The sequence below is a fragment of the Thunnus maccoyii genome, chromosome 4 (genome assembly GCF_910596095.1).
Source record: "Thunnus maccoyii chromosome 4, fThuMac1.1, whole genome shotgun sequence".
NCBI lineage: Eukaryota > Metazoa > Chordata > Actinopteri > Scombriformes > Scombridae > Thunnus > Thunnus maccoyii.
Window position 1 is genome coordinate 28,977,250 of NC_056536.1, and position 263,387 is coordinate 29,240,636.

At 39.8% G+C, this 263,387-nt stretch overlaps 17 protein-coding genes, 1 long non-coding RNA gene and 1 other non-coding gene across 27 annotated transcripts; 10 read left to right on the top strand and 9 right to left on the bottom strand.

The window, feature by feature from the left end:
* Positions 1-6,976: 6,976 nt before the first annotated feature.
* On the bottom strand, positions 6,977-9,907 carry LOC121895360 (tubulin alpha-1A chain). The gene is made up of 4 exons (XM_042408419.1): positions 9,824-9,907; positions 8,451-8,673; positions 8,193-8,341; positions 6,977-8,084 (listed from the first exon to the last, which is right to left on the bottom strand). The coding sequence occupies exons 1-4, from the start codon at positions 9,824-9,826 to the stop codon at positions 7,104-7,106; spliced, it is 1,356 nt and encodes a 451-aa protein (XP_042264353.1). The 5' UTR covers positions 9,827-9,907; the 3' UTR covers positions 6,977-7,103.
* A 4,504-nt stretch (positions 9,908-14,411) lies between these two features.
* On the top strand, positions 14,412-17,465 carry LOC121895359 (tubulin alpha-1B chain-like). Its single transcript, XM_042408418.1, has 4 exons — positions 14,412-14,539; positions 15,748-15,970; positions 16,062-16,210; positions 16,319-17,465. Exons 1-4 carry the CDS (start codon positions 14,537-14,539, stop codon positions 17,297-17,299), a joined length of 1,356 nt encoding a protein of 451 aa, XP_042264352.1. The 5' UTR covers positions 14,412-14,536; the 3' UTR covers positions 17,300-17,465.
* A 661-nt stretch (positions 17,466-18,126) lies between these two features.
* On the bottom strand, positions 18,127-31,092 carry pmelb (premelanosome protein b). Its single transcript, XM_042408424.1, has 12 exons — positions 31,035-31,092; positions 28,810-28,905; positions 28,349-28,495; positions 26,801-26,929; positions 24,687-24,848; positions 24,263-24,595; positions 23,584-23,871; positions 21,731-21,868; positions 21,516-21,618; positions 21,211-21,416; positions 21,020-21,110; positions 18,127-18,558 (listed from the first exon to the last, which is right to left on the bottom strand). The coding sequence occupies exons 1-12, from the start codon at positions 31,090-31,092 to the stop codon at positions 18,396-18,398; spliced, it is 1,914 nt and encodes a 637-aa protein (XP_042264358.1). The 3' UTR covers positions 18,127-18,395.
* A 6,198-nt stretch (positions 31,093-37,290) lies between these two features.
* LOC121895362 (SAP domain containing ribonucleoprotein) lies at positions 37,291-42,323 on the top strand. The gene is made up of 11 exons (XM_042408423.1): positions 37,291-37,398; positions 38,749-38,848; positions 39,133-39,176; positions 39,308-39,378; positions 39,823-39,874; positions 40,021-40,094; positions 40,671-40,708; positions 40,916-40,941; positions 41,025-41,093; positions 41,198-41,284; positions 41,397-42,323. Exons 1-11 carry the CDS (start codon positions 37,366-37,368, stop codon positions 41,436-41,438), a joined length of 636 nt encoding a protein of 211 aa, XP_042264357.1. The 5' UTR covers positions 37,291-37,365; the 3' UTR covers positions 41,439-42,323.
* Positions 42,324-46,014: 3,691 nt separating this feature from the next.
* On the top strand, positions 46,015-49,455 carry LOC121895595 (cyclin-T1-like). Of its 2 annotated transcripts, none has more exons than XM_042408914.1 (6): positions 46,015-46,246; positions 47,329-47,410; positions 47,519-47,647; positions 48,377-48,437; positions 49,173-49,235; positions 49,356-49,433. In XM_042408914.1, exons 1-6 carry the CDS (start codon positions 46,074-46,076, stop codon positions 49,430-49,432), a joined length of 585 nt encoding a protein of 194 aa, XP_042264848.1. In that variant the 5' UTR covers positions 46,015-46,073; the 3' UTR covers position 49,433. The 2 variants fall into 2 exon arrangements, with proteins under 2 accessions (XP_042264848.1, XP_042264849.1); XM_042408915.1 differs by having other exon boundaries at positions 46,016-46,246; positions 49,365-49,455.
* Positions 49,456-49,512: 57 nt separating this feature from the next.
* On the top strand, positions 49,513-54,063 carry LOC121895593 (cyclin-T1-like). Its single transcript, XM_042408911.1, has 3 exons — positions 49,513-49,753; positions 49,931-50,001; positions 50,216-54,063. Exons 1-3 carry the CDS (start codon positions 49,513-49,515, stop codon positions 51,536-51,538), a joined length of 1,635 nt encoding a protein of 544 aa, XP_042264845.1. The 3' UTR covers positions 51,539-54,063.
* A 166-nt stretch (positions 54,064-54,229) lies between these two features.
* Positions 54,230-64,024, top strand: kansl2 (KAT8 regulatory NSL complex subunit 2). Its single transcript, XM_042408913.1, has 10 exons — positions 54,230-54,332; positions 56,823-57,080; positions 57,271-57,443; positions 57,615-57,729; positions 58,307-58,470; positions 58,598-58,761; positions 60,615-60,711; positions 61,526-61,779; positions 61,904-62,110; positions 63,705-64,024. Exons 2-10 carry the CDS (start codon positions 56,830-56,832, stop codon positions 63,792-63,794), a joined length of 1,515 nt encoding a protein of 504 aa, XP_042264847.1. The 5' UTR covers positions 54,230-54,332; positions 56,823-56,829; the 3' UTR covers positions 63,795-64,024.
* LOC121896542 lies at positions 60,902-61,035 on the top strand. Its single transcript, XR_006096038.1, has one exon. It is a non-coding gene; the product is annotated as a small nucleolar RNA SNORA2/SNORA34 family (small nucleolar RNA).
* A 1,134-nt stretch (positions 64,025-65,158) lies between the features above and the next one.
* nckap5l (NCK-associated protein 5-like) lies at positions 65,159-103,314 on the top strand. 2 transcript variants are annotated; one of them, XM_042409321.1, is made up of 13 exons: positions 65,159-65,389; positions 83,480-83,566; positions 90,436-90,576; positions 91,401-91,469; positions 91,567-91,605; positions 91,704-91,823; positions 92,871-92,963; positions 93,251-96,156; positions 96,977-97,106; positions 97,276-97,348; positions 99,853-100,134; positions 101,481-101,632; positions 103,036-103,314. In XM_042409321.1, the coding sequence occupies exons 3-13, from the start codon at positions 90,436-90,438 to the stop codon at positions 103,294-103,296; spliced, it is 4,266 nt and encodes a 1,421-aa protein (XP_042265255.1). In that variant the 5' UTR covers positions 65,159-65,389; positions 83,480-83,566; the 3' UTR covers positions 103,297-103,314. The 2 variants fall into 2 exon arrangements, with proteins under 2 accessions (XP_042265255.1, XP_042265256.1); XM_042409322.1 differs by lacking the exon at positions 65,159-65,389 and adding an exon at positions 80,946-81,041.
* Positions 103,315-107,049: 3,735 nt separating this feature from the next.
* On the bottom strand, positions 107,050-115,297 carry tegt (testis enhanced gene transcript (BAX inhibitor 1)). 2 transcript variants are annotated; one of them, XM_042410306.1, is made up of 10 exons: positions 115,049-115,297; positions 112,979-113,090; positions 112,750-112,858; positions 110,952-111,072; positions 110,788-110,836; positions 110,207-110,304; positions 110,028-110,107; positions 109,821-109,921; positions 109,530-109,605; positions 107,050-107,140 (listed from the first exon to the last, which is right to left on the bottom strand). In XM_042410306.1, exons 2-10 carry the CDS (start codon positions 113,032-113,034, stop codon positions 107,117-107,119), a joined length of 714 nt encoding a protein of 237 aa, XP_042266240.1. In that variant the 5' UTR covers positions 113,035-113,090; positions 115,049-115,297; the 3' UTR covers positions 107,050-107,116. The 2 variants fall into 2 exon arrangements, with proteins under 2 accessions (XP_042266240.1, XP_042266239.1); XM_042410305.1 differs by having other exon boundaries at positions 115,042-115,297.
* A 1,269-nt stretch (positions 115,298-116,566) lies between these two features.
* Positions 116,567-126,821, bottom strand: ctdsp2 (CTD (carboxy-terminal domain, RNA polymerase II, polypeptide A) small phosphatase 2). The gene is made up of 7 exons (XM_042409995.1): positions 126,122-126,821; positions 123,195-123,358; positions 121,535-121,636; positions 120,938-120,994; positions 119,519-119,611; positions 119,055-119,240; positions 116,567-118,460 (listed from the first exon to the last, which is right to left on the bottom strand). The coding sequence occupies exons 1-7, from the start codon at positions 126,180-126,182 to the stop codon at positions 118,335-118,337; spliced, it is 789 nt and encodes a 262-aa protein (XP_042265929.1). The 5' UTR covers positions 126,183-126,821; the 3' UTR covers positions 116,567-118,334.
* A 4,167-nt stretch (positions 126,822-130,988) lies between these two features.
* LOC121895675 (natural resistance-associated macrophage protein 2-like) lies at positions 130,989-153,113 on the bottom strand. 6 transcript variants are annotated; one of them, XM_042409078.1, is made up of 17 exons: positions 152,753-153,113; positions 151,294-151,431; positions 148,066-148,155; positions 147,326-147,465; positions 147,086-147,208; positions 144,110-144,229; positions 141,874-141,980; positions 141,703-141,773; positions 141,547-141,614; positions 138,406-138,561; positions 137,197-137,355; positions 136,980-137,066; positions 135,776-135,895; positions 135,326-135,475; positions 134,161-134,234; positions 133,914-134,067; positions 130,989-132,417 (listed from the first exon to the last, which is right to left on the bottom strand). In XM_042409078.1, exons 2-17 carry the CDS (start codon positions 151,313-151,315, stop codon positions 132,310-132,312), a joined length of 1,749 nt encoding a protein of 582 aa, XP_042265012.1. In that variant the 5' UTR covers positions 151,316-151,431; positions 152,753-153,113; the 3' UTR covers positions 130,989-132,309. The 6 variants fall into 6 exon arrangements, with proteins under 6 accessions (XP_042265012.1, XP_042265011.1, XP_042265013.1 ...); XM_042409077.1 differs by having other exon boundaries at positions 152,709-153,113; XM_042409079.1 differs by lacking the exon at positions 152,753-153,113 and having other exon boundaries at positions 147,326-147,462; positions 151,294-151,526.
* A 4,854-nt stretch (positions 153,114-157,967) lies between these two features.
* Positions 157,968-172,597, bottom strand: march9 (membrane-associated ring finger (C3HC4) 9). Its single transcript, XM_042409512.1, has 4 exons — positions 172,188-172,597; positions 162,419-162,574; positions 159,255-159,447; positions 157,968-158,578 (listed from the first exon to the last, which is right to left on the bottom strand). The coding sequence occupies exons 1-4, from the start codon at positions 172,518-172,520 to the stop codon at positions 158,247-158,249; spliced, it is 1,014 nt and encodes a 337-aa protein (XP_042265446.1). The 5' UTR covers positions 172,521-172,597; the 3' UTR covers positions 157,968-158,246.
* A 2,579-nt stretch (positions 172,598-175,176) lies between these two features.
* On the top strand, positions 175,177-176,239 carry LOC121895011. The gene is made up of 3 exons (XR_006095654.1): positions 175,177-175,264; positions 175,367-175,453; positions 175,780-176,239. It is a non-coding gene; the product is annotated as an uncharacterized LOC121895011 (long non-coding RNA).
* A 7,017-nt stretch (positions 176,240-183,256) lies between these two features.
* Positions 183,257-192,909, bottom strand: tspan31 (tetraspanin 31). Its single transcript, XM_042408562.1, has 6 exons — positions 192,708-192,909; positions 188,594-188,761; positions 188,378-188,458; positions 188,136-188,276; positions 187,495-187,605; positions 183,257-185,231 (listed from the first exon to the last, which is right to left on the bottom strand). Exons 1-6 carry the CDS (start codon positions 192,768-192,770, stop codon positions 185,157-185,159), a joined length of 639 nt encoding a protein of 212 aa, XP_042264496.1. The 5' UTR covers positions 192,771-192,909; the 3' UTR covers positions 183,257-185,156.
* A 9,982-nt stretch (positions 192,910-202,891) lies between these two features.
* Positions 202,892-226,726, top strand: agap2 (ArfGAP with GTPase domain, ankyrin repeat and PH domain 2). Its single transcript, XM_042408561.1, has 18 exons — positions 202,892-204,648; positions 208,280-208,338; positions 209,528-209,615; positions 209,829-209,914; positions 210,065-210,200; positions 211,656-211,790; positions 211,930-212,048; positions 212,865-213,017; positions 213,163-213,237; positions 213,632-213,736; positions 215,724-215,904; positions 216,752-216,877; positions 216,978-217,112; positions 218,002-218,153; positions 219,780-219,870; positions 220,064-220,286; positions 222,371-222,650; positions 225,324-226,726. Exons 1-18 carry the CDS (start codon positions 203,460-203,462, stop codon positions 225,528-225,530), a joined length of 3,540 nt encoding a protein of 1,179 aa, XP_042264495.1. The 5' UTR covers positions 202,892-203,459; the 3' UTR covers positions 225,531-226,726.
* A 775-nt stretch (positions 226,727-227,501) lies between these two features.
* LOC121895671 (zinc finger and BTB domain-containing protein 39) lies at positions 227,502-233,504 on the top strand. The gene is made up of 4 exons (XM_042409066.1): positions 227,502-227,595; positions 228,633-229,937; positions 230,021-230,380; positions 231,691-233,504. The coding sequence occupies exons 2-4, from the start codon at positions 228,672-228,674 to the stop codon at positions 232,699-232,701; spliced, it is 2,637 nt and encodes an 878-aa protein (XP_042265000.1). The 5' UTR covers positions 227,502-227,595; positions 228,633-228,671; the 3' UTR covers positions 232,702-233,504.
* A 491-nt stretch (positions 233,505-233,995) lies between these two features.
* Positions 233,996-236,542, bottom strand: gpr182 (G protein-coupled receptor 182). Its single transcript, XM_042409508.1, has 2 exons — positions 236,000-236,542; positions 233,996-235,648 (listed from the first exon to the last, which is right to left on the bottom strand). Exon 2 carries the CDS (start codon positions 235,643-235,645, stop codon positions 234,557-234,559), a length of 1,089 nt encoding a protein of 362 aa, XP_042265442.1. The 5' UTR covers positions 235,646-235,648; positions 236,000-236,542; the 3' UTR covers positions 233,996-234,556.
* A 4,393-nt stretch (positions 236,543-240,935) lies between these two features.
* On the bottom strand, positions 240,936-255,051 carry pip4k2ca (phosphatidylinositol-5-phosphate 4-kinase, type II, gamma a). Its single transcript, XM_042409851.1, has 10 exons — positions 254,556-255,051; positions 251,718-251,815; positions 251,013-251,109; positions 250,044-250,193; positions 245,036-245,182; positions 244,896-244,934; positions 244,695-244,808; positions 243,016-243,280; positions 241,624-241,727; positions 240,936-241,406 (listed from the first exon to the last, which is right to left on the bottom strand). The coding sequence occupies exons 1-10, from the start codon at positions 254,712-254,714 to the stop codon at positions 241,326-241,328; spliced, it is 1,254 nt and encodes a 417-aa protein (XP_042265785.1). The 5' UTR covers positions 254,715-255,051; the 3' UTR covers positions 240,936-241,325.
* Between the last annotated feature and the right edge of the window lie 8,336 nt (positions 255,052-263,387).

Here is a 263,387-nt window from a genome sequence, read left to right on the forward strand (position 1 = left end):
TCATTCCTCATACCTAAACCTAACAAACCCATCCGGATGTGAACAAAGGGAACGAGTACTAGCCAATCAGAAACAGAGTACGGCGGGCAATGATTTCGCCATCCTAGGAAAATCAATTTGAAAGTGGGGCAATCATTCTGGGGGCGTAAACATTGCAATAGGTTTAACTGACAGCAGTGTGCCGGCAAGTTAATACCATTTAAATAGAAATTACATTTTTGTTTTGTTTTATGTTGAATATATATACTAATCTCGTAAAAAAAAATTAGATATAGCAATATAAGATGTTTCTTGTGTGTTTATTAATACCAGCCTTTTTTCTTCTTTTTGACTAACAAATAGTGGTGGAAGAAGTATTCAGGATGATTACTTGGGTAGAAATACTAATACAACAGTGTGAAAAACATCTCAATTACAGGTACAAGTCCTTCATTTGAAACCCTTCTTACAGGTACAGTAGTGAAGTGCATTTACTCTAGTGCTGTACTTTACACACACACACACACACACACACACACACACGTGATTGTTACTTACAATCCATGAAAAATGAGATTATACAATTTTTTAAAAAAAAACAACTATCTGTATTTTGATACAAATACAGTCAAACTGAGTCCAGATCTTGCAGAAAATGACCTTTTAAGTTTTTAAAAATGCAGTTTCTCCATGTGGATAACCAAAACAAGTCCATACAAACAGTTTCTGAAGCACGGTGGAGTTGGTGTCTTCTAGTCTTTGAGAATAAATTGTTTATCTGGCGCCATGACACCACAATTTTTATAGATTAAACCAGTGGTCCCCAGTCTCTCAGGGTTTGGATGACAGGTGTTTGTAAAAAATACACCTGTCGTTCCAAATCAGAGTACAATGTGGAATAAAAAAGTTTTCAAATAAGCTTCTAATATTGCAGGACCTGTAGATGAAAATAAGAAAGTTTGACTAGATGAGTGAGAATCATAGTGCCTTTTAAAATAATCCAGGAATATGAAACCAAAAACTTTGTTCAATAAGTATGATTTTTTTTTAACCATATAAGTTTCAGTACTGCATTCATCAATTGAAAATCAAGTCATCCTCTTCAGTAGACTTAACAATATCTTGTTTTCTTATCTAATGGCATCAGTGATACCAGGACCCTGAAACTGAAGCAGCTAAATGAAATTCCAACATATTTAATTGTATTATTTACATCTTGGATGTCAAAATATCTTGAAAGAAGCCCATTAAGAGGGAGCTGATATACTTTCATACAGTACTGTGCAAAAGTTTAAGGCACTTTAGATGTTTAGATTATTATCCATTATGCAACACCATCAGGGAGACCCCAAACATACAGCCAGAGCCATAAAGAACTATCTTCAATGACAAAAAGAACAAAGAGTCCTGCAACAGATGGTCTGGCCCCCACAGAGCCCTGATCTCATCATCATTGAGTCTCGGATAACGCAAAGTGACAGAAGCAACTGAGACGCCGACATCCACAGAAGAACTGTGGCAACTTATCCAAGATGCAGGAACAACAGACCTGCCAAGCACCTGAAAAACTGAGCGCAGGTGCACTGGTGAGACCTGCTGCTGTTTTAAAGGCAAAGCTGCTCACAGCAAATACTGATTTCATTTGGGTTTCTTCTGTTCATTGAACTTTGTATTAAATTAATTGAAAGCATCCTCACTCAACATTTTCACAGCACTGTATACTGTATGTGCCTTAGAAATGAATACTGTTTGAAGGAATTATGACCGCTCTAAATCAGTATATTTGACTAGATGTACCGCCTCTTTTGTGTTAACAAGAACCAGCCTCTCATCTTGTGCACAGACGCTCACAAATCAACAGTATTCAAGTTGTCATCACTACTGCTGTTGGCCATATGAATCCAGCTGTGGTCACAACCACAGTTTTGACCTGGTTTCGACCCTTTTTTTGTCACCCATCACTACCACCAGAGGTCTCCAAAACTCAGAAATGGTTCCGTTTTTCCATTTTGTTTGTATTTCAATGACTTCAGATTAACACAAACTGTGTCACTGGTTGGTTCACGCATCCTAAATTGCAGACCGTCGACCTGCAACACGTCATGGAACACAAACACCATAATGTTTCTTACTAAATGGGGTCTCTATATGCATTTGGGTGAACATTAGAGTGCCTTTGTTGCTACGATAGCTACTTTCATCAGTTTGTCCATATTCATAGCTCACATTTAATCACTTTCCTCAGGAAATTTTAAATTAATTCAGCCGTTATTGCCTCATTATCATGTTTTCTCATATGTAATTAAGATTCACGGATGATAAGCTTCTTCACAGATGTTAGTACAGGATGAAAAACAACACAAGTAGACCCACAATCTTTCCCAGATTTACAGATTTACAGCCCATAAACATTCAAACGACTTTTTACAACTACATACTAAGTGAAACAATGAGAACACAATTATAATATTACACATCTATGTACAGATGTAAGATATTATGCTTGCATAGATTGTTTAGGAATGAGACTTTCAAGTCAATTTACTTATATTTGTAATCAGAATTAGGAATGAAGCCTTTAAATGAAGTTATCCTTTAAATAAACTGTGAAATCACAAAGCATCATTAAATTAGAAGCATTATTATAATTACGTTGTTTGTCACCTTTTCACAAACTGTTTATATTCATCGTCTCCACCATGCATGGAAAGTATTTTTCTATCATACAGTCTATTTTTGTTGACAGCATGTCTGACTGGAGGTTCAGGCTATTGTTTATTCTAAAGCAAAAAAAAAAAGGAGGGGGGACTGGGATTATTTAAATTGTTTACTGGGATTTTGATATTTATGTCTGCTGATGATTTTGTTTGTTTGCTTTGCTTTGCTTATATATTTTATTTTGTTGCTACTTTTATTTTGTTTTGTTTTGTTTTTTTCTTTGAACATGTTCAAATTTTTACAGGAACCTGTGCATTTTCTGCTGGTCTCTGCTGCAACGTAAACACACATCTGTTGGACCCGGGATTACTGTAGAGGAGGATTATGTAGGTCAGACATGTTGCAGTGGGTCTCTTAAAAACACCACATTCACATTCTCCACTGGGACTGGTATTCTCCCATGAATTTTTGTTTACATTAAATAGTAAAAAGACATATTTTAGGTGGCTTAGTTTAATGTAACATATACAGACAGACAGACAGACAGTAGGATGTGTAATTTTCACATAATGATCTTTAGAACAAGGATCACAGGATTGATGTAATGTACATTTATATAAAAGCTACAAAATTGACAATAAAACAATTTAAAGCCCTAATTAACATTTAAAATCCTGCTTACCATGATGGCTTGTCGATATTATGCAATGCAATGAGACAAATCTGAGGAGTGTGTTTCTTTTTCTTCCGCAGCAGTAACTGTTTCAACCAGAACAACAAAGATACTGGAGCTGAGATAGGACTTTGCCTTTGACCCCAAAATATCTTGTCCTTCTTGCACAACTTCTGATCATTTAAGAGGTTTAATTTTCCTTGAAATGGCTCCACAAAACCCTGAAATATTCTGGTGTACAGATGATCAAAAAATAGGAACGGTTATGTGTTTAATTGCTGACTTTGTCTCAAAATCCAGGAAAACAAGACAAGATGGATTATTTAAACAGAGTTTATTTTTATTTCTTCAGTACTATATAGCAGGGGTTCCCAGCCTGGGGGTCGGGACCTCTATATTGGGTTGCAAGATGAATGTAGTGGGCTGCAAGATGATTACCCAAGTAGGAAATAAGAGAAAACGAAATTCTGATACACAAAAACTGTCTATTTTCCTGTCTATATATATTCTTTATATTCATGACACAATAATAACAATTTCATTCATTCATTCATTTATTCATTCATTCCTCATGTGGAAGATATGTAGATTATTTGTTCCAGGGAAAAACATGCAGCACAGTGGGAGAATGATGATGAAAACAGTGTCTGTCATAATAATGAATTCTGATGTCTAAATTACAGGAAGTTCTTCTTACCAAATATCTCCAGGGATCCTCGACCAGGAGGTGTCCGCTTTTTGCTGAACGTTTTAAACAGCTTTTAAAGGTCATCTTGTTGGTTGAGTCGAGGTAACCTTGATTTATACTTAAAAAGTCTTGGATGTGGAGTCACAGAGACATATATGTGTATCCCTAATGTACAGACAGAGAGAGAGTTTCTGCAAAAGGAGATTAAGTTGGTAATTTTTGTCAGAATTAAAGATCTTTGTAAATGATAAATTATTCTATTCTTCATTGTGTTTTCTCCTAACCTATTTATCCTATTTTCATCCATTTTTGTATTGTTTTATCTGTTGTCTGATTTTGTTTTGTGTTGTTTACTACTTTTTGTGCTGCCATCTTGGCCCTAACTTTAATGGTACTTACCTGGTTAAATAATGGTTAAATAAAATGAAAAATATCAAATTTCCTGTGTAGGACATGGACTCTATCTATAATTATACCTAAAGAGGTTTCAAAGCATCATTACAGGGCTGCAACTAACAATTATTTTCATTATTGATTAATCTGTTGATTAATCCGTTTCCCAAAGCCCAAGATGTAACCTTAACTGTCTTGTTTTGTCCAAACCAACGGTCCACAACCCAAAGATATCCAGTTCACTACCATGGAGGACTAAATGAACGAGGAAAAAAACTTTTTCTTGAAAAATGACTCAAAACAATTAAATCAATTATTAACATAGTTGCCAATTAATTTTCTGTCAATCAACAAACGGATTAATTGACTAATCATTGCAGCTCTACATCATTATTGTACTTTTTTACTTTTAGTTTGTTGCTGTTATACCATATTTCTGTGAGGGAAGAAATCACATTGTTGGTTCACCTGAAACTGAGAGTTGAGTTAACTGATGCAACTGTGAAAAACAAAACATTTACCAACCAATGCTCGTGGTCCTATGTGCTTTTATTGGTGCTGTTTTCGCTGGTCTTAGCAGGGCGGAGATGGTCTGATGATGGTTAAGGTGGTAAATGAGACCACAGCTGGTCGGCCCATTGACTGAAAACAACTCATAATCCAACCTGCTACACCGGAACCAAAACCAGCTGACCCTCAAGTCCATACTCGCCTATACTGCTGGTTTATGAAAGAGGAGCTATTCTGAGTCCTATTTACATTTTCATGATATTTTGACCAAATTGCCATCTCTGAAATCCAAGCTTGATTCAATTCAATTCAATTTTATTTATATAGCGCCAAATCACAACAAAAGTCATCTCAGGGCACTTTTCACATGGAGCACGTCTAGACCATAGTCTTTAATTTACACAGAGAGAGACCCAACAATTCCCCCATGAGCAAGCACTTGGCGACAGCAGTAAGGAAAAACTACCCTTTAGCGGGAAGAAACCTCAAGCAGAACCCGGCTCAAGGTAGGCGGCCATCTGCCCTGACAGGTTGGGTTGAGAGAGAGGGAAGAGGTTGGGAGTTAGTCATATCAAGTGGATATCTGCCACATTTACAGTCTTTTTAGCATCAAATTCCCTCTTTGTGTTTTCTCAGACAGTGTTTCCTTGTTGAGCTGTAGTAGAGGTATAGTAACAAAAAGAGGAACTTTGTCTCATTTGGACGGCTGACACTTCATATTAGCTTCAGAAAAACACTTAAATACATTTTTGCACAGAGGGAGAACTGTGGATTTTGGCGCCCATCACTTACATTGTCAGAGATCTTCTAACAGTCAGTAGGAGTCACAAGAGGAAACTGCATTATCCCACTTAGAAAACCTGCTTTCAGTCAATCTGCCTTTTCAGTTAAAGAAGCACATGAATGGAAAACCATTCCAGCCCACATCAGGAAACTCACCACTTACAGGTCCTTTTCTAGACAGTTAAGAATGTCGCTTATAAGCCACCATATCTGTCAGCACCAACTCGGATGCCTTCATCATTTGGCAAATGTCACAACTTGTATGTTGCTAAACTTCCCTGTTGCTTGACTTACCTTATTTCTACTGTTGTCCTGTTGCTTATATCTGCCTTTGCTTATATCTATCTCTGCTTATTGTTTGTTTTTCCTTTGTGGAACCGTAACTTTCTCTGCTTGTACTGCTGCCCATATCTGTGCTCTGCTTTTGCTGTACTTGACATGCCTTACATTATGATTATTGTTTTAAACTTGTGTCTTGATTCCTTGACTCCTGGATAGTTCTGGCATATTTACAGTAATGTTTATTGATATGCACTGTCCCTGAGAAATAAACTGAAAAAAAAACATGGGGGATGATTATGGCAAGAAAAACCTATCTGGGGTGACTGTAGCTCAGGAGGTAGAGCTGAGCCACAGCCGCCACTTATCAGAAGATTGGCGGTTTGATTCCCTCCACTCCACATGTCAAAGTGTCCTCAGGCAAGATACTGAACCCCAAATTGCTCCTGATGGCTGCAACAGTACCCTGAATGGGTGAATGTGGCTTGTGGTTTTAAAGCACTTTGAGTGGTTGGAAGACCAAAAAGGCACTATATAAGTGTAGTCTATTCACCATTTTACCATTTATTTCAATGTTCATTTGGGCATTTGACTTGTTTTAAGACAGACTTGAAAAATTGTGAACCCGTCCTTTAACATACTTTCAGATTCCTCTCAAGCAATAGTTATTTCTGTCACCAGAGCTGTTTGTCTTTCAAATAATGTTTGAAAATTCTGCATTTACAAAGCAAACTGTGTATTCATGTGCATGTCTGGGCAGATTACAAGTGTTTCCTTTCTGAGGGAAACAAAAGGCACGTGGATGATGGATCAGTGACCAAATCACTCTGGTAATAACCAAACACTCGGGTCTCCCCTTTCTGTAATTGTCAAACTGGTTTGTAATTTTATATGAATTTCAAATTTGCACTAAAGCTGCAGTAAAAATACACAAAATATTTTACTTTTATTGGCAACAGCAATCTCATCTCATTCGCAACATCCATTCAAGTTAAATAAATAACACAGACAACTTCACACGTCACAGGAAATTTATTGAGAACAGCCAAAGTGGTAATTAACAAACATTTCTGTTTGGAATGTATTTAAGAGCAAAGGGAATCATCTGTTTCCTGTTTAGCTAGTGCCTTTGTGTCCCTTTTAATATTCCTCTCCTTCCTCCTCTCCCTCACCCTCAATTGAGTCGACTCCGACCTCCTCATAATCCTTCTCAAGAGCTGCCATGTCTTCTCTGGCCTCAGAGAACTCTCCCTCCTCCATACCCTCACCCACATACCAGTGAACAAAGGCACGCTTAGCGTACATCAGATCAAACTTGTGGTCAAGCCGAGCCCAGGCCTCTGCGATAGCAGTGGTGTTGCTCAGCATGCACACAGCCCTCTGGACCTTGGCAAGGTCTCCACCAGGAACCACGGTGGGAGGCTGGTAGTTGATGCCAACCTTGAAACCAGTGGGACACCAGTCCACAAACTGAATGGTGCGCTTGGTTTTGATGGTGGCAATGGCAGCGTTCACATCTTTGGGCACCACATCACCACGGTACAAAAGGCAGCAAGCCATGTACTTGCCGTGGCGAGGGTCACATTTCACCATCTGATTGGCTGGCTCGAAGCAAGCATTTGTGATCTCGGCCACTGAGAGCTGCTCATGGTAAGCCTTCTCAGCAGAGATGACAGGGGCATATGTGGCCAGAGGGAAGTGGATACGGGGATATGGCACCAAGTTGGTCTGGAACTCTGTCAGATCAACATTGAGGGCACCATCGAAACGAAGGGAAGCAGTGATGGAGGACACAATCTGACCGATAAGCCTGTTTAGGTTGGTGTAGGTAGGACGCTCGATATCGAGGTTCCTACGGCAGATATCGTAGATGGCCTCGTTATCTACCATGAAGGCACAGTCAGAGTGCTCTAGGGTGGTGTGGGTGGTCAGGATGGAGTTGTAGGGCTCCACCACAGCGGTGGACACCTGGGGAGCTGGGTAGATGGAGAACTCCAGCTTGGACTTCTTGCCGTAGTCGACAGACAGACGCTCCATCAGCAGGGAGGTGAAACCAGAGCCGGTGCCACCTCCGAAGCTGTGGAACACCAGGAAGCCCTGAAGGCCAGTGCACTGGTCGGCCTGAGGACAAAGAGGGAGAGACATGATCAGATATGAGATACAATAATATAATCTAGTTTTATTTTTAATCACAATTAGGAATCATTTCTTCCTGATCAAGTTACCTACCAGTTTGCGGATCCTGTCCAGCACCAGGTCGATGATCTCTTTGCCGATGGTGTAGTGTCCACGGGCGTAGTTGTTGGCAGCATCTTCCTTGCCAGTGATCAGCTGCTCAGGGTGGAAGAGCTGGCGGTAGGTCCCAGTGCGAACCTCATCTAAGACAAAACCACACATTTAATCAGTTGTGGTTTACAAAACCTCAGATATTTCACTTCAATTTGCTTAAATTAACATTCAGCCAGAAGTGACAGAAATGACACTTACCGATGACAGTGGGCTCCAGGTCGACAAAAACAGCTCTGGGGACGTGTTTTCCGGCTCCAGTCTCACTGAAGAAGGTGTTGAAGGAATCGTCTCCTCCTCCAATGGTTTTGTCACTAGGCATCTGTCCGTCCGGCTGGATCCCATGTTCCAGGCAGTAAAGCTCCCAGCAGGCATTGCCAATCTGGACACCAGCCTGACCAACGTGGATGGAGATACACTCACGCTGTGGGAAGAAAAGAAAACAATAGAGGTTATTCTGTATGCATGCACCTGTATGCATTCATTTGTACTTGTAAACTCATTTAGACCTGTCAGAGTAGAAAAGAGAAAATTTAATACTGAAAAAATGTATTTTAGTTTTTTGTTTTGTTTTGCAAATCATCTTTTTATTTATTTAAAGTCACCAACAAGCTTATTATTGAATGGGTGAAGAAGTGGGGTTTAATGTCAACTCTACATTTACAATAATAATAATAATCTTAATTGATTGGCGACAACCAATCAGAGACAATCTGGGGTTGATTGAACTTTTTTTTCTGGCGCACTGCGTTGTGTCTGGAACTGGGTTGCTATGCGACAAGCCCCTCACTCTAGCAACGGATGACGTTTATTGAAATTGATGTGAAACTGTATCCCTACTGTTATTAGAAAAAAAGAAAACTTGAGTCTAGTCTCAGAAAAGCTGAAATAGCAGCCAGATCTAACAGTAACAGATACGTCTCATCAGCAGCAGCCATCTGCTGACAGCTCGCCAGTGTCCATTACTAGCAATGCATATTTAATGCCTTGCGCCATGCTGACAGCGCACTCCATCCTTCCTCCGTGCGGATAGGGTTTCTCTAGGGGTGTGGGACATTTGCGGACGGGTGCAGCCTCTGCGCATCCTCCTCTGCGGCTGCACATTGACTTGACGTTACCGGCCGGCGCTGTCACGAGGAGAGTGATGACCGGGGGTGGGGTGGGGTGGGGTGGGGGTTGTTGCTGGACTGAAAAATGCCGCAGACTAGTCTACGTCTGGACTGAAGCCTTCATTATTCATTCTGTCCACACTGCAATCTGTTGAAAACGTCTTTTGTTTCAGCCTGCCCGCCACGTATCCATCCACAGTGCGCCAGGACATCTCCTCACACCAAACCTCTGACTGCAGCCTCTGTTTGCATGCATTTACTTATTCAAGACATATTTCTATTATAAAGTAACGTTTTAGGATAAATCAACCTCTTATTCCCACTTTTTCCCGTTCATATTAACGCCCCCCTCCTTTCATCCTCACACCCACAATCACATCTATATTAAAAAAAAAAGTGGAAGCAGCCTGTGTATCTCAAATATTTATGAAAGTTTAAAAAAAAAAAAAAAAAAAAACTTCTTACCATTATGTCCTGTTATAGCGCTTGAGGGTTGCAGAAGCTCCTTGATGGGGAGTCTTACAATTCGACAGTTATGGGGTCGATGTAAGAGATAATGGCGCACATGAGGATGGACAGAGCTATATATGCAAGAGCAGCCCCGGCGCCGGGTGGCTGCTGCGCTCCTATTGGTCAGTTCCCTGTCAGTCTGCAATCTGAGGCTTCCTATTAGATGAAGGGCTCTTTGGCTGCAACAGACCGCCCCTCAGACCCCACCCGACATCCCGACATCCTCCGGGTATTGTGCTGCAAGCATGGCGCCTCTAATTGTGAGGAAAATGCTGCGTAATTTTCAGCATGCTGATACTAAATAGGCCAAGTTTATCAAACATGAGCTCCCACATGTAAAAACTAATGAATACAAACAGGGGAATAGCTTGTGTAACAGAATAGAATAGAATACAATATGCTTTGACATAGAGAATAATATTGATTATTTATTTGATCTAAGTTGGCCTTATACATGATGCATGTAATTGATCTCTGTGCTTGTGCAAAATCAATCAGGCAATCTGTTCGCTCATCTTCCTCTAAATATCTTTTATTATCAACGATTTGCCTGCATTTCAACCTCATGCACGCCTTCCACACTGCAGAATTAGAGGCTGCATGTCTTCCGAAAAGGTTGGGATGCTGCATGGTGAAATATTTTATTCTATGCAATGACAGTATCAATAAATATGCTTCATATGTGATATGTTTTACCTAATTTCAAGTGGATTTTGTTACAAAAAGGCCAATCAAGCTTTACAATTAGTTATATTTTGGTGCATTTGTCCTTTAACCAGAGCTAGCTGTCCTGTGATGTTATATCATTCAACTTGTCAAGAATTTCTCATATATTTTTTTAAAAATCACTGTATTCATAGTGCTGTGGACTTTATTGAGTAATAGTTTTATTTCCAATCTTTATTTTTCAGTCTTTATGAATAAAGGAGGTCAAACAGTCCAGTCATAGATGAGGGGCATGTAGGCCACAGAGAGCAACAGACGCCCAACCCCCCAGTCCTACTCCCAAGATTTAACCGTTGCTAGGAAATGAATAACGGAGTTGCCTGGATACAGCCTAGTATCCACATAGACCGCCTTTATCTGGTAGTCACGTGACCCAGCTTAAATAGCAGCATTAATGTGCTGCAGTGCAGCTGCCCCTCTATGTGGGGGGATGTGAGACACCCAGACACCTCTTTTCCAAAATCTTTTGGCATGATGTGCCTGTGTCTGTAACGAAATGCACTTGCTCACCTACAAGGTTATGTGTCCTCTGCTTTTAAAATAAAAAAATAAATAAATGAATTGTCATGAGGATGATAGGGTGTGGCCACTGCGGCATAAGATGCATGGCATCAGCATGGCTCAGCCCTTTTGTTCACACAATTCATCAAGGCTTCTGTCCATATAAAAGGTCAGTCTTTAAAGAGACAATATGTCTGTCTTAAACATTCAGCTTTCAGTGAGAAAGACAATAAATGTGTTGTTTGGTGGGCCTATAGAGTGGCCCCAGCAAACTAACAGACAGTTAAGCACCTTGGTTGCTAACAACAAAGGAAACCCTGTGGCAACAGTTACCCCGGGGGCAGAAATAATACCTCTTTGAATGTGGGGCTTCCTAAAATAAACCACATTTTGAGACACAAAGTCAAGAGCAGCAGTAAGTCACCTGCAGCCACAGCCAGGAGGGAAATCGGATAATTATGCCAAACCGTTAAATCACTATGAGCCATCTACTGTATTTGTAAAGTGAGAGTCATAGTGGGCTTTTTCAATATTTATAGATTAAAGAGTGTGACATCTGATGCCTTACAGTTGATATTTTCAGGCCATGATCAGGTGGACCGGCTAATCAGGACACCAGATTGATCTACTACAAAACATTTGATATTTTTAAAACAAAAGGTACGTTCTATATTTTAATGCTTTTGAAAGATGATCGATTTACACTCATTTCATTTATTTGATGCTGACTTAAATATGCTGACTCACGCATGCTTTCACTTTCTCTTTCCAGACCATTTCTTCAGTATCTCTCAATGATTTAAAGATTATTTGTTACAGGTCACATATATGTGGTGAAATTTGTAGATTTTGCTAAGAATAGTGTGAAAATTAAGGATTAGAGAAAAATATATATAAAATCAGTATATCATTGTATGTATGTGTATGTATGTTTGTATCCATGTTCATCTATTTTAACTTGTGTGTGTGAGTGTCTGCACGCTTTTTACATGAGATTTACCACCATTTTTAAATATTATATATCATAAAAATATACATTGAAAATCATCACAGTGGTTCCTGAGAGCAAAAAACTCATTAGCTAGAATTATTTGTCATTATATCTGCATGTCATCTAGTAGAGTCCATAAGGATATAAATCATGAATTACCATTTGTATTAATGGCTTATATGTTTCAGAAAGCAAAACACATATTACAGTATGACAGTCTTCTAATCATGTGGACCTCCAGGCCAGTATTCCTGCCAGGCTCTGCCCCACCCGCGAAATCTCACACCAAAATATGTCAAGACCTGCTGAAGCTAAAGCTCAAAATCCTTCAGTGTCTGGTGTATTCATACAAGAGAAAAAAGATACCCAACTTTGATATTTTGTCTGATGACCCAGTTCAGCTAAATCACCTGCATTAAAACATTCAAAAGTGACAGATGGAAAATATGTCACTTTGCAGGGTATCATATTCTCTCTGAAGGATGCAGTAAAGCCATTTTCATGGCATGAAGGACCACTCCCATCTCTCTAGCATTCCCATCCTCCCTCTCTCCTCTTGGTGTGCAGCTGCTCAGACCCTCCCAGTCTCGCAGCTGCTGGGGAGGAGAAGGAGGAGGAGGAGGAGGAGGAGGGGGAGGAGGAGGAGGGGGAGGAGGAGGAGGGGGAGGAGTGTAGAATGTTCTCTGATGAAGTCTCGGCTGGGAGCCACGGCCGCTTCCTGTTCTTCTCTTTCATCCCCTGCAGTTCATACTGAGTACAGCAACCGCAAAAAGCCGGTTGTAAATCATGCATCCTCACTTCCCTGCTGAATAAATGATGATTTCTCCCACAGTACGGCGGATGTTCTGATGGAAAAGAAAACAACATGTTTGGTTCATACTGCAATGAGGAAGTTTTGCAGGCCAACAGTAAACTCAGGAGACACTGATTATGTCAGAAATACCATGCAAGCCTCTTTTCAAATGACTCAGCTAGAAGGGAAGGCTTTCCAAACATATTTTATTATATCTGCAGAAGAACTGCGCAGGAGGACCTTGGTCAATGCGGCTATCGAGTGCCTTAGAGCAACCGTCATGCCACATTGACGACACATCACTCTTAAAAAAAGACCATTCAGGCATTTTCAGTTCCTCAAACAAGACGGACAAACAGAGGAGGAGGCACACCCCAACCTCAGCCCAGCTGAACAGCAGAGGCACACAGACATGCAGCCACGTGATCGGCCCACTGAATGACATCATTGCAGAGAATCTAGGACAAAGAGGGAGGAGAGCTGGAGAGCTGGCATGCCAGGCAGATACCATGGCAGGCCCCAGCAACATGGATGATATCAGCTCGAGTGGGATGGAAGCATCTTGTGCAGCAGAAGCATTCAGCCATTTTGCATTATTTATACTGCGTCAGGTGCATCGAGCGCTCGTCACAGATTTCTGATGCAGACTTTGCTTATATACACTAGAAATGTGCAGGTTTCTATTGATTCTATTGCAGTCTGTCACACTAAAATAAAAGATGTATTCAATCTTTGTCTGCTCATTCCTCTGCATGCATAATAAATTAGCTTTGTCTGAACTTGTCCTTTATTCAGCGAGAATAACCTCAAATTTCTGCCCACAAAATATAAATATGGAAAATTACATACAATATATAGCTTAATTTGCATCAAAGGATCAAAGCTGAAGCAAATTCTCATCATATTCATCATATAATAATCAAACATCACCTTCATCCACCTTCATCTGAGATAATAATAAGATGAAATGATGAGTCAATTAGTCGATTATATCAATTAATCTGCATGGTTCCAGCTAGTCCAGTATGTAGATTTGCTGCTTTTCTCTGTTTTATATCATTGTAAACTGAATATCTCTGGGTTTTAGACTGTTGGTTGGACAAATAGATATATATATATCTTTATCATATGAAAAATATAATTAGCTTTATGGCAGCTTGCTGTCTTCTGTCTTCTATATGTTATACGTATATTTCTTTTAACCATCACTTCATCGGTTTCAGAACATCTCGCCAAAGGACTGCAGTTGAAAATTTGCCAGCTGGCTAAGACTCACAGAAATCTTATCGTCCTTATAAATAGATAAAAATGACAATCACAGCCTCCCAGTAACCTTCAGCATGATATTCATCCTACTGTGATGCGTTTGACAGGTTTTACAGTACATCATTTTGCTCAGAAAAAAAAAATGAATGCAATATACAGAATAAGCTGGCCTTAACCAGCTCACCAAATGGTGGTAGTAAAACCTCTTTTTTTTTCTTGCACAGTGCACAGGAGCCCTGCATGTATAAATCTGGTAGCGCCGCCCTCCCATTCAGCAGTTGTTGCATCGACCCCGCCGGGTACACCACGCGACGCAAACACACCTTTTTAAAACGCTTCTTTCTTCACATTTTCTCGTTCTTTTCTTCTTCTTTGACCCTCAAACGAAAACATGGTAAGTTATTCTATCTCATCTATCTATCTGAGACACTTACTGCGAGGTTTTTAGGAGGTAGATATTGAGGTAAAAGCAGCAGCAGCCGGCGTCTCTGCTGTTAACACGACGTCGTTTTCCATCTCTATCTAATCCTCTTTAATTAAGCAAACCTGCGCATTTGGATGTTTTATGCAGCTGTTATTTAGTTCCCACGTTTCTTGTTGATTTATATTAAACACAATTTGGCTGTTGACACACAGATTGGTCTGCAGCAGTGGCGCGATGTGATAAGTCATTGTGTAGAGATGGGAACAATGCACTGGCTGGCTGCGTTCAGGCTCCAATAACAGACAGTGAGGAGGCGAAATAAATCTGTTTTTGTCAATAAAACAATAGCATTTTTTATCTGGATTTTTTTTTAAATGTCAAATTTAGTGAGAGAATACGTAAAAATACGACATCTTATAAATGCCCTACCTTGTCTTAATGCAGGGAGGGGCAGGTTGGGTGGGGATGGATGGAAACATTAGATTGCAGCAATCATATTTAATTAATAGCAAACAGAAGCGAATATTTTATTAATCTTATCCATGATTGAAAAATGGATGCGACACAGTGTTTCTGCTTTTAATCACGGCCTGAAATATATAATAAATGCGTCTCCTAATTGATTTCATCCTTACTGATAAATTCATTTAATTTGTGTGCAGATTTGTGGAATATAAAATGCCACAGGGTTGATTATGCAGGATGAGCAATACGCTGTGATTGTGCATCCTCAAGGCTTCAGGAGCAAGTGGAATATTCCAGGCTGGTGATGTGCACGCGCCTGTGCACATGCAAATGAATTTGCATTCGTGCTTATGCTCGCAAAAGAGAGGGGAGAGAGTGTGGGATAAAAGACAGAGGACAAAAAAAAAAAAAAAAAAAGATTGGAGGAAAGACGAGAGGAACGTCCTTCCTCTGAGAGGAGGGCTGCTGTCAGGCATTTCTGTCCCCTGCGGATTGTGGTGCAGGGAGGTGCCTCCTGCTGCATTGCCTGCCAGCATCAGATAGGGGGAGCAATTAAATGTTTCTAATTTCAAAGATGCATTTATGTTGCAGTTTGCCACCTGCTAATTATTGTAGATGTGTTAAAGAAGTCAGCAGTGACAGGATGGAAATGAAATTAAAAAATGAATGCATACAGGTAAATAACCTCTCCTTCTTTTTTTTTCTTTCCACAGCGTGAGTGTATCTCTATCCACGTTGGTCAGGCTGGTGTCCAGATTGGCAATGCCTGCTGGGAGCTTTACTGCCTGGAACATGGGATCCAGCCGGACGGACAGATGCCCAGTGACAAGACTCTTGGAGGAGGAGACGATTCCTTCAACACCTTCTTCAGTGAGACTGGAGCCGGAAAGCACGTCCCCAGAGCTGTTTTTGTCGACCTGGAGCCCACTGTCATCGGTAAATGCTCAGAAATACAGATACCATGGTTACATCTTGATTTAATTTTGTCAAACCCTCCAGTCACTTCTGATTGCACCTGTCTCCTTAGATGAGGTTCGCACTGGGACCTACCGCCAGCTCTTCCACCCTGAGCAGCTGATCACTGGCAAGGAAGATGCTGCCAACAACTACGCCCGTGGACACTACACCATCGGCAAAGAGATCATCGACCTGGTGCTGGACAGGATCCGCAAACTGGTGGGTAACTTGATCAGGAAGAAATGATTCCTAATTGTGATTAAAAATAAAACTAGATCATATTATTGTATCTCATATTTGATTATATCTCTCCCTCTTTGTCCTCAGGCCGACCAGTGCACTGGCCTTCAGGGCTTCCTGGTGTTCCACAGCTTCGGAGGTGGCACCGGCTCTGGTTTCACCTCCCTGCTGATGGAGCGTCTGTCTGTCGACTACGGCAAGAAGTCCAAGCTGGAGTTCTCCATCTACCCAGCTCCCCAGGTGTCCACCGCTGTGGTGGAGCCCTACAACTCCATCCTGACCACCCACACCACCCTAGAGCACTCTGACTGTGCCTTCATGGTAGATAACGAGGCCATCTACGATATCTGCCGTAGGAACCTCGATATCGAGCGTCCTACCTACACCAACCTGAACAGGTTGATCAGTCAGATTGTGTCCTCCATCACTGCTTCCCTTCGTTTCGATGGTGCCCTCAATGTTGATCTGACAGAGTTCCAGACCAACTTGGTGCCATATCCCCGTATCCACTTCCCTCTGGCCACATATGCCCCCGTCATCTCCGCCGAGAAGGCTTACCATGAGCAGCTCTCAGTGGCTGAGATCACAAATGCTTGCTTCGAGCCAGCCAATCAGATGGTGAAATGCGACCCTCGCCACGGCAAGTACATGGCTTGCTGCCTGCTGTTCCGTGGTGATGTGGTGCCCAAAGATGTGAACGCTGCCATTGCCACCATCAAAACCAAGCGCACCATCCAGTTTGTGGACTGGTGTCCCACTGGTTTCAAGGTTGGCATCAACTACCAGCCTCCCACCGTGGTTCCTGGTGGAGACCTGGCCAAGGTCCAGAGGGCTGTGTGCATGCTGAGCAACACCACTGCTATCGCAGAGGCCTGGGCTCGGCTTGACCACAAGTTCGATCTGATGTACGCTAAGCGTGCCTTTGTTCACTGGTATGTGGGTGAGGGTATGGAGGAGGGAGAGTTCTCTGAGGCCAGAGAGGACATGGCAGCTCTGGAGAAGGATTATGAGGAGGTCGGAGTCGACTCTATTGAGGGTGAAGGAGAGGAGGAAGGAGAGGAATATTAAAAGGGATATAAAGGCACTAGCTAAACAGGAAACAGATGATTGCAATGTGTTCTTGAATACATTCCAAACAGAAATGTTTGTCCATTACCAGTTTGGCTGTTCAGAATTGAAGTCCTGAAAATGTCAAGTTTGGCTTTGTCCTCAATAAAATTCCTGTGACATGTGACATGACATGGTTTTTTTGTTTTTATTAATGTTTCCTAAATATAAATATACCAATGGTACTGTATATCAGTAGTCATGATTGATCAGTCATAAATGTTAAATTCTGAATTTCTAACTATGCTATAACATGTAATAAAGTTGCAGTTTTATACCAGCAAACACTTAAATTGTGAATCCTCAATAGGTTTTGTAGCACCTATACAAGATGTATATCTTACTATAAACATTAAAAACAATGAATCTCAGCAGGTTGTGTTTAAGAAGCTGAGATAAATTGAAGCTCTGGGTCCACAACACTATTCCAGTGCTATTTTTCAATGACGCTCTCTGATTTATGCAGGAAACCTGGTTTAATCAATGAAAAATAACATGTTAATGTCTCCACTGAATTCTGAAGTTGTATGTTAGCTTTCAATGCATGTTTCACAAATCATGATTCAGCATGATTACTGAGGATTATCTTGATCAAAATGAAATCTGTGACTTCCATAAGCTCTAACTAATAGAGAGAAGAAAGAGAGCTGTGTTTTTGTGGGGTCGGCGGTTCTGTCTGAAATCTTAGATAATCCCACAAGGAGCTCAGCCGCAGCACGAGTGTAGCTGCTTTACAATGCGTTATGAATTAAGTAAAACAAAAACTGCAATAACTGTTTGGAGCAAAGTTTATTTGAAAAATATTAAAAGTCAGTTTTGTCCAAATGAAAGCATACACTTCAACTACCAAACTTCAAATACATACAAAAATCAGAGCATGTCTTAAGGTGTAATTTTAAGAATTTTTTTGATTTAATTGTAATTAATTGTTACACACTCATTAAGTTTATTGTTTAGAAAACATGTTTTTTAAAAAAAAGTATAAAAAGACATCCCAGGTGCCTGTAACTTGCAATCAGATGATGCTTGGTTTGGTATTTGGTTGTGTAAGGCTGGTTCAGACCGGCCTCTCCTGCAGCAGAGGGCAGTTGTCCACGGCTCCTCGTCTGTTCAGGAGGTTCCAGAACATCGATGCTGCGGAGCAAGTGTGCGCCTGGCCGAGCTGCGGGCCTGCAGATATGATGACGTCTTCCTTCAGAGGACGGTAGGACTTCAGGCGCCTGTCGAGTGAAGCACAACATCAAGATAAGTTGTTTAAATTGTATGTGCATAAAGGGTAAGGTGGGGGATTGTCTATATTGTTCTTATTGCCAACAAATCCCATAAAAAATACCAAAATCTACAAAGTGTTAGTTATCTCTCTATCTCTCTGTGACTTCTCTAACCTGTTTTCAGCTCTCAGCCCCAAGTCTACTGGTTCCTACTGAAGACATAAATCTTTAAAAGCATGTCACAAAAAGATTTATTTTTATCCATGTTAGTGGTATGAGTCTAGGGATGAAATAAACAGAATAGATGACACACTGCAGGGCTCCAATTTCCACTTTTTTTTTGCACCAAGGTGACTTTTCAAGCACCACTGCTCTTCATCAGACTGAGGTGACAAAGCACAACGCCATCTTAAATATACACGATGCTAGTCACATGATACAGTCACGTGAACCGAGTTTCTAATGTGAAAATAGCATACAATGTATACACAAAACACCTATACATATCCATAAATGCATATATACACCCACATCTGTAACTAAGATGCATGTATATGTATACATACACACATACAGTAGATAGTGTACATAACTCTGCAGTCAAAAAAGTTCAGAGTTGAATAGTGTCAGGAAACACTCAATTAAAAAAACAATTAATATGTGTAAAAAGTATATTGTATGTACAAAACTATATTAAGAGGAAGACACTCCATAGGGTGTTCCTAACCACCATCACGCTTGTAAGCCGTCATCAAGTACAGGAAAATACTAAAGAGGCACCTCTATTTGTCCTATAAAGAGTGAAATATTATCAGCCAAAGACCAACAGCACACAGACCAAAAAAAGACTGAGAAGAAAAAGAGAATACAGATTACTAGTTATACACAGAGGATATGACTAATAGGAAGTGGGTCCAGGGAGTCACATAAATGTCCATTTCCTCATTTAGGCCCTTGGGTGACATACAGTAGTATCTAGAGCGCGAATCCAGACAAGTTCTCGTTTCAAAAGATGAGTATTTATGTCTCCCCCACCCTCCGTGGGAGTTGGACATGTTCATTTCCACTGTAACTGAGAGAGGCAGACAGTGTGGTTCATTAAACTTGAAATGGTTGGACACAGGGCTCTTATAGTCACGGTTTCTGATAGCACTTCTATGTTCTGGGACTCTGGTTTTGAGGGGTCTGGAAGTTTTGCCAATATATGCAAATCCGCAAGGGAATTTGAGCATATATATCACACTGTTGGTTGTGGTTTTGCTGGTGTTCCCACATTTGTAACTGCCTGGTTCCACAGGACTCAGAAACGTGGATGGTGTTGATGGGGGATTAGGTGGCCAATCCACCCTCACCAATGGTGGCAATGGTTCTGGGGATGGCAATGTTAAAGGATTTGGGTGGCGATTTTCCATATTTTTCTTATTATCAAAAAATCTCATCTCCAGAACCAAACTACTCTCCAGAGACTGAAAACGTGAACGCTGTTGTTAGTCTTTGGAGCTGTTTCTAAACAAACTAAGGTGACCGTAATCTTCTCGGTGGAGGAACATGTCACCCAGTGCAGCGGTGTGACTCATTGATGTGTTGTCAATAGTTTTTGGACAACAACGGAGGTCTACAGCACAGAGGAATAAGGTATATCAGGATTTGGATGCACACACAATACTTGTAAGTAGATTAATTCATTGTTGGTTTGGTTCGGCACATGAGAATTGTTGACAATAAGAAAAATATAGAAAATCTGTAACCTTTAATCTCAATAACAATTCAATAGATGACCATGTAATGGTACAGGTATCCATGGTGCCCAGAAAATGAATCCTTGTGACTTTCTATCAAGCACCACCATCAGGTCAAAATTTTAATGTGTTCAATACTTCGGTTTATGACCAAAAACCTGCAAATGACATTCTCACCAACTTAAGCTCAACTTTTTGCTTACTGCTAATTAGCAAATGTTACTATGCTAACACGCTACACTAACATGGTCAGCAACATACCTACCAAACATCAGAAATGTTAGCATTGCCATTGTGAGCATGTTAGCATGCTGATGTTAGCATTTAGCTCAAAGCACTAATGTGCTTATAAATAAGCTTCTTCCTCATAGAACTGCTAGCAAGGCCGTAGACTCTTTGTCTTGTTAAAAAAGGCTCAGATGGGCACTGTTTTCAGACACGGATTAATACACGTTTTGTGCTCCAGTGAGTATTTACAGCAGCAAAATTGTGTCTGTTGATGTTGTTGTTGAAAACAATAGAGCCCTATTTCACGGAAAAAAGAAGCTATGTCAGACTTTGGATAAACAGGGAGTACTTGTCAGTGGAATCAATCTGTTGTTGGTTTTGGTCTTTTCATGGGATTTGTTGACAATGAGACAAATATAGAATATAATCAAGTAATTGAATGAGATTGTGTATAATTTGTAGAAAAATGAATATCACAAGACATGTCAAGTTACAGTTCTTACTTGTAAGAAAACGCCACTATTCCTACTGCCAGGACGAGTGCCAGGACACCCAACATCATAGCGATTGTGCCAGAAGAGGACAGATCCGAGCCTGAAACAAAGAAAAGGACAAGGATCACACTGTCAAGCAGCATAAAGCAGATTGTCAAACCAAACAATTTGTGGACTGTTGCATGGTAGTGGCTGCGTACCCATGTCGACATTGACTTTGGCACTGGTGGCGGCTAGACTGACATCATTGGCCATGGACACATTGATGCAGTAGACACCAGAGTCATTGAAGAAGTGACGCAACACCAGCTGGCACTCTTTGGAAGGCTCCACCATGTTGCATATCGTGTGAATCGGCCTCAAGCACTGCTCATCCAGAATCACACTGCACACCTCTTTTGGGAGGCTTTGGGAGAAAGAAGATGCTCCAGTAAGTAAAAGTAAATAAAATAAGGTGTTTTTAAAGGACACTGTGTAACTTTATTTGTTTTAGAGTAGCATTCACCTTCCCTGGCAGGTAACAGTGAGATCCAAAGCATGTTTGTCCGTTCCAGGTGATGCCATCACAGCATTGTCCATTTGTACAATCTCTACTTTTTCAATTCCCTCTGAAAACCAAGACAAGGGCCACAGAATGAAGGACTAGTCACTTCAAAGTTTTTTATTGTTTCCATTTTACATGTTGATAAACATAGAAAGCATTAACGAAAGGTCACCTACCAACCACTTCGATGCCGGTGCAGAAGGAGCCGTATCGATAAATCACGCAGTCATCATCAGAGGGTTTATCATCGGCTTCCCTTTTAGCAACCACTACCACTGTAGCTTGGCCCGTCAGTGTCACTGTTCGCTTTACACCTGATGAGGACAAACAGCAGCAGAGAGTTAACATCACATCATCTAATTCACAATCATTTTAATTATTTATTGGTAATCCAGAGTGCACCAAAAATATCTCAAGTCCAAAAATGAGAGCAGTCGACATTGATTTCTTTTATCCGTAACCGTGGTCATTCCCAAACTGTAACCAAGTTGTTATCGTTTCTTTTAACCATGACGACTGACGAAGAAGGTCCCCTAACTTTAACGAAGTTGATTTGTGGTATGCGTCTTAACCAGTAGGCTACCTTGGCTACCCAGGGTCTACATAATTTGATTGATCACAAAATTGTTAGAGATTTGCACCAATATCAGGATCTCTATCCTCCATCTTGTGGTCCTGGTCTTGAAGAGGGTCAGAATCTAGTTTTAAGACAGTTTATATTGAGATAATTTATTGTAAAGTTGTGTTTTATCGAATTGCACACTCAGAACTGAGGGCAGCATAGTATTATGCCAGCGTAGGAGTACTGCAAGGCAGCAACAAACAATTATTTTCATTACCAATAGGTCTGAAAATGACTGTCTCTAATAATCGATTCATTGTTTAGTCTGAAAAATGTCAGAAAATAGTGGAAAATACAGATCATTATTCCCTGAAGCCCAAGTTAACATATTCAGATTACTTCTTTTGTCTGACCAACATTCAAAAACCCAAAGGTGTTGAGTTTATTATCATGGAAAACTGGGAAAAATAATAAATATTTACATTTTAGAATGTGAAAAAAAGGTTTGAGAAGCTTATACCAGCAAATGAATTGTTGTCAATTCATTTTCTGTCAGTCCATTAATTGATTAATCATCTAATCACTTCAGCTCTACCATAGTGGTATAATGGGGTTCAATAGGGGCCCAACGGCAAACTTTTTCCCTGGGGCTCCATAAGAGGTTAATCCAGCCATTCTCGCATTAGTATTTTAAACCCAAACCTTGATGTTTTCCTGCCCTCAATCTAACCAAACATTAACTATAGCATTGTCAGATCATAAAACAGTTTAGAAACAGTGATGTTATTAGGAGCATCAAATCAGGAAACACTTATACATATCGTTCTGGAGTGTATGGATGTTTTTTTGTTGTTTAATTTGGAGGATATGTTGGCCACAGAGCTGCTGCATGTGTCCCAGTTCACTCATTTGGTGGCTGCAATAAATGTTTATTTAACAGCTCTTTATTCAAAATTAGAGAGTGGGTGTATTTTTGCCATTTTGTCATATTTTCTTTAAAAATATTGCTTTGATATATTGGGGGTAGTTCACTCCTTAGTCAAGGGGAAAGTCCAAAGAAAAAATCAATAAATGAAAGATAAGATTCAGCACCCCTCCCCACCCCAATAATTTTCTTATAGTCCCGCAGTACACTAGTAAAGATGATTGATCTGACCACGCTCAGTGAGCATGCAAATCAGAATTCAAATATTAAACCTCAAAGTACAATAGAACAATTCATTTTGAAGTCAGCTTGTCCTGTTGATTTGTACAATGGCAGCGCCTTTTGAAAGATTTACATCACATTTACATTTTAGGAAATCAGTTGATGCTTTTATCGGGTTCATCTGACAGTTGGTCCACTTGTATGAGCTTAGTGACACTTTGCTATTGTTGCACAAGCTACCTCTGGTGAGTATTGAACAAATGATCTTCTGGTGAAATTCTACCCTAATTCTGTACAAGCAACTACTCAAATCAGCTTACCTGCTTCAAGCCCAGTCCCTGCCTCACTGTTCGCCTGCTCATTCACAGCTGGGAGCATCATGGAAGACTCGGCCGAGGCTGAGTCAGCTGGCTTATTGCGGTTGATGGGGGAGGGAGTCTTGGCCACTGTGGGTGTTTCCTGACCAGGCTGCTGAGTTGTGGAGGCAGTGGAAGCCTCGTCCTCGCTGTTGTCCTCCTCTGTGTCCGAAGGAACCGTGTTGACAACCAGACCACTTGCTTTGGTGGAAATCAGTATTGGAACAGCAGACACCATTGCAGGAGCTTTGACTGTACACAGAGAGGGATGCTGAGCTACTACAGGTCCATACTTCAATAAGATGTACATACACAGTAAACATTGTAAGCATCATTAAAGATTTTACTGAAACAACCACTACTAGAAATTTGCTAGAAATTCGATACCAGTCTCATATCTGTCCTTTCAATACGTAGCCAGCAGCCCGTTAGCTGCTTAGCTTAGCATAAAGACTGGAAACAAGGTGAAACAGCTAACCTGACTCTGTCCAAAATTTAAAAATCCACCTGCCAACACCTCTAAAGCTCAATAATTAATTCTTTATTTGTTGTTTGTCTAATCTGTGCACAAACAGAGATGTTGAAATGTTAATTTGTGGTTTCACAAGGAGTTCCTGTATGTGTTGTAACTACTTTCAGTTACCTGTGGTTTCATGATCAGTAGGTGGACCGGGGGCCTTGGTTGGGGTATCAACTGGTGGGTCGCAGGCCTTATCCGGGATCACCGCCTGGATCACCACCTGGGGCTTGAAGGAGCCAGAGTTAATGTAGGTGTGAGTGACAGTCAGCTCTCTGGATATGAGGGCTCCACTTTCATCCCCAAAGTCCCAGTTGAAGGTGATGTCTGCGTTGCTGAGGTACTTGCTGGGGTCGTGGAGGGTGATGGTGAAGGCGATCGCTCTGTTCTGGATGAAGCGCATGTCTCCAGCCACGATGTCGTTCACTTGGTCCAGGGAGACGGCGAATGGGATTTGATCTGAGGCAAAAATCAAATAACAACAACAAAATGAACACTGATTGAAGGTTAGCACTTCTAGTCCTGCAATAAATACTTCTGAACTGATTACCGGTGATGGAGAACTGAGTGGAGGCATATCCCAGAGGAATGAACTTCTCCTTGCTGCGGTAGTGGTAGATAACGATGTCCATGGTGTAGGAGCCCAGTGGGATGTCATCTGTCCCAATGGTCAGAGAGGAGGAGGAATCGTCTGCCACCTGCCAGTACTGACCTGCCGGGTGAGTATCCAGAGCCTGGTGAGTACACTTCACTTCCTCTTCACTACAAATATTTACACATGATTGTAATCCAGTTAATTTAACAAAACTGTATCAGGAAGCTTTCTGTAAGATGTGTTCAGGGTCGGAGCTTGTCTGCTTGAGAAGGATTTATAAATGCTAACATATCCTTTTTTTCTGTTTTCACAAAGCTTTCTCAAATCTGAAACTGTGTTTTAAACAGTCTCTGGAGTCTACTTGGTAATCAAGTCCATGTTTTTCCAAGTGTAAATATAATGTTTTTTTAAGATAGACCTGGTTTAATGTTGTCTGATTGGAGAAAATGCAGTAAAATCACTTTTTTTGTTTTGATAAATAGAATAAAGGTTTCACACATCTGACAGTGGGATTTAAACAGTGTTAAGGTTTTTACTATGACCATGTTCAACACTTTCTACAACTGTAAGTGGTGCAAACACTGAGAACTAGTTGCTTAATATAGTTGTTTAAGTTTTCATAATACATAATAATCATGTGAAGTTCTTCACTTGTTTTTTTTTTTTTTACTTTCCGAATATGTTTATTGAATTTTTAAGTTTTCCATTTTACAAGAAAAGTGAGCAAGAGAAAAGTAATTTAGAGCATAATACTGTTTATCTCAGCATAAATAAGTAAGTAATGAAGAGAAGAAGAACATTCATTCATCATCGTTTTGAGTCAATTATCACAATATCACAGCAACAACCATATTTGGGCCTTAGTATCTCATGTAATTCATGTGAAACTTCTGATTAAAATAGCAAACACATTGACATTAAAGGATGGGTTCACAGTTTTTCAAGTCTGTCTTAAAACAACAGTCAGGCTGTAATTATTCCTCCTGTTTATATTGGCTATTAAAAGATCCCCTTTAGATGTGATGGGGGCCAAAATCCACAGTGTGTCCACACAGTCATTTGGTGCAAAAATGCATTTAAAAGTTTATCTGGAGCTCATTCAGCAATCTGAGTTAATCATATGAAGTGGAGGAGAGACACTGGCTCTAATTCAAGCTCAGTTTGCAATGTGTTCTGCATTTTGTACAAGACAGTTTCCCGGTGTTTTTGTAATTTAAGACAAGACCATAGCAGTATTTATGTGTCTGTCACTTGTTAACATGACATTTTTTGGAGTAAATCCTTGAGGCCTCATGCCATGTGACATGCAATGTCTGAAGTCTGAAAAGTGACAATCATGTATTGTTTTTTTACATGTCTTGCAGAGCAAATGAAGTGACATAATCATGATCATATGAAAAGGCTCATTCTTAATCCATACTGGGTCATGTTTCAGGTCACAGCCTGTGACATAAGAAACTCTGTGACCCTCAGAATCAACATCATTTCAAAGCATTTGGGTTTATAATAATAATAATAATAATGGACTACATTTATATAGAGATTTTCCATGATACCCAAAGCACTTCACAGTGAAGGGGGAGACTCATGTCAACCACCACCAATATGTCGCACCCACCTGGGTTATGCACGGCAGCCATTTTGCACCAGATTGCTCATCACAAATCATCTTGAGGTGAAGAGGGAGGGGATGGCTGAGCCAATTACTCTGGGAGATGATTAGGTGGCCAGATGGAGACAGCCAGATTGGGAATTTTGCCAGGACACCAGGGAACCCCCTACTCTTTGTGATTAATGCCATGGGATCTTTAATGACCACTGTGAGTCAGGACCTCGGTTTAACATCTCCTACAGCACAGCGTCTCCATCACTGCACTGGAGCTTTGGGATTTATTAGGACCAGAGGGAAGACTGCCTCCTACTGGCCCACCAACACGACTTCCAGCAAGGAATTCATTTTTCCCAGTAGGTCTCCCATCCAAGTACTGACCAAGCCCACTCCTGCTTAGCTTCAGTCATTAAGCTGAAACAGGGTACATGTTATTAACACTGCTGACAGCTAGACTCACCCCAGGTCTTCCAGACAAACACATAGCCCGGCTTCTTGTCCTTCTTAATTGGTGTCCCATCAGGGAAAACAGCTTCCCAGTCTGTGTTCTGTGTTGGGTATACTGGCTCAGATTCAAGGTACTTTGTTCCTGTGGGAGGAGCAAGAACATTGTAACTGTTAGAAACTGTGACATGCTAAACAGATTTAAATAGCAGTAAGATGTACAGAACCATGGCCAGGTGTGACTCGTTGCCAGGGCACATTGTTCAAGAAAATACCAAAGATCGGCTCAAAAGTTTGTTAAAACAGTATCTCCAAATACTGCAGGAACCTGAATTGAATTGTGTGTGTTAACTAGAGACAACTGGTGTAAGAAATAAAATGTAAACCAGAAACAGAAATTACTCATGCAAGGAATGAGAAATGTAATCTTAGACCCTTTTTCTTAGATTTAAATGTGTTAAAACGCAGGATGGAGTAATAAATGAATAAAAATTAACATATAATTTAATTATGAAAATGAAATTATGGAAATAATTTATGTTATTATTAAGACTGACTATTCATTTGTATGAAGAAATTGTAAGTTGGTGATGTATATTTTGTGTTTGGCTTTATTTTCTTGTTGAAAGTTTTGTGACAGTTTTGTTTCTCCTCTGTGTGTACTCGACTGTTAAACCAATAAGATGAACTGGTTTTGATGTTATCTTTACGTGGTTATAGTGCGTATATAAAAGTGTGTGTATAAATGTATGTGTGGTGGAAGAATAGTCAAATGCTTCTGCTGGTGCTAGTGGGGGCCCTATTGTAAAGAGAAAGATAGGCCATGCTAGCAGCTGTGTGAAGTTAGCTAACTACTACATGCTAACATGCGGATGATTAGTAAGTTTAATGTCACCATGTTCACCATCGTAGTTTTAGCATGCTAGTATTCTCTAATTAGCACTAAACAGAAAGTACTGAGGTTGATGTGATGTCGTGCATTTTGCTGGTATTTGGTCATGAAGCAGCAAAGTTGGTGATGTTGCCACATGAAAGCTCAGAGGATCACCAAAGTTATGACAATTCATCTTGAGGGGAACATGAACATCTGCACCAAATTTCATAGCAACCCATCCAGCGGTTTTAGAGACATTTCACTCAAAACCACAAATGTGAACCTCATGGTGGTGCTCCAGAAATAGTCATAATATCACCAAAGTAGAATTTACTGTCTAGGAACCATGAATGTCTGTACAACATTTTGTACCAATCCATCAAACAGATGTTAAGGTATTTGACTGGATGCAACCTTTGACCTGCTGGTGACGCTAAAGGAAAGTTGAAGGAGGGGTATTATACACACATCATGTAGTCGCAACAATAAAAAGGTGACGCCTGCACACTTAATCCAAGCCACAAAGTTTAATCTGGACAAACGTTAACGTTAAAGGCAAAGTTAGGATACATACTCTGGGCACCATGGATATCTGAACCAAATTATATGACAACCCATCCAATATTTGTTTATATTTCAGTCAAGTGTGTATTGTGCATGGTGTGTGTATGTGTGTTAATGTTGTGTTACCATTGACAACGCAGTCTTCAGCCCAAACAACGTCTCCATCCGGCTGCACCCTCTGGTTGTGTGGGAACTCCAAGTCGATGGTGAAGGTGACTTTGGCTCCAGTCAGAGTTGGTGAATCATTGCCTACATTGAACGTCACTCTGCCGCCTGCAATGAAGAGGACAGAAAAACACTGAGTCACGGACACAGAATTATATGCCTGTGAGTCCAAATAAGTGTAATGATCCTTGAATTAAAAACATAATTTAGACATAATTTTCTTTCCAAAAGCATAAAGTAACGGGACGTCCTGGTGTCCTAGAGGTTTAAGATGCACCTTTGTTGCATGTCAGTCCAATATCTCTCTCCTTTCATTTCCCGTCAGCTCAAAAAATCCCAAAAATACTTTAAAAAACGTGTATAAAGTAGGTAAATATGACATATGGATTTGTATTATGCCACCAATATTTCAACACACAAACCTTTCCAGGAGTCTTTGTACCGAGGGTCTCCATCCTTCCAGATTGGGTACATCTTAGTGTTCCAGGACGGATAACGAGTGAAGCGGTTTTTGGGCTCTGAAAATAAATTGAGAATAAATATATTATACTGAAAGCAGAAGCCACTAGTTCCATGCACATATGTTATAAGTTCAGAAGAGTTTCCTAATAACCTTGAAAATGTTTCCTAGAAAGAAACATGTAATTTGGTTCTTATAATAAAGAAAATAGAGACAATATATAATTGGAAGTTTAAATTAATTCATTCCAATTAATTCAAAATCTAGTCTTTAAGTCAGTGTGCAGTCATTTCAATTCAATTCAATTTAATATGTGATACCATCAATCAGTTGAACATGGAAAAATGTGAAATTTCTCTACAAGCAAACATAAAATACAACATATCAGGAGAATAAAGATTCCAGTAAAAAACTTTAAAATTAATAAATATTTATTTGGGTTTAATTGAAGTTTTACCTTCCAAAAACTTTACAGTTTCCCTATAATCTTTCCCTAATTAGTTCTACATTCTAAGAAACTTCCTAGAAAATTATTAGGAGATTACAAACCTGTAAAATAAAGTGTTTTTTCCTCGTCTCCTCCTCTACTGGGCTCTTAAAAAGCATTTCAGTGACATGTAGTTTATTTAAATCCTCTTTAGAGTTGCCCAAAGTCCTCATTATTGGACTTAATATATTTAATTTTACAACAATCTTGATGTATCTATCTCTGTTTGCCACTGATGATGTGACATAAGGTGAAGGTGACTGAAGGTGCCCACAAATATAATTCTCTACTTCCTCCAATCCCTTTCATGTGATGCTCAGCTGAGTGCGTGTGCACGATTTTATCAACAGATTAACAATGTCACAGGGGTCGAATTTGGATTAAATACAGTTCAAATAAAAGCTTAAACTTATGGCAAAAAAACAGCTATTATCTGAATCAGACTTTTGAATGTGATTATGAATTCAGTCTGGATTATTTCAGATTAATGACATTTCTTTTTCACTCCTCTCGTGGTTCGGCTCAGAACCTGAAGCCAACTATTGAGGTATGAATTGTCAAATGCAAAATAATACAGTTCTCGAGGCAGCCAGCAAAATATTCATTCCTTCCTTAGAAGTCATGACATTAATTTCTCAGAATATTAGACCGACTGAATGAGTGCATTTCCAGAAACGTTGAGTCTGTTAAGTATTGTTTTTATGTGTTTATGTTCCCCATAATATCACCTTAAGGTGAAAGTTGAATAAGGATTAAGATAAATAGTCTGCGCTTTGCATTAGAAAGGTCAAATTCTGTGTCATTTAAATTCATGCATGACTGCATAGAGAGGTCATGGGAAACTCTTGAAACTGGAGCTTCAACTAGAAACAGATTTTATGAACCAAAAACACAATGTTTCTCTACTGGAGGAGCAGAAATGATTCATCTTATTGGAAGGAGGAGATTAAATTAGAATAGATTTGATCTATTTTGTCTGTCAGAGCATCTTTGGAGGCTTAGAATTTGATTGAAACCTAAAAGCAACCTCACAAAAACCATAGTAGGATCGCCCCAGTAACCACATGGTTGCTGCACATGCAACATATCTGCCAACGTCCCTGGTTTGAGTCCAGCAAAGGACTTTTGATGCATGTCAAACCCATCTCTCCACTAGTTTCTTGTTGTCATCTTCACCAATAATTGTCAAATAAAGGCAAAAACTGCCAAAAAAAGTAAATAAATAATAAAAAAAGAACTAAATCACTGCTGATTGACAGATAAAAATAGTGACAGAGTGCCAATTTTGTAAATATTGTCTTAAAATGAAGTAATTCATGATGGTTTGAGAAAGTTCCTCTTACAATGGCAACAAAGAAACATAATTTACATATAAAACTTGCATAATGACTGTTGTTCATGACACTGACTGTAATATTAGAGAGCTGATTGTCATCTCTCTGTCTACTGGAAGGACAGATTATTGAGATTATTGAAGTTGTCCATCTTAAAGGACATAAAGTTCTCATTCTGAAGTACTTTGCATTCATTTGAAGATAGAAAATGTCCTGAATAACTTGTATAATATCTGAAACTGCAGCCTCATCACTCCTGAGATCTGAGACAGATTAAATGTGACATTTTTATGCTGCTGTTTCAAATTATTTCTGTCACACTTTCTACCTAAAATTCAGTTTAAAAAATGCATTTTCTTTACTTACTCGCAGCAGTGTGTGAAGCCACCGCCAGCAACACCAACAGCACTACAGACGTCCTCATGGTCAGTGCCCCTCCTCTTAATGAAATATCCCTTTTGTGAACAGCAGGCAACAGAAAACTGGCTTTATAAACCCTCTGATGTTTGACCTCACATTGTGTATTAGCAGGAGGAACGCCTCCTTCCTCTCGAAGCCCTCCAATGAGATTCAGGGGCTCCTGGACTGATTTGTGATTTGTGTATTTACAGTAGCAGCACGTCTGGGCGATTACAGTCGTACGTACAGTGGAGAACGCGCCACATAATCACATAAGAAATGCAGAATTCCACATGGACTTTTTTTGCATGGCAACAGATTTGATCACGAGACGAGCTCGAGTGCGTATAAAGAATTTTTATTTCTCTGCGATGGTGACAGCTGTGGCCGGAGGCAGTTTTCGGGTTGTTTTCAGGCGTACATACTTCCCATTCTCGTGAACGGGATATCTCAGGATTTCATTACATCTAGCGTTTGGGCTCAAGGATGAGCTAATTAGATTTTGGTGGTCAAAGGTCAAAGGTCACCGTAACCTCACAAAACACGTCTTTGACCATAACTCAAGAATTCATATGAAAATTATGAGAAAGTTTCGCACAACAACAGGATGAAACGATGAAGTGATGACATTTTATATCCAGAAGGTCAAAGGGCAACTTCACTGTGACATTGTGATGTTCTATAAAAACACTTTTCTGGCCGTTATTCAACGCCATAACTCAGGAGCAGAAGGGGAGATTGTGATCATGTTTCATATTTGGTCATATACTGAACGAGTGACACTAATCTTGGGTTCCCGCCATGAAACTCTGGTGATTGTTTAGATCTTCTCTGCTGCCGGGTTGCAGATGTGTGCGAAGCATCCACGTTTTAGAAGTTGTAGCTTCTTTGCAGCAACATCCATATCTGAGGCTTTGTCCACTGTCATGGCTACAACTTTGTGTTTCCACCAGAATCAGCTTTATTGGCCAAACATGTGAACACATACAGGGAAAATACACCTAATACCAAAGTCTTTACTACGAATACTATATGAGTCTGGATGGACATGGATATAAACTGCAGCTTGACTGGTTGGTGGATGTATACAACTGTGAGGCAATATTTCTAGTTAAATAAGGAATTAATATTGATAATAATAATATGAATTAAAAGGATGCATCTGCTCACCTTATTGAGCTGTGCTCAGTGATTTACATAAATATAATACATTGTATTAGAGCTGCAAAGATTAGTCAATTAATTGATTAGTCGATCAACAGAAAATTAATCTGCAACTATTTTGATGGTCAAATAATCATTTTAGTCATTTTTTAAAGCAAAAATGTATAAAAAAAGAAAAAAAAAAGTTGCTGCTTTCAACTCACATGTGAAGGTTTAATCATTTTCTTTGTCACCTTTGAGTGTCATTTTTCACTAATTTTCAACATTTACAGTCCAAACAATTAATCAAGAAAATAATCGGCAGATTAATCGATAATGAAAATAATTATTAGTTGCAGCCCTTGTTATCGTTGTCCTTCAACATCCATTATAAAGAAATCATTTGACATTTTGGGAAATATGCTCATTTTCTTTCTTGCAGAGAGTAAGATGAGAAGATTGAATAGCTTAGCATAAATGCTGCAAGTTAATAGTTACAATTTAAGGTGAATGTAGTTTAAACCTTTAACATCCACCGGGTCACCGGCGACCCACTTAAGCCAGTTGTAAGCGGTAGCATCACACAGTAATGAGTCAAAACAATTGGCACAATTTGGCCAATTGGAGATGATTGGAGAGGTTCAGGGACACCAGTGACACCACAGACTAAAAACTCCCGACCTCCCATAAGGTTCGGCCTAGAGGTCTGGAATATTATACAGGTTGAAAAGATGTAGAGGGTTTATGGTGTTCTGCATAATTCTGGCATAAAGCATGTCCTAATTATTGTTATTCAAATATGACTCATTATAGACGAGGACCAGAAACACTTTTTTGAGCCTTATTTGAACTGACGTAGTTTTGTTTGTGTTTAGCCACATGCTAAACAAGCACATTTTCAGAAACTAGAAGATGTCACTTGTCAAATGAAGCCTAATACCTGCATCATGGCCTTACAGTTCGTCTTTTATAAGCTTTTCCATTCGGGTACGCCAAATAGGCGAAAATTCTATAAAAAGGGTGGATGTTAAGGGGTTAATATGTAGGCTGTAAACTTCCTTTAATCCACAGACTTCCAACTCATTTGTATCATGCCTCATTTGTTTTTGTATTTTAATTCAATAGCCAGATGAGGGCTTTCAGCCGAAACACGTTGGTGTCAGCTGTGTAATATTAAAGGCTTTTTATTACACTGCAGACTCAGAATGACGTGGATTTTTTCCTCTTGTTTGCAATTGTTGTGATCCTTGACCTTTGTCCAGTTAGTGTGATTTAAATAAAAAACAAAAACAAATTTACTTTTTTTTTTTTACATAAAGCAATAGCATTTAGTATATTTTAATTTAGTTTTTTCATGCTCATTATGTATATAATAGTTTTTTAAACACTACTTATGCATCTGTTCTTGTACTTTTTGCTGCTGTGAAACTTAAGTTTAGATTAAGGGATCAATTAAGCTCATAAGTGTTTTTATCTGCATTAGAGTGAATTTTTTACATTAATACCAACCTTGTGTAGTTACTCTGCTCTCGTGCTGGTTTGGCCACATTGCAAAGCCTCTGTCAGTATAACAAAAACCAATAAAAATGCATAAATTTGGGGAAAATAAGTCATTTATCAAACTTTTAAAAGCTCAGTAACCATATCTGGATCGTGAGGGTTACAGTATCTTGAATGCTGGGTCTTGCGTGGCTGCCAGCTCCACAAAGCATGTGCTCTCAAATACAATATGAACGCTCACCTAAATCTCTGCTACCACCACCTGACCCATTTGGCTGCCCCTCTAATTATTCCTAATTAGGTGCAGATTTACACAAAAGTTCAAGTTGCTGCTGCTGATTATCAGCCATCAAAACAACATCATGGAAAACATTAAAAAAGTATATTTGTGTTAGTTTTATTAACTGAAAATGCACCATATTTTAATATTTGTTTAATGTCTGAAATATTAATCTGTGGAGTCGAGCTCTGTTCGTTTCTGTGTCACCCAACAATAGGTCACACATGCCGCTGAAGTAGAGGAATGCAATGTTAATGAGGATTATTGAAGCACTTGTGACTCCCTAAATTCATCCGGCTTTGTCCTCCCAACCCCCCGAGAACTATAAAGTGACTTTGTTGAAAGATTTTTTGTCTCCATATCATATGCCAAACTGTGACACTGTTTAAACCTCTTTTAAAACAATGTCAGCATTCACAGCAAATCCTATTCATCTGTCATTATATCAACTGTGAACCCTGTAACTCCCCTCACGCCTCATCTCTGACATGTGCAGCCCCAAAATGTGTCAGACGTAGAAATTCGAGCAAACTCTAAAACAACACAGTAAAAAAAAAAGACTGTTGACTGCTCTGCATCAGACGAAGAGATAAAAAGTTAAAACAGGTGCTCCATGTTATACAGAGTTTATACTAAAACAAAAGAAACACCTGAAAACATCACAGAATAGCTCCTCTTAATACCTGCAGCAAAGGTTAATCATCATTTGTGATTTTGTTGAGACTTTCAGAGGTGTTGACCCAACTTTAGGGTCAGTTTTTAAGCTTATATTTATATTTTTTGCCATTTCTGTCATGAATTTAAGAAGTTAAACAGGCATTAAAAGAAGCAACACCTCTGGGTCCACAATTATTTGCTTGCTGAAGAAAATAAATTGTAGTATAATTCAGTCTAGGGCTGCAACTAGAGGTTATTTTCATTTTATCCCGACTAACAGTCCACAACTCAGATATTCAGTTTACTGCCATAGAAGACTAAAGATTCAAGATCCAAGATTCAAGATGTTTTTATTGTCATTCAGCAAAAAAGCAGAACGAAATTACGAGCATAGGTCCCATTAAATACACAGATAAATAAAAAGAAAACAGTATATAAAAAGATCTATATAAGAACAGAAAAAAACTGAATAATAAATAATAATAAAGACTAAAGAAACCAGAAAATATTCAACATGTAAGATGCCAGAATTAAAGAATTTGGACATTTATTTCCTAAAAAATCACTCAAAATGATTAACCGATTATCAAAATAGTTGGTAATTAATGTAATAGTTGGCAACTAATCAATTAATCAACTAATTATTGCAGCTCTAATTAAGTCTATTATAATTCTTTTTGTTGGTGTTGTTGAGATCTGCAGGGATCACAGTTGTGTCACGTTTTGACCGACACCTGACCTGAAAGGTTTGGTACCTGGAGGTGAAGGTTTTTTATGTCAGAGAATTGATGGAAACATTAATTAAGCTTTGAATTCATCAATCATCTTGTCATTCTTCTTCATTTTCTGAGGACAGAGAGTGGAACATTTTTTAGAGCAACTTTGCTTTTGTTCCACTTACTGTTTGATTTCTCTAAAAACTGTCAAAACGACATTAGTGAAGAACATACTGAAACAGAAAGGATATGTACATTTAATATACATACCTTTACATACATTACATACATTTTATTAGGGCTGCAACTAATGATTATTTACATCATTGATTAATCTGTCTTAATCTGTTGATTAATCTGTTATTTTCTTGATTAATGGATCAGTTGTATGGTCTAAAAGATGACAGAAAATGGTGAAAAATATCCAAGATGCAACCTAAAATATTTTGTTTTGTCCCGACCAACAGTCCACAAGCCAAGGATACTTGCCGTCATCGAAGACTAAAGCAACTAGAAAATATTTACATTTAAGAAGCTGGAACCAGATCATTTTTGCATATTTTCTTTAAAAAATGACTCAAAATGATATATCATTTATCAAAATAGTTGATAAATTAATTTTATGTCAATCATCTAATCAACTCATCAATTAATCGACTAATCGTTGCAGCTCCACATCTTGTACTTGCATGTAAATTTTAATTTCTAGGTAAGCCCTCATCTATTACACATTATTGCAGCATGATGCCCAATGATCTATGTTTAGCACCTTGTTGCCTAGCAACAAGAACGTGGACCATCTTGCTGCCTTCATCTTTTGTCCTCTGAAGAGTCACAAACCAGAGAAACAAAACAATGTAATATAAACATAAATATACATGTCGGATACAATATGTCCCCACAAACACTGAGCATTAATAATGTAACATTAGCTGTCATCATCACACACGTCACATCAATGGAAAATATTTTTTAACTCAATAATATTATGTTATTAATCCACTCATACCTTTGTTTATACCTTAATGTTATTTTCAGTTTGTTTTGTCTTTTCATTTTAAAAACATATGAGACAGCAGAATGTGAAACTGTGTGTGCTAGTGATACTTTTACTTAAATAAAAGGCTCAATATGTATCAGTATATAGCGGAGTGGAAGTATAAAGTACCTCAAAACTGTACTTAAGTAAAGCACTTGAGTAAATGTACTTAGTTACTTTCCACCACTGTCTACCAAATGGTTTAAAACAGTGGTTCCCAACATGGGGGTTGGGACACCCATAAGTGGTCACTGGATTAATCAAAGGGGTCGTGAGATAACAGGGCAGGATAGGATACAGAAAAAAAACACATTTTGGATCAAAATTATGATTTTTTTCCAAGCTTTCCTCTAATTTTTGCTTTATTTCTTGTGGATGTTTATATTTTACCTCCTCAAGCCTCTAAAAGTTATTCAAGTAAAACAAAATAAGTCCTCTTTCTAGAGATGCAAGGTTGATACGTCAATCGACAGAAGATTAATCAGCAACTTTTTTGATAATTAAATAATCGTTTTAGTCATTTTATAAGCAGAAATTTAAAAAATAAGCTGATTTCAGCTTCTCAGACGTGATGATTTGTTGCTTTTCTTTGTCGAACATGATGATAAACTGAATATCTTCAGGGGTTTTTTGGACTGTTAGTAAGTAGAAGATGTAACTTTGGACTGTGGGGAACTTTAACAGATATTTTTCACTATTTCCTGACATTTTAAGAACAAAAAAAATATCTGATTAATCAAAGACAATAATCAGTAAATGCAACATGTGACGAAGTAGACTTTGCTTTATTTTAAGGGGGTCACAGATCAAAAAGTTTGAGCGCCGCTGGTTTAAAAGACGCACGGCTGCAGTTCGTCCGTCTGTCCTGCAGGCGGCGCTGTGAGAAACAGAGTTTACAGTGCAGCGTCCAGAAGTAGAGCAGCTCCTGTGTGATTGGAGGAAGTTATACATCAACAAAGAAAGATGGCTGAAGTCATAGAGCTACAGAAGCTGAAGGTTGGTAGTGTCATAAAATATATATTTTATTACCTGCATTAGCTGGATTTATTAGTGAGGAATGTGTTGTAGTCGTGGTTAGTTGTAATATCAGACAGCTGGGTGACGATGAGCTCAACGGTTTGATGAGTGAAATGTGTCCGCCGGGTGTGAAGGCTAACCGGCGTGTTCATTTAGCTAACCGCGCTAACTGAGATCAGTTAAAAAGCTCACATTAAACCAACAGAGAGCTGAGGAGGGATTACAATTAAGAGCTAATGAAGAGTATATTAAATGATATCTGTGAATGTGGTGCATGTGGTTAGATACAAATTATTCCGCCATCTTTGTCCTCGTCTCATAAATTAACGACATCGGTAAATAAATGTGTCGGTTTTTATAACACCTGTGAAACCAAAAAGACAGTTTCTGTTACTATTTGGTTGCTACACAGCTTTCTGTCTGGAAAACTGAACATCCTCTACTACAAAAATATACTAATGTAAGCAGTAGTGGAAAGTAACTAAGTACATTTACTCAAGTACTGTATTTAAGTACGATTTTGAGGTACTTTACTTGAGTATTTCCATTTTATGCTACTTTATACTTCCACTCCACTATATTTCAGAGGGAAATATTGTACTTTCTCCTCCACTACATTTATTTAACAGCTTTAGTTACTTTTCAGATGAAGATTTGACACAATGGATAATATAACAAGCTTTTAAAATACAACACATTATTAAAGATGAAACCAGTGGTTTCCAACCTCTTTTTGGCGTTTGACGTCTTACAAAAAGCAGTGTGTAGTCGGGGTCACATTTCAGATGTCTATGAGTTGTTAACAGCTTCACCAAATAGTGATTTTTCCCTCTAAACTTCTCACATGCTTTCATTTCAATAAATGTTCAAATGATCCAATATTTCACCTCAAATCGAAGATTAGAGAAAAGGTTCAAAAACTGAAAACAGATTTGTGTATCAGAACTTTGTTTTTTCATCTTTCCTCTCACATTAATCATCTCACAACCCCTCAGATTTATCTGCTGACCCTTTGAAGGGGCCTCGACCCCTAGGTTGGGAACCACTGGACTAAACTAGCTAACTGTATATAAAGTAATTGAAACTAGCTCCACCTCCAGCAGCTACAACAGTAACATGCTGCTCTAACACTGATGCTTCAGTATTAATAATCTAATGATGTCATATATAATAATATATCAGTCAGAGGGCCCAAACTACTACTTTTACTGCAATACTTTAACTACATTTTCTGCTAATGCTTATGTACTTTTACTGAAGTAGGATCCATAAACTGATAAAGTTTGAGGCTGTAAATGTGAAAGTGTTTGTTTATTTTTGCTCTTTCAGCTCGCTGAGCTGAGGCAGGAGTGTGAGGCTCGAGGTCTGGACACCAAGGGAAACAAAGGGGAGCTCATCGCCCGGCTGCAAGCCTATCTGGATGAGCACGGTGAGAATAAATAATCTTTTTTACAATTTATAAACATGAAGGTGGGTGAAATGTAATCACAAATGAAAATATTCCTTTTGTAACTGTTCTCATGACTTTGGGGAAAAAACTAAAAAAAAAACATGGACTTGATCAGGTCAAGATGAATTGTTTCTACATACAATCCAGATATGAGTTGCTGATGTATTTTTTATGCATCCCTTACTGTGATAAAATGACTAATTTCTCCATCTGGCCTCTTTCTCTCTGGTGACGGGATCTTCATCACTTGATCCAAACAACAGAGGAAGATGTGGACGTAGATGACGTGCTCGGAGAGGATACAGAGGTAATGTGATTGTCTGTTAGATTAATGTTAAACTTGGACTCTGGGAAATTATAACGTGCATTTTCACTATATGTGTCTCCTCTCAGACTGTCAGACTATTCGTGTGATTAATGTTTCCGTTTTCATTTTAGGACTACGCTAAAGTCGAGAGCGCCGAAAATGAAAAGGAAGACAAGAATTCTGAATCTACTGAGAGCGAGCTGTAAGTTTACGTCCTTTGTTTTACTTTGTATTTCTTGGCTGTTTGCTTACAGCCAAGAAATACAAACTGCATCCATACAAATTTCTCTTAACATCCTGTCATTCTCTCCTTCTGCATTGTCAGAATTTAGAAAGTAGGCAGCAATTTAAAAAAAAAAAAATGATGCAGTTGATGTGGAGGTCAGCGTCCCTCATGCTCACGATGGCCATTAAGGCTTCAAAAGCAAAATCCATTAGTGATGCTCTCTGTGCCAAATATCACACAAGCATGTGTCTCTTTTCTGTAAATGTCCTGTCACGTCTGAATAAATTCTTAGGAACATTTACATAAAAGACACCTCTGCTCGAGTGACAAAAAGGCCGGTTTAACACAAGTACTCATTTTTCATCTCTGAGGCGTTATCAGTCTTTGATCATTCCTTTTCTTTACACGTTTTTCTTTCAGAAATGCTGAAAAGAAGGTGGTGAAAATAAGTCCTCCAACAACTGCCACTGAAGTATGTATGACATCTCTGCAAAAACAATGATTTTAATACAGATATTATACACCTACACCTACCTACAAATATTCAGTAGCAGAACCAATATGTCTGCATGTTCAGTTTCTGTTATCAAGTTTTAAATGTTGTCTTCTGTCGAGCAGAGACTACAGAAGAGGGCTGAACGTTTCAGCCTGCCCGCATCCGCCGAAAGCAAGAAGGCCATACGTGCAGCGAGGTAAGACTTCACAGGATCCTTATCCGAGTGTCTCTTAAAGGATAATTCCAGTTTGTTACAATTTTGGATGTTATTTTCATAGTTTTGCCCATCTGTTGTCTTGATAATAAGAGTGTATTGACATCTGGGAGTGCTGCATAACTGCTATAAAGAAGTCACAAGAAATCAGATGATCAGACAGATTTGGAAGGAAAGACCCAGCTTGGCCAAATTTGTTGGCTTTTTTTTTTGTTTTTACCCGCGAGTGTTTTGGATAATCTGATCTGATCATCTGAACATGGTCGTATCTTTTCTGCCTGAGACTTTGATGTAGAAATGTCGCCACATTCCCAGATCTAAAGGGCTCGACTGTGTTGTGTTGTATAGTCGACCAAGATCAGACTAAAAAATCCAAAAGGACGACATGTTTAAGGACTTTAACAAAGAAATTGAGGGTTTTTTGTGGAAAAACCATTTTAGACACAAGTTATTACTGAAAGCAGAGTATTTCTTTATATGTCTTAAAACTGGAGGAGATCTTTAAATAAATGTCAACACTCAAAGCCACGTTGAAACAATTCTGCTCGTTTCCTTTAGGTTCGGTTTACCCAACGATGCTTCAAGTCCCTCTCCAGGTCTGTAGTCATTCTCTGCTTTTAATAAACTGATTATTGTGTTCTGATCGGAGCATATATATATATTAGCTAGAATATAATGTGTCACATGCTTTGATGCGACATACAGTATTTCACATGTTTCTCATAATGTTTAATTAAAATTCTCACTTGTTTAGTAGCTGCTGTTTCTCATCTCACAGTTATTTTCTTCTCTCTCCCGTACAGGTCTCGTTGCAAACAGTAAAGCTCCTGTAAGTGAAGCTGACACATTTCTTTATTCCTTCATTTACTTTAACAAGATGGTTTTTATAAGAACGTTCTGTGTCTCATAAAGGTGTCTACCGATCAGCTGAAGAAGAGAGCAGAAAGATTTGGCATGAATGTTTCATCCATTTCACAAAAGGTAACAAAAACGCGTAACTGCAGCAGCGTTATTATTATTATTATTATTATTACCTTTTCTGCCCTTTTATTTAGCATTAAAGTGACGCTAACAATGTTTTCCAGATCGAAGAGGATGAAAAGCTGAAAAAAAGGAAGGAGAGGTTCGGGATCTTAACAAGCGCAGGACCAGCCGCTGCAGCTGATGTTGAGGTAGCTTTTTTTTTTATTATTGTTTGACTTGGTTGACAATTTGTAATCATACATCTTATCACAGTGCTGTTGACCATATTGATGTTTTCTTTCTTTTTTTTTTTTTTTACAGGCAAAGAAAATGAAGCGCGCTGAAAGATTTGGAAAAGTGTAAATAATGTTTTAGAGCCTGTTTTTTGTTTTTTTTTGTAAAGCATTTTCATGACTTGTACACCAGAGATTCCCGAAGATCACAAATGTCACTGATAGGATTCCTGTCAATCGAACGTATACTTAAATACAACAATAAATGGGTGAGTTAGATCATTTTTGGGGAAACAATTAGAAAAAAGCTTGTAATTATATTGATGTCAATTTGAAACTCACATATTACCCTGTCGATTATTTACTGGATTGCCTTTTTTTCCTCATTCTTGAGATGCCTTCAAGCTGTTATTTTCAATTTTCCTCACACAAAAATTCTCATTGCCTTCACTTTTTACACAGGAAGTAGTTGGTTGTCTATTAAAATGCATGGGCAGCATTAGCTCCTGTATAACATAGAAGCTTGTTCTCTCATCGTTCATCTAACAAACAGGATCCTCAACGGTTTCTGATAAAGTTCATTTCTCCAGCGTTCAGGAAGTATAATTAGTTTTCCCTGTTTTTGGTGTTTAATTACAATAAAACCGCCCAGAATCTTAACAAATCAAACAGAATATGTTGTTATCACGGGGTAAAAATGATTGTTTTTAGCTGCAAGGAAACTTTTACATCAGCCAACGAGCCGACCAGGTGCGTGACTAAAGGTGACATTTTGGTGCTTTTTTCGGGTCTTTGAACAGACTCTTGCAGCTCTGACGAAGCACAGTAAAGAATCAGAAACCAGCAAGGCTCTTATGTGTCGGACGAGGATTAGAATAGAAATAAAACTGAACGTTATGCAGCATCTACAGATGTTCTCGTCATTATTATACACGCAACAAGGAAGATGGTACATTTTGGCCGGGGAGATAGAAAATGTGTAATACATTCGTGCGAGGCCCGAATAAATCGAAAAGGTGAAATTGAACAACAAAGTTTAGTTTATGATAAATGAAAAGAGAAATTGTGTTTTATAAGCTTATTGGAAGTAACGAAAACATATTTTCAATTGAAATGATTTAACTCACATATCTGTATTGACTGTGTGTATTCAAATGTACCTTTGATTAATCAGTCGGCCTGTTCTTGTTTTCTTTCTGGGACTCCATTGGTACACTGCTTCAGTTATCTGTCCATTTTATAACATTTTGTGATTTAAAATAAATTGTTTTCAATTTTTTGATATCTGCTTTGTTGTTTGATTCTTGTTTTTGTCTCTTTTATGTCTTATTGTTCTGACTTGGGGTTTGTTACATGGAGTTTTTAATAATCTAAAGATGTCATATATAACTTGAAATGTATTTCCTGCAGAAAATGTGTGTGAATGCTTGTGACAAAGTGGGTGAGAAGATGCCATTTGTCCCCATTTTCACCATTATTGTCGTATTGTTGACTAATATAACCATGCCTGTTAATTGCTTGTTTTAGCCATAGTTCCATCATTAATCTGTAACTTGCAGATACATACTATCACAGGTTTGTTTGTGATTTGCATTATATTTGGTTAAAGTTTACATACCAGCAACATGTTTGGTTAAAGTAAAACAAAGACAGGCCTTTCCTAAGTTTATCATTTTCTTTCTTCTTCTTTCCACCGTGAGACAAAAGGAGGAGACACTGTCATGGAAATTGTCTGAAAAAGCTAAACACACATGAAATGATACACAAAACACTGCTGGGTTGAAGATTTAAAAAAATATTATTGTACAATAAGGAGACAGAACACACAGAGCTTTGTCTCACTAAACAAAGAGCGAACCTAATGTTCTATAGTTTCTGAAGGAACAGAGAAATGATCTGTGATTGGTCAGTGTATCAGCTTATATGATTATAGCCACAAGATAAACATTTACATGCACATGTATGTTATATAAGAGTCACATTTCCCCAAGACTCAGGAAACCAAGAGCCCCAAGTCATATATGGGCTTTGACCCCTTAACATGTTCTGTATACACCAAGACCCAGAATGTGACTTTATTTAGGCTTAAACCAGGATGAGAGGAAAGGAGTGGACCTTCTTTATGTCTTATTTATTTATTGGGACCATGTACAGTGTTAAACATAAATGTTACCATTTGATGTACTGCACCAGAGTTAGCTTATAACTATTTTTTCTTCTTCTTCTACACCCACAACTAGAAATCAATCGGAAATCAATAATGTAAGCTTGTCAAATTAAAAGCAAGATTATTTGAAACAAAGCAAAGGAGCAATGATCCTCACAATTCTGTTCCTTAAAATGATAAACCAATCATCTGATCGTCTCATCACCTCAACATCACCCGACCGCTTCCTGTATTTATGCACTAGGTGACATCATTGGTGATGTCACTGGGTTAGACCAATATGATTTGTACTTGTTTTGGCTCGTGTTGAGGTTTATGACGTGGGTGTGTTCTGTTTAAACAATGTTGACTGATACAAGTAGCATTGATATTTGCCAGTTGGTATAAAGTGAAGGACGCCTCTGCAGTAAATGTGGGCCTTAGTTTGCTTTATTCTGAGTTAAGCCAGTTAAATTTGATTTGCTTGTATTCATTTCATTTTTTGATACATTGGACTAAATAAATCAGTTTTCACTCAACAGGTCTCAGGGCATGCCAAGACCTGCTGTTGTTGTTGTTGTTGTTATTGTTGTTGTTGCTGCTGCTGCAGTAGTATCCGACCAGCACCAGTATGGTTGGTATGAACCCAGACCAGTCGCAGTAACTTGCTGCCTTCCAGATCCCACCAAAGCACCCATGCATAGAATTGGGAGTATCCATCAGGCACCTGGGACCAGCCGCAGCTAGCTGCTGCCTTCCCAGCGCCCTGGCAACCATTCCCATACTTCCCCTTAAGAAAACCAGGACCAGCTGCAGTGAAGTGCTGCCTTCCAGGACCCCCCAAGTACTACTTGCTGCTTTTATAAATACAGCATGTTATTCTCCACTTTTACAGCAAAATACTGCCAAAAAGGGATTGCATTGTTTATTACTGTTAATTTGCACTTTTCACAAGTGGCATACTTACAGATTTTTACTGTAAAGTGCAAAATGTACGACACACTACCCGACACACTATTGTGTAACTGATTGCTAACAGTGAAGACTACAGTGAGTTTAAATTTTAAATATTTTTTTCCACAAACCTTGTTACTTGACATAATTACTCATTGACAGTGTTTACAGCAGTGAATAAACACTCATTTGAATTGTGACTTAAAACATTGAGACGACTTCAAGGTGTTTCTTTCATACCACGTCTCACTTTATTAACATTTTAAATGAATGATGCTGAACATTTGCACACAATTACAAAGTAATAGAAAAAACAAAGCATAAAGCTCATTCGGGTAATTAAACATTCAAAAGTCATTTAAATAGTAAATACTTATACAAGTAGTGCAGTCTGTCTGAACTTTGTACACAAATAAAGACATAAAACAAAAAATATCAACATGCTCCTCTAATGGGATTCTGTCCAACAATGGGAAATATATCAGAGAGGCAAATTTATTCAATACTAAATACTTCATAGATATTATTACACTCCAACAAGACTCAATAAAATGTGTCTAATTAAAGACTTTGGCTGAGAGACTGATTGTGTGGCTGGGTGAGAGGGTTCACTGACTTACTTAAGTCCCACTCAAAAGTTCATTAGTTTCTTTAATAGACTTAACACACAGAGGCTGACTTATGTCGTCTTTTTCTGTATTTTTCTTCAGTGATCAGACTTAGTCCCATCCTGCCAGGGTGCCTCTCTCTATTTATTCCTGTGTATTCAAAGAGGGTGTGAAAACATGTTTTATTTACTAAATTATTATTATTATTATTATTATTTTATATAGCACATCCATTCTTCAGTGTTGCATCCCTGGATGGATACGACACTGAAGCACTGGGATATTGCTGTAAATTGCTGATGTGTTTCATATAGGCCACTATAGTGCTAAATCCACTAGTAATTGAGCAGAAAAGAAAACAATTTAATCAGTTATCCTTACTTCAAATGTTTTATATGTTTGTCTTAATGTCACATGTTGTAAGTGATGTTTTTATGCTCAGCTGTATCTGGATTTGATCTCATGGTCTTCTCAGATAATCTTGCTTTTGGTTTGACATGCTTGCATTGTTGATTTCTGGTTGACATTGTGGGTGTATGTGATGTGCTGTTTCATGTAGCTTTGTATTTTGTATTTTGTATAATGTCCCCTGTGTGTTTTTTCGTGCTATGTGCTATTTGTTGTTGTGCTGTTATATGTTTTAATTGTAAGGGACTGCAGATGAAAATCATCTTGAAGCTAAATCTGGTGCAGTGCATCATTTATGTTAAAAACTGTACACTGTCCTGATAAATAAATACAATACAAATGCAATAAAAAAAATGGAGAAAAACATGAAGTGCTGGTTTCACAAAAACACAAGACAAAACTATTCTTATTTTCGGGTGATTATGCACTAATTAAAAAATACTTATGATTATTATATGCCATTTCTGCCAATTGATCCCCTTTAAATCCTACACACTGGTCCTTTAAATCATGTCTGAAGAGGGTCTTTAATAAGGATTTTTTCTGACATCTGCCGGTCAGCGACGGGAAGACGCGCTGACGTAGCACCCCCGGTGTGACGTATGTTCCTGTGACGCGCAGAAATTTTAAACTATCCTCCTTCTCAGTGATGGCGGCTTCGTTTCGTTCTCTCCCTGCAAGCTGTAATAACAAATGGTACTACACCCGGCAACAGATCGACAACAGCCCATCTCGGCGAGCTGGACTTGATCCCGACAAGGAACTGTCCTACAGGCAACAGGCGGCCAACCTGCTCCAGGACATGGGACAACGACTCAACGTGTATCTTTTGTCGAGGGTCGTCTTCAGCTAGCCGACGTTAGCATGTTAGCCAGCGAAGTTTAGCTTCAGCGAAGCCGGGTCGGGTTATTGTGTCTCCTTCGCGGGGGGTTCGTTGGTTTTTATGTTTCGAGTCTCTTTCGCCCGGTGGTTTGTGGTTTTTTACTGTGTTTACTGTAGCCGGCTAACGCTATCTGAGAGCGGCGTAGTTGGCTGAGCCGGAGCCGTGAAGGCCTGTGTGGTCGGCGGGCCTTCAGGACGTTAGCATTAGCTTTGGCTCTTAGTGTGATGCTACCGCAGAGAAGGAAACGTGTAGAACAGCCTGCTAACTTACAAAAAACACCGTGTTTTGTTTGCTTTATCCTTTCGGTCATCAGCTCTTTTGTGTGTTTTTTAAAAGATAAATGCTTCCTTCAAACTGTTTGTTGTTCTGAGTCAGAATCGTATTTATTAGCTAAGTATGTTTACGCATAGAAGGGATTTGACTCTGGTTTGTTGGCTCTAAATGTACTTAAATAAAATAACAACAACAAACATCTTGAGGAATATACACCAGGAAGGACTACAGGTGAAACCGTTTTTTGTGAGCCGTAAACAGGATACAAATACTGATAAGGTGTGCAAGGAGCGCTGAGATAAATGTTGAATGGAGTGCTGGAGCAAATATTGTATAGGTAAACAAGTAATACGTTACTTTATATATATTCGTAAGGTTAGGTTTGACCGCTTTAGTTGCGTTTCAGATTGAATTGATACATTAAATATAATAATTATAAATTATACTGCATTGTTAAAGAGTAAACCAGTGATTCACAAACATTTTGGGATGTGGGCCCTTCACAAAACTGCAGTGTGTATGTGTGTCTCTTTGTTATGTTTCAGATGTCTATGAGTTGTTTGCAGGTCCACCAAAGAGACATTTGAAGAAAAAGAAAAAACATAAATACATAAACTAACAAAAGGGTTTTGTATATTTCACATGTATATCAGTGACCCCAGTCATATTAACAATATGAAACCAGTGTAGATGTTTTGATCTGTAAGTACTCTTGTTTGCAATGTTTTCCTTAACTACCACGTATCAGGTCCCAGCTCACAATAAACACAGCCATTGTCTACATGCATCGATTCTACATGGTCCAGTCATTCACCAGATTTCACAGAAATGTAAGTATTTTTTTTACATACCTGGTCGTTTTCAACAAAGTCCCAGATAGAACTGTTAGGTTTTAAATCTTAACTATTTGTGAATTTGTTTTCTTTTACCCTCACCAGGTCATTTCTCCTGCCGCTCTCTTCCTTGCTGCGAAGGTTGAGGAGCAACCCCGAAAGCTGGAACATGTTATCAAGGTGGCTCATGCTTGCCTCAATCCTCAGGAGCCTTCACCAGATGTACGCAGTGATGTAAGTCCTGGGCTGTTGTGAAAATCAGTCACTTTTTTTCTCCTTCTGTTCATATGTTTACCTAATAGGGTAGTGATTTCATCTGTACAATAATATGACCTGATGGGAATGTATTGCTTGATTAGATGAGTTATTGCTTATTCATAAGCAACAGTTTAGAAGTGAACATTCCTTTGTAGCAGCACTTTGACATTAGATAACGAGCGGGCCACCTTTGAAGCTTCATTTATATTGTTCCAATTTGTGACTTTCCATCAGTTTTCTTCTCCTACAATGGGTCATTTTCTAATAACAGCTTCAATGTTGATGCTTTTAACTGCATTTTTATCTTGGTATAAATTTAACAGCTATTTGAACTGGGGACAATTATTTGATGAGGTGTTTTATTTTGAGCTCTTGCTACCTCATACGTGGAGGCTGCTCGATGCTCGGGGCGAGAGCAAAAGAGGAAGTGCATCACAGTGTCTGTGTAGGATTTTTTTTGGTCGTCCGGGTAATTTGATGTCTAGTGGTTGTAAAACAAGAGCATCTGTGCTTATCTGCGAGGCTTCGTCAGTGAAAGGTCGATTTTTAACATGCGCAACTCTACCGCAAACTGTAACCCGACCTTTCAGTTCAACCCCAGAAAGCCTTTCAGATAAACGATCAAAGAATTTTCGTTCAGTTGCTCTTGTTCGACAACGGATAGAGGCCTCCAAGTGAGTAACGTGCCTGTCCTCTCAACCTCAGGCTTACCTGCAACAAGCCCAAGACCTGGTCATTCTTGAGAGCATAATACTCCAGACCTTGGGTAAGTTGGGAAGGAAGAACTGGGTCCCTTGATTTTTTTGCCCCTGAAACACATGTGATTATAAAAAAAAAAAAAAAAGTAGTGCTAACCTGTTTTACTTTTGTCCTACAGAAACCCCACATGCAGTTAGCAGCACTGCAAAGTGACACACATGCTTCATACTTGGCAACATCTACCCACTGTTACATTACTATTCCCACACTTTTGTTTTATGTCATGTCCTTAACTTTTCCCTCTTTTTTTTGTCTTCATATTTTGAAGCCATCTGTTTGAGGACTACGAGATGAATCCCTGCGTTATCATGAACAATGGTTTTTAGTTTGTCTGCTACAACGTGCAAAATCTTGTCTCCATGTTTCCAAGCTTGGAAGAAGGCAGCAGAAGAAAATAACTTTTAACTGAAAACAACCCATTTGTGTTGTCACCTGTAAACGAGATTCACTGTCAACACAAGTGGAAAAATGTAGCTTGCATGCCATTAATTTTTAAACTGTTGATGTTTTCGCATCGTCTCGGATGTTATCGGAAGACCTCAAGCAAAGTGACATCTAATCTAACTCTGCAACGTTTGGTTTAACACGGCGTTTGTTTTTCTGGTTTTCAGGGACTTTTCTTAATGTTTACTGCTGAATGGAAAATAATCTTTGACATGGAAATTGGATTTAAAGAAATCTGTCTAGTTATTTTTGACATGTGCGTTTAATTTATTCTTTTTTTGTCCCCTTTTTATTACAGCTTTTGAAATCACCATCGACCATCCACACACTCATGTCGTCAAGTGCACTCAGCTTGTCAGAGGTGAGCATCAAAAGACAGCTTTGAGTTTCGCTTGTAAAATTTTGTGAGGATATTTTGGTATTATTATAAGTTTGCACATAAAAACGTTGCAGATTTTAAGTATGTTTTTCTGTTCTATTGTTGTTCCAGCGAGTAAGGATCTGGCTCAGACATCATACTTCATGGCAACCAACAGGTATATTCACAGTTCACAATAAAACACAGACTTTTATGTTTTTAAACGATGCAACGTGTTGGCATATCTTTGCGTGTAATCCTCAAAAACTCAATATACTGAATGTCTGTCTGTTCTCTCTCTCCCTCTCTTCCTGTTTCCTGTTTTTGTGGTCATCTGGGACGTATGCTGCCACATAGTCTGCACCTGACCACGTTCTGCCTGCAGTACAGTCCTCCCGTCGTGGCCTGTGTGTGCATCCACCTCGCCTGCAAATGGTCCAACTGGGAGATCCCCGTGTCTACAGATGGCAAACACTGGTGGGAATATGTTGATCCCACGGTTACCCTTGAGCTGCTGGACGGTATGTGCTCTGAATGACCTTGTAGCTCAGACCATTCCACACGCGAGCAGGAAAAGCGTTTGAGAAGGGCCAAGAAGTCGTATGTCAGTTACAGAGTAATCTGATAAATGTTGAGGATTCAAGAGTTTTTTTTTTTAAAACTTTCTCCTGTCTTCACTGTTTCATAAATTCATTCAGAGCTCACACATGAGTTCCTGCAGATTCTGGAGAAAACACCCAGTCGGTTGAAACGGATTCGCAACTGGAAGGTACAACTTCTTTTTTTTCTGTTGCTCTTTTGTGACAGAGCTCAGCCAAGTCATTCTCCATTGTTTTTGTTGAATTACCTAACAGGAATTTGTTGTTTACCTGATGTATACATTTTTATTAAAAAGATGTATACACATACATTCACATATTATAGAAACACACTTTCATATATTCAGATATACAACAGGAATTGTCTGTTTTCTTGGCCTCTAGGCTGGAGGTCAGACACCAAAAGTCAAGCCAAAGGTCCAGGAGGAGGGCGACCAGAGGGACACCATGATGAGCATGATCTCCATGGCCTCATCAGAGAGCACTGTGGCAGGCCTGATGAGCCTCTCAGCTCCACCTTCAGCCTCTTCTTCCTCATCTGCGGGCGACAAGGACAGAAGTACGCCTGGCAGCGCTGCGACTTGGAGTGGTAAAAGTCAGGGTGGAGCTGAGCAGCAGCAGCAGCAACAACCGCAGCAGCAGCAGCAGACCAATCACGAGGTCCACGCCCCGGCTAAGGTGTCGCTGAGCGAGTACCGTGCCAAGAACGCAGACGTCTTGGCCGCCCAGAAGCGGAAGCTGGAGAACATGGAAGCCAGCGTGAAGAGGGACTACGCCAACGCCGCCCAGGCTCTCATCGGTCAGCAGCAGAGGAAGGAGAAGCAGCAGCAGCATCATCACCAGCAGTCCAGCTCCTCCTCCTCTGACATGTCCAACCCGTCACCCATTATTCTGAAAATCCCTCTGGAGAAGGAGAGGCACGACAGGAGCTCTTTGAAAATGCGCTTCCCCCTAGCCGGCGGAGGAGGAGGAAGCAGCGGGCACAGCGGCAGCGCCCGAGGTCAGGACCAGGATATCAAAGTCAGAATACGAGTGCCTGAGAAGCAAAGAGGGAGCTCAGGAGAGGAGGGCAAGAGCAGGGACAAGCACAGGGAACGGTCTAACCACCACCATCACCATCATCACCACCACCACCATTCATCCTCTAGCGGCACCTCAATGTCTTCTTCACATAAACACTCATCTAGTTCCAGCGGGGCGTTAGGAAGCAGCAAAAAAGTCCCCAGTGACTCCTCTAGAACGAGCTCTTCATCCTCTTCCGCCTCACGCAAGAGGACACACTCCCAAGATCCCTCAGCAGGATCTCACCAAGCCTCTAAAGTCAGCAAGTCCTCTAGGAATCCCTACCAGCTACCGTCCCTGTCTTCCTCCTCCGGGCAAACACTGGGGACACACGGTCCCGACATCCTCCCCGCCCTGGGCCTTCCCCACCACCAAGGGAGCTTTTCGCACTCCAAAAGTGACAAGACAGACACTAACGGACACAGCGCGACAGGCGGAGCCCAGTCGAACGAGTACCAGGACACTTTTGAAATGCTAAACTCACTTCTGAGCGCGCAGGGGGTGCAGCCGTCCCAGCCGTCCATGTTTGACTACAGATCCCAATACGGGGACTACCGGTACAGCAGCGGCTCCAGAGGGAGCAACTCCAGGCCCCCGCCCCTGCCTTCAGACCCGCCTCCCCCACTGCCGCCGCTACCCAAATGAGTTCCTGGTCAGGAGATGTATTATGTACATTGTACTTGACGTCACAAACATCCATCATGTTACTTAAAGTATTGTAAAATGATTTTTTTTTTTTAAACTCACTAAACATTTTTATAGGCTTCAGAGTGACAGCAGAGAAATGTACCAGTGAGATGAGTTTTTCTTTTTTTTTCTTTTTCTTTTTACGGTTCACTTGTGGGGCAATAATGAGAGGCTTGAAAAGCTTACAAAAATGTGAGAAAAATATTTACAGGAAAGTGTAGATACTATTTTTTTGCTTTTCTGCTTTACTCAAATGAAATGTGATGATGGGACCTGGTAGTTTTTTTTTACCATCACAGTTTTGGAGGAAGTCATTGTCTTGAAATCATGAGGAAAAGATTTCCATCACGTACCTGTCAGGTCTTCTTACCGATTGTCTTTTTTATAATGTTTTTTATAGTATGTTATTTATTAATTGAATGCTTTTAAAAAAAAAAACAAACAAACATAATCCCCCCCTCCCTTTTTTTTTTAACCTTGTTAAGGCCCCCCCCCCCCCTCCCATGTTCTTTTTGGGCAGAGGGATATTTCTTCATCAAGACTGTACAGGCGAATTTGAGTGTGCATGTCTCCAAAGCCATCTTTTCAATATTTTTGTCTTTTTTAAAAAAACAAACAAAAAAAAAAAACACCCATAACCTCAAAAAATTAGGTGATTGCCCCACCCCTGGTGTTATCTTGCATTATTTAGTAAACTTGTACAAAGATTGTAAAATGTTTAAAACAAACATGAAATATTTTTTACATTTTGTTATGAAAAATTGCAAAAAAGATGTAAATTAACGGAGCTTGTACTTCTTTTTTTTTTTTTTTTTGGTTTTGATTTTTAAGTGTTGCAGTCATTGTTTTAAATGGTTGTAAAATATTATGTCAGTTCTCTTAACAATTACACTAATGGACACAGTTCATACAAAGGTTTATACTGTACATCTATGGGTCATGAGGTTCAAATAATTCAAACATATCTACCCAGTATGGTCACAGTGAAGGAATTGCCAACAAAAAAAAAAAAATCCCTCTAGAAATAAATGTGAGTTTTTTTCCTGTCATGTAACTGTCACTTGTCCATCAGTTTCCTCAGGATCTGATCACAGCTACGTGCAAAGATAGAAGTAGATAGAAATAGGCTGCCTACACAGATACACATAATTTACAGTGGTGTTTGCATAAGCAGCACCCACTTTAACCCTGAAACTATGCCAGAAAAATAAAGTTTATCTGCCGGTGCTAACTTTGTGGTGACCATATTGAGTTCAGTATACAACAAAGTATTCACAATACACATTATCAAAGACGAATCATAGGTCATCTGTATGTCTTTATGGTTGTCTTTCATTTATAGATCTTCCCTTTTGGGGATGTTTTTAAAAAAAAAAAAAAAGTGTAAAATCCCAGTGTATACCTGTGTTTTCATGCTGATCTGATTTAATCATGTTGAAGTTGTCTTGTTACTCCATATGCATTGAACCTTCAAAACTGACTTGATGGTTGTTCAGCTTCAGATTGTTTATATAATCCATCCACAAGCCATGATTTAATCAAAAAAAAAGAAAACAACAAAAAAACGTTTGCATGTGTTTCTTCAGTTGTGTAAATCATAACACGACAAGCAGCAGGTTATACCTCCACTACAGGGTCATGAGCATGAAGTATAATACTGTTTAATTAATCTGAATTAATGTTTAAATTTGTGTTTGAGCAAAAATAATGGAAGACTGCTATATGTTAGGAAGAGAATCGGGTATCATCTGTACATTTGATTCATATTAAGCTTTATATGGTTTTGATTGTATAGTATTACTGCTCTTAACCTGCTTTTTTTTTCTTCTTTTTTTTTGAACTTGTTATCAAAAATTTGTTTTAGGCAGTTCACAGTAATGCAGTACAACAAATCAGCCATACAACTGTAAAATGTTTTTGTTCCTTTGATATATGGAAGACACACGGAAAAGAGTGCAGCTCTTTGCTCAGGCAGCAGAGGTTTTAAAGTCATTAGTTATTCAACTCTTGGTTGTAACAGGGAAAAAGTAAATGCACTGAATATTTATCTCGGTAGGTTTGCCTACAATGCAAGTGACAAAGTGTTACATGTATAATGGTGAGACTATTAGAATAGATTTCAATATATATCATTGCCATTTTTAAAAAAAAATTGTTTTATTTGATCTGGACAAATCTTCCAATTTTAAGTATTAACTTTATGCTGTGAGAAAGTCATACAAAAGGACACATTTCAAAAATAAAACCCATATGTGAGAAAAATGGAAGACACTCATGCAACCTAACAATGCAAAAATCACATAGCTACAATAAGTTTCATGTTTTTTCATGTCTTGGTGTTTTTAGTGACACTCAGGTCTGGAAATAAAACGTTTTGGGATTTCTTTGTTTTTTTGGTTTAAAGGTTATATGTGAACACTGTTCTTTTTGATATAATGTGGTTGCTTTATTCCCAATTAAAGTCAATAAATATTTTAAGAAAACCTGCTCATTGCACCATTAATGTTTCCATAAACTTTCTTTACTGCTGCAATATTGTGGGTGTAAAATACACTTGCAAGTTTGGTTCCCCTTTGATTGGCATCTAAATGAGCCAATGGCGCGCTTTGAACTCTGGCGTTTCTGCCAATCAGAGCTCTGAGTGGGCGGGCTCTGGTTGTTCCTGCGGTGGCCGTGGCAGTTATCAGGGAATGCAGGCAAACCGACGCAGTGTGCTTCGGGAGCTACGTTAAGTGAGGCAGCCGTGCGGAAGGTAAGCCGTCATTAACGGAAAATTAAGGTATTTGTTCGTCTTCTGACATCGAGGCATTTCGACGATATCGACAAAGACGACTGCTTGTTGTAATCGGTCACTAAATCGCGCTCCCCAGCCGCAAAAATTATGAAAATTAGCCGTTAGCTACTATTAGCAACTGCCGAACAAAGATGGCGACTGCACAACCGAAAAAGAGTGACGCAGTAAAGAGAGGCGGGCTAAAGCTCGGTGTGGCGCCTGGTTAGAGTTGTCCGGGGCGTAGAAATGTACTTTTGCTGCAGTTATAACGGCTGATATAACACAATTTCTTATATATGTTATAAAAGCGTTCGCTGGTTATGTAAATGTATATTTGTGGCCGTTGTCTATACATACAATGCGCATTAAAATATGAAAAAAGTTGATTAGACCCGATTCTGACAAGCCACCTGACCTGCCACCGCCTGTTTAGGCGTTAGTTTCAATGATTATCAACATTTCCTTTCGTCCATATCGCATCAATACGGTGTTTATTAATTTAACTGAACTAAATTCATTGTAAAATGTTCACAAAGTATTAGAGACGTTTCTCGGCAGCGTTCAAAATGTTGTACTTGTATACATATGTTCTAAAATAATGTACATATAACAAAAAATATTGAGATGCAATAGGTATATAATACAAATATTATTCTTATTGATGTATTTTGCATATATGCGTGTCTTTGAGGATGTAAGGAAAAAGAATAGTTTTATTTGGAAGTTAAGTTTGTTTCAAACTGTGGCTAAATTTTAACTGTGGCTAAACTTTGTGGCTAAATAAACCACGTGGATCTTTAAAATGTGAACAGATATTTTCTGTCAGATCCCTCATCTTAATGCATCACCTGCAATGACATTTCTTTGTGGTCTACACAGACTTGTGCCCATGTTTTATATGTAATACGTTATTAGTATAACTGTCTCAATTAATTGTTTTGTCTACATATGTCAGAAAACACAATGTCCATTGTATTTTCTCAGAGTACAAGGTGATGCCTTTTTAAATGTCTTGTTTAATCCCACCAACAGCACAAGGATATTTAGTTTAGTGCCATGTATGATTAAGATAAGACCACAAGGCCTTACAATTTAAAGCTGGAACTAGATAATATTTGGCATTTTTGTTTAAACAATGTCTGAAATGATTAGTTTAAAGGAAAAATGCCAACAATTCGCTGGTTGCAGCTTCTCAAATGTGACAATTTTAAGCTTTTGTGTGTCATACATGATTGTAAACTAAATATCTTTGGATTTCAGATCGTTGCTCGTTTGGTATGATTTCAGTACAGCAGAAAAAAAGAAAGGTGGAAAATAACATTTAGGTCTTTTAATTTTGAAAAATGTAAACATTACTGTCACAGTTAAGTTGTGCTGCAGTGGAAAAGGAAATCAACCTTTCTGTTTCTTGCAGGGAGTCGGGACACCTGACAGCTGATTTATGGTCTAACTGTATATAAAGTAGTTGAAATTAGCTCCACCTGCAGCAGCTACAACAGTAACATGCTGCTCTAACACTGATGCTTCAGTATTAATAATCTGATGATGTCATATATAATACATGGAAACATTTAAAGCCATGTTAAAAGTCTGTGTAACTGAGAATTACAACTGCCTTATTTGAGCTGGATTCAGCCTTGTGTGTTTGATGTTTGTATTCCTTATCTGTTGTGTTTTATTTCTACTTAATCTGTAACTGGTGTGCTGTCTTGGTCAGGTCTCCCTCGGAAAAGAGATTTCAATGTCAAGGAACTTCGTTGTTAAATAATAGATGAATAAAAAAAAAAGTATGTTAGTCAGAGGGACCAAACCACTACTTCTACTTTCATACTTTTTAATTACACTTTTCTCTCTCAGAACTGGTTCTTACAACCTGCTGTCTGAACACGTCAGAAATCAAACGTTTTTATCATTGTTCTGAACAACTTCACTCAAAGGCGACCGTCACATAGAGGGGAGGGGGGACGGGGAGACATGGTGTTGTCTACGGAGATAAAGAAGCATATTTCAATAAAAGGGTTGCAATCAGTCAGTGTAAAAGGTCTCTCGTTTGTTATTCTGATGGCAGCGACACTACAAGGTCGCCGTGTAGCGTACACTCATGAGCACGCTACAGCTAAAGTGGTGCACTGCCAGAACGTTCCAGGTGGAAAAACTCTAGAATTACTGTTCTGCACGTCGGACTTAGTGGATTATTAAACTATTTTGACAGTAATTGTTTGGGTCACAGAGCGTATTCTTTATATGACTATATGCACCAAACTGTAACGTCTGTACCGTGACGGTTCGGGACAAGTACACGTATTGTTACGCCCCTACTGACCAACAATATAAAACCCAAAGATGTTCGTTACTATCGTCAAAGACAGAGAAAAGTGGCCAGAAGTTTTTTTTGATATTCGATTATCTTTCTGTCAGTCGACAAACCAATTAATGGATTAATTGTTTCAAATCTGAATTATTTTGCAGATTTGCAATGAACAGGATACGCATCCACGTCTTGCCGTCAAGTCGGAACCGGGTGACCCAGACTCCCCGTCCTCAAGAGCCTCAGGCCTGCTCCTTCACCCAGCGACCATGCTCTCAGCCCCGCCTGGACGGCCTGGAGTTCTGCATCAAACACATTCTGGAGGACAAGAACGCCCCGTACAAGCAGTGCAGCTACGTCTCCTCCAAGAACGGCAAACGCTGCCCCAACGCTGCACCAAAGGTGGAGAGGAAAGATGGGTGAGTTGAAAACGGGAAGTCGAAATTCAATCAGCTTTTAACAATAGTGAGAAACAAGTTAGACTTTTGTTTACTCTGTGTCTCCTGTCCTCCAGGGATTGAACTTGCATACAGAGACTTGAACACCAGACATCTAATAACAAATCCAAACACATCTCTGACTTGTGTCTATCCTACATCTCTTCTTTAGAGTGACGTTCTGTGCAGAGCATGCTCGCAGGAACGCCATGGCTCTCCGCGCTCAGATGAGAAAAGCATCTTCTGGTCCAACCCCGGAGTCGCTGTTGTCTCAGCTTAGCGGATACAACCGTGGAGAGACGCACAGCATCGAAGGAGGCCGCTCCGAAGCAAGTCGTATTCTAGGTAAATGCTCTTGTTCAGACTGGGAAATGCTTTGTCAACTGTAGACATCTCCAGTGAAGTTAATCATGTGTGCATTAGCTTTTCTTCTGTATTGTGGTATGGGTTAATCATTGTGTTTCTTTGAACATGTGTATCCATGATCATAATGTTTAACTCCACTCCTTGGGGCAGATGAGGACAGTCTGAGTGAGGAAGAGCAGGGACCCTTGGTGTTAGATCAGACATGGAGAGGAGACCCTGACAGCGAGGCCGACAGTGTTGACAGTGATCACGAGGATCCTCTGAAGTAAGCTCAATTATTTTTGACTGTTTCATTGTTTTATTTTAGAGAATGAACAGTTTGAGACAATTTAAAGCCCAATAAAGTCATTTTATTGGATTCATATTGCAGACCTTCTTTTCAGAAAGTGACAGTGAAATAAAGTCATTATGCAAACTACAAAAACAAGTCATTCTAGAGTGTGCTGTTGATGTAATATTATCCCGCAGTGCACAAAGAAACGTTAAGGAGCTACTCACAACTGCAACGAATTAAAATAAATTACGGGGATGGTGAAACCCGCTGCAGAAAGAGCTTTTGACAACAAAATAAGTGAAATCCTCAGGACAACATTTGCTTTCTCTTCGATGTTTAATCATCTGTGACTTATTAAAATCTTACTGTGATTGATGTCCAAAGGCACACATACTGCCTCATTTCCTGTTATTAAAATCTGCAAAGTATGTTTGATTTATTTCATACTAACTGCAAAAACAATATACTATGACAAAAAGCACATACTGCCTATTGTGTGTCGTAACATTATGTGGCTCTTTTTACTAGTAGTTCTTATGGTGAATGTATTTCTTCTGTGTCGTGGCAGACATGCAGGAGTGTACACAGCAGAAGAGGTGGCGCTCATCACTCGAGAGAAACTCATCAGGCTCCAGTCTCTCTACATCGACCAGTTCAAACGCCTGCAGCACCTGCTTAAGGAGAAAAAGCGCCGATACCTGCACAACCGCAAAGTGGAGCACGAAACTCTAGGTTAACACACGACAGATTGTTTACTAACTAAACATGTTTTACTTGTTTACTTGCCTTCAGCAGTCCAGACCCTCCACAAGACATCGCAGGCCTCGGTGATAACCGTGTTTGTTTATGTTGATGACAGGCAGCAGTCTGCTGACGGGGCCTGAAGGACTGTCCATGAAGGAGAGAGAGAACCTGAAGAAGCTCAAAGCTCTGCGTCGATACCGTCGTCGGTACGGCGTGGAAGCCCTGCTGCATCGGCAGCTGAGAGAGAGGAGGCAGGCTGTGACAGAAGGAGCTCCTCAGGTGGGACGCAGTTAAAAGAGTAGAAAGTAGTAAAACTAGTGAGCAAAAACACAAAACTTTCCCATTTTCCTGGCAGTATCTAGCCTCGCAGATGGTTTCAAGTCTAGCTGCCCAGGTTTCAGGATATCCATATGTGTACATGTGGCAGTTTGTGATGCTCAATGCTTTGGAGAAATATATTTGAAACCACAAGAGCAGAAACAATGGACTTCATGCAAGAACTACTTGTACGAGCAGATTTGTTTTTAAATGGGACGTACAAGCAACTTTAAGAATTTATGATATTTACCACTTTTCTCATAAATATGAACAAAATTTATGAGTGGGACAGACCTGTTGGACAAGTCATCGACAGACAGTAGAAGTGTTTTATTGGCATATTTCAGCACAACAACTTAAAGTAGTTGCTAAGAAACTTCTCACTCCGCCAGCTGCCTGAGTGTCTCTCTGCACGTCTCTGTCCAGCATCATCTGACAGCGTTAACATCACCTACTGTAGATTATTATCTTCTCTCATCTAATATCTCCATGACTGTCACATCCTCTGACCACCTCTTATCTTTCTAAAGCAGCAGAGTTCAGCACTACTGTTTTTTTTTTTTTTTTTTTTTTTTTAGCATCTAATCTCATGTCAGACTGTTTCCTCTTAATTTCTGTCACGTTACAGTTCTGCTCTGATGACACGCAGCTGTACTATGAAGATTTTCTAATTATTTCAGATCCCCTACTGCTGACATTGTTTAAATATATTTTTTGTCTGCTGACAAAACAGGACTTTAAGCTCTTTTTTTTTTTTTTTTGTCTTTGGTAACGAATCTTGCCCACAAACTTAGTGTAACAGGTCGTCTTACACGGCAATTTTAGGAGTATCGACTACGCTAATGATCATATCATGAACGCTCGCAAATCTCTAACGGAAAAGTCAGAGGTTTAGGAGAACAATACAAAAATGTTCTTGCTTGAGGTCAAATGTCTACACTGGATGATCTACAGTTATTGCTGTCAACAGTTTTTCTTCGAGCCATATATCACTACTGAAGAAACAGTCCCTACTGTTTATCTGCACTTTATGCATTAACCATATTGACGTGACTCTCTCTCTCTGGAAAGAGATGTTACTGTTGAATACATTATTTAATGTATTTTTTTTCATGTCTGTGAGCAGTTCAGACTAAATTCCATTCACCTTTTTTGTTGTATTTGGGTGGAGGCAGAAATTTCTGAGTCTGATAAATCAAAATCTGGGCAAAAACACACAAACTATTTGCGTGGCTAGATACCACAAGGGGTAAGCGAGGCAGTTTGTGACCCTTAAAATGAAAGGCAGCACTCCAACCTCAGTCAGTTTAGTTTGATAATTCAACAGAGTTAAAACGCCAAGGGTTTTGTTGAAATAAACATGACCTTTTCTTTGATTTCAAAAAGAGAATAACTCACTAAGCTCTACAGAAACGTGGTGGTAAAATACATATGATGCATCATCACATACACGCAGGCTCTTCTACATCAGATGTATTACAGCGGTAGTGCCTTCAAATGTGTTTGTCACGTTGTCCAAAACTACAGTGACTGAGGGGAAACTGCATACTTTTGGTTTTTAGATTATGCTCAACATTTTTGAGTGCAGCAGAATGCAATTGAGATTTGATCAGTCAGACACTGAAAAGAAACCAGAAGAGTTTCACTTTATTTTCATACGCCTTTTCCTCTTGACAATTTTGTGGCTTCCAGGAATGATAATGGTCTTAAAGATGATTATAGTTATAAAGGAAATGCTGTTATGCTGTTATGTTGATGTTTTTCCTCTCGGTTTAGTGTTACGATCTTATCTAACACTTCTCTCTCCTCTGCAGCCGCACACAAGAACGGTGTACGAGAAATGCATCTCCTTTGTGGAAGGAACCCGGTGTACCAATCCCTGCCTGCCCATGACCCGGCACTGTGTCTCACGTATCCTCAATGGTGTTTTCATATTGGTTTGACTGAATAAAACCATAATAGTCCAGAATGTTTCCATAAAAGAAACCTCAGATGGGTTTTCACGAATTGAATGAAAGAATTTATTAACATTTCTTTTGTTGACACGCTGACGTTCTTCTCTCTTCTCATCGAAACGCCTTCACCTCTCGTTCGATCCGCTGCGGCCCCGATCAAGACCAGCAGCTTGCAGTAGCTGCTGGTTTCAAAGGGCGCCTACATAAACTCCTTCCTGTGGTCTGTTGATTTTTCCCAGAGTGACACAGGGGTTAATCAGTTCAGTTGGAAGGAACAAAACCCCTTCCCAACCTGTCTTCATTTTCTGTATTATTTTCATTCAACAGGATTAATGTGTTTACATTGTAGTTTTCTCTCTGGCAGTTTTATTGCAAGTACTGAATTTTGTGTTCCTCTAATCGCCAGTTTAGTTTGTCACTAGTGTTTCATTGTGAACAAACCCTGCAAAGTATTTATGCTCAGACAGAAATCACTAACACACTGTACACAACCACTCAGGCATGAAGCACTCGAGCCTTTTGCAACCTCACAATAAGAAGCTTTATGTTGAGAATTGACTACAGGAAGATTATTTGTAGAAATGAATTTAGTGCTTGCAATAATTACAATTTGGCAGCTAGTGAGGATAAAGTTTCCCATGAGATACAACACAGTTTTACTAATTACTTTTTGAAAATGGGAGCAGTTCTGTTTTATCTGTTCGACCCTCTGGTATCAGTTTTCCTGTTTGGGTACAACATGTCGTTGTCCTTGACGACCAGACGCTCAGACATCTTCCAAGACAGCAATCAGGTTCTTTTCAAAATGTGTCCCGGCTTGAAAGACGTCCCGTGCGACCGCACCGTGCACATGGGTCAGTCTGAGGATCCTCGCTGCCCGCTTCACCTCACCCTGCCTCCCCCCATGTACCAGCCAGAGCAAGAAGCTCCACCGCAGGAGCAGTTCACCCCCGCCAGCAAAGACATGTACCTGAGTGCCGCAGAGCTTCAGCCCACAGAGAGCCTTCCTCTAGAGTTCAGCGATGTACGTATAGATGATGATGATGATGATGATGATGATGATGTTACCTTTTCTTATCTCACCTCACGTCATGTTCCACACTCACTGTCAGATACTCCGTTACAAGTATTCATCTGATGTTACACAGGACCTGGATGTGGAAGGAGACGGTATGCAGGGTCCTCCGTCCCCCCTGCAGTTTGACACGGCCTTGGCTCTGGAGGACCAGACCATTAGAGCCATCGCCGAGGCCCCGATGGACATCCTGACTGGAGAAGACCCAGACCCGGTGGACCTGGACGCCTCAGGACAGGAGCTTTCTGAAAGGGACGTGGACGCCATCATGGATGACCAGGTTAACTTCTAGTTAGGCGCTTTGTCATTCTGAGTGTCTTGAATTCTTTCTGTCGACTGATGGTGCCCGTACACTTCGTGAAATCAACAATCATACACATTTATTGTGCCAGTTGCAATCTGTCAAACTGAATAATATCGATATTTAAGGAGTGATTGAGCAATAAAAGACTGGTGAATTGTAGAGTTATGATGAAAATAGGGTTAAAAAAAACCCTGCAAGCAGAGACTTTAAATCATCATCTATCTGCACTGCTTGTGTTATGAGAATGTAGCAGAATAACGAACAAGCTCTTGCACATAAAGGTGCCACTTTTTTATGCATTGAAAAGTGTCTGAAGCGGAGGAGAGTGCAGGTCTGGATGCCAATTCTGCAAAGTGAGTTTGTGGAAAAATGTTTTTCAGCGGGGTGTCCTGGTTTGAGTCCAGCTGACGTCGTTCACCATCTTTCTACTGTCAACCAATAATAAAGACATAAAATGCCTAATAAATATACTTTTAAAAAAAATGTGTTTAGCATTATGCTTGCATGCGTATGTCAACGTTCAGCTTTTTCATCTATAAGAACATGGAAATTGCAGTTCTCCTTTCCTAATCAACCGACGCTGATTGCCAAAACATAGGATATACTCATAAAATATAAAAACAACATAAAACTATATTCCATAATAAAACTGTTAAAGAACCATCCAAACAACATAAAAACAAAACGGAGCTTCGTAAGTGATTTTTATAGTCACATTTTCCATACGTCCTTCAGTCCTGATCCGCGTCTGTTTCAGCGGTAATTTAACCGACTTTGTTGCGTTTAACACCGGAGCTGAGAGCTTGAAGCGGGAAACATTCGCTCTTCTCTGAGTATCGCGCTGTCTTCTGTTTACCCTCTGTTTCTATCACAGTTCTTAATCTGTAGAGGTTTACAGCCTGTCATGCTGTCACCCTGCGTTACTGTGTGTGTAATGACGCAGCTTTAAAAAAAAAAAAGGTAGTGATTCAGCTGAGGGACTTTTTAGGAGCAGCTCTAAAATTGACGTCATCAAACATCTTGTTTTGTCCCCCCCCCCCAAACCGTCCAAAATCAACTGATTATTGCAGCTGTTATAAAGAGTCCACTGTGCTCTGGGTTGGTTTGTAGACATTAGTCGTAGCAGCAGTCACATTGTGAGATCCTGACGAAGCTCCCAGTCATCAAACAGTGAACTCGACCTCGGTTTTTAAATTAACAATAAAAGATTTCATCACTTTTTTTTTTTTTTTCTTCTCATGACTGTCAACTTTGTTTCAGCCCGTAATCACATTATGTAAACACGGCTTTTGAAGAAACATGTACAGTGTGCTTGCAAAAACAAGTCAATAAAGGAAGCAATTATTTTTGTTGTGTTTCCACATTCTTGCACTGTGCTGCGGACTGTATGTCGGGTGACGTGTCAGACTCTGACAAACATGGAAGGAATTTCAGCCAGGACGAAACAGAAAAAAACGGTCTTCAGTTGAAAATTACAGCCTTTAAACAAAGCAGCAGATCTTTTTTTATTTTTTTTTTAACCAGCAGGTAACTTTACTTCTGTCAGCTCACTTCCTGTTCTTCCTCCTAGGTGGTGTCGGAGGTTGTCGGAGGTGAAGGGGACGCCACAGACGGTTCGCTCCAAGACGTCGACGCTGCTACTGTTGACGCTCCCAGATGAACAAATCTTGAACTCAAAGACTGATGCTTGATCCGGGGCTGCGACTGACGATTATTTTTCCTGATTAATCGATTAGTTGTTTGTTCTATAAAACATCAGAAAATAGTGGGTAAAAAAAACATCAATCACTGTTTCCCGAAGCCCAAAGGTGACGTCCTCAAATGTCTTGTTTTGTCCTGACAACAGTCAACAACCCAAAGATCTTCACTTAACTGTCATAAAATACTAAAGAAACCAGAAAATATTCACATTTAAGAAGCTGGAATCACAGAATTTGGACTTTTTTTTTCTCTCTTTAAAAAAAAAAAAAAGACTTAAAACGATTAATCGGTTATCAAAATAGTCGGCGATTAATCAACTAATCGTTGCAGCTCTTCGATCTACGGTGAACCATTTCCAGTAGACTATTAGACTTTACGTCATTGATTGTACTTCTGTTTGTCATGTGGGTGTATTTATTTGGTTTTCATGTTTAGTCTGGGTTAAATTGCCTTAAAATTGCACCCAGTTTAGTTGGTCAATATTTTTTCTCAGTTTTGCATCATTTTGTCTGTGTAACTAAAACTTAAAGTGCACTCATCTCTCATCCACAAATAAACTATTTTCTGATACATTTTGTTGACCGCTTCTTAAAGGACGAGTTCACAATTTTTAAAGTCTGTCTGAATGAACATCGCTGTAATCGTTCCTCCTGTTCATATGGCTATTAAAAGATCCTCTTCAACACTTTCAATGTAAGTGATCCATTTAAAATCCATTTAAAAAGTTGATTTGAAGCTTATATGAGTCTTCATCAAGTGGATATCTGCAACATTTACAGTCTTTTTAGCATCAAATTCCCTCTTTGTGTTGAGCTGCAGTGGAAGTATAGTGACAAAAAGAGGAACTTTGGCACTAAAAAGACTTAACATTGAAAGATATCTACTATGGTTGAAGCTTCACAAGTACTGTGGATTTTTGTCCCCCATTACTTACACTGTGAATGCATTATAAAGGGAATGATTACAGCAAGAAAAACAGTTTCAGAGTTCATTTGGGCACCTGACTGTTGTTTTAAGACATATTTGGGAAAAAATTCTGAACCTGTCCTTTAATGATATCCTAATCTGGACAGATTTACGATCCTAGCAGTGGTGTTTTTTTTTTTTAAAGTGTGCAGAGCATATTTAGAGCACAGAAAAACCACACATACAGGCAGCTTTATATTTATATAAGTATATGGTGAAGTTATGTTTGGCAGCATGGGGACAACTTCTCTGAAGAAGAGGAGAGAAGGAGGAGGAGGAGGAGGAGGAGAGAAAAAAAATTTGGGGCGGGTAATGCAATTTCATGCAATGACATCACTTTTCCTCCTCAATCCAAACACTAAACGCCGAGCGGAGAAAGAAAGCGGCTGCAGCACAGAGAGGAGCAGGAGGAGGAGGAGGAGCAGCAGCAGCGGCAGCAGCAGCAGCAACAGCGGCAGCAGCAGGAGGAGGAGGCTAGGAAATGAGCACAAGGTTTTAACCAAACATTTAAAAGACACTAGCCTGTTTATATATGTTTATGAAAGATGGCACGACAGCGTCGACTCCGGCGGTTTCCAACCAAATGAGGTGAGTTTAAAGACGAGAGCGAGAGAGAAAAAAAAACAGCCGTTAAAATGCCGTTTCATGCGCTGTAACGTTAGCTTAAAATCGGAATACCGACACTCATCCTTTGCTGGCTTTTTTTCATTGTTTTAACATCACCTGGGAAGTAAAGTAAACGTCTGTGCTGATAGAAAGCTTTAAATACAAGAGGTTTTTTGGTGTGTTTTTAACCGTTAAACGACCCCCCACCCCCCTCCTTCTCCTCCTTGTGTGTTTCCCGGTGTTGGGAGACGCAAGGGCGGTAACAGCGTTGCCCGTGTGTCGGAGGGGACCCGTGTCGGTGCAGGATTTTCGGGTTTGGAGAAGGGAGGAGGAGGAGAAGGTGGGGGCTGTCTCCATGGAAAGAAAAATGACATTTTTCTAGGTTGAAACACCTTTATGTTTAGCTGCTTTACACGGTGGCTAAAAAAAATGCAGCTGTGTCGCAGTTTCGAGGGTTAAAAATCTGTGAAAAAGGGGGACATGGAAAAGGAGCTGTCAGCTGTAAGTGCGTTGAGGGCACTAACGGTTCATTTTTCATCCAAATGAGAGACTGAAAGCTTATGATGGGAATATACTGCTGTTTTCTGTCAAATCCCGGTTGTGACTGGACACATCGACACTCCAAAAGCAGCCTGGTTTACATTAAAACAAACCAGGATCACTGTAATAATGATAATAATAATAATAATGCTAGTGAATGAATTAACATGTCTGCAGCAGGGATGCATGAGGAGGAAACACCACCCTGGAAATGTTAACATAGAGTCATTTTTAAGGAGGATTTAACAACATAACCATACGTTAACTTGGCACTGCATTTGTTTCCTTGAGTTTATGTTTTTATCAGCTGATTTAAAGCCCCCCATCCCTCCCCTCCTCCTCCTCCCCTCCACTCAAAAACTTGAGTTGGATGTTTGAGCTTCATCGTGCAGGAGGATGCAGAGTTTGACTCTAGGAAGCTGTTTTCTTCATCATCTGCTGAAGGAGGAAAAAAAAGTTTCTGTGTGCTCACCATAAATCTCAGCTTTTTTTTTTAAAGGCGTGTACTAACCAGCAAGATTTGTGACATCACAACTAGTGTGAGCCAATGGTGATGCAGTGTGCAGATGGCACAAGTGTGATGTGGAAGGTTGAACTCTCTCTTGGTGTGAAGCAGTTAAACTTTCAGAATGAATAGTTTCTCTAAGGAGTAGATTAGGGCTGTGACTAATGATTACTGTCATTATTGATTCATCTGAAGGTTATTTTCTCATTTAATTGATCAATCATTTACTCGGTGAAATGTTTCAGATGTTTTCAGTTAGCTTGTTTTGTCCGGCTAACAATCCAAAATCTATATCTAAAAGATATTTAACAAAGAAAAACAGCAAATTGTCTCATTTGAGAAGCTTGAACCAAAAAATATTTGCTTGAAAAATAACTGAAACCATGAATCAATTATCAAAACTGTTGCCGATCATTTTTCTTTCCAACGACTAATCGATTAATTGATTAATCATTGCAGCTGTAATTATGTAATTTAACTTTTTTGTGGAAAAAAACCATGTCAGACACAAACTATTCAAAGAACAGTATTTTACATGTGTGGAAGATGTCTTCGAGTGTTTCTGATGGTGCAAAATATTCCTTTAGTGCACAATCTGATGCCTTTAGTTTAAAAAGTATCGGAAAACGACATAAATGGCACAAAGTGAGAGGAACAGGAAGTGAAAACACTCATTAAATGTAGTGGCGGCACACAGTTTATGGTGTGATTTAATGACCAGAATTGTCCCGTGTCGAGGGTGAATTATGTTCACGCATATTGGAATTTGACTCCAGTTTTTTTAGTGTAGTTTTCAGTTTAGGGTTTTGGTTTGGATATTTTTCTAAGCCCAGTTCCTAAATGTCAAGATATGTTTTTGTTTAACTGGATCATGTACCAGCAAGAATACAATCCTGCTGCAGTTTTGAGGGTAGAAATCTGCAAAAGGAACATGGAAAAATTCATGTTAAGGGGCCGATTTTCATCAGAGTCGCACCGAACTAATGCAGGGTTTTGGACTGATATTCCTGAATATTTTTCATTGTTGATTAATCGTTTGACTTTTTGACTATAAAACGCCTCTCACAGTTTATTTTGGTCCAAGCCGACGTCTTCAAATCTCCCAAACTTAAAGATATTCAGTTTAATATCTTAAGACACGTTGGAGAAGCTGGATTCAGGGAATATTTGGAATTTTTGGAGCTCTAATACAGTTACTTACATGGTACTTTTCCATGAAGGTAACCAGTTGGATCGGCGCCCATATTCACCAGTATAAAAACTTATTGGGAGCCGTACTGGCAGTGAATACGTGTTATTGGATCACCGTTTAACAATGCTGCTTTTCAGTAAATGTGATACCTTCCACATTTTCTGAATGGCACTCTAGTCATGAGGAGTGGATTGTTTCTTGTTTGTTTTCACATCGTGAAGGATTTTTTTTATTGGCAATAGAACATGTGCCAGTAATCTTGATAAGTTGTAGGTCTGCTCGGAGATTAAACGAGATTTCAAACATCTATTGGCGTGCAGCGTTTTAGAGTCCTCTCGTAGCGGAGAAAAACATCCATACTTAATGATCTGTGCCTGTTGGTTTAAGGCCAGATATACGCTCATGCTGTTTTCATTGTCTCATCGTTTTTCTGAACAAAGACCAAGTTTGAGGTCAGAAGAAGTAAGGATGGAGGAATAGTTTCAACCCTTTTTGAATTACGGACTTACAGAGATGGCCAGAATTCAGGCTGTAAAATATTTTAAGTTTCACTGAAGATCTCCTGTGAAACGCTCGATGAATCTTTTAATGTTTGCAGGCTGCGTTTTTGGGGGTTTTTTTTTCTTATTTTGCTTTGAAAACAGATGACGTATCCCTCATGCCTTCTCCAAATTGTCTGTTGATGTAATGTTGCTGTTTGTTGTTGTTGGCAATTGCGGACAAATGCTGTGTATCATGTGAGAAAGACCTCATAGACTACATGACACAAAGAGCCATCGAAACTGTGAGAGCGAAAAGATGGAGACTAGTTCCTGAAAGTCGAGAAGTCGTTCAGATCCTCAGTGGTGGAAGAAATATAATAAAAGTACTAATACAGCAAAATAAAAATACGCCATTACGAGTAAAAGTCCTTCACGAAAAAGCCTACTTAAGTAAAAGTACATAAGTATCAGCAGCAAAATGTAGTTAAAGTATTAAAGTAAAAGTAGTGGTTTGGTCCCTAGTCCAGCGGTTCCCAACCAAGGGGTTGGACCCCTCCAAAGGGTCAGCAGATAAATCCGAGGGGTCATGAGATGATTCATGGGAGAGGAAAGAAGAAGAAACAAAAGTTCTGATACACAAATCTGTTTTCAGTTTTTGGACTTTTTCTCTGATCTTTGATTTTTGCTGAAATATTGGATCATTTGAACATTTATTGAAATGAAACCATGTGAGAAGTTTAGAGGAAAAAATCACGATTTGGTGGAGCTGTTAACAACTCATAGACATCTGAAATGTAACCCCGACTACACACTGCTTTCATCTTTAACAATGTGTTGTATTTTAAAAGCTTGTTATATTATCCATTGTGTCAAATCTTCATCTGAAAAGTAACTAAAGCTGTTAAATAAACGTAGTGGAGTGGAAGTACAAAGTAGCATAAAAAGGACACACTCAAGTACAAGTACCTCAAAATTGTACTTAAGTAAATCTACTTTATTACTCTTCCCCCACTGCAGATAAAGCTTTTAACCTCTAAAGTTAAAGTCCACCAAGTGGACAAAACTCAGCAGTGTAAACATATATTCTACTTTGCTGATTGGGTGGAATTATTGACATTTTTTAGCTGATGCATGCAAGTGAAAGAATTTAAACACGAACTGGGAAGGCGGCGAGGGTTTCAGAACGAACACGCATGAACGTGCGACATTCGGAACGACACTCGGTCAAGAACATAAGGACCCACCGGCCGCTTTGAACATCTCATCCTGAGGAATGACCTCAGAGCCGCCGAGGGCTCTGCGGATAAATGTGGTTCCACTCTCCGCTCGCTAGATTACATTTATGGTCTGTGTGCCCGTGTTTGAGCTCCGATTGAAGTTTTGTGAGAGCCCGTGTCCCAGTGCAACTTTTGAGATTGCATATCCAAGCTGTGCCGCATTACATCATGAAAAGCTGAGCCAGTGACTTATTCAAGTGTAATGGGCAGTATAAGTGCTGGCTCGCTCTGTTCGCCTCTAATTGTTCACAGATGTTCTGCACGCCTTTGTGTCCCACATCTTGTTGCAGCCGGCTCACACAGACGCCACATACGGTGTTCAGACTTTATTATAGCGGGGGGAAACGTGGCATGGAGTAAGTGTTTAATTTGGCTGTTGGTTCTGTTAACCTGTTTTGCTTATTAAAGTGTTTATTAGGCATCACGTTGCACCACTAATATAGTAGTGCTGGAACAATTATTGACAGAAAGCCTATCGCAATCTATTTTGTTAATCGATTAAGTCGTTTATTAAGCAAAAATGCAAAATATTCTCTTGATCCTGCGTCTCAAATGTGCAGATTTGATGATTTTCTCTGTTATGAATTGATTAATTTTAAAGAGAAAGGTCAGTAGATTAACAGATAACGCAAAAAATCATTAGTTGCAGCCCTAAAACACAGCAGCTCATTGCAGTATGGCTGCAACCACTGAATAATTTAATTATCTGTTAATTTATTTGTTTGTGCATTGAAAAAACACAAATTTTAATAGAAGATCTAAGGATTTTATATGTAGGCTACATAAAGACATATTCACATATACTCACCTGTACATGAATTTAAAGAAGGATTTAAAACGCTCGTGCAGGAGCAGTAAGAAGCTAAAAGCTGAAATAAAGACCTCTGCTTGAAACTCTGATGAGGGATGGAAAGGTGAAATTATTGAGTAATCTGTCTTGTTTTGTCTGACTAACAACCTCAAACCCAAAAATATTCAATTCACACAGAGAAAAAACAGAAAAGCAGCAAATTCTCTCATTGGAGAAGCTGGAATCAGAGCGCGTTTTGTTTTTTTTTTCACTATTTTTGCTTGAAATATGACTAAAACAATGAATCCAATATCAAAACAGTCGCCTATTATTTCTCTGTTGATCAACTAATCGATTAATCGGCTACTTGTTCCAGCTCTACATCGCTGTCTACAATGCTGTTTTTACAGAGCAAACGACCTTAAAGACACTCAAGGTCAGTCTTTCTGTGAAATATCACTTTATTAGGTCGCAGTTTACCGTTTTTACAGGGAGGAAAGAGCAACGGGACAATAATTTAGTCAGTTTGAAGTCTAGTAGGGGTGCGCAGACAGGTCAGAGCCTCCTGCGGTTGGCCTATCTCTCCGGCGTCGGCCCTCCCCTTCTGCATAAACGCCCATGCTTTGAAGATATGCTACGCCGGGGCTGGGACCTCTCCTTATCAGCTATCAGTTCAGCCCTTTACCGCCCCGCCGTCTGATGCATGCAGGTGCGGTAGTTACCATGGTTATACACCAAAGGCACTTCTGGTGCCTGCATTAGCATCGCAAAATATTCATCAATTACCCCCGCGGAGTCGGCGCGGTACGACTGAGCTCACAGCAGGAGGGAAGGCTGACTGAGAGCTCTGCAAGACTTCATCATCATCATCTTCTTCACCATGACTGTTTACACGCCCACAATGCAGATATTTAGATGAAAGGGATTATCTCTGCCTGCATTGTTTCCCCCACAGCCCCCCTTTTTTTTTTTTTGTTTTCTGCATTTTTCACCTCAGCTCAAGGCTTGTTGTGATTATTTGTACGCACGTCAGCTAGAATATTAGCCCAAGAAGTCACAAAGAGCAACTTAGAGCCTTCATTTCTACATAAACTGCATCAGAGCCTGCTGTGTCAAGCATGGCCTCTGAAATATGCATGATCGAATGCGCTTGAGGAATCCTAATAGTATGCGAGAGAGAGCTCCCACTAAATGCAGCGGAGTCGGTCAAAATCCACCCTACAGAGGAATCTGTGGTCATAAAAAACATTGAAGTTGGCAAAACACTGCTTTTAGCTGCTGCAGCTGTAACAAACATTCAATTCATCAGTCCGTCCAGAGAAAATATGGCTTGGAATGTAGCTTTAATCAATTCAAGCAAACCAGGTCCCCACCACGTCCTGTTTGGCCAAAAAAAAAGGATTAAATTGTCGTAATTTTGTTCAGTTTTACACCGACAGAATCTAAGAATCTACACTTGGATTTATGATTTTGAGTTATGACCCATGATAACTTGGATTAAGACTGTGTAGATAAAGAATAACAGCTACAGCGGGAGGTTTTGTCTCGTATCCTCTGCATCGAATGAACACTGTTCCTTTGTGCACCCTCGCAGTTTATTTTCATTTGTCTTAAAATAAGTTGTTATTGAGGAGCTTTATGCACCCTTCCCTCCCCCACCCCCAACCCCTTCAATCCCTAAACCCTCTCCCACAAGGTGCTTAGTGAACTACTGGTGCTTCAGTGTTTTGAAATTCTCAGGAGCTTCCTGTTTCCAAACGTGTCCCACCAGCATCGGATCTATACGCCTTTTAAAAACATCAGCGTTCTTCCCCGTGGAGATGTTGTGTGTGTGTGTGTGTCGCTGAGATGGAGAGCAGCCTTTTAAAAGGAGGATCTCCATATATAACCCCCTCCATATAATCTTTATTCTGTACCATAAATAGGTCCTTCCTCTTGGACGGACCTTGGGAAGAGGATGTGGGTGATGATGAGCACGCCTGGCTCTGCTGAGATAGCACTACGAGCTCCAGGTCTCCAGGAGTTTGAGCCGCTGTGCCTGGCGGCCAGATGTGGCCAGATGTAGAGAAATTGTCCATCATCAAACCACTCATGCACCTCCTCTGCTTTGTCCAGTCTGGTGTCATTGCTCTCCAGATGTCTGGAGCTTCTATCACAGAGCTCATTTCTCTCTAACATTGATGAATCTGGATAATTGAGAAGCGTTTTTAATTTACTATAAGAGGCGACAGTGGATATACTTTTTATTTCCATTTATCTTATTTTTTACAGTTGAACAAGACTTGGTCAAAACATAGTATATGGCTGGACCGTGTATGGTCAATGTGTGAAATTGGGGCCAATTTGTTACAGGGATAGTCAATGGTAGAGTCTATAATGTGAATTCCTGCATATTAAATGTTCATCTGAAGGGTCCCAGTAGTATTTGTTAAAGTGCACTGAAGTAGCATATCACATGACGTGGTTAAGCTATGTTTGAGTTAAAAAAAGATGTTATAAATGCAGTGATTGTTATTTGGAGTGTTTTAACTGCGCGCTCTCCCTCATGCCTCCGGTGCATAGAGAGCTGTTTTCTCTCCTACTCCGCGAGCTCGTGCTGGTCGTCACGGTCCGGATGCAGCTGAAGCCACGCAAACCGACATTGGAGGTCTCTCACGCGCGGCAGCCCCGGGCGCACCTCCGCATGAGCTGCCGACATCATCCCGAGGAGCGATGTGATGCTCAGCGCCGCCACCGAGGCCGCAACAACGCCTCCACATGCTCGTGCAGTCGTGCAGTCATGGCGTGTGAATCCGGGTGCAGATCGAGGTTGGGGCGTCTGCAGGGCGCTCGAACGTGCAATAAATTTGGGAATGAGCTGCACCCAGTGGAACCGCTGTAAACGCTCCCCTGAGGACGGGATAGGAAACGGCCAATGGAGAAACTCCAACACTTGGGCGGTTGACCAATGGTGTAACTTTATCACTCAGTCAGTCAGAGACGTTTCACAGTGACACGGTTTCTAAATTACCCCAAATCTAGTTTGGCATTTCTGTGCTACAATTTCATGTTACTTATACGCTGCACACAAGTGGAAATGCAGAAAATTTAAAAAAGATTTTGCTAAGAAGTTTTTATGCTCGGCTGAGGTGGAAAAGTTGATGTATCGATAAAAGCAAAATGCAACAAAGTGCAGCGGAAACAGAGCCATAATAAATAAATCATGACTTAACATCCACTGAAGCAGTGGATAAAAAAAAATCAACTCGGTTGTGACTAACACTCCACAGATTAACACATGAAACAAACGTCATATTTCCATCATGTTTTTACATTGTTTTTCACCATTTGAGTTTGATTGCCGCCCTGTTAATTACATCATCTCCTACGAACGCTCTTCTTCTGCAAAGGTTTAACAGCAGCTCCACCAGCTCAATGACCAAACCTCTAATATTTACAAGTGCAGTTGGATGATTTTGCATATTTTCAGGAAATATGGTTGAAATTTGCTCTAAATTATGTGCAACAAGCTAATATTGGCAGATTTCTTGGTTTAGCTCTTGGCAGTAGTCGGGGCCGATGACACATTTTGTTACCATGGTGATCTTCCCCGTTTCTAAAAGTGCGTCAGAAAACCCGGGTTAAGCCCAAAGATAACTGACTAATCTGCTGATATGGCTTTGTAATACAGAGTCCCGCTCTCACCTTCCGTGACACGGTTTGTTCATACTACTCGGCTCTAAAGACCGGACATGAAGGCCGCTCATGACCTGGATTCACTTGTCTGGCCTCAGCAGCTTGTCTTGTTCAGCCTCCACATTTTTTCCAGGCATGTCAGAGTTCAGTCATTTGGTTGCGAATATGACTCACCAAGGGATCAGGTAGTAAAGACGTTTGCTGACACACATGGAAATCCAGTGAGGAGCTGGACTAAACGCAGTTGTTCCTCTGGCAGGCAGTCTGGTTACACGGCTCGTAGTCTGGTTGGCAGGGGACACCACCTCCTCTCTGGAGTATTTACAGTGGTATGAAACCTGCCTTTATAGGGGCCACGACAAATGGTTTTCATTACCGGGCTTTTTTTATGAATGCAGAAATGAACTGAAGAGCAGACTCTGAATCCTTTCACATGTGAGCCATTTATTAAGGTCACCGCTGCTCTGGAATGACATTGTGATAAAAAAAAAAAAAAAAACCTCTAAAGTTGTACATGTGAAGGGGATTTCTGTTGGCCTTGCATGTATCACACAAATAGCTAAGCCAGACTAGAGCCGGGCCACTAATGATGGCTCACCGGCTACAACTCCTGACTTCCTAATGAGGTCCGACTAAGCCGAGGCTTCATGCAAATTAACACAAGAGGCCTCCACCGACCCCACTGGGGGCTTTCATAGCTCCAGCTGTAGACCCCTGCACATCTCCTCTCCGAGGCCCGAGTGTCACATTTCTTGTAGGTGGATTAGCTCTCCGTCCTCACATGGAGCTGTGCACATTACTGCCCATTAAACTGTCTGCCCCCTCAATGGGGGTTTGTTCCCCATGAGTCTGATTTACAGCTCTTAATTCAGAATTTCCCTGACAGTTCCCCCTCTCGCTTTAGCCGCCTTCTGACCAGAAACAGTTAAGATGGACCATCTGCTAACGGATCATCGCTTTCTATATCTTTACTAGAGCTGCAGCTAACAGTTATTGTCGTTATCGATAAACCTGCCAGATATTTTCTTGATGAATTTAGTCCAAAAAAATGTAAGAAAATGGTGAAAAATGTCAAGTCATCATTATCAAATTGCATGTTCTGTCTAACCAACAATCCCAAACCCTGATATTTTTATTTTACAATCATATAAGACAAAGAAAAGCAGCAAATCCTCAAATTTTAGAAGCTGGAACAAGCTCATTTCTGGCATTTTTGCTTAGAAAAATTACAAGGGTCACAACTAAGGATGATTTTCATTATGAATGAATCTGTCAGTTATTTTCTCAATTAATCGATTAGTTGTTTGGTTCATAAAATGTCAATAAAATGTTGATCACTGCTTCCCAGAGCCCAAAGTGACGTCCTCAAATGTCTTGTTTTGTCCCGACCAACAGTCCATAACCTAAAAATGTTCAATTTACTGTCAGAGAAGACTAAAGAAACCAGAAATATTCACATTTTGTTCTTAAAAAATGACTTAATTTAATAGTTGGCAACTAATCGACTCATTGCAGCTCTATAGAAGACAAAGAAAAGATGCAGATCCTCACATTTTAGAAGCTAGAACCAGCTATTTATCAGTCAATCATCAACATTGTTGATCTTTTCAAACTGAAGTGTGTTTTCGCAGGGTTAAGTGTTGATATTATTGTTTGTTCTTAGCGGTAGGAAGATTCCCTGTGTCGTCTTATCTTATCAGGAGTTGCATGTGTGTGTAAATGCTGCTTTGAAGAGAAGGTGTGAGTGTGATGACAGTGTGGCAACGTCCTGCTTTACATGTCGTTTGCATTGAATTTCAGGTCAGTCACATGTCGCCTCCAGTGTTGCCCATAGGAGAGGAAATTTCCAGGCGAGTTTTCTTCCATTAAGACACACGTTTTATCACCTCCTTGACATTCTTGTGTCCAGCTCTCATTTATGTCCACATTACCATTGAGTTTTTCGAGCAGTTAGTGAAGAATCCTCACTTGGGGGGGAAAGTGGTTGGCGGAGTGGGGGGGTGACAATAGGCCTTTTATGTTGAGTTATCCTCATTCCGTTGTGTTAGCTCCAGGGGACCATGTGACCGGCTCTCATTCAGGTCATGTCGGCCTGTTCAGCCTTTGACCCTCTTAGAAGGGAAGCGAGTCCCCTCAATGTCCCATTCATCCCATACAGATGTCCATGAGCGTTAATGTCTGACACAGCAGAGGTATGACAATCCCCTGACAAGCCTTCATTCAGTTTCTTTTCAAGTGATGTGAGTCGTTAACTCACTACCACTAATTTCTGACTTTAATTATAAGATCTATCAGAAATTTTCTCAGAATTTTCTCCAGTTAGTTTATCATGATTGTGGTCCAAAATATACACCTGCTAATCATAAAACAAAACCAGCATCCACCAATGCATAATTAATAATTAATTAATTTAAAAAATAGAGCTTTTTGGCGTTAAACTGAGACTATATTTTGCTCCAGGTGCTCTAAGAAAAGTTACAGCAGATTTGTAGTCACTTTTTGTATATTCATATACCTTATTAGATCAAAAAAATGTTGAAAATAACAACACACACGACTATGACACAGCAGCACTTTGACCTAAATGCTAATGTCAGCATGCTAACATGCTAACAACGACAATACTAACACGTTGAAGTTTAGCAGCTAATGTTAACCACCGTTTGAGTTTAGCTTGTTAACATGCTAACATTTGCTAATTGACATTAATGCTAACATGATGGTTAGCATGTATAATGTTCACCATGTTAACCATATTAGTTCAGCCTGTTAGCATGCAAACAATGGCTGATTATAAACACAAATGACAGCTGAGGCTGATGGGAATGTCATTAGTTTTGTAGGTATAAACCAAAATATTGGACAATTGAAATTTTGACATGGCGCTGGATGAAAAGTCAGGGGGATCACCAAAGTTACTAGAGTTCATCCTGTGGGGAACATTCATGTCTTCACCAAATGTCATGACAATCTATCCAATCGTTGTTGAGATATTTCAGTCTGAATCAAAGTGGTGGACTGGCCAACGGACACGGTCATCCGTAGCAGCATAGATGCTAATTTGGTTGCAGAAAAGACAAAAAACACTGAAAAGAGGAACAGCAGATGGAGAGATGATAGCAAAGGGGGAAAAAATAAGTAAAACAAGGAAGTAGAAACAAAGCATTCAGCATTGTATTGAATAAATTCATACATTTTTATGAATTGTGTAGTCAGGTCAAATCAGTCGGGGATTTTTTGAAAATTTGACTAGTTTTTTTTAGTGTCTAGACTAAAAAGATGTTGCGTCTGTGCACAAATGTCTTTTATCATACTTCTTTTCAGTAAGTAATACAAAGATTTTGTATATTGAAACAAATTAACACTGAACTCTCTGCTTTATTTTTTAACTTTCTGTTATATCTTAAAACCAAAAAGAAATTCTGAGTATTAGAAAGTCATATCTGCAATTCACCTGTTGTAGAAAACACTGTTGAAGAATGTGATAGAATTTAGATATTATATATTTAGAGTTCCTTTAAGGATCCAGTTATTTTGATGAATAATGGAGAACTTTGCTGCATGTCAGTTTTGTTATCTAGGATGTGAAAACTATCTCCAAATCCCTTAAAATTGCAAATACAACCTTATAATCAGTCAGGATTTGGTGATTAAAGAGAGTTTTAGTTGAAGCTGTGACAGTCATACGCTGGTTCTCTCTTTCATCCACTAGGTGGACACACATTAGAGGCCTGCTGATGAGGACAGACTGGGCAGGACCGCCATATGTGTTAGTAATAAGAGGATAAGTCCTGTCTGAACACGAGCTCTTTTGATCTGGGTGATTTTTGATGTGTAGCTCAGCGTCTGGGCTGTGTTTTCTGATGACCTGTGCAGTTTTCCTGGGGCAGTCTGGGGCTCATTTGAGTTGATGTAAAGTATTTTGTCTTTGGGTTTTCCCCTGATTTCCCATAGTGGATTTATCAGTGTCGACATTATCCTGAAAACAAAGCTTGGCTTTTGCTCATCTCAGACATAGAAATTGAAATTCTGTGAATCTGGGGCAATTCTATACTCGCCAAACTGGCTCGACTGTTTTGGTCAAATCTGAATGACAATAGCTTGAAACAACTGACATTCATGTGAGCCCCCTGGGGGCACTTGATTTTGACTATAGGAAGTCTGGTGCGGGGTAAAGTCGATTCAGGTCAGGTCTCGTCTACTCAATTAGGGTCAAATTAAAAAAGGAATCACTCAACTTTAAAATGAGTACATATAGATCTGTTGGTTACAATTTACAAGAGTTGTTTGCAGAGGCGAGGATGTTTTCCCTTGCATATCTACTTTATTGTATTATCCTCCCACATTCTGGTCATGAAACCCGTGTTTTCTTCCTCCTGTTGTTGTTGCCTTGGCGCCCAGTCATTTTGTCATCAGACTTGGTTTAGTGTGTCTGGTATGTCTGGGAGTATGAGGATGATGTGGTTTTATTAACAGGGAGAGCAGATGAGTCACACAGGGTGAAACCCTGAGCTGTTCCCATGAACTCCGGACAATGTCCGGACAATCAGGTCCCAGCATTGTCTGGAGTGGCGGTTTCACACATGTAGTACAAAACAGGAGATTGTCCATGTCCGACGTGTTCTCACCTGCTGGAAATACTCTGTTTGGTTTAGGTGAGGGGCGGCGCCTGGGTAGAGCGCGCAAGAGGCAGGACATGATGCAAAAAGTAGTGTTTTGTTTACAGCATATCAAAGATGGCGGACGAGGCTGCCAGCTCATCCGTAATGATGACTGTTTTTGCATTGATATCAATACTCCATGTATCAATGAAAGAGTGGAAAGCAATATACATAATTAGTTAATATATAAATGACCTTTCTTCCGGTTTCGTGCCAGTCACATGGTAGAAACATCATCAACATGCCCACTCAATCGCTGTGAGTTCTCCGGACAATGACCTGCTGTATTCACATGTGGGCTCAATCAGACTTTACACAGACTTTGTACTAAAGAGCCGGCAGAGTCAAGTCCGTTTAATGTCCGGTCCAACTGATTCAGACATTTTTGTCCTCACATACATCTCCTCTGGGTAACGTCCAGATAACTTCAGTGTTGCAGCGCATGTGTGTGAAAGCAGCTCTGGAGAGACGACCACCCCAAGATGCTGTGTCCAAGTTCAGGTTCAAGTTCCTTTAGTTGTCATGTGACCAATAAGTACAGTGACGCCGTCGTTGGCCATGAAAATCTGGAAACACTATAAATGTTTAGAAAACCTTCGAGCTGCTGACCAGTTCAGACGATTCTCTCCTAATGCAGGCTGCTGCTGAAACACTCATTCATGTGAAAGAGGAACTGTACTAGATCTGAAATAAATAGTTGATTAATTGATTGACAAGATTAATCTTAACTATTGATTAATTGTTTGTTTTTGAGTGAAAATGCCAAATATTCTCTGGTTCCAGCTTCTCAAAAGTGAAGATCTGATGCTTTTCTTTGTCATATATGATAGTAAAACAGCTGTTGACTCTGGGAAATTATAATTATATTTATTTTCTAAAGCTGAAATGATTAGTTGATGAATTGATCAATAAATTGGCAACTATTTTGATCATCAACTAATTGTTTAAATCATTTTTCAAGCAAAAAACCCCAAACACAGTTCCAGTATCTCAACTGTGAGGATTATGTGATAGTAAATTTAATATCTTTGGGTTTTGGAGACAGTTTAAAGTAGAGTGGCATATAATGATTATTGTCATTATCAATTAATCTGTGGATTATTTTCACAGTTAATCACTTTGTCAAGTACAGTGAAAAATGCTATACTTTTTTAGAGCTCATTGTCTTCAAATGCCTGATCAACTGTCCAAAACCCAAAGATATTCAGTTCATGACGCATTAATGAAACATATGTGTCATATATGCATCACATCCTCAAATTCGAGAAGGTTAAACCAGGACGTGTTTCGCATTTTTTCACAGAAAATGACTAAACCGAAAAAAAGTTGCAGATAAATATTCTGTGGCTCAACTAATCCAAATAGTTGACTGATCGTTGCAGCTGTGATGTAGAGATGTTATCTTTAGGAAATCGCTTTTTTCTTTATTTTCTGACATTTTATTGACCAAACAATTAATCAGTTTTTCAAATTTATGGCATTTTTAACATAATGTGGTTTTTAACTGTTGGTCGGACAAAACAAACAATTTGTAGACGTCACCTGAGGCTCTTGTAACTATTTGTGGCCATTTTTTTCTTTATTTTCTAGCATTTATTGGACCAAAGTATCGATGAATCGAGAAAACAATCAACAGATTAATTGATAATAAAAATAAACATTAGTTGGCGCCTTAAACCTCCCCTCCAGCTCTGAATTCATTCAGATATCCTGTGACTTTTTTTTCCCCCCTCCTTTCCTATTCCTCAGCGCAGTCACACAGGACTCAGTCCAACACTTATTACCAATGTGATTGAGAAAGACAATCCTCTTAACACAGAGCCTGCTTTCTTTCTAGGGCACTGAACGGCTCTGTGTAGAACTCCTGTCAGTCCAGCCCGCCTGTCGGATATCCTCTCTCTGTTAACGTTCCTTTGTCCGCTACATGCTAGGGTCTCTTTTTGAAACACAACCCCCCTCTCTCTCGCCTCCTCTTTACGGCCCGAGCCCGGCAGCTGCAGGGTTAATGGTTAGCAGCAGCAGCGGCAGCAGCAGCAGCAGCACAAGCAGAGAGGCAGGAGTTGTAGGAGGAGGAGGAGGAGGAGGAGGGGAGAGGGAGAAGGAGAGGCAGAGAGGAGGTGGGGGCTGGTCCACAGCTGTTGTAGTAGGCAGGGTCTATTGGGGTAGGAAGCCTGCCTCACTCGCCCTGGAACAATGGGAGACATGGCAGCCTCTGCAGACAGCACAGGCACACACACACAATGCACATACCCAAGGACAGGCCTTTTCTAGCCGTAGCGTAGAGGAAACCGGCTTCCTCGCCACACTCAGAGGGTGACGGCACTTTCAACAGGGAGGAAAATAATCTCCTCCGCAGCCGGAAAACAGAAATGTGAGGTTGTGGCCTCTGTGTCGCTCTTTTTTTTTTCCTTCTTCTTCTTCTTCTCCTTCTTCTTCTTCTTCTTCTGGTGCCTTTACATTTCATGCTGCTTTGAGGAGATCTCAGATGACTGGATGACAGAAAAGGAGCAAGGTGAGCTGACCCAAAAATTTGTTTGTGAGGTAGGAGGGGGGTGGGGGGGAATGTGTAAATCTGTAAATACTGGTGCAGTTTTACAGCTGACATGGTGTTTCCTTTGGCCTCCTCTTTCTGCGTGTTGTGAGGGTGTTTCTGTGTCTCAAAGAAGCAGATTTTTACTTGTGTGAGAATGAAGTGATGTGACAGTGCCAGGACATGTGTTTTGTTTGGTTTTACGGTGTTGACTTGACATGAATGGACAGGAGATGACTCTGATTTGCTGTGTGTGTTTATGTTAGCAGTTGTATTCGTGGGCTAGCTTACATTTCAGGACAACAGCAAACTGCTCTGTTAGCACACGGTGTGGGTTTTTTTTTTATTGTAGCTGAACCAACACCGGCTCATGTAGGATTGTTTTGGTTGCGGCTAACAAAGTGTCATAAATCTGCCAAGCAGTAGGGTAGGTTGGTGTCGGGAGGACAGGACAGCCTGTTTGTAGTTGAACGTGTGATAAAACACTGTTATATCAGAGATGCGGGGTCCGTGATGCGTTTCCTCTCTGGGTGTGGAGGTTTGCCTGGCAGAGATTTAAGGATCCCTGCGTTCTGTTCGATCGCTCTCAGACATACATGGCGCACATCCAACCTTTCAGGCCTTTTGGGAAAGGGAGCTCCCATCCTCCAGCCCCCTCCCCCCAAACTCCTCTCTCCCCCCGCCTCCGCTCCTCATCCCAAATATTGCTTGTGTATGATTCGTCTCGGTTCATATAGCCAAACATCAGACAGGAAACGGCACAGAGGGGGGACCCCCGCCAGCCCGATTCCGTCTCACCCACGTCTTTGATATTTATCACAAACTGCGTTAAAGATGCAGACAATGGCGTCGTAATAGTGTGTCTGGTTAAAAAAAAAAAAGAAAAAAAAGAAAAATTGACTTTGGCCCACATTTATTTTCGGAGGGGGTGAAAGATTCAGTCTTTCCCCCCGTCTTGTTTAATTCCTCCATCTGAGGATTTAGGTTTTTGTCACATTGTTTACATCTCCCGCCTACACACTTTGCCTACACAGCAAGAACTTCAATCTGGGCCTTTCCAGATTGGCAGATGGAAAGGGTGGTGTTTGACATATCCTGAGACGGCCTTGCCGATTCCAAATCCCCAAGAGTGCGACTGACATGATTTAAGAAGCTTTTGTGCATTTCTTCTCTCTGCTTCGGCTGAGTCGCCTTTGAAATTTTTTTTTTTTTTTTTCTCCCAGACTTGCCCTCATTCCATGAATCTCATGGACTCATCCTCCAACAGCAGCATCTCACCAAACCTCCTTTGAAAACCTGCATTTGACTCAATATTTCATCATTTTCTCAGCATCCATCCGTCGTCGCTGAGTAAACGCTGGTGACGCGCGGCCGTCAAGGTCTTGTTTGCTTTTTTTTCTGTGTGTGTGTGTGTGTGTGTGTGTGTGTGATCTGCTGCCTTTTGTGATCTCGCTTCATGACACGGATCAGAGATCACGGTTGTTGTTTTTTCCCAGGACCAGGTGTACCGAGGAGGACACGGGCCAGACCAGATGATCTGCCTTTGCTCTATTAAAACCCAGATTGAGAGGGCAGATGCTCAACACCTCTAATCCCATTTCAATTTGACAAGATCTAAACGGATCAGGCCCTTGTTACCCTATAGACTCCTTTTGGAAATGAAGAGTTAATGCTGTAGCTCGCTGTCTACACATATCAGGGAGGTGATGAGACAAAACGCCGGCTGCGGCAGACGTGGCATCCCGTTTAAATGTTTTAAATGAGAAATTGAACATAATTAAGAGGGAACTCTGTTAATGGGGAATCCCACATTAGACTTAAAAAAAAAATCATGGTGTGGCACTCAACGCATGTCCTGTGTTATCAGAAAGACATTAAAAGAGGGAGTTCTTAAACGCTGTGTCTGCTGAATTATTCATCCATCTTTCTTTCATTACACTTTACAATGACTCAGAGATGAAAGGAAAGACGAGAGGAGGGGGGAGGTGGGGGGGGGGAGATCGAGGAAGAGAGCGAGATAGAATAGAGCGGGGGCTTGCGGTCGCGGCATCACTGGCGTCTGCCGAGCGCTGGTATCTCCCGAGGGCAATGGAGCGTCTTCCTCTCCTCCCGGTTTCCTGTTCACTCACTGGCAGAGCGGAGGAAAAAAGCCGCAGCCTTTCGCCTGCCACGGCCGACAGCACAGAGGTGACATTGGTCTCGAAACCACCTGACGCCACCGGCTCTCAAAACTCCTGCCGTCCAACTTTTCAAGATCTACCTCACACGCGGCCAAATCTTGTGGTTTCTGTCTTATGATTCACAGCGAGACACAAATAGGATTGGCAGAAATGTCAGGAGGTTGCTCTCGCCAAAAAACCTCGGTGGAGGAAGAAGAAGAGAGTTTACTGAAATGTGATTTTTTTTTTTTCCTCCTTCAGCTCCTCGGTTGTGTTGTTGGGAGACAGTGGTGCCTGACAGGAGACTGACTCCTCTTCAAGGATCATAACTGAGAGCTGAAACCACAGGTGAGCGTGTTTGCGTGTCAATTTGAAAAAAAACAATGCAAGACTCAAAATGAGGCAATTTCTCAGTTTGTCACTTTACTAGGGATGCTACTAATGATTATCTCCATCATCCAATAATCTGTAAATTGAGTTATTTTGTCGGTAAAACGTCAGAATAGTAAAAAAATGTCCATTACAAGTTCCCAGAGTGCAACAGTGATGATGTCAGACTGCTTTAGGGCTGATTTTTTCATTCTTAGTGTTGTTGTTGTTGTTTTCTCAATTAATCAATTACTTGTTTAGTCTAGAAAACATCAGACAGTAGTTAAAAAAGTCCAAGGTGACGTCTTCAAGTTGCTTGTTTTGTCTGAACATCTGAAGATTTTTATTTTAAAATCATATAAAACAGAGAAAAGCAGCAAATGTTCTCATCTGAGAAGCTGGAACCAGAGATCATTTGGCGTTTTTAACTGAATAATGAAACGATGATTAATTTTCTGATGATCCACTGATTGATTAATTGTCTAATAGTCTCTGCTGTTAGTTATCAGCAGAGGATGTGACAGTTTGTAGTGACAATCAGCTGATCAGAGCGAGGTGAAGATGAATCGATTGATTTGCTTGTGACTCCGTCGCAGCCTCTCCCGTGTGACTCTGCTAGTTTGTTATCAGGCTGATCGGTTGATACTTGCTCGACTGGAAATGAAAAAGTGTCAGCGCCGCACACCCGTGAAAAGTTGAACCAACCTTTGCAGCAGCAGCCGCCGCCGCCGCTGGGTGATTTGTTTAAAGGACACTGAAGCTATTTATTTACAGAACATGAGACAATAGTTTTCCTCTGGTGTCAAGTTACACTTTGTTTTCTGATGAAGTGTCCTCACAGCTCACATTTTTTTCTATGAACAGGTATCCCTTTGAGTCATTTCAGGGTGTACAAAAGCACCACATGCTCAGCCGGCTCAGAGGCCAACACATGATCCCGCATGTTTTGTTGAGCAATTGGATCTTTAAGCTGCGATCGCTGCGCTTCACTGCACTTTGTTTACATTCGGCCAAAGCCATGATTTCATGTCTGTGTTGTGAGAAGGCTTGATTTTCAAAAACAAAACAAAGCTCAGTGCTGACTTTGACCTCCATTCTTATCTGTTTTGCCCTTTTTTTCCTCCATTTTTATTATCAATTACAGCATCCTCGCTCTTTCTGGTACATCTCTTCCTTTTCATCGTCATAGAAACAAAACAAAAACTCTTTAAATGACCTGATAATTGCGAATGTTCTGCAGAAGGAACCACATTGTTGTTGTTAGCTGGCGTGCATAAAGTTTGAGGGCAAATATTACACTTGTGTTTCCACTGATGGTTATCTTATGAGGCCGTTTCATTCGCTGCTAAGTTAATTTACTCTATTTTTCTCATCCAAATCATTTGTTTGTCCGCTTATCTATAAAATTTGTTTTGCTCTTCGCTCCTTTTAAACATGTTTCTCCTTTTCCTTATCGCCGCATTCCATCGAACGTCCTAAAATAACTAAATTGTGTGTCTGAGAACGGCTCCAGCAATCAGACCAGTAAGATGTAAATAAACGCACAAGCCGACGTCGTCCTTATCTCGCTCCAGTGGACGCGAGAGTGAGATTCATTCACATCACAGTCTCCGGTCCTATCACAGCACGCAGACTGAAATAGGATATAAAGACGTTTGTGTGTGTGTTTTTTTATGGTGTTTTCCTCTCTGTAATGAATACAGATGTCCTCCCCGTCGTTCCATAGGAGGAGGATAAAAAAGCACAATCTGCCAGGCGGCGAGGCCACTCAGCAGCGCACTCAGCAGAGCAACAACATTAACTCTCTTTGCATTCCCCTTGTGGCTTTCTCTCTCTCCCTCTCTCTCTCTCCCTCTGTGTTGGGCTCCTGACAGCACCAGCGGCTGTAAGTCTGCCAGCAGAGCTCAGTGGAAGGAGCTCCCTGGCACTGCTGCCCCGCTGGGACACACTGAGCCTCTCCTTTCGCCCTGTCAATGAGCCTCTGTGTGCTTTCAGTTTCAGGCCAGTCACAGTCTCCTAAAGCACCACCGTGACAATACTGCTGGCCCGGACTCCCCTCGCTGTTTCTTTTGCTCTCCGGAGGATGTTAATTCAGACATTAATAACAACCGAACCCTTCATCAGTCGATCGGCCCTTTTGATCGGACGTCAGGAGTCATTTTTTTAGATGTGAAGGCCTGTTGGACGCGACTCGTTTTAAGAGATGCTTCTTTCTAGCGGCGTTTTTTTTTTTTTTTTTTTTTTTTTTTTCTCAACGAAGCTTGTGACGTTAACTCTGCACATCAAAGGAAACCACAGCAGCAGCAGCAGCAGTAGCGGCGGCAGCGGCGGTGGCGGCAGCACCACAGTTTCATGTTATATTTAGCATCACTTTTGTTGTCTTTTTGCTCCACGCTGTAATTTACATGTGAATGTTCGCAAAAAACACACACAGCGACAGAGAGAGAGCGAGAGAGAGAGAGAGAGATGGGTGCATGTTTCTTGACCCTGCTGCCCGGAGCTTTAATGTGCATTAGCGAAGAGAGAGAAAAAAAAGCTGGTATTTATAACCACTCAGTAACGTTCCTGGATCCAAGGTCAAACGGATGGCTAATATCTGCTTCCGTTCTTAGATGGGCCGCATTGATCAGACCTCCATTATACGCGTGGATCCGGCTGCGCTCAGTCAATCGCGGCTCAATAAGCGCCCTATACTTTTGGACGGTGCTGCTCAGATTTGTCAGTCGAGTGTTTGCGATCTGCAGGCCGCCGATGTTCAATAATCTTCCTGTAAACGCTTTGCAGACAGCTCTCGTTACACAAAGCCTGGCAGGTCTTTACTGATTACTTATGAAACTGTTTGAAGCTTTTTCCCAGCAGTGTTTTATACTTTGTGTGTGTGTTATGTAGATATTCAGGGCTCGGTTATGGGGAGTTTTTCTATACTGATGCCAATATGATAACCAAAATGATATATTTTTGACACTTAACACTGAGGACTATTAAAATGTTTTACTACAAAATGCTTTTTTTTTAATTTAAAGGACAAAGCTGGTGTATACGATGACATATACAGCAAATATTTCTCCCTTTTTTTTATTCCCCTATCCCTCACAAGAACAAGAACACATGAGCTAAACAATAAGACCCAACAGCAACATAAATATAAATGAAAATAAAACGATGAGTAAAACAAGAAGACAGAAGAGACAAAACTAAACATTAACTAAAGAGATGAATAAATAAAGATTAAAACTACAAGTCCAATGAGTTGAACCAAACTTTTCTAACTGATTGAATGTAGAGCCTGGTGATATGGCCTATAAATAAGATAATATTTCAATATTTTTAGGCTGTATCGTGATACATAATATGTATATCTATATTTTGAAATCTCCTCTAAACTACTGTAAACTACTAAATAAACTACTGTTACATTAAAGTTAAATAAAATACTGCTGTCTGTCTGTGGCTCTCGGCTCCAAGCACATCAGTTCCTACGAACATCTCGACAACTTCTGGATGGATCGCTGTGAAATTTTATACTTTTTTATATGAATCTTAATGACTTTGACGATTCTCTGACATTTCCTCCAGCGCCACTATGAGGTTCACATTTATGAGTTATTATGAGTGAAATGTCTTGAGAAATATCAGATTGCCATGAAACTTTGTCCAAACATCCATGACGTTCCCATCAGCCTCAGCTCTGCTTTGTGTTAAAGGCTAATTAGCAAATGTTAGCATGCTGACTCACTTAAAGTAAGCCATGGACTCACAAAGTCATACTAGCACCAAGCTGCTATCATAACTGTAGACTCGTAGTCTTCTTAATAGTTTTGGTCAATAAAGTAGGTGTGTGAAGTAGAGGAAGAAGATACTGTATGTCAGGCTTTGGCTACACAGATGAACTAACTTCTGGTTTTAGTCATTGTATTTGTAGACAATAACAAACACCAGACTTACCCTTTAACAAAATATGCCAAACATCTCAAATGCATGTTATTTTTATACTGTTATAAAACTTGAGGTGAACGTATGTCTGTATATGCTTCCTCTACTTTCTCCTTGTGATGACGTCAGATTGTTCTCACATGTCTCCAAACGGCCGTCCGATCTGTAGTCTCTGTAGCTAAGGTTGTTAAATGTGTTGTTTGCGTTGTTCACTCGCATATTTCAGATCAGATTCAGGTCTGAACATGTACGGATGTATTTGAGAAGTTCCCATTTTGAGTAAAGAACTAGAAAAACAAGTGAAACTCTACTAATACTGTTTGTTTACGTAGCATCCGGAGCTGGCGGAAGTCGGTGGGGGTCAGAAACCAGAAACCAATCAGAACAGACTGGGCTCATTGGGAAGGGGGTCTTTAAAGAGACAGGAACTAAAATGTCCTGTTTCAGACAGAGGCTGAACTGAAGGGCTGCATGAAGAGCCAGAATAAGATAAATAAGGAGTTTTACTTAATTGTAAATCATGCAAAGATATTCCAGTAGAGCCCCAAAATATAAATATAGACCTGGAAATGTGCAGGTTATGTCCTCTTCAACATGAAGCAGCTGCACAAGAATTATAATTATTTAAATCAGGAAATAAATCATTACATAAAATAAATAAATCAAAGAATGAGATTATCATTATTATTTGTAATAATCTGACTGAGCACTTGAGATACATTCCTGGAGAGCTAAGGCACATTTCTAGTTTGAAACCCAGCCCTGTAAATATTTGAATGTTTCTGCATGTTTTTATGTGTAAACGGCGGTTTGTTTGTTTGTGTGTGTGTGTGTGTGTGTGTGTGTGTGTGTGTGTGTGTGTGTGTGTGAGTGTGTGTGTGTGTGTGTGTGTGTGTGTGTGTGTCACCTGTCCAAGTCCGGTCTGACACATACATGTAACTGTGCCATTTCCTGATTGGCCTGCAGCCACAGAATCAGGCTCGTCTCATCCGCTCTAATGACTCCTTAAGATGTGACAGTTGGATCTGGGTCCACGTGGACTTACCTACTTCCCCTCACATCCCTACACACACACACACACACACATACACACACACACCTGGAGCCATGCCTACTAGACTGGTGCTCAGCCATATGCCCTGCAGTGTATCATGCTCACTGACTCAGGCAGCCTGTGCACTCAGCGTGGTGCTGCGGCTCGATCTGTGGATTTATTGAAGCTGCAGAGGAATATGGAAAACAAAAGCTTATCTTCCTACACAGGCCGAGTATCTCAAACAATGCAGGATGGACGGATTAATGTGTTTGCCCTGTAATCCTCAGTATATAGAAGGTACGGTGATGTAGATTCAGCAAGGAGCTCTGCAGTGTTAGATGTCTTCGCTGCGTTGACGCGGACAGGCTGCTGTCTGTTTTTAGTTGCTGCGTGCAGAGGACTAAACTCTGAAGTAGTGTTGAAACGAAATGTTGTGGCTGTCAGATAAACAGAGTATAAACAGGGTGTAATGGTGGTAATAACGTTAACGTCACTCTTGGAGATGAGAACAGAGTCTGATGTGAAGCAGACCTCAGTGAACTGGTATCCCCGGTGTTTGTTTTGGTTTGCTTTGAGAACCAGACGGGTGGGGTTTACTGCAGCAGGGACAGATACAGATACAGTCAGCTACGATACCTTAGACACAAATTGATTCGTGAATGCTTTCTTTCAGCCAGTGTCTCAATGTCATGGCACTTTATTAAATCCTTCTGTGAGTGGCAGGAGGAACAAAGAGTGTAATATCCACCGGGGGATTGTGGGAACATCTTAACTTCTCAAAAATCCTGTTTTTGTTCCCCCTGTTTCACCCTCAATGTTGTCATCTGACTGTCCAGCTGCCAAAATCCAGACAAGTCGATAAAAAACGTTGAGTCTTGTTCAGTTATTACCGTGTGGCGTGTGCTGACAGCTACAGGAAAAGCTCGGCGGACGTCTTTTACCCTCCGTCACGCCTCTCAGGCGACACACAGGCCACCCGACCTGATTGCGGGAGGTTGTTGAACCCGGTGAAGCGTGAGAGAGGTTTTGGCTCTACTCAGGGCTAAAAAAAAAAAAAAAAAATCCATCTCCACCGTATGTTGTGGGTTAACTTTTATTGTTAATTCATAGTTTCATAAGTCATTTATTTATAAGCTATAGTTAATTTATAGATGATATAATGGAAGGTATATGTCAGAGCAGCTGTCTTGTTTGTTCGACAGTGAGGTCAGAAACTCTGATGTGTATATTTATATATACACATCAGAGTTTTGATTGAAAAGATCAGTTGTCTCAGGGCTGCAACTAATAATTATTATCAATATCTATTCACCTGCAGATTATATTCTTGATTAGCTGATTAATTGTTTAGTTTATGAGTTGTCAGAAAATGGTGAAAATGCCCTCAGCTCATAGAAAAGTATTAAAATGTCTTGTTTTGTCCTAACAACAGTCCAAAATTCAAAGATATTCAGTTCACTATCAAACATGACGAAGAAAAGCAACAAATATTCACGTTTTAGAAGCTGGAACCAGTAAATTTATGGTATTTTTGCTAGAAAAATGACTTTAAAATAGCTGCCAATGAATTTTCTGTTGATTGGATAATAGATTAAACAACTAATCGTTGCAGCTCTAATCACTATATATCAGTATATTTTATATATATGTATGTGTGTGTGTGTATGTATATATATATATATATGTGTATATATATATATATATATATATATATATATATATATATAGTGCAGCACAAATACAAACTTTTACAAGTAACTTTTACATGTACTGTGACTTAGACTTAGAGTAGCTGACACGTCTCGCCTCGTGTTTGCAGAAGTGAGCATTACTGGCTGCAGAGATCGTGACGGTTTCAGTGTTGCCTTCTGTGTCACAGATGAGAACAATGTCTGACGAGACAGAGCAGAGAATGTGCGACGAGGACTTCGGTTCGGACGAGGAGGGCGAGGAGGCGGACGTGGAGTCTTACCTGGAGGACAACAGCAGTGAGCTCATGGACCGACTGAGAGAGCTGGAGGCGAGTAGACGAGGAAACGCAGTCTGCGACACGAGATTAATATGAATTAAAAATGTTAATTAAAAAATTAAAAAGCGGCTAATTGAGTGTGACTCATGTAATCCTGCCGTGAAGGTCACTGTCCCTCACATCCTCAAAGTCAGTGAGAACTACGGTAAACATAAGAACAGTTGTAATCCATATATTGAAAAATCTTTATCTTGTATGATTTGTTCATTTTTTTATTTTTAAAAACAGGATACAGTTAAATATCCATGATGCTCAGAGCAAATTGTACTATTTGTACAAGGAAAGTTGGTCTGTTGATGTTCGGTAAAACCCTAAATTACAAACATATTGTCTGATGGAAAAACAACAACAGTGTCGAACTTTATGTGAAGCAGAATTTAACCAAAAGTCAAAAATCTCTGTGTGCAAAGTTACATTCAAGCAGATAAACATCAGATTTAGAAACAAGCAGGTTTAATTTTCTCCTGGAAGAGAAAAGAGTTGAAAATGAAATCCCGTTTCATGTTTTAGAGCTAATTATACGACAATTTAAAGACTCGTTCTAATTTATTTTATTCTTCTGGTTTGTTGGTTAAAAACTTCAGTTGTTTGTTAGGAAATTTTTTTTGTGGCTGATTTTTTTTTATTTGAAGAGCTGTTAGCGGAGACAAAGTTCCTTGTTTGCGATGTAATGTTATTTATAAGAAGTTAAGTTTTTGTCAGACAATTGTTTCAGCACTGCAGCTCTATTTTCGCTGCCTTTTGTGAGTCCATGTGGGCTGGGAACTATTATAAGTATTTTTCAGCAACATGTTTTATTGTTATTTCCCTCGCAGGCAGAGAATTCTGCCCTGATGTTGGCGAATGAGAGTCAGAGAGAAGCTTACGAGAGATGCTTGGATGAGGTGAGTTGACGAACAATATGTTGTTATTTAATGTAGAAACTAAAAATGATCCATTCTGCTCTGAAAGTTTAAAATGTAAATTCTCTTCTGTTATCAGGTGGCCAACCACGTGGTTCAAGCTCTGTTAAATCAAAAGGTAACGTGAGGCTTCGTTTCTGCGTCTGTGTTTGGATTCATCACAGAGTGAGGTCCGTCCATTCGTTATCTTAACTGCTGTGTGTGTTACTCATACAGGATCTGAGAGAGGAGTGCATCAAACTGAAGATGTTGGTGTTTGACCTGGAGAGACAAAACCGAGCGCTTTGTGAGCTTTTTCAGCAGAAACTACCCAATCACCCCACTGCTCACTACCAGGTGAATGAACTCGTCTTCCTCCTCCTTTAACGATCCGTAAATGATTGTGTTTCATGTACATTAATATGTAAGCAGCATCGTGATGTTGTAGCTGCTCGAGAAGGTGTTCATTTTAACTACTTTAATTACTGGGTATTTAAATTTATAACAATTCATCATATTTTATACATTGAATATATGTTTTATTCATAATAATTTAATCTGCACAGTAACCAGTATGTAGAGCTGACAAAGAAGTGTAATGGAACCAATTTAAGTAGCATAAAATGTAAATATGTAAAGAGGAACTCAACTGATTGAACTGTATAATTACTGAATTGCATAATTACTGTAATTACTGCATATATGAAAAAGTTGTATAAAGCCTTTTGTGGCTCCAGAGCTGATACGCTGCCTCAAGTGATGTCACTTGAGTCAGCATTAGTTGACTACAAGTTTGAAAATGAAAAAAAATCTGAGGGTGTGAAGTTTGAAAAAACTGATGTTACCAGACTTCTGGTGCCTGCTTGAGGCTAGCAGCTCAAGGCTACATTAGCTGCTACCAGCATAACACACCCAAATCGCCCACCCAACTGTCAGCAGTTGAGTTGCATTGTGGGTAATGTAGGTGCCAGGTTTTGACAAGAAGAAGAAGAATGCCTGGAATAAAAAAAGACAATCTCTGCTGACAATCTGCTGTTTTTATACTTTTTTAAATTGAAGTCTTATTTATAGGAGTGCAACGCTAAATCTGTGGAGTACTCTTTTCAGTAAAGTACAGTCACTTAAAAAATGTACTTATGAACAGTACTTGAGTAAATGTACTGAGTTACTTCCCATCTCTGTTTGAATATCAGTGCACAGCTCTGATTCTCAACACCAGTCGGAGCTGCTAATTTATTTTTTCACCCTCATTCTTTCAAACAGTAATAGATCTCAGTATTGTCACTTCTGCTCTATATTGTTCTAACAGATGTCAGAACAATGCAGCTCCTAGTTGTCTGTGTATACAATACCCCGTAGTGTATACAGTGTCATCATAATTGCCTCATGAATCTCCTGTTACAGGTCCAGGCGGGACCCCTCCCAGACTACAATGCACAGCTGCACAATGACTCTGCCAAACAGGTGGAGCCTGCACAGACTGAAGCACAAGCCAAGGTGTTTATTTCAAAGCTCACACAGCAAAGCCTCAGCAAACATTAAGAGTGAAACAGATGGATTATATCACGAGAGCACAGTCCCCACCTATATATGTGTGTGTGACAATATAACCGCTCTGACATTTGCTTCACTATTGTGCTTTAAAAAGACGTCCGCTGCTAATCTCCCTCACACTCACTTCCTGTACGCATGCACTCAAAGGTCTTGGTGAATTAAGTTGTTTGGCTTTCATTGAAGTGTCGGCAGTGAATTTTATGCTGATAAAGATCTCTTTCTGTCCGAAGGGAAATGGCTACCGCACACAACATGCCTCCCCGGGCCCTCGTGGTCCCGCCGCCTCTATGGAGGCCCTGTCTCCCTTCTTCAAGAAGAAAGCACACATCCTGGAGGTCCTGCGCAAGATGGAGGAGACGGATCCTCTCAAGTTCCACCCGTCCACCGCAAGCTTGTCTTTCTGCGACTACAGCCAGGTGCTCATGTCCACAGAAGCTGTTTTGGCTACCGCGGACCCACTCCCACTACAGTGCAAATCCCACCACACACACTGCCACTGCTCCTGCTCTGACACTGACCCACACCAGCATGTCAACGGCGACGGGGCGGTGAAGTGTGAGGGAGGGAGCACCTGCTGTTTACACTGCAAGAGGAGCCCAGACGGTCCTCCGAAGCCATGCAACCACGTCTGTAGTCCTTCAAAAGCCAACTCTGCCACCCAGAGCCATGTAGCTCCCGCAGCTGCTATGAGCGAATGTCACAGTAAGAGCAGAACACTGGATTCTGTTCCCCCGTCTAAACAATGTACCAAGACTGACACCCACCAGCAACCAGCAGGCGCCACCACCCACTCATCACTCACAGAAACAGCCGATCAGAGCCTGGAGGTGATGGGAGTGGAGCAGGAGCAGGATAACTCTGAGAGTTGTCTTAACGCTACTGCGTCTGAAGAGCTCACTGGTTTCTGTCCCACTTCCCACCTGCCCGGTTCTGTGATGGAGAGCGCACAGATCTCCCTCTGTGACACTGAAACGAGCGATGGCGTTCACAACGGTTTGGCGCTCTCCTCCTCAGACGACCCCTCAGCCGTCCCCGAAAAAGACAGCACAGATCTGGAGGCTTCCTCTGTGAGAGCCGGCGCCTCCGTCAGTCCCAGCCCTTCCTGTCTCAGCGATGTCAAAGCCGCCGCCATCAACTCCCCGTCCAAACTGCTCAAGTTCTTGAAGATTCCCTCGATAGGGGAGAAGTCTCAGACTTCAACCCCCGCTGTCCGTCTGAGCCCCCAACTCACCCGCAACTCCAGGATCCCCTGTCGCACCAACAACTACGAGGTTTACCACTCTCCTGTTCCCACACGCAGAGCCACCACCACAGAGAGGTGCAGGCAGCCCCCGCCACCCCCCTCCAGGTCAGAGTCCTACCCCGCCACACACTCAGCACCGACCTCCCCTCCGCAGCCCGAAGACCCCTGCTCCCCGCCCGCTAAGGAAATAAGCTACAGCAGCCTCTCTGCACCGAAAGCCAGCGCTGGCTCAAAGGCGGGCGCTTCCTCCTCACCCAAAATATCTCAGAGGGTCCCTCATTATGAAAATGTCTGTGACATGTCGACCAACTCTAGAGAGGGAGAACCGAGCCAGAGCCTCGAGAAAAGAACCACTTTTCCATCGCAAACAAAGGCGAACGGCGGTGAGAGGAAACTCGTTAAATCGTTACCGGAAAGCGTCCTCAACCCCCCTCCTCAGCGAAAGCAGTCGTCGTCCTCCACATCAGAGTCCACATCGGACGACGAAGAGGATTCAGACAGCCCGGTGTGGGTTAACCATCACAGCCTGCCCAACTCATCCGCACTCAGCAAAGCTCAGAGCCGACCCAACTACTCACGAACCAGAGAGAAGCAGGAGGCGGACGTAAGGGAGGTCACGCAGGCGCAGAGCTCCGGGGTCGCCCAGGCGCCGCCTCCACCTCCGGCCAGAAGAAACGACTCCTCTTCCATCCCCAAGAGACCTGTGACCGGGCCAGCAAGACCTCAGGCTGATTCCAGTCATCACGCCTTCAAAGACAGACTGGCTGCACTGGGAAAGCTGAGGAGCTCTGAGGATTTACAAGTCAGCGTAAGACCGGTGGACACAACGAACGAAGGCGCCGTCACCTACAGCGAAGAGAGGAGTAAGACAGCGGAGAGGCCCATCGAGCTCCATAAAGAGGAGCAGAGACATTCAAAATACACAGACTCTTTGGATGGAAAACCCAAAGTTAGCAGCGGTGGTTTGAAGTATCAGGGGGCGACTCCGCTGTACGAACAGGGGGTCAAATCTCAGCCGTCTGGCCTGGTTAAACAAGAACTGTGTGTAACAAAAACAGAAACCCCCAAGAGCAAAATAGGTCTACCTTCGCCCAACGCAGATGCTCCGCAGGTACTACGCAACAACATTAAGTGTCCTGGCTCCTTGAATCTAGCTTATAACGTTAAATCCGGCATGGGGCCTCACAGTAGCAACAGCCCCAATAAAATCCCCCCTAAGTCGCCGTCCAAACCCTGTCAGGGCCCCTCCGTCCACAGAGCGGGGAAGCCCACAGAGGCCCCACGTTACTCGTCCAAATCCGAGGAGAGGACCAAGATCAGCGGGAAAGGGAAAAAGAATCCGATGTACGGAGACAGCCTCCCGCCTCCTCCTCCGAGACCTCCGACGTCCGAGGTGGAGAAGCCGCTGCAGCCGGTCCCCAGCCCGCAATCCGCCATCGAGCAGAAGGTGATGAAGGGCATCGAGGAGAACGTGCTGAAGCTTCAGGAGCAGGACAGAGGAGGGCAGGGCAGCGAGGTCAAGCAGAAAACCTCCAACGGCATCGCGAGCTGGTTCGGCCTGAAGAAGAGCAAGCTGCCCGCGCTGAGCCGCAAGGCCGACGCGACCAAAGCGAAGGATGAGAAAAAGGAGTGGAAGATCAACATCCCCTCGGTGGGGAGAGACTCTGTGAAAATGGCCACCAGGTGTAAAGAAGGTGTCGAAGGTCTGAACATCTCGACGCTGATGGAGAAGGCCGAGGGGCTGAGGAGGGCCCTGGAGGAGGAGAGGGCGTACGTGGAGAGGTCGGGCAGGGGTCACTCCTGCGAGGTGGTGATGGACCAAGCTCAGGGACAGCTGGCTGTCATGTACAGAGGAGCGCGCTCAGACAACTTCATGCAACAGCTGCTAAACAGGTGAGGACTCAACGAGGACAAGTGGACAAACTGCAGCTTTAAAGGAATAGTTTGACATTCTGGGAAGTACACTTGTTTTGCTTTCTCGGTGCGAGTTAGACGAGAAGATAGCGATCTCATATCTGTACAGTAAATACGAAGCTGCAGCAGGAGACGGTTATCTTAGTTTAGCATAAAGACTGGAAACAGGGGGACACTGCTAGCTCTGTCTGTTTAATCCCTACAAGATATAACGTGTACATTTTGAGCTTTTAAGTTGCTTTTAGGTAGATTTATCACCTTTAGATAGAGCCAGGCCAGCTGTTTCATCCTGTTTCCTGTCTTTATGTTAAACTAAGCTAATCTCCTCCCGGCTGCAGCTTCACATTTACCGTACAGACACGAGAGCGGTATCAATCTCCTCATCTCACTCTCAGCTATAAAGCCACGGCATATTTCCCAAAAACGTCAAAATATTCCTTTTATAATGGATGTTAGAGAACAATGATAACTAGGGCTGCAACTTTATCATTTTGTCTATAAAATGCCTGTTATAATTTGTTGGAGCACATGTCTTCAAATGTCTTGTTTTGTCTGATCAACCATCTAAAATCCATGTATCTACTATCATTTATGACACATACAAGCTTCACATCCTCACATTTAACAAGCTGCCACAAGTAAATGTTTGTCATTTTTCCTTGTGACTTGTGAAAATGACTAAAACAGTTGCCGATTAGTTGACTAATTGTTGCAGCTCTAATGCTAACGCTAACTCTTTTGTGTGGTAGGTGTTAAAGCTTTGAGATTTTAACTGACTGTTTATGTTTTATGAATGCAGAGTGGACGGGAAGGACGTGATCAGCGTGCCGCAGCGCCGGCTCTCATTCGACTGTAAGAGCTCCAAGCCGGTGTTTAGTCAGCAGGGCGACATCATCAGTCACACCACCAGTCGTGACGATATTGAGAAGGTACTTACGCAGTCACACAGCTCTTTACTTCTCTGTTGTTAGACAAAAAAATACTGAGCTTTCAAGCCTAAAACCTGGCGTCTAATTTGTTCGACTCGTTCCCCGCATGCTGATTTGAAGAGCGGGCGTTCACTTCTCCATCTGCCACCTTGTTGTTCTTTTCACGCAGGGATCAGACAGGATGGGAAAGATCACGTCGGATGAGAACCTCGCAGATTCAGTTCACTCTCAGCACTTCGCAGGTAAGACGAGTCTGCCGGGAGTTTGTCAGAGGACAGAAGTAGCACACATTTTATAAGATTTATGAGCATTACGACCTTGAGCGAGATCAAACCAGACGTGTGTGTGTGTGGAACTAGTCTGGAAATGAATTGCTGAATATAAAGACCAGATTCACAGTCTTGTTCCTGCACTGTGCGTCTGTGCGGAGAGTTAAACACACTTCCAGTAAAGGTTGAAGACGGCAGGTCGCCTTTTAAAGGTTTTTACTGGAAGCAACTGTGAAAACATTATTAAACAACAAATTCAATGAAAGTGATTTAAAAAAACAGTTAGATGAAAGGTATTGTAACAATATATTTGAAACATGAAAACAGGATTCACAAAACTCAATGAATCAATCAAACTTTATTGATAACGTACCTTTCAAACAAGTCGACTGCAATTCAAAGTGCTTTACAAATGATAACAAACACACAGGATGGTAAATATGGAGACTCATGCACACCAAGATACGAGTAAAATACCAAAATTAAAATAAATAAATTCATAAATACATAATAATAGATTATAAAGAAAAAGTATTTAAGAAAACCTACTTTAAAATAACTGAATAAGACAACAATAACAGATGAGTTAATGAAAGGAAATACGAGCAATAACAGACACAAGTCAAATTAAAATTATGAAACACGACACAAAGTAAGTAGTAAATAAATACATTTATACAATAATAAACCCATCAGAGTACAAGACACCACATAAATAAACGGGTTGTTAATCTACGTCTAAAAATATCCATATTTTCACTTCCTCTCAGATCGTCTGGACTTGGTATCAAATTACACATTTAGACTGGTGACACTTTTTCTTCACGCAGGGAAGACGAAGAGGAAGTCGAGTCCAGAAGAAAAAAGTAAAAAGAGTAAAAGACATTGAAGTTTTCACAACAGTAATTCAGCTGTTAATGAGAATGTTAAAGTAGAAAAACAGCAGCAGACACATAGCAGAGCTGCTAGCTTGATTAGCAGTAGCTGATCATAGAAAAAACTACAAATTAACACAAAATTAATCACAAAACAGCTGCAATAAAAGAAGGAAACACTACAAACACTCCTCCTTATGTAACAGACACTAATAGTTCACTCTGAGCAGTAAATTGAGGTATCAGACGCTCACTAATCATCATCATCATCATTTTGCTTCATCCCTGTCAGCTGTTGATTGATTCCTTAATTGGACTTAATTGAACCCTCCTTGTTATTATCCTTTTTTATTCTATTTAATTTTATTTTTCCACTGAGCAAATATACAGTGTAAACAAGGCAGACTTGAAATTTTATCTAAATTAACAGCTAAATAGAGAGGAAGTAGAGGAAGACTTCATTTTAATTTATGTGTGTGTGTGTGTTTATTAAGCACTACACTACACATAAGTAAACCCGGTAATTATGTATAAACTTGAATGTTGTCTCTGAGGATTCAAACACAAAGTAGAGCAGATCTGTGTCAGTAGTGGTTGCTACTAGCAACAGAAAGACTGTTACATACACAGATAGATCAGGTGAGATGAGTAGATGAATAAAACATAAAATGTGTGTTTCTATAGAAATAAATCTATAGAATACATTTAATAAGCTTTTTATAAAAGGACAAAAGTAATAACAGTCGAACTTCAACATCGTACTGAACATGCTGCTAATATTCCAATAATAAGGTTGAAATTATAATTCACTGTTTGTCACATTATCTCACTACAAACTGCAGCTTCACTCTCATTCACTGATCACTCTGATCACTATTTATTTATCACCTACATCAGAAACGTGACATCACATCCTGTTTCGGGGCCGAGTGACGGGAAATTCTGATGAACATAAACGTAAAGTGACTTTAATTTAACTAAATATATTCACTAGAGTACAATTTTAAGATAGTTTTGATTTGTGGTTACATTTTAGTGGCAGATATTGTATTTTTACTCCATTTTACAGCTTTAGTTACTTTGCAGATTAACATTTTACATGATTTTAATAACATAAAATCAATTTATAAAATATTATACATTATAACTGATAAAACTACTATCTATCTACTATTAGCCTTGACCAGCTGCAACATTAAAATGCTGTTTACATGTAATACATCAAATATAGTGATCCAGTTATATAATATATACTAATATAGCACTGTTTATATTACTCTCTTGGTATATTTTGTAGATAAAATGATTCCTTCTCTTTTTTTTAATTGAATGCAACTCTGCACATCTGTGATAATCCATAAGGGTTTGACTGAAACGTATCATTTGCATATTGAGGGGAAATAAATGAGCTCACACCTTTATTAGCATATCAAAGGTAAATAAAGTAGGCCACGCCCCCGAGGAGAATCGATCGAGGCTTCAGTGAAAGATAAAAATACTTGGAATTCATTAATTTACACGTTTGCTTCTTTGCCTCAACATTTCATTTATTTATTTCTGCATTTCCTCATGATACAGTCGCTCTCCTCCTTTTCTCTGCAGGTTCCGGTGCTTCCACCTACACTCTGGACAGCGGTATCGGTACGTTCCCTTTGCCCGACTGCAGCAGCGGTGCAGCGGGACGGGGTCTGTCCAAGGCGAGGGCCGGAGGGGCCGAGCACCACTCCTCCGGCTCCCCGGGGAGGGCTGGCCGACGGGCTCGCACCTTGGACAGAGAGCTGACGTCGCAGGAGGAGTGCTACGTGCCGCACAAACAGCTGATTCCCACCATTCAGTACGGCTCCATGCTGGAGGGACGAAGCTCCGCCGGCGTCATCCGCGAAGGTGCGAACAGCCTCACGAACACACGATAACAGCTGGAAGAGATCCGGTGGTTCAGAACATCGTCAGAGGTCACTCAGTGCTGTGATATTAAGCTTCCAAACTGAGTAATTTAGTACTTTGATGTAGTTTCCTCTCAACTATAAAACATACACTGACCAAGATAAACACATTTATTTACTTTTTAGGACAATTTTAGGTTTAAAGCTACAGGATTTGTCAATTAATTGATGAGTCAATAAACAGAAAGTTAAATGCCAATTATTTTAATAATCAAATAATCATCTTAGTCATTTTTTAAGGGAAAAAAAGCAGAATATTTGTCATTTTCAGCCTCCAAATGTTATGATTTTATGGTTTTCTTTGTCTTCTGTGATGGTGAACTGTTGTTGACATTTAAAGAATTATAATGCTATTTACAACATTTTATAGATCAAACGACTAATCGATTAGTTGAAAAAATATTCGGCAGATTAATAAATAATGAAAATAAATGTTAGTTGCAGCTCAATTTAGGTTATCATTTATATAACTTGATTTAAGTAGGAGAAATGTCTCACTGAGATTAAGAATCAGAAGCAGCACAAAGAACATAAAACATGAAGGTTACCAAAAAAAACTAATAAAATAGATCAAATATGAAGAGAATTAAACAGATTTGATCAGAAGGATACAGCAATCAATAAATGTAGAATCAGATATACATATTCTTAAATATAAATACATAAGATGGATAATAAAATCATAAAACAAATAACACTGACGATCTCAACCAATAAAATTCAACCAAATAAAACAGACAAACCTGACTCAGCTGGATCAGCTGCCTCCATCGTTTTAAAAGCGTGACGAGATGTTCAGGTTCCTGAAGTCAGAAACAGTTAAACGACCTTCATCACTTTAAAATGAGGATTTAGACAAACGTTTGTTCTCCTGATGATTCTGTTTAGTAAAAACCTCCAGATGATCCTCTGTGATGTGAGGAGAAAGATTATTTTAAGATCTACTGATTATTTTCTCGATTAATCATTTGTTCTATAATGTTATTACATATGTACAACTTCCCTCAGCTCAAGATGACGTCTTCATATTTCTTTTGTCTGATAAACAGTTCAAAAACCAAAGAGACTCATTTTATGTTCATAGAAATCAAAGAAAACAAGCAAATACTCACATTTCAGAAGCTGGAACCAAAAGATTTTTGCCATTTTTGCTGGAAAAAAAAGCTTATTCCATTATCAAATAGTTTCCAATCACGGCTAACTGTCTGTTGATCGACTAATCAATCAATCAACTGATTGTTGCAGCTCTGGATAACATGTACATGTACGTAATCTCTCCACCTACAGACAAAGAGGCCCACGGAGCGAACATGTTCTCATCTCGCTCGAAGACTTGGACCTTCCCCAACCTGAAGACCCCGGCGGGACCTGCAGAGGTGTACCTGGCAGTGGAGGAGGAAGAGGAGGAGGCGGTATCCTTCGGCTCACCATTCAGAGGGGTACGGACGGGAGTTCAGTTGACTTTCGGTCAGATTCGAGCTTAAATCTGTTTTCAAAAAGAGCCTGTAACTCCTGGATCCGGTTGCACCAGCTGTTTGTAAATTCAATCTCATCCTCGTTATAACGGAAGTGGAGATTTAAGCGTCATTAATTAAAACCAGGATCATCAGATTAGTCGCTACTAAATAATTAGCCAACACCTACTTCTGCCAGACACACCAAACCCCAAATTATAAACCTTTACGCCAATAAAATTAGAGTAAATGATCAAATAATGTCTTAGCTTAGCATAATGAGATATTTCCCTCTTATTGTAAACTAATACTCATTAATTCTAAATATTTCTCCAGAGATGCAGACAGAAATCAACAAAGTCACATCTGTATTGAAAAAGGATTGACAGTAAAGTTTATTTTATCTTTTGGCCCCTAAAACTGTTATTTTTAGTTATGTGGCAGTAATGCTACAGTTACTTCCTGTTTACATAGTTGATTGCTTCTGATTGGTCAGCGCTACAGATTCAGTTTCCTAGCAACTTATGATTCACACATTACTAAAGTGTTTATTAGCAGTCTAATCTGTTTTAAAACAACAGTCAGGAGCCAAAATTTCTTGCTGTAATAAGAGTTTCTGCTTACTTAAAGATGTTTTTTCATCTGTAAACTAAATTATGACTCTACTGTGATGAAACACATCAACGCTGGGGTTAATGTTGACATTGACATCGGGTTCAAAATGACTCAACGCACCATCTTTTGTTTTAAATCAGCTCTGAACCTCGCAAGGCCGATGCGGACCGTTTATGACTTATCTACGTCATGAAATTCATATAAAAACAGGATGTTAACGCCCTAACGGCTACGCACCGACACACTGGAGGAACCTCTCGCAGCAGAGCCGCTTACTCAGCTCAGACACTTTAAACAAAGGGCGATTGAATGAATGAGCTTCTAGTGACGGTCAAAGCTCTGCAGGAGAGTCACGCAGAGGCCGACGGCAGCTCCGCATCGCCGAGCGGCGATCAGTCCGGCAGAATCTGGGTGTGTAGTTACTCTTTAAGTTTTAATGGCGCAGCCTGATTTGAAACTAGCTGAGAAAATGACGAAAGACTTGATGCACAAACTTAGCAGAAAAGGGAATTAACTGGGTCACTTATACACTGAAAATACTTTGCAAGGCGGTAAAGCGGAGATACATTTTTAAATCTGCTCTCACATCTTACATAATGTAAAAACACTGAAGCACATTCTCCCTTTAGAAATTATTAATCAGCTGAATATTAAAGATTCACAGTTGGATGATTTCTGTAACCCACTTCTGGTTTTTTGCACCTGAAGGCGTTACGTAAGATGAAAGTCACGACCTAAAATATCCCCCCTTCTCCCTCTCTGCTTCCTCTCAGAGCATGAAGGCCGGGGGCCCTTCCTCCAGCCGGGTGGTGGACCCAGGCAGCCTGCCCGTCCCTGCCCAGTCCGGGATGAGCCGCAGGGGGAAGACCCGCACCCCTAGCGTCCCCGAGATGAGCCGCGAGGCCGGGCTGGAGCTGCTCAGGGAGCGACCGGAGGAAGCGCTCTCCCCGAGCCGCCCTCAGGTCCTGGAGACCCCCGAGTCGCTCAGCGATTCTCTGTACGACAGTCTGTCATCCTGCGGCAGCCAAGGATGATCCGGCCAAGAAGCGGGAGGTGGGGGGGGCGGGAGGGAGGGGGACAGAAAGGACCAGAGAGGCAAATGCTCATCTAGTCCATAAGACAATAAGAGCCAGCAGCACCCTGAACACGCCTGCTGCTCGCTGGCTGTACTGTGATGCTGCTGCTGTGACCCGCCACCACCTTTTTTTGAGGAAAAGAAACTGCGCTGCCCCGTTGATGTCCGCGAGAAAAACTCTGATCTGACTGGTTAGATGATGATGATGATGATGATGATGATGATGTTGTCTCATCATCTGTGTCTCTGTTGCAACTGGAAGGATGGATATAAAGACTTCTCCTCAGGATTCCCAATAAACATGAAGCCAAAAGCCACTCGAATGATATATAGGTTGTTCACTTTTATCACAATCAAGACCGACTGTGGACTCATCGATTTCATGTATACAGGACTACAAAACGCATGGCCGAGCTAACGATTAGCACAAAAAATCGTCACTTCCTGGTAGTTGTTCAGCAACTTTTGTCTTTTGTTTTTCTCATCATCCCGGTAAACGGACATCAGTCGTTCAAGGAAACAGTGAAACAGTTCAACAGCCGACGTACTGTACTGTATCAAAACATCGTCATTCTGGTCTCGACGTCATTTCACCACATAATGTATCGGGAAAAAAAATACGGAGCTCCTTTTAAAAAAAAAAAAAAAAAAAAAACAAGAAAAAAAGAAAGAAAAAAATGAATGTTCATGTCTGTGATTCTTAATTGCTAAAAACTCCCCCATGCATCATGATTTTAAATGTATAAAACGATTTTATTGATCATGTTGATATTGTTTTGCGACCGAGGAAGGTTGTCAGAATATGTCTGTTTTAAATCATAATACATTTAAAGGTAATATATACCAGCAATAATAACATAGATAAGAGAAATGGCTACACTATTCAATGAATATGTATTTCTATTATTTATTTATTTTAAATGTACATCATTTGCAGCCATCTTTTTTTTTTTTTTGTTTTGGTTTTTTTTTGTAATCTTTCTGTGAAATTTGCAGTCTCCTTCGCTTAGTAGATTATGTTCATATCTTGTATTTCAACATCTCTGTTGCTGTTCGTTCTCTAGCCGATAGAGGTCCTATGTACCTACTGCCGTTTTTCAACTTTCTAATTAAAATCTTTTGATTTAGTCCTTTTGTCTGGATGCAATTTTTTCAAAGTCGTTATTTTGGCTGTTGGCATCATTTACGAAAATTTATTTGTATTTCGCTTCCTTTTTCTGCAATTTTATATTTCTACTCCGCCACATTTCAGAGGGTAATATTGTACTTTTTTGCTCCTCTGCATTTATTTGACAGCTATACTGGTTTCAGATTAAGATTTTATATACAAAATATATAATGAATTTGTAAAATATGATGCATTATTATAAATTAAATTGCCCCAACAGGATATAAAAGTTTAAATTAGCTCAAGAAACTACATTTAAAGTGCTGCTTACACATTAACACATCAGCAATAATAAATCAATATATATGTAAGTATGACTTATAAGGGTCATTTTCTGCAGTATGAGAACTTTAAATTGTTTTTAATATGCTTTAAGTACTTTTACTTGACATTTTAAATGCAGAACTCTTACTTGTAATGGAGTATTTTTACAGGTATTACTGCATTTACTTGAAGTTCCCCTCCAGACATGTTTTAAAGACATAAAAATACTCTGAATAATAGTTTGTAGTTTTTACATTTAACTTTTTAAAATGGAAAAACAATGTCTTTGTTAGAAATTCTTAAAACAACATCAACTCCTTCTTCCTCATTGAAAAATCCAGGATTTTTGAATATGTGAATATTTCTGATTTATAGTGGAAGTTTTAACTATTTTTACTGGAAGCTTCAAGTTTACACATCACACTTAAGTTGCATACTGGACCAGGACTAGTCGTTAAATCACAAATCCTGCTTGTAGGTTCACGTTTTAAACTCAGATTTAAAGCGAGCACAGAGAAACTTTCCTTATTCTGCAGATTAACTTGAAAACAGCCTTTTAGTGTTCAAACTCTGCAGCGTGAAGCTCAAACATCCAAATGAAGCAACAAGAAGAAAAACACATTTACGAGTCGAGGGAGACTTTAAATAATTTTGCTAATGATACACTAAAAGTACCTTTAACTTTTTTATAGGTATTACTACATTTACATGGTAATTTGGTGTCCATATGAACACAGACAGAGGTTTTTCCCTCACTGTAATCATTCCTCCTGTTCATACTGGCTATTAAAAGATCCCCTTCAAATGTGCTTTCAATGGAAGTGATGGAGGCCAAAATCCACAGTCCTTCATCCACAAAAGTGTATTTAAAAGTTTATTTGAATATATTTGGTTTTGTCTATTTAGTAAAAAATTCCCTCTTTGTGTCTCAACAGTGTTTTTCTGTTCAGCTGCAATGCAAAAGAGGGAATTTGGCACATTTTGACTCATTTGGACGACTGAAGCTTCACTTTTAAATACACTTTTACACGTTAGAAGTCGCTTACATTGAATAATTCATCTTCTAATGTTCAGTATAAACGGGAGGAATGATTACAGTAAAATATAAGTTAGAAAAACGTGTGTCAATGTTTAGTTTGTTTTAAGGCAGACATGAAAAACCGTGAACTTGTCCTTTAAAGAAGCATAAATACACAGTGAGAGTGAAGATGTACGTTCAACACATTTATTTGAGCAAATGTATCAAATTATTAGTTTCAATTTTACATCAATAAAATAAATTCTTCACAGTATACACTTTCAAAAAAAAAAAAAAAAAAGAGAATCATACCCTTAACATCACATCATTTGGCAAAACTAATTTCTAGACAACAGATATTTAGAGAAATTTACAAGGGGAGGGGTCTGAATAGCTCGCCTGTGTTTGCTATCCGAGTTGAAAACAGGGGGACAGATGGCACCGACTCTTCCTCCTCCGCCGAGCCAACGTCCAAAAAAAAAAAAAAAAAAAAAAAAAAAATCCTGAACCAGCGAGGCTGTGAGTCCGTCTGAGTGTCAGCGTGGATCATCTCCAGTCTGACAGGCGTTCATAGTGTGTGTGTGTGTGTCAGCTCTATACCAGGCGTCGCCATTCTTACTCAAAAAATCTTGGTCAACATATTTCAAAAAAAGGGAACAAACGATTACAGTAGGGGGGGAGAAATTTCTTTTAAAAGGGAGGAGGAAGAGGAGGAGGAGGAGGAAGGAGAGGAATCTGTTGTCAAAATCATGGGACACCCATATGTTGTTGTGACACTGCACTAAAAGAAGAGGAAGAAAAACTATAAATAAGCAAATCAGTGGATGTGAGTAATTACATGACTTCAAATAAAACAATGATCAGTATCAGAAGCTCACGTGACTCGCTAAAAAAAAAAAAAAAAAAAAAAAAAGGAGCCTATCATGTAGTTAATTTATGGCACTAAATAACAGTAATATGAAAATCATGAAGTGCTGCTCAGCTTCTTTTTTTTTTTTTTTTTTTTTTTTAAAGGTGGGGGGGGTGGGGGGAGTCTTCATAGCGCAACGCTCCCCTCTACAGGCCAAGCATGTTCACTGCAGCATTAGTCTACTCTCCATTCACAGCCAAAAATGGGACTAAGCATTAATTTAACTTACATTCAACCCTTTGTTGTAAGTTTGAACAGAAAAGAAAAAAAAAAAAAAATCAAAGGAAGTTCAGTAATATAAGACCACATAGGAGTTAATTCAAGAAATGAAGACAAAGTGAAGAGTATCAAGTGCGTTGCAAATTGTGCCTTCTCTGACAGATTGTTTTTTTTATTTTTTCCAGCTACTCAAACTTTCTCTACTTCTTCTCTTTCTTCTTGTCCTGAAACAGAAAAAAAGACGGATTATTAGTTTCACAGGGCAGCGAACAAACAGGTCTCCAAACAGAATTTAAAAAAAAAAGGAGCAGTTCACCCAAATCATGAAGAAAAAAAAAAAAAAAAAAGATTCTCTCTTCACTCTGGTGGCATCGAGCCGTGAGGATGTGTTTAATTTTGAGATATCAGAGAGTTGTGTCATCGCCTCGATACGGACGAGGTGAATGAACTCTGTGCTGAACTCAGTAAACAGTTTAAAAAAAAAAAAAAACAGGGAGGTTGGAGGATTAAACAGAGACAATGTTTCTGAAAACACATGTTGACACTCAGATATTCAAACATAATTTTCTGTCATTTGTAAACCACAAACTAAATTCAGGGTTTCTGCAGTTTTTGACCAAATTTAAGACTTTTTACAACCTTTTTAAAACCTCTAAAAATGCAAGTCGATGCCTTTTTGACTGACTGTTTACAAAATAATGAATTCATTTAAGTTAATTTATTTCTTTTTATAACTCAATTATCACAAATTTGCCTCAGGGGGGCTCGCTAAAATTGCTAAAATTAACACGTGTCCGTTATCAGTCGATGAGTTTCCATGACGACGGTAGTACCAGTCTAATAGTGCGAACTGAAAATCCACATATGAGGGATGAACTGTCACCGTCTCACTGGTGCTTTATAGATGTACAACGTCTCCGATGGTCAACGACATACAAATAAAGACGTTTAACTGATGTGACGTCTACAGCAGGCGAGAAACATATATTCAAGGGTTTTTTTGTTTGTTTGTTTTTTGAGGAAAACTTTTCAGTGAATCGGTTGGTGGCAGAAATCTCAGATATCTGTAACAAAAGTATCTGCGAGGCAACACTCGACTCCACCAGAACTAAACATGAAGAAAACATGTTTTTTTATGATTTGGGTGATCCAATATTTGAAAAAACAGCATTTAATCAAAAATGTGGTTAAAACACAGTGTGGTTTGTTCAGTGTGTCTCAAGGTTTACAGATGAAGAAAACACCACCGTGTTTTTGGAAATCCCACAAAAAGACCGAGACCAACAATGAATTCGTTTGTCTCTGGTTGCTTTTACTTCCTCCGCCTGTCTGTGGTTCTCAGCCACAAGCTCGTCTGTTCCCACCGAAGATGTGAATCTTTAAAAACTTCTCGTTTCTTTTTACAAAAGGCCAAATAATTTGCTAAAACAGTCGATCACTGTTAGGAAACAATGATTGAACAGGAGTTAGTGTTGGATTTGTTAAGGACTATTTTCAGCTGTGGATTTATACACATTTGGTGGGTCAGTGAGTGTTTTCAGCAGCAGGACGGTCCACAGAACAAGATTAACTACAGATGTTGTGTCCATCATAATGAAGGAACTTGTCATCCATCAATAATCGACAGGAACACAGAGGAACGAAATGTATCAGGACTTGTTAGTGGGATCAGCTCATAGACGACGGGGGTGTAACAGTTCGGTATGAACCACAGTTTTGAGGTCATGGTTCAGTGCAGCAGGGAAAAAAAAGGAAGGTAGAAAATAACATTTTGGTCTTTAATTTTGAAAAATGTAAACATCCAAAAATGGCTCACTGGCCAAAACTCATTACTGAAACAGTTACGTTGCTGCAGTGGAAAAAGTAAAACATCCTTTCTGTTTCTTCAGAGGAGTCGAGACACCTGACAGCTGTTTTATGCTGATTTATGGTCTAACTGTATATAAAGTAGTTGAAACTAGCTCCACCTGCAGCAGCTACAACAGTAACATGCTGCTCTAACACCGATGCTTCACTATTAATAATCTAAAGATGTCATATATAATAATATATCAGTCAGAGGAACCAAACCACTACTTTCACTGCACTTTTCTCTCTCAGAACTGGTTCTTACAACGTTTCATCTGAACACGTCAGAAATCTGTTTATCTTTGTTCTGAACGACTTAACTCAAAGCCAACCGTCACAGAGAGGGGAGGGGGGGCGCGGTATCATTTCACTACAGAGATAACGGAGCATATTTTAATAATAGTGTTGCACTCGGTCAGTGTTTTGAGTCTCTTGTTTGTCATTCTGACGGCAGAGTGACTCAGGCTAACTTGGTTAAGCTGGCTAACAAATTCATGAGCATGCTAGTGGTGCAAAACGTTCCACGCTCTAGAATTATTATTCTGCATGTTGGACCAAGTGGATTATTAAACTATTTTGACAGTAGCTGCTTCATACGACTGCACCCACTCAACCGTGATGTCACGGTTTAGGGTGAACACACGTACCGTTACACCTCTAATAGACGATCTTCCTCTTTTCATGAATTGTTGACCAGAAGAAAAATACATAATACATACTGGACTTCACTTTTAAAAGATCAGGATTATGAAATAACTTCTGTACCTTATCGTTCATGGCGAGGATGACCATCAGTTTTCTGAAGATGGTGATAAAGTCGAGGAACAAGTCCACGCAGTGCCTTCAAAAACACAACACATACAAAGTTTGTTTCAGACTCTGTACACACGTCATTCAATATCTCTAAAATAAAGAGCACATGGTTGCAAAAGCCCATTTAGCATGTATGTATCACTCATATGAACAAGTCTTTCATTGTAGCCATGTGGTGCAGCTGACTGCAGGATGTATTTGCATGATGTTTGGTTATGTAAAGCCGACAGATCGAGTCCTCACCAGACGTAGTCCTTGTCTCCGTTCTCTGCTTTCTCAATGATGAGCTGAGTGTCAAACAGGACGAAGCCGCACATGATGAGCAGCCCGAGATACATGTGCGCCTGTCAGAGGAGATAAAACACAAAAAAAACCCGATGATTTACACAACACGGCGTGAAACACGGCTGAAACTTTTAGTGAGGAACGGTGCCATGTTGGTTCGGCTACCTTAAACAGCATCACAGATCCGAAGAACATGTTCATCACAGACATGAGGAAGAGGAGGGAGAGGCCGGACATCAGTGTGCCTGAGAAGAAGAAGAAGAAGAAGAAGAAGTAGTTAGAACTTTGTCACTGCTTATTTCTCTTATGAACAAATTAAATCTCAATGAATAAAGAGTGGTTACCTCCCAGGAACAGGTAGCTCCTGCGTTTGGCGTAGAGAGCGCTGAGAGTGAAGCAGATGAAAATCACGGAGGTTCCCATGAAAGCTGTCACGATGATGCTGCGGAGAAAAAAACCCAGAACAAACTTTTTAAGTAATTAAAACACTTCATAAGATGCGTAAATACCCACAGTCAGATTTATATATCGATTTATCTGCCAATCATACTCTTGATTAATCAATTTGTCTGTAAAAAGTCAGAAAAATGTGAGAAACGGTTGTTAGAATTTCTTTGAGCCCACAATGACGTCTTCAAATGTCTTTTTTTGTTCGATCAGCAGTTTTAAATCCAAATAAATGATCATGTATGAGACAGAAAAGTCCTCCCATCTGACAAGCTGCAAGCAGCAAATGTTTACCAGTTTAGCTTATAACTTATAATTTTATCTACTAATCACTGCAGCTCCACCGCCAATCGTCACTAAATACTCTTATCATCAAACCGGTGTTTAATGTTTCATGGTTTCTGTGTTTATCTTTCATTCAGCCAGCTGTTCAGCTGCTCATATGCAGATGTTGAACATTGAGTAACTGTTCACATACCTGGGATTGATAGCGATGACAAAGTCCAGTGTGGGGCCAAGGCCGACGCCTGGAGAGGAAGACAAACACTGTTGTTACATGACAGTAAGTTAGCAGAAAACGCTCTGATCGCACGTCAAATAACTGTTTTCATCTGCTGTTAGCTCATAGCTGCATCAGTTTACCTGTGAGGAAGGCGAATCCCGCGAGGATAGCCAGTCTCTTCTTCTCTGTCTCGGAGTTGTGTGGCGTCATGGCGAGCCAGAACATCATTCCCAGAGAGCCGAGCACAGACAGCACGCCGCCCTGACGACACGGACATGGTGGTCAAGGCATGCCGAAACGCTCATTTACTGTGTTGAATGATGCAATGTCCCAATCATGGGCACGATTATCTTTTCATTCTTTCAAAAAAGGTTAATGTCCATGTTCAGATTGTTGTTATCCTGTAAAACCGTTTCTGAACATCACAGAAGAAACAGGAGGAAGATACGACTGAATATTTCCTTTGGGATGAATAAAGTTGTCTCATCATCATCTTATTGTGTTCCTGATTAAAACTACAGACCTGTAGTTTGACCTGTAATATCTTACATGTGCCTGCAGTGTTAATAAACAGGAGAACAACTATAATACTCCCAGTATGGAAACTGGTGTAGCAGGTACAAGATGACATCAGAGTCGTTCTTATGTTGCTTTTTGTCGTTTCACATGTGCAGGCTTTGTTTTGCTCATTAGTTTGTTTCTGTTTTTATATTTTTTCAGATAAAATATGATTTTTTTTTGGCTTTAAGCATCCAAATTTTGGTAGAAAGGTTAATTGAAGTCTTAGTGTTCTTCGCTGTGTTTCACAGTCTTCTACCAGCATAAACTGTCACTGTTATCACATGAAACATGAACTGAGGTTAACAGGAAACAAAAGGATGTGTTCAGCGCCTGAGTGGCAACAATGAAATCACTCCTTGTTTACTATACAGTGAACTATATTTAGTGTTCACCGTTTCATTCATGTTGAGTGTGAATGTATCACTATATTATAACCTTCAAAAAAAACTCCACTGTGGAGCAAAAAGAGGAGTCTCCATGACGATCCCGAACGCATTTCATAGATGCAAAAATGACTTGTGTGTGACTCTACATCTGACTGTAATTAGTGTCCAAAAATCTTAATTTACTGTTTGAGTGTGTGTTATACTGGTGAGTGAATGAGGGAGTGATTTCACATGCAGCTGCTGACTTCAGGGTTTTCCACAGTGTTTTATAGCGGAAGCGTTCCATCTTTCCACTAACATCGTAAAAAAACAACATGAATACACTTTTATGAACTAAAACATTAACCTGCAGGGAAGATGAGGTGCAATATGACACAGCAAATATCATATATTTAATTGGTTTGGTTATTGTTAACTACATTATCTACTTTAAGTGGACTGATCATAGGATTAGGGTTAGGGTTAGGTCCTGTTACAAGAGTAGCGTAGCTGCTAACAGGAACAGGGCAGTGTGTAATGTGAGTGTGTGGTTGAGCAAGCGGCAGAAAAGTGAGGTGAATGTGGGCAGAGCAGAGTTGAGTTGTCAGTCTGGCAGTAAATGTACAGAGTACAATGCAGCGTGTCAGTTAATAAATGCTGCAGCTTCACAAGACAAAGAAAAGTCTTGTCTGTTGTTTCCCCAACTGCTGGAGAAGTGAAAGCCCCGTTAGCCTAACCCGACCAGGCTCACTGAAAGTGGACTGACCTTTAAGTTGGATCAGCTATTCTCATTATAGTGACAATCTCCTAAACATAGAGCAGAGAAACGTCTGGCTGCTGAGTCCTCCCCCTCCCCTTTACTTTTTTTTTTAAATCCCAAAGGGAATTTAAAACTTAAAAATGAGGTTAGATTAGGAAGGATAATGTATTCATATCTGTAGTTTACTAAAGGGCATCATTGTCTCGCTGTAAAGGATCAACCTGGACTCCGGTGTATGTTGTTAGTTATTACCTGAAAGAGGCGTGTGACGACATGGACGTAGGAGCCAGCTGCAGCCACAAACATACAAACTGCCAGGCTTGAGTACACATTCTTCAAGTGCACCTGGGTGGAATGAGATCTGCAAGAAAAAAAAGAAAAAGATAAGGGTGAACAGGGCTGGGCGATAGAAACCTGAGGTAAAGTAGATAAAGTTCAATATGACTAACATCACACATTGTTCGACCGCGTGCTTACGTACATTTGGGAGAACTTGAGGAGAGCGTCGAAGTTGATGTTGCGGTCGAACACGTTCATGATGGAAGCGGGGGTTTGAGATCTGAAGAGATTTTTTTGATCAGACAGTGTCTCCTCTGAAAAAGAAAAACCACATGATTAGAGTCAAAGGCAAGAATTTCAACTATTCACCGACCGTAGCTGTGAGCCTGCAGCGTTCACAGAGAGCAGCACAGGTGCAACCACTTGTTAATCATCAGTAGCGGAAAGCAACTAACAACTACATATATTTAACCAAGTGCTGTATCTAAATGCAACTTTGAGGAACTTGTTCTTTACTTGAGTATTTCCATTTTATGCTACTTTACGTTTCTACTCCACTACATTTAAAAGGGAACTATTGTACTTTTTAGATTAGGATTTTACATATAAAACGCATGACCAGTTTATAAAATATGATGCATTGTTATAGATTAAACTACCCAATAATATAGCATCAATAACACTGATCCATTAATACAACAATAAAACCTTGACACAAGTCATTCTGCTTTTATTTTGATACTTTATTTCATTGCTACTACTTTTATTCTGTACTGGGAGTATTTTACATCAGGTTATTGCTACTTTTATTTTCCTAAATAAAGTACTTCTTCCACTGCTGTTAAAAACAGGTTCACAGTTTTTCAAGTCTGTCTTGGAACAACAGTCAGGTGCCCAGAGGAACACTGAAACAGGTTTTTCTTGCTGTAATCATTCCTCCTGTTCATACTGGCCATTACAAGATCCTTTCGTAATGCACTTATAATGTAAGTGATGGGGGACAAATTCCACAAGCCTCCTTCTGTGCAATAATGTATTTACAAGTTTACTTGGAGATAATATGAAGCTTTAGTCGTCCAAAATACTCAAATAAATTCAACATCTTCCAGATTTATTCTCTTTTTAGTGCCAAATTCCCTCTTTTTAAGATTTCACACTATCCATCAAGACATAAAGAGGGATTTTTTTAACTAAAAAGACTGAAACTGTGGGAGATATCCACTTAATTTGACCAACTCAACTAGTATGAAGCTTCAAACGTCCAAATGAGTCAAATCAAATAGATATCTTTCAACGTTAGTCTTTTTAGTGCCAAAGTCCCTCTTTTTTTATTATACTTCCACCACAGCTCGACAGGGAAACACTGTCCAAGAAAACACAAATAGGGAATTTGATGCTAAAAAGATTGTAAATGTGGCAGATATCCACTTAATGTGACTAACTCAGACTGCTGAAGCCTCATATAAGCTTCACATCAACTTTTAAATGCATTTTTGCAATAAATGACTGTGTGGAAACACTGTGAATTTTGGCCTCCATCACTTACATTGAAAGCACATTTGAAGGGGATTTTTTAACAGCCAGTATGAACAGGAAGAATGATTACAGCGGGGAAAACCAGTGTTTCAGTGTTTATTTGGGCAATTGACAGTTGTTTTGTTTTAAGATAAAATTGAAAAATTATGAACCTACCCCGTAACATTGACAGGGGCCGGTCTACCTAATGCGTACTCTCATTTTGGATTCTTTCGCTTGCACTTGAGTATTCATGCATCAGGTTACTGCTACTTTTACTTAACCAAGTATGTTATCCAGTAACTCTTCCACCAGTGTTAATGATACACAGGCAGCAGGTCACAGATCGGACCTTATGGGGACAGAAGTGCGTAGTAAAGCCAACGCTAGATGAGGGTTTGCAGCATTACACAACAGGCTAAAATGTCAAGCGTTGACAAAACTAGCGCACAATCATGCTTCCTGAACATACTAGCAATTACCGTTGACGTTGTTAACTGTTACCTGACCCAATCCGTTTAAGTAATATAAATATATTGTGAGGAATAGAAAGGAAAAGTCGGGCAACAGTCAGACAGACGGAAAAACAGTGTCGGGCAGCATGATACTATCATATTATTAATAGCTAGCGTTGCTAACGTTAGCCAGAAAGCGTTAAACACGGGCCACGTCTCGTTCAATCGTCTGTTCAGAAAATACGACGCACCGAGGACATTATCACAACATGCTAATATGAAATAATATACCTACTTCTCACCTCCTGTGAACTCAAAGCTATCGGTTGGGTCTCTTTCCTCCTGCTGCTCTTCTGTTATGTATTTTGAGAGAGATAAATATTACGTGTCAGTTAGCTCCTACAGCGGCCTAGTGATGTCACCATGGAAACGCCCAGAAGAAAAAGCCCCGAGTCCCAACGGTTAAAATCGAAAAATGCAATTAAGAAGTATTTTATTTTATAATCATTGTATATTACAGCAATTTTGTTTTTTTAACTCTTCACAGAACGCAAGTGACATGAAACATTTATATTAAAAAAACACTTCCTGGTATGTCACCTCGCGCTTTATATTTTTTCCACCCGCATTCTGCGAAGAACCGCCCTACTCTACCTCTGATTGGCTAGTCCTCGTTGCCTTCGATAATTAGATTGGTTAGAGTTAGGATAATATCAAGGTCAGAGCCAATCAGAGGCAGAATAGGGGCGGGTCCTTGCAGAATGCGGGTAAGGGAAAAAATGACGCTGCCCTCGGTACATCTAAAATGGCCGACCCGTGAATTTCAGACGAACCATTATAGTCGTCAACAAACAAAGCAGCGATTTTCTAATTATTATGTCGCCTAAAAGTTTACCGATTTTTGGCTAAGACCTCACGTTTCAAGAGCAGATCTTTCCGGAAGCTGTTGCTTCACTAAATAGCTGAACCGTGCTGTTATCAAACTGGATTTTACATTTCACAACCCTCTTTTAATCCCTGCATTTGTCGCTTTCATGTATTTCATCACACTGGATTTGTACATTGCATTCAACCTCCAATGTTACATCATTTATTTATTGCACACGTCACATTTAATGTTTGCACTTGTCACCTTCATACATTTCATTTCTTTGTCCATATTTCTTTTGTACAGTCAACAGTTCATTTCAAGTTTTATATCCCATTTCAAAACTACATTTAATTTTACTACTACTTTGTTCATTTCATTTTTTATATTTTTATTCTTCTATGTTGTGTTTGTGGGCGCAAATGCAAAGAAACATTCGTTATATGCTGCATGCTTGGCTAATTAACGGATTCTGATCATATGTTTCTGATAATACTGGAATAAATTCAGGGCTGATGCAAATTAGTGTGTAGGAGTGTAAACTAAGTCAGTCACTAATGAGGCATAGTGCATGCAAGAAGTTATGAAAGAGTACGTAACAGCTCAATGTATATTTTATATAAACTTAACTTAATATTTAGACTTAGTGTTGTTTATGGAAATAAATATGGATCTAATAAATTAGTACCTGTTAATATACTATCACTGGTGGAAGAGGTATTCAGATGTTTTTTTGTAAGTAACAATACCACAATGAATTTATACAAGTCTCAGATTGAAGTTGTTTAAAGTATTAGCGATAAAATGTATCAGGACTTGACTGTTATGTCTTGAAAACGAAGAGATTTAATGATTTTAAATGAGGTTTAAAGTGATGTATAAGAGGATATGAACATACAACTAATGACGCAGGATGTTTGTGTCACAGAGGAGAAAAACACACAAAGAAAAGTAAAATATAACCAATTTTTATTTTAAAATAAAAATCGGTAGCACATTGTCTTTTAGAGTTTTGGTCAGATCAGGTAGACAAAATGAGCTTTTGATTTATTCTGATACACAAAGACAAATTGTGACTGTCTAAACAAATACTTTTGGTCATCACAACTGGTACATTTTCATTGTCATATTTTACTTGTTAACATGCAGGCAATAATTGCATCAGACATTAAACATCATAAGAAAAAAAACCATATCACCCAGGAAACATACCCCAAAACAACAAAATATTTGTTGTAATGAATTTAAAATGAAAAAAAAAGAAGAAAACTTTTCTTGCATGACTGAATCTTAGATTTACATGTAGTTGTTGATTTGATTGAACTGCTAAGTTTCTGAATTATCCATGAACTTTGACAGCAAAACGTGTTATGTTATGTAGGCACAGATAAAACAGTTAAAACACAAGGCCAGCCTCAAAGTAGGCAAATGGATTACAATACAAAAAATGTGAAGCATATTACGAAAGTACTGGACAATACAGGTTTTGGCCAATAAATATAGAAAAAACACGCACACATTGTTAAAAAAATCAGATCTGATATTTTCAAGTGTTGCACTGCAAGTACCACAGCCACATGGCATTACACTTGCTCTTGACAGTGTTTTCTCACGCCCAGCATGACACTCAGAGTGTGTAGGCCTACAAATCTCTGTTCAGGCAGAACACCATTCTCTGTCCGAAATTTCAAAAAGGCACAGTTTTTGTTTTTTTTTTGTTGTTTTTTTGTTTTTTTACTTTCAGCACTGTCAATATAAAACAAGTGCAAGTTGTTTGTCATATAGTAATAAAAGAAAAAAACATAGTAACAAACAAGCTATTATTAAACCTAGACTGAAAACTGTGGCTTTTATGGTCATCCTATGTGCCAACATATTCCAGTGTGTCTGCTTTCAACGGACCATCAAAGTAAAGACTTCGCCCTGTTTACTTAACTTAAAACCAATATATCAAATATCAATCTGATTACTAATGATGTATATCTGCATGTTTTGTAGAAATTATGTTTATACAATACAAATAAGTAAAATACAGTTTTGTTTTGCTGCTCATTTACAGGTAAAATAAGGCTAATGTTTACATTTGCTGAATGCAATTATTGACTTGCTACTTGAGAGGTACTGTCCATGTTATTACAGAACTGGGTTGCATAGAAGAACCATGTTCACCATTTATAAAATAGATTTCCTTATAAAACAACCTATAAAAAGAAATCAATAAATGTATAAAATCTGGTGGAAATTTTTTAAAAAAAGAGCTGATGTTATTTTTTTTTGTTGTTGTTGTTGTTCCATAAAAGGCACAATAATAAAAACAACGTCCAAAAGTCAAGTCAGGGCAGGCAGGCTTCTGCTTTGGCAAAAGAACCACTTTAATATTCAGACTAACTGGAGTGATTGTGATGTGTGACTGCTTTGGTTGTTGTTTCCCCACTCTTTCTCTTAGTGCCTTCAAATAGTGGTTGTCAATATTATCAGCACTGAGGTTCAGAGGAAAGGCCTCAAATAGCGATCTATATAGTTTCAGCTGGGCCATTGTGTGTTTTTTCCAGGCTTGGAATTTCCTTAACCCCACGCTAATGCAATTTTCTAAACAGATGATTTTGTGCAAAGGCGAGGAGAACATCCGAAAACTCTATTCTTGATATATATACGGTTCTATTGTAGTTGAAGAGGAACTCTGGGGGAAAAAAAAGGAGCTGAGCGGATCCCTTGAGAGCTTAATGTCCGCGAAGCTCGTCCAGCCGGGTGTAAACGTCGTCAGCTTGACTGAGTTCTTCAAACACAGGCAGAAGGTTGAGCAGCTCAGCGTCATCTACGTCGTCAAACCATGACAGCACAGGAACCTGAGGAAAACAAACAGTCACTTACAAAACTGCTGATTATAATGCACCGCAGATTTAAAAATAATTCACACATATAAACAGCACCGGGCAGTTGTTCTGAACAAAAGAGGTGCATGCTGTATATTTATAGAAATATAGAGATGTACTATTTTAATCAGTCCTGAATCTGTCTTGTACGTGTCGTACGTGTCCAGTTCACATTCCAACAAATCAGGAGGAGATAGGAATACACAAAAACATTTACTGTGATTGAATATCTCTCAAAACTCTTGCCTGCCAGCTACCTAAACTCTATGAAAATATGTCTTTTGTTTACATTTTTTGTGATCTATTAATCTATTAAGAGCTGATCTCAGACTGTCAGACTGCTGCTGCTGGAGAAAATCTTCAAAGTCAAAACAAATTTGTCTGTTTTAGCACTAAAAAGTTCATCAATCCATCAATCGAGTAGTTCTGTTAGTTCACAATGTCACCGCCATTTTTTAAACCAACTCTTGTCCCTGAACGTCTAGGAGCAAGTTTTGTCACCATCGTCAAAGCTGTTTTGGACACAAGGAGGAACATGAAAGCTGACAGAATCGGATGAAAACTCACAGCATTATTAGGGTGAAAGATGTAGGAGGCAGGAGAATTATCCAGGATGAGGGTTTTGTGGAGGTCTCTGCCCAGACGACTCAAATCTTTAACATAGCAGCCCTGGTGGAATACGCAAGATTCCCGGAATAACCGAGTCCGGAATACACCACACTGATCCAGCAGGTCCGTCACCGGGTCTGCATACTGAAGGAGGGTCAGACGACAGGTAGGGGAGCAGGTGAGGGACAAGGAGGGATGTGAACGCTACTCAAACTGCAAACAGCTAAGAAACCGCACATCAAAACATCCAAAAGAAACAAACTACGAGGCTTTAATTAGAAGGGAAGAGGTCGTCTATAAAAGAGAAAACAGAGGAGCAACATCTGATAGATCAAACGTTACATAGCACATCAAAAAAAAAAAAAAAAGATATTTAGTGCTGAATAAAATATGAAGATCTATCTCAGGATCTGTTTCAATACCTTTGCGAGACTGGCTGTAAACAGCACACATTCAAACAGTTCTCCCATTCTCTGCAGGAACTCATCCACGTACGGCCTCTTCAGCACATACACCTGTAAAACAAACAGAACGTCAGGAAAGAGCAACAATTGATAATTGATTAACTGTTTCAGTCATATTTTAAAAACAAAGGCCAAACATTATGTGGTTCCAGCTTCTCAAATGTGAAGAGTTGCTGTTTTTTAATCATGTATAACAATCAACTGAATATGTTTAGGTGCTGGACTGTTGGTCGGACAAAAAAAAAAGCAGTTTGAAGGTTGTCTTTTCGTTATTTTTCAACTTTTCATGACTTTCCTTTTGCTGAAAGAAAAAAATCTTGTTCAGTCCACATTTCTAACTGTTTTAGATTCAAGTGACACCCTTCAAATGTATATAACAGACTCATTACTCTGTAGGTTAGACACAATCTATCGTTCATCTCTGTGTTTTATACTGAACACTAGAACAAGAACTCTTCACTTCATCTTAACCGGATGCGACTCACTAAAAATATGAAGAAAGACTAAACTTCCTGTTTCTGACAGCTATCAGTACAAATCACCTAAATAGATAATTTTCAGTATCAGTAGAGTCTGCTCTGAACTTGACAAAACTACATCTTTTTATTATGCACACTAGACTTCATCTGGAAACATTCAAGCATCACAATAAATAAGTTTCACGATGAATGTTATAATAATGTATGTATAATGTATCTCAAGAGACTTCCTGGTTACATAAAGGTTAAATAAAAAAGTTGCAGCCATAGTAAACAGTTACAGGAATATTTAAATCTCTTTAAACGTGTACCACCAACTTCTTCTTTCCATCCGTTTAGCTGCTGATGGCCCGTTCCTGAAACAAGTAATCAAGAATAGGCCGTGCCAGTGTTAACCAGCCTATCCTGGATTACTTGAACCAGGCAGAGGCCCACAGAAGATTCCTTACCAGCACACGGGGGGTCCCCAGGAATCACGTTTCTGAGTTAAGCACATTTCCACATGTTGAATAGTTGAGTAGCTCTACGCCCCAAGTTGAACAAAAGGTCCAGTGTACGATGCTAGTCGAGCCTTTCTTCCGACATCTTCTTTTACAGAGGCATTAATACGAACGGCACATCACTTATTTATAAAAAAAATCTTTCTTGCTGATGCATCCGCTTCCACTTGTGAGTCCTTGTTCAACATCTGGCCAGTAGAGGGCTCCGTACACCCGTCACAGCAAAAAAAAAAAAAACCTGGCTGATCAGTTACAAGACCCATCCCTTTTCAGCTCAGCAACCGCTGCAAACACATCAACATAGTACATACACAAACACCACCACCACCACCCCTCCTCCTCCTCCTTCTCCTCCTCCTCCTCCCTTCCACAGCAAACACACTCACACAGTAGTTTACCTGGTGTGTGGTCCCCTCTATCTCCACAGGCACGATGAAGTCTGCATTACTAATAGGCTGGAGGGAGAAGAGAGAGAGAGAGAGAGAGAGAGAGAGAGAGAGAGAGAGAGAGAGAGAGAGGAGATGGTTGGCATTGCTCGTTCACATGAGCCGCCGCGCTCTGTGTGTGTGTGTGTGTGTACATTCACATGGCATTACATAACAACTTAGAACCAGACTCCACATCGCTGCCATAAATAACAGTGCATAAGCCTACACAAACAGAATATAATTCACTTGATGTTCTGCACACACGTGATGGTTTTTGTAAAGAAACTGATTAATAAACAATCAGAGCAGAATCTGACCAATGCACCACTTCTACAGGCTGCCAGTATGTATTTATATATATATATATATAACCTGGATAAACAGTAGTTTACCTCATGTTACTCAAAGATGTTCTTTATTCTAGTAATTTGGAAGAAGCTCTCACTCTCACTGGAATAACATCAGTATAACTATGTTGCCTGGTCAAACTATAATGCTAAACACAACAAAATTAGAAAAAAAATGCTTGAAATAAAGAAAAGATAAGCTTGTTTTGTTTTTTAATACCTTGAATGAGCTGTGCACCAGGGTCTCATCCAGGTCTATGACCACGCATATCTTCCCCTGGTCCTGGGCGTTCACCTCAGGGAGGAGGGTGGGTTCAGACGCCTGAGGAGAATACACACTCTTAATGGTATTGTCAAACACACACACACACATACATACACCTATACCATTTATCTAGTCTGTGCTCATTTTGTCTAAAGCTCATGATTAGTCCCAAAAGTACAGTTATTCATATGAAAATCAAAGCTCGGCCACTTGATTGTACCTCTGGGAAATTAGATAAGACTGAGTTTTTAGAGAGGTTCGTATGTGTGGAACTTAATTATTTCCTGTAACAGCTTCTATGTTGCGTATCTTTAGAATTAGCATATTTATGTCTTTCATTTTTACTCCCCCCAAAAGCAGCTTGTTAAACTCCGTAGGCTGTGGGGGAGAACATGTTACCGTGATATAATCTTAAGTTTCAGATTCCCCTTTATTGATTTTGTTTCATTTTAGGCTCATTATGAGCAAAGTGAAATGAATTATTAATGTATTACATAACATAAGTAGGTTATCTGTTATCCACCGTGCTGTTTTGTTTTTTTGTCTTCTTGTCTTTTGTCTTTCTTATCTTGTATTTCTTTGTTTGTTGATGACTTTCTGCTATGAATTCTCAGTATTAATTGTTAATGTGTGAAGAATTTATTATAGTTTGTATTGTTTTGTCTGGAGGAGTCTGACAGGAGGGCTGATGTGGGTGGGGTTAAGGGGATAACATGATATGATTCAGGCTCTATTCTATTCATTTTACTTTTATAATTCCCTTTTTTCTTTGTCCCGTCTATTTAAGATTAAAGAATAATTTAAAAACATTCTTAAAAAAAAAAAAAAAAGTAGGTTATCTATTAAGAAAGGCAAATTAAGAGTGAGAGAAATACAATCCATGAGCAACAACAATCTTCTTCCACCAACTAAACAATGAGAATGATGCAACATAACCCCATCGGCGCCGATGTTTAATTCGCTTTCATTTCAGTGGGAGCCTGCCAGACAATAACCAGGCCCTACAGATGCTGCTTCCTGTTTGCTCCTGATGCTGGAGGACACACCTCAATGTGAGCAAACATGGCATCTCATTAAAATGCCCCCTTCCATAGTAGTGAAGCTCTAATCAGGCTGACAGCGTTCACCGGCGTGGCCAGCCGTGTGCAGCAGGCGCTCGAGGCTTTATTTTTTTTCTCCACCTCAGCAATTACGAGGCACACAATACACCATTCTCTGCCCCGCGCTTCTCTGTCTGCTTAAAGGATTGATAGTCGCTCTGTCGTTCTTATCTTCCTTGCAGGATCAAGTGCGAACATCAAAGCCATTCCGTATCCGCAGACAGTTGCAGTTAGCTTTCAAGATGTTCAGAGCAGGTGAAGTAGTGGTTTTAGTGCGCAGTTGTAAAAGTTTAGAAAAAAATTAACGCTCGCAGACAATAATAAGCACTTTTTTTACGACTGTATGTTCAGTTTATTCCTGCAGATGGCCTAACTATTCAAACACCGCCTCTTTTATGGCAGTGTGGTGTGCGTAGGTGCGACGAGGAAGTGAAATCTTAAATAAAAAGGCAGGATTTGAACTCAAATTGTTTTTGCTGGTGTGTGAAATATTGCTGGAATAAGAATAGAGTTACCTTGACAACCGCCCCATTTTCCTGTGACTCCAGCAAGGCCTGCTGGGAAGTCGGTGGTAGTGGTGGAGGTGGTTTGGGGCCATCCTGAGCTTGGAGGCAACAGAAGAGTGCTTTGAAGATGTTACAACTCCGAGGCTGTTTCAGGGCAGACCGGCACACCTGGCCTGTTCAGCGCAGAGAAAGAGAGACTTTCATGAGAAAAACCAAGTAAAAACTGCATGTGTTCGACATGGAAAACGCTAAGTGGGGCCTTGACTTACACACCACAACCCATGTCAGCTCCACCTTATTTTAATCTTTCTTGTTACACACACCCACAAAACAAATCTTGATATAAACAGAGAAGAAAAAATAAGAGGAATATAAAAAAAAATCAATTAATCTGTAAAGGAAATTCCACATAATTAGGTGTGAGTTGCTTGTAACATATAAAAAGGAGCTTCCCCTATCCTAAAGGCACCATCCATCTATCTACAGGGATGACACAGCCTGCACATGAAATCTGTTTTTAATGCGCCTGCCTCTGCCGCCGCCGCTGCTGCTGCTGCTGTTGCTGTTGCTGCTGCTGGAAATGGCTGGTACATGTTATATAATCACAGAGGGCGGGAAAACCCACACTTTTCAGCAGTACCTTCAACAGAAAACACAGACAGAAAACATTCCAACCATTTTACACTCCCGAGACCTTTCAGGGCTGCCTGGCAGCCTTGACGCTGGCCAGAAGGAGCCTGACAGTCAGCGCAGTCAGTCAGTGAGCCGGACACGCAGTCACACCTCAGTGCTCAGTGCAGGTCTTTGATCAGCCACTGTAACCAAAGAGTGTCCCGGCCCCATACAAGACTTGTGCCGTTGTGGGAAGAAAAGGGAGAAAAAACATTCTTGATGGGCCTCAGCTTAGCTATGCAAGTCCTCTCTAGTGTGTTTCGTGTGAGGACTTGCAAACAGATGCAGAATTTATACCCACCGATACAGAGTCACGGTGGATCGCAAAACACACTGAGTTTCTTACTAGAAAGAGGAACTGTTGATAAACAGGTCAGAAGTGTGCTAGCTAACTGTAAGCTTGCACATTTACACGTTTTGCTCCTGTTAAACTACAGTGTCCACGCTGACCCTCAAGGCTATGAAGACATAATGCAGACACACCAGTGTTACACAACTCCATGTTTAAGAGACAAAGGATCTTCATTTGATCCTTTGTCTCTAAAGGATCAAATGATCCTTAAAGCAAACAGAAGCCTTTCATTAGTCCAGCGCCATTTCTCAGGATATTAAAACAGCCTTTCAATACAATCCACATGATTTGTAACCCATGGATGTGGATCCTGATTGCTATTCAGCCTATTGATTTCCCACAGGAAGGAAGACAGTATTGGGCAATGTATGACATAACACATACATTATATCTCCCCCTGCATGTGAAAAGGGTAGAAAGATAACAGCAGATTAATGCTACAGGGTGAGGGGGGGAGGTTATAAGTGACAGAATGAGAAATCTAGGATGCCATATGTGACTTAAACCTGCAATAATGCAACATGCACGACATTAATAACCAAGAGGTGAGCAAGAATCAATGGGCAAAGCCTCTTTTAAGCTCAAGGAAAGCGTTCAAACAACGAAATCTTTGAAACGGCGCTACAATGGGCGTGTGCAGAGGGGTGTGTTTGTGCATTCCGCTGTCAATACCGCGGCACCTGGTATTTCTATACAGCCCCCCCCCCCCTCCTCTCCTCCCTCCCTCCCTCCCAACCCCTTCACCTCTGATAATCCACAGCCACTCTACTCCTCTTTACACCTAGCAGCCTATAATATGTGTCATGATTTTCATGCGGACCCTGTTGTTTGTTTGCTCACTGTTTAACATAAATAAACGTGGAAACAGTGCAGTCCTTTAATGCTACTGAGGCGCACTGATCTGTGACCACCACCACTACCATCACCACCCCCCCCCCCCTTTCCAAAATGTGAACAAAACACCAAACCATAGTTTATAAATGAACAAAACAGCGTGGTTTACATTGTACTACAGTGCTGCCTGCGGTGACAGGAGCTCCTCACGCTGTTACCTGGTAGTAGTGGGATATGGGATGGTGCCAAACAAGCTGGAACCTGATAGACATAAATACACGGCAGCTTGGTTTTGGGAAAAGCTGGCCATGATCACCAGCTACACACACACACACACACACACACACACCACTGAGGTAGTGATAATCATAACACCACATGTTGAGAAGCGGCAGAGATTTGCACAGTAAAGCAGCCACACTGCAAAAAAAAAAAAAAAAAAAAAAAAAAAAAAAAAAAAAAAGAGACAAAAACAGGATCAACAATAGCTAAGCCCTGGATGGCAAACCCAGTGCGTAATGGAGACTGTGAACTTAAACTTGAGCTCTTATTCAACACCATAAGAATAACTTAAAGCAGGGTGGGCCACGAAATGATATTAAAATACGTGCTGGATGTTATTAAATCTTATATTTTTATCCCCAACAGTGCTCTTTATGTTTGATCTGCAGGTGATCAGTGAAGAAAAACAACTCATGTTACAGCTTCTGCGCAAAATAGCTTTAACTAAAGAGCGCATATTATGATTTTGTTTTCAGACTGTATTGATTTGTATTATATAGTGATTACAGATTAATATTGCAGATCTGTTTGGTAAATGTAAAAAAAAAAAAAAAAAAAAAAAAAAAAAAAAAAAGGAGGGGGTGGGGAGGAGGAGGAGGAGAAGGGGGGGGGGGCAATGCGCCTCAGACCGCGCTCAACCAGCGTCCGCAGCGCTCAACTGTCAAATGGGCGCACTACAGGCTTTCTGATCATTATTCAAAAAAAAAATTAAATAAATAATCAATTAATACCGATCCCCTCCAGGCAGATGTTAGTCACATCCCCGTAACATACACAACACACAGGCCCGCCTCACCTGTTTTCGGTGACACTTGAACGTCTTCTTTCTGCACTTGGGTGATAACAGAACTTTCCATCTGACAATCACGGAGCCCTCAAAATCCTCAAATCCTGTCCCCGAGCACTGATGGGCATCCCTCATTGGGTTTTATGGACAAGTCGACTCAATTATTCACCGAGCTAACTTGTCATCCGCCTCAGTAAACCAGTCCTCGGTGAGAGTGGGGTTTATCTTGTTCCTGGGTTTCTTTATTCCCCGCCGCTTTCTTGTTCTTCTCTCCGAGGTCCGCCTGGGGAGGGGGCAAGGCACTTGGATGTTTTTTTGGAGGCTATTCGAGACCCGTTGAGCTCCGTCGTCTCTGGTTTACCGCTACGATTAGCAGTTACTGGTAATATCGCCGAGCAGCCCCCCTCACCCGTCGCTGCGAAGTCCTCACTTTTGCACCAACAACATGGAGAATCCAGGCGAGAGAAGGAAAACAACCGAGGAAATGGGGCAAGGGAGGGCGGTTTCAAGCCGCCCCTTACTACAGATAAACAACATCGCCCGAAAGGCCTCAAAGAGCGACGAAAAACGCCGAGAATCGATCGCTAGAGTCGGTTTCGATACAAAAAAACGGATTCCCGTGCGAAGTTTGGTGTAAAACGTTAGTTTAGTTGTTATCCGAGGCTTTGTTTTTCTACGGTTGGGACTCCGCGGGTGCCTTGAAACGGTCGCCGCGCGCGGATTGGTCGCGCGGGAGAGGGGGGCGTGGCCAAGGCATTCCTCCCCGTCCCGCACGCGCCGCTCCGAACACATTCCAGCGCTGCTTTTTTACAAACGACATCACGTTGTTTGTAAATTATTTACAAAACAAATAAACAAATGTTAGCCACGGAGGACGAATTAACATATAAATAAACACAAAGGCTGTATTTTTATATTTTTTTTATCCTAAATTGTACGCGAGGCTATCATTGAATTTGTTTTTTTGTTATAATTTATTGTCTGCAGATATTGTTTGTAATCTGCATTTATTTATCTTTTTTAATTATTTTTTTATTTTACTGATACTCAATTTGAATAAACAATTAACTATTAGCCTTAATTATGTAATTAATTACCCCAAAATAGGTGCATTATCAGTACCTGGTGATGGACTATTATCCAGAAGTCGCCATTTTTACCTTACTCGCACATTTTATTTTACAATAACCCTAAAATTCGCGGTTCTTATGTGTAAAAATCGCGATATAGTACCCTCTGATTAAGAAAGCCAAAAAGAAACTGTTGACATGTATGACATCCGTTCAGTAGGCTAATATTGAAAAATAGCCTATATATCCAGTCACGAACATTAAACATAAAGCATGTCTACAGTGCATTACTGACGAGGTATCACTTCTGTCTTGTAGATAATAGCAATTTAAATACTACAGTTGAAATTATAGTCAAGCTATACCTACATGTTACTGCATGTTCTCCAGTTTTCCTTCGTCTGAAAGACTCACACAGCCTTCACTGAACACGTCCACATCACAAGGGTTTGGTTGGAAGAAACACTTGGTCCATCAGTACTTTATGTGTAGAGGTAACAGAGGACAGAGTGAAACCAGTGACCCAGGCTCCTTTCACTTTCTCTCTCTCTCCCCCTCTCTCTCTCACTTTTGCTTCCCCTAAGTGACATAATTGTAAAAAAAATCAAAAAAAACACCAGAAACTGTTTTGCCCCGAAAAATTGTTGGGGGATTTTGCTTTGGGAAACCACTTATGTTATGGCAATCACCTAGCATTTGTGAAACAATACACGCAGCCTTTAATGCAGTTACATTAACATAAGACTGGTTGCTGGGAGTGGTTGTATCATGTAAAAATACAATCACAATATTAAATCAGCTCTGTTTAGACTACAAGTAGTGTTACTCAGGTCTAAATCCAGTGATTAATTTGAAAAAGCTGCGCAAAAAAGTTGCTGCTACTCTTGTTTTTAATTAAAATAAGTCGCTCTCAGCTGCAGACAGGAGCATTTTATAATCATTTTTTCACACAGCAGCTGCAGCTACAACACATTTGTTATACCTTGTGCAAATAAACAGAAGTGGGTCTGACATCATGTTAGGCAACGTGGTCCCCAGATATTTAAACCATGGAGGTTCTGCAGTGCCTCCTTATCCCCTAGAAGTTAAAAAAAAATCCTCTCAGTAAATCACAGAGATCCTCTCCCTGCAGCAACTGTGATGTGAAATTAAGTGACAGAAGATATTACCTGTCTTTTTTAGCACATAAAACACACGTATGAAAGATACAGTGAGCCTCATACATACACAAGACTTTGTAACTGAAGAAAACGAGAGAGAAACAGTAAAAAAAAACCTGTTAATAAAGGAATAACTACTCATTTTAGATGTGTCTACTCATTCCAAACACAAGAAATAACTACACATTTGAGATCTGTCTACCCCTTTCCAAACACATGTGGGCCCATTACACCACGAGCTCAGCCAGTGCCCACAGTGGCCACAATGCAAGACATAAACAAGAATGGCCCCGCTGTTTGCATTCCTGGTGTCTGACATTTTAAGGCAGCACTGACAGATCTGTGTAAAAATATATACAAAAAGTATGGACCGCACAGCTGGAAAATGTCATGTGGTTTAAAGTTGATGCCACTGTTTACTAAATCAACTTGAAATTCATTATCTTTGCCTGCTTTCTTGTGCGTCTCGCCTTCTTCTTCTTCTTCTTCTTCTACTTCTTCTTCTTCTTCTTCTAGTAAAGTTGCATTCCTCTGAGAGGACAGACAGACCGACAGAAAGAAAGAGAGCAAAAGGGGTCAACTGGTGTTGAGGCCCCCAGTTGTACCCCTGGAAAAATCTGTCCTAGAAAAAAAACACGTGACTTCAAACATACTAGTAAGAAAAAAAAAAACTACATCTTTCATCAATCAACAGAACTAATGCACGAGCACGTAAAAACAACACGTGGTGAAAGAGGAAATAAATCACAAGTGTTGCACGTCTCAAACCTGGGACGTGAAATTCATCGCCGTTGAATCGTTGACAGAAAGTGAAAGAATGAAAACAAGACATAATCAGATTATTCTTAAATAATCCTGACATACAGAGCTCGTAATACCATGTCCGTGGTTTATTGTGTTTGTGCAGAGGAGTTGTTTGTTTACAGTTCAATAACACATTTAATGATTTTTATAGTTGCCGCTCATTAAAACAGTCAGTTCTTGGTAAGCCACAGTAATAAAAACAGCATTCTGCTATTGCTGATGTTTCAAGGACATCTTCTTAGAAAAAATAAGCCAACCACTGTCTGTTAATCTGTTACACGTACAGATACATGACTTGTTTGTTCAAACACAATCATATTATCATAAATCAACTGTTAAATTCACTGACAACTATGATTGTCCCCAAGATTTAGAGAGTTAATTACAGTGAATTAACTTCCAAAAGATCTCAAATTCTACACAAACAAACGGTTCATCAACTTGTACTGATGTTGACGTAAATGGCAAAAGAAACATATCACTCTCTTACACACACACACACACAGATACACACATCCATCCATCAGGCGTTTGTGGTTCTATTTCCAAATTTCACACCTGGGAATCCACAGCGTCTACTTACAGCCTCATGCACTCTGCCATGCATTAGCTACATCCAATCATGTTTGATGACAAACTAGCTGTTGAAATTTGCTTGCAGCATCTGAGCCTCATGTAGGGTTGGGACTGTAGGGTCTACAATCATGTGATTTGCTGGAAGAGCAACCCCCACCCCCCCCCCCCCCCCCCCCCCACCACTCACCCACCCACCCACACCCCTCCCGTCCTCCCCTTTCCCTCCCTCCCCTCCCACCTCGCAGGCATGCCCCTGAGTGGCCTCTGCTAGGCTATGTTTCCAGGAAAGGGGCCTACTGGACAGGCTGTGAGGCCTAGGCAGGGAGACATTGGCTCATTGAGAAAAACAAAAACAGAGAGGGGCGGTGGGAAGACTCTCCCCTCTTACATAACTCTGCCTCCATGACAGGGAAAAAAAAAAGTTCCCCACCACAATGCAAAGAAAAACCTGTCCGTCCGCCTCTCCTCCTTCGGCTTGCGAACGCTCAAACACTTCAGGACTGGAATTCGAGCAAGACTGAAACCAGCAGTGCTTGCTTGCAGTTACACAATAGTTGCAACTCTTTAGACACACCACCGCCACAGGCATGACAAACATCCACACGTACACACTGAAATTTAAGAGAGCGTTACAGTCAAACACAAAGCTTTCCTTTGGTTTCTGTCCACTAACTAATAACGCCGTTTCTGTCTGTGCAAACTGTGACAACACGTAAAACATGATGTAACACACCATGTCACTCTCAGTCTGTGTTGTGTTGACTGTGTTTGAGCAGCTCTTGTGGTGAGACATCTACTGTAGCTGAGCGGCCTCCTCTCGCAGCCTGCAGCGCCTCCCTGTGGCCGCAAGAGGAGCCGCATGGAGGTAGTGTATGTGATGCTTTGAAATTAACCGAAGTAAAAAATGTTGGTACCACTTTCTGGTAAGCCACACTTCATAGGGGATTTATAAGCTTCAATTAATGGCTTTATTCATTGTGGAAAATCCTCCTCCAGCATTTAACTCTCTTTGTCTTTTTAGCTCTTTATTTCATCAGCAGGAAAATCCCTCCAATGGACTGATTGATCATTCTGGTAAAAGGACATCTGGACCCGTTTATAAACAGCTTATTAAAGGATAGTTTCACAAGTCTTTTTCAAGTCTCTCCTAAAACAATAGTCAGGCGCCCAAATGAACATTGACACATGTTTTTTTTTTTAGCTGTAATCATTCCTCCTGTTCATACTGACCATTAGAAGATCCACAGTCCTAATTATGTGCAAAAATGTATCTAAACTCTGAAGCTACTTATTATTATTTGTTGGGTTTTTTTCCCATTTCTATACGTTTTACGGTTATTTTGTACAATTCTCTTATTACAGAGATTGTTTGTGTTTGTTTACAGCAAAAATCAATAAAAAATATAAATATAAGAACCCTTTATTAATGATTTATTAACATTTATAATAGCAGGTGACTGACAAACTTTTGCTGATGGCTTTTCAGTAATCGAGAAACATTATTAACAACTTACTTTTACATTTATCACTGTCTTAAAAAGTGAGAAACATGATCGTTTATTAATAACATTAGTTGTCTCGTTGAACTAAAGAGCTAAAAAGGCAAAGAAAAGTTGATGCTGGAGGAGGATTTTCCACAACCTGGCAACCCAAAAGGTCTTATTAATGGCTTATAAATGATTTATAAAGCATCTGTAAATTACTTATTAAACCATTAATTAATGATTTATAAGGGGTAAAGTGGTACCAAAACTTCATTCACATCTGTCAGGGTTTCTGCAGGAGTTAAATTTAAGACTTTTAAAGACATTTTTAATACCAGATTGAAAACAATTTAACACCTGTTTTAGGATTCTGCCGTCCAAAGCAGGAAAGTATGATTGAAAACCAGCAGGGACGATATGGCCTAGAATTATAATCAACGTTACTGCTTCCTTGCAGTATATAACAGTGATTCCTAATGATATAGTTAATTAAATCAATGCGACTTGGAGCTGGATAAGCAGCACAAAATGGATAAACGGATTCACCAATTAAAAATAACTCATTTATGGTTTTGCTAAAACTGACACTTTGAGTCGTAGCTGCAGTAGTGACAGCGTTTGCTGCAGGTCTGATGGTGCCGACTGAAACTCCACAACGTTTAACGAAACAAAAACAAAAACATTTTATAGTCTACGTCAGGTAAGACAATATAATATCAATTTTATACATGAAATTTAAGACTTTTGATACCTTCTAAGGCCTTTTTTTTTTGCTCTTTAAGACATTTCAGACCTTCAGATACCCCGTCTGTAAACCTTTAAATTTGGCAAAACTCACCGTGATTGTTTTGTACAATCATTAATTAGGACGTGACTACATGTACAGATAATAACACACATATTGGCAACTACAGTTTCTTGATTTCTAAACAAAAACATATACATATCATATCATAACATCATCTAGAAGTTTATGAACTTCTTGTATAAATAAATTCATGCTAAAGATGTCTGAATGTGCTGGAACTAAACAGTAAAAGGTCAGTTAGGTTGCACACAGCGGCACCTTCGAGACGAACGTCCGCTGGAACACACTTTTGATTTCAGGAGTCAAACTCCGGCTGCCGCTCGATCAGGATGGTCGTGTCGTTTCCTCTCCTGGTGGTCGGATCCAGGCAGGACACTCCCAGAGCTATCAGACATAACCACGACTGCAGCACAGACACAAACAGAGAGATTAGAAATGTAATTAATTTTTTTTATCTTTGCTCCTTTTTCTTATTTTGTTTTAATGGATAGGTTCACAGTTTTTCAAGTCTGTCTTAAAAGAGTTTATCTGAAGCTTATATGAGGCTTCAGCAGTCTGAGTTAGTCGCATCAAGTGGATATCTGACACATTTACAGTCTTTTTAGCATCAAATTCCCTCTTTGTGTTTCCCTGTTGAGCTGCGGTGGAAGTATAGTAACAAAAAGAGGAACTTTGGCACTAAAAACACTGTAACGTTGAAAGATATCTACTAGATTTGACTCATTTGGACACTGAAGCTTCATATTAACTTCAGATAAACTTTTAAATACATTTTTGCACAGAAGGAGGACTGTGTTGTCCCCCATCACTTACATTGTAAGTGCATTATGAAGGGATCTTCTAATGCTCAGTATGAACAGGAGGAATGATGACAGCAAGAAAAACAGGTTTCAATGTTCTTTTGAGCACCTGACTGTTGTTTTAAGACGGCCCTGAAAAACTGTGAATCCGCCCTTTAATAATAATTTCTTCTTTCTTTTATATTTACTTCTCTTTCTCCCTTTAATACACATACACTGATACACTGTGATGATCTCTGCTGAGTCATCTGGTGTTGCTGTGTGGTTCACCTGTCTCTGTTCATCCTGCAGGTGGATTGTTAGTATAACACAGAACACCTGAAGGTGTGTTCTCAGCTTATTTAAGTCTGGCTGCAGAGCAGCTGCTGCAGTTGTTGCAACTTTGCATTTCTCCTGCTGGTTTGGTCACATTACTTTAGTTATTTACTTTGCTTTTATGCACCTTACAACACCCACACACACACACAGATCTTCCACTCATGCACATCACTACTGATTTTGCTGACATCCACACTCTGCACTTTAATTACTTAAGTTACCTTTTAATTTGTCTTTCATTTGGTAAATTAGTTAAATAAACATATCTTTTGTTGAAACTTTGACATGGTGTGACTCCCTTTTGTTGTGGCCACATAACATAATATATGTATACATGTGTGACTTATAAAACAATTTTATTATTATTGTTATTATAGCACATACAATTACTAGTCTGTTTTTGCTATTACGCAAGAGTATATAGTATGTTTTAAGAGTCATACCTGTCCTTTGTTGTATCATCTTTTTTGTCACATTTGTGAAGTCTTGTTCTGTTGTTTTGCACCAATAAAACACAAACAAATTCTCTTGATTTCTCTATTAGATGAAGATCACATATTTAATTTAAGGTGCATCATAAAGTGACGTGACTATACTGTGTAACGATGCTTTAGAAGGCAAAATCTGAGACGACTAACTCGTGCTTTTCATACAAAATCACTGCAGAGTTTTAACTGCCTGAGTAGTTGAGGATGAAGTCACTGGAAGGTCTGGCTGGACAGGGTTTATGTTTACAGTGGATCAAAAGATCAGACACAGTGCAATCTGCTCTGTTACCTACCAGATATCCCACAAACGTCAGGTACGCCAGGGAGAGGAACGCTGCCAGCACATACAGCCAAACACTGTTGAACGTAATCACGTAAATCACGACGAAGTACATGTTGATGGCGCAGACGATCAGGATCACCACCCCTCCTCCGATCTTAAACACCCTGCAGGAAGAACAAACATGTTTAAAAGGAGAAACAATAAAATCAGAGCGATATCATTCATCACTTTGTGTCTTATGATCAAGATAAACTTACAATCCGTTGGCAAACTCGTTCATGAGAGATGGCAAACTGGTGAAGGTTAGGATGGGGATGAGGGCAAATGGTAACTGTGAGAGAAGGAAAAGGAAAGTCGCATCACAAATATCAAAAGAAGCAATTTTCTTACTGTACACAAAAATCATAAAAAAACTTTATTATTGTATTTTCATGACTGAAAACAAGTCTGTTCTGACTATAAACTGATTGTCATTCTTAACCCTGTTAGAGGTGGTGACAGGTTGAAAAGACCATTAAAAAGGGAAACGTTAGCTACATGTCAGTATGTACCGGCCCAAATGATGATTTTACACCTTTTTTATTTATAATTAAGTTTGAATAATATCCTATTATTTTATTCTCATTTTTAGATTTGTATTTTATTCCTTTATTTTGTTTTATTGTTTTATTTTCATTTAATTTCCCCTTTTTATTTTAATTTTATGCATGTGTTTTGTTTTTAATTTTTCTTTGTTTTCTTTATTTTACTATTATTATTTATTTTATTTTATTTTGTTTTATGTTATTTTTATCTATGTATTTTTCTTCTTTATTTAGCTATTGTATTCCTTAATTTAGTTTTATTTTATTTTCAACTTTTCCCTTTAATAATTGTATTTTTATTTAGCTTTTTTAAATTATTATTGTAGCTTTTTCTGTCTTAGTGAGAGTCCTTTTATTTGTGTTTACAATGTACTGGTTTGAGAATGAATATGTTTCATTACTATTATCAGTGATTATTATTACTGACACCTACTACTTATTACCAGTGCTTTTAATTGTTTTTGGAGGGAACAGTGGTGAGGATTGGCTGAGGAAATGTAATATGTTTTTTTTTTTTTTATTGTGTTTCATTCATTTTTTCCTTTTTTCTGTCTGTTATTTATGTTTAAAATAAATCCAGAAGCACTGAGTCAAGAGCAACTTGACTTGTTTTAGATTCTTAATCAGTTCTGACATCACAGATAAGATTAAAGATCTTCTTTCTTGTATTTCAGACTTTAAGAATAAATTGAAAAACACTTTGAAGATAAAGAACTGTGAGATAAAAGTGACTTAAAAGGTGATATATACTAGAAAGATAAAACAGACAAAGATAGAAGAGATGGTGGTGAAAGCTTAGATGAAGCTGCCAGTGAACAGTTTTTAACCGCGGCCTGACCTGCATGCTCTGCAGCACGTTGAGGAAGTCGTTCATGCCTGTCAGGTGCTGCACGTCCTTGAAAACGGCAACCAGCAGGGTAGGAGTGATGGCCAGGGAGCGGGTCAGCAACACCCGAGCAAAACGCGACCAGCGCAGGTTCAAAAAACCCTGAGGGCAGGAAAAACACATCATCAGGATGTGACATTTACAAGAAAGCTGCACTTGTTTACTACTGTTTCAGCAAAGGAAACAAATAAAGACGAATAACACAAGAGTTTCTGATGTAAACCTACCAAAAGGCCACAATAAATCAAAAATTCAGTCTAAAATTCAGTAAGATGATTGACTGATATGGGAGGAAATATTTGTCATGATGCTAAAAGACAGAGCTAACATTTCTACTCTGTGCTATGTGTGTGTTTGTGTCAGTATTTGTGCACACGGCTTATTGCTCCCTCCTCCACTGACCTCCATAACAAACTGGCCAGAGTACGTTCCAGTCATGGTGGAGCTCTGTCCAGCTGCAAGGATCCCCACGGCCCAGATGTAGAGCGCCGCCGGGCCAAAGAAACAGCCCAGCACCACTCCCTGCGACAGACACGCAAACAGGGAGGACAGTCAACAAAACCAAGTCGAGAAAACAGATTCAGCGGCGTTGCGTTCACCAGAAAACAATTACAGTCCCACAGCGCTTCCATAGAAACGAGAGAAATTTTAAGCGGCTACAGAGAATCATCACTCAACTCTGCAGCTCCCCTCGGCTCTATGAAGCATTTTACTGTCCTTCAGCTCATTGTTCTGGTTTTATCGCCCCAAACTTTACTGCTCTGATTCACTCTCGCCGCTTTCATCGCTGTCAATTTCGTTTCCAGACACACTGGACAGCTGTTTCCAGAGGAAAAGCTCTGAAAACCCCACTGTACACTACCTAGCAAACAGCAAACAGACACAGTTAGCTGTAGACTAGCTGGTGAACACAGTGGAGCATTTAGCAGCTAAAGAGTCAGATATTTCCCTCAGGAGATGGTGGAGACTAAAAACAGAGCAAAAAGAGAGTGAATATTGGACTCGGGTGGATAAAATAGATGTAAATAGGCAGATTTAGTAGATCTACTGTAGTATACAATAAAATGTAATAAAGAGCAATAGATGTTTTTATAGCTCAGTAGAATAATTTCATTGTCCCATGCTTTTAATTCCCACTGTGGTTTTAAAACAGAGCTTCTAACAAACGGAGAGATAGTTTATGACACTAAATATATAATGAATGACGATTATAGCTGCAAGTTCTTTTCTTTCTCGAAGGGATTCCTGATAGCGTCGATGCTTTTACACTCCTGTTGCATCACTGTGGCTCAGAATAACATAAGATGATGATAAAAGCAAATAAAAACTGCATCACTGTTTGTTATCTCTTTAGAAAAATTGAAAAAACAGTCTTTACTGAAGACATATATAATAATTCTCACACTTATTTATAGCCTTAGCTTTCATTTTAATATTTGAAAATTATTTCTAGTGTTTCTGCAGCTTCTTATTCAATTGGATTATATTCAGTATACATTTCACCTTGCTGAATATCACTTTTTGCTGTCACTGTAACCACAGGTTGACTTTATAAATTGTGTACACATGTGATACAATAGTGTCATAGTAACAGTTTAAAACTCACCCCTCTGTAGATGTCCACCTCCAGAGTTTTATTATCCATAGGGAACATATGTGAATGAGGACTTCCTGCATCAGTGCAGACTTTATGCTGCAATCAAAAAAATACAAAATACACCTGAAGCACAGCGGCCAAAGAAAAAAAAACACACATTCATGAAATTCCAAAAGACGGCTTGAAATGTCCCTTTTTCTCAGATCACGAGAGCTGAAATACTCACCACTTCTGCGTTTGTGCGTCCGTAGAAACCCTCCGCAAAAACAGCCACCACAAACACGTTGATGAGGAAAGAGACGAAGAGCGCGACGGTCGACTCGATGAAGAAATATTTGTTGGCCTCTTTTACTTCTTTCTTGTTCGTTCGATCCACTTCTCGAGACTGAAAAGGACATTCGGACTCACCGATTAGTTGATTCATACATACGTGAAGGATGAAATAATTTAGTTTAATTTAACAGAGAGAAATCAACCAAAATGAAATAAAACAGGACATGGGAACAAGAAGGGAGGTCTATAGAAAGGATCGCCGATATAAACGGGTTTTGAGGCGTCATTTAAAACAGTCCAAGGATTCGGCAGATCTTACAGATTGTGGAAGATGATTCGCTGACGGTCACCTTTTGATTTGTGCGGGGGATAGATGATAGAAGGCCAAGAATTGAGGGTCAAAGAAGTTGTGAAGTGAAACAGGGAACAAGGAGCTCAGAAATGTAGCTAGGGGGGCGAGGTCATGGAGCGCTTTATATGTAATCAGCAGGATCTTGTAGTTTATTCTGAATTTTACCGGAAGCCAATGGAGGGACGCAAGAACGGGGGTAATGTGTGTGTATGTAAGATTGACTGAGGCAGGTGTAGAGGGAGTTACAGAAGTCACAGTAGAAATAGCCAATCTCATCATGTCTAGACTGCTGTAATTCTCTTTTTACTTGACTTAATGAATCTTCTTTGGACCGATTACAGACCATCCAAAATGCTGCTGTTTGGCTTTTAACGTGATCCAACGGATGGTCACACGTTACACCTATTTTAACATCTCTGCACTGACTTTCTGTTCATTTTAGAATTCATTCATCATTCTTGGGCCTTACTCATGGAGCCCTACATGGCCAGGCTCATCATGGACCTTCTGCACCCCCACACCACGAGCCGAGCTCTTAGGTCCTCTAACCAGGGTCTTCTAAATGTCCCCCCAACACGTTTTAAGACTCAGGGAGATCATGCTTTCCAGTCGGCTGCATCTAAGCTTTGGAATAATCTCCCTAAAAGTCTCTGAACTCTGTGGACTCATCTATTCAGACAGACATTTAGGTAGCATGTGGTATTTTATGTTTTAACTTGTGTTTTTTTGTGAGCCTGTGAAGAACTTTGTGACCAGTGTCTGTGAAAGGTGTCTATCTATGTCTCATGTCTATCCAGCAGCCGATCGCACCTTGACGAGAGCAGAGTGGAGGTAAATGTTGTGGGGCATGATGACGGCTCCCACGATGCCCACCGCCTGGCCCAGCTGGACCGGCCCGCAGCCCTCGCAGTACGGCACGAACATCCCCATCAGCAGCTGGCCTTGGTCTGGTCCCACCGTCACATACTGGCAGAGAGGGAGCAGAGGATAACTGAATATATATATATATATATACAACTTTAAAAGCATGTGGAGACATATTTTAAAATATAACTGAGGACGAGTCTGGATACACAATGTGTAACCAGTAGCACCTGAAGATTTTACACCACCTGCTCAATGATTGACGCTGAGTGAGCGGGAGTTTGATGTGTGGTCAGACATTTGGTTCACAACCTTTTTTTTTTAGACGTAGTAGCCCCACAACCCAGTCCGATGAACTCAAGTACCCCTTCATCAACACCACCATTTATGCTCCAAATGTGTTCAAACTGGATGTTACTTTATTATTAATCATATAAAAGTGGATATAATAGTGGATGCTACAATACTTTCATAAGACTGAACTGTCAGTGTTTAGTTTGGTTTGGTCGAGTTTGCATTCGAACTACAACCACATGGAGAAGCAAAAGCTGGACGTACCAACCATTTATCTGTTAGTTGTAGTTATTTCATCTCCTCTGCTCGCCTGCTAACTCGTTTTCATGCACTCTTAAATGCAATAACACTTCAACTAATTGTTATAGCTGACTCAATATGTGGATTTATTTTTTTAATCAAATCATTAATTCAAAATTTTCCAATTTAGTTGAGCTACTCTACAGTCTCTCCACGTATCCCCTGGCAACAGCAGAAGTACCCCCCGTCCGTTCCGTCCTAAAACAACAGTCAGGTGCCCAAATGAACACTGGACATTAACACATGTTTTTCTCATTATAATTATCATACTGGCCATTAGAAGATCCTTTCATAATGAACTTTCAATGTAAGTGATGGGGGGCAAAATCTACAGTCCTCCTTCTGTGCAAAAATGTATTTAAAACACAGGCTTATAAACTTTTAAATACATTTTTTTGTACAAAACAAAGTCTGGATTTTGTCCTCCGTCACTTACATTGTGAGCGATCTTCTAGTTTGATCTTTAGTCTGAACAGGAGGAATGATTACAATGAGAGAAAACTATTTCAATATTCATTTGGGCACCTGACTGTTGTTTTAAGACAGGCCTGAATAATTGTGAAGCTATCCTTTAATGTTTGAGGTCTTAGTGGTTGTATATTAATCTACAGCTATGGTAATGTTGGCCAGTCCACCACTTTGGTCCAGACTACATATTGTATTGTATTTATTGGGACAATGTGCAGTTTTAAACATAAATGTTAACATCTGATATACTGTACCAGAGTTAGCTTAAACTAATTCATCAGCAGTCCCTTAAAATTAAAACATATAACAGCACAATAACAAACAGTACAAAGCAAAAAACACACAGAACACATTATATAGAATATCAACAACTATTGGATGGATTCATAGTTTGCTTATAATCCTTATTTATGCATCGTCATGACTCTGAAATTTTTTGTCTTGCACCATCATGAGGTTTATTATAAAATATCTCAACAGCTATTAGTTGGATTATCATTAAATATGGTGCAGACATTCATTTTCCCCTCCGGATGCATTGTAATAACTCTGGTGATACCTTCACTTTCCATCTAGCCTCATCATCAGATCAACGTAAGAAATAAAACAACTCATCGTGTTAGCATGCTGGTGTTAGCATTTAGCTGCTAGCATGGTTGTAATTCTCAAAAAGAACTACTTCATGCTGGAAAGCAAAAGTGTTTATAGCTGTTTTCCAAAAAGCCAAACTTAAAGATCCTTGTATTTCGATGTAGACCTTATTATTTTTTATTTAAACTGTTGTTAAAAGTGTAATGTGTTAAATGTCTTGTGCTTCTTCGTGTTTCTTTGTCTTTTAACATCTAGGGACCATTGTTGTTTTAACTTTAACATGTTATCCTTTGGATTTGGGTTTTGTGTCTGTAAAATTTATCATAATATATCATGAAGGTGAGGTGAAAACCCTGCAATCGTTTAAATATGTGACATTCATAGCGTGCACTTGTTCGTTCACATGCAAAGTGACAGAAATAGTTGTGTAAAGAATAAAAAAAGAGAGCTCAAACACCTGGTCAATCCCTGCGTGAGGTGGGCGTGAAGGTCACATTGTTGGTTTCGGAAATTTACAGGAATTGTTCGCAGGCAGCTTTCCAAAGTGCAACAACAGAAAAATGTTGGGGGAGGAGGGCGTTTCAGACGCTGTTCAACCATCTGACAAGCAGTTCAGTTGGAGCAGACTGGCTTCCTTAGTCTTGTTGTTTAGTTTGTCTGCTCGGCCTTACATGGCCTGCAGATGAAAACAGCTGGGATGACATCTTGTGACTAAATACTTTTATAAAATTATTGTTTTTTATTGTTTGTCGCCCGCTAAGACCAATCCACAGCCAAAACCCCGGGTGGAAATGAGATCAAATGTGTTTGCTGGTTGTATTTATGTGTGAAAATTTAAGTGCTGGTGCTTTTCAATCCTGAGAGTGACACTTTGAGCGTGTAGTGGCCAACAATTTATCACCTGCGGTTATAATTTTCTCAGTCAGATTTAGATGTTTAGTGGAGGATATAATGAGCCACATTGTGGGTGGTCTGTCATATTGTGTTGTTGTTACTGTGATGAATATTTGCACCTGTGAATCTGTATTCCAGTCATTGATTTATTCAACACTGGAGGCGACCAGCTGAGAACTGTTAAATTAGATATTTTAGTAACACGCAGACACAAGTAGGTAAAACAGAAACGACACTGTGTTTAATTATCTATGCAGATATTTAAACGTTTTTCTTTCTTATATCCTCATTACAGCTAAAAACTCATCCTAACACAGTGGAATAAAACCGTTAAGATGTGGCTGGATGACTTAATTACCAGCTTACATTAAGAAAAGATTTGCTTTGCTTTAAAACACAAACTTTCACTTTGATAGAACTTTGCAGCCCTTTATTATCCATATCTATGAATCTATAAGCAATAACTGACTCACTGTCCATTTGTATATAAACCAAAATGCTCAGTAAAAATGTCTTTGATAGAATTATGCATGTTTGTACCTCATATCCAAAGGTTATGGCCATGACAGTGATGAGCAAACCAAAAAAGGCCTCCAGCTTCCTCAGGCCTGCAGAGAAGGAAATGTTTTTATTTATTGTTCTTACGGTTCACCATCATTTGCAAATGATTCCCAACAGAATACGACCACAACCTACCGTATTTATCCAAGAAGAGGAAGACGAATGTGTCGATGATGGTGATGAGGACGCCGCCCCACAAGGGTATCCTGTCAGTGAAAACACACACAATTAAGAGAAGTAATGAAGCCGTTTTAAAGCACTTCATCCCAGCGGCCGTTTAACTGATGTCGTGTCTGTTCACGCCACCTGCCAGAGGAGAGGAGGCTGAACGCGATGGCGCAGCCGATGACCTCCTGCATGTCTGAGCAGATGATCGCCACCTCCACCATCAACCACAGGATGATACGAGGCACCTGGACAGAAGACTCAGGTTAGTATCATGTGATGTTATATTCAGCGTTATTGTATATAAAACACAATCCACGTTAACGACAGCTTAGTCCTGAGTGAGAAAAGTTCTGATTATGTTTCAAATCAATTCAAATAATCATCTATTTAGTGCAGATGATTGCTTCATTTAGATGGAAATGAAAATATGAAATATGGAAATAAAGAAAGGAATCTTAGAAGCAAATGAAAATGATTATTTAATATCAATGTTCACGGTTCAAATGAATTTCCTCTTTTGGATAATAAAGTTAAACTAGATTTGATTCAATTGATTCAAACACATACTGATGAATTTATGACATTACTGAGATTTAAAGCATTGAAACATTTTCATTTATCTACCTGAAGTTATAAGGTTTGAATATTTCTTCTTCAGTTTGTGTCCAGAAGGTAATTTAAAGTGGTGCAATCTAAAAAAAAAACTGATTTTAAGTTGTTTTTTTGGGTTCACAAATTCAGATATACTTTATAATTTAAGTGTCAAATGTCTAAAAACTGTGTTGTCAAATTGCTCAGATTCAATTGGTTAATGTTCAGATCTAAAAATTGTAGTCAAGTTAAAGAAAAACAAACAAACAAACGAACAAAAACCAAGTTGTTCTAATTAGACTGGTTAAAAAACAAAATTCAAGATGAAATATTCAAACTTTGAAGCTCCAAAGAATCCACAATAAAGTCTAAAATGTTTTTTGTTTTTGTTGTCAGTCAGATGATCTAAGAAGGAAAAATTCAAATGAGTGACTGGAAACCTCACACGCTTTAATTATTGAACTGGACAGAAACAAAAGTTTAAAAATTACTTTCTGGGAATTCCAATTATGGGAATTTAAACCACATGAATTCACACAGATGTTTTTTTTTAAACAAAATATTTCAATGCAATAAATTCTGTGTTATTTTTGAACAAGACGCATTTAGAAGAAAGCAAATAATCACAAAAGTCTGTGATTAATTGATTATAGAATTCTAATTATTATGGCCTGTCTTTGCTTCTATATAGTACATAACTTTAACATATCTGCGCTTCTAAATAATCTGTATTTTATGAACACTCACAGCTGTTAAAGATGCTGAGAAGTTAAGTTTGGCCATGACGTCTGTTTGAACGTATTTACAGCCCCGTTCTAGGTCTGAACTATCAGTACTGCAATAAAATAAAGCTCATTTAGATAATAGTTCGTTCATATATTCACACAAGTCCATGAAATCAGTTTCGTATTCAGTTTTCAGTGAGCTGCTTCCAGATTTGTATGCGTGTAATGAATGTTGTATCTATATGTATATTGTTCTTGTTGTTATATGTGCTGTATATGTGTTTTTTACTGTATCTAAAGATGTTCTAGAGGTATTTACAACACTGTGAGACATACCTTTCTACCTTTACATAATTGTAACCAATAAAAAACTCGACCCTTGGCTTCGAAACAGAAACAATCTGTGTACATAAATACTCGCTGCGCTGAACAGGCCCAAATACAAATATTTGACTTCTTAAACCGTCACACACAAGAAATGGCGACAGTCTCTAAAAAAATAATTGTTTCACATACTGAAACTCTTTACATCTTTATTTTTTTCTCCCCTTCAAATCTGTTTGGAGCTGCTTCTGTGTCCAGCAGAAGTGCAAAAAAAAAAAAAAAAAAAAAAGCATTTTGTGGTGGAAAACAAAGAGAACAAAAGAGGGGTTGGTCACATGATGTTTAGCCATGTGGTTACCAGTTGCTTTTCATCATCAGGTATTAAGAGAAGCAAACAAGCTTTTTATACAAGCTGGATTTAGCAATATATCCTCATTAATGATTCATGAAGTATGGATTTAACAGATTCCACATTTTCCTCAGTGTTTTGATAACTATTGCAGGCTATCATTTGGCTTTGATTTATTTCATTTTTTTTGATTATACAATCCGAGGATTACAGAGGCTGTAACAACAGTGCTGAATGCCGGTTATGCAATCAGGCAGTTACAGTAAACCAGGACTACTTCTGCTTACAGCCTCTCAATTTCTCCATTGTTGCATTTTTGAAGCCATAACAGTATTGTACAGGAACGGCAGCAGCTTGAGATTACTGATATGACAGGTAGGCTCACAGTGTGGTACTGGCGGTTGCAGACTTCGGCCAGGTGCAGCCCGGTGACCACGCCGAGCCGGGCCGCCAGCCTCTGCAGCAGCAGGCCGATGATGGTGGCTACCAGCAGCACCCACAGGAGCTGACGGGACGAGAACAAAACGAATCATCCGTTAATCATCCATCTGCATCCACTTCCCCTTTTTGAAACAGACTTCATAGTTATTTATGGAGAATCTAAAAATGATAAAGGAAGTTTAGTTTTATTCTTGCATCACGCTCTTATTGAGGCTTTACTTTCACTTATGTTAGTCTGTGACTCTCAGTCTGATATATCACATACTGATACTTTGATACAATAAAAATATAAAAAAGGTAGCACATCTCATATTTCTAGTGATGTGAGCCGAATAAAGAAGTGAAATGTTGGTATTTTGACCTCTTTGACTAGAAATTTGAGCTGTGCTACCTTCTTTATATATGTTTGGAACATGCCTACTGGATTCTGGGTTTAGCTCTCCACTGAGAATCCCTTTATTGAAGCGCAACCTCCTTCTCCAATTCACCTTCATATAAAACTAGATAATATCTGGGATTTTGGTTACTTTATGTCCTGCTGCTGTTCTTTTGTTGTCTTTTTTAAAGATGTATTTGTCAGTTTTAGCAAGATGAAATCAACCATGAACACGTCTGATTGATCATCTACATCACTAATAATAATCATTTCTCAGAACTTTTCTTGTTAGTAAATACAGTATGTTATGAATGTACCAATATTCACCTCAACACTACTGGGACATTATCAGTGTAAAAATACTTGGCCAACCATATTGTGGTGTGTCATTGTGTTTACAGTATTTGTCTGAATGGCGGAGCGAAACCTCAAAAATGTGAACACATTTTGATACAACCGCAGTAGACGGGCTGTCAGGGGAATCAGCTAAAGAGCTTGTGTTTTTATTTTCAATATTTTGCATCAGCCTGCTTCTCTTCCCTCGTAAAGCATTTTTCCAGCCTGACAGTGATGTACACCACTTTAATATGGGACCTGCTGACTGGTTTCACCTCCCAGTGCTCTGTACTGGGCTCTGTTAATTCTCCATTAGGTATCTATAGAACAGTGAACAACTGATCATATCTGACTATAATTGGCCTTTTTCTCTCTCTATCAAAACACACACACACCCTCGTTACATTATTTTATGTCGTCACTTGATTTATTCTACCTGTTATATGTTTGCTTTTTGATCTGATGGCTGCTTGTTTGTTAATTTTTGTGGCTGTGTTTGTTTATGATGCGTATTGAGGTGACATTCTTTCTATAAGCCTCTGGGGGGGGTTTCTAAATCTCACCTGCACATTTTGCTTCTTCCCTGTTGTTGTTGTGTTTCTGCTGCTTTGTTTTACCGTGCAAATAAATAAATAAAAGTTTAAAAAATAGATAAGATAAAGCGGATAAACAGTCACATTTAAGGCTGCTCGGTCGGTCTGAAAATTCACTCAACCTCTCGTTCATTTTACAGTTTTTCTCGGTTGCTTCGGAGAAGTTTTTGAATGAAAATGAGAATGTTTCTCAGAGCACAATGTGAAATTATCAAACCTATGATTCATTTTCTCATTTCTTGTTTCTTTCATACAGAAGTGAAATACATGAGTACAAATATTTTTAAATGATGCAATAATGGATTACACCACTCTTGCAATGATTTGGACTCATCAACACGCTCATTGTGTAAATCCTCACAATGTTTGAGCCAGCTGTCAGAACTTTTAAAACAGAAATGTTTCATACATTTCAGTGATCTGATGTGATCAGTGTTTACTGTGCCGTCGTGTTTCCAGAACTGTTACATATAAGGGAGGTACTATGAATAGGAGACTCACCCAAAAGAGGAACATTAACAATGAAAAACTTGTGAATAAACTGTTGAAACTGGTGTTTTTATGACATGAATTTGTTCAGTTAGCTCTAAAGGATATTTGATTTTATTATTGGGTTACGATATTTAATGAGAAATAACATGAAACGTCATTTTAGTGTCTTCTGTCACACTGACACAGTTCCTTCATCCTTTGACTGTCTCGGTTTAAACAGTGACTCGTGAGTTAAATATTTTCAATGAATGACCACCTTCTGCAGGGCAAATGTGACAAAAGTGTTTCGCCACTCGGTATAAAATGATGTGGAAATTGCTCTTAATGTTTTGAGGATTGCGACAGTGTCTGAGAATATGTGCTTAAGCGATTGAGAAGAATGAATGAAGAATGTGTTTCCTGTTTATTCAGGCAAATAGCACATTTGTTAAACTTTGACGTGCGGTATAGTGAAACTCTCCAGTGTTTGGCCAGTTTGAGAGACAGTGGAATCGATCCGTCCTTCAGGAAATATTATTGCTGGTATTGTTTATATAACTGCATGGTGAAGAATGAAAGTAGCAGATTACTGTATGAGGGATGTTTGCTAAAAAGGAGAATAATTTTACAACTATTTTGATAGTCAATTAATCATTAAAGTAACTCTTTAGACAATTGTAATTGTGAGGACATTTTTTGTCTTTAAGGACCAGTGTGTAAGATTTAGTTGCATCTAGCAGAACGGACTTAGCAGAAATTTAATATAATATTCATAAGTATGTTTTAATTAGTGTATAATAAGAAAATAAGAATCATTGTGTTGTCTTTACCTTAGAACCGCCATGTTTCTACAGTAGCCCAGAATGGACAAACCAAACACTGGCTCTAGAGAGGGCCTTTTGCATTTTTCATGGCTACTATAGGTTCTCCTACACCCTTGGTAGGGGACCTCAACAGGCAACCTCACCACTAGATGCCACATAATCTTACACACTGGTCCTTTAATTGAAAACTAAATATTTTTGGGTTGGTCCAAAATCTGAAGACATCACCTTGGCCTCTAAGAAATGTTTCACTCATTCCTGACATGTTGTAGCTCAAATAATCAATTAAACAAGAAAATAATTGTTACATGCAGCCCTACCTTGAAGCCAGCTTTAGCGCCAGACTGCAGGTCCGACTCGATGTTACCTGGGTCCAGGTAGGCTATGCTCATCAAGAACCCCGGCCCAGTGAAGGCCCACAGCTTACGGAAACTAATCCCACACTGGAGGAGAGAGGATCACAATCTGTGACACTAATAATAACATCAAACTTCATATAATGTGCTACATGCTGAAAAAAACAACAAATCAGCATCACTTCACTTGGATTTGTGGATTACCTGACCATCCTCCTCGGGAACAGGGACCCTCTGCTCAAAGTAAGTACTAGAAACAGGATCATTATCTTGTTTCTGGAGGAAGACCCCTGTGTGTGAGTGCGTGGTCTCTATCACAGCTTTCTCTCCCGCCACGTCACCTGCTGAACAAAAACATGGTGACCATCATTAAAAAACTACAAAAACTGAACATCACGAGCGTCTACCTCACCTACGCAAATCCTACGATGTGGTTAAAACACACAACTCCGAAGTAAATGTGTCTGTGAGGCAAACAGTTCCTCATCCTCTGGGGTCTGTAAACGTCTGCACAAAATTTGATTTCAATCCATCCAAAAGTTGTCAAGTTATCAGAGAACCATGAATGTCTGTACAAACCTTTGTCAAGCTACGTATTTCATTGAATAGGTGAAATATTTGACCTGCTGGTGGCGCCAGAGGAAAAGTCAGGGAATCATAAAAATCCATAGGATTGATCCTCTGGGGACCATGAATGTCTGGATAAAATTTAATTTCAATCAATCCAACGGTTGTTGAGATATCTCAGTCTGGATCTATGTGGTGCCATCTTGACATCCAAACAGTTCGTCTTCGTTTAAGGGAAAAAGAAAAGCCTGATTCTTCACCGTCAGAGGAGCTCAGAGACACAGAGGAAACTTGTTTTACAGAGCGATGGCGGATGAGTCTGATGCTGAAGGGCTTCATGACATTTTATAAAACTTTCTCTTACTGTCTACTCTTACCTTGTCCTCCAGTTTGTTCTGACTCCTGATCTGTGGGAATACTGGGAGGCAGAGAGGAGATGTGGATGTTCTCAGGAGGGGGCTCTCTGGCTGGAGGCAAACAGATAATTATATCGGGATTACAGTCGCTTACATGATCACAGTGCATACAAAACAAAATCCTTCACATACACAGAGAGAACCATGAGAAAAAGATGCACAGATAATCATCAGGTTAGATGTTATTTTAGCTTAAAGACGCGGTCAAATAAATCCTGCTGGAGTCTGTGAAGATTCTCGGTCACCTAGGTCATGGATATCCAAGGAGGGTTGAAAAAGGTTCACCTCTCATCCGAGGGGCTTCTTCAGTTCTGACCGACTGGTGGTGAGTCCCCTCTGTGGGGTCAATATCAAGGTCATTGATACCAGTTGGTTCGTTAGTGCTCCTGGCTGTTGTTGTGAGTCGTTGGAGTTGTCACATGAGTGTCGTAGAATGGTTTGATTGGTGGGCAATAAGTCGTCATCTCTCAACAGGGGAGGAGGTCTACGACACCACTTATCACCCACCTACAATAAGTGGGTGTCGTAGACCTCCTCCTCTGTTGAGAGATGGTTTTAAACCACCAATGTTGTCCTTTCATCTCTTCCCAGGACCATTCACATTTGGCCTCATGTGACAACTCCAACAACTGTCGTTTACACTTGGCTTCAGATGACTCCAACGGCTCTGAACAGTTATGTAATGTTGTAACAACAGCCAGGAGCACTAACGAACCAAGTGGGAGCAATGATCTTGATAATGACCCCCCAGAGGTTAAATACCTGGGACTCCCCACCGGTCAGTTAGAACTGAAGAAGCCTTTTGGACGTCCAAGACCAGCTGCCGTCGATTCAACCCTCCTTCGTTATTTTCACAGATACCAAACACACAGATACCTGCCTCACGACAACCTGAGGCAGGTTTTCTATATATGTCAGTTACTTCAAAACAATTTGATAAAACACAACTTTATTTAGGAATATACATATAAAACAATTAGTCATGAAGCAACATCGTTAGTGTCCGTAACCTCGAGAGAAACTTAACTGACGTCAGATGGTTTAAATTTTCACCTGGATGAGTTTGTTTATAGTAAAAGACTCTATGGCGAAATAAATTATATAGTAACATACAGTGAAATGTCATTTCTTCTTCCGGTCGTATGATTGTAAAGAAACTTGAGTTTTTTGAGAGAGGAGACAAAAAGTGCTTTGTTTCTAATAGAGCTGAGATGATTAATCGATTAATCAGTTTATTGTTTGATTGACTATGTATTAAACTATTTTAATTGTTAATTGTCTGAGTAATTTTCAAGCAAAAATCACTGGTTTCACTTTCTAAATTATAGCTATTTTCAGATTTTCTTGATCTTCTATGACAGTAAACTGAATATTGGGGTTTGGACATTTGAATGACTCACAATGGACATTCTTTGCTGACATTTCAGAGACCAAACTAATAATTGATTAATTGATTAATTGAGCATATCGTTAGTAGATTCATTGATAAAGAAAACAATTGTTAGTTGCAGCTCTAGGTTGCAAAGTAATGTTATACTATGTAAGAAGTTATGTTCTTGTTTGACAAATGTTTCACCACTGCAACTAGAGCTGCAACAATTAGTTGATTGAAAGGAAAATTAATCACCAACTAATGTGATAATCAATTAATTGTTTTGAGTTATTATTTTTTTTTTTTAGAAAAAAAGCAAGAATTCTCTTGTTTCAGCCACTTAAATGTGAATGTTTCTGGTTTCTTTAGTCTTCTATGATAGTAAACTGAATATTTTTGGGTTGTGGACTGTTATTCAGGACAAAACAAGACATTTTAGGTTGTATCTTGGGGTTTAGAGAACAATGATCAATATCTTTAATTATGTGGGCTCTGCACTTGTATGTGCATGACATGATAAGTAAAATAAATACCTACATACTATCTGAACAATATTATACTTCAGTTGTGCAAATTAATAATTCATTGACAGCTAATAAATGGTTTATAACAGACTATAATGTAGTTGATAGCAAATAAAAGTGTTTATAGATGTATTTTCTTGACAGCTGTAACTCCTTCTGTGGAGGCTGGTGTATAAACTGATAATGAACAGCACTATAGTAGGGCTGTTTTTCTCAATTAATCGTTTTATCAATAAAATGTCAGAAAATGGTGAGAATGTAAGAAATGTAAGTTCTTAGAGCCCGAGGTGACGTCTTCACATGTCATGTTTTGTCTGATCATCAAGAGTTTCTGTTTACTATCATGTTCGACACAAAAAAGCTCATATTTGAGAAGCTGCAACGAGCAACTTTTTGTCATTTTTCCTTAAAAAAATGACTAAATGATTATTTGATTATCAAAAAAGATGCTGATTAATTTTGTGTTGATTGACTAATCAATGAATCGACAAATCTTTGGGACTCTACAACATAGTAACACACAGTTGTATTAATGTAGAATATGTCTTCCTTGGAGAAGTTATAGTTGTTGACAAATATCGTACATTAATAAACATTTTAAAATGCCGTCATATCTGCTAACTACAATATAAAGTATTTATTAAGTGTTTATATACTGCTTATAAATGCTAGACCAGAAGACTTAAAGTAAAATGGAAATTAATCAACTTGCAACCAACTGATATTGAATGAATCTGGGTCTGTTTGTAATCTGTGTGGTACATTTACTCAAGTTCTACACTTAAGTACAATTTTAAGTACTTTACTTGAGCATTTACATGTTATGCTACTTTATACTTTCACTCCACTACATTTAAGAGGGAAATATTGTATTTTCTTCATTATTTCTTAATATTTATGTACTTTTACTTTAGTAGGATTTTTCATGCAGGACTTTTACTTGTAATGGAGTATTTCTACATTGCTGTATTAGTACTTCTGGATCTGAGTACTTCTTCCACCTTTGGAAAAAAAAAACCCATATCACAGCAAAAAAGTAAGTTCCTGTGAGCAGTTTATGGGGATAATTGTACCACAGGAAATGATAAATGCCATGAAGCATGATAAGGAGAATATACGAACTTTGTTACACTATAAATACGTGTTTAAATGTTCTAAAATATCAGGAGTTATATGAAGAAAAAGGCACATAAAGTCACATTTCAGGTAAGATTTGGTGATAAAAAATATTAAGAAAGATACTTTTAGTGCAACCGAGCGTGAAACATTCATTCAAACTATCAGAAAACTCACCTGAGCGCAGAAAGGAGAACATCTTCGTGTAGCAGGAAGCGTCTCTTCAAACTCTTCAAGTTACAGACGAAACGAGCAGCACGTTTGTGTTTGCAACATTCCGGTAAAATGATTTACTTTTCCCTCTACCTCGCTTCCCTGTTTATGTAAAGGAGGAATGGCAGGTGTTATGCTGATTTCTGCCAGCCCGCCGAGAACTGCGTGCACTTCGCGGGAGCGCGCACAGCTAAAGGAAACACTAACAGACGTAGGCCCCTAATGATTTTTTTTTTTAAGGCAAAGTACTGTTTAAAAACCGATATAATCTTCTTTTTCAGGTTCATCAATGATGATAAATGATCTGAATCTATAGGTTTTGAACGTTTAGAATCATAAATGCGACCATTTGATTCATAGATCTCCAGAAATAAAGTGACAGTGTGGATGCATTACTGGGCAGAGGTGTATCTGATTACCTGACCTCCTTTCTCAGACCAGGTGAGTGTTGAAATTCACACTGTCGAGCCAAAACGGCCCAAAACATGAGCTGGTAACAGTGTTTGATCCGGAAGTGTCTGAAAAGTGGATGCATTATTCGGCAGAAGTGTATCTTAATACCTGTTGAGAACTGCATCATCCTGTTGTTTCTGTCATTAAGAATCACATGAATACTGCATCCAACTTTGTCTCTACAGATCTATGAATCAAATGGTTTCACCAGCTGTTATTTGGGGCCGTTTTGGCTCGACGGTGTGAATTTCACACATTTAATAATGACATAAGGTGAAATAATAGCGGATGCATTAATGCATGCACCCCTAAACCAGTGGTTCTCACGTCAAGGACCCCTAAACGGACACAAATGAAACCTCCCATTTTAAAGATTTTTGCTTTTAGATGTTTAATTACAGAAAGTCTATGAAACCCAAACAGGGACACATTCTGTCATTGTGTTACTTATGGATGGAATTATAGTGAAACCCCCTCAAGGACGCCTGGGGGTCCCCGAACCCCACTTTGAGAACTACTGCATTAACATGACACTTTAAATCAACGTTTGATAGGAATAAAAATAGTTTTAGCAGCACATACTTTATTTGATTGACTTTGAAAGAGTGAATCTGACACCTCACATTCAATTTTCTGCATTTAAAACCTAATTTTAGTAACTATATGAAATCCTAAAGACACATCGCCCTAAGAAATATTGACAGATTCATCCAGGAAACAATGTCAGACCAGTTGTATCAAAGAAATAAAACAGTAATGACTCTAAACTATAGATTCAGATCATTTATCATCACTGATGAACCTGACAGAGAAGATTATATAGTTCTTAAACAGTACTTTGCCTTAAAAATCATTACAATGTCTGCTAGTTTTCCCCTCAAGCTGTGCGCGCTCCCGCGAGGTGCACGCAAAACTGTGTGTAACACCTGCAGGTTGGACGTCGTCCCTCGGCGTGGCGGTGTTGACTCACCTGACAGGTGAGGGAGAAGGACGAAACTGCCTGGGGACGAAACACAAGTGAACCTGTTGACTCGCCTGTTTCTACCACGTGACCCGGTTTATATACCGAGTACCAGTCTGAGTTGATCCCGGACCAGGAAGTGACAGATTATGAAAATTAAACATAACAGGATGTTGTTTAAGGAAACAAGTTAGTTTAGTTAAATACACATTGTTGACTCAGAAAGAAGTAAATTATAATATTTAATGTCCACCAGTGTAAAGTTACATGCTCTGCTTAAATTTTACGTTTCCGTTTGTTTTTACCTTTCAAAATAATAGTCTTATCAAAGAACAGGGTTTGTTTCCGGCTTCAAGTTTCAAAATAAACCCCTGCGGAGTTTCTCAACTTTCTTTTTCTTTCCCAGTTTTAATACTTTTGTTGTTGTTCTGTTTTGTTTCACAAGAGAAAAAGTAAATAAACAAACAAACAAACAAACAAAAATTTGTGCAGAATGATTTAAAAAAATTTTTATTTTCATCTATATCATCAGGCAACCACTTAGATTAATCTCAGGATTTTCTCTAAATCAAATCAAACAACGTAGCTATTTAAAGGACCAGTGTGTAGAATTTAGTGGCATCTAGTGGTGAGATTGCAGATTGCAACCAATTGAATACCCCTCCCCTTCCAAGCATGTAGACGAACCTACATTGGCCATGAAACTTGCGAAAAACACGATAAGCCCTCTCTAGAGTGTTTGGTTTGTCCGTTCTGGGCTACTGTAGAAACATGGTGGTGCAACATGGCAGCCTCTGTGGAAGAGGACCTGCCCCCTATGCAGATATAAAGGACTCATTCTAAGGTAGAGACAACACAATGATTCTTATTTTCAGGTGACTGATTAAAACATAGGCTACTTATGAATATTATATTCAATTTCTGACAAGTCTGTTCTGCTAGATGCCACTAAATTCTACACACTGGTCCTTCAAGTGAGAATCTGCAGCCAGGATTTAGATGATTAGACAATAAATGTATTGAAAGAAAATTATACAAATTTTAAAAAAAAATATTTGCTGGTTGTAACTTGTCAACGTGAGAGAGATTTATTTGCTCCAAATCGCTTGAAGTTTTCTGTTTGTTTGTTTGTTTTGTTTTTTTGTTTTTCTTTGTTATGTACGACAGAAGATAAAGTAAATGAAAAGATTAAAATATCTTTGTGTTTTGGACTGTTGGATTAACAAAACAAGACATTTGAAGACTGAAATGGACAATTTTCACTATTTAATTACATCTCATTGACTAATTGATTAATCGACACAATAATTGGTAGATTAATTGATGATAAAAATAAGTTATAAATAAATTAGTTGTGGCTTAATTTAAATGTTCTAATTATTTGATTCAGCATATTTTATTTATACATATTTATAACTCTGACTTAATTATATTTTCTGTTGAATTTAGAGCCTAAAACTTTCTCCACGCTGCCAGAAATACAAATCTTGTGGTTTCTAATTATTCATTTTTTGGCCTGAAAGTAGTTACAATTAAAGATATTTAGCCTAAAAATACAAGAATCAGCCTATAAGAAACCCATCATTGGTTCATTTTTTAAACTGTAGTCTGTAATTCCCCTTAAAACCCCCAACTTCTCAGAGGAAAAACAATCCACTATACAGTAGCCACTGTACAGCCATTACAAGATACAATAGCACTGCTCTAATGCAAAAACTAGGTACTGACTTGATAAAATGTCACCAACATTATCTGTAGTTTCCCTCCAGCAGAAAGGAGAAATACAAAAATAAGGCCTCAATCTCAAAACTTCTCAAACATCTTGTGGTTTTTTGCTGCCTTGAAAATGTCCAACTACCTCTTGCTGCAGATGTCTGTACGCCCTCTAGCAGCAGAGAGGAGGATGTTTTTTTGTCCCACAAAGAAATAAAATGGTCCAATACAAGGAAAATGGTAAACCAGAGCAGGAGCAGCCACTGGGTGGAGACAAATGCTGACTGGTTCATATCCAGGAGGAGCTTTTGTACTGGTGGTGTGATATTTTGGGGAGAGCAGGGGAGGGCCTTTTACATTTTTCTCCTCCTGGATTTATATTTTCTTTCATTCTACATCCTTCCCCATATGAAATGAATGCCTAAAAATGACATTTATTAAATTAACAAAATAGTTACAGAGTATTTTTTGACTAATGGATTTAATTGGTTAATCACTGCAGCTCTAATCGAGAGCAGCGAGATAGAAAATACATTTTTCAGGTCTTCAGAGGCTGTTCCTGTGTGTTTTGTTGTGGAACAATTTCTACCTTTGTTGTTCTTATTTGTCCATGATGATTTCATGTAAATCCCAGCAAAGCTTTGCACAACTCAGACCTGAGCAGGTCTAATCAGGCACAAAACTGACAAACACCTGTAAGGATATGTAATCTATAATAATACATTATATTTAATAAGTTGATTGTATATTTTGTATATTTTGAATAAAAAGAACAATATTTCCCTCTGAAATGCAGTAGAGTAAAAGTATAAAGTGGCATAAACTGGATATACTCAAGTGAAGCACAAGTACCTTAATATTTTACTTACTTACTTTCTGCCACGGTCAGTTGAAATACGTAGATCCAGATGATATGGAGTAAACTTGAGTAAACTTTTGGGGCCCCTTGAGGTCTGGAGTTGGTAGTCTAGCCTTTTAAAAGCCTTCAGTTTAATATGTGAGTTCAGGCACACAGAACATCAATACAAAGTCAAGAGGTTGTGACATGTAGCACAACGAGCTAGCGATGCATGCGATGGCGTCTGCTTTACAAAGAACTACTCTCCGGAGACTGAAAACGTGATTTTTTGTTATTAGTCTTTGGAGCCTTTTCAAACAAACTACTCTGACTGTAATCTTCTTGGTGAAGAAACAAGTCACCTAGTGCAGCGTTGTGGCTCATTGACGGATTTGGATACAGACACAATACTTGTAAGTAGGATCAGTTCATTGTTGGTTTGGTTCTGCACAAGATTTGTTGACAGTCAGAAAAACATAACAAAAGGCCAGCCAAATCCTTTAAGACTGAATAACTTCCACATTCACACAGTCTGCATTCATCTGTCAACTGTGATGAACCCAAACATCTCTGCTTTCACTGTCACTGTATCCTCGTCTGTCTGTCTCACACTGCTGTAACGGCAGCGGCGGCGACCGAGAACACAACACATAAATTAGCTGCTGGATTCATCCGTGGCCACATAGGTGGTCGCCTATAGCACCAAACGAGGGAGGGGGTGCTGTGTTTTTTCTTACCAACAGGTGTGCTTTGATGGTAGTTTGATTTTCCAAAAGCCTTACTGTTCAGTCAGTTGTCACTCGACAGCCACCAAACCTCATGTGCTACATCAGGCCACCAAATGCCATTATACAGTGTCCTGACCCCCACTTTGCCTTCTTGTCTGGAGGACTGGGAGGACTTCCTCTTCATATCTGAAGTTCTTGGACTGGAGGTTGAACTTTTTTGGGGACTCCGATCTAAATCTTTTGGGGCTTCAATCTAAAATCTCACCCTGGGCATCAACATAAGTCAGGGCCAGCCATGATAACAACCATTTTAAAATGTACTATTGTAGCACAAAATTTAAGTCAGATACGTAATTTTTCAATCCCTAATTCTCTCATTAGAAAGTTGAACTATTCTGTGAAAAGAGAGATGCAGAACTAAACTTCTAAGTCAAGGAGAAGGTCCAAGGAAAGTATTCATGACCCTGATGATATATAAGCTTCAGCCCCCCTCTTCACCCTTCTAATCTTTGTACTGTCCCTTACTTTCAGGGTTTGAAATTATAGTGTATATAGTGGATTTTTGTCACTTCATCTTTTGTGACATACTTCCTTTTATAAGTTATCGCAGGAATGTGAACAGATCTGTTGTGCAAAGGAATCTAAAAACGACACTGTCAGAACTATAAAAACTGTAAAACCTACTCTGATTCATACCTACAATTAACAATTATTTCCATTACCTATTAATCTGCAGATTACTGTCTCGATTACTCTGTTAACTGGTGAGGCTATAAAATGTCAGAAAATTGTGAAAAACGCCCATCAAAGTCTTCAAATGTCTTGTTTTCATCCAATTAACAGCCCTGAACCCAAAGATATTCAGATAAAAATGATATAAAACAAAAAAAAGCAGGGATTGACTTTGCAGCCACTCTATCAGCATCTTCTTATGAATTATTTCATTTTACTTACGAGAGCATTTCAGACAGATTGAACAGGTTAATAAATGAAAGAAAAAAAACTATTAAAAATAACGAATGTCTCATTTTATTTCCCTAAAGAAAAGTTACCTCACGACATTTTTCACACCAGAAAACAAACGACACACACCCGACCACACCGTGCACGCTTCGACCAACAAACAGGGTTTAAAGAAGAGACCGAGTGAGACTGAGTAGTCAGAGATCATTTGATCCCCATTTTTAATCCAATAGTTTTACTTATTATCAAATCTGAATCAGCACACATCAGCAACAATCTGTATTTTAGCTGAAATAGCTGTAACACACTGCCATTTGTCACGTTGACAAAAAGTTGGTGCAATGAAATCAGATGTTTCTAAAGTGTTTATTTTTGGCAAGCACCATTCGAAATAGAGCAAATTTGTCATGTGCTTATGTTTATGTGATGAAGAATAAAATTATATACCCATGCAAAATTCCCTGTGAAATGTACATACGTATCTTTATTGCAGAAAGGTTAAGTGTCACTGAAATCTTGTTGATTTCTTTTTTCTTTTTTTTTTTTCCTTTTTTTTTCTCTTTTATTTTAACTTATTGTTCCGTTGTTGTCACCTCTGTGTTTCTCTCATGTTTGTTTGTTTCAGTTTTCGGTCTATTTCCCAGCATTGGTTAGCTTGTAGAAATTTTTTTTTTAAAGATCATTATACATAGTTTGTCTTGGAAATGCTTGGCATGTATGGAGTTACATGATTTCCTCTAAAATCATACATCCGTACAAAAAATCAAAGTGAGTAAAAAACAGAACCAAAAAAAAAAAAAAAAGAAAGAGATACAAATCAAACCGAGAGGATCAAATCAAAGAGAAATGTCTCTGTGCATCCTGATATTGAACTGGAAAAAACGTCTCATCGTCTTGGTTTAGGTTATAAAGCCTGTTTACACCCCCTCCCCTCCCCTCCAACCCCAACCTCCCCCCTCTCCCCCTCACAATTCATGTTTGATGTCTTTTAATGCTTTTTCGTCCTTATTTTCATCAGTTCTTTAATTATTGAAAAGGAGCATCTGGCTTCCTTTTGTTGTACGAAACAAGAGGAAAAATCCTCTAGTGTGTGTGCTGTCTGTTGATGCTCCGGGCATCACTCAGCTCCTCGCAGGGCTCTTGTTGCCAACATGAGTCTTTAGTTTTTTTTTAATTTCAGGTCCGTTAAGTCCCTCCACTCATTTACATCTGGACAAAAAAAAAGTGTTTTTCCTCCCATCGCGCACGCCGACTCCCCGACTCATACGGTGGTGACCCTCATCACCACCTCCCGGTTGGCGGCGGCGCTGATCCGCGGGTCGTTGGGCCGCAGTTGACTCAGGATGTGCAAGATGGTGTATCCACAGTGGTGGTTCAGAATAGTTCTTAGCCTCCTGCTCTGTCGCCCGGCGCTGCTGCTGGCTAGGCCGTGGGGGTTCCCGCGAGAGCCGCGAGCTCCCGCCTTGCTGCTCGAACTCACCGGGTCACCCAAGTCCTTTGATTTCTCGTAGTTCAGTACTTTCCACTGCTGATTGACAGCCTGCCATCGTTTGAAGATTCGATACACCGATGATCCCTCGTGGATGATGAGGCCTGGGCGGAAAGAAGAAGAAGAAGCAGGGTGAAGGGCAGTGCATGAAATCCAATGAATTCCCACTGCTTTACATCAAATATTACGTTAAAAAAAAAAAAAAAAGTGGGGCCTGCGAGCTGCAATCTGCATCGTAGGTAGGAACTTTCCATCTCGCCTGTGGATGAGAATAGACAGTTGGCAATAATCACAGTGCAGATATCTGATGCCATCTGTTCTCAGTGTTGTCTTACACAGGCAACTCAATATCACACAAGAACAGTCGACCAGGTTGCTCCTAGAAAAACAGTCTCTTGTACTCTGCGACATCATCAGAATTTGCTTGGCTTTTAGTTTAGTTGTCATCTCCTACCTATGCACCATCTGCCTATTTAGTTTGCTTTTCTGTGTAATTTTGCATGACCTTAACCATCAACAGAATGTGAGCTGAATATTAGTTTGTCATGCATAATGCAGCCTATTAATATTTTTTTGTTGTTGCAGAGTACATCCTGTTTTTCTTTGCTGTCCCTGTTGTTGCATAATGCATCCGTCTGTGCTCTGTCACCTAAGTCTTCTAACTTTATATTTTCATGCGCTACTCCTTCACAGTTCATCTATTACCGCTGCTCGTAAACATATTATCTTTGCACATTTCGGCATTTGTTTCGCGCTGTCTTCGTCCGCTCTGTCTTTTACCTATGCAGACGATATCCATGAAGCCGTACATGCCGTAGCAGATTTGGAAGAGCAGGTCCTGACGTTGCCACTTGGCCGACGGGCTGAGGGAGGACCAGATGAGCCAGGAGATGCTGGCGATGAGGAACAGGGAACCCAGAATAATGGCCGCTATCTGCACCTTCTCTATCACCGTCAGAGAGATGGCCTGCCACTGGAGAGGAGAGAAAACATCTACGTCAGTGGTGGAAGAAAAAACTCAAATACTTTAGTTAAGTATGAGTATAAATGGTATAAATGGAGTGTTATTCTGTTTTATGTGTTTTTATCAGGTTTCCATTTATGCTGTATCCTCTTACATGTACTTTGATGCTGTGTTTGTTCTTTTAACCTGCTGAGGGGCTGCAGATGATTAATTATTGTTAATTAATGTGTTTTCTCTATAAATAAACAAGTAAATAAATAAAACAAGTAAAAGTTCAGCATTCATAATGATAAACAAAACTATTATCAGTAAAAATGTGCTCAAAGTACTGAAGTAAAAGTGCTTGTTCTGAAGATATTTGATCCTGTGTGACTGATATATGATTATAAATTAGATTTTTTTAACATTTGATCGTTAACACAGATGCATCAGTGTGTAAACAGCATGTTACTGTTATAGCTGGTCGAGGTGGAGCTAGTTTGAACTACTTTAAAGTCAGTTTTGGTATTTTAATCCAGCGGTTCTCAACTTAAGCGTCACAAGAGAAATCTGAAGGGACGTGATATGATTAATGGGTTTTATCATTTTGTCGTCCTGTTTTTCCAGACTTTAACTTTGCTGTCTTGTTCTATTCCTTCCTCTGTTGCTCTTCTGAGGTTTCTTACATTTTTTCCCTGTTAAAGGTGTTTTTTTTAGAGAGGTTTTCTTTATCTGAATCGAGGGTCTAAGAGCAGAGGATGTGGTATGTTGTACAGATTGTAAAGCCCCCTTGAGGCAAATTTGTGGTTTGTGATATTTGGTATATAAATAAAAAAATGAATTGACTTAATGGGAGATAAAAGAAGAAAAAACAAAGCTCTGCTTCACAAATGTGTACAAATGTTTTGGACTTTTCTCTAATCTTTTCCTTTTTTTGTAAAGTATTGGATAATTTTACCTCTTTAGGCCTCAAACAGTTATTTAAATGAAACCATGTGAGAAGTTTAAACACCTGAAACGCCCCAAAACACCGCTTTTGTCATCCAGGATCATGAGGGTACCACATGTTTAATCTTTGATAATATATTTTAAAAGCTTATCATGATGATTTTTTAAATGGAAAATCTTAAGATGAGAAGTATAGTGACTGTAGCGGAGTAAAAAGTGCATTATTTCTGTCTGAAATGTGCAAATATCTCAAAATTGTACTTAAGTACAGTTACTTTCCACCGCTGGTCTACATTATAACTAACAAATCCACATATATGAGTAGAATTACATTAAATAACAATACAGTATCCCATATACGAGACAAATCTATCAACACATCAACAACACTGATACACAGACCCTAACAAATGTCAAACACAACACACAGACAGCCTCCTCTCAATAGGTTTTAGATCTATTGGCCGCCTCTGAGAAGGAGGGCAGAAGGACGGTGACGCAGAGGGAAAATGTGTCAGCACAATATGGCAAACAGTCTTCACACCACAGCGACGGCCCGAGATTTGTTCTAGCGAAGAGCGCCAGGTCTGCTGCCTGAGCGCAGACTGCGGCAGCGTTTTTCCATGTTGTATATGTTATGAAATGTCTCCCCCCCCCCTCCTCCATGTGATAAGATCTCCCTGCTTGAATCGCTCATGAATTTTAAAGAGTGACCCCCCATCAGAGCGTGACAGCGCCCCTGCATGTTGAGAAGTTTACATATTCACACTCTATCGCCATCTTGTTGACTCGATTGTTTATCAGAGAGCGTGTTTTGTAAAAAAGCGATCGATGAGGAGACTTCTGCACACCGCTGAGCCAAAACCGAGCTGAGTTGAGCTGAGCTGAGCCATGCTGTGCTCTGCTGGCCTTGTTTGTGAGTTGAATCCCATGTGCGCTGTGAGTCAGATTCATCTGGATGGGCACAGTATCAGTGCTGCAGCTTTTTAGTTCAAATTCTGCAAGAGTGATGATCCAAGAGGGGAGTGTGGAGCCTTGTTTTCCAAAAGAGTTTCTCTTTTTTTTTTTTTTTTGCTAAAATCTGCAACCCCACAGACTAGAGGGTGTTTATGTATGTGTGTGTTTTTTTATGAAGACAAATTTGAATTTTAGACCTTAGAAGTGAGGACATTTTTGGAAAGTGAGGACATTATGGTCAGTCCTCTCTTTGGGACACACATTGAAATGACTGTTTGAGGATTAAGATTTGGTTTTAAGGTTAGAATAAGGTTCAGGTTCAGTTTAGAGAAGGTGTTGAGCTCAGGCATTTAGCTGTGACGGTCAAAGTTAGCGTAAGGGTCATGTTAAGCTGCAACGATTGGTTCATTAATCAATTAGTTGGTCAACAGAACTATTTTGATAATAGATTAATCATTTTATTTTTGTATTTTCTAATTCAATCTACTCATATATGAATATTTTCTAGTTTATTTAGTCCTCTATGATAATAAACTAACTAACTAACTAACTAGCTTTGGGTTGTGGACAAAAGAAACATTTTAGGACGTCATCTTGCACTTTGGGAAACATTTACTGTGAAGACATTTCCACCATTTTCTGACATTGTAAAGCCCAAATGACTAATCAATTAATCGAGAAAATAATCAACAGATTCACTAATGATGAAAATAATTGTTAGTTGCAGCCCTAAGGGAATGGGCTGCAGCTAACGACTATTTTCATTATGGATGAATAAATGCATGAATGAATGCATTATGTCAATGAGGGTCCTCACAAGTATAGAAGTGCAAACATGTAAATGTGTGTTCCAAGTATTACTCATGTTTAGGGGACATAAATCTCTTTATTCACATTGTCACATTGTGGGGACAAAAAGCAACGTAAACGTCCCTCATGACGTAAATCAGTAAATTTCAGGATGAAGACTTGGATTGAGGTGAAGGGTTAGGGTAACGGTTAGGATAAGTCTCGAGGAAATTCATGTAAGTCAATGTCCTCTGAAGTGACGGAAGCACGAATGTGTGTGTGTGTGTGTGTGTGTGTGTGATGTTACCTGCAGAGGGTTTTTGGTGCTGATGGCCAGGACCTGGTACTTGAAGTAGCAGAGCTCACAGCTCCAGGAGCCCCTCTCGCTGATCCAGCGGATGAGGCAGGGCTGATGGGTGCAGCGCACGGAGCCGTCACAGCGGCAGGGGCTCAACAGCTCCCCCTGCAGGACAAGACCAGGAAACACAGCAACGTTAATTAAAACGTATTTATATTTATGCATCTGGCCTGATCTCTACTAGGGAAATAAAACATCCCTCCCCGAAGGGTATTAAACTGGTACAACTCCACTTAAAGAATAGAAACATTTTGGGAAATAGGCTGATTGGCTTTCTGGTGAAGAGTTAGATGAGAAGATCGATACAATCCTCCTATTGGAAAGCGGTATTGATTTTCTCACCTCACTCTTTGCCAGAAGGGGAATGAGCCTATTTTGCTAAATGTTGAACTGTTCCTTTAATACATGAATAACTAAAAGAGCAGATTTAAACATTTAATATCTCAACAGAACATTATTTTTCACAATGTGCGCCACCAACACACACATTTAAAGTGAAATATGGCAAAAGAACCAAATATTCCAGCCACTTATTTTACACATAAGGAATTTGGTTTTACATGTAAAGGGATTTAAACAAGTGTCTTTAATTGTTACAGCTCAGTTAATTGTGGAGGAACCAACAATGAAGTGTGAGCAGAACTGATCATATTAGTAACATTGCAAACCGTAAACAGGAAACATGTTTCTTCTCATTACACTAATTAGTGCAACAAGTGGCAACGTGTGATACTGAGCTTGCATCATATTGAGATCTGACTCTATATGACACATTTTATTTTCACTGCTCTCGTTATTATGTGGAATAAAGGAGCGAGTGTGATCTTTGTGAAAGATAAATAATCAATCACTAATAAGATCTGCACAGAGGCGTCGTGCAAATTGAGGTTTTGCGTTAACAGCGGCGTGAGGTATGAATCAACCAGTGGTTTTCAATCCTGGTCCAGGAGCAACCCTGCCCTGCATGTTTGAGATGTTTCCCTCCTCCAACACACCTGATTCAAATGATCAGCTGGTCATCAAACTCTGCAGAAGCCTGATAACGAGCCGTTCACTTGAATCAAAGGAAACATCTTAAACACGCAGGACATCTGTTAAACAGGAAATGCATTTGTAAAACTACTTAGAGCTTCAGAATCTAAAGTAACTTTAACCCACAACTAATTAACATATTAGCTTGTTGTCCTTTGCTATTATTAGCAGCTAAGGTATTATTTTTGTCCGAACAAACAAGCAGCACTGAAACACTTCCTATACAACAGGAGATGGACATAATGGGATTTATTAAATATTGCCAGTAAAACTACATGTTTGTGAGTTTTCTTTACTTAAATAATCAACAGTGCTGTGAGCTAACCAGCTAATTGAGTTTAAAGCCTTTCCTCTAACATTTTCTTATCAAATATTGCTGCTAAATGCAATATACTGTTAATAAAGTGTCATTTAATTATAATTCTAGATAGGAGGAGAGATAGAGTTACTGATAGGGGGGCGGTTTGATCATAATCATAGAAGAAAAAGCAGTAACTAGTGTGAACATTAATATATGAGTTGTGAAACTACATGTTATGCATTAACTATACGATCCATATAAATTGTGTTTCTCAAAAATGTCTCTCATGGGAAACTATTACAGAAATATGAATGTCGTCTTCTTCATAAAGGAAATGCATCTTTACGACCCGCGCACACATGAAACACATCTCAGTGATGTATTGTAACTATTTCGATCTGTTTAGAGCTCACAAGGGTAAGAATGAGGAGAAAAAATCAACATCAAAATACCCTCGCCTGCCTTAATAATTCCCATCCAGTCCCTAAGAGACAAGCTAATGTGGCTTTTGGACTCTGTCTCTTCAGCTCCACGTCAGCACCTGAAGCCTGCTGGCTCGTTCGCCACATTCAGGCTGTCACCATCAATCAAAGTCAAACATCCATTTTGTCAGAAGGCTTAAAATTTGACGGCACATTTTGCATCAGGGCCTCATTTCACTGAATGAAAAGCAAAAAAAAAAAAAAAAGCCTCTGCAGTGTCAAACCTGTGCATCGAAAATGAATGAAACGCTTTTAAAATAACAGCGTCGGGGGTAAAAAAAAATATCAGTATGAATCATTAGTAGATCAATGAATGGTCACAGCTTGACGCGGGGCCCAGTTGGCGAAGGGGCATGTTAGCACTCTGCAACACCAGCGGGGGAGCGAGGCGGCTTCAAGGGCAGCCAGGTGAAGGAGAGAAGAGCTGCTGCTGCTGCTGAAGCCTGAGTGAACTCAGCCAACCTCTCAAACAAACTACAACTCTCAGCTAATATAAACACATCTCAGAGACATCAAAGATACATATTGACTGCGTTTAGGTGGTAGAGTTCACTTCAGAGCTGTTAAGGATCAGCCTGGCAAGTTTCTATATTTTCTTATTGGCATCGAATCTCATGTGCAGAGCCAAACAAACAATGAACTCATCCTACTTACAAGTATTGTGTGTGTGTATCCAAAACCAATATATCTTATTCCTCTGTGCTGTAGACCTCTGTTGTTGTTGTCCAAAAACGATTAAAAACACATCAGTGAGTCACACCGCTGCACCGGGTGACGTATTCCTTCATTATGAAGATTACGATGACGTTAGTTTGTTTGGAAATGGCTCTGAAGAAATAAACAAATCACATTTTCAGTCTCTGGAGAGCAGTTCTGTGTAAGACAGGCACCACTGAGCATGTGCGGGACCGCAGCTCCATTTACAGAGCTTTGCTAGCTTGTTGTGCTGCATATCACAACCTGTAATATACAATGTAGCACAAAATATATCAGTTCATTGTTGGTTTGGCTCCGCATATGAGATTTGTTGACGACAAGAAAAACACAGAAGCCGTCAACCTGATCCTTTGAATTCAAAGGATGTGACTTTGAAAAGCATAAACTGTTTGCAAAAGTCAAATTAAAAGAATATTTTGACATTTTGCATTTAAATATGACACAAGAGAAGGAGATGGTTAGTGTAGCATAAAGACTGACTCAAATAAATGACTTAAAACGTTTAATCCATTATCAAAATAGTTGACAAATAACATTCTGTCTATTGAGTGTTAGTGGACTTTTAATTGGACTAATTAATCAGTGAAGAAGATTGAGAAGATTTTACCTGGGACTCTAAGAACTAAAGATGTACAACTGTCATTTAATCAAGAAGTAATCAATACAGTCTATGAATTATCAGTAAATATTGAAAAATGCCAGTTATAAGTTCAAGTAGATGAATTCAAACGTCTTGTTTTGTTCAACCAAGAGTCCAAAACCCAAAGATATGCAGTTTCCTGTCATATATAACAAGAAAAGCAGCAAATTCATTACATTTTTGCCATTTTTGGTTGAAAAATGACTAAAACCTGACTAAAATAAGTTTCTGTTGGTTGACTAATTGCCTCGTTGTTTTAACGCTTAAGTGTTTATCAATCTTCTTGTCTGACTCTCAGCAAGAAAGCGAATAAGCATAAAATGTCTAAAACTAAACCAAAACTATTCCTTTAAGTACTTTTTTTCTTTGTAGTGACTAAAAATATGGTGGAAGTCAACTTTACAGTAATAAAAACAGCAGATTAAAATCAGCTGATATGTGTTTGCTCTGTTTTGTGTGCAGATTTCCAAACGAACTGACATCAGCACTGAGCTAAATCATCAGTTTACAAATGGTGACTCATAAAATGCTTCAGAATATGTTTCACCTGCCAGAGATTTACCTGTTTAATCAACACGAGGTTTATGCACCAGAGAACTACTTCGCCGACACAAATATGCTTCATATTTTTTCTGTCCGTCCGCACTCTGTCTTTCCCCCCATCTGGCTCGTTTGACCTTCCCTCTTATAATAAAATACTTCAAGTGTCCCCACCGCATAAAAGATGCGGTTCGGAGGATGAGCCACATGCCACTCATAAACTTTAAAACAAGTTGCCTGCTGACATTATAAAGATAAGACGGAGAAGGTCAGAAGTATATGAGGAACTAAATAAAAACAATATGAAAGCAAACATTTCTAAAATGTCAAGCTGTCGTTGAAGTGTCTGTGTGTATAACGAGGAAACATATTCAGACTGGGATGAGAATGTTAATGTCACAAACAACTAAAACAAAATAAAAACAGAGAGCTTTAAAATCTCTGAATATGATTTTAAAACAACCAACAGGAAACGCAAAACGTGTGACGAACGACAATTCAGACCAGTGAAATAGATCAAATTTAGATGTAAATGAAGCTGCTTTTAACTTCTATTCTGCTCACATCTGGAACAAACTACCTGAAGATCTCAGACTAGAGACGACGCTGAATACCTTTAAATCTAAATTAAACACGCATCTGTTTGCTGTGACTTTTAATTACATCTTAAAGCTCTATTGTTCTTTTGCATTATGTAAATGTGCTACACAAATTAACTTGCCTAAATATTTGTGTTTAGGGAGGAAAATAAACACACATATATGATTACAGATTGGTGTGAGGTTGAGTTTTAGTACATTTTTTTGTCACAATAATCAATAAACTACAAGCTACAACAGGCCTGAACACCACATGCTCCACATACACCAAAGATTCAGGCTGTGAAAACTAGTTAGTAAGCGAGTAGAGAAGTCCAGTTGGTTGTTATTGTAACCATGACAACGAGGGTCTCCCAACCTTAAGGAAGTAGTGGCCTAATTTTAAACCCAAACCACGATGTTTCCTTAATCTTAAAGCGCATATATTAATAATATTTTTTATTATAACAATGCATGAAATGACACTGTGTGATATCAGATGCCTTGCTTGTGGTGATGAACATACAGATTTGATTTACAATTCAATAAAACTCCTTATTTATCTTGTACTGGCCCTTTATGCAGCCCCTCAGTTCAGCCTCTGTCTGAAACAGGCCGTTTTAGCCCCTGTCTCTTTAAGGCCCCCCTCCCGATGTGCCCGCTCTGTTCTGATTGGTTAACCCCCAGAAGCTGCCTCTTGGCGACTCGGGAGGCAAAACAAATTCTTCTTTCTCTTGTCTTTTACTCGAAATGGAAAGTTCTCAAATATATTCGTACATGTTCAAGTGGACAACGTGAACAACCTTAACAGACGGCCGTTTGTGAGCACGCCCAAACAATACGATGTCATCACGAGGAGGAAGTAGAGGTAACACTTCAAACGACTTTTATACTTTCAGGGAGCATTTTTACGTACGTTAACTTCAAGTTTTGGAGCTTTGACCATGTTTAACACAGACATCTGACATCATAACAGTATAAAAATAACATAAAATCATAAGAACATTACATCCACTTTAACAAAATATGTATTTTAACCCAAACTATGATCTAAACCTAGTAAAAACTTAACCTGAACCACAGCATTGTCACATCATAAAACATATTTATTTTTCAACTGTGATTTGAACAGTTTTGGAAAGCACAGATAAATGTTGTCGTCCTGCTGAAATTCATGGACAAACAACGTTTCCTGACATTTAAATTGAGAAGACTCGAAAATAAGTTTGGTAACCACTGATTTAGATAATCTCTCTCATCCACAGCTAGAATGAAGAGGAGCCTTTTCTGGAGCTGCTCCTTAGATGATAAAAGGAGACCATATTTTAGACACCCAACGAGCAGGGACTTTCTCTGAATATAGCTGTGAAATAAAATGTATTAATATGTAAAAACTTGTGCTTTTTGCATTCATGAATTAAATGCCAACAGAGCAATTCTTCAAAGTATCTCCTGAGTTCATCCAAAAGTTCAAGATTCAAACTCTGCAGGAGCGTTGTTTGATGTTCTCGAGTATCAATCATCCTGCTCAAGATCACAGGACTGACATGAGTGAATTTAGTTTTGGGAAACCAAAGTGAAGGTGTGAAAGATGCTTTTGATGTACGGAAGTTGAATAATGACAAAAAAAATACGATTGCTTTTGGGTGAAAACTGTGTATCTCCAAAACAGAAAACCTCTGAAAAATCAGCCTTGTTGTTCAGCTTCATGCAGTCTGTTGAAGATGCTCTACAAACCAGGTACAATTCAAAGCATTTAAATGAATAAGAATCAGATGTACGAGGTTATCACACGACACTGATATGACACAGATAACAATATTAAAGATGAGCTGCTAAGGGTTTTTAATAAGCTAAAGTTAATAATGCTTTTATAGCGGAGATGTGATAACCCTGCAGGGCAAATAAGAAGACATGAAATCCTCGATCAAATTCAAATTTATCAAACTCAGTTGCATTTAACTAAATGAAAATGGAAGTAAAACATGTTTTTGGCGAAATGCTTCTTTTTCCATTTGCACATTCTCTCGTTTGAGAGTAACAGGCTGAGATATAAAAGGTCACATCTGGACGAGCAGGATGTCCTCATGCTCAGATAAAACTAGAAAATGAATTGATAAACTGTGTTTGAGCAAACAATGAAGTGAACTGTAAATTTAACCTACTTCCAGATTTGAGGTTTTTCCTATTGTCAGTAAATCCCATGAAAAGACCAAAACTAACAATGTGTTAGATCATCTCTCAACACTTTCTGACTTCTCTACCCCAAGCCCACTGCTTCCTACTAAATCTTTAACAAACAGCTCACAAATATATTGTTTCAGTTTTAGAAAATGCTGAATAACTTCTTCAAACAGCTGGGCACTGTGGTTTTTAGTGGACATTAATCAAACAGGAGGAGATAGTGCATTTGTTAGGGACTATTTTCAGCTGCGGATGAATACACATTTGGTTCTAGTGAGTATTTCTGGCAGCAATGTGGGACTGAGTCAAAGTAAATACAATGTCCATGTTCATCATAATGAAGGAACACATCACACAGTGCAACAGTGACTCATTGATGTGTTTTAACAGTTTCTGGCAAAGAGGAATGACACAACATCTACATTAAGCCGGCTAAATTCTAAAAATGCTGTTTTCGTGCAAAAACGACAAGCGTCCACACCAGGTGTTTCAGCACATTTCTGAAAATACCTCTGTCCACATTAAAACGCCAAAACAGGTCATTTCTCCTCCTACTGGGCATGAACGGAGGAGAGATGAGCAAGTCAGCAACAGAGAACCAGCGAAGAAGAAACAGTATACTGTTACCATTTCCGCTGCAGCTTCCTGACATTTTTACAACAGTTTTAGCGAGAGAAAGGTGGCAGAGAGCTACGATTAACTGCAAACAGGCTATAAAAGTTCTTCTTTCTTCTTCCTCCTCTTCCAATGAAATGCTGCGCTACTGTCATCTGATTTGTCACCGATATTACGACGTTTCTACAAAGCTCTGTTTTCCCCGTACACACTAAAACGCCAAGCCGGTGTTTTCAGATTCACACGCTGTGGAGGCTGTTTTGGAAAAGCTGCGTTTTTGGGAGAGAAAAACACTGTTTTAGCCTGGACGGAGGGCCCAAACGGAGAGAAAAAGATGCATTTGTGAACTTGGCCGGCTTAGTGTGGACATTTTCCAAGATATATCAGGTTTTTGATACAGAGACGACACTTGCTACTCAGTAGGATCAATTCATCGTTGGTTCTGGTCTTTTCATGGGTTTGTTAATAAGAAAAATATAGTAAATCACCAGGATCATCCTTTAAAGACTAACAAACATAAAAGCTGTCCTTCTCTACACACACACACACACAAAAACACACACTTCCCTGCTTGAATGAACTGGCATGAGTTTGTCCCTTAAGGCCACTTCACAGCACATGAAGGTGTTAATTTGGTGTGTCACTAGTATGACTAAAGTAAAAAAAAAAAAGAGGTCTTCCTCCTCAACTGTAACCTTTAGACAAACAGTTTTTGGCGTGGAAGTTCCCCCTGAGCTGAGCAGACTGTGTGTCCCTGTGGAAACACGCTGTTGGGCACTACATGCGAAAAGGGCAGGCAGGGGTGATCAACCTCACCACCACCACCACCACCTCTCCGCACCCCAGCATGTTTTCGTGTATGTACTCTAAAAGTTAACACGTCCCTTCCCCTCCAGCAGGCTCTGGCACCGCTTCTGTGAATCCATTTATGTAGAATCAGCTACTGTACCATCACGCCACACACCGACACCTTTGACAGACAGCTAATAAGGATTCATACTCGGTGCGGCCCACAGAGCGAGGTGATTATATCTGTAGGTAATTGGCCCGCTGACAGCGACATGATCCTTACCCCTGTTGTGACCTGCTTGAATAATGAAATAACAATAAAATGGCAAACGTGAGCTCCCCTCCCAACCCTGCACCGGAGGAGGTATAAGACACTTTCACCTTGCACAATAAGAAAAACAAACAATAAGAGCGAGAAGCTGATGTAGTAGCGTAGTCTTCGGGTTTTCCCTCCACGCTTTGTTTGCTTTCTCTTTGTCTGTGACTAAAAGAGGCAGCTCAGAGCCATGTTGCACGATGAGTCACCTTGCCGGAGAGCCCAAAGCCCAAAACCTTTTATTAAAGGAAGATGTTTGAGTGGGCAACCTGGGTTTGATCCCTGTCTGTAACATCATACGCCTTGTATCCAAAACAAGCTTGAACTAATCTTTACTCGGTCCTGTGGCTCTCTCAGTTTACTATCTCTTACAATAGAAACTCTAAGGCAGATGTCATAAATTAGCACATGGGCTGTAATAACACTATACGCCTATCTTAGGGAAGTGACTAAATGGTAATATCCATCTGTGCTCCTACAGGATTTACAGTGTTTCTAATTATCTCAGGCTTCAGGTCTACCTGCTGAGCCAGGCGGCGCAGGTTTCAGCACATCTGGTGAGACTGGCATTTGGCCACAGACCAAAGAGATGCACTACTTATTGTTTTTGTTTGGGCTCTCGGAAGAAAAAAAAAAAAAAGAGCACCGCAAAGGGAAAAAGGAGCAGAAAATAGAAAGGCGAAAGGATGACAAATTCATTTAACTTGTCACGTATCATCACAGCTAACACCATTTTTCTGGCCAGGAACAGTGATCATCACACGATCAATAGTTGATCATCCTGTTCTGTGACACATGTGGAAAATTTAGGGGGTGGAGGTGGGGGTGGGGGTGGGGGGTTACTCTATTTGTCATTCAGCAGACCTAATTGGCTAACTTTCTTTGTTGCTATGCTGGTCCGGATACCAGATGTTTGGGAACTGCTGCCTCCCAACAACTCATAAGCTTAGATATGAAAACTGTGTTATTCAGATAACCAGATCACCAATAAACCATCTTTTCAGAATAAAAGACAATACCTCTACATGATTGTTGGAATCCTAGGCCTCAACCTAGATTGTGTTTTTTCTTTTCAAAGGAGGTAGGTGAGGGGAAGGTGGGTGGGAGAGAGAGAGAGAGAGAGAGAGAGAGAGAGAGAGAGAGAGAGAGAGGGAAGGAGATGTAGGACAGGATGGTTGTAGTAGCTCCTCTGAATCAGAGACCCTTTGTGATTTGCTGTATAACAAAAAATCAAAATGGCAGATTTAGATGAAAGAACCAAGTGTGATTGTTAAAAAATAAATAAAAAATGAAAAAACTTCCTCAAACCCTGCTGATGTGAAATGGTTCTCCACAGCAACCACAAAGGCTCCGTGCAGCACCATTTCTATCAGCACAAACACTGTCTGCGTCCACAGGACGTGGCATCAGCATTAAGGAGCCATTCTCTCTCTCTCTCTCTCTCTCTCTCTCTCTCTCTCTCTCTCTCTCTCTCTCTCTCTCTCTCTCTCTCTCTCTCTCTCTCTCTCTGCTGCATGTCTATACCTGCTCGGGGCCTTGGAAACAGATCCGGCACTGGGGGGTCCGCAGGCTGCTGGCGGTGCTGGCCAGAGAAACGGCGTCCAGGCCCACTTGCAGCTTTGGCTCCTTGTCCTCAAACGCCAAGCTCCGGGGCCGCGGGTCGCTGCCGTAGTACTCCTCCTCGTCATCCCGGGAATGGCAGTCGACGAAAGGCGGCCAACCGCAGCCGCCCATCCCCAGACCTCGCATGGTGGTGGACCGTCTATCTGTGTCTGAGCCGGACTGTCTCGAATCGGATCGCATAAACACCAGGACTTTCAGTTCATTAAAAAACATGCGGATCCGATACTTGAACATGTTTGGCTACATAAAGACTGAAATGAATAAATGTGTAAAAGTGTTTTTGTCTTTTCCTCTCTCCCTCTATTATAATTATTATAATTCATACACCAGATATGTTCATTTTTATTGTATTTTTTTTCTGTAATACCACAACTATTAATTGGAAATCCAGAGAAATAAAGGCTCTCGCCCCACTGATGGCATGTGTGTCTAAGCCAATGCGGATGAAAGATTTTCCCCTTCAGCTGGCCGACACACTCTTTCAATATTCATTACTCAAACAACTCAGCAAATGCTGTCTATAGATACATCTTCCACCGCACCCTTAGAAAACATTACAACTTGGACAGTTTCTTGATTTCCACGGTCCATTTTTCCTCGAGGCTGCTCTAAAAGACACCCTTTTTTTTCAGACGCACACTGGGCTTGCAGCAAAAAATAGCCTACATGTTTTGCTACCCAAAGCAGAAGACTGCGAGAGAGTGGACGAGTGGAAGAGAGAGCAACACAGAGCCAGGAAACAGAAGATGGGATGTAAAATACAACGACATGCCATCCATACAGTCACATCTGGGACTCTTGTCAAGAATCATAATCCAAAAACAAAAGCAAGGGAAAGGGTGCGGAAGATGAAATGGAAGTTGATTTTGACGTGATTATAATAATATATCTGTTTTTTTTATTGTCCCTCTCAATGTAGCATCCCAAGCGTCAGATCATGGTCCATTTTCTCTCTCTCTCTCTCTCTCTCTCCCTCTCTTCCTATTTCATCTCCTTTTTGTAAAGCCTCTGGTTGATCCGCGAAGAATCCGTGCCATTCACCCCGACAATCCACGTCGAGATCAAAAACACAATCCGTGTCATTTGCATTTTTTCTTCTTCCTTCAGTAGCCTAGCTGGAAATATGGCAACACAAAAACACCCGAAAGCCCCATGTTTCCCATCCTCGCGTCGATGTCCATCAGCATTTCATCGCGAGCCAAAATACGGTAGAAAGAAAGAGAGAGGCAGAATAATAAAGGCACCCTGCGATTTTTTCTAATTGGAGAGAAAGATGGGGAAGACGCATGAAGATGTCTTCGCATCCGAGAGCAATTACACAGCAGTAATGGCATTGATTATTGGATCAGATAGATGGTGGTGATGATACTGCTGGCGCTGATTTTCCTCCTCGAAATGGTCGGCTTGGAGATTGAACCAGCAGCTACTTCCGGAATGGGGAGAAAAAAAAAACCCGGACTGTCATCCTGTAAACAAGTCGCTATTTTTCTTTAGTCATCCATCCGTCTCCGATGGGTGAAGCACCCTCTCCCAGTACTCCCAGCAGCTGGGCAGGAAAGGAGCTCCGGCTGCTTTATTATTGACCAGGCGCCGCTGTCCAGGGTGCTGATCTCCATCTGCTGACGTGTGCGCTGCGGCCACATGCACTGGGTGCCCGCGAAGTACGAACCGGACCTGAGCCCTCTCTCTAAAAGACCTTTTCCACTACAGGAACTCTCCTATACTCTGACTGAACTTTGTACCCTCTGACCCGGGTTCTGCTTTTGTTTCCTCTGAACTGCAACTTCAGAAAAGATATGAAAATAGAGAAAATACAAGCAGTGAAGGAAACATCTTCACCAGTTTGACAACACATGTACAGCAATCAGAAAAGCTCTGAAAATGCAGAGAACACAACCAAATACAGAAAAGTATCACAAGTACAGGAAACACAAACATATTCAGAAAACACAACCAAATACAGAAAAGTATCACAAGTACAGGAAACACAAACATATTCAGAAAACACAACCAAATACAGAAAAGCGCTGCAAATACGGAAACCCCAATCGATCAATCACAATCAGCTGTGACAGTTTCCCCATCTCCCACCTTATGATCCTGATCTTGAAGAGGGACTCTGTGTTAAAATCTACTTTTAAGACACATGTTTTCTTTAGTTTATGTTTAGCTCATTTATTGTAAAGTTGTGTTTAATTAAAGGATATTTTCTAATTGTCAACAAATCTTGTGCAGAGCCAAACCCACAATGAATCGATCCTAGTATTGTATTGTAAGTTGGAAGCTTGTTGTGCACCAAATCACAACCTCTTGACTTTGTTCTGAAATTCTTTGACTAAATAACAATATAGTACAAAGTCAAGACGTTGTGTATGTAGCACAACAAGCTAGCGATCCTGGGCATGTGCTGTGGCGTCTGTCATAAACAGAACTACTCTCTGGAGACTGAAAACGTGATTGCTGTTATAAGTCTTTGGAGCTGTTTCTAAACAAACTACCGTGACCATAATCCACGTGGCTCATTGACGTGTTTTTAATAGTTTCTGGGCAAGAATGGAGGTCAATGGAGGATACACACACAATACTTGTAAGTAGATCAGTTCATTGTTGGTTTGGCTCTGCACGTGAGATTTGTTGACAATAAGAAAAATATATCAGCCATATCCTTTAAATGGCAGAAACCCCAGGACAACCTAGTGTGAACCTAAGAGTACTATAAGGTTGGAACTAACAATCCATCTCATTATCAATAGATCTGACAATTGTCTTCTTTAATAATCAGTTGATTGGTCAGTGTTTAATACGTTAGAAAATAGTAAAAAAAAAAAAAAAAATGTAGATCACTATTCCCTGAAGCCTAAGTTAACATATTCAGATGGTTTGTTTTGTCTTTCTGTCAAAAACACAAAGATGTTGCGTTTACTACAATGGAAAACTGGGAAAACTAGCAAATATTCACCTCTGAGAAGCTGCTACCAGTGAGTCTCTGGCACTTTTGCTTAAAACATCAATCAGTTATCAAAATTGTTGCCGATTTATTTTCTATCAATGAATTGATCTACTAATCATTTCATGTCTAGAGTATATAATGGGGGTCAACAGGGGCCCCAAAAACAAACTTCACCCTGAGGCCCTATAGGAGGTTAGTCCGGCCACGGTGAGAGCAGGTATGAATTCTGGACTCCATGAAACAACATTTCTCTGCTTATTTTCAGTTTAAGTTGAAGTTGTGTGTGTGAACGGCTGAATGAGAGGCAAAAACTGTAAAGTGATTTGTCCGTTAAAGTAGAGAGGTGCTATATAAGTGTAGTTCATTTACCATTAATGCATCACTATTAGTAATCAATCACATATAGGAGTAATTTGTCTGCATAACCTCTGATACTTTAAATACACTTTGCTAAATATACTTGTGTACTCTTTAGTATGATATTGATGCATGATTTTACTTGTAATGGAGTATTCTTACATTGTTTTATTGCTACTTTTACAGAAAGAAAAGATTTGAATACTTCTTCCACCAGAATGATACTCAGTATCAGTGGAGATCTTGAGTCGACTCGTCTTCAGGCTATCACTCGAGCCACTAATGCTGAGACTGATACTATTCCTGTAATACACACACAGAGAAAGAAAGTTCAGCGTGCGCTCTGCCAGCTTGCATGGCGTCAGGTGTTGAAGCTGTAAACAGCAGAGGAGGAAAAATGTCTCAGTGCCGTTTATCAGGATGTCAAGACAAGGCAATTAGGAAAACATCAGGGACGCAGGTGCAGAGGTCACTTTAATCTGCAGTTTACAGAGAAGAAGAAGCCTCTCTCTCTTTCTCTCTTTAACACTCTGCATTCTCCTCTATAGCAACACTTCTAACTAAATCCCCTGTCACATTGATCCAAGATTGATTTTTCACACTCTGCTTGTTACAGATATAGATTTATTTTATGCATAAAACTAAATTTGAGATGCAACGCCATACCTGGGCTATCATGGCATCGTTCTCAGATAGATAGATAGATAGATAGATAGACCTTTCAAGGCTAAAACACATGATATTACATTGATATTAGTACATACAACAGGAATAAACTGTTCTGCAAGTGTACATACAGTGTAATGTAAAGTAATGTATGATTACATGTATGTGTGGGAGGGTTATATTATGATGATGCTGAGTGGGAGGAGGGTTGGTGGTAATTAATTCTAATGAGATGATCATTGTCTCATATGCTTATCTTGTATTTTCATAGATTCATAAGATGATTATTGATGATAATTTTTATGTCTGCTCATCAGGACTCACATTTACAGTTAATGTGGTGAAAACCTGATTTGCTCACCTCATTTTCCCCCCTTTTCTCTTCATTTTCTTCATTCCTTTTCTCTTCTTTTCGAGTCAACTTCTTCATATTTCTCCTCATCTACTGTGCTGGTTCTCAAACTTTATGACTTATAGTGAAGCAACGTCTACTTGTGACCCCTCATCACAGACCGCATGTGTCTCCCAGTGACGACCTGTTCAACCAAACTCCTTTTTATTTGAATAACTTTCAAAGGTAAAATTCTCCAAGAAAAAAAAGCAAATATTTCAAGTCAAGTCAAGTCAATTGTTGTTTATATGGCCCAATATCACAAATTACAAATTTGTCTCAGGGGGTTTTACAATCTGTTGCAGCATACAACACCCTCTACCCTTAAGGAAAAAAATTCCCTTTAACAGGGAAAAAATGGAAGAAAACTCAGGAGGAGCAACAGAGGACGGATCCCTCTTCCAGGACAGACGGACGATAGATGTTGTGTTTACAGAATAGAACAAGAAAACAAAATTACAGTTTGGAAAAAAAGGACAACAAAGTTATGAATCTGATCGGGAACATGTCGAGCTTCAGGCTATATTTGAGGAAAATCTAAAAGAAAAAAAAGCATAATTTGATGTGAAAGAAATATTTTTTTTTCTACAGAACAGTCTCACATCAACGTCCATTTAGTAGCTGTTCTGCAGCTTTCAATCAATCATCATTCATCACATGATCTTCCTCAACAGATGGAGCTGGCCTGTTGTCACGGCTCAAACTTTGGAGTCGACATGGACGAGAAGACATTTAAACATTTGCAAATCCATGACAACGGGGCAACTCCATCTGCTGAGGAAGCTCATGTGATACAACCAAAAGCTCCAGAACAACAGCTTTTGAGTGGACCTTGTTTGTTCTGTTTCCAAGGTAAAGAACGAAACATGAACCTCAATGTTTTATCTGCTTTCCTCTTCTATTGATCACTTTACCGACCTCTACAATGTGTCTTGTGACCCATTGTAGGGTCCCGACCCCCAGTTTGGGAACCTTCCTCCAACATGTAACATACATGATCATTTGTATAAATTGGAAGTTGTTATAAACCAAGAAATAGAGACATATTTTACTTTAATTTCAGACTTATGAATAAAAACCTGAATACAAACTTAAAGGTTTTCAGTATAAGTGGCCACATGGATCTTGTCTTATTACTGTATTAATTTTACACAAGTTCCTCGGGTTTCTGCATTAATAAAGTGTAACACCATTATATAAAAAGAATTTGGTGATTGACCATTAATGAACTCAGATGGAGGTTGAGGTATGAAAGATTTAAGTGCTTTTTTAAAAACATGAATACCTCTTAAGAACATGAACGCTCTGAATTAATCCTCACATCACCTGTGCCGCCTTTTCTCATCTGACGACTGACAACACGCATCCCTGCTCTGTTTCATTATTGATAGGCAATATTGACCTGTTTGTCTCCCTTCGCTGATGAGAATGATTTGCCTTCTCGCTTGTCCTCGCGGAGCTGTGAGAAGAATCTAGATCCCAGATACAGACCCATTAAAACCACCACACGGGTTCATCTTCAGCGCTCCTGTTCCCAGTGTCAGAGGAAACTCCCACTATTGATGTTGGATGCAGCTGTTGTAAAAAAAACAAAAAAACAACCAATATACACATTTCCTATCTCCATATGGGAACTGATGATCAGCACACATGGAAACAATCAGTGAAATAATCACATTATCTTCAGATTAACATACATCTTTGCTCAAAATGAGGATTGTGGATTTTGTCGCCCATCATTTCCATTGTAAGTGGATTATGATTTGATCTTCTAATGGCCAGTTTGAACAGAAGGAAAAATTACAGCAAAAGCAAAAAAATGAGGGGAGGTAAATATGATTTCCGAGGAATATGTATGTTCAAAAAAACAATTAGTGAAGACAAATGCAAAACTTCATTGTATCACAACAAAGGGAGTTAATCTAAGGAACAACTGTAGCGAATAAATGAAAACATGTAGAACATTAAGTACGTTTAAACTAATTTTTAAAAACAACATATTGAACAGATATAGAATGGACGAGCAAAGAGATGGACTGGATTAATATGATTTAGTACAGTGTGTCTTTTTGAGTTGTGTTATTGTTTCTATGCAAGTTATATTTATTCTCTCGTGTTGTTTTGAATGCTTTTTTGGCTTTGATTTGATCAATTAAGTATAAAAGAAGAGGGGGGTAGGACTAAAGTTCTTTCATCCTACGCCTTTTTCGAACATTGAAAGGTTATTATTTGTGTTGCTTACTGAAAGTTTGCTGTTATTTTTGTTTTTTTGTTTTGTTTCGCTGCCTATATATTTTATTTTGCTATTTTAACATGTTTGAAATAAAAATAATCTAATCTAAAAAACCTATTTCAATGTTAATTCTGGCACCTGACAATTGTTTTACAACAGACTTGAAAAATTGTGAAGCTATCCTTTCAGTATGCAGGACTTTTATTTGTAATTTAGTATTTCTTGAGTGGAATATTGGTATTTTTACTTAAATAAAATATCTAATATTCCTCCACTGGAAAAGGCTCTATTATTAGGCTCTATTGATTTGAATGCCTTATCATGCCCCATGCTGAAAAGCTATACATAATTAGTTCTGCTTAAAGGACAAGCCCTTGTAAAACCCATTCACCACAGTGCTGTGATATAATGGACCAAATGTTTTAAGATCCTGTCTTCACGCGCTCGCAGAGCCCATGCTATATCTGTAAGAGGACAGATGGTCATCCCTGTTGGTGCGATTCTCCATAGCTTCTCCGAGCTAATACACCCAGCATATGGACATGCATCACAGGGTGGTGGGGACTGGCATCGGGCCCTCAGGAGAGCACGCTGACAGGATAGGGGATGCGATATTGCGGTGCAGTTTCCAAAATGCTGCCACCAGACAACACTCAAGACCCCTAAAGCCCTTACCAGGCATATTTCACTTACATAAATGTTCCTGCGTCTCAGGAAAATGAATCTGCGGGGGCTTCCCGGCAGGGTGTACGCAACGCCAGAGACTAGGTCACGCCTTTCGTGAAGGGGGGGCACCGGCGATGGTGACAGTCTGCCACGGGCCATTAAGAGAAGGGCAGAGGAGCAGTTTATCCTCATCTAGGACAACCTTGGTTGAAAGGTATCAGGATCATTTCTTTGTGTGTTGTCTCTATTTTCCCCCATTAGGGTTGTACTTGAGCTCTCCTTCTGCTCCTCCCTTCCCTTCCCTTCCCTCCCACCCCCATATTACTGGACGCATCCCAGTTGAAGGGATTAATGGCCTTCTGAAGTAATATCACAGGGAATCAAAACCTACTGCTTGAGTAAATTAATTTTACAGCTGCCAGGTCGATGCTATCTGCCTTCAGCTCGGATGCAATCAATCTGTGTGATAAGAGTCACTAGAAAAAGACGCCTCTGTTGATGAATTCCTTGTTTGTCTTGAGGTATTTACTGGTGTCAGAGCTGGACTGAAATAACAGAGAGTCTGACCAACGGTGGAGAAAGAAATGGCAGCTGCAGAGACTCTGTACTGACACCATGTGGTGAAAAGTGGTGCCAACAAGTCTTAACACAATTTATTTTTATTCTTTTTTTTTTTTCTTCACTTCAGTGCAAACTTCCATCATAAAATATAAGCTACAGTCTGTCACAACATACTGCAGTCTGCTTTCCGTGATCTGCAGACTCTTTCTGTTTGATTTAAAGTTTCTTCTAAAAAGATTAAATGTGCGTTTCACAAGAGAACAAACCACTGATGTTCCCACAGCTTCTCAGACTGCAGAAACCTTTAAGTTGTGTTATTGTGTTGTTTTCAACAGTGGCATTTTTTATGTGTTTATGTATGTATGTGTGTATTTGTGATGAATTTATTTGTCATAGTTATTGATTGCAGCCCGCAATGCTCTAAATTGATAACTAATTGACACAGTACAACACTATAAATATTTAACTAGGAATCTGGTTGGACAGCAGATACAAAACTCATGTCGAACATCTCGCTTAAAAACTAAAAATTCTTGTACTGGAACAGAGCTTGTGACTCTTTTCACAACACATTATACAATCTAACATACTGTCCACACTGGATTATGCAGATATCCTGATGCTCATGCTGCTGCTTTCTGCCACAGTGACATTTGATGTTTGTTATTCATTTGATTGCTTGGTTTTTATCTCACAGTATCTGCACTTGTTTTAATTTGCCTGTTTTTATCTTCTCTTTATTGTAAAACACTGTGAGCTACATCCCCTGTATGAAAGGTGCTATACCAATAAAGTTTTTATTATTATTAATATTACAGCAGACAGCTATCTGACTCACCGCTGTGAGTTATATGAAAAGGCAGGATGGTCGTCACTGACATCTAGAAGACATCAGAGTACCTGTGCCTTCATTTATAAAACCTTGTTATCAAAGTTATTTAACATCCTTACTGTTCCTCACAGTTAATAACCATGACACCAGATCACTGAGCAGGTTGGCTTTTAAAAGTTCCTCATAAAAACTCTGAACTGGGACAGACTGGTTTCAGGCACCTTAATACTGAATTGAACTGCAGCACAGTTTAAAGTTAGAGACACTTGTTCCTCTGAGGGACTTTTGAAACTCATAATGTAATAAAAAGTGATGCAATAATCTGCCAAAAAGTTATTACATTTTGTGTGCAAGTTATTAGATTATGACTTTAGTGCCAACTTTATTGTTAAAAAATGTAATAACTCAACAATATTGTAATGACTAATTAAAATGTGCAGCCTGCATGATCCGTATTTCAACTGTGACAAAGTGTTTTAAAGTACAGTGTTGCCATTCAAATGCAAACCACATATATTTGTTCCTTTATGTGTATTTTAGGTGTTTTATGTACTGAAATAATACACACTGTCTCAGATATCGGTGACAGGGTTCTGTGTGATGACTGTTTTGTGAATGAATCATCTTATTGTGATCTTGTGTATAATGCAGAAGAGATCTTGATGTCAATGAGATTTCCTGAGTAAATTAAGCTTAATAATAGTAATATTCCATGATTGAAGAGAAACAGGGAGACAGAGAATCTTATATTACCAGCCCTCTTCTCTAAATAACAACATGCCAGTACTTTCCTCATGTATTTACATCATAACACTCTTATACGACCAAAGATGGAAGACGAAACATAAACATTTAGTTCATGTTGTCCAAATATTTGGTCTCTACACATTTTCTTGAACTGAAATAATATTTGAACATCTGTATTTCAATATAGTACATGTACAAACACAAACTACTTTTTTCAAGTAATAATCTGTTTTTTGGCTCTAAACATAACAGTTTTTAAGAGTGTTTTTACTGTAATTTTACTGTAATTCCGCTAAATCTTTCAATTTTATTGCCCCTGACTTGAAACTTGAGTCTGTTGGTTTGTTGCCATGAATCCAGTCTTTTGGATGCTTTTACCCTTATATAAGCTGTGTGAAGTTTACAGGAGAGTTTATGGTCTAAAATTACACCAAAAAACTGTAATTTCAGATACCGTTTCAATATTAACTCCATCTAAAGATATTATGGTTCTGGTTTAACTCAAATTTAATGATAATTTATTTACATCGAACCACATTTTAAGTTTTATGTTTTACTTTTCAATATTATCTGAAAGTATTTTTAAATCATCACCAGAACAAAACAAAAAAAATATATCATATATATCATAAACAATATTTTTAATACTTTGCAAATATTTTCACATGATGTTTGTAGCCAAACTTCAAAGTGAAATTCAGGGTGTATTTTCTAAAAAGACACACTAAGAGATAAAGGACAGCATCTAATGATTATTTATGATTATTATCAATCAATCTGTCTATTATGTTGTCAATAAGCTGGTTAGAAAGTAAGAAATGTAACTTTGATATAATATTATGACAGATGACAAAATAAGCAATTTGGGGATCAACTTTGAATCTGGAAAGTTGTAAAAGACATTATGGCTGCAACTATCCAATATTCTCCTTATTGTCTATTATTTTCACAATTAATCGATTATATGTTTGTTCTAAAAAATGTCCATCACTGTTTCCCAAAGCCCAACGTGCAACCTTAACTGTCTTGTTGTTGTCTGATCAACAGTTCACAACCCAGATATTCAGTTTTCCATCATAGAAGACTCAAGAAACCAGAAAATATTTATATTTAAGAAGCTGGAACCACAAAATTTTAGCATTGTTCTCTTAAAAAAATGACTCAACATGATTAATTGATCATCAAAATAATTGGTGTTAATTTTCTGTCAATGTTTAAGCTTCACTGTGCAGATTGATGTTTGTGCAGAGTTTAATACTAGAAGACAAGTTTTCACATCGGTTGAAGCGGGAAAGTTTGTCACCTTAAATGAGTTTAAAACGTGACATCACAACTAGTTTGGAGCCAATCATGATCCAGTATGAAACTTACTTTACGGTGAAGTTGGAGACTTCTTGTGTCCCGCAGTTAAACTATTGAAATTAAAAATATTTGCATATTTGTGGATCTTTCAAAGAGGGAGAAGGAGTTTAAGTAATTTAAAAAACAAAGAAAGACACAAATTCTTATTCAAAGCAGAGTATTTTTAAAACATGTCTGGATCTTTAAACAATGACTCAAGGTAAAAAAAGTTTCCAATTTGAGGTTTTATTATTTGTAAAATTAAGTCTCAAAAATTCAAGATACATTTGAATAACAAGTGCACACAAATTCAAAGTGAGGTGTAATATATATGGCATAATAATGCTTAAGATCTGTCAAAATGCTTGTTTACACCAGCGGTAACTCCAAACCAGCAGCAAGGAAATCCATAATCGGCGTAGTTGACAGGTTCAAGTAAGACAATTACAGTTCGTGTTAGTCCTTAAGTTAAAAGATCCAAAAAGAGAAACACATCTTAAAAAGAGAGAACTAATGAGCAGTGATTTCTCTACAGGAAATGTCAAACATCGAGTTAGGCAGCAAAGTTATATCATCAAAACTACAACTTAACTTAAGCCTAATGTGCATCATCCAACTTAACTTAAATATTTAACAAGTTCTTTTTTACAAAGCATTTAACACTGATGAATGAAAAAAAAAAAAAAAAAGAAGAGCCCATGGCAACGGAGAATACGATTAAGAAAACAAAATAATTACACAAAAGAATTATTGTTTTCCAAAAATACAAAAAAAAAAAAAAAAAAGAATTGCAAAAGAGCACAATTTCACAATTAACACTATAAAAACAAAACTGGGTTTGCGATAAGCAGTTTTGGCCAAAATTATTTCATGTTAATTTTTTTTTTTTTTTTTTTAAACATTTTTTGTAATTTCTTCCAGTTACACAGGAGGTAATGATACGTACCTGATTCCACTTTTCTACTACCAGAAACTATACTAAGCGACATCACTGTGCGACACAAAGGAACATATTAAATACAGGAGAGGAGGGGGGGGGGTGGATTATTGTCGTGGTCTTCGAAGACCTCATCTATGCAGGCAAACCTCCCAGCTAGAGGGGCAACTACATGGCAAAATGCATCGAGAATGATTTTTTTATTTATTTATTTTTTTTTGTGAACTACAGTATTTAAAGATTATGTACAACATCGAGTCTGCAGTCCGTTGGCATTCTTTATATCTCTGACTGTTAAAAGTTAGTTGGCTCAGTTACAGTTCATAAATATTTGAACCTGATTGACTAGCAACTACGTCACCTAAAAATCTAATCTTGCTTCCTAAGACTGTTAAATCCCGGCATTTGTGGCATCTGGAAAAAAAAACAAAACAAACCCACATTTACAGACATTTCAAAAAAACTACTTTACACCACATGTCCAGTGTGTATCTTTCTTTCCCCCCTCCTCCTCCTCACTCAGCTGAAAAAAAGTAGCCTCCTCACACTGGACATGTTTGGGTACACAGCTCTACACATCACTGATAGCACTGACCAGAGGAATATATCTGTTGTGGCACTACATTAGAGAGAGAGAGAGATATTCAAGGTGCATACAAGTTAATTTTTGGACACCGCACAGTCATTTGGTTGTGGAATGAAATCAGCAAAGAGGCCGTTTGTCTGCGCAGGCGTGGGACGCATGCAGAGAGATGTCTCGTCGCAAACTAGCAAGCCGCAATCCGGAGAGATCTGGCGCTCGAATCAAGGCTGGGTCGCGATACCGATATCGGTATTACAAGTCATCCTTTCATACACGAGTATCCAGTTCTTCCAGGTTGAGGTCTGGAGTGAAGGAGGAGGAGGAGGAGGAGGGAGAGGGATTTCCGGACAGGTGACAGGTGTTGCTGTAGCTTCTCAGTCTCAGGTGAAGGTGTGTGTTGTGTGTTTTTCAGTGTTTGTCAGGTGCTGCATGCGCTTGTCCATTCTTTGTTGTTGTTGTTGTTGTTGTTGTTGTTGTTGTGATTGTTGGTGAGGTACATCAGGCATATAATCCTGATGCGCCTCTAGATGTGCATGATTCTATGTGTACCAGTGTGTGTCTAAAACCGCTTCTGCCGCGCTGCGCCTACGTCTGGGGGGGGCCAGACTATAGGAAAGCGCTCGGGTTTGCTCGTGGATCCTTCTGGTTCCTGTAGCGCACGGCGAGCCAAACTCCCAGGATCTGTGAGCGAAGGATTGCAAACATCAGACAAGGACATTAAAAAAAGAAAAAAAAAAGATAAATGCAGCAGTTTGGGTTCAGATAGGACTGTTTTTATATCAAAATCGCAACTTGAACGAGTTTGAACGTAGTTTTAATTATGTCTTGAAGGGGACAAATCTGCTTTTTGTGATTTTCTGTCATTGATACACTGTTATAATGTCAGATGTCTATGTTAAACCTGCAGTTCTGAACTTTTACATATAAATTAATGGCCGTTACATTCAAGCCCTTGCCAAACGAGTTCACACTATGCTGATTAAGCCTCACAGCCAGGTAAATCTCTCTGTATTTTCACAGTATACAGAGTTTTCAAATCTCATGTTGGGTACGAGATTCCCGTGCTGGGTGTTAATCGTGCAGCTCTTCTAGACTTTCCAAATGTTATAGGACCAAATGGATCAAAATCTGAAACAATTTATCCAACATTTCACAGCCACATCGAACTGACGTCAGATCTTTCGTGCATGCCCACAAAAAGCTGTCTTAAGTTTGTTCCACGGGTTGTTTGCGTTGTCCGCTCGCAAATTTTGGATCTGATCCGGGCTCAAACATGTATAGAGTATTTGAAAAGTTTATATCTAAAGTAAAGAACGAGAAAAAGAAGTGAAATTCGACTACTGCTGTTTGTCGACGCAGCTATAAAAGAGACAGGAAGTAAAACAGCCTGTTTCAGACAGAGGCTGAACTGAAGGGCTGCATAAAGAGCCAGTATAAGATAAATAAGGAGATTTTTACTGTAAATAATGTAAAGACATTCCAGTAGAGCCCAAGAATATAAATATAAATGTAGAAATGTGTCCCATTTAACAAACAGTAGGAAGTAACGCTGGTGACTGTTGATTTCAGCAGCTATAATGACAGATTTACTCAGCCGTAGCTCATAAATGTAAATTCTGTGAGTTGTCGAAACCACAAAAAAAAAAAAATCCCTAATGTTGTCTGATAATGAGGTCTCTCTCTCCGTGCAATTTACGTTCACAAAGACGGTTTTGCGGGGAAGAGGAAACACCGTTCAGTTTTATGTGGGCTGAGTCTTTTTGTTGATTACAGACTGACATAAACAATCTAGGTGATCTCTCAAGTCGATTCCTGACAGGAAGCTGTGCAGTGTTAGCGTGTAAACAACAGACGGCTACAGAGCTGCTACAGAGCTGTCAGTATCTGCCAGTCAGACTCGCTTTAAACTCACTTTCTGTCAGTCCGACATCAAACATTTGCTGTGTCCCAATTCCATAATACAAACTAATTATATACAGTATATATATAATAGCAGCAGTTACACAGAAATAGTTTTTATCAAAGACTCAGTTGTTATTTTTTGTATTCTGTGGTTTTCCTGCAGCTGTTTTTTTGAAAAATCAGGGGCTTTTTATTTTGCAACTGCTTTGAGGATGTTTAATTTCATCAGTTTTCCAGATTGAACAAACTATCTGTTCAGTTCTGCTTATAATTAATCTGTAGTTTGTATTTGAGATACAGTTACTGTCACAAAACCTACCAATGCAGCTGTTATCACTAAATGAAACGCCACCTTTGAAAGTCTTAATTAAACTAGAATATTACTGAGTAATATCAGTATATAACTAATGTAATAATATAATTAATGTGGGCTAAATGGATCCATTTTAAGTTTAATTATATGTTGACTTTCCCTCCGACTGAGTGAACCCCGGGGAGGAAGTCAACAAGCTGCATCGTTTTTATCTGATTCTATTAATGTACAAACAAGATCAATTAGGCTTTGTACAAACACATCTTGTTTAAATCTATGGAGACGACATATACGGGCCTGGAGATTCAATTATAGCGATATTGGACAGAAATATTTCTATTATAAAAAAGTATATTTGTCAGTTTATGTTGCATAATTAATTCTTATCTTCTAATCTCTTTGTTGTCTGCTTGAAGCCTAAAAATGTCTGGTTTATGTACACTGCACCGGAACGTGTGGCGATTAACAAAAACTTTTACCTAAATTGTTGAGCTTTAGTTGATGATAAAGGGTATTTGAGCAGGAGGAGAGAATCAAACCGTCAACCATGTGATTACCGGATGATTTGATTGACGAAAACTGAACTTTGAACAGTTTTTCTGACCGCCTACAATCATCAGTCAAGTTAGTGCGGATCAATAAACTCTCTTCTCCTTTATGAGACTGATAAGAGCGGATTAAAACTAGTGAACGAAACATCAGATGTAGGTGTGCAGACCCGACACCGACCTCTGTGAAGCTGAAGAAGAGTCCGACGCCCCCGAGGATCTTCAGCGCCTCCGTTGCATGATGCAGCATCATATCCCCGCAGGTGTAACAGGAACTCTGCTTTTTGCATAACTGGAGGGGGGAAAAAAAAGAAGAAGAGGAAGAAGAAGAAGAAGAAGACAAGGCCTTTAGTCTTCAGCAGCGTGAGTCAACGGTCTGTCAGCTGAGCCAGTATTAGCTACCCGAAATCTATTCTGAGAACGACAGAAAGTGGCCTACTTTTAACCGATTCCGGTTAAGCTTAGGTGATTTAATAGGATATATCGTGTAAATATGTGTCAAACAGGCATTTCATGTTGTTTTTTCTTCTAAGGACAAGTTAGAAATGTATTTTTTTGGGGTCTTTCTGTCCAGAAGTTTTCAATACGGAACAAATATTCATCAGGGTTGCGAAAAAATAGGTTTTACTGGAGAAAAAGACCAAGATCTCAAGTTATAAGGAGCGTCTTATCCTTAACAGACTGCAGACATCTTTGTTGAGGGCAGATGTTGACTTTTACACTGTGTGTTAAGGATGTCTGTGTGTTCTGGTTTGACAAAGTTATGATTTTTAAGATTAAAAGGATGTGAATTAAGAGTAAAACCGGATCTTTAAGACTTACAGCAGGGCAGTCTTGCAAATCCGTATCAAACTGCTTCTGGCTGTCGGTGACGTTGAGCAGCCCGCAGCAGTTCAGCTGGCTCTCCAGGTCTGTCTTGGTTTTATTTTCCAACATTCCCCAAGCAGAGTTCAGAAGTGTCACCTGGGAGGGGGGGGGGGCAAACAGGACAATAGATTAAGTAAAATAAAAATCATAACTATCATGTGGATGCAGCGGTTAAAAAAGGCTGTTCCCTCACTCACCTGCTGCCCGCGGTTCATCGCCAAGCAGGAACAGGAAACTCCGAATTGGAACAGGAAAACGATAAAAAGAATGACCATGTACTGGGAGCGACGTGTCAAGGAAGTAATAAATTAACATTTAGAGAACAACATCTATTGTATCAAACTTCACTGGTGCTTTAATGCAAGAGGAGGGGAGAGGGGGTGGGGGATTTACTAGACAAAGAGAAAGGATACAAAGAACAGCATGACTTGGTGGTGGTGTATCGCTCCGATAAGCCCGACGATGGCGATGAGCAGCAGGAAGACGCCCACCGCGATGACCCCTCCGATGATGTGGATGCTCGACACCAAGCCGAACCCCTTCCCCCATGCCGCTACGCCGATCAGCAGCAGCCCCACCAGCTGAAAAGGGAGAAGAAGGGGAGAGAGAGAGCGGAGAGGGAAAGGAGAAGTTAAAAACCAGAGTCAGCTGAGGCAGAGCGAGATCACATGGTCACGGAGTTTTTTGATCACCGCAGACACCACATAACACCGTCGACACTCGGTGTGCAGCTCTGTGATTATCAGCAAAGTAAATAACGCAGGTGAAGCAGCAGTCGGAGAAAGAAACAGGAGGATTAAAAGTTCAACATTTGTGATTTTTCACGTGGTTTTGTGTCATAAGACGACCGGATCCTGGACGGTTTCTACTTTCTTTCACCGTCTGTGACTAATTAAAAACAATGAGCTCACTGTCATGTTTTGCCTCCCCTTTTTTTTTTCTTTCTTTCTTTGGTCGATTACTTTTAACAGTATAAATTACAATTTTTAATAAAGATGAATTACACAATTATCTGTTATAAACTGATGAAGAAGGTCTGTGCTGGTTGTGTGTTTTACCGGTGTTCTGTGATATAATAACGACGTCATTTATGAAGCAAAAACGTCCAAATTTTCTGGTTCTCAGCTTCTCAGATATGAAAATGTTCTGGTTTCTTTAGTCTTCTATGATATTAAACTGTTGATCAGGACACAACAAGACAGTTAAAGTTGCACTTCAGGCCTTTAGAAACAACGATGGACATTTTATACAACAAACAGCTAATCGATTAATCAAGTAAATAATCCTCAGATGAATCGACAATGAACATAATGGTTAGTTGCAGCTATAATGTCCTTTACAACTTATTTTCTCAAAGATATTCTGTTTATTATCATCTGTAATAATGTCATATTAGTTGATTAATCAATCAAAGGTTATTCAATCAGCAACTATTCTGATAATTGATTAATCGTTCAAGTTATATTTCAAGCAAAAATGCCAAACATGAACTAAAGTCCAGCTGTTTTTCTTTGTCTTATTATTTATCAGGTTTTGAACTGACTTTTGTAAATTCTAACAGGCATTTTTCACAATTTTTGACGTTTTACAGACAGAATAATTAATAGATTAATTGAGAAATTAAACAGTAGGTTAATCGATAATGAAAACAGCCGTTAGTCGCAGCCTTAAATGAATAAAAAATGGCTGCATTTATATAAAAATCGACTGTTTAATCAGCAGAAGGGAGGAGGAATTATTTGTCTGTGTGTTTTTCTGTCACTGCTGTTTGTCCTGATTTTACGCCTCAGCGTCGACATCGCCCTCGTGACAGCCGCGGTGACTCAGCCGTCGACAACATGATCGGTGACATGTGTGCGCGCGTTCCAATGTTTTCTGACCGGGTGGGTCGTGTCTCGAGCGCTTCTTTCAGCACACTCTGTACGAGCTCTCCCGGGGTTTTTACTCTTCTCACCAGTGTGTCACAAAGGCAGGAAATCTACGCAGAGCCAGTTTTACTACTGAGTCTGATCCAAAGTTCATACAGGACAGACTTTAAAATACAATTAACACGGCGGGTAAGAGACAGACGTTATCACCTCTGACTCTAATGACTTGATAGTTTCAGTTATGTAACTGAACTCTAAGTACATTATGGCCTCTGACTGAATTATTAGATACGCAGACACACAATCAGAGGCATTCACTATACGTTTCATTTAACTCCACAGTCATTAGTAAGCTTAACTGCAATGCAACCCGTATGACGAGAACTCTGTTTATCAAGACAATAATCAAAACCCTGCGTGATAGTATCACAACACAACAACAGGGCTGCATCTAGCAATTATTTTCATTACTGACTGATCTGCCAGTTATTTTATTTATTAATTAATGAATAGTTTGGTCTATAAGTAGTCAGAAAATAATGGAGAATGCTCGTCACAGTTTCCCCACAGCTTTCAAATTCACTTTACGGTAACAGAAGACGAGAAAAAGCAGCAAATATTTGGCATTTTTGGCTCGAAATACAACATAAACAATTCATTTATTATCAAAATAGTAATAAATTAGCTTTCTATCAACTGACATTATTTTCTAAATTTATCATTTTGGTTGTTAAGTGTCAGAAAATAGTGAAAAATGCCTGTCACGATATCTTAGCCCCCAATGTGACGTCACCAAACATCTTATTTCTTCTGATCAACGGTCCGAAATCTGTCGTGTACGACATCGAAAAACTTCAAATCTTCAAATATGAGAAGCTGCAACCAGGAAATATTTAGCATTTCTGCTTATAAAAGGACTAAAATGATTAGTCGATCATCCAAATAGTTGCAGATTTAATTTACAGACGTTGCAGCGGTACTATCAATCCACTAATATATAAATATAAACCAAAACGTTAATGTCGCTTTAACGAAGACACGACGGATCAGTAAAGCATTAATGTGCTGTTGTTCGCTGGCAAACATTAACTATACTGAACTAAATGAAGGGAGGCTCCACTAACTGTTAACGACACATCTGTAATAACTTGGCATAATAACAGCTGGAACAAGAACAATAGAAACACCTGAAACGACATGACGCCACACAACAGCTCTGCAATAAATACGACCTCACTTAAAAGTGTTTTATGGAAACTTTAGTTGTTTTAGTGTTGTCTGTGATTCTTTTCAAGGTTGTATTTAGTGGTGTTGATGTACTGGACAGTGGTGGAATGTAACTAAGTATATTTACTCAAGTACTGTACTTACAAAACCACACACACACACTACAGCTTTAAAACTTACCATGAAGTTTGCTCTCAGTCTGTCGCAGTATTTAGTTTTATAAAGGTATTATTTTACTGGATGTCATTAGTGCAGGAAGCACAGAGGTTTCTTTCTTTTTTGTTTTTTTTGGTATCTCAGTGTAATCAACAAATCACAGTGAGTTTATGTTGGTCGAGTTAAAGCCAACATGTTGACTGTCTCAACACACAACTATCTGAAGAAATGAGCTGATTCAATCTTTGTTGTGACAAACCCGGTGACAAACCGAGCTGATAACAGACAAAGAATAGAGATGACAGCCGGGTCAAGCTTGTCAATTCCAGTGGTGGAAGTACATTTACTTTAGTACTGTATTTAAGTACAATCTCCACTACATCTCAGAGGGAAATATTGTACTTTCTACTCCATTACATTCATTTAACAGCTTTAGTTACTTTTCAGATGAAGATTTGACACATTGGATAATATAACAAGCTTTTAAAATACAACACATTGTTAAAGATGAAACCAGTGGTTTCCAACCTTTTTAGCTTTTGACGTCTTACAAATAGCAGTGTGTAGTCAGGGTCACATTTCAGATGTCTTCTTTCATCTCCCATTAATCATCTCACGACCCCTCAGATTTATCTACTGACCCTTTGGAGGGGCCTGACCCCTAGGTTGGGAACCACTGGACTAAACTAGCTAACTGTATATAAAGTAGTTGAAACTAGTTCCACGTCCAGCAGCTACAACAGTAACATGCTGCTCTAACACAATAATGCTGAATCAGTATTAATAATCTAATGATGTCATATATAATAATAAATCAATCAGAGGGACCAAACCACTACTTTTACTGCAATACTTTAACTACATCTAGCTGATAATACTTAGTATTGCACTTACTTGATGCAAGTACAGTGCTAAGTATGTTTACATTGCTGTATTGGTACTTTTACTTCAGTAAAGTATCTGAATACTTCCTCCACCTCTGGTCAGTTTCACATTTTTAGGTCAGGTGGCCTCCATGCTAACAGCAGCTTCTATACACATAATGGCGATAGCTAACAGGCTAACACAACTCTACTTCTACATTTCTGTCTAGTTGGCTAAAGTCAGCGTTTTAAACATGTAATTATCATAACCACGTACATACCAATAATCACCTGTAAAGAGACTGTAGAGACACGGGAGACAAAAAGGGCGAGATGATCAGTAATATTGTCTGTCAGCCTGAGCTAACGTGGCTAGCTGAAACTTAGCATGATGATCCATTTTGTGCACTCACCATATAAACCACATTCAGGGAACAAAGCGCATTTTTGGAACAGGTGAAACCTCCGCAGACCATATTCTAAACCTCCCGGCAGCCGGATTCAGCCTGATGAAAAGGTACCAAATGAGTCTCTAAACGCGTCTCTAACGTCTCCAGACACAAATGTTTTCGCTCAGCGGAGAGGGCGTATGTGATGACGTCAGCGGTACGCGTGACGTCTACGTCAACGTCATTATACTGAGGTAAAAACATTTTTTTTACTCATCCTGCTTCTGTATGTGAAATCATTTGTTTACCAGTGGTGGAGGAAGTACTCAGATACTTTACTTGAGTAAAAGTACAAATACAGCAGTGTAAAAATACTCCATTACATGTAAAAGTTCTGCATGAAAAATCCTACTTAAGTAAAAGTACATCAGTATTATCAGCAAAATGTACTTAAAGTATTAAATAAGAGTACTCATTTTGTCCCTCTGACTGATATACAGTGGTGGAAGAGGTACTCAGATACTTTACTTAAGTAAAAGTACCAATACAGCAATGTTACAAGTAAAAGTTCAGCATGGAATATGATACTTAAGTAAAAGTACACAAGTATTATGAGGTAGATGTAGTTAAAGTATTGCAGTAAAAGTAGTGGTTTGGTCCCTCTGACTGATATATTATTATATATGACATCATTAGATTATTAATACTGAAGCATCAGTGTTAGAGCAGCATGTTACTGTTGTAGCTGCTGGACGTGGAACTAGTTTCAACTACTTTATATACAGTTAGCTAGTTTAGTCCAGTGGTTCCCAACCTAGGGGTCGGGCCCCTCCAAAGGGTCACCAGATAAATCTGAGGGGTTGTGAGATGATTAATGGGAGAGGAAAGAAGAAAATACAAAGTTCTGATACACAAATCTGTTTTAAGTTTTTGGACTTTTTCTCTAATCTTTGATTTTTGATGAAATATTGGTTTATTTTAACATTTGTTGAAATTAAACCATGTGAGAAGTTTAGAGGGAAAATCACTATTTGGTGGAGCTGTTAACAACTCATAGACATCTAAAATATGACCATTTAAGTGTAAATTGAATATTGGACCAGGGTTAGTTCCAAACTAGTTGTGATGTCACAAATCCTGCTCACAGGCCCATCCCTAAAAATCAGATTTTCAGTGAGCTCAGAGAAACTTTCAACTTTCAGCAGATAAATGTGAAAACAGCCTTCTAGTGTTAAACTCTGCACAGTGAAGCTCAAACGTCCAACTGACGGAGCAAGAAAAAAACATATTTTTTTTGCGTGGAGGGAGACTTTAAATTTAATTTAACATTTAGAATACTTTTACTGTTTTATTAATCTTATTATTTGTGAGTATACAAACCCTTGTTACTCTATGTTTGGGATGGTAAACATGTCGTGAGTATCAATGAAAAAAAGTAACACCTGCACACTGACCTCAAGCCACTAAAGTCTAATCTGGACAAAGTTTTCAGATCTTCATCAGGTCAAACTGTCACATTCACAAACTTTTATGACTTGGAGTAAGTGTGAAGACGTTACCTTTTTTCATTGATGCTGCTTCCTAATAGTCTGGCACCTACGTGATGTGTGTGTAATCACTCTCCTTCAAAACATGTTGTGAGTTCCATTTCATAAATGTTAAAATAAATGAATAAATCTATCCATCCTTCTATTTTCTTTACTGCTTATCAGGGCACAAAACTAGCACCAGCCAGTAGATTTGCTTCACTCACCAGCCAGAAAAAAACAATGGTAATCTATTGAGTGGCTGTAAAATGTGAACATTCACTAGCTAGTGGATAAAAAAGTTAATTTTGCACCTTGCTGTTTATCCTCTAGAGGGTGACGGGGGAGCTTAAGTCAATCTCAGCTGACATTGGGTAAGAGGCCTGGACAGCTCACCAGCCAATCACAGGGCTAACATGTAGTATAGAGACACTCACATTCACACCTACGGGCAATTTATAGCCACCAGTTAACCTAACCTGTATGTTTCTGGTCTGTGGGAGGAAGCCGGAGTACCCAGCTGGCCGGTGGGTTCGAACCCACAACCCTCTTGCTGTGAGGCACCACTGTGCTGCCCCCTTTATATCTGACTAAGATTAAAACATTGATCATGATATTACAGAACTAGAAAGCAGAATTCCCAGTAAGTGTGAGCGTAAGCACAGTGACGACAGGACTCTTATTACACAAGGATTGCACCATAGACTCGGTATGTCATACAACGTGACGGAGACGGACAGGAATTCTCTTTAACTCTGTTTGACATCAGCAGTCATTTATTCACTCATAAATTCAATTACAACAACACGCTATTTAAATAACATTTATTTTTTTAACACTCTACTAAAGTTCAGGAAGTCTAAACCTGTAACGTCCGGTGTCTGTTGAGCATGAAGCTGCTCTACTACTAATGAATTTAAAGACTATTTGACTGGTGTTGTAGATCAGAAAATATGACTTTCTGAAAGCCACTTTTCACCGTTTCAGCTGAAATCTCAACAGTCATGAGGTTTAAACGATTAGAGCGGCACCTTTTTTAACTTGTGACCTCACATCACAGCCATGTCTAAATGTGAGTTAGGGGGCTGTTCAACCAAAAATACACGTTTCCCTCCTCAGGCTGTTCCACTTTAAGGATTTTTAGAGGCCTGAGGAGGTAAAAGTATTTCACAAGAAATAAAAGCAAGCATTTGCGAAAAATCATGAAAAATGTGTCTGACAAAAATACTTTAGAATCACTACGACTCTCACATTACACACTGTCATTTGATCTTGTTATCTTGATATTGATTATAACTGCTTTAACCTGAGCGGATATAATGAAGATATAAGGCCTGATTGCTCGTCGCTAGAGGCAGTTTAAAGGTACGTGAGGTCAGGATGATGTCATCTGTCAGAGGTGCTCAGTAGATTTATGACATCACAGCCTGAAACCCACTGCGGGGCCTAATGATAGATCAATAGCTCAGTGTGTATTCATAACTGTAAATATGGGTCACTTATAAATATAAATCGGAGTTAAATACAGATCAGGGGATCATGTCGGCATTCAGCTGATTATAGCAGCCGTGATGGTGCAAACAGCTGTTTAAAAACAAAAGTGACGGACAGCGGTGGAAAGTAATTATGTACTCAAGTACTGTACTTAAGTACAAATTTGAGGCACTTGTACTTTACTTGAGTATTTCCACTCCACTATATTTTACAGGGAAATATTGTACTACTCCACTATAGTACATTTATTTTCACAGCTAAAGTTACTGGTTACTTTTCAGTTCTAGATTTTACGTGTAAAACTTGAAATGTATTCATATTCATAAACAATTTAGATCCTTTTTGTAGAGATCTGCTTTCAACTTGACATCAAAGCGTCTTTTTCTGTTTATTAGTGTAAAAAAAGCCTCATAAATCCCCTTTAATGACATGTTATAAAACAATAAAACATGAAAAATTCCAGTAGGGTCAAATACTTTTTACAGGCATTATATATATATATATATATATATATATATATATATTAAAATATAACACTGAGTAGGTCCGCTTTGCATAATGAGAACTTAGTTACTTTACTAACTTTACTTTAATATTAGTATTTTTATATGGTGATATAGCTACTTTTACTCAAGTAAAATATCTCAATACTTCTTCCCCGACTGTAGTTACTTTTCAGATGAAAGATTTTACATAAAATCATATATTTCAATATTCTAACTGTTGTTTAAATTGTCTGCTCTTTAGTTTTCTTTTTAAATTTGTAGCACTTTGAGCTGCATTAGTGTGTGAAAGGAACTGTATAATAAAGTGTATTACTATTATAATAAAACACGATACACTTATATAATATGATGCAGTACTATTACTATTAATCTACCCAAAGTATCTAAAATCAGCTGCACACATGTATACGTTGGTGACAACAACAAACAATATAATATACTATAATAATATAACTTTTTACTACTTTTACTTTTGATATTTTTAGACTGCAGTATTTCTACTTTTACTTTTATAAAGAATCTGAACACTTCTTCCACTACTGTTCACATCGAGATTAAAGTGTGTCTTGTAATCTTAATTCATCATGAGACCTAAACACAAACTGTGAGCATCATAGATTGTTATTTTACATAATTATTTCCTTCATAATGGCAGTAGAGCATGTCTTATGTCCTCTGTAGGCTGTGATCACCACAACTGTCATAGCTGCTGTATAGTGAAGATCGCGGTTTAAAATACGGAAGTGAATTCAGTTCATTTCAAACCTGCAGAGGAAACTGAGACACACATTGTCGTGAGCTGACTTTTGTGGTTTAGAGAGCGAGAGAGAGAGAGAAAAAGAGAGAAAGAGAGACAGCCGGTCTGAGCCGCCGTTGCTTCTTTTCCGCTGCTCCTGTGTGTTGAAGTTCGTGATCATTTGGTGGAATTAAACAGCCGGGGAGTTCAAATGGGCTGAAACAAGCGGTTTTGCTCCAGTTTACAACAGATCCATGTGTCAGGATGAACAGCCAAAATAAATCGGTAAACTCCACTGCAATAAAAGCAGAGATAAAGAGGCATGATTCTCTCCAGAGTGCAATCAACCGCCTTTCCAAACAGTTTGAGAGGGTCCAGGATCAACAGCTGCGCTCAGGCCTTAAAGTTTACCTCCACAGTATTCAAGGTAAGCTCTTCTTTCATAAGCTCTGCCGCTCTTTGTGATTGACTTTTGGTTGTTGGGTTTAGGGAAGGACGCACAATATTGCCTGAATTTGTGAGACATGTTTTCTGAATTTGGTACGTGTGGTCTTGATTTTCATTGTGCTCACCTGAAGTAACAATACGTTTCTTGGTATGACAAACAGGAAACTGACAAGGCTGATTTTGTATCAGATTGAGTGTCATTCTTTTTATCAGTGGGTGTAAGGGAACATGGTAACATAGGTGACTGATGTCTTCCTCTGTGCTTCCTGTGTCAGTCTTACTGTCTTTTTCGGGGACGTGTTACTCCGTCAATGTTCATTTTCCTTCTCATTTCACTCTGAGTGTTAAAATTCACCTCCCGGAGGCCAGTTTGTTGTGGTATTTATTTATCAGTCAGCCTCTGGACAAGACAACCAATGGCAACATCCCTCAGCAGCCATCGCCATGGCAGCAGGATGAAACCTGCTGTGTGGCCCACTTCCTGTCTGCCAATCTGCAACTGCCCTCAAAAGCCACTTCCTTTCAGACAAACAGGGCCTTTACATGTGAAGTTGATCAGTTTTACATCATTTCCTCATATCGCTACTTCCCACCGTTTCTTGTTAATGTGACACAATATGTTACTGTGACACTCCCTGTATGTTTTTGTCATATCTGCAACAATTTTTTTACCTAGAAGCAGCATATGTTCTGTGGAAGTACTCAGTATTCAGATCCTTTACTAAGGTAAAAGTAGCAATACCACATTGTACGAAGAATACTCTGTTACAGTAAAGTAAAAGCCCTTTATTCTAAATTCTACTTAAGTAAAAAAGTGTAAATGTATTACCAGCAAAATGTACTTTAAGTATCAAACGTTAAAGTACTATGGCCTCTTTTAAAGTGTTAAATTAAAGGATGAGTTCACAATCTTTCAAGTCTGTCTTAAAACAACAGTCAGGAGCTCAGATTCACATTGAAACATGTTTTTCTTGCTGTAATCGTCCCTCCTGTTCATACTGATCATTAGAAGATCCCTTCATAATGCACTTACACACAATATAAGTGATGGGGGACAAAATCCACAGTCCTCCTTCTGTGCAAACATGTATTTAAAAGTTTATCTGAAAGCTAATTTGAAGCTTGAGTCATCCAAATGAGTCATATCGAGTAGATATCTTTCAACGTTACAGTCTTTTTGGTGCCAAAGTTCATCTTTTTGTTATTATACTTCCACCGCAGCTCAACAGGGAAACACTGTCCGAGGAAACACAATTTGATGCTAAAAAGACTGTAAATGTGTCAGATATCCACTTGATGTGACTAACTCAGACTGATGAAGACTCATATAAACTTCACATCAACTTTTAAATGACTGTGTGGACACACTGTGGATTTTGGCATCCATCACTTACATTGAAAAGGGATCTTTCAACAGCCAGTATGAACAGGAGGAATGATCACAGCAAGGAAAACCTCTGTTAGTGTTCATACTGGCAGCAACTAATCATTATCTTCTTGATCTATAAAACATCAGAAAACAGTGAAAATGCCCATCATGACTTCCTGCCCGAAAATACTCATTTTACCATCATGTAAAACCAAGAAAAGCAGCAAAAATTGAGAAGCTGGAACCTTCAAACGTTTGGTTTTTATGGTTTCGGCAATCGTATCAACATTTGATGAAGATTCCTCGATAGCTGTAGGCTGGAGGAAGTGTAGAATGATAGAGGATCGTTCTCATGTTTTTTGGTATCGTTCGGTACTACGGGGATACTGGCAAAACATAAAAGAGGAAGTCAAAAGATGTAAATAATGAAGGCCAAAGATATATCTTATTCATAGTTGCTAGGAAAGTGATAAACTGGATGAAAGTACTCTCACCAAACACAACTCAATGGACTCAAAGGCTGAAACAGTTTACACAGTGGAATATATATGTGTATATATATGAATGTATATATATGTATGACAGCCAAAATGCAAATGAATGTGGAGGCTTTTAATGAAGATGAGCTCTTGTGATTTTGTACCTTACATTATGAAACCCTGAACAAAGTCAACTCTGTGAATCGCTCAAAACATCATGTATCTGTACTATGAAAAATGAATAAAGTAAAAAAAAAAGGCTTAAACAATTAATCAATTAACAAAACAGCTCTTTAAACAGACTTCAGAGTCTCTGTTCTTACACTTTCATTTTCATTAGCACATGATGACTTCATGTAAATCCCAGCACAGTTTTGCACAGCTCTAATCTGAGCCAACAGGGCCTTTAATCTGCAGTATAATAAGCATTACATTTAATAAGTTGATCATATGTTTTGTATGTAAAAATAATTAGTAACTATAGCAATTAAATAAAACCACATGTTCCAGCTTGTGTCCTCTGATAACCTGCTGCTGCTCTCACAGTATCAAATCCATCAAAACAGAACAGAAACATAAAGAAAGAACCGATTTATTCTCTGGTTTCATGGGTTTATTCATTATATATCTGTTGTTACTCACTCTGTTTGTGAACTGAAGGTCAGTCGGCTCCCTGGTGGATTCTGGTGAGCTTTGAGGTCTTTTTAGGGATCTTGGCAGATCTTGACTCGCTCTGAGAAGTATCCCCTACATGTAAAAATTTGAATTTTTATTTGTGTGTGTAATTAGACTGGAGTTGTCGACGCTGTAGTGAGGATCAAAGCCTTGTATATCCTCCGTGGAGGCCTCTATCTGCTAGTGTAGAGTTCACCTCTCCTTTTGGACTTAATAAGCGAGTGGGATGTGCTCGACTGACTGTGTGCCAAGGAAAGGCAAAAAAAAAAAAAAAACAGACATGGAGAGGGAGACGAGGGTGAATGAAGACATTTAAATGTGAATCTGACTGGTTTGGTGTGTTCACTGCAGCGCGGCAAGCAGAGTGAGAGATTGAGGTTGTGGAAAAATAGATGTGAGAGAGAGAGAGAGAGAGAGAGGACGAGCTCACAGTGAAGGAGAAATGAAAAAATCACCCAGCATGACCACTGCCCTTGGCCACTGTCCATCTGACAGCAGCACCCGTCCGTGGGTGTCGGAGGGAGCTTTTGTCTGGATACGCGCGTCAAATCGAGAAAGAAGGTGGCGCGTGTGTTTCTCTAGAAAGTCTCTTTTCTGTCTTATATGTGGGTTTCCATTTCGTGGTGATTAGAGGCGCGGTGCAGCACGGCAAAACCTTACGTGCACTTTAACACACTTGGTGTTCACACTTTTTTACACACGTCAAACATCACTCTCCTGAGATTACGCTTTGATTTTTAAAGAGAAGCTCAGCTCTCGTTTCCTATTTGAGTTTTTTTTTATTCATGACTTCTCTCCCCTGTGTTGGAAGCTGTGGTCGTCGTTCCCCCTCTCTCTCTCAGGTCATGCGTTTCCCCTTGAGCCAAAGGCGGCTGTCAGAGGTCTTTTGTATTCAGTGTGAGTAGTTATTGCCCTCTCTCTGACTGTGGTAGGGAGGGAGGGAGGGGGGGAGGAGGGTGAGGGGGGGAGGCGGGCTGAGCAGGTGGACAGTCAGATCCTGTATTATGGGATGATGGCGGGAGGCAGGAGAGAGAGTGGTGCACTATGGGGGAAAGGCATCCTCTGATTTCACATCAAGGATTTTTTTTGCTAATCAGAGAGTAATTAACATGAAATTACACCTGGTAATATTTCAAATGATGGTTTGTGTAATCATGTTTGCTGCAGTGTTGTTGTTGTTATTGTTGTTGTTGTTGGACGCAGCATAATTGCAGCTCCTCGTCTACTTTTCCTCATATTAATGCATTTGTGTGTTATGTTATATCATTTTTCAGACTGTACTTGGTTTCACATCATTTCTTACACTTGCACATGCAGGTTTTCATCAATTGCATCTTTAATATAAATATATATGTGTTTAATTTGTTTTGTTTTTTTTTTTGCATTCTGTGGTCCAACTATTGATGTCCAATATGTTCTCATCCACTCATGCCGTTGCTCGATTCATGCTGTGAGCCCAGAGCTTACCCACTTCTGCTAATGAACACATGCCATAGTAGGCAATAGACTACAGATCAATACACTCACAGGAAATCTCTTTCACTCACATATACCACACACACACACACACACACAGAGAGAGAGAGAGAGAGAGAGAGAGAGAGAGAGAGAGAGAGAGAGAGAAACACCATTTTGATACAGAGATCCAGGGAACGATAGCTATGCAGAATGTACCAAAAGGAGGAGGAGGAGGAGGAGGAGGTGGAGGAAGGAAGGAGGGACATGGAGGAGATGATTGTGCCACCAGAGCCAGGAAGATTGTAACACCTTAGCAACAAACAAGCCAAGCCTCCTACTGAGGAGGAGCCACACAGAGCTGCACACACACACACACACACACACAGCTAATAGACAGCTGAAGACAGATGGATGATCTTGATGAAACTATTCTGGCAGCTGTATAAATGACACTTGGAAAACACATCCTGCCCTGAGTGTCTTTTTTTTCTCCCTCCACAAACATGCATCCATCTTTTCTTTTCTTTTTTCTTCTTCTCTCTAACCCTGCTGCCTCTCCCTGTCACTGATCGTTTCTCCTGCGGTCTCCCCTTCATTTAGGAGGTCCAGCTTGTGTGCACTGCTGCTTTACCACCAGCCGTTATACCAGTTGCCTCCCCTCCCCTCCCTCCCCTCCTCATCCTCCTCCTCTTCTCCTGCACGCAGGGAGAAAGATGGAGGGGAGGGGATGTGGATGGGGAGGGGATGAGCAATAAAGAGCAGGGACCCTGCACAGTCTGAGAGAAGCAGCAGGAGAAACAGAGAGAGAGAGAGAAAATAAAGGAGGGAAAAGGAAAGAGGAGAAGCTCCTGCATTGTATGGATTGCCCATTACAACAAGGAGGGGCATGTTAGAGGGAGGGACGCTGGTGATTCCTATCAGTGTGTTTTGTGGGAGAAGGAGCGAGAAGAGCTGTGCATGTGTGTGTGCATGTGTGTGTGCGTTTGTGTGATGCGTTTTTGGACCCGTTGAACCTGTGCGACGGTGTCTCTCTATCGGAAAGCTGTTCCGAGCGGCGGTGACTACGCCTCGGCGGCTCCTTCTTTCGTGTGTTGTCATGCTCAACGCCTGATGCGCTCAGAGGACGCAAGCGGCCCCGGAGACAGCGAGAGGGGCGTGATGGCCGGACGCGCCCCGGCTCGGTCATGCATCTCCAGATATCCGCCCGGTTTCTCCTGGTTGGTTTCTCCTCCTGATCCCCTTCAGCCCTCATCAGTGTCCTTCCTGTGCGTCTCCGCGAGGCCGCCTGCCTTCCTGCCGCCGCGCTCTCTGAATGGATGCTGCTGTCAACACACATGTGAGGCTGGGAACGAGAGCCCATGATCTTGGACCGGATTGCATACAGCTCTGGGTGTACTGTGCCATGCTGCTTTAGGGTGACACTAATGAATTTTTAAAGACTTCACCTTTTTTTTTCACTTTACAGCTGCTGCTGATCACATTTTTTGATGACGTATGATGCGGGGCAGTTGTTTTTCTGAATTGAATCCCGGTTTTTTTTTTGAGAGGATCTAGCACAAGAAGAGGATGGACTGAGCAACATGTAAGATGTGGCTGCTGCACGTAAAAAAAATAAGGTCAAGTAAATAATTACCATCAGGAACGAGGCATCAGGCGCCATAATGAAGATTTATTTGCATCAGTAGCTGCGTGCATATGCAGAGAGGAGAGGTTTTAATTGGGTATTTCACAGGAACAAAAGAGATGCTTGGACTGCACTGACAGTCTGCTGAAGGTTGTCAGGAAGAGTGGATTTCTTTTTCTTACTGTATTCCAGAGAAAAAAAAATTGCAGTCAGCGAAGAAATCCGTGACTGAAATTAAAAATCCGAAACAAAGAAATAGGGATTTTGGGGGATGGATGAAACCAACAGTCGCTCTGCTGTTTTATCTTCCGAGGAGAAACTTAATCTCCCTCCATGTAAGTTTTTAGTCTCTGTCGTGCTGTCAGATTCTCTCACATCCCAACACGCTGGCGGACTGTCAGCTGTTCATGTCACTCTGTCTGGTTTCATTCATCTACTGTGTGTCTACTGAAGCCTGACCACATGAGCGGAGGCGGCACCCTGCAGCAACGCACCACCTACCTCATCTCCCTCACCCTGGTCAAGGTAGAGGCCGTGGAGGAGAATGGCGGAGGGGAGGCCAAGAACAGCAGCCAGGGAGCAAAGGAGGTGGACGCTGGGCCGGAGACCCGGCCGGGAGGGAGGGCAGGAGGAGGAGGAGGAGAGGAGGAAGAGGAGAAGGCCTCCGCCGGGGTGAGAGCGGAGGCTGAAGGTGAAGCTCCTGCGCGGGCGGAAAATGGAGCTGGAGTGGAGGGACCGCAAAGTGCTGAGGATGCTGCTGCTGTTGATGTGAAAGGGGTCAAATTAAGTGAACTCAAGGATGGAGAGAGAAAACCCCTCAGCCCTTTGAAAGATAAACTTCCCTCCGCTGTTGATGCTCTTAGTAAAGGAAGTGAAAAGCCTCCGTGCAACCTCTCGATCCCCTTACAGGCCGAGAGAGTTCAAAAGTCCGCAGAGACAGACTTGACACGGGCAGAGAAGCCGCTTTCCACCCCGGAGGCGAAGCAATGCAGGTCTCCATCACTGACGACGACACCGTCAACGGAGGTGGTCGAGCCCGTTCGCACCCCGACCAGAACCAGCCTCCCTATCCGCCCGGCGGGACAGCGTCCTGTGAGTCTGCTGAAGTCTCACAGCAGCGTGGCCACCCGGGGCCGGGACTCCAGAGATGGCAGAGAGCGCAGCCCTACCTCAGCCCAGAGCCTCGACCGGAAGGACTGCCGCATGCCTACACGCTCTCCAGGCCCCTGCAGGGCCTCATGGGCCGAGGCGAGCAGGCCCGAAGGATGGAGAGACCTGCAGGATGAAGCTCACGCCGGACTACCGCTGGAGATCGGAGGCGGCATGGCTGCGGTGATGAGAGACATCCCCAGGAAGGAGCGACTAAAGTCAGGTTCCACCTCCCTACCCGCACCTGCGACCCAGGCCCCCAAACCGCCACGCAAGGGGAAAAGCCGCACGTTGGATAACAGCGACCTGAACAGCCTCTCTGAAGACCTGGGTCTTGCCAGGGAGGCCCAGCAGGCGCAGCAGGGCCAACGAGGCTCCGCTAAAGACAGGAAGATGCTCAAGTTCATCAGTGGCATTTTCACAAAGAGCAGCTCGGGGGCAGCGGGGTCATCCTCCACAGCGCCTCCTGTCTATATACAGAGAGACTCCAGTGAGGAGGAAGGTAGGAGGTCACAAACACACACACACGCGCGCGCACACACACACACACATCACTGTCACCTCAACATCCATGACATCAAAACACGATCAGACACTCAAACATTCCTGTCTTCAGCTCCCCGCCAAACAATTAGGCCTATCAGACATACTGACACATCCCCTTCATCTGTGCGGAGGCATCCATTTAAAATGAGTGGGTGGGGTCGGGTGGGGTTGATCTTTTCAAGGAAGAACCCCACGCAGGGAATAGACATTTAACAGGCTATAATACGTGTCACGTGTCAAGAGACATTTCTTCCTGAAGCGGCTGCAAATTGATGACAGATGAAGTTTCTTTGATCTGGAAGCTGCCAATAGAATCATCTCGGATAGTCTTAATCTAATTCCCCTCAGAGCGCAAGAGGGCCCGATTTCACACCGCTGGAGGGGTTTAATCTCTGCACACATACACATTTAAAGCAGCGTTCCCAGCATGGGTTTAAATCTCATAATGAAGCCAAAGGGGAGAGGAGCTGGTGGAGCTGGTGGATCTTTGCTTTGGCTCTGTTTCTATAAAGCTGAAACGGTTGGAAAGAGGGAGAGAAAAAAAAGACATGAGATATTTGTTCACCCACGTCCAAAAAAAAAAAAAAAAAAAAAAAAAGGAAGTGTGGCTTCACAGCCAATCAAGAACATTTCTAATCCCGTCTTTGATATTCCACCCACTGCATGTTCTGTCACTATATGGGATTTTTTCTTTTTATTATTATTATTCCTCCTCTTCCCTCTCACTCCGTCTTTGTCTCTGTCGGGTGTGCAATTTAAATTCTATCATGTCAAAGCGTTCATGCCGCATTTTAAGATTTAGGATGTACACTCGCTGGTTGTGAGATTTTTTTTTCTTTTTCTTTTCCTCGACGTTGCGTGTCGACGGCTGCAGCTACAACAGTGCATCTCTTTCACAAACATGTTTGCTCAAAGAGCGAGTGTCAGCCGGTGGGAGTGAGAGACTGTGTGTGTGTGTGTGTGTGTGTGTGTGTGTGTTTTATGTATTCATTCACTCATTGTGTATTCACACTATTACACATGCACACTGTGGATTCACTCAAGTAGTGAGACTAGCCACACACACACACCATACACACACACACACACACACACACACATACACACACACATACATACACACTGAGGGCAGGAGGAAGTGTTGCCATGGCAACCGGCAGGACTGCTGCTTCTTCTGCTGCTGCTACAGAGGCAGAGTATGATGAAACAGTGAGGTGGTGGAGGAGGAGGCGTGTGTGTGTGTGTGTGTGTGTGTGTGTGTGTGTGTGTGTGTGTGTGTGGTCGTGCTTTGAGACAAGCTGAGAGGTTTCTGAGAAAAAAAAAATCCCCCCCCCCACCCCCCAAAAAAGAAGAAAGAATTAAGTTGAACAATTGGCAGTTTTGACTGTCAGCTACAGGCTACATGTGGGGGGGTGGTGGGGGGGATGTGGTGGATCGCACATGATTGGTTTGGAGCGCAGTCTGTGGATAATTGGCTTTCTGTGGGAAATCTGTGCCGAAGCAGCAGAAGGATCACACTGTCTGATCACTTTTGGCAACAGCAGCTTTGACTCAGAAAGACAAAAGTACATGTGTGTGTTTGTCTCTGTTTGTGTGGTTAGGAGTTGCCCCCTTTTTTTTTTTTTTACCAGGGAGCTTGCCCGCAGCGGCAGCTCGTGTGTGAGCCTCTTTTCTCTGGCCTGAAGCATCATCACTGGGCTTTATCTGTGCAGTGTTGGCCTGGACAACTCTGATGATTAAGAATCATCATTTGTCTTTGAAGGACACATCACACATTTGTACCGAGGGCAGCGGGCATCATATCTGTCGGACTGACATTAACTCCTGGTCTCCTCTGTTGTCTTTCTCTGTTTTTATTTGTATTTTCTGATGTTTATTCTGTTTCTGAACTGGGTTTTTTTTAGCTGCTTGGCTCTAGATATGGTAATGCTGGTCTGTTTGTTGGTCCAACGCTTTGATTCAAACTAAAATATCTCAACAACTATATGATGGATTTGTATGAAGTTTGGCTCAAACATTCATGGTGCCCAGAGGACGAATCATACCAACTTTAGTGATCCTCTGACATTTCCGCAAGTGCTGCTCATCCACTGAAATATCTCAACATCTCCCGGATGGATTGGCACAAAATTTGTTACAGACATTTATCGCTACCAGATGATGTATTTTGAACATTTGGATGATCCCCTGATTTTTTTTTCTAGCTCCACCATGAGGTTGACATTTGCAGTTTTAAATGAAACGTCTTGACAAATATTTTTTGATGGTCTGCCATTAAATTGTGGTTTAGACATTCATGTCCCACTCTGGATGAATTTTTAATAACGTTGATGATTCCTTAACTTTTCATCTGGCGCCATGAGGTCAAAATGTGTCCAATACTTTGATTTATGATCAAATACCTGCAAACTAATGACATTCTCATCAGCCTATACTCTCTTTAATGCAAATTAGCAAATGTTTGCACGCTAACACACTAAACTAAGATGGTGAACATGGTATAAATACCTAGCAAACAGCAGCATCTGAGCATGTCTGTGTGCTGGAATTAGCATCTAGCTGAGCCTCATACAAGTAAAAGTAATCCTCATAAAGCTGCTGGTGTGGATATCGACTGTTATTCTGCGTTCTTGTTACAGGGGATGATGGTACAGATAAGAGAGATTCCTGTGTAAATGGCCTGCGAGCATTAACGTAATCAAGACAGTTGTCGGATTACAGAGTCGGCTGTGTAAAGATTAAAACACTGTGCATTGATATAACACCGTATCAATTATATTCGGGGTTAATTAGATTGAACGCCAGGCTTTTGTCCATGTCTGTTTGGTTTTCAGGCACTTCCACAGTCGGATTCCCAACTTGAGAGACTCGGATGTTGACTATTTACAAGTCAACTTGTGATTATAATAACTCTGATATGACATGAATGCAGCATTAGTTTTGTTCTATCTCAGTTTCTCCTCAGGCTCTCTCTCTCTCTCTCTCTGTCTGTCCATCTATTCTCGTCCCTCTGAAGCTGCAGCTGGGTGTCTGGGTGTGAGCGTCACATCACATTGGGGGCATGCCACCTCTTTTTCCCAGTAGGGACATTGGCACAGCTGTGTGCAAAGCTTCCCCCTCTTTACTACTGTACATGCATGTGTGTGCGCCCGTGTGAACGTTCTTGGGATTTCTCACGACTTCAGCACATCAAAACTCATCTCAGTTCAATTTTAGCTCAGAGAGAGAGGAGAGGAGGAGACATCTTTGAATGGCAGCTGAATCCGAACCATCCGGTAAAGGCCTCATCGCACAGCTGCCCGTCATTTACAGCACGAGGGGAGGAAAGTGGATAACGAGCGGTGTGGCTGCACCTTGTAGAATCCCCCGTTGTGACTGAAAGGTTATATTCATTAACACGACCTGCTAGGCCACACGTCTGCTTATGGCGGACAGTCACGCAGCTGCCGGCTGTGTGATTTATTGCTCTCCCACAGGCCATCATGATGTGGCTGCCCTTTTTTTTTTACTGTAGATGGTACAGGATGATGAATTTCTTTCGGTGTGTCCCTGCCTCACTGACTGTTTGTCTCTGTCTGTCTCTCTAGTAAGTATTGCCAACAGCCAGGAGTGGAGCCTGAGTAGATCCATCCCAGAGCTGAGAGTGGTGAGGAAAAAGTCTTGCTATTAGTTTCCAATTTATATTTCTACTCCATTACATTTCAGAGAGAAATATTATGCTGTTTATCACACTACAACACATTTATTTGACAGCCAGAGTCACTAGTAGGTTTTTTAATGAAAGCATTAAGTTAAATATGATTTGTTGCCATAAATTAAATACACAGTTGTTATATAACATAGTTAAAGGATAAGTCCGTCCTAAAACATTAGTCAGGTACCCAAATAAACACTGAGATTTTGCTGTAATCATTCCTCCTGTTCATATCGGCCAGTAGAAGATCCCTCCCTAATGCGCTTTCAGTGATCGGCGCCAAAATCCAGCAAAATATTTATCTGAGGCTAATATGAGGCGTCCAAATTAATCAAATCAAGTGGATATTTTCCAACGTTTAAAGTCCTTTCAGTACAAAATTCCCTCTTTTTATCACTATCCCCCTGAGAGACACAAAGAGAGAATTATGTACTATGAAGACTGTAACTGTGGAAGATATTATTTGACTAAAACACAGACTGCTGAAGCTTCCTGTTAGCGTGTTACCATTTTGGCCCCATCGTTTACACTGAAAGTACACTAGCAAGGAATCTTTTAATGGTCAGTATGAACTGGATAACAGATAGAAAAACTGTCAATGTTTATTTGGGCACTGACAGACAGATTTAAAAAACTGTGAACCTGTCCTTTAAAACTGGCTCCATACTGACCAAATACACCTTTAAATTCAGCCTACAAGTTAAAAATCTGAAAATATATCATATATAATAATATAAGATTCTGCTAAGGGCCCATTTTGCATTACAGCTACTTTTACTTGTCAATATTGAAGTACATGTTGCAGATGATACTGCGTCTGTATGTAAATGTTGGTTGCAATGGAGTATTTTTAATGTGTGACTTTGTACTTAAATAAAGGATCTGAGCACATCCTCCTCTGCTGAATATATGTCCATATATGGATAAAACAACAATACAGCAATCTAAAGTTAGAAATTCAATATCTGCTGCCAGAGAGACTAAACCAACTATAAGGAACAAACAACATTACGTGGAGGAAGTTTGAGTCGAATGCATCTCAATTCAATCTGATATTCGATACTCTGTGCTGTGATCGCTCATGCACGCTGACTCTGAATTAACCTCATGGTATTGTGTTTCCTTCCTTCCTTTCTCTCAGGGCATTCTGGGTAGTATCAAAAGCGGCAAGTCAGCGCTGGTGAACAAATACATCACAGGCAGTTATGCTGCAATTGAGAAGGCTGATGGTAAGAGAGATAAACATCTCTACGTGTTTCCTTTAGGTAGCTGAGTTATAACGTTGCTCACAAAAGGGTTTCAGTTTAAAAGTAGCAGTATTTTCCTTTTTAGTGTGTGTTTTTTTTGGTGCAGCCTGGTGTGTGTTATGGCTTCATCTTCCACCTGTCTCGCTGCCACCAGCTGCTGAATAACCTGTCTGTCATTGTCATTGTCCTTGTCAGGTGGCAGGTATAAAAAGGAAGTGCTGGTGGATGGACAGAGTCATTTATTAATGATCCGGGAGGAACCTGGACCACCTGATGCACAGGTGCTTCTGTGTGTGTGTGTGTGTGTGTGTGTGTGAGAGAGAGAGAGAGAGAGAGAGACAGCAGTGAGTATGCATAATAGCTGCAGTACTCATCATCCATCAGGCTGGTGCCTGCTGAGTTAATGTCTTCCTCCTCTTTCTCCGTTTCAGTTCAGCAGCTGGGTTGACGCAGTGATTCTGGTCTTCAGTCTGGAAAACGAGGCCAGCTTCCAGGAGCTCTATCAGCTCTACAGCCAGCTCAGCGCTCACCGCACAGACATCCCAGTCATAGTGGTCGGCACTCAAGGTCAGTGCACAAATTGTATGAATCACAGCCGCAGATTTACATATTCTGAGCCCTAAAACATCCTCACCTGGAGTCAGAGGGATGAATACGGTACGTTAAAGGCACCCTGCGGAGTTTTTACCTCTCTTTTAGTCCAGTTTTGTTAACGTGATGGTTTCACATTATCCACCGGCTGACAGGTGATGGGAACTTTGCCAAGAAAAGAAGAGATGCGCTGCCAAAAAAACTGCTTTATTTTATTTATTCTATTTAGTTTGTAGGATTGATTCTTTTTTTATTTTACAAAACAGATTACAGTGTAATCTGTTTTCATGATGCCCGGAGGAAACTGATGAAAGATGGTCTGTTGATGTTTGGTACAAACCTAAATTAAGAACATAATGTCTGAAGAAAAAATGGCTCATTATATGATGATTTAATGGCTACACTATTAAGTAAAATGTCCTTAATTTCTGATGATTTTTTCTAGATGATAATAAAAAAAACTCGAGCTGTGTTTCAGGAAAGGAACCTTTGATGTGACTGATTTTATTTTTGGCACAGAAGACAAAGTTCTTTGTTTGCAGTGTTCTGTGAGATGTTTAGTTCGTGTCAATGTTTGACAAATGTTTCATCTCTGCAGCTGTATTTTGGTTTCTTGTATGTCCATGTGGGCACTTTAATGTACCGATCAATCAGAAATCTCCCCGCCTACCAATCGTCTGGGGATTTTTAAATGCAAGGTAGATGCTCCAACGCCGCTTACATTTTGTCAAGGATATGTCTTACTGGAGATGATGCTCTCCTCCTATTCTTCCCTGTAGTGAGGAGAATGGGGGGAGTCACTGCTCCAATATGAAGGGCTGCACTAAAGACTTTGGATCGGTTCTGCAATGCAGGATTTTTTTTAAAAAACTCTTTAAGTGTTTCCACCCAGTTTTAACAACAAAAGCTGGGAGATTGTCCTCAGTCTCTAGTTGAGTGAAGCGTTTAGAGACTTACTTACTTACTCACTCACTTACTATCTATAGCCCAATATCACAAATCATACATTTGACTTAAAGGGCTTTACAATCTGTGCAGCAGTACAACATCCTCCATCCTTAGACCCTCGATTCAGATGCAGAAAAACTCCCCCAAATAATGGACGAAACCTCAAGAAGAGCAACAGAGGAGGGATCCATCTTCCACGACGGACAGACAGGCAATAGATGCCAAGATAGTAAATTATATACAAAATGTCATGTCTCCTTTAATATATTGATTGTATAAATGTGTGTCTAACAAATTCATGGCTCCTCCTGAGCTCCACCAATGTCCTCTTGGATCAAACTAGTTTCCCCTCTGAGGATTAATGAAGTTATCTGTCTCTATATAGCCTTTATAACAAACTATAAGCCTGTATTATAAACACTCTTTGCTGTGCTAATCTGTCATAATAAAGTCTTCCATACATTCATTTCTCTTCTTATTCAGATAAAATCAGTAGCACCAACCCCCGTGTAATCGAGGACCAGAGAGCCCGACAGCTGTGTATCGACGTGCGTCACTCGCTGTTCTACGAGACCTGTGCCACCTACGGCTTCAATGTCGACCGAGTGTTTGCAGAGGGTGAGTTGACTCAGGTTTTATGAAGTGCTATCGACAGGACGAGTGGCCTGATTTTTATCATGAAGAAAAACTGCTGCAGCTCACCGACAGTTAGTTTGGTTAAACAAATTTAACGGCTGCTGTGTGTGTTTTTTTTCAGCCGCCCAGAAGATTGTAAATCAGAAAAAGCAGGCGGCGCTGCAGGCCTGCAAGTCTCTTCCCAACTCCCCGAGTCACTCTGGAGGCTCCACACCTGGATCATCATCACTTCCTGGCCAGGTACCGCATCCTAACAGCTGGACTGTTTATCCTGTAAACTCACCTTACAGGACAGAAAGAGTCTTTTTTTTAAAGATGGTTTTGAAAATCTTGTAAATATTAATAAATTCAGAAGTGAAACTTATTCATTAGTTGCTCTTCAGCTTCAGCAAACACTTATCTTTTTTCTAGTCTAGACAGATATTACATAAGATATGATAAAAATAGTACACAGATGAAAGTCATCTGCTGTTGCCGTACTTGCGTTTTCTTTCACTTTCACTGAGGATCTTTATTTTTCCACCTCTGTAGAGTTTTAGGAGCATGTTAGAGGCTCTGATGCTCTTTTCTTACTTGTCAAGGTTTTTTTTAAATAGATTTCAGTATTGATGAAGAGAACACATATTTCAGAGATCGTGTCTAACGTAGGAAACTCTGTGGAGCTTTCTCTGGGCAGTTTAGGTAGTTAAGCATTCATCTGAGGAAGTGTTACATGCATTATAAAGTTAAAACCATCTATCAAACCGAAATCTAATTTTAAACCCCCACCTCCGAGACCGTTCATCACCTATTCTACATCCATCCCACCTCCATGAGTATCACATTCCCCTCGTTCACGACGATTGACGACTGAAAAATTCATGCTGTCGATCATCGCTCACTTTTTTTTGTTAATCTGTTTCACCTGTTTCATCTTTCAACACATTCTCACTGTCTCCATCTCTTCCCTCACGCCTCCACTCCCATATCCCCCGCCCTCCCTGCATCCTGACCTCCTGACCCCGCCGTCCTCCTCCACCTCTCCCTCCCTCCTCCCCATCCTCCATCGACTCTCAGGCCAGTAATGGCCTGAGTAGCAGCTACGCCTGCTCCCTCCCCTCCACCCCTGTGACCGGTCGCAAAGACCTGAGGGTTGCACAGGGAGAGGGGGGAGGCAGTATCAACGCACGCGCCCTGAAGAGCATCCCCAGACGGCCCTCCCTCTTCAAGGTTAGTCGTCGCCAACTGCCGGTGTCTCACACCTTTTTAGCCTCCTGTCATTTCACACCATCATTTCACTCCGCCGTGCTCCGTATCTGGCGTTTTTCGGCTGAAATCTTCTCTTTTAAAACACCTGCTGTTGGATTTCTTTCAGAATCGGGATCCAGATAAAAAAGCTGCTGATACAAAAGGAGACTTGAGCAGCGTACGGGGCGTTCCCATCAAACAGGTATGGTTAAAATGACAAACAATACAACAAAATAAACACTGAATATTCAATAAAGCGGGTATTTACATGCTTCGGTTTGCCTGCAGCACGACAAAATGCGCAAATTCCCTCTTCAGCAACAAGGTGGGAACAAACTGAACAAAAATGCACTTGTCTATTTATTTCATGTTACGTAATCAGCACAAAAAATCTATTGTTTCATCCTTTTTAACCTTTCTCAACCTTCCTCAAGGGTGTTCTATTAATACCGTGCGAGTGCTTTCAGCTATTGTTGTTGGACCAAGCTTGCTTTTATGCTGCAACACTTTGAAGACATCGCCTCTAAATTTAGGCCGATCCTGAGTGTCGTTTGTTGTTGCGAGTGCAGTGACCTTGGGGTTGTTGTTTTTGACAGAGCATCCTTTGGAAGAGAAGTGACAGATCTCTGAACAAGGAATGGAAGAAGAAATACGTCACCCTTTCCAACAACGGCACGCTGTCTTACCACTCCAGCTCCAGTGTAAGAGAACACCGCAAGACTGATCAATACGGCAGTAAAACACAGTGAAGCATCCAGCAAATGGCCGAGAGCGTTTTCAGTATGAATCACAGTCAGAAACAGGTTTATTGCCAAGTAGGTTTGCACACACGAGGATTCTGCCTCGGTAGTTGTGGTGTGTAACATTCAAAATATGCACAGAATGAAGTAACCTTAATAGTATAAAATAGAAAGAAAGAAATTTACAATAAAAAATATGTCAAATATATATTCTAAGTGAGAAGAGCTGCTTTAAATTTTGAATTGAAGGGAATGAAATTAAATATACAAAAGATTGACCAGGAATGTGCAAATGTTCATAGTTTAAACAAGAAGAAGAAGAAGAAGAGAAGGAGAATAGTAGTTGCGTTAATGTAACGCGCCATGTAAAATCAAAAATCACAGATATGCAAATATAAGATTATGAATATGAATATCTGTAGCTTTTTAGATTCAACTATAGTTTCTGCTTCAGGCCACATTTGTCTTTACAGCCCTTTAATTGCTTTGAAACCTTTGCTTAATATTGATTTTTTTATTTAACATTTTGTGCAGAGTTTCCTGCACCAGTGAATAAGAACTGTCACTTTAGGAACTGGCTTTTAAAGCAGTTTGCTTATGTAACTTTTGCTAAGTAGCGACTAGCAACATTTGGTCGTTCACTAAACACTGTCCTCTGAATAGCGACTGTCCAATCACAGCTTAGCAACTGTAACTACGCACAACAGGATTGTCAAGCTTTGGATTTCTCCATAAGCCGAAATGGTGTACGTGTGGCTTTACAAAGAGTTTGACATATATTCTTTTTTAAATCCTCTCTAAACCCAAAATTACAAGAACAAAAGTGTAAAGAACTGATTAAACATCGTGTTTGTCTGCTCTAATGTAAGCAGTGTCACTTCCAAGTATTACGTCCAGTTATGGCTGCAACTAATGATTATTTTTATTATCAATTCAATCAATACATTTTATTGTCAGAAATGTCAGAAAATTATGAAAAATGCCTTTTGTCTTAGAGCTCATGGTGATGACGATCCAATCCAATACTCAGTTTACTATCGTCTACAAGACAAAAAACCCTCAAATCATCACATTTAAGAAGCTGCCACCAGGAAATGTTTGGCATTTTTGCTTAAAAAATGAAAAAAAACAATTATTCAGTTATCAAAATTGTTGCTGATTAATCTTCTGTTGATCAAGTAATTGATTAATCGACTAATTGTTGCAGCTCTACTTGCAGTTTTACCATAATACTCTCATTCTTTTGTGGGGTTAGTTTACATTAAATAGCCATGTTCATGACTAATACATCCGCTGTGCAGTATTTCCTGGCCCTGGATGCTATTATCAGTTTGTAGGCTGATGTTACCGCTCCTGCCCTTCTTAATTAGATTTGGGGAAGTTTACATCTAGCAACCACAACAAATGTGTTATATTATCATACAAAAGAGCCTGAGACCAACTCATGAAGGTAATGTTAGAAACAGCTAGCTCACAAAGATCTGTAAAAAACACTTATTTTAGGCTACAAAATCTCTAGAAATGAAAAGCCTGTCTACCACTGTCTGAATAAAGGACATTATTTGGAAAATAACCAAGAATTTTGATGCTAAATCGGACACTTTTATCACTTTTATCCACCTGTGTGCCATGTGAGAATGAAAAGTTTGACAGACGTGTAGCAACAGTAACTAAGGATGGTGGAGCTTAGCGATTGAATGCTAAATGCTAAAACATACATTAGCCTATTATAGCAGAAGTAGAGAAGAGTCATAAGGTCAGTCAACTGACTGTCAGTAACAGCAATATCTATCTAAACTTTTCTAGTTAGCTAACATTAATGTGTTATTAATTGTCTTTAATTAAACAGAAAGAATGTGTTACTTAGTGTCACATGGCTTCAACCACCAAGATGTTTTTATATCCCCAGTGAAAATGTCTAATATGTGTCATGTTCTGTTGGTTTCAGGACTACACGCAGAATATTCATGGAAAGGAAATAGACTTGTTGCGTGTGACAGTGAAGGTTCCTGGGAAACGTCCTCCGAGAGCCGTCGCCCCCGCGGGGCCCTCACCTGTCCCCTCTGGTGTTGTGCCTGGAGTTAACGGGCTGAGTAAGGACCCGACAGCCGCTGATAACACAAGTACAGGTACTTCTACTAGTGTGAAAACTTTGTGACTTACTGAGTTTCATTTAAAGGATAAAGCTGGCATTATTCCACATGTTTCTTATTGTCAACAAATCCCATTAAAAGTCCAAAACCAACAATATGTTCCTCTTTTCCCTGTTAGAGACACTCAGCCCTGTTGGTTCCTACTGAAGACATAAGTTTTTGAGAACTAGTCACAAATATATTTAGGTTTTCTTTTAAAAAGTCTCAGTAATTTCCCTAAAACTTCTAGGCACGCTAGTTTCTAGCAAACGTTACTCAAAAAGGAGGAAATAGTGAATTTGTTGGGGACTATTTACAATGGCGGATTAATACACACTCAGTGATTTAGGGACTTTTTAGGGTATCAGGAAGCTGTATATGCAAAATAAACTTCAGTGTAACTGTTCATGGAAATTAGATAACATGTCACCGGGTACAATGGTATTAAATTATAATTCCTCTTTTTTTAATTCACTACATTTATCTAACAGCTGCAGTTACTTTTCAGATTAAAAATGTACATACAAAACATATGATCAGTTAATAATATAATAATATGACACAGACATGTAATAATGTGTTCATTAAGTACCCTTTGTTGCTAATGTTTCTGTACTTTAGCTCAAGTATTATAGTGTAATATTGCTGATTTTACTCAAATAAATGATCTGAATACTTGTTCTGCCACCGACTATGCTATGCTAATGAGTTGCACTGTGTCATGTGTTTTTATAAATAACAGACAGTGTGGATTTTTTTTTCAGATGTGGGTCTTGCGTCTCATATATAAATATATCTATATATATACTATATGTAAACATTTAACTTCCTGTCTTACATTCAGTTCCTCAGTTGTGTCCAGCCACTCTGTCTGTGGTCGATGACAGGTCTGGTGGTTTGTCACCTCAAGGAGGTGAGAGAGGACTTCAGCGCTGCCCCTCTTCACTGTCAACCAAAGCACAAAGTGTTGGTACGTAGGATTCAAACACACACACACATCGGCTATAGCTTTACTGAGACCTCGTATTACGCTGTCATGGATGATTCATTATTCTCGCACCAAATGTCAGATGCCCTTGAAGGGACAGCCAGTCATTTCGCTGGAAAAGACCCGGGCCAGTCATCTCCCATGAGCGACAGGAAGAAGAACAGGAGGAAGAAGAGCATGAATCAGAAAGGAGATGCAGCCGTCGGGCAAGCTGAAGGTAACTTAAATTAGAGATGTTAGTTTCAGTTTTTTTTTTACAAGGAAATACAACTGCTACTGCTTTTTTTGTGTATGTGTGTGTGTGTGTGTGTGTGTTGACTTTATAAATATGTACGTGCACTGATGCCAGAGTGAATGAAAAAGCATCAAAGAAAGACATTTGATGAATAACTAGAAAATGAACGCATGAATAAAACATTAAAGTGTGTTTTTCGGGGCTTCTGAATGGGAGTGTTTGATTCTTGCTATCACCCCTGTGTGAATTTCTCCAGGGAAATGTTATAAATAACTCAAACCTATCAAAAAAAAATATGTTAACTGCGTAGGAATATTTACATATTCCTGCACAGTTACTCGTTTTCTCAAGCTTCTATCCGCTCTGTCTCCTCTGTAAAGAACATGGTTTAATGAAGGGGTTTTTTTGTCTTTCTCTGAAAAGAGCCTATTCTTAACTCCTGTACTTGTCTTTCTCTCTTTTCCTTTTTTTTCTGTGCTTATCTCTTGTTCTGCAGCCAAACGCAAAATGTGGAAATTAAAGAGCTTTGGTAGCTTGAGAAACATTAATAAGACAGGTAACAAGTGATGGTGATGGAGCTGAATCAGCTTGTGCTCTGATTTACATACAATGTTTTCCCCTCTGTCTGTTTTCCTCTTCAGTGTGCCTGACTGATACGTTACCTTCATCCCAAGCTTGAGTTACTCATTTGACTTGTTTTCATTGTCGTAACCCCAAGATTTTTCTGTTCTCACCTTCACTCAAATCGCTGTTTTGTGCTGTTTTGCATGTTTTTTTTTTTGTAATTCCTTCACATGCATGCGTTCCTTCCATGTACACGTGCAAATCTCATTTGAGTTTTTTTTTTTTTCTGCTTCCCTTTCACTTGCAGACGAAGAGAACGCAGACTTTATCATTGTGTCGTTTACCGGGCAGACGTGGCATTTTGAGGCTCAGAGCCTGGAGGACAGGGACTCGTGGGTGTCGGCTATAGAGAGCCAGATCCTGGCCAGCCTGCAGTCCTGTGAGAGCGGCAGGAACAAGGTACACACATTAAAAGCCCTCAAAACTCAGCTTCTTACTCTGAGCGTAGTAAGTAAGTAAGACAGGGTTTTGGTTAATTTACATGAGATATTTCTGTATTTCTGGTTCTGCTTTTCTAACTGTTTGAAATTAGAAGAAAGTGGCAAAAATGTCTTTGCACCAATTTTAGTTTAGAAACATTTGATTTAAAATCTAATGACAGTTTTGTGGGAGTTTCTAGGCCACTGTCAACCAGATATGATCAAACCACACCCACATGATGACCCCGATGAACCAGATTAGTTGGGTTTTTGAGAGTTAAGACCTGGTCTCACCAGCATTTAAAACTGTATAATTATGTGGCAAAATAAATAAATTCCAATGGACTCACCACTCAGTGGATCGTCCAGTAGGGGAGATGTTGCTGGAAAATTTCCCCCTCAATTTGGTGAATTTAACAAGCCATCTTGACCATGATGACCTTTGAGGGAACGGAAAGCCAGAGAGTCCACAAATGGAGGAAGTTATTGTAGCTCATTGTCTGTTTTGCCTCATCCATCTCTATTTAATCCTCCTCTGTTTGGGTATAAACTGCTACACCAAGAGGATTGTTTATTCGTCTTTTGAATACACTTATTGTCCTGTTAGCGACCAAGCTAGCAAGCTTTCTAACTGACATTTAAGAAGCAGTTAGCAAGCTCATTAGCTCAGTGTGCTTTAATAACTCTTAATTGAATATCATTATGTATAATCCTGAGAGCAAAAGGTCAGGAGGAGTAAATGGCAGATAAAACAGAGAGAAGCTTGGAGAGCTATTGTGGCTGACTAGCGTTAGCATATTCCCAGCTGGCTAGCATGTTGGTTCGCCAACATAACACATTATTGGTTCGCCAGCTACAATAGTTCACCATTAGTGCCGGGAAGTTGAAATGTTATGTTGCCCTGGTGTCTTGGAATCTATTGAACTTTTCCAGGTTACATATATTGACCTTTCTGGCCACAAAAGTGCAGGATATGCACAGTGGAGAACTAGGTATCAAGTGGAAGTAAAGCAATTTTTTCTTTATTATCCTTCAAAATATTAAGCTGTAGGCTACATAAAGCTGATAACTTATGAAATCATGAAGTGTTTGATAATAAACTCTGATAATAAACCAAATATTTTGCAAAGGTGCATGGATAAATTTCGTTGTGCCACTTTCTGAAAAGTGTAACTGGACCTTTAAACTCTTCTTAAATAATAACTAACAATGTTTTGTTCTGAATTTTGACTTGTATTGTTGCTTATTAACTTATAGATATTTAATATTATAGAGAAATACATAAGATTGAAAAGCAAGGGGCTTTAAAAATATTCAGTGGATAATTGAGCTCTAAACGATATCTGTGGAAGAAGCTTTTTTGCATCCCTTTGTAGACTTAAATGTCATGTGTTTCCATTATCTATACACATGATTCAGTATCAGATGGAATAATCAATACATGTGATATGATGATGTTTTTATGTGCTATAATCTAAGCATTCCCATAGAAGCGAAGGTGGATTTTAAATATCATTTGTTCTTGTAATATAATTGATTGTGTAGACATAAATAAATGATTCAAACGTGTGTGTCTGTGTGTGTTTGTGTTGTGTTTGTTGTTCAGGCGCGGAGGAGCAGCCAGAGTGAGGCTGTAGCGCTTCAGGCCATCCGTAACGCCAAAGGCAACAGTCTGTGTGTGGACTGTGAAGCACCAAGTGAGTTCTTACATGTCGCATCTTTCCCTCCAGCTGCAGATTTACTCCGGAGGATAATCCCGCTTTCATACACCATCCATAGCCTGCAGTAGTATCTCAGTTTACTGCACACATTGTTTATTTCTACTCAGTAATCCTTCCAAGTTCATTACGGGCTTACTTCCTTTAATCAGTCTGTCTTCTCGCCCTGAAGATCCCACCTGGGCCAGTCTCAATCTGGGTGCGCTGATCTGCATCGAGTGCTCGGGGATCCATAGGAACCTGGGGACTCACCTGTCTCGTGTACGTTCGCTGGACCTGGACGACTGGCCCGGGGAGCTCACGCAAGTCCTGGCTGCCATCGGGAACCACATGGCCAACAGTATTTGGGAATGCTGCACACAGGGCAGAACCAAACCCATACCCAGTGCAACACGGTGAGCGCGACCTAATCATCATATTTGTTTAAAGCTGGAATGAGGGACTTTTGACGCCCCCCCTTCTGGCAGTGAGAGTAAAGGGAGGCGCTCGGCTGTGATTGCCTGAGTACAAAGACGTTACAAGGACGAGCGGAGGACATTTCTATTAGTTTGATAACGTTAAAAGTAAAGTTAAACTTTTCTGTCGGATTCCTGACTCATTTTAAAAAGAGGAGAGAGAGAGCAGCAGTGGTCGAGTGAGCTAGAGGGTGAATGAAGAGAGGGAGCACCGGTAGCGATGAAGCCGGTGAATCAGATCAATACGACGTTATTTTCTGATTGTTTCACATCGGTTATGCTCTAGAGTACAAACACACCCACACACCTCCGTTCAACCCTGCGGCTGTGTGTCGCAACACCTGATTTGGTCTGAAACAGGCATGCAGTACACCCTCATGTGCACCCTGAATGACAGAGGGCTGGCTGGTAAAAACGGATATGTTTTGACGGTCTGCAGGCCCAATGGGATTTGTCCCAGTACTATGCCCGATGGCCAGTACATACTGGCTGTAACCTACTGTTGCAGCTGTAAAACGGTGGATAAATTGTTTTGAGTGTTTCAGTGCTGAAAACAACTCGTTTCACTATCTGATCAATTCGATCCTGTAACATTTGGAAAGTCTAGAAGAGCCACACGATTAAAGGCCAAATGGCCACCGCGGGAATGTCGAGCCCGACATGAGATTTAAAAACTCCGTATACTGTGAAATACTGAAAGATTTATCTATTAATCAGCATTGTGTGAACTCGTTTTGCAAGGGCTTGAATGTAACAGATATTCATTTGTATGTAAAAGTTCCACAATGCAGGTTTAAAGGGTTTTTTTAGGTTGCTGAAAACCTACCTTCAAACAGCCGCTGGTTTCAGCTCAAATCAAACTTGAGAGAGGTTAAGTAATAATTAAAGGATATGGCTGGCGATTTTCTATATTTTTCTTATTGTTAACAAATCTCATGCAGAGCCAATCTAACAATGAATTGATCAACTTGCAAGTATTGTGTGTGTGTGTGTATCCAAACAGCTCCAAAGACTAATAACAGTGATCACGTGTTCATTCTCTGGACAGCAGTTCTGTGTAAGGCAGACGCCACTGAGCACGTGCAGGAAAGCTGTTCCATTTACAGAGCTTTGCTAGCTTGTTGTGCTACATATCACAACCTCTTGACTTTGTGCTAAAGTCAAGAGGTTGTGATATGTAGCACAACAAACCTGTGAAGCTCTGTAAGTGGAACCGCCTCTAAAAAACTACCCTGATGCAATCTTTGTGGTGAAGGAACATATCGCCCAGTGCAGCAGTGTGGCTCACTGACGTGTTTTTAATAGCTTGTGGACTACAGTCTCTCTACAAATGTCTACAGCACAGGAGAATAACATGTATCAGACTTTGTATACACACACACAATACTAAGTCAATCAATTGTTGGTTTGGCTCTGCACATGAGATTTGTTGACAATAAGACCATTATAGAAAATCACCAGCTGTATCCTTTCACTGTCAGTTATATTTAGATCAACAAAGCCGTTGAAACTATGGACTGAATTTGGTGCATTCAAGTGCTTGTAGGAAACATTAAAGCTTCAGAGGCAGAATAACACATTTTTTACTGCAATAAACAAACCACACATTTTTCTTTACACTGTATCAATTTTGCCCTCTTACAACATAGTTTCAGTGGTTTTTGGGAGCTGACTCAGATATCTGAATGTGAAATTTCCCACAAGCAGAAACATGAACAAACACTGGTATGATTCTTTGAGGAATTTCCTCTTGTGCTTTCTACTTCTTTCTGCTCAGATGTGTGGTTTTCAATGACTAAATAAATTACAAATACAAATTACAAATTTTCAGTTGCACTGAATTTGCACTTGTTTTGATTTTAAAACATCTGGCAGCGAAAGTAATCAAACAGTTGACTGATCCTTAGAAAGGTGCCATGGTACATGCTTTAGTGACTTTCATCTTGATATTATAATGTCTGTGTGTATATATTTGTATGCTTGACCGAGTCTCCTGTGTGTGTGTGTGTGTCTGTTTTTACAAGTGAGGAGAGAGAGTCCTGGATTCGTGCTAAGTATGAACAACGGGCGTTTGTGCCGCCTCTTCAGCCGGCGTCGGGGACCACGCGGCCAGAGGACAGTATGCCTGACTGGCTGCTGTCTGCAGTGACGGAGAGAGATCTTCCCAGGGTGCTGCTCCTTCTGGCACACAGCACCAAGGAACAAATCAACGCTCCACCGGCCGGGTCGTCTTCGCCGCCTCGCACGGCCCTGCATGCTGCTTGTCAGCTGGGAGATGTTGTCATGACCCAGCTGCTCGTCTGGGTGGGTTTCTCCTGTCTGCTTTTACCTCTTTGATTCCTAAGAGTCCACCTTTTTTATATCCTTAGCAGATGTGACAGAATATAGACTGTAAAAGGGCAAAAAAAATTATAATATAGTAGATAACATCAAGATAGTCTTGCCACAACAAAATTAACAGGTCAGGGGGCTCCGAGGCAGAAATTTGCTGTCTGTTAGCCACCTGTGCTTTGTGTATCCTGTCACCTTCAAGTTCCTCAAATACAGCAGGTTAATTCCAGCTGTTAGAAAAGTCCCTGCTGATGAGTTCAGGAACTATCTGGTTGGAGTTTTCTGTCGCCGTACGGTCAAACAAAGACTCCGCAGCTGCTTCAGTGCATGCACCGCTTCCTTCTCAAAATAAGGAAGTATTAAGATGAGAAGTGGACATTTCCTGCAATTTTGTGTATGTTTATTAACCTCAAAAACAAAAGAGCTGAACGCAGAGGGAGGGTGAAGTGATTAAAAGGAGAATGAATGAGCAGAAAGTGAGTGAAGGAGAGAAATAAAATTTTATTTGCTGACGGTTTCATTGCAGTTCTAAAGCAGAGATAAATAACCATCAAACAATCCACTTTGGAGAGTTTCAGTCTAGTTTTCCAGCTCTGTACCTTTTTATTTATTCATTTACATCCAATTCAAACATCAGAGACGTGTAACAGTAAATACAAAAAGACAAAAAAGAGGACTGTTGTCGTTTCCTCATGTCACACATGAGGAAACGACAAATTACATTTTAAAGGCCACTATCTTTTTTTAATCTGCTTAAACGTCTTGGTTCTTCAAATGCAGAGGGAACATAGAATATGCAAAAGAGACATTTAAGTTCCTAGTTTAGTTATGAGTTTAGTTCCTGTGGTGTTGTCGAAGGGTTGAAAAGGTCTATAGAGACAGAGCGTACAGAGCGTCATACTCTGAAACCACGCAGGGTCGTGGTTTTTAGGGTAACAGTCAGAGCCATGATAGGCAACCCAGAGCTGAAACGCTAACAAAATGCCTGTAGCTAGCTTAGATTTCAGTATGTCAAAGGATTATTTTAGCATGCTATGTCTACCAGAGAGGAAAAGGTATATTTATCTTATCTTGCTTGCAAACATAATACTGCACATTCCACTATAACACAAGTTGCAAACTGTCAAAATGCTTCAGTTTAACTTGCAGAAATATATTTAGCCTAAAACTGACATTTGGATATTTGACGTACCGGTGACAAAGCGCTTGCTGCACATGTAGACATATTGTCAGGATCACACAGTGTACTGATGCTGATGCCTCACATCTTATTGCTTGTATCCACTTTTGTCTTCTTCAAGGCTCAGTTTTTCAGTTCAGCAGCTTATAAAAACTTACTTCTGGGTTCTTTACGCTGTTGGTAGTGCATCCTGCCACGCAGAATCTTTTAGGCATGTTTCTGTTGTTTGCTAGCAGACGTAAGTGACAAGGAGACACCTTCAGTCAATACAAAGTCAGTAGAGAGCGATGAATCATGTCATGCTCTGTCTCTAGACTCACACCGTGCCCCAACACTATAATGCAAGGTTTTATACCAGCAGGAAATTATGCAATGCATGTGCTGTTCAAAGGTTATCAAACCTCTGAATGCCATCGCAAGTTCAACCTCACTAAAAGACAACAAAATGCTTTTTTCTCAAAAATTCAATCTTTTTTTTTTTTTCCTGAGGTGTTCATGGAACTGTTTCACCACCATCCACTGTTACTTTTCATTCCTTTGTGCTTTGCATTATGGGAGAAAAGTGTTCACGGGCATTTTAGTGTCCTACCTGATGTTCTGAGTAGACTTGATTTAGTCACTTTTCCACTGTGAGCACGTGACGTGTTCAAAACCTGCTCAGAAGTAATGTATAGTGTAGATTTGAGACACAGCTTCAGACGCCAACCTGTACTCCAATCAATCAGTCAATCAGTCAATCAATCAATCAATCAATTAATCAATCAATCAAACTTTATGTGTATAGCCCTGTAGTGTGTTGATTTCTTGTATTCTAACTGCAAAAGACAGTATACTATGAAGAAGAGTATATACTGTATACAACTAGTGCAATTCAAAATGCTTCACAGATGACTGACAAGCTGATCAGAGTGCAAACGTAAAATGTTATAAAACCAATAAAATAGATAAAAATAAGATAAAATAAGAACTAAATCAAACAGATAAAGGACAATGACAAATAAAACAGATAAGACATTTAAACATTTTAACATTTTAAAACATGAATACAATAAAAACTTTTGCAATATGCCCCATCTGAGCACAAAATAAATTAAAATAATAAGATTAAAGATAAAGATTTTTGACACTTGACAAGTGATAGAATTATCTGATGTTGCAGCTCTCAACCTAGTTGTACTTTAGTGTTGCACATTTCCTAATAAATTTGCTACAAATCAAATTACCAAAATCAATTGAAAAATGCAGTTAATCTCTTTTTTGGGGGAGTTTTTTGGCAGTTTCTTGCTTCGCCTGGTTGGTTTTAAAGCCTTCGGGTCTTACAAGCAGAGATGCTCGTCTACTAGACCTGCATTTCTCAGCACACACTGTTCCACCTTGAATCAATATTTAATCTATAAATAATCTTACTGAGCAAATATCATGTTCTCTCTCTGCATCCCCCCCCCACCTCCCAACTCTCCCTACAGTACGGCATCGATGTGAAAGCGAAAGACAGCCAAGGCCAGACCGCCATGATGATGGCCAGAAAGACAGGGAGCAAAGGCTGCATCGATATTCTGCTCCAACACGGCTGTCCCAACGAGACGTCCCCCACCACTGCCACGCCGGTCCTCTCCCGCCGCTCCAGCACTGCCAGCCTGGGGCGAAACAGCTCCAGGAAACGGATTACATAGCCTGGACTGAAGAAAAGCTACCACACACACACACACGACAACCGGATGACGCTCGTAGTTTAGAAACCTTTTAAAAAAAAAAAAACATGGATACAGGCAGAGCTGAAGCTTTGGAGAAGGGTGTAAGAAAAATAACGGGACTATATAGCATAGTATTAAGGATTTAAATAATAAAAAAAAATTGTTTCTGAAGACTGAACAACATATCAAACAACTTAAAAGCAATATTCATTCAATTTGTTGATGACAGATATATTGCTGACAGATAAATACTGTGTTGTTGTTGACCTCAAGATGACTCAAGTAGATTTGTAGCTGTCTTCTGTAATTTTAGAGCAGAGCAGACAGTCGAGCTGCTTCTGTTTCACTTCCTCCAGGAGAAGTGCAATAATCCAGCTATGATGACGAAAAAAAAGCAACAAGTTTTGAACGCGGATAGAGCAAACCGTGTTTTGGACGACTGTATTGTTCAAATTTGTTGTGACTGGACCAAAACAGCTATTTTTTTTTTTTTTTTTCTTTTTGGCTTTACAAATAAGACATAAACCTGCAATATGTCATGTTGTTAGTTATGTGTGCCTGTCGCAGCAGTATATAGGTCCAGTCGGCCCAATATAAACTGTTTCCCAGTGACGAATCAGCCGAGATAATTATGACATTCTGCTTAGACTAGAAAAATGAATGGTTTTGAAGATGAAATATGTCAGTGTTACTCTCACAGGTCAAAGATATTGCATTTTAATATACTGTAAATGTACCTATACTACATACTTAATGTTAAACTCTGTAACGAAGACACAACTGAAAAATCAGACTCAATTTTGTAAATGATTTCTTACTGGTAGTTTTGAAAATTTGTCAGGTTTGTTTTTCATCGTCTTTTATAATTTCTTATTCTCTTATATGTCATAAAAAGCATAAACCAGTAAGCAGATGCTTTTACATTCTGTAAACATGTGACTATTTGTTAAAGGTTTCATTTGGGATAGCCAGATAACTACATGAAGACTATGACATTATACACATTCATGTTACTGTTGTGTAGGTCGATCCCACGAATTTACAGTGAAGTATATGAAGCGGTTACAGGTGTCATTGTTTGACCTTTGACACTTTGTGGGTTGTGTGAATCCCTTGTGAGATAAAAGAAATGGTTACCGGAATAAAATAAACTTTTTTAATTAGCATTATCATGATCATTTGTTGTGTTTTATTTTGTCTTTGTGTGTGTAGGCCCAACCTGCTGCATAACGTTTTGTTTTATAGCATGTTTTTAGCCTTGCTAGCAGCATGATCCAGGCTGAAATATATCTCCACACCTGCAGGATTGATTGCTTTAAAAATTTGGTTTAGACGTTCACGATCCCCAGAGGATGAATCCTGCTGACTTTGACGAGCTTTGTCACGTCGAAAATTTCAAATTGTCCAAAGCTTATGACTAAAAACTTGCAAAACTAACAACATCTCTATCAGCTGTCCTTTGTGTTTATTGCTCACAGAGTTGCCTGCATGACTGTAGACTCTGTTTTGCATTAAATTTGATTAAAACAAATATAACAAGGACACAGCAAATAAGCTGAGGGAAATAGGATGAAAAAAGAGAAGGAAATCATTAGAATAACAAATTAAAACCTTACAAAAAAAGCTTACAGATATTACATTTTTGGACATTTTTGTGTTGGTACATTCAGGTATACATAACATTCATTGTTTGACATAGATAACCAGCTCAGAAAAGTCTGAATATAACATTTTGAATTGGATAAATCTGAAAGCAAGAGTCTCTGTCATATTCAGTGATTTCAAAGGATGCATTTTTTTTCCAAAGGAATGAAGATTGACATACATTTGATTAGACATACATTGATTGAACACATCTTCTGACGCTCCTGAACGCATCCGTTCTGACCGTAGGGGGCGCCTGCGCGGAACTGTTGTTGATGTGCGTCATCAAAATGCGACAAACGATCAAAAAGGTTCTAATTTAATCTGTGGACGAACACCGGAGTGTCTTTGAAAACAAGAAAACAGAAGAGTATTCACCAGCCACAAACGTCTTTAATGGGTGAGAAACAGTCATGATACGAACGAGACGGTTTTATAAACTAGAGGAGGGTTTTTCTAACGAAGTAAATGTGTTAAATCTGAGAGATTTATCAGTTAGTGAATAGGTTTATTAATAATGTGTCTCTACTGTGCTTGAATAAACTGGCTAATCTCTGTTAGCTTCTGCTGCAATTAACGATATTTAAAATGTAAAGTCAGAGTTTGAAACTCAGGCAGCAAAACACTGATGAAACTCAGCGGGGTTTTTGTGGTAAAATGGTGTTTGTAAATGTTTATACTGAGTATACACTGTTCAATGATGTTAATATGCTATAATACACTGTGCATTAGTGCAAATCAGGTGAATATTACTAATTTATTAAAGTGCATGATTGTCCATAAATGTTAAGAATTAAATGTACATTGATACTTGACTAATTTACACAATGTATATACATATGATAACAGTATATGTTTTGTTACAGTGCAGTGTGAGATATGATTGAAGTTCATTTAATAAAAGGCAGCAGCAAACAGAAAAGTGTTCAGCCTTGATTTAAAAGACTTTTTGAATATTTATTTTTAGATTCTGGTTGGCTAATTTTATAATTCTATTAATGTGGATGTTAACATGTAGAATATTTCTGGCATGATTTGTGGTCTTTGACGTTTTTATCTTTGTCTAACTGGAGAAAGTTTTAATACACAAATAAAATCAGTGGTTTGTATAATGCATTTATTATAATGCAGTGATTGTATGGTAAATGTAATGTTGTTTTATGTCACTGAATGTCTTGGTTTTGGACTGTTGTTTGGACAAAAGAAGAAGAATTTAAAGATTTCACAGTGGGCTCTGAGAAACTGTAATGGACATTTTTTACTGTCTGACATTCTGTAGACCAGAAAAAACATATGAATGCACAATAACACAAATCAAATCGACTGTACTTTCAATGCAAAGAAAGAAAGAAAAGTTTACCTGACTATTAACAGCATGTACTACACACACACTCCTCCTCTGTTCTGCTTCAGTGACTGTCTTGTTTGTTCCCACAGTCTGACTGTAGCACACCAGGAGCTGCAGCGGCAGCAGGGATGAGGATCCGGTTGCAGGGTCCCGGCCATGCTGCCAGCCTTCTCACTGAGCTCAACCGCTGCCGCCAATCACGCCAGTACTGTGATGTGTTCCTACAAGTTGGCAACCGCACATTTGCAGCACACCGTGCTGTGCTGGCCTGCGCCGGGACGTACTTCCGCAATCTGTTTGCCCGGGCTCCAGCCGCGTCCACCACTGCCTTCTCTTTGGAGTTTATTTCCCCGGCGAACTTTGAGAAAGTGCTGACGTTTGTCTACACGGGGGAGATCTTGACCGATCTCATAGATGTCGGGGTTCTGTACGAGCTTGCTGAGAGGCTGGGTGTTAGTGAACTGGTGAGGGCCTGTCACGCTACCTTCCCTGATCTGCAGGCTTCTGTGTCTGCGAACTGTAAAGCCAGCAGTCCTGGAGATCTCCTGGACTCAAGCATGGTTGCTGCTGCTTCCACAGTGGCTGCTGTCAGCACCGCTTCTGTATCTGCATCGTCTGTGTGTTCCTCTGCTGCCTCCTGCTCCTCTCTGTCTTCGTCAGCCGGTCCGTCTGCTGCCCCGACTCCTGCCGCCGCTCCCTCGCCTCTCTTCCAAGCCAGGGCAGCCAGGACGGGCCGTGAAGCTCACACTGGGGCTCTGTCTCTGGACCTGAAGGCAGAAGACCTCCAGTCTCATATAGGTTATGGGCAGATGGCACCGGATCATCTTTTAACCAGCAGCCATTCCAGTCAGAACGACAGCGTGCTGCCTCCGGGGCCGGTGCTCCAGCTGAAGACTGAGCAGGGGCTGGAGGAGGAGGAGGAGGAGGAGGCAGGAGGCAGCTGTGAGGAAGCTGGCAGAGGTGGACGGATGGTGGTTTCTGAGAGCGCGGGCAGCTCTCTACCCCGGAGCAGCGATCCTGCGCCGTCCGACCCCTGCTCCTACCCCGATTCTTCGGCTCAGCTGGTGGCGGAGGCCTGCGCCCCGACGTCGTCCTCGGGAGAGCCTGTAGGCAGCCTGCAGGTGGGAGCGGTGGAGGGCGGCGTGGTGGACGTGCAGAGGGACGGCAGGCTGATGTTTGGAGAGGTGGACGAAGGAGAGAACGAGGAGGAGAGGGAGGCGCTGCAAGGGAACGGAGCGATGGAGGGAACGGAGGAGGAGCAGTGGAGACAGCTGGCAGGCGAGATCATCGAGCTGAGCGACGACGAGAACTTCATGGAGGAGGGAGATGAAGAAGACGACGAAGACGACCTCGTGTGTGTGGAGAACGGAGAGGGAGGGAACTCAAGCGGCCAGGTAATGTTTGTGTTTGTCAGCAGTGAAATAAGTCAGATAAATATCAGTCCAAACAACAGAAATAACGCTCTTCTCTCCTCCAGGTGACGGGCAACATGCTGACCTGTAAAGCCTGTGCGGCGCCGCTCCCCGCAGACCCGGCTGCCATCAGAAGACACGGCGAGAGCCATCTGACAGAACTGGGGCTGTGCAGAGTGTGCGGGGCTTCGTTCCCGGACCGAGCTGCAGGCGTCACCCATTCCCTCACCCACGTCGGCGTGCAGCTCTTCACCTGCGAGATGTGCCACCTGCAGTTCTGCAGCCAAAACAAACTGCTGCGTCACCACCGCCAGACAGCTTCCAGTTACACGCTACCACAGGGGGCGCTGACCAACAACGGACAAGGCCAGAGCTCCGAGCTGCAGTGCACCGCGTGCACCAAAACCCTCAGCAAGGACTTCCAGGTCAGTGAACAGAGTATGTCAGTATGTAAATCAGGCATAAAAACATGGTTTCAGGTCAATTTTATGAATTTTTTTTTACAACAAGTTATTCTACATCAACCAATCAGAGGCTGCTGCTGTAAATAAACACACAGACGCAGTAACTAAATGTCTCTGTTTATTTAGCTCAAAAAGCTGATTTTTTTGGCCACTAGGGGGCAGCAGAAACAAGTAGTGAACACAACACTGACATATTATCAGCGTTTAAATTGATCTGTTGAACTTGTTAGCAAACAGTTGCTAATTTCCACAACCAGCAGTTATGAAGCAACATCATCGTTCATTTGGAGTCGTGTTTCTGTCCGCCTGGTATAAATAAGTGAAAGGAGTTTTTGTGTCTGTGTACTGTTTTTTTTTTTTTGTAGTTACTGCGGCTAACAGGAGCTAACTGGCTAAATTCGGTGGCAGCTACTGAAGACGGGCAGGGGGGCGTGTGATTGGCTGATTAATAACATAAAATATATCATAATGAAAAGTAACATTATTGAATAAAAAGTGGCGTGAAATAAAACTGACTTTTAGGAAAAGATGAGAAAAATGCCATTACAAAATTAAGACTTTTAAAAAAGGGCGTTTTGAAATAAAAATGAATTCCTACAAATAAAACTATTATTATGAAAATAAGAATAATAAAATAACATTTTTAATAATGAGTTGAGTTTTAATAGTTTCTTCAATTATTTTACAAATTATTGTGTCATTTATATATCTTACATAATTTGCTCATGTCATTTTATGTCATAATGACATCAGAGCTGCAACAGTTAGTTGCCAATTTTCTTTTTACCAAAATAACCTATTTTGATAATGGATTATTTGTTTAAGTCTGTTTTCAAGCAAACAAATGCCAACATCCCCTAGTCTCAGCTTCATAAATGTGAGAATTTTATGGGTTTTTTTGTCTTATGTCAGAGTAATTTGAAAGTCTTTGGGACATTTTTCAGTTTCCTGACATTTTTATTCATTTAATCTAGAAAACTTTGGTTCACTGTAGTTCTTCAGATTCCTGCAGAATAAATAAATAAGTACAGAGTGAAATCAATATATAAGGCTTTTTCTCACATGAACAGTAGGAGAGTTGGAACGTATCTCACAATGACTCACACAGTATGTCGAGACGTCTGCTGTTTGTATCATTTGTACCGGAGAGAGAACTGATTTCACAAAGAGCCACATGGACAGAAAATAAGAATATGGAATTACTCTTTAACCAACTGCTTTCATGAAATCCTCACATCTTGCTTCATGTGTCTGTCCCGCCTCCTCCACAGACTGTCAGAGACCACCTGCTGAGCCATGTGTGTCCTCAGAGCCTGAGCTGCGGCGTATGTCACCTCCCCCAGCTCTCCCTGTGCTCCCTGCTGTGGCACGCCCTCGCCCACCTCTCTTTGCCCGTCTTCACTTGCCCGCACTGTGCCCGCTGCTTCGTAGAGCGCTCCCTGCTGGACAGACATATGACTGCGCACGCCGAGGAGGCGGCAGCTAAGGAGAGGGAGCGGTCGGTGCTGAGGGCTTACAGAGTCGGGGCAGATGGAGTCGTGGGAGGAGGAGGAGGAGGAGGTATGGCGGGAGCGGAGGAGCTGCATTGCTTCCTATGCCCACAGACGTTCCGCTCCTCCTCCGCCTTTCAGTATCACCTCAGCCTGCACACCACCGAGTCCCTGGGGAGCGGAGGAGGAGGAGGAGGAGGAGGTGTCGCGGGTCAGAGCTGGTTGGGCAAACGTAAAGCCGATCAGTCTCTGGATTGCCCTCCGTCTTCCTGTTCCTCCTCCTCTCCGCGGGACGCCGGCGGCCTTGTGAAAATGAGCAACCTGGGTTTGGGTCTGGGAATGGGCTTCAGCTTACCAGATAAGTTTTTTCAAGGGCCGATACACAGCTTGCCCTCCGGGGTCCTGACCAACGGGAGTTCAGGGCAGGACGGAGGAGTCGGGGCGGCGGGCGTCCGTGGGAAATGGTACCGGTGTCGCTACTGCGGTAAACGTTTCGCCCACTCGGGGGAGTTCACCTATCACCTCCGCATCCACACCGGAGAGAAACCCTACCAGTGCAAAGTCTGTCTGCGCTTCTTCAGAGGCCGCTCCACCATGATCTGCCACCTGAAGACGCACGCCGGCGCTCTCATGTACCGCTGCACCGTCTGCGGCCTTTACTTCTCCACACTGAAGCTGGTGTCGTCGCACATGGAGCTCCACAAAGACCATCTGCCTCCGGACTTCAACATCGAGCAGACCTTCATGTACAATGATCACTCTAAAGAACCGCTGCCCACTGTGGACACCTGATAGACTCTGTGTCATCTCTCTCTGACACCTCCTCTGTGTCTGGTTATCGTGGACCATATACCGCATATAATAGACTTAGACTTTTAGAATGTAGTGGACATTTAATCCGTCAGATGCCGTTCACTGAGTCAACCTTTTTTGGGAGGTTTAGTCTCTTTGAACTAAGATTAAAAAGAAGCCACTTGGTGGCAGTGTATCCTGTCTTGTGTCAGTGACAGAGGGGAAGCTGTTATTATCTACTCCAAACAAGTCTGTATCTTTACAACTTCAATATCAGGATAGGTTTTTATGTCCGTGATTGATTGATACATTACACTGTTTATTAAAGTAGCACCTCATTGTAGCATAGAAATTTATTTTCCTATTTTTGCAATCACTATTTTTCACACACTACGATTTTTTATGTCGTGTAAAAGCTTCATTTTGTCGTCGCACCTTTTCACAAACACGATATAACTAGCCACGTGAAAGTCTTCGTCATTGAACCATAAAAAAAAAACATGTTTCTTGATGTTGTGTCAGCGATGAAGAAGCATCTTTAATGAATGCTGTTTAGTCACATGCTGTCTTCACTCGTTGGGAGCATGTGAAGCATGTCGTGCTGTAGAAACATGATATTTAAGTGCCCATCTACACATTTCTATGTGATATCTGTGTCTTACCTCATATTTATGATACTAGTGCAACTATTTATTGTTTATATGCCTTTATACATCTGATTTTCTGTTTATAAAGCTATGTCGGCCTTTTTTTTTTTTAAATGTTGTTTTAGATTTTGAAAAAGAATAAAATAAACGCCTCTTGGAAGACTGTTATGACACCTCTAAATGGGTGTTAATCTGTTTTGGATGACCTTCTACACTGTCACGCACCACAAAACCCATCCATCATCACAATTTCAGTGGAATTAGCAGAATTCCTCGTAGTATCATGAACCTCCCACTTCCAGGGGCTCGTGACCTTTGCCCTTTTTGAAACTCTCTTCCTGCTATTGTGCCATCTGTGGATTGACAACCCCCCCTCGCCCCCCTCTTTTTTTTTTTTTCCTTTTTCTGCCTTTCTTATCATTTCAACTGTCGGATGTGACACATTCCAGTAATGGAGGTAAAAGTAATACAGATCAACAGTAACTGCAAGAAGTGAGATTAGCCCGAGTGCCAGAACAGCAGAACTGGCTCAGTAAAATAAACACATTAAGCTTCCAAACACACACACACACGCACGTACTTTGAGTTTTTTCATTGCTCTGCTCCGACACTGTGATAACAAAGTACAGAAGTCAGCTTTTCTCAGCTTAAATGGATACAAACAGTGTTTGAGGGAGTTTTATTGCATGTTAACAGGTAACTAAGTTACAGCACAGACTAGACGACAGCAGCAACCAGTAAACAGATAAATAAGCATCAGGCGACTTGATCCAACTGTTAGATCTGTTGGATTCGTTATGAAGTAAGACAGTGGTCTATTCAGTTACATTTTCACACTTGTAAGATATTTATATGGATATGAGGATGATTGCTCTAATATGGCGCTGGACAGACAGACAGATTTGTTTACACGCATTCCTGGTGCGGATCTCTTCCTCCCCTGTGCAAACGAGAGTTTAGAGTTCTTGTGAATTTCCTGCCTTCCGCTGCGGTTGGATACATGATTTAAAAAAAAAAAAAAAAGGAAGGATTATGAGAGGATGGTGATCTCTTACAAACAGCACAATGAGTCTATGACCGGAGTGAGACGATACAATCTTTGCCTCCGGTATTCTGAAGCACCGAGACTTGGATTCAGTTCTGTCAAATCTTCTCCTCCGTCGTCCCTCACTCCTGCAGCTTACTCTTTTCTTACATCACCTTCTCTCTTATGATCCCACATCAGACTGGCTGGTGCTGGCGTTACTAAACTTCTGCTTCCCCATGCCTCCCCCGCCTCCGTTTGGAGCGTCGGGCTGGGTCCCCGCTCCCGCCTGGTCTGCGGTTACCTCTTTGGGAATGCAGTTCACCACAGAGCTGATCAGGTTGTTGCGGAAGCTCTTGCTGAGGAAGTTGTAAAGGATGGGGTTGGCGACGCAGTGGAAAAGCGACAGGCCCTGCACCACGCTGAAAGAGAAGTAGAGGAATTCCACCGCGTTGCAGCTGAAGATGTAAGGGTTGAGGTCATCTATGGTCATCAGGAACATGACCAGGTGGTAGGGCAGCCAGCACATGATAAACACCACGGAGTACACGTGCACCAGCCACACCTCCCGTCGACCCTGCACGTCCGGGGTCGTTTGAACGGCTTGGGCGATCAGCACGTTGCAGGTGATGATGACGGCGGCCGGGCCCAGGAACTGGAAGAGGAGGCTGAGTAAAGCCACAGAGACGAACCATTCGGTGTGGTTGTCCTCGGGCAGCATGTAACAGCCTGGCTCGTCCCACTCCAGGAGATCCACGTGGATGTTCTCTATCAGAGCCAGAAAGAAGGAGAGCAACCACAGGCCTCCGCAGAGCGCCCAGCGGCGCCCTCTCGCAACGGGGAAGCATGCCAGGGATGCGGGCCTGGTCAGGGACAGATAGCGCTCCAGGGTCATGAAGGCCAAGAAGAAGGTGCTGCTGTAGACGTTGATCATATAGATGAGGTTGGTGACCCTGCAGAGGAAGCGGCCCCACAGCCAAACCTTGTCCATGGTGACCTCCATCATGAAGAAGGGCAGGATCACGATCACCATCAGGTCCGACAGGCTCACGTTGATGATGCAGAAGAGGACGCCGCTGGCCGTGTGGCGTCGACGCCAGTTGACCCAGACGACCAGCAGGTTCTCCAGGAGGCCCACCATGAAGACGAAAAGGTAGAGCAGGAAGAGGGCGATGCGCCGGTAGTCTGTATCGAGGTCGATGGAGCACTCGAAGACAAACCACGGCGTGCCATTTATGAAGTCTAATGAACGGTTGTGCTCGGAGGTGCTCATGGTCTGGAGTGAAAAGGAGAAAAAGCAGGGAAACTGTTTCATATCTGGACACAGTTTAGATTTACTTTGGGGTTAATCTGATTATGTTTCAGACGTTGCATAACAAGCACAGGAGGAGGAGGAGGAGGGTGGCAGACATGCTGGGTTGAGACTCTAATGTTTCTGAGAGGTGGATATTAAAACCACAACAGCTTATTAGAAAGCCTTTATACAATCTACACCATGCAATTCAGCAAGTATAAACGTCCCACTTTGAGGTGCATGCTTGGATGTTTCTGTATGTTTAAAGTCTTATTATTTTTTATTATCTACATCCAAACATCTCCAAAGATATAGAACTAGACTATATCATACCTTGTTGTGATGATGAGTGCACTGAAGATGAAGAAGAGGGCAGGTCCCTCTTGAGGCCTTCGTTGTCTTCTGGAGCAAAGCGGAGAGCTTTCTGTGTGTAGATGACTCCTTCCAGCTCCGATGTTCGTGGCTATCTGAGCAATCAAGTGGCCAGGAGTTTCAGCACACCCATCTCTCATTAACACACACACACACATGAAACAGGACATCCTCAGCGAGTGGTGGGGAGTGGTCTAGAAGTCCAGGGACGCCCACACAAGCTGATGAGTCTGGGTTAATTGCAGTTGGCGGGGGAGGAAAAAAATGTATTCAGATAAGAAGGTGTTTCCCAAAAATTAGAGTTTATACTCATGGGAGGAACTTGTACAAACACAGTAACACAAAAACAACCTTGTTCCATCTTAAACACTTTGATTATTATCTCTGCTGGCTCCCACAGGTGATTTATCATCAGTTTTAGTTTGCATTAGCTCAGCGATGGTAGGTTTTTCTCACTTAAAATGACCTTAACATGATCCTATATGGCTGCTAGGAACGGTTCAGCAGAAACAGTGAAAACAGGCACCGCATAGCAGAGGACAATGCCAGGAAGTGGGGCACACTGTGTGACGGGCAGAGTTTAGGGGAGATGGGAAGCCTGGGGCACAACAGCCTCACTGAGGAAGGGGGCTCTTTAACCTAGATGTAAACACACATCCTCATTATTACGTTATTTCAACACTAAAGAGGGCTGAAGTTTGGCTCATGAAGCCTGTGCAGGTGATGACAGAGTAGATGTGTTTCCACTGAACTGGCTGGTTTGATAAAATAAAACTCTGCCGGGTTAGCGTCGGACTTATAACATTGTAGGAATCACAGTGTATTTAAATGGATCCAGAGATATCATCTTTTTTTGTGCAATGCCTTCCTTACAATAACCTGGAGCCTACATTACCCATAATGCAACTCCACCACAAAAAAAGCTGTGAAATGTATATAACATACACTTGTAATTTTTACATTTTCGTGCAACTATTTTCTTTCACTATTTTAGTTCCCCTGGTGTATTTTTATACACAAGTTATATACACCAGTGGTTCTAACAGTGCAGTCGGGGTGTTCCCAGCAAAAAGGGGAATAACCTATTTTCGCTATAATTCCATCAGAAGTGACACAATGACCGAATGTGTGACTATTTTGGTCACAGGTTTCATACACTTTCTGTAATAAAACATCTAAAAGCAAAAATGTTATCAGATGGGGGTCCGTGGTTTAATTAGTGTCAGTTTCAGGGTCCTTGATGTGAAAAAGTTTGAGAACCACTGATTGGTTTTGTCTCAATAAAGTTCATAAAAAATCATTACATAACAAAAACTGTGATGCAATTCATTAGGAAAGAGATGTATTATTAGAAAGTATTAGTAATAAATCCATAAATAGTCTGAAAGAAAATACACCAGTTCAAGACTGAAATGAGACACGACTATGATTATCTACAACGCCTTGTGAACCTTTTTTTAGTTCAAATATTTATTTACCAATTTCCATTTTTTCTTGTTTTCCCTTCATGGTTTTGTATGACTTTGTATGAAAGAAATAAAATTGATGAATAACTGCTAGTAATCCAGCAGAGATGAGGAGCTACAGAGGTCTCTAACTCCACACCTCCAGATATTTTTCATTTTCAAACTTTTAGTATTTAAGCACTTTATCAGATCCTGAAAAACTCCCTCTGGAGCCACAAAAGCCTTTATACAAACACCTGTAAACAGACTTTGATGTGTAAAACCAGTAGAGTTCCCCATCAGTAGGCTCTTTAGACATAATTCCCCCCTTATTGTTCATCTAAAACTGCACAGAACAAATGCGATCCTGTCGTCTCGTCTGCTGACATGATGTAACCGTCTAAACGGGAGCAGCTCCACTGAGTCAGCCTAAACGAGTCCTCGCTCGAGGAACTGTGAAGGTCACGACTGAGGTCAGTGTCGTACAGAGAGAACCCAGAAACATTTCTCTTGGCTGTGATTCACACTGATCAATGTGATCCCCTCCCTGGACGCCGTGTTCCTTCAGCCTCTCCTAACTGTCAGCACTTTGTAGCTTACTGACCCCTTCAACAACTCCATCCTTCTGTCTCACTCGCTCATCCTGCCGGGACTCCTATTGTCTAAAGTCAGTTCAGTTTTCTGCAGCAACACGGAGGAGTTCACCTATCAGCAAATTTGGTCTTTCCAGATGAAACAGGAAGGAACCAGTCAGCACAAATGTGCCTTCTGTAAAGAGTGAGACAAAAAGCAGCCCCTGACCCCCACCTTGTTGTTATCTAAGACTTGATTAAAACTCATTTATTAAACAGACTCTGACCAGCAAAATATCACAGTATAAAACTACACTGATCAAGATGTCATAGTTAAAACATCTCTACAAAGTGATCTAATTTAATTATAAATCTAAAAAATACATAATTTTACCTGTAAAATCTAGATCTGAAAATTAACTAGTTACTACAGCTGTGAAACTAATGTAGAGTAAAAAAATACACTATTTCCCTCTGAAATGGAGCGGAGTAGAAGTAAACAGCTGCATAAAATGGAAATACTCAACTTTGTGCTTTGTACAATTTGTTCACAATTTTTCCGAGTCTGTCTTAAATCAACAGTTAAGTGTCCATATGAACATCGCTGTAATCATTCTTCCTGTTTATACTATTAAAAGATCTCTTTCAAATGTGCTTTCAGTGTGAGTGTTGGAGGCTACAGTGTGGATATCAAGTGGATATTTGGCACATTTACAGTCTTTTTAGCAAAAAATTCCCTCTTTGTGTTCCCCTTTTGAGCTGTGGTGGAAGTATAGTAACAAAAAGAGGAACTTTGGCACTAAAACAGACTGCAACGTTGACAGATATCTACTAGATTTGACTCATTCGGATGACTGAAGCTTCATATTAGCGTCACATAAACTTTTAAATACGTGTTTTTTTTTTATAAGTGCATCATGAAGGGATCTTCTAATGGCCAGTATGAACAGGAGGAATGATTACAGCAAGAAAAATCTATTTCAGTGTTCATTTGGGCTCCTGACTGTTGTTTTAAGACAGACTTGAAAAATTGTGAACCTACCCTTTAAGTACAGCATTCGGTTACAAGAAAGCAGTAACATGTTCTTGTTTACAGGCCTTTTCTGTCTGTGTCGTCTTTCTGCAGTTAATTATCAGATCAAATGTTTCCACAAGTGTCATCACGCACACACACACACACGCACACACACACACAAACTCTTACACAACATTACGCAAATAATGAGTCAAACACTTTCCCGGAGTTCTTTGTAAAATATATTTTGGTCCAAAAGCTGATTTGCAAAAATACAACATGTGCAATCATTGAGTAAGATGAGGCATCATACAGAGTTTACCGTATCTATACTGCCTGGCCAGTGTTTGTTGAATGCTGTTATCATGTCACTGCGTTAAGGCTAAACTGCACAAGCTACTGAAATGTAGTGTTACTGTCAAAAAAAACAAAACAAAAGATGTTTAACACAGTACCCTGGTTATCACTAAATCTGAAATATCATTACAATAACACACAGACAATAGTTCATATAGTTCTAATGCTATATTGTTTTCCTAAGTCTTATCCTATCACAATGATTCACATAGCGCACATTAGCTATTTTAATGCACAAATCTCTACACCCATGTTCAAAATGTCCACAGTAATGATGGATGGGCTCATTTTTCAGGGAATTGTTTTGATGTTGAATTCCACATCGACGTGTGACGTATATCATTAGAAAAAAAAAAAAAAAAAAAAAAAGGCAGGACTGATCCTAAAATTTGGACCAGCCACTTCCTTAATGCGGATCCAGCTCTGGTGGTCACGTGGGTGAAGGAAATGCTCCAAGGTCAGCGCCCCCCCCACCCACCCCCCGTCCCCCGTCCCCCCGTCCCCCCTCCCTCACCCCACATTCTCTGTACTGAGAGATGCAGGTCTGGCAACAGTGTTTACAGGCTAAAACATCTGATATGCTTTCCATTTTAAATACCACATATTTACTATTTCAGTATTTAAAGAAATGTAGAAGAGATTCAGTATTTTTGATCCATTCAAATTGTGTCTCTCTGTCACTACGGAGTTGATTTGATTGTATTTTAAGTGCAAATCCTGCTCCGATAAAGCTTTGATCCCACACATTTGGCACACTAAACATTCAAATGGCCTGTTTCTACTGATAAATAACATTAATCTCTCAACTGTACTGTCGAGACTACCGTTATTTTTTAAACACCCATCTTTATTTAAGATTATTCTAGTATGTAAGGATTAGTCCCACATGTTAGGAAATACGCTTATTCGCTTTCTTTGCAGAGAGTTAGATGAGAAGATTGATATCACTCTCATGTTTGTACGGTAAATATGAAGCTACATCCGGGAGACAATTAGCTTAGCTTAGCATAGAGACTGGAAACGGGGGGAAACTGCTAGCCTGGTTCTGTGTGAAGGTTAAAATAAATCTGCAGGACCTCTAAAGTTCACCAATAAAGACGATATAACTTCTTTGTTTATTCTGTACAAGAAACGAAGATTAAAAATGAGAAGTTGTGGTTTTAGAAGGTGTTAGCCTGGTGCAGTGACTTCTAGCGCCAACACATAACTCCCAGTAAAACCTCAACTTGTCATTTTCACACATGTATGAATTAAACAAACAAGATATAATGTGTTATTAAGTGAGCTTTACAGGTGCTGGTAGGTATATTTTTCTGTCTTTATCTTCAACAGAGCCAAGCTAGCTGTGTCCCCTTGTTTTCAGTCTTTATGGTAAGCTAAGCTAAGCTAAGCTAAGCTAAGCTAAGCTAAGCTAAGCTAAGCTAACCGTCTCCTGGATGTAGCTTCATATTTAACGTACAGACACGAGAGCGGTATCAATCTTCTCATCTAACTCTCAGCAAGAACATGATAAAACCTACTTCCCAAAATGTTAAACTCCTCATTTAAGGAAAAAAAAAAAAGAAAGAAAAATAATGATATTTGATCTAGCACTGATCTGGTCTAACACTTTGAACACTGATCAACAGCAGTTTGTTTCCAAGTACCCCATCGCTCCCGAGTTATTCCGTTAAGAGTGCTTAATATCTACAAGAAATACACCTTAATTCTTAAAAATAAATATATGCATCAGAAGTAGTACATTATATTGCTACAGCGTCAGTCGTCTCGCCTCAGATCACCAAAAATTTTTTTTTTTATATGATCTGCATGTGCATACTATTTTTGGTCAATGGTAAAATAGGCTTTCAGCTCTCAGTAAGTTGGATCGACTTGTGGGAGTGTTCATAAGCCGAGTGTTATGCAAAAATGTTTGAGATGAAGTCGCGGAATCGTTTGGCGTACTGCTCGGGGTGGACTGTGGAGATTTCGGCGCCAGCCTGCAGCAGAAAGGGAAGAAGAAGAAGAAGGAGAAGGAGAAGAAGAGGGCAAAAAAAGGTCATCAGCATCATCCGTATGCATCGTACATTACCATGACATGACATCAGAGCAGACATCAAACGCTTTTAACCCTCAGCGCAGGTACGACTGAATGTTTTGAACAACTGACAGAGGCCCCTCCACCTCTCTTTTCCTTCCTCTGGTGTTTTTACTCACCCCGTGTTTGACAGTTTTTGCTGCGTGAGCGGCTTTCTTCTTGGTGTCGTACTGAGTAAGTACGTCAATCAGGCCCATGAAGTAGACCTCCCTCTGAGGGGCTCCTGAGATGAAAGGAAGAGAACAATCAGGGTTATTTTATTGGGGGTTTTTTTTTCCCTGACGGCGGCAGTGACAGGCCTCATATAATAATCATCAACCCGAAAGCTCAAAGCTTAAAAAATGAATATCTATTATTTTTCCGGATGACCTAGATGATGATGATGATGATGATGATGATGGAGCTGAAATGATAACACGCAGAGAAACATTCAAGACAAACACATACTGTCTTTCTGCAATCAGTTTGAGGCAGTAAACAATATTCTTGTGATGAAATGCAGATGAAATAGTGGATTAGTTTATAATAATTTAAACAATAATTGATTAATCATTTAAATCATTTATCAAGCAAAAAAGTCCCAATAAATGTAGGATTCAGCTTCTAGATTTGCTGTTTCTCTCTGCTGCAACTATTAGTCGATCGTCAGGATATTAATCGACAATTATTTTAATAATCGAATGATCGTTTTAGTCATTTTGTTAAGAAAAAAAAGGACAAATATTTGCTGGTTGCAGCTTCTCAAGTGTGAGAAATTGAAGCTTTTTTGAGTCACACATGATAGTTAACTGAATTTCTTTGGATTGTAGACTGTTGATCAGACAAAACGAGACAATTAAAATCAATTAATCAATAATGAAAATAATGGTTACTTGCAGCCCTACAACATACAGTGCACTCTTCTCACACAACATTAAACATTTTGGAAAAAGTTAGATGAGAAGATTCATTCAACTCTCATTTTTGTCTGCTGTCTATATATATGAAGCTACAACCAGCAGCTGGTTAGCTTAGCTTAGCATAAAGACTGGAAACAGCTAGCCTGACTCTGTAAAAAGCTTCAGCAGACCTACTGAAACATGTCTTTTAAAATTAAACAGTTTGTACATTTCGGGGAAATCGCTTTAGTGTGCATCATCGATATTCTCGACTAATTCATGAGAATAAGGGTATTTTCCTGTAATGTGTGTTGAGCTTCCTCCAACTTCAATTATTTTGCTTTTACAGGAAGTGCAGGTGGTGACAGCTGTCACTTCCTGTTTCCCATCAAATTCATTTTGATAACGTAAGAGCAGTGGTCCCATCGTTACCAGAATGATGTTCACACACACAATAAAAATGAACACAGTGTGGTGTATTGTGAAACTGGAGGTTATGACCAGGCCATCTGTGGTTTGCTTACGTGACCAAAGAAGCAACATTGAATTTTATGATATTTATGGTAAAAGGTGATAAAGGAGAAAAAGGAAACAAAAACCTCTTTCCAGACATTACAGTTCGGTTATATTCACCTGGGCAGCTCCCGACCGCGTACACGTCCACGTAGGGGTCGAACTCCCCGGGCCCCAGAGGTTTGCAGCAGGACATGTAACCGGCGATTCCCTCCGGAGAGGTGCCGTAAGAGCCCACCGTCGGACCCGCTGCCAGGCCGTTCTCCGCCTCCTGTTCTTCCTCGTTGGAAACCTCCTCGCCTTCCTCCTCCTCCCGTTCGGCTCGGCCCACGTCGTGGATACCCAGCAGCAGGCTGTAGTCCATGATCTTCAGCTTCACCAGGAACTGGAGGGAAAAATGGGACATTTTACAGATGATGTTTAACTCTAAGAGGAAGTGCTATTAAATTAACTGCAAAATAAACAGAAACAATTATCATTTAAGCTGTTTTTTCTTCCTTCATCTTCTCAAATGTGACGATTTACTGCTTTTCTGTGTTTTCTATGATAGAAAACTGAATATCTTCCAGTTTTCAGCTGTTGATCAGACAACAAAAGCAATCTGAATATGTCGACTTGTGCTACAGGAACTTCTGATGAGTATTTTTCACATTTTTCTGACCAAACAAAGAGCAGATAATCACTACATTAACTGATAATGAAAATGACTATTACGTAAAGCCCTAATATTAACTTGACGATGGGAACATGCTGTGATTTTTGTCTATTTCCACAACAGTCAGAGTTTTGACATCCTCTTATTTCTGACTCATGTTAGTGTCAATTTTTCTTGTGAAAACTCACCACAGGACGCACGGAAAACGCTGAATGAGGATTTATTTGAAGTTACATTAAGCCTGACGACTTGATGTTGTATTCGTAAACTGTAACACACACATTACTCTATCTCACACAGACCTGAATACACATTAGAGCTACAATTAATCTGCAACTGTTTTGATAATCGATTAATCATTTGGAGTCATTTAAAAAAAAAAACAACAACAAATATTCTTTGGTTTGAGCTTCTTAAATGTGAATATTTTCTGCTCTTTTTATTCATCTACGACAGTAAACTCAGTATCTTTGGGTTGTGGACTGTTGGTCCGGACAGAAAGACATGATGATCAACATTTTTCACCATCTTACAAACCAAATGATTATTCATCGGTGATGAAAATAATGGTTAGTTGTTGCCCTTATACACATCATTCATGTTATAAACAGTCAAAAGATTGTTTTAATTAATAAACTTGTTTGCAGTTGTTTCCCCTACATATTAGCACCATGTTTTTAAGGTATTTTTATGGCTACGTGCAATAAAAACACAAATAACTAAAATATAAGTTCCTGCATTCAAGCACTTAAGAACAGCAAGTATATACATAACCTTAGCACCTGTAATACTCTTCAAAATATACTTTAATATATACTAAACATAAACTGCATGAACCTACATAATGTTAGAACATATACAGCATGTGATTACAACATAAAACAAATATCATTATGTGTCTAAATGGCTCTTTAAAAATAGTTGCAGATGAATGTTTTATGGATGGATTTCATTAATTCAGCTCTAGTTTATGTTTTAATACACAAATTGATTTTACATCCTTCCTCTCGCTGCCAAAATGGCAACACAGGATTGTTTCCTCCCCCGGTGAGCTGATGCTGCCGCTGTGTGGTTGAGGTGAGCAACAACAACAGCAGCGGCGGCAGCAGCAGGGTGTCAACATTTAAAAGAAATTCTCACCCACCTCCACGTCTCTGTTGAGTTTCTCCATGAACTTCTCCTTCTGCTCCTCGGTCACGTACACCTTCTGCATGTTGTTCCTGAAGTCCATGTCTTTGAAGGTGGGAAGCTCTTTCCCCTTAGAGATAAATTAAAAAAAACATCTTTAGTGGGATAAAAGAGGAGGAAGTCAGCTGATGGATAGTAGACGAGAGGTTCTTTTTACCCTTTCTTTGTCACTTGCTTCACGAGCCACCAGAGAGCCCTGCGAAAAAAAAACAAACAGAAATAAAACGGACACCTGTAGGACTTCCACATTGTTTTGTTCACCAGTGATGAGAAGCGATGCGGTTAGTTCCTCCTCACCTTCAGGTCGTACTTCCTGTGTACCACCAGTCTGTGGCTGAACATGTTCCTCATGACGATCAGGTACGTCTCCTCGCTCTCCACGCTGACCCGGTACATGCCCAGGAACTGAGGCAGCAGGGTGCTGCCGTGACATTTCACTATGTGCTGCAGGGAGGAAACACAAAACAGTGAATTTGCATGGCGGGGGAGCAGAAAGCGGAGTCTCGATGTTAAAAATGTCAGAGCGGTGAGAGAGGAGACGCGTTAACGGATGAAACATGAATATATGATGTAGGTGTACAGGCTTATTCAGGTTAGACTTTTAGCTGTGCTCAACACTCACAGTTAAAATAGACGCTCACTTCAGACTGACCTCATTCACCGTCCCCTGAAACTCACTGAGCAGGATGTTAAAAGACATCGCTCTGCATGTCTGAACGCTGTTTTATATATCGATCGATTTAGCAGCCTCTACTTGTCATGTGCGTGTGTGTGTTTGTGTTACATCCCTCTGCTGAATCTCAGCACTGACAGGTGAGAAGAAGTAGTCGGTGACTACACGGACGTCAGAGGACGCAGGGCAGCTTAAAACCTGTCCAGGCAACAGTGAACGATGCAGTAGTACACTCAGGGAATTGTGCAAAACAATTTTCTTCCTCTTACTGTTAAACTGTGTTCAGCACACACCAAACTAGGGCTGTGAGTCATGATTATCTTCATTGTTGGTTCATCTGCTGATTCATGTTTCAATCACTCAATTAACTGTTTATGAAATATCAAAAAAAGTAGTGAAAAATACCTGAAAAAATGTTGTTGGACCAACAACCCAAAACACAAGTATATTCATTATATTTTAATCAGACAAATTGATTAATCAACTAACCCTTGCAGCACTAAACTAAACTGAATGACAGCAGCATACCCTGACACTATAAATGGTGCACAATCTGTAATCAAATGTAAACACTGTAGCCTGCGCGAGGCGATACCACAAAATACTGATATTTGTTTAAAGGTAAAAGGTCCCTTTCAGACCTCCTGCAACAGCCCATGTTACAGTATAATAAGAGACAACTTAATGGTCATATTATATGTACAGGAATGTGATGAAGTGACTTGATATGTGAGGTATCTGATTTATTGGATTTCAACCTGTTTATTATATCCATGAATGATTTGCTGATTGACTTCCTAAAGAATGCACTCTGTCGTTATATAAATCATTATATTAATACATACTGTCATTATACAATTATATATATGCTGCCAGTCATTCTGACTCATCCCTATATCATTCATTATGAGTAGCTGAAAAAGACTTAAGATGCCAATTTTCCATCTATACTTCATGTATGTGAGTGTTACTGATTCATGTGTTGCCTTTAGAAGCTGTCGGACAATTATGACGACACATAAAATGTCATATTTGGATCAAAAGTTTGAAAAGCTGCTCTAAAGACGTCCTTAAGCCACAGATAAACTCCTGAGTGGATATGTATTGGCTCTGTTTAAACAGCTTTCTGGAGTCCGCTTGGAGGACGCGTTCCACACATGCTCAGTAGATCGGCGTCTACAGGAAGACGGCATTGTGATGTCACAGCAAATCGGAGGTACGCGGATGTCCGCACAGAGCCTACGCGTACACCCTGTGATAGAGAAGCTTTACACCTGCCAAAAAAATAAAACTTAACCCCCCAAAACAGTCTTGAGAATTCATCCAAATAAAGCCAAAAAGCTGCAACAAGTACAACAACAACAACAAAGCCTTCTACAGACATTTTGAAACTAAATGTCGACAAGAAAACTGCGACCTGCAAACTCATGTCACGATCTACGAAGGAAAACAATGAGTTCATTCAGCGCCAAGTGAGTTAAAAAACCCCTCTGAAAAACAGAGCTGCCATTTTCCTCGTCTCCCTCCCCGTTTTATGTAGGCTGCGTAACCACAGGCTACACATTCCAATAAGAGCTCAAAGCAGCCAAAAGTTTACTCACTGGCATGTTTGCCTGAAGTGAGACCCAGTTTTTTCAGAGTGTCCACCATAGACTGTATAAAAATAACTCAAATAATAATATAACTCCGCCATAATGAAATAAAAACCTGATAGAAACTAAATCAGGTGAAAGTGTGACCTCCTTCTTATCTCATCCTACAAACGTACTCCACTATTTACATGAACACAGATGAGCTGATAGGAACATTTGAATATCGTCAACAAAGCTAACAACGATATGAGAGAGTGTTTGTTCTGCGCTCTGCGGCACTGCGACTGTAACCACGGAAAGAGAGTCGAACAACCTCGGCTAACCTTGATGATGATGATGACAAGCAGGTTTTAAGCTACAGGAAGGTGTGAGGTCAGGGTTGGTGTGTCAGAGAGAGAGAGAGAGGGTTTGTTGGATGTAGACGTGACTCATCTGATGTTTTTTAATGTTAAAGTTGCTGATGATTGTTTGTTTGAATGTTGTTGACGTCTGAGTGACTTTGTTGATTGGTGTTGGGCCGGTTTTCTTCAGCTAAATACCAAAACTAACTAAGTAACTGATGTAAAAAAATAATAAGAAGGGACTCAAACGCAGGTTTCATTTACAGGAGGGGAATTACAATGATTTTACTTTATGAGTAAGCATTTAGGAGACTTTCTGTTTCATCACTTGGTATTTTTCCACTGTCTTCAGTGAACAAGAGCAAAGACAGTAAGTTAATATAACAAATAAACACAGTATGACACTTCTTAGTGAGTCCTGAGTGGTGATGAAGGACTTACAGATACTTTATACCTTCAGTTAAAGCTCTGTTAAACAAATGTTATACGATAGTTGTGTCACTTGCTTTTGAATTATACTGACTATTGATACTGATATATTATTTTGATTGTGTTGGTTTTTGTACCCTTAAATTGTTGTTGATGTTGTGGTGCACGATGCCGTCCTTCATTGTAATGTTGACAACACTTTACTTATAGTCCGCTTTATTTAGCAGTTATTAACAATATATTAACAGTTAATAAATGATTTATAACTCACTAGAATGTAGTTATAAGCAGATATATGTTTATTAATGTATTGTCAATCCTCTGGTGGGCACCATGAGGTAGATGCTGGTGTATAAATCCATAATGAATGACAATATAATAAAGTAAAACACAGTTATAATAATGTAAATTATGTCTTGTAATGAACTGTAGACAAATACTGTACATAAATTAAGACTTTCAAATGTCTTTATATCTGCTTAAAACTACATTATAGTATGTAAAAACGAGGAATGCAACTAACTATTATTATTATTATTGATTAATCTGTCTTCGCATCCTCAAATGTCTCAATCAAAAGTCCACAACCAAAAAATATTCAGTCTAAATAAAACAGAAAATTGTTACATTTGAGAAGTTGGAGCCAGAGAATTTATATTTGGGCATTTTTTTCTTTAAATATTAATCAAGATAAGTAATTGACTATATATATATTAGTAGCAACTGAAATAGTTGGCGATTAATAAATAAACCTTTTATTAAATGTTTACAGTATATACATAAATTCTAAATAGTGGGACTTTCAGTAAAGCCTTACTGTAATGTCTTTTGTTGTATACGTTGTATTCGTCTGACAGTTACAGATAATTAACAAAACTGAGTTTAGTGTCTTGCTCAAGGACACTTCAGCAGGGCAGACAGATGTTTTCCATCCTGGGGTTGAATACGAGTCCGTCCTCTTACTCACGACACCGTTCTGCTGCCGGCGGCCAGAAGTAATATCATCATATTTAGGTCAACTTCCCTCACTTACGGCAGAAAAAAAAAAAAAAAAAATTTCCCCCAGGAAGTTCTCATTTAGGAACTCTATGACAAAACCCTCTCCGGGGTTTTTTTTTTTTTTTTTTTCCAGCCACTAAAAGGTCCAAAGAAAGGTTACAGAGAGAATATAAGTGGGACACACAGCAGCACAGATGTGAAGCTTCATACACAGTTCAGTACAGCAGTCGGGAGGTGACTGATCCTGGTTCTGTGTGTGTAGACGTTACTGCGTCTGGAGACCCGACGGACGACGAGCTTCCTATGAATGACTGAATGAGAGGAAGGCAGATCGAGATGCTGATGGGAAGTTTTATTTATAGCCTGAGTTTCACTGCAGGATCAAACAGAAATAACCGGGACTTACTCCAAAATTCATGTCACCTATTTATTAACGCTGTTCCTTATCTCACATCAACAAGCTGGAAACTATAAAAATCTATATTTTTCTTGTCGTAAACAAATCGTATGAAAAGACAAAAACCAACAAGTAATTGATCCTAACAAGTCATATATGTCTCGTTCAAGAATCATTATAAACACATCAATGTGCCACATTAGCTGCATTTCCATCCATCTGTTTTTATTCGTAGTTTTAATTTGCTCATAATAAATAAAACCTGAGTGTCAAAGCTGAAAATTCAAAAAATAATCTTGCAGAAATGTTTTTTCATTTGGCTGAGGTTGTATTGAGAAAAGCAAAATGCAACAAGTGCACTGGAAACAGATTAAATCATGATGTACATGAAGCTCGTAACTACACCGTCCTCTTCCCGTTGTCCTCATGACACAAACAGAGACGTCAGGCGCCCACTTCTTCTTCTGAAACGATTTAATGTCCTCGACTGGAAAACTAGATGAACCGTCTCCAAATATTACAAAAAAAAAGGCAGTGGATGGAATTTTCTTTTGTTAATATTATGAAAGTTTGGTTCAAATTTGCGTTACATTTGGATGGAAACGTAGCTACTGTTGCACTGAGGGTCGCTGTAGTTTACTACCCCGACTAGTCAATCCCACATACAACAAACACTCACTGAAGCATCAAATATGTATTATTCCACAACTAATTTATAAAGATGCATATCTTCAGTAGGAACAATGGCCTCGGGCCTGAGTGCACAGACAGGCAGGAAGAAGATGGAAACTAAAGAGACAGACTGACACGATGCTGATTTAAGTGTTTCGTTGGAGTTTTGCCAGAACATATCTAGAGTATATCCAGATCTTACCTGATGATACTCAGACAGGATGCTGTGCATGTCTGCGACGTCCTCGCTGGAGATTTGCTTGACGACCAGCGTACGGTCGTAGGAGTTGAGGAGCAGACCCTCTCCCTGGTCTTCTACGCTCCTCATCGGTGGGCTGCGGGTCAACGACACCTGGGAGGTTTAAGACGGAGAGCGCACACGGGTCAGCGTTGAGACCGTCTGACTTAATCTATTGCATTTAATACATTTTACAACATTTTCTCAAACCCAGTGGACTAGATTATCTCTGTAGGGGGGGGTAGGGTGCTACACCAGTAGCGACTACAGCCACAATTACCTTCTATCCTCCACTCAACTCCCAAATTGAAGTCTAGTTCAGAGAGACACGTGCAGCTGTTTCCTGTTACTGAGTTTCACCAGTTGACTCGTTAACTGTCAACTCTCACAACAAAAGGAAAAAAAGTCAAAAATAAACTTTTTACGAGACCAAGATCCTGCCGGCTCGTCAGTCAGTGTCACGTTACAGTTGATTCTGTCTTTGCTGGTCTACGCGTTTATAAAGCCGAACTGATTTTATGTGCAGCGGGCGACGAGTATTTAACACCGCTGCAGATACCGGCCGCTTTCATACTGTAACAAACAACCTCATATACATTTCAGTTAGTTTGCAAACTGTTGGAGTTAATAATTAAATTACAGCTAAATAATTCTTATATTTAATACTAAGCTATACTCAGGTGGTGAGTATAGCTTAGCATGGTTTTCCTGCAGAATATCAGTGTCTTTAAATGCTGTTCAGAGCGATAACTTATTATTATGAAGGAGGAGGGGATTTATTATCATTTATTACCCATCTCTCCCTGTAATATTAATCTTAGTCTGAATAACACATGATTATCTACTACATTTAATTAGGAATGGCACACCCTGAGATGATTTTGACCTTCTTAAGATGCACCTGACACCTGAAAATAACCTCACATCACATACCTGATAGTCCAGATCCTCGATACCGAAGCGCTCCCTTAGATTTCGGAAGACCTGAGGACAGTATTCTTTAAACTTGAAATGTCCTGGGAGATTTTCTCTGTAAAGAGACGAGGAGGAGGGAGGAGACTGAGAGGAAGCTGACTGAAAGCACATTTATTTATCATTTTTGTTCCTGTTTAAAAATCCCATGAAAAAAAAACAACAAAAAAACCAAAACCAACATTGTGTTAGTCCGTATCTCGATACTTTCCGGCTTCCTCAGCCTGTCTGGGCTCTAAAACCAAGCCCACGTTACACAAACAGGAGGGTAGAGGACATTTTTTGGGGACTATTTTCAGCTGCGGATGCTTAAAGATGTGCTCATTGATACAACTACGGAGCTTTAAGACACAGAGGAGGAAGATATAATCAGGCTTTAGACACTAACACAACACTAAATATGATTAATTGTTGGTTTCGGTGTTAGATGGGATTTGTTGACAATAAGAAAAATATAAAATCCATCAGGCTCTTCAGTCTGACAGACTTCAGGAATTTGTCATCTATCTCTTCTGTAAGTTTATCATAACAACAGATAACTGCTGCTGATTTTATCAATCAGGAACAAGTTTCTCCAAAGCTTCCGACAAGACGGCGTTTGTTCCAGATCTCAGATTCATGTCAGTTTCAGTTTCTCGGTTCGGACTTCTCTAACAGGTTTCTTACTTGTTGAAGAGGTGGTTGTTCACTTTGATCTTGGTGTTTGCTTTGAAGTCGTCAGGCAGCAACATGACGGGAACAGGCACCTGGTTGAGATCGTTGATCTGCACACAGAAGGATTCATGTACTGGTTACTTTCATGATTGATTATTTGGTGGATTAGAGGACATGTGCATCAGTGTTCACGATTTCCTAAACCAAAAGTGAGGTCATCAAGCGTAGAACTGCAACGATTAATAGATTAGTCGATCGACAAGATATCTTAATCATTTCGATCCCTTTTTAAACAAATATGACAAAAAAAAATGATGGTTTCAGGTTCTCAAATTTGAGAATTTGCTGCTTTTCTTTGTCATATTTTACAGAAAACTGGGTTTAGGATTGTTGTTTGGACAAAATATGACATCTGATGATGCCATTCTAGATGTCTAGTAAATTATAATGGACGTTTTTCACTGGTTTTATGTTTTATAAACACGAACGATTGATCGAAAAAGTCCTGTTTAGTCCAACCGACAGTACGAAACATAAAGACATTTAGTTTTCTTTAATGTAAGAAGGGGATAGGTAGCAAATCCACATTCAAAAATTACATCAAACAATTACAAAAATGATCGCCATTTAATTTTCTGTCAATCAACTGAATTTTTCATCAGCTGATCGTTGCAGGTCCAGTCTGAAACATTTTTAGAAGCAACAGAATTTGAATGAGCTTCACCGCCGACACTCTGACTGAAACTACTGTCGGTCGAAACAAACGTCTCTCAAACACTTGAGAGCACAGATTATGTTACACTTGTCATGCTGCATTCTTTCACCCATCACATTCAATGAAAAGATAAGAAGTTTCAGCAGCTTTAACCTTGAAAGGATTTGTTACATGGTCACGCTTGTGTTTTGATACCTGTTACCATATTTGGTAAAAACGTGGAGTCCGTAGTATTTTAAAAAGCATTTTAATAGCTGTTAACAAGAATTATTTTGAGCCTATTATGTTCAGATCTGGTCACAAATTTTAAAAACTGTGTTACAGAAACTGGCAGCAGTGGTGGAAAGTAATTAGGTGCATTTGATGCTACTTTATACTTCCACTCAACTACATTTATTTGACAACTTAAGTTACTTTTCAGATGAAGATTTGACACAATGGATACTATAACAAGCTTTTAAAATACAACACATTGTTAAAGATGAAACCAGTGTGTAGTCGGGGTCACGTTTCAGATGTCTATGAGTTGTTAACAGCTCCACCAAATAGTGACTTTTCCCTCTAAACTTCTCACATGCTTTCATTTCAATAAATATTCAAATGATCCAATATTTCAGCAAAAATCAAAGATTAGAGAGAAAGTCCAAAAACTGAAAACAGATTTGTGTATCAGAACTTTGTTTTTTCTTCTTTCCTCTCCCATTAATCATCTCACGACCCCTCAGATTTATCTGCTGACCATTTGGAGGGGCCCGACCCCTAAGTTGAGAACCACTGGACTAAACTAGCTAACTGTATATAAAGTAGTGTAAACTAGCTCCACCTCCAGCAGCTACAACAGTAACATGCTGCTCTAACACTGATGATTCATTATTAATAATCTAATGGTGTCATATATAACTGTAATACTCATAATACTTATGTACTTTTACTTTAAGTCTCCCTCCACTCAAAACTGGGTTTTCATCTTGTTCCTACAGTTGGATGTTTGAGCTTCATTGTGCAGAATGATGTATAAGTATCATTTGTGACATCACAACTAGTTTGGAAGTCAATTCTGGTCCAATATTCAACTTACACAAGTGTGATGTGGAGACTTGAAGCCTCCAGTGCACAAACACTGAGAATGGACTTTACAGTGAAGTAGGAGACTTCTTGTGTCCAAAAGTTAAACTTCTGAAATGAAATATATTTGCATATTTATAGATTCTGGAGTTTTTAATAAGGGAGAAGGAGGAGATGGAATTCTAAGGATTTTACCAAGATAAGTGAACTATTTTAGTGGAAAAAACATATGAGAAGCATTATTTATATACATTGTAAAACATGTCTGGAGGGGATCTTTAAGTAGGACTTTCCATGCAGGACTTTTACTTGTAAATGGAGTGTTTTTACATTGCTGTACTGGTACTACAGTAAAGAATCAGAGTACTTCATCCACCACTGGTCTGCAGCTTCCAAACCATCAAACCTGTTGATGTTGGGTCAAAGTGTTGTCACAGAATCTGACAGATCACTGATTTGGCTGCAACACCCTGTAACGCCCTATAACACCCTACAAACCCCCATCAACGCCCTATAACACCCTGTAACACCATATAACACCCTAGAAACACCCTATAATACCCTGTGACACCCTCAACTCTCTGGAGATGTTACCCACCTGCCAGCAGGCACTGTGTCTCACCTGCTAACGCTGTTGCTAACTGGGTAACGTTATGCTACATTCCCACAGCACAGATACAGTAGCGTCAAAGCGTTGTCACAGAATCTGACAGGTCACATATTTGGCTGTAACACCCAGTAACACCCTGTAATACCCTAACCTCTCTGGAGATGTTACCTACCTGACAACAGGCACTGTCTCTCATCTGCTAACGCTAACCGGGTAAGCTACATTTACACAGTACAGATACAGTAGCGTCAAAGCGTTGTCACAGCACCTGACAGGTTACATATTTGGCTGTAACACCCTGTAACGCCCTCACCTCTCTAGAGATGTTACCTACCTGACAGCAGGCACTGTCTCTCACCTGCTAACGCTAACTGGTTATGCTACATTCCCACGGCACACATATACAGTACACTGTGGTTCACATTAGCATTCACTGCAGCGTTAGCTTGCTGTGACTCACCGAGTGATTGACGCCCCACATAAAGACGCTGAGGACGGGGTCGCTGGCTCGAAACACTTTCACCTTCTGCTGGACGAAATGTTTCTTTTTCGTTTTAGTCTTGGGCGCCAGGATCACCATGGGACTGGAGGTGGCCGCCGAGTTACTGAGGGCAGCCATGACCGTAGACAGGCTCTCCTCGTCCCCGTACAGAGAGCTGGTGTGAGCGGTGACACTTCTTCTTCTTCCTCCTCCTCCTCCTGATGGCCGCCGTTAGTTACTGAGCTAAAACTAGCCTTACCGTCCCTCCTCTCCGCTCCTCCCCGGTTCTCTCACACACCGACACGGCGACGACAAACCAAAGGTCACCTGCCGAGCTCCGCAGGTGTTTCACTGACGCTGTTTTTTCTAAAGCGCGACACGAGCGAACAGGATGAACCATTAGCTAACTTCAACCATGCATGACTTCGTATTTCCAAAATGATCGCTGACAGCACATCACCGCCCCCTCGAGCCCACCCCCTGTTATTATACACCACGTGGTGAGGTTATGATTGACAGGTAGCAGGAACCAAATAAAACGATACTAATGCATCACGTGACTCTCGGGGTGGGCGGGTACATCGCTCAGACGTGGTGCGTTTAATGCTCGGAATTATCAGTTCTCAACCTCCACCGCATAAGTTATTGGACTAAAAGAGTCAGAGAAGTATCCTTTAATATTTTTATCCAACTAATCATTATTTGCAGAAACTCAAGAAAGATATTGATGTAAGTTGTAGCTTTTGTGGGGAGCTCAGAGAAACGCTGGTACATTTATTCAATTCAGTTCAATTTCATTTCAAAAGGGCTTTATCGGCCTGGGAAACACGTTTACATTGTCAAAGCAAGTGTGCAATAAAAACAACGAAAAAAATGAACATAAACAGAAGAATTGTGATTTTGCTGTTAAGAAAATACAGATATGTAAAAAAATAACTTGAAATAAAATAGAAAAATGTAACTTGCAGTTAAAGAATATAAATAAAAATAAACGAGAACTATATAAACACTGCAACAATTTTTTGTTTGTTTTGTATTTGTTTGTCCTTTACGAATGTATTTAAAGATATTTGTTCTGTGTATATGCACCATAAGTATGTCTACGTACAGAGATCAGCACAGTGCAGATGGTCAGTGCAGGAATATGCAGGTGATTGACAGTCTTCATGGTGGTTGTATTCAATTCCATGTATTTTAGTCCACAGTTGTTTTGTATGTGTAGTCATCCACATACAAAACAACTGTGGGGTAAATTGTCACGATTTATTGCTGATCATATCTACTCTCACTTTACATTACTTTGTAAAAACTATTATGACAAAGAAGAAAAAGAAGAAAGACTAGGAAAACACTCCAAATTGACTTTTTAATTTCCAGGTGGCAATCCCCATTTCCCATCCCAACATTGATGTCTCTCAATCCCATACTTACAGTAAAAATATCTGGAAAAGAAATCCATTTTGGTATTACAGATTACACATGGACAATAACATATAACACAAATGTTGTAAAAAGAAAAATAAACACACAAAAGAACCAGAATTACCTCTCCACTCATGAGTGCACCTAACTCTCATTGCCTTCAGCCAAACTGACCATCTCTCTGTAAATTGTGTATTCTGTAAACTCAGCATAAAAGTTATTTTTTCCAGTGAGTAAATCTCTGTAATTACAGATTGCCACCTGTCAGAGGTCGGAGGTTCCTTCTTGAGCCAGTTCAGTGTTATTGCTTTTTTGGCAGCTGCCAGCAGTAAGTGCAATAAATATGTCTTCTCTCTGTCTTTAAAATTACATTTAGGCGTACTCCTCCTCCCTTGCTGAAAAATCCAGAATTTATGAATATGCAAACGTTGTTCATTTCAAAAGTTTAACTACAGACACAACATGTCTTTCTGAGAAGTCTGTTCTCAGTATATGTGTCCTGGAAGTTTCAAGCTTCCACATACTAGTGTAAGTTGCATTGGACCAATCCTACTCATAGGTACATGTCTTAAACTCAGGTCTTAGGGAAGCACAGGAAGTGTCATTCTGCATATACATCATCTGCACAGTGAAGCTCAAACATACAAGTGAAGTAACAAAAGAACAACTAATTTTGAGTGGAAGAGGGTTTTAAACAGAGTAGCTTATAAAAAAAAGGATAAAGGCAGTGAACCTGATGGCAAAGTTATTGAACTAAGTTATCTTTGATAGAGATAAAAAAAAAACAAAAAAACTTTGTTGGTTCAAACCTTGCAACTGTGTTTAAGCCTCTTATATATGTATTATGTATAACCTAGAGGGGGTTTTAACCTCTAGGGGGCAATGAGATCCCAAAACAAAGTCACAACATCACCAAGTACCAGTGGTGGAAGAAGCATCTTTATTTAAGTAAAAGTTGAAATACTGCAGTCTAGAAATACTCCAATACAAGTAAAAGTCCTGAATTCAAAGTGTTACTTAAGTAAACCTGCAGAAATATAAGCAGTGATTTGTACTTAAAACATCAAAAGTAAAAGTACTCATTATGCAGACTGGCTTCTCTAAATGTGTTATATTTAGGGCTGCGTATCGTTTAAAAAATTACAATAACAGTACCAATACCAGTACCATTAAAGTGATACCAATACCAGTAGAGTACTTCATTCTGTACTCGTCATGTGAATGGAAGCATTCAGTTGCATAAAATTCCACCATTGCTCCCCATCCAAATGATTTTTACACAAATACGTTTTGAAAGAGTTAAAATTGTTGACATATTTAATAAATAACTGTATTGAAGTATTATCATCACAGACTGTATGTGTTGTAGCTGCTGTGGTTGTGGGCCAATCACACGTCACATTAAACCGAAGAAGGCTTGCAGTGATTGGCTGTGAGACAAAAACCTACAAATAGTCATTTTTGGGTACAAAAATGATCAAATGCAGGTATCGTTTGACTGGAGAAGTTTCAATACCACTTGGTACTGGGTTATTTCAGTCGATACCTTAAAGGTATTGAGAACCGATACCCAGCCCCAGTTATATTATTATGTTATATTGTTTGTTTAAATACATGTAAGATGATTTTAATGCTGTAGTTCATCAATGTGGAGCCAATTATAGATACTTTGGGTAGATTAATAGTAATAGAACTGCATCATTTTATATAAATGTTTTTTATAATATTTATAATAATACACTTTATTATATAGCAAATCTCACACACTAATGCAGCTCGAAGTGCATCACAAATGTTAAAAAAAAGAAAAGAGCAGACAATTTAAACAACAGTTAGAATATTAAAACATATTATTTTATGTAAAATCTCACAATATTACCCTGTAAAATGTGGTGGACAAGAAGTACAAAGTAGCATAAATATGGAAATTTAGTGATGATATTAGAAATATTACTCACTGCAGCTTTAAAGATATTCAACAACTCTGGAGCGTTAACAGATTAGCAGATTGTTTGCAACTCTACCTACTCTACTTCTACTTTACAATTCACATTCATGCATTGATCACTGTACTCAGAAGTGTAAATATGATGTTATAAAATGAAGAATGATAAATTAATGCTCTGTGCCGCTTTGACATGATGAGATGCAGGGGCGGAGTGGGAAAATGAGAATCAGCCTGAGACCTTTGACTTACACCAGCCTACTAAAACTCTCCTGGAAGAACACCATGCAGCCCAAGTCACACTTTTCAAGAATTACATAGTAGATTAAATTACTGTAACTATGATAATAACACCCTGTGCAATGTTATATAAGTATAATAATTTATATAATTTTGTAATGTTATAATTATTGTTTGCACTGTCAGATCAGATTCTAAGGTGATTTTATAACTGCAGTTTATAAAGTTGTGAGGTGGACGACATTAAGAAGCACCTTTGGATAATAAATCCACAACTTCAACAACAAAGTACAGTCTCAGTCTTCTGCAGCGAGCTAAACACACCTCCAGTAAAGGTTAAAGACAGCAGGTTGCCTTTGAAGTTTTTACTGGAAGCAATTGTGAAACCAGTGTTGGACAAAAATACCACAAACAACAGTCAGACTAAAGTTATTGTAAAAATGAATTAATGCAGTAAGGAAACTGCATTCACAAAAGTATAAGTCAACAGTCAGGAGCCCAAATGAACACTGACACATGTTTTTCTTGTTGTAATCGTTCCTCCTGTTCATACTGACCATTAGAAGATCCCTTCATAATGCACTTAGAATGTAAGTGATGGAGGACAAAATCCACAGTCCTCCTTCTGTGCAAAAATGTATTTAAAAGTTTATCTGAAGCTAATATGAAGCTTCAGCGTCCAAATTAGTCAAATCAAGTCAATATCACTCAGAGTTACAGGCTGTTTGTGCCTCTTTTTGTTAATATTCTTCCACTGCAGCTGAACAGGAAAATACTGTCCGTTGAGACGCAAAGAGGAAGTTTTTTTTTACTAAAGAGGCTGTAACTGTGACAGATATCCACTTTATTTGACTAACTCAGACAAGTGAATCCTCATATCATATTGTGGAGTTTGTCCCCCATCACTTACATTGTAAATGCATTATGAAGGGATCTTCTACTAGTCAGTATGAACAGGAGGAATGATTACTGCGAGAAAAACCTGTTTCAATGTTCATACGGGCTCCTGACTGTTGTTTTAAGACAGTTAAGAGTCCACAAGAGTAAAAGTAAAATGAGTAAAATACAGTCAGCCCAATGGTGATTCAACAGTTACTTAATGGCAGGTTCAGACTACACGATATCAGCCTGATGATAGCCCGACTGTCAGGACTGAAAATAGGCATTGGACGTGACAATTGATTGTTTTGTATGGAATGCCAAAAGGATCATTATTCGCCTGCTTCTAGCGCCATTTTCAGCAAGTGAATAGTGATCTCAGTGGTGTTTCATAGCAAGTCAGTCCCTGGCACCTCTTCGATGACATCATGCCAAGCCCCCTGGAAGAGCGCCGGGCTGTGAAGCCAATTTGACATAGTGGCCAAACCGTGTAATTCCGACTTCCAGGTCCGTCAAGTCAAATCATTGGAAAAGGAGCAGTTGTAAAACAGTGAATATATTTTTGTGAGCATCAAACCCCCGGGAAATGATTTATTTTACAATCAGGATTTGATCCACTGGGTCCAAAAACATTTCGAAAGTGAAGAACAGCTGCACAATTAATTACTTTATCCCCATTCAAGTGAGCGAACAGACACCGCTAATTAGCCGGAAGTCTCGTGCACATGCTCTATGGGCCCAAAAATCAGGAAGTGTGAGCAACATTCTGTTAATTTCATTACAGCGGGAAGCTAATTTCTTGGCTTGATGACCCACTGAGCAACTTTCATAGGAATCTTCTACTGGGATCATTGAGTCCAGTATCCAGTTCTCCTTAATACATCCATGCATCACGTGAGTCGTGAAGCTAGCAAGCTATGATTGGTCGGGTACCAACGTGTCTCCTGGCCAAGTGATGGCAAGAATTTATGACTCTATAATCATCTTATTTGACACAGTGACATCTTATCAGACAAAAATATCATGTAGTCTGAACCTGGCATAAGTGTTGCATTCACAGAACATTGGCTCAAGATAGCTAGCTTAGTAAAGTGGCTAGCTTGGTTAGCGGTAAGCTGATCATATAAAAACTGAAACTCACATATTAACAATCACAAAACAGCTGTAATGAAAGAGAACATACAGGTAATGTTGTAACGAGGGAATGTGCAGAGTAGTTAGAAAAAAGTTTACGGTCAATATTTGCCGAGTCACAGATCTGACAAAATGGTGGCTGTAACGTTGTCAGTTAAACGGAAAATCCTCCGCTGTGAATATGATGATTTCTATTAGAATAGAAAGGTCACCTATGTCGTATAAATGTGCGATTATTTTTTAAATTGGTGCCCTACAGTTAGAGAAAACTGAGAAAAAGGCTGTAGATTCCCCAAACTGCTCTTAAGCAGCAGTTAAGGCTGATTTATGGTGGGTCGTTTGAGACTTTTCATAAGTGTTGCTCAACAAAAATGATGTATTTTCTACAGAAAAAAGAGTTGCTTGACACTTTCTTTCATGTCGCGCACCTGAAGAATTTTGTCATGTCGCGGACACCATTGTATTTTGTCATATTTTGTCGCACAGTGTGATTGGGTAATGTTACTAATGTTGCCATGGAGATTATAGTTTTCACTGAACTTCCTTATTTCGGTCTGTAACTTAAGATAACTTCTAACGTTTAGCGAGCTCATAACCTTTTACCAAAGTATAAATTGAAAACGTCGTGTGACACTTTAATTTCTGTTGAGCCACACTTATTAGAAGTGTAGAGCGACCTACCATAGATTAGCCTTTAAGCAGCAGATACAGTTATAACTGCCAGTAGGGGTTGCTACAGGAGCAGGATGTTCAACTGATACCTGCTGCTGGCGCCAGAACACTCGAAACTACCACACATTGTTTTGTTTTGTTTTGTTTTTGTCTCTTTCTGTTCATTTTTTATATATTTTTGTCTCTTGTCATTTGTTTCGTCTTCGTTCCATCATTAGCCTCCTGTTGAATATGTAAGTCTTTTTGTATTTTATTGTTGTACGTCTCTCCTTGTATCACGTTGTCAAGTCTTGCATGTCCTGTTAATCACTTATTTCAATAAAACAAAACAAAACAAACAAACGAAAAATGAAACAACTACTGTCGACACAACACAACTAAAACAGTATCAATATTTTCTGGTACAGCACAGAAACGTCTCTGTACACCCAACAACCACTTCGTCATCGATGAGATGGGAGATTGGTTTTGTATTTGAATGTATGGAAATATAATATTAGCCTATATTCTAAATTGAAGACCCATTTACATTCCCTTTGTAATAGGAGTTCCATCTTTTTCAGTATGCAATGAATAAGGCACTGTGTTTCCACTCTTTCTCACGTACATTTCTTTCCATTTTTTACATATATGTCCATTACTAATGGGAATCATTTGGACAAAATAAGTGCAAGATATTACATTAAAAAGACCAAGTAAAATAACTTGTAGTTTCTGCCAATTATCTGCTTTAACACAAAGACATTCCCTAAACTTTGTGTCACAGAATTAATTGTTTCATTTTAAAATAGACACATGCTGTTTTTACTCCCATTACAATTTCTAATAGAGCGATACAAAACAGTAGATGGATATATTGTGTTATGCTTTACATACATATCATCGGCTTCATCTCATGCTCAATGCACAGAAGAATCTCCAAGAATAGCAATCGCAACCACCACCCTAGATAGAGAAGTAGGACGTGTGGTGGAGTGATTTCTACAAAGGATCATGCTTCCTCCTTTATTTTCTGCAAGGCCTTCGTTTCATATTACGCATGGACAAATGGGATATTCTATGCTGTTACCTTGGAAACAGGCATGTATCGAGGCCCTGTGTGGAGAAGCAGGAGAAAATTATCCTTTATGTGCCTAGTAATGGCAGAAAAGCAGCATGACTCTAATGTGCTCTAATGTGTAATTTCTGTTTCACTGCTGGCAACTGCTAACTGTGACTGCAGAGGGTTTTCTCACAGCCACAGCTAATGGATAAGAGTATAAAGCTTCAAACCGAGGCTCGGTTATACACAGTAACCTGCTCATATGCTGGTGATGATTCAGAGGAACCCTCATATACTGTATTTTTTTTTTTGGCTGGATGGAAACACAGCGTCCAAGTGTTCAGAGTGACTGTGCAGGAGCGTCCAAAAGATGTACTTGTTTGTTTTTGTTAATGAAACTCACGCCTGTAGGAAATCAAGAATTTTCATCTTTATCTTTCATCTTTCTTGTCTTCCTGCAACTGATTTAGTATCACACTTAATCACCATCTTCATAACAGTTGTCACCATTCTGGCAAAACAATTTAGCACATTTTTTCTTAGAAATATTTTAAGTCCCCCTCCACTCATAAATGTGTTTTACTTGTCGTTACTTTAGTCGGATGTTTGAGCTTAAATGTGCAGAGTTTGACACTAGAAGAATGTTTTCACATTTATCTGCTAAAAAAAGGAAAGTTTCTCTGTTCTCACCTTAAATCTGAGTTTAAGACATGTAGCTTTGAGCAGGATTTGTGACATCACAACCAGTTGGAGCCAGTTGTGGTCCAATATGCAACTCAAGCACAAGTGTGATGTGGAAACTGGACTTTACAGTGAAGTAGGAGACGTCAATGATATAATTATGCAATTAAATCTGACATTGCTCTCTCTCTCCTCTTCCTCTGCCAATAGATCTGATTTATTATGGTTTTTAGATGGCTACTGGGTTGTTTTTAGAATGCCATGTTAGGTTGTTTCTATGATTGAATGTCTTATATGATTGTATTAGAAATTTTCTTCATGATTTTATAATCACATTTCTGTTTAATTCTGATTTGTGCATTGATGGAAGAAGTTTTTAAATCCTTTATATAAGTAAAAGTATCATTACCAAACTATAAAAAGTAAAGGAAAATGTACTTAAAGTATCAAAAGTAGAAGAAATCATAATGCAGAATAGTTCATGTTATAGTTTATAATGTATTATTATTATTATTATTATTGGTGCATTCACATGTAAGCAGAATTTTAATGTTGCAGTTTGCTGTGGTTGATTTTATAAATTGTTGGGCAGTTTAATATTTAGCTATGTATCATGTTTTAAAAGATGATCACATGTTTTGTATGTACAGTGTTAATCTGTAAAAATAAAGTAGAATAAAATTAAAGTATTCAAATAAAGTGCCTCAAAACTTTAGTAAATGTATAATTACTTTCCACCTCTGGATTTGATGTCTGTAACGCACTGCTGTAACATCTGGACCAAGACACTCTGGAG

What these genes read in the sequence shown, in the direction of transcription:
- LOC121895360 (XM_042408419.1), bottom strand. An exon ending in CCTGGAGCCCACTGTCATCG is followed by an intron (nt 8,342 to 8,450) that starts GTAAGTGTCATT and finishes GTTTTGTCTTAG; the next exon opens with ATGAGGTTCGCACTGGGACC. An exon ending in TGGACAGGATCCGCAAACTG is followed by an intron (nt 8,085 to 8,192) that starts GTAGGTAACTTG and finishes CTTTGTCCTCAG; the next exon opens with GCCGACCAGTGCACTGGCCT.
- LOC121895359 (XM_042408418.1), top strand. An exon ending in CCTGGAGCCCACTGTCATCG is followed by an intron (nt 15,971 to 16,061) that starts GTAAATGCTCAG and finishes CTGTCTCCTTAG; the next exon opens with ATGAGGTTCGCACTGGGACC. An exon ending in TGGACAGGATCCGCAAACTG is followed by an intron (nt 16,211 to 16,318) that starts GTGGGTAACTTG and finishes CTTTGTCCTCAG; the next exon opens with GCCGACCAGTGCACTGGCCT.
- pmelb (XM_042408424.1), bottom strand. Translation starts at nt 31,092, where the DNA reads ATGAGGACGTCTGTAGTGCTGTTGGTGTTGCTGGCGGTGGCTTCACAC. An exon ending in GTACAAAGACTCCTGGAAAG is followed by an intron (nt 28,496 to 28,809) that starts GTTTGTGTGTTG and finishes TCTTCATTGCAG; the next exon opens with GCGGCAGAGTGACGTTCAAT. An exon ending in CACTCAGTTCTCCATCACCG is followed by an intron (nt 24,596 to 24,686) that starts GTAATCAGTTCA and finishes TTTTTGCCTCAG; the next exon opens with ATCAAATCCCATTCGCCGTC.
- LOC121895362 (XM_042408423.1), top strand. Translation starts at nt 37,366, where the DNA reads ATGGCTGAAGTCATAGAGCTACAGAAGCTGAAG. An exon ending in AAGGCCATACGTGCAGCGAG is followed by an intron (nt 40,095 to 40,670) that starts GTAAGACTTCAC and finishes CGTTTCCTTTAG; the next exon opens with GTTCGGTTTACCCAACGATG. An exon ending in TGCTTCAAGTCCCTCTCCAG is followed by an intron (nt 40,709 to 40,915) that starts GTCTGTAGTCAT and finishes TCTCCCGTACAG; the next exon opens with GTCTCGTTGCAAACAGTAAA.
- LOC121895595 (XM_042408914.1), top strand. Translation starts at nt 46,074, where the DNA reads ATGGCGGCTTCGTTTCGTTCTCTCCCTGCAAGCTGTAATAACAAATGG. An exon ending in ATGGGACAACGACTCAACGT is followed by an intron (nt 46,247 to 47,328) that starts GTATCTTTTGTC and finishes ACCACGTATCAG; the next exon opens with GTCCCAGCTCACAATAAACA. An exon ending in CATAATACTCCAGACCTTGG is followed by an intron (nt 48,438 to 49,172) that starts GTAAGTTGGGAA and finishes TTTTTATTACAG; the next exon opens with CTTTTGAAATCACCATCGAC.
- LOC121895593 (XM_042408911.1), top strand. Translation starts at nt 49,513, where the DNA reads ATGTCTGTCTGTTCTCTCTCTCCCTCTCTTCCTGTTTCCTGTTTTTGT. An exon ending in TACCCTTGAGCTGCTGGACG is followed by an intron (nt 49,754 to 49,930) that starts GTATGTGCTCTG and finishes AAATTCATTCAG; the next exon opens with AGCTCACACATGAGTTCCTG. An exon ending in AACGGATTCGCAACTGGAAG is followed by an intron (nt 50,002 to 50,215) that starts GTACAACTTCTT and finishes CTTGGCCTCTAG; the next exon opens with GCTGGAGGTCAGACACCAAA.
- kansl2 (XM_042408913.1), top strand. Translation starts at nt 56,830, where the DNA reads ATGAACAGGATACGCATCCACGTCTTGCCGTCAAGTCGGAACCGGGTG. An exon ending in AGTGGAGCACGAAACTCTAG is followed by an intron (nt 58,471 to 58,597) that starts GTTAACACACGA and finishes TGTTGATGACAG; the next exon opens with GCAGCAGTCTGCTGACGGGG. An exon ending in TTCCTCTAGAGTTCAGCGAT is followed by an intron (nt 61,780 to 61,903) that starts GTACGTATAGAT and finishes GATGTTACACAG; the next exon opens with GACCTGGATGTGGAAGGAGA.
- nckap5l (XM_042409321.1), top strand. Translation starts at nt 90,436, where the DNA reads ATGAGAACAATGTCTGACGAGACAGAGCAGAGAATGTGCGACGAGGAC. An exon ending in ACGAGAGATGCTTGGATGAG is followed by an intron (nt 91,470 to 91,566) that starts GTGAGTTGACGA and finishes TTCTGTTATCAG; the next exon opens with GTGGCCAACCACGTGGTTCA. An exon ending in ATGCAACAGCTGCTAAACAG is followed by an intron (nt 96,157 to 96,976) that starts GTGAGGACTCAA and finishes TTATGAATGCAG; the next exon opens with AGTGGACGGGAAGGACGTGA.
- tegt (XM_042410306.1), bottom strand. Translation starts at nt 113,034, where the DNA reads ATGAACGTGTTCGACCGCAACATCAACTTCGACGCTCTCCTCAAGTTC. An exon ending in CTCCTCAAGTTCTCCCAAAT is followed by an intron (nt 112,859 to 112,978) that starts GTACGTAAGCAC and finishes TTTTTCTTGCAG; the next exon opens with ATCTCATTCCACCCAGGTGC. An exon ending in GGAGACAAGGACTACGTCTG is followed by an intron (nt 109,606 to 109,820) that starts GTGAGGACTCGA and finishes GTGTTTTTGAAG; the next exon opens with GCACTGCGTGGACTTGTTCC.
- ctdsp2 (XM_042409995.1), bottom strand. Translation starts at nt 126,182, where the DNA reads ATGGAAAGTTCTGTTATCACCCAAGTGCAGAAAGAAGACGTTCAAGTG. An exon ending in TAGAGGGGACCACACACCAG is followed by an intron (nt 119,612 to 120,937) that starts GTAAACTACTGT and finishes TTTGTTTTACAG; the next exon opens with GTGTATGTGCTGAAGAGGCC. An exon ending in TTACAGCCAGTCTCGCAAAG is followed by an intron (nt 119,241 to 119,518) that starts GTATTGAAACAG and finishes ACCCTCCTTCAG; the next exon opens with TATGCAGACCCGGTGACGGA.
- LOC121895675 (XM_042409078.1), bottom strand. Translation starts at nt 151,315, where the DNA reads ATGTTCTCCTTTCTGCGCTCAG. An exon ending in AGAACAAACTGGAGGACAAG is followed by an intron (nt 147,466 to 148,065) that starts GTAAGAGTAGAC and finishes GTTTTTGTTCAG; the next exon opens with CAGGTGACGTGGCGGGAGAG. An exon ending in GCGCTAAAGCTGGCTTCAAG is followed by an intron (nt 144,230 to 147,085) that starts GTAGGGCTGCAT and finishes TCGTCCCGTCAG; the next exon opens with CTCCTGTGGGTGCTGCTGGT.
- march9 (XM_042409512.1), bottom strand. Translation starts at nt 172,520, where the DNA reads ATGTTCAAGTATCGGATCCGCATGTTTTTTAATGAACTGAAAGTCCTG. An exon ending in GTTTCCAAGGCCCCGAGCAG is followed by an intron (nt 162,575 to 172,187) that starts GTATAGACATGC and finishes CTTGTCCTGCAG; the next exon opens with GGGGAGCTGTTGAGCCCCTG. An exon ending in CATGGATATCGTCTGCATAG is followed by an intron (nt 158,579 to 159,254) that starts GTAAAAGACAGA and finishes CTTTCCGCCCAG; the next exon opens with GCCTCATCATCCACGAGGGA.
- tspan31 (XM_042408562.1), bottom strand. Translation starts at nt 192,770, where the DNA reads ATGGTCTGCGGAGGTTTCACCTGTTCCAAAAATGCGCTTTGTTCCCTG. An exon ending in CCCTGAATGTGGTTTATATG is followed by an intron (nt 188,762 to 192,707) that starts GTGAGTGCACAA and finishes CTCCCTTTTCAG; the next exon opens with CTGGTGGGGCTGCTGCTGAT. An exon ending in TCTTCTTCAGCTTCACAGAG is followed by an intron (nt 185,232 to 187,494) that starts GTCGGTGTCGGG and finishes CTTCGCTCACAG; the next exon opens with ATCCTGGGAGTTTGGCTCGC.
- agap2 (XM_042408561.1), top strand. Translation starts at nt 203,460, where the DNA reads ATGAGCGGAGGCGGCACCCTGCAGCAACGCACCACCTACCTCATCTCC. An exon ending in CATAGTGGTCGGCACTCAAG is followed by an intron (nt 210,201 to 211,655) that starts GTCAGTGCACAA and finishes CTTCTTATTCAG; the next exon opens with ATAAAATCAGTAGCACCAAC. An exon ending in TGTGGACTGTGAAGCACCAA is followed by an intron (nt 219,871 to 220,063) that starts GTGAGTTCTTAC and finishes CTCGCCCTGAAG; the next exon opens with ATCCCACCTGGGCCAGTCTC.
- LOC121895671 (XM_042409066.1), top strand. Translation starts at nt 228,672, where the DNA reads ATGAGGATCCGGTTGCAGGGTCCCGGCCATGCTGCCAGCCTTCTCACT. An exon ending in GAGGGAACTCAAGCGGCCAG is followed by an intron (nt 229,938 to 230,020) that starts GTAATGTTTGTG and finishes TCTCTCCTCCAG; the next exon opens with GTGACGGGCAACATGCTGAC. An exon ending in CCCTCAGCAAGGACTTCCAG is followed by an intron (nt 230,381 to 231,690) that starts GTCAGTGAACAG and finishes CCTCCTCCACAG; the next exon opens with ACTGTCAGAGACCACCTGCT.
- gpr182 (XM_042409508.1), bottom strand. Translation starts at nt 235,645, where the DNA reads ATGAGCACCTCCGAGCACAACCGTTCATTAGACTTCATAAATGGCACG.
- pip4k2ca (XM_042409851.1), bottom strand. Translation starts at nt 254,714, where the DNA reads ATGGCTGCCCTCAGTAACTCGGCGGCCACCTCCAGTCCCATGGTGATC. An exon ending in AACAACCACCTCTTCAACAA is followed by an intron (nt 251,110 to 251,717) that starts GTAAGAAACCTG and finishes GTCTCTTTACAG; the next exon opens with AGAAAATCTCCCAGGACATT. An exon ending in AACTCAACAGAGACGTGGAG is followed by an intron (nt 243,281 to 244,694) that starts GTGGGTGAGAAT and finishes TTTTCCCTCCAG; the next exon opens with TTCCTGGTGAAGCTGAAGAT.